The following is a 240,857-nucleotide window of genomic DNA, read 5'->3' on the forward strand; positions in this document are numbered from 1 at the left end:
ACTTACTGTTAGGTGTGAGGTCAGCCACTTCAGAAAGTTAGATAGGATTCTTTTCATTTACCGTAGGCTATCTAATGATAGCTTTTAAAGAAAATGCTTTCTATTTTGATTGTTGTTATGGTATAATAGATAAAGCAAATAAAAAATTACCAACCACTATTCTCAATCTGATTCTGTAATGTTTAATAATTTTTACCATATGAAAATTAGTGTTTGACAAATTAACTGGGCAGCAATCAAAATAGTTGAATCATTATACTATAGATTGTGCGGCATCGCAAAAGAGAAGTGAAACCCACTCACCAGTCATGATTTGAAACACTGATATGAGAGGGAGAGCATGTATGCTTTCTCAGTCACAACCTCTCCCGCTCTAGAATCAGGATGAGTCATTGTAGTAAAACATCAGAAGGCGGGAAAATGATCATGAATGAACTTTACCCCCTCCAAGCACCACGTTGCGTCTAGTGACTCACCTTTTGGACCAGGACAGAGTGGTGAGATCGACCTAAAACAGGTTTGTGTCCTTCAACTGGACATAGGAAACTCCTAAATCCTCGTTATGCTACAAGTGTCAAAATGAAACTCTACTGGTCAAAATGGCCAGTTTGTATCATAATATTCAAGAATGGTGAACGGTAAACTGATGTAGGGTAAATAATTAAGACTTCCTTGTAAACTAAGCTTGAGTTTTTTACATAGACGGGAAAAATTATTGTTGTTAGCTTTCGGGTTCAATGTTAACTTTTCAATAATTCACAAATGCAAACTTTCAACAGCCACTATGAAGTTCAATAATAAGACTTTTGTAATTCATTATTTTTAAGTCTGAATTCGAATGGTCTAATTTTATAATCAATCATCCAGTACCAAAAATATGTTTAAAAAACTACTGATATATACTAAACGATCAAATGATATGTTGTACAGTAAAATTATTGACAGAATATTACAGATTGATGATCAAAGTCACGATAATTCAAAAGTATTATGTTACCGTATACTGTACTCCTTTAGGTGAAAGATAAAAATTGTTGACTTCATGGTGATACAGAGAAATATTTTGTATCTTATATTCTGTACAGATATCTCGAGTTTCATGAGTTTCCTTGAAGCAATTCTTTGCTCACCTGGTACCTACAGATGCTGAGATGCAGAGCCAAATTCAAATCAAGTTGAAGTTACCTTGCCGTTTGCACGAATTGAGTCAATCCATGCCGAAATTTGTTCTACTCATTGCAATCCGCCTTTTCCTCCATTCACAACCCATGCGGAACCTACTAGCACAGCATTAAAACAAAATCAAATTCACGAATCCTTTTATGAATGAAAGGATCTGGTATTAGTCACAAAAATTCTAAGAATTGTTTCAAGGTAATGTGCTAGCGTACTACTCCACGATACACTTTCATTCATTGATTCATCCCGACAGTCATCTTGACTGAATGAACCTCCCCCTCCTCTCCTCTGAATCAGAATGATTCTATTTGTGATTCATCTCAAGACAGTTTTAATGAGCTGTTGACCAAATTGGTCTCTCGGCTGCCTTAGCAACCACTCAAACATTTTTTGCGACTTGAGATTTAGAATATTAATTCTTTTGTGGAGGTGTTTGTGTGTGACATTAATGGTCTCTATTGTCAAGGTTGTATTACTCAGATTCAGTTGAATAATTTTTTGAGTCACATGATCTGTGAGTCTATTATTTTAACAACTTTATGTAAGACTGATGGCTAATGAAAAGGTATTGTGATATCCGGATAGGTTTATATCAGCAACTTTTGAATTGTACGCGTATGAAAACGTACATCTCAAGCACTTCACCCACATAAAATTATCGCCATCTTTATTGGCTTCAATGTTTGAATTTAAAGTTCCACTGAATAGGTGTTAGTTACTTACTTTTTGAATCTTAGAGGAACCGTTAGATGAATCTTGAAATTATCATGTCATATCCATCAAGAGAAGATTTTTCTGTCAGAAAAGAGTATAAATGAAGTACTAAACTTGTAGAGATTAGAGAATGACACACACAGAATGAATAAAATGAACGGCAAATCATCAATTTCAATGTATGGTGCCACTCGTCACAACTTTACAGTATAGACCTACTCGAATATAAATCATTTATTCCGAAATACAGTAATAGCTTCTTATGTTGATTCAATAAAAAAATTCAATCAATTCAACCTTAGTGGTACCGGTATACGTTGACCAATATACCGTAATTATTGAGGGAGAATATTGTAGGAAGAACTTCACAACATTCCAATAAGAGAAAGATTACATTTCATGTAGGGAGTAAGTAGAAATTACAAAGAGGAAGAGTCTATCCTTCCAGGAGGTCTTGAATAGGAAGTCAGGCGCGGTGGTCTATCGAGGCGAGCATCTTGCTGAAGGATTTCTGTTGTTGGCCACCCGTGGACTGGACATAGGAACACACACAAAAAACTATAATAATAGCTGCAAATTTTATGCCAGATAATCTGCAATCGCAATTTCGTCGGCATAGGATTGATCTTTGTCGGTGAATAATGATATTGTCTAAGATTAGGTGAATCTGCTTTGAAGTTCGGTTTCTTTGGCGGTCTATAAATTCACCTCTTTTCACTTGAAGCCGAAGCTTCTATATGAGTGTGACTGTGCATATTTTATGACAGTATTCGGAGAAGTGCCTAAACGTTTTAGTATGTTTCAAAATAAGAGGTGATTTTATTATCATCTATTTAAAATGCCATCAGTTACTAATCTCTATTGATTAAATCTTATGAATTATTGTAGTAGGCTGAATTACGGTAGATCTGAAAAGCAACTTTGCAATTATTATATTGTTTCAAAAGCTCAGTGCTCACTGCCAAAAGCATATGAAGAGTACCATACTACTATAGGCTTCCATTTGAGTATATTACTCCATTCATTATATTGAGCCAATGACTCTATTTCTATGATGCTTTATCGTGTATATTGGAAGTAAATAGTATTTTTTTATTCATTGATAATGTTTATTCATTAATAATCAACAGGTTCTAGACAAGTTATTCCAGTTGAGGCAACGAATGCTCAAAAAAAGTTAAAGAGGGAAAAGCTGCTATAAAAATAAAATTGATGAAAAGCATAAAATGGTGAAATAATACATCAAATTGAAGAGAATATTGATTGGACTACAACCCAATGTTCAGTACTTATTTTATCGATGCATTATTATTGAGTAATAAGTAATGAACGTGCAAAAAGTTGGAAGAAAAACTGTCTTTTCAAATATTTTACACTTTTAAAAGTGGATATCTCGAATACTAAAGAAGATAGCACAAAACTCTACTTAACAAAACTTTTAGGAAATTTTTCTAGCTTCATTTTTGTGTCGTTAGTCATGTCGCTGAAATGCATTGTTCCCAAGGTAGGCCTACATGCGTGTAAGCCAGAAATGAAAAAATGCAACGCTTAAACCACCGTCATCCCTTAAGCACAAGGGGTAGGGATGAGGACGTTTGATATGTTCACCTCCTAACTAGTCCAAACAAAGCTGCGAAGTCAAATATTGTGTTTCCAAATGTCCCTGTCAATTGATCTATTGTTGTTAAACTGAAGATTTTACACTCAACACTATAACGGCTGCAACAATTGTAGGGAGATGCGTAATTTGGATGAAATAATACATGAAATTGAAGGATATGAATATGATGCCCTATCTATAAGCTCATGGTTATCACGGATTTTTTCAATCAATTGTTGAAAAGTTATAAGACCAAATAGATGAAGAAACCGGAGTCGGAAGGGTTTTTGCCCAAAATGTGATACCTTAGAGTGCTCATATCTAGGAAACTATGAGAGATATGGAAAAATGTTACAAATTGATGAAACTTTTAGGTTGTTTTGTAAGCTTTAATTTTGTATTCCACAAACATTTTCGAAAGACGAATATTATTTGAGATATGTGCAAAAAAACAAGATATGGTACTTTCAAACCACCCCCCCTCGACACAGGGGAGTTTTGATAAGTTTACCCCCTTACTATCCTTAAAAGAGCTGCGGGGTCAAAAATTGTGTTTCAAACTTTTCCCTCTATAATCTTTCGTTGACTGGACTTAGTTAACAAGAGATAGCTTATGAAGTACTTCTATCCAAGGTCTGTAAAATTCTTAAATTAGATTTCTATAGACCTTGCTTCTATCTGATATGAATCTGACATTATCTGTACAAATTTTCTTCAAATCGACAATAATTTATTAATAAGGAATTTTTCCCAAATCGTTCCTTTTATTAAGATGCAGGCCTAAGATAAATTTTATTAGAGTGTATATAGGTTTTATTAAGGTATCGTAATTATTCTAGATTTTTTGACTAATAGAATATTTTAGAAATTTAGCCAGACTTAATCTGAAATTTTGGTTCTGGTTTCCATCTGGGCTACCCCTGCTTGTTAGACGTGATTAGATGGGCAGCCCTCTTATAATGTGGAGTCCCCCGGCTACGAATTCAATTAGTTTCGCTACAAAGCGAGCAAACATCTATTCTGGGATAGTTAGCTAAAACTATTGTATTTAAGGTATAGATAACTTGATCTTTCTATATTTCGATATGTATATTTAATCCTCACAACAATAACACATGGAAGAAATCCTAAATAGGCGTATGTAAGAGGAAGTTATTCACATTACAAGTGGTATTGTTGGCCTATAATGCTATTTCCAAGATAGGTTTCTCAAAAAAATAATATTTGAGAACCCAGCTTGCTCCTATTGGATAGGATACTAATAATATTGTCCTTGTTTTTTGTAGAATAAACCTATAGGGTAGTATATCAGTATAGACGTAGAGAAACAATAGCACGAGTAGATATCCCATGGTATGGGGAGTTTATGTCGCAACTTTTACTGTTAACTCAAGCCGATTACTGACGATTTCAGGGGTGCCTACAGGGGGGGACATGACGCCAACGGCATCATAGCAATTTTGGGGGGGGGGGAATAATTTTAACCTAGAGGACCGATTCTCTCTAATAATTTTTATTTTATTCATTATTTTATTATTATTTTTATTTATTAATTACTGCTTTGTATTTCACAACGATGTAAATGATGAGCTCCCACTGAAATAAACTACTTATGATCAGTAAGCGCCAGCTTACTGGTTTTTGGAAATCGTATCGAGAATTTTAATTTGAGGATTTTCCCGCACTTGGATTAGCTGGCAGGCTTCCAACCTGTCAATCAATCGGCAATATTGTCATATGGATCAACTAATTGATCGACATCAAACAGTCAGATCGAATATTCGTATCAGTGTATCGTTTCAGTACATGCGCATAAACGCGAGAACATTCTAGTGTTATCCTCGCCAGGAAAAAGCTGAACTACAGCATCCTTGCAAGCAGCAAGCAGTCTCCTCACCTTCCTGCACCGGGTCCAAGAGGGATTCTAACCAGAAGCTCGGCTACAGTAAGAATAACAGTTCCAGTTGGGAAAATAAGTTACCAGTAAACCGGGGTGGCTTCCAATTTTGGAGAGCTGAAACTTTAAACAGCTTGCAATCAATCTTAAGTTGCAACAAATCTCTTGTAATATGTTTTAATTGTACTCTGCAATGTTTAAAGAATATTTTCCATTTTAAAAAGTTAGTATTTTTCTCAACTTAACAAAGATATATTTTTTCGAAAATAAGAGACAATGTCAATCAGGGGTTTATTGTTTATTTTTTTTAAGGACGAATTCAAGGATCCACAGGTTCAAAGAGCCCCACTCGTCAACCGAAGCTTATTGTGTTCTCAAGTTTGTTCTTTTTGCCCCTCCGAAACTTCGCAGGGTCAAAAGCCTCACCTCTCCCAAGAAGATTTGCCTAAATGGCCGCCCTTCTTTGAGCAGTGGTGAGGTTTGGGTCTCTCCACCCAAACCTCATAACCTACGTGAGTTCCACTCCTGGTCTTATTGTAGGTCCTTCCGCTGAGAGAGGGGACGCCAAACTGCCTCTAGGGCGCCCGGCGCCCGGCCACCCTGGACTCAGCCTCTTGACTCACATTTGTACCTGGAGTTTCACCCATCTTAAAAAAAACACAAATTATTTATTGAAAAATATTTCAGTTTCTGAAAACGTATTAATTGAAAGCAAGGTTATATTTTGTTTTATTAGGTAGAATACATGATATTTATCATATTTTGAATTGTATTTGCATCATATCCTGCATGATATCACAATTTTCATAATGGGACAAAGTCACCCCAAGTTTAACCTAAAAATGACCTCGTATTCAACTAGTAACAGAACCCTAACCAGTCCAACTGTAGATATTATGAATAAATCAATTGAAATATAATAAAAAGGTGAACATAAAATGTGCTCGCCGATATCATGAGTCTTTTAGAAATAAGTTTTCTAATACGAAGCTTTCCGACAACAAAATCACAAGATGTAGCAAGCAGTTAGGTTTTAAGTCAATAATTCAACTAATATATCGAGATTCGACAAGATATCGACTGTAGAACGTCGATAATGATCAGGGCTACGGGTATCAATGTTGAACATCGATTTCAGATAACAGAGATCGAAGATAAACAGATTTGAATATTTTTCCGCGAGGTGGGACAAAGTCACCTCGGTCGATGGTACGTACTTGAAGCTACAATATTTCGTATTTGGGACTCCTAGAGTTGTAGTTTGTGAGGCGTACAGCCCCAACATTCAGCTTACTTGTTATCCAATAGTCCCACATCCCACTCTCACTTGTTTAGCAGGAAGACCCAAAAATAGGAGGGGATCTTTAGTTCATTCGGGGGGGAATGGCGTCATAGACGTTGTAGTGGATAGGCACCCGTGGTCGATTTCTACTGTTTTGACCGGGTGAGAGTCTATAAATTGCACAATATGAGAGATAAAGACTACCAGTGTCACACAGCTCCACGAGAAAGAACTACGTGGACTATTGGCTTGAGATAACAGTAAAAGCTGCGACATAAACGCCCTACACCATGGGATATCTAATTACACTATTTTTTCTCTATGGAAAAGATAGGTAAATAGTGTTGATTAATATAATATAATGTTTGAACAAACATCGATCTCTTGAACTTTGAGATACGGTACTTAGAACTCTCATAAACCCCAATCAACTGGGAATTCTCCTCACTTGATAAAAAACACATTGATAAAAATTGTCATTTCAATATTGCTTCAAGGATAATTTTATGCCTAGTTTCGCGCCTAGCCTCCAAACCGAATGCAGACTAGTGTTTTGGTTTGAGCCTTGAGCCGGATGCGGTTAGGTATAGAGGCCTATGATTCGCCAGCAGAGGGAAGTCGCCATTTATGCCATTTAATCTACTTGTGACATTAATGGCTGAGCAAAACAACGGAGCTTGCTGAAATGGAACCTGGACTGTTTATTTCAAATTGAGGTTGAAATAAGTTTTGAGCGAAAGCCTGTTGTTTTCACCTGAATTGTATGATTGGCTATGAATGAATAAATAAATAAACCTAAACGCTTATTCAATCACTATAGGTGAAAAACTACCTGCTGGAGAAAAGCATGAAAATCTGCTTGCATCATACCGGTGGTGAAGTAGTGAGTGGAATCTCAATTTCATACATTTCGTTTTGGTGAAATGCAATCATTTGATATTGATATATAGATTCTTTACATCACTATATTCATACAATTTTATTGAGAAGCAGGCGGGCAGGCCTTTGTCGTGGGCATCATCATAATATGAAGTCCCATTAAATTCTTGAAACAATTGTCAGATGGATAAAGAAAACGCAACGCCCAACAATATTTCTTTCTCTGCTACTAGTGACATTAATAGCTCGCAAAACAACAGAGTTTGCTGAAACTGAACCTATTATAGAAATAGGTAATTATGGAAATTACACGGTTCAATCGCTAAACGTGGATCACTATAGAGGAGATGGTTAGAGAATATTTCTTGGTGAAATTCACGCATTTAATACATAAAAGCTATTAATAGAAATGTATTTCAAAGCAGAGCTCAACACTTGACCTATGTGGTCATATTAAATTCTTGAAACAATTGTCAGATGTCAGATAAAAATGCGTAAACCTCGCAAAAACATTTTTCTCTACAGAAAATATTCTTGATTTTTGCATGTAAAATGCAAATCTCATTGGTGGCGGAGTATGTTAAGACGAAGTTATAAGAAAGAGATGACAGTTGTAGAGTGGAAGAGAGGGAGGAATCCGAAACTTTTCTCAAGTTTTATGTGTTGTATGTTTGATGCTCGCACACGCTCACGCACACACCTCCACCGTTCAGCGCGCACTGGACTTGATTGAAGCAGCTGCATTCCTGAGATTGTAGTCACTGGAAATATATCAGCTCATACCTCCACCACCACCACCACCACCGCTAAGGAATCCCTCCTGAAGAATGTGACCGAATTCCCAGGCTCCTCATCCTGCACAATTATTATTGTTTCTACTGCTTAGCAAGTGGGTAATGGGTGGGCGTGAACGTAACCCAACTTAATTTTCGATCTTATCAAATATAGATTTTATTTTGTGGTATGCTTGGAATCCGATACAAAAAAGCTGCAGTACGGTAACGTGGTGGAAATTGGTGGCTCTGCTTGGAGTACGTAATTATGGGGATGAATGTTTTGTGTGATCTGAATTATAAAATGTTCAGTTCTATCAGAAATGGATTGTTTACAAATCGTTCTCAACACAATAAATTATGCATACCTTTTGAAAGGTAACGTACACTACGGTATAATTTTCACCAAGTTCCAAAACAATTTGCAACAGATTTCAAGCATTACATGGCGTATGATTGAATAAATTCTTTGCTACTAATTATTCTGCTAGAAAATAGATTGTTTCTGCTTGATCATCTCATTTATCCTTATTTGATAATGTTCTCCAATGCAATTGACTATTCTTTAATAGAAAACTGTAATAGTATTCTGTTCTATAATGCCTGTACTGCTGGCATTAGTCCATGTGAGGAGCAACCTTCTTCTTACAGACTGTAAATTTTTGTTGTATATTGTTGTGAACGAATAAGAATAAAACCCAATTTCAAAATGTTAAAATGTCGTTTCCCAATTAATTTCTGTTCTCCAAACAGAAAAACAATACAATTGGATCGCATGGGAGACATCGGCAGTCTGCAATAATGTATGAATTCTATCAATATTAGCCTTCTCTGCCAGAGAACTTCATTAAAAAGCTAGGCTTGAATTTTAAAAAAACTTTTGAAGTGAAAATACACTTACTTTTGTAGTGACGATCGTTTCGACCTGTTGTTGGTCATCCATGGTCATCCATGTAGGATGACCAACAACAGGTCGAAACGATCGTCACTACAAAAGTAAGTGTATTTTCACTTCAAAAGTTTTTTTAAAATTCAAGTTTAATTTTAACAGTGAAAAAGTATGGATATACAACGGAGTAAAAAGCTAGGCTTAACCTTCACTTCAATCCTCAAAAATATCAATAACATTCGTTATGATAGCTCTCCAATTACAATTGACTATTCGTTTTTGTTTTGTAATTCATTTCTCGGTTACAAACAACTATTCTTGGAAACAAAACAATGTATTATACTTCATTCATCTAACTACTGTTTATCAAATACATTTTGAAAAGTTGTAGCAAAGACTAAATAAGAATGTCTTAAAAATGGCTTGGATATGTGGTTGTAGATTCTATGTTGATAATCTTATTATAAAATAACTTGTAGATTAACAAAATTAAGTTCCCACAGAACAAAAGAGCTTCAGAAGAATGTGATAAAGCACGATATAAATTGCTTTCCGGAAAAATAAAAAGTATGCAAAGCATTAGTTGGTTATCGAGTACGGTAAGGATTGCTCGACATAATATATATGTTAGTAAACCTTAACATAAGTTCTAATGTATGTAGGAGGTTCATTATGAAATATAGTGATAATCACTCGGAGATTCTGTGAGGAGCTGAATATGAATATAGTTATAACTACGGTACCAGGTTGTAGGCGATTGAAAATAGACGTAAAACATCAACAGTGTAGGCTATAGCGCAAGGCAGTTGAGTTGCTCGGGGGCATTCCCACAGTAGTAGGGAACCCACTGGCTGTAAGCATCTAGACAGGAGTGAAGCTCCAAACAACACATCCACTACCCTCAGGGCTCGACGCGTCTTCTAGGAATCCCCGCGAGTTGCTCCATAGGTCCCGTCTACAATTAACTTCTTATTAATAGCGATCCATTGCTGCTTTACACTCATATAGCCTTTATACTGCTGTATATAAGATCCATATTATACTCTCCAATATGCAGAGGGGGCGTGATAGTTGGTCACATTTGAACGTTTCAAGAATTTCCAATAAGTCTCCCGTCCACTATTCTTGTGACGGGGGTGTTATAGTCCAGTATATTCCCCTGCATTACTGTGTAATGACTTGTGAGCTGTTTAATGATAGTGTAGGAAATCGAAAATTGAGTTGCTGCTTTAATTTTATTCTTAAAATGAGAGTAGGTTGTGGTTTATTTTTTGCTTCCTCTCAAATAGAGAGCAAGTGCTTTGTCTTCTGTTTCTTGTTGTAGAATGTTGGAGAGTGAGTTGTATAACATTTTTATCTGAATCAATAAATTTAATATACTATAAATATGTCAAGAATGAGACTCCCAATGCTGTCAGCTATCCAAATTGTTTCTAGGTTCTGTAATTAATTTCCAGACCAACCAAAAATTTGAAATTTCTTAGATAGCTCAACTAATTTAACTTAATCCTTTCCATTATAAACTCGAATTATTTTATCAGTCGGGATTACTGTGAATAAATTCAAGAAATTTCATTATTGAAAATAAATCCAATCATTCGAGTGATATTATTAAAATTGTTGGTTAGCCTATTGAATTTTTCCAATTGAACTGCAGATATGATTAACGACAGAAAAATGTTCAATATCTAAAGTCCAGCCACCAGGTACTTTTCGCTGAGAAAAACTCCTAACACGCAAATTTTTCTGTGCAACAAATTTGGAATATTGGACTTCGTAAATACAAAAAGTTGACCTTCCAGCCCTGGAGCTTTTTACAGTGTCCCAAAAATCACGAATTTTCATCTCCTTTTCCAGTTCTTTGGGATTGAAGCCAAATCGAGTCATCGGACTGAAAAAATCATTTCTACCTTTTTTTTGGATAATAACATTTTTAATGAAATAAAATAATACAGAGCACTCTATCTCTATTGAGTGCTGAGTTACAATATTTTTCATGAGTAAGTAATTTTTTGAAAAGATAGAAATTTGAAGGAAATCCCGTTTTTCATCAACTATATCTTAAAATTTCAAATATCAAAATTTATTATTCTAAATCCCTCCGGGTGTAATTTTGTGCTCTACAACCTGAAACTAGGTAGATCGTTCTATCTCACATAGATTTCCAGGTACACCAGATAACAATGTTCCTTGTATTTCGAAAAACATCAGATTTCTAGCTTCAACCCTCATCATTAACTTAACATTATCCTCTTACTAGCCGGCAGGCTCGCTTCGCTCGCCTTATCGATCCACCCCCGGCTGCATCAGCCATCAACTCGCTTCGCTCGCCTGAATTTTTCATTTCAGCTTTCTTCCTTCCGTTAAAAAGTCAAAAGAGTCTTTCAGGCTCTATTCAATCACCAGTTGTCTTTGAATTATGTAGTGCAGGGTTGCTATTTCTCAATTAGAGACCTGGTTGGCAAGGTATTTTCCCTCCTTTCTCCCAGCAATTCTGAATTCCTCTCAAGACAATATCTCTAGCCAAATCTGAACATGATCTGTCAATTACTTAGTTATTGAGAAGGCGTTGAAAACGCTCAAAAGACCCGGAGCTTGGGTGTTATTTCCAAGAACCACCCAATACATCATTTTTATACCTCAGCTGAGCCTGTGTGCCAAATTTGAACATATTCTATAAATTAGTTCATGCAAAATGTGAAGAAACGCAGGAAAAACGCTAGGACCGCGGGAAAACCGCAGTAAAACCACCTATCTTTGGCGTAATTCTGAGTCCTCTTGAGAATAAATATCTAGTCCCTTGCTGAACTTTTGTACGAAATTTGAACATGATCTGTCAACTAGTTCTTGATAAGGCCTGGAAAATGCAGCAAAACGCTCAAAAACTGCGGAACTTTGGCCTCTGAACTTTAGGCGAAATTTAACTTCCAATACATCATTTTCACACCTTAACTTCGGATGGACACGTTAAGCCGTCGGTCCCGGCTGCCTAAAAAGCAGTCGTTAGGTCATGTCAGAGGCCCTGAAATTGATCAGTTGCGACCTGAAAACTCTGACACCAGACCTGAGCCAGCCAGGTCACTCGATATTATTATTAATATTATTATTATTATTATACCTTAACTGAGCCTGTGTACCAAGTTTGAACATTTTTGCCAATTAAGAAAAACGCAGAAAAAACGCAGATTTTGAGCGTATTTTAGGATTTGTTTTTTTCAAATCCGTTTTTAGTGCGCCTCTAGATGGTCAACTAAACATACATGCCAAATTTGAACGTATTTGGTCCAGTAGATTTTTAGTTCTATTGATTATGAATGCATGAGTGAGTCATTGGATCAGTGTCATTTCGCTTTTATAAATATAGATTGAGAACTCGCAAAGATTAGTTTTATGAGATCATGTTCTATCACACTCACCCGTTTGATAAACTATTGCAGGAGCATGCCTGAGTAAGTATAAAAATTTTAAACACTGATAACTTTTGACTCAATGATTGGATCGCCTCATACTTAAAAGCCTATTCTTCTTGGCTCCTCCAGGCGGTTCGAAATCATGTTTCATAAGTCAAATTCGATCAAAAAATTGGAAATGTATCCTCGACTGTACTTAAACCTATATTTTTAAACACAAAAATAAGGCTAGTAAATTTCTATATTCAAAGCTGCTTATTACGGAAACCCATTATGACAAAAGGTTTCACTTGATCTTATTGTAGACCAGAATCTTCTATCTCATGACGTGGATAATTCATGGAAAAATATATTTGGAAAGTTCGATTTGCTCGTTTCAAAAAAATCAAGAAGATGAAGAAATTTTTATCATTTTCACGTTCTCCGTAGTTTTTGGATGAAGAAAAATGATCGAAGATGAATTTTGGTAACTGAGCATTTAGAGCATGGAATCGTCTACAATGTGAGACCAATCACAAGTTCCTATCATGTGTGATTCTCAATTTAGAGGCTGTTGATTATTAGAAGAATCATAAAAAAATGGAAAAATCTGGTGTGGTACACTCACACAACTTTCCTTGCTCATTGAACTGTGAGCCTCATTCTTAAAGGAGAATAATTTAGATGGATAACATAATGACGATTGGCGGCAACATATTTGAAACTAGGATCAGACTACTGTATATATGTGTATATATAATTGTTTTCAGAGTACATTTTCTTTGTGTAAATTCTGAAATTCGATTATTTTTTTAAAAGTCGTCACAACAGCTGTTCTAAAGATGAAATATCTTGACTATGACTGTGTTCTTTTTATAAACTGCTCTACCTACCTACCTCATGCACGAGAAGGAGTTTACAAAGTCCATTTCTCTAGGATGGGGTGGACCCCATTAGTTTCCAAGAAAAAAGACTCATGCCAGTTGATAGAGCTGATGAATAACTATACAGGGTATGAATTTGAAATAAATCAGTCATGTCATTTTTGAGAAAATCGTGAAAAACATGGTTTTTTAGTAATTATCCGCCATTTTTCTCAAGAATATTATGGAGCTCCTGCAATTTTCCCAGAAATGAGACTCATGTCAGTTGATAGGGCTTATAAATAGCTATCCATGGTATGAATTTGAAGAAATCGTTAGAGCCGTTTTCGAGAAAACCGTGAAAAACATGGTTTTTTAGTAATTATATGCCATTTTCTCCGCCATCTTTAATTGAATTTTATTGAATTTCTCACTGTCGGGTCCCCATGGTATAAGGACCTTAAGTTTAAAATTTCAAGTCAATCGGTTAATTAGGAATGGAGTTATCGTGTTCACAGACATACACACATACAGACCAACACCCAAAAATCATGTTTTTGGACTCAGGGGACCTTGAAACGTATAGAAAACTTAAAATCTGGTGTGGTCCACTCACACAACTTTCCTTGCTCATTGAACTATAAGCCTCATTATCAAACGAGAATAATTTAGGGGAATAACATAATGACGTTGACGGCAACATATTTGCAACTACGATCAGACTACTGTATATGTGTATGTACAAATTGTTTTCAGAGTACTTTTTCCTTTATGTAAATAATTATTGTGAAATTCGATGATTTTTTTGAAATTCGTCAAAACAGCTGTTCTACAGATGAAATATCTTGACTATGACTGTGCTCTTTTTATAAACTGCTCTACCTACCTACCTCATGCACGAGAAGGAGGTACAAAGTCATTTCTCAAGGATTGGGTGGACCCCCATTAGTACCCCAGGAAAAAGACTCATGTCAGTTGATAGAGCTAATAAATAACTATACAGGGTATGGATTTGAAAAAAATCGTTTGAGCCGTTTTTGAGAAAATCGTGAAAAACATGGTTTTTTAGTAACTGACATTTTTCTCAAGAATATTACGGAGCTCCTGCAATTTTCTGAGGATTGAGACTCATGTCGGTTGAAAGGGCTTATAAATAGCTATCCATGGTATAAATTTGAAGAAAATCGTTAGAGCCGTTTTTGAGAAAACCGTGAAAAACATGGCTTTTTAGTCATTATCCGCCATTTTTTCTGTCATTTTTTCCGCCATCTTGAATTGAATTTTATTGAATCTCTTATTGTCGGATCCTCATGGTATAAGGACCTAACAATATTACGGAGCTCCTGAAATTTCCACAGAAATGAGATTCATGCCAGTTGATAGGACTTATGAATAGCTAGCTATCCATGGTATAAATTTGAAGAAAATCGTTGAAGCCGTTTTCGAGAAAACCGTGAATAACATGGTTTTTTAGTCATTATCCGCCATTTTTCTCAAGAATATTACGGAGCTCCTGAAATTTTCGATGAAATGAGACTTATGCCAGTTGATAGGGCTTATAAATAGCTATTCATGGTATAAATTTGAAGAAAATCGTTAGAGCCATTTTCGAGAAAACTTGAAATCGGGGTACCTTAATTTTTTTTGGAAAGCAATACTTCCTTACCTATGGGAGTAGGGCAAGGAAAGTAAAAATGAAGTTCGCCATTTTTTCACTCAGCTGTAACTTTTCACTTGTGATATTGTAAAAATAGAATCGTTTACTGGATTGAGATGAGGAGAGTATTCTCTGAATAGGGTACTCGACCACATTTCGAATTTCTCATATCGGGTATTTCACAAAAAAGATTGATTCTGATAACATGATACCCATGCGCAATCGGAAGGTCGTAATTGTCCAATATTTCCCTAATATTTGAGCCCAGTCAACAAAGACAAAAAACTGGATTTCGCGCACTAATTAAGGGAAAGCTGAATTTCCACAGGATTTAAGTATACATAGTACAGATCCAGGAATCACAAAATACTCACCTTCCCCCACTTACTTACCCCCCTGGATCCCTCCGAAATTTGAAACAGCAATGATTTCGTAAAACAAGTATATCTCGGTACCAAATCAAAGTATCGAGCTGACTTTTATCTCATCGTTTCAAGGAAGTATACAACAACTATTGATTTTATATAACATGTTATCGTATATCTTATTTTCAGGAAGTTCATACAAAACCATAGAATAAGAAACTTTTCACTTCATAATTTTGTATTTTGTGGAATAAAAGTTTACCAATCCGTTTTTTGAAAAAATGATCGATATAAAAGTTATAATAGCTCTCTTCAATACCTTAAAAATGGTGTATCATAAGTCATACTTTTTTGATGTCCTGTAATCTTAATTGTCCACTTAATCTGCACAATACAAGTTTTCCGCTCTCAATGTCCATTTAAGGCTGTGCAAAAGGCTGAAAAAATATTGTTACTGCTGATATTCATTTTTCGAAGTTTTTCGATTTGTATACTATCAAGCTATCAAAATAAAAAAAAATTCTGAGGAAACAAATTTTTTCCGTTCATTTCTTTTTGAGATATGGGCGCCTAAAGTTTACATTTTTGAGAGAGATCATTTCAAATTGGGTAAGAGATAAATCTATGACATTTTAAGGATAAATTCTATTGTTGATTGAATAAAACAAAAATTTTCTGAAAATATCAATTGTTGGGTACTTAATATACCAAATATGACCAGAAATAGCTTAACTAAAAGTTATTTTTGGTCACTTCTGGTAAATTGAATAACTTTTTCAAAAATTGTTATTTTTAGGAAATGTTTTTTTTCAATCAACAATACCATTCTCATGGATTAATAAAGTCATCTCTCACCGGATTTGAATAATGATCTGTTTCAAAAATTTAAGCTTCATGCGCTCCTATCTCAAAAAAGTAATGATCGGAGAAAGATTTTTTTCCTGAGAAAACTTCTGCATTTTGATAGCTTAATAGTATTCAAATCCAAAAAAAAAAAACTTTGAAAAATATCACCAGTAGAAAGATTTTTAAGCCTTCGTACAGCCTTGTTGATACATAAAAACCAACTGAGTCAAATGCAAGGCAATTTGTTATCGGGTGTACATGGAAATTCATTTGAGATAGAACGGTCTACCTGGTCTCAGCTTGTAGAGAGAAAAATTACGCCCAGTGGGATTTTGAATCATGGATTTAAATGTTGGAAATCGGAAGATAGGCCTATAGTTGATTGAAAACTGAATTTCCTCCAAATTTCTGTCTTTCAAAAAAATTACACATTTTGAAAAATTTTAACTCAGCACTCAATTAAGATAGAGTGCTCCGAATTCGTTCATTTTATTCTAAATTTTATTATCTATATAAAAAGGAGGAAGTAAATTTTTCTGTCCAATCACTTGATTTGGTATTAATTTCAAAGAACTAGAAAAGGAGCCGAAAATTTATGACTTTTGGGGCACTCTGTAAAAAGGTCCAGGGCTAGGAGGTCAACTTTTTGTATTTAAGCTACCCAATACTCCAGAATCATTGCACGAAAAATTCAGCGTGTTTGGAATTAATTCTCCAAATTAGCCTTTTACCCTTTTTGACTACCTCGTGACTGGACTATAAGTCAAAATAATGAGATCGATAATACTTGCTGTACTATTTTATAAGAAGTACACTTTGCTTGATGGTTGCGCTGATAAATTATAGCTGGGATATGATTTATGTCCCTGCAACTCCCTTTTAACGGGTAACCACTTGAAAAGCCGACTTTGTTGAATATGTCTTTGAAAATCGCTTCCCGCTGGTTCGGAAGCCACTAGAAGTTGTTGGTATACTCCTCTCTCATTATCATTCATCCCATTACCTACACACAAGCCTGGAGTTTGAATATGGGAATCATACAAAATAAAAAATACGTTACAGTAGTCAGTTTCATATAAGAATCCAGTATTCATTAAATACCTATTGTTTAAATTCGAAGACCTGCTCTCTTCCAATTAGCAACAACACATTAGTCTATTGTCAAAAATTTAAAGGATTTTAATGGCAGGCTTTTTATGGCTTAAATTTCAGGCATAATGTTTCTCCAAAGTAATTAAGGTTCTCAAACTGTAAATTAATCCAAGTATTTTGTAGCAACACATTATTTGAATGCTGACCATAATTACATGGGCATTTGATAGCACTTTTTATTTGGATTTCTTCATTCTAGAAGTTTAAATTTTGCAGTTTACTTATTGGCGATTGTGTAAAACTGAATAATCACTCAATATTATCTTTAATGTGATAGGTTTTGTATGCTGAGTATTTTCATGGCAATGCTTATCTTCAATTACATTAAAAATTAAACAAGAATGGTTATTTTTAGGAAGAAAATGGATTAGTGAAAAATAATTATCTAGTGCAAGGTTGTTGGCTTTATAGAGTGTGAGTCACACCTTGACAAATGGACGAGATCTTTACAAATTGTCTGGAAATTAAGTGGTTTTCACTACTATTTGATGTTTACTACCTTAAAACAAGTTTCAGTCATGTCTTAACCACGAATTAACTTATCTAGTATTCTACTTCATACACTTTAGATTACAATTTTTTATTTTCAAGATAACGTAATTACTCCAAGCATTAAAAAAAATAACTCATAATACCGAATCATCTTTTTTCGGTTACATCATAATCATATTTAAAAATCAAAAGATTTGAATCGAAGATGGAAATACGAGTAATTGGGATAATCTTATTCATTGTTTCCCTGACTCTTAATTACTCTTACTACAGAACTTTGAGTGAGTTCAAACGCGATTCATGCACATGCTTCTCTCGTTGTAAGGGCGACCACTTAGAGAGCAAACTCCTCAAAATATAATTCATCAATTTGAAAATGGCTTCTACGTAGTTCGGATCCCACCTAAATCTGTAGGTTCACTCTTCTCTCATCATCATCATCCGTTTCATTACCCACGTATAAGTCTGGAGCACATGTGAGAATCATCCTCAGAAAGGAGAACAAATAAAAACAATGAGGAACGTTTCTAATCAAAAAGTCTATTGGGAAAGTTTTGTAGTAGAGAGTTGTGCCAAAACACCAAATAGTAGAGAACTATACGAGAGAAGGTATATTAGGTGTGTCAGAATCGAACAAGAATATGAGAGAGAAAGAGAAATATTGAGTGGGTTGAAAAAGAGATAGTGAATAAAGGAGAGAGAGAGTGAAGATTCAAGAGTGGTGAGAAAGAATAAAATTGGGTTATGGAAGCAAGCAAAATTGAAGAGAATAAAGTGGAGAGAAAGGAGCAGATAATGAGATGTTGTGCTGTAAAATAGAAGATAAAGCTGCAAACCGAAGATGGAGAGAATAATAATATGACATGATCATCTGACTTGTTATCCAGTTTCCTATTGGTGGAGAAGTGTTCTTTCTGTTTAACCTACTCTTCTCTGATTGGCTCCCCATTCTCAGTTCCTTGTCTACATTGTAAAAACAAGTTTTCCTCTTCTTATCGAACAGAGACAGAATGATGGAGTGAAACTACTTTGGCAATGTTTGTGGAGGTTTGAGATGTTTAGAATTGTGATTGTGCCTAGCCTTTTATCCATGGTTATCTTGTTTAAAGCGGAAACAGCGAGAAACAAAATGGCCGCCTGAAATATCGAAAGTTTGCCTTGTGGAATCAAGATGATATTTTAAGAGAAGACAAGAAAATTCGTAGTTCTGTCATGCATTTATTTTTCCTGTACGTTTCAACACTATTTTGTTTGAAATGATCACGATTGAAATTTTCCGAGAATTATTGTTAGTTTCGGCTTCTTATCATGATTCAAGAATACATCTGAATAAAAGTCTATTTGAACATATGGGATTCAGATTGAGTCATTATCCTATTATTAAATTACGAGTATCTTCAAATAAGTTATCATTTTCGAAATGGAACGTCACTTACAGTATTTGATTTTAGGATAATTGCTGTTATATTTGAACTAAACTTTCTATGCATTCTACCAAATATTAAATATAATAATTTTTTATATTATATTTACTAAATATAGATGTATTAATAAATATAATATATTTATTATTAAATATAATAAATAAATATTCTCCAATACTCCCTGTAATCTCTACTTCCTATTTACTAAGAAATGGAGAACTGGACTCCATTCAAAATGAAAGATCGAAACTGAGTAGACGAAGCACCCTTTGAAATTGCTATGAGGCTTGTTACCACTCATAAACACTTCATAAACTTTTCTCAGCAAAACAATTATTGATTAATGATTTAAAATCGTCTACCTTTCTATTTTCAATTAAATAAGGGCTCAAACCTAAAAAGAATAGGAATCTAAATTCATTACTAAAAATAGAATAATATCTGTTGTGAATCAGTTTCACAAATCTAAATTTGTAAACTAGATTTGTAGATTTGCTATAATACTAGTGAGCGTCTAGTATCATAATCATAATGTCTTCAACATTTTTAATTGTTGGGAAAATTCATTCCAAGAGCATCTTACTCTGGAACGTATTGAATAGATTTTATATCATTACCAGAAATCATCAATATTCACGGATAAATTGGATTATTCATTCTATTAATACTATACAAAATTATACACAAGGGTATTATTCAATTATACTTTTGTCTCACTGGAAAGCTCACTCCGTGAATTGCTTCGCTCACTTGTGTTTCATCTTGGCAGTTGTCGAGAATTCCAAAATCTGGAAATAACTGAACGTCTTCAAGTGTCAATGAAATTTTAATTTTTCTGGCTTATTCGTTCGTGAAAACGCTTCAGGAATTCAAACACCGCAGAATCAGTATCTTCGTTTTTGGACGTTTATTTTTCGGGAAATTGAGAGCCCAAACATTTACAATTTCCGATGTGAATGTGTGTACGAAGTTTGAAAGTTTTATATCAAGTCTATCTCAGACTCTCAGAATAATGGAACCTGTCTTTATATTCGTATTTTTGAGTCACAATAATCCAACTGATGCTTTCTAATGTTCATTGCTTCCAGAAAAAACTACTGGTTTTGTGAGATCTAATGATAAATATTAATCGTCTCAAGGGGATGAGTCACTCTGGGAAATTTCACCGAAGTCTAGATACACATACATCGATTCTTGGACGATTTTTCTGCCCTTATAGATCCTATTAGATTAAAAATTCTATTACATGATGTGTTCATGTGTTTGCCAAGTTTCGTTTAATCTAATTAATTTCATAAGGACCACAAAAAATCGAACGACCCAAAATCTGTGTGTGTGCCTGGCTTAACAGTTTACTTCAGACTGATATCAGAATATCGAGATGGTTTTGTTAGCAGTAAGACAAATGTGATTCTTACAGGACACACCATAAATCAATCGCATGCGTGTCAACGAATGTTTTGCGTGAACATTCGCCCAAGAAACCATCTGCATTGGCATTAGCAGACTCGATCATGTAACTTTCTACACTCTCTGTGCTCGATCTCGTTCCCAAGATTTACTGTAACGCCTTACTGTGAGGTTATCTCGAACCACTGGTCTACAAGGATTCTTCTAAAATCCTTGAGGAAATAAAGAAATACCTTTTTCTTACGCTGTTGCCTTTATATGCTACAAAGTTCAAAACAACGTTCAAATCAAATCTAAACGGACTGAAACAGTATATTTGAAATAGAACGCTTAATACCTGACAATTTTTTCGAAATTACATAAACCTGAATTCTCAATCATATTATTTAATTTTGTCATTCTGGAAAACCAAATTAGATTCAATCTTATATTGTTTTATTGAGATAGGGTGGAAACATATTGGAGCGGTGAAGGTAGCTTCAAGCTTGAGCGTGTCAAATTATGTGCTTTGAATGCAACACTCTTAATCTTGAAGCTACCTTCGCTGCTTCCCTTCTCCGTGTTTCCACTCTAACCAAATGAGCACGTTTTCTGTACTTGTCAAAGGTGAACGAGTTTAGAGGAGAAAAACCTCAAATTTTATTCAACTTCACGATATTAGCGTATTTGTTATTTCCATGGCATATGTCTGGACTATGATTGCTCACATTTGTGATGTTGACGCAGTTAATATGAATGTAAATCCTTCCAGTATTGGTCCCTGAGAGCGATCAGGTTTCTTTCGAAAATGAAACTACAAGAATGACAATTGAATTCGAAAGATGTATATTAAACATTCAGCCAATTTAGTAACTACATTCAATTATGCCTTGCAGTGTTCACTTGAATTGAGAAACTTTTTAAATACATTTCTTCCCCTAATGAAAAGATGAGTGGTCGTTTGACCCAGATGCAATACGCGAAAATGAGAGAATTAAGCATCTTCAATCACTACTAAGCCTATTTTAGTGATTAAAGTGGACTGAATTATACTCTTTGACAATAAACATACTTCCTATTGAAATAGGCCTTACATGATTTCATTCTTCATGAATCTATTAAATTAGAATAAAATTATGGAATAGTCGACTGGGGGAATTGAGAATGTCAAATTAATCAAACTTGTAGTTCAGAACTGAAACTCTCCTCGTTACACTAACCAATATTCTTTCCGCAACAAATAAATGTATTTTTTACATACTCACTCTCATCTGTAGAGTTAATCCACTTATTAAAACGTTCTAGCTCTATGAAGACGCTCCTGTATGCCGTTTTTATAAGATTGTTTTGTTTTATTTCACCATTTTTACCATTTATAGTAGACGTATTGTTTTATTATATTTATTTACTTAGTTGAAAAAAATATTATATAACCTCGTACTATTTTCTCATACTTCACCACTTACATCACGTAAAAAACCTAAAAAAAGGACCTCCTTAAATCCCCACCACTTTCCGGAATACAACCTCCATTTTGGTGGTTAGACTTTCAACACTCCCACCAGCAAGATTTCGAACCTAACGTGTTTCATAAAACAAAACTTGTTTCATAAACTACGCTAATAATAATAAATACTCCAACAATCCCCACCACCAAAACGAAAATAATTGAGCACCAACCATCACATCCAGTTGAACTAATACGACTGAGGAGACCTTCTGTGTGTGTATGATATTTTCAGCGATAGTTGTGCTCTTTGTCGTATTTGTAGGCGAAGGGGGAAGGAGAGAATGAAGAAAAGGAGCAGCATCACGCCGAAATCCAGGAATTGGAGACTAGTCATCACCTGTAGTGCAGGTTACCTGGCTCTGGCTGGTTGCGGACTCTCCCGACTTCTTGCTCTCAGTCTTATCCTGCAGCTCCGCGATTCCGAACCGAACATTGCTTTCTTCGAGACATTTTACCCTTTTGAGGTTAGGTTTTCGTCTTCGATTCCCCTACCGGATATAACACGTGATTAGTTCTAATTGTTATTTTATGGAGACAATTTTGTTGTTGTGACCTTGCCAGCTGTTGACCAATATGGGGAAGTTTCCCATTTGATGTTAGGCGGAAATGTTGAGTGCGAATGAGTCAACGTGTAAACAAGGTGTGAAAGTGTGTTTTTGTATTCTTTCTTGTAGCTTTTATTCGATTATTGAGAATCTGGTTCTTGTTGCATATTATTAACTATTACAAAATAGGGTGAGTTTGATTCAGAGTGAGGATCGGAGACTTTCAATAAAATATGAACATGTGTTCATAAACATGGAGTAATTTGATAGGGATGATACATTGGTCCTGATTCAGATCCAAACTCATTGATGACGAAAGTTACGATGATATGATGACAGGATACATTCAATAAAACCATGTTATTATGAATAAAATTGAAACTTTAAGAACCAGAATAATACGTATTTTTTCAATGATATTGTCATTGAAATGATTACATGAATTGAAATCAAGATAAGAATAGGAGCATGAAAATATAAAGTTTCAATAAATTATAAATTTAAACTTCAAACTAAAATAATCATTGGTTTGTAGCCTCATTTTTGTCACCCTTTATATAGAATTCATTTCTATTCCATTGGGTCAACAGACTGTGCCCACTTCTTTATTTTCAATTTTTAACTGCCATAGTATGATCAACAATAATTGCATACTTTGTCTCTTATTGGGTATCTTCTTCCCCCACTACCCAATAAATACCCCATTTAAAAGCTTATTGACTGAATGATAGGAATACGCTTCATCATAATTGTACCAAAATATTATACATTCTGATATACGGTACTATATTCTCGATCTGAAACTTATTCTAACACAATAAATTATATTCGGACACTGAATCAAACTCCACTATAGAACCCCAACACCTAATTATTTAAAATTGCAGCAAATTTTCTTCAATTGACTCTCACATCAATTTCGAATAATTGTGGACAAAGTATAAATTCATAGTGATAGAATGGGAAATCACCCCTTTTGGGACAAAATGTTTTGTGGTGGTTTTTGGTCGGAAAATGACATGTATCACAATGGTTTTACGTTGGAAAATGGAATGTATGACAGTGGTTTTATGCCAAATGAAACAATTGGTGAAAATAGCTCCCGTGAAAACACTAATGACAGACTGTCATCACCTAGCACTAGTTCCGAGTGTGCGAGTTTCCTGTGCAATAACAACAATCTCGGAGATAGTAATTTTGTGAAAAACTTCAACACAGATCAAGGTAAAGCTTCAGCGCACAAGAATTTCGTAAAAGACTATAGCACAGTTGCAGATAACTTGTCAACTCAAGGTAGTCCTCGTAGTGTAAGAGGAGAAACAATGGTTACGGCTAGGAGGAAAACATTGGATTGTGGAGGAACTATGACTATAGTGAGAGGTGTTTCCGAAGAGAGTGGATATACTAGTGAGATGGGCGTTTCCGAACATAGTGGAACTAGTGTGAATTTACTTGATGAAATTAATACGGAATCTAATTTATGGGACCAATTTAGATCTCATGCATTGGTTAGTGTTCCTCCTCATGATGTAGAAATGGACAACCTCGCCAATCTTTCATCGGAACTGACCATTCTAACAGATAGTTCTGGTTCGGCCGCCCACAGTATCCTCACATCTCCCGATCTCACGCCCGAACCATCCAGGTGCCAACCTCAATTCCAAGTTCCTTCAGCTGTTCCTAGCACCTCGCAACAAGTTCCTCAAGAAAATGTCACTGAGACTGAGGATGAGGGAGATGATGAGGAGGAGAGAAAGGAAGTCCGTTTGCCTTCTGGTGAGTAGTTTTTCCTTTAAAAAAAAATACAAAAGAATACCACTAGATCAGTAATATATTTCTGGAGCCATAATATATCAGTGATAGTTATTTAGGCCTAGTAATATTACTAGATTTAGATATATTTGACAATTTCTTATTCTTTTTCATTTAATATGAGTAGTTTTTCAATTAAATCTGAAAGAGATTAGCTGATAATGAATTATACATATTTTGGTAAATTTATTTTTTTATTTCATAATCTTGAGAGAAACGAAAAAAATTGAAAGTACATGACGACTTGAGAAATTAGGGGGACTTGAACATAGGATATACATAATAGAAATACGGGCTTTCGAAATGATTTGTCAAGAATATGAATACATTTTAGTCTAATAAGTCTAGTCTCCACTGGTTGCGGCTCTAAATGGAAGGTGTAAAACATAGAAAGAAGAATACTACTAGGATTACTAATAGTAATATTTCTGGAGCTAGTATATATTAGTAATAGTTATTTAGGCCTAGTAATATATTACCAGAGTTGGATATATTTCTACTAGGATATTCTTCTGTTTCTGGAGTAAAAGAACCTATACGGAAATTGCAATGTGGCATGTCCTCTCCAGTAACCTATGTTAAAGGCTTACGTTGGACAGAAAACGTCGAAGCAAACAAAACACAAAAGATAATGCGAATTAATGAAATTTACTATTTCTATATTAGCTCTATCGATTTGATTTTTGGGAAATGAGAGCTAAACATAGCTATTCTTCATAGCTTATCGCGATGATTTATAGGGATAATTTTCAATAAAAAAAGAAACATGGTTTTACATAGGAAGAAAGCAAGAATAGATAGAGCTAGAGCACGTAGGCCTCTACAGCTTGATGGTGCACTATAGTTTAATGGCATCCTGTCCCTTAATAAGTCGCTTCCCTTCGGCTGTTGGGTAGGCGCACATTCTGCCAGTCAACAGTCAAGTGTATTGTACACACCAACTGATCGGTGATCAGTGTGGCCATAATCAGTGATTACGTGACCCGTGATTAGTGTATAAAAGTGTAAATTCGCTGGACTGGATTTATTACTCATTTACTGCGTACCATGATAAACTACCGCTGATAGTGGAATCTAAAATGAAGTGTTAGTGAATTATTCTCATATTCCTCTATGGTTGTATAAATTTGTTTGCCCAATATGTTTTCACGTGTATAATTCAATAGTAGACTATTGTAGTAGCAACCTTAATATTAATGAATTTTGAGTGCTTCCGATAAAAAGAGTGTCTGCGTGAGTTGATTGTTGATTAAATTGTAATGTTGTTAAGTCTACTAATCAGTTGGCTAATTTTCATGTATTTATTTTTTTATCACAATATTATATAAAGTAACAATTTTCATCTTGTGTATAACGTTTGGATTGCTTAAGCTGTTAGCTCCGTCGCACCCACTCCGAATTTGGTCGACCGATTATTTTATTGATATTCATATTGTATCTCTCCATGCGTCTATGCTACTAGTATTAATCTTCCCCACAACAATTATACTAAAGTTTATGAATAAAAACATGTTTTCTATCTACGACTTGTTGAAAGAGATGCTTGATAAGCTAATACATTCCAATGAAATAGATAGACTCATATAAAACAACATTTGTTAAGAATGGATATGAACAGTTCGGTTACATTTCGACATCCATTCAGCACATTCAAAAGTTTGTATCAATAAGAGCTGATTTGTGGTATCGATCAAAGACGAAATCTACATCGCGACTTACTCGGTCTGTTCTTACCTTTGGGGCAAAGTTAGTAGACTTCTGTCCACTAACGTTGCCTTTGAGGTGTATCGAAATTTTATGGGGAGAGATTCAATTTCTCATTGATGTTACTGTCAGACAGACCATTGCTCTCATCAACTCATACCTGGTAGGAAGAAAAAGGCTCCTCACAAAATAATAATAATAATAATAATAATAATAGTAATGTCTACTATGTGGAACTGTTTTCATTTCACTTCAATATGGAGAAATTCAGCAACATCTCTGTTCATACTGTAAACTTATCATTCATGTTAGCCTGGTACATATTTTTTCCCAGTTTAAAACTTTTACATATAACAATTTACACTAACAGTCACAGCCTATTTCAAAAACCTCCTCAAGTATTTTCAAATCATCATTCAAATAGGATTTCTCATTAAGCTCACAAAGTAATCATCTTTTAAAATAAACACCCTTTATTGCTCCAAAGTAAACTACTCTTTTGAAGGTGTGATTTCCCATGTCAACTGCGATCCACATCGCATGAAGCAATTATATTCAGCTACTTGCAATTAGTGCTTGTGACATTACCCATAACACTCATTAATAAAATTCAATAACTTATGTATTCTCCAGGGTTACTCAATTGGTAATACACGAAACATGTAGTGTCTACGTCTACGAAAAGAAAACTGTAAGGGTTGAAGTTTGATTCTTTAAGAAAATATTATACACTAATAAGAATATATCAATAGAAAATAATACTAGGATGATGTGAATAATGAAAATTTCATTATAAATTTGTCCAAGAAATTGGAAATCCAACCTAGTAGAAAAGAAATAGCACATTCACCCTCAAGATTTATAACAATGATTCCTGGGATTTGCTTGAAGTAGATGTATAGATTTAGTGGAATGAATCTCGAAGATTGGGATATCCCATAGAAATGACGTAACAATTTAATACGAAAGAAGAAGCAAAGATGTTCATCAAATTCAGTACTACTTGAAAGAAAATGTTGTCTGTAAACAGGAGTGAACCACATCGTGAACTGAACACAACTACAATATTTCTTGCTCTTTTTCTGGTACCAATCATTGATGTTGGCAATCATTCTAGCAATGATGATCTTGCTGACAGCTGCTCTGAAGAGTTCGGGGACGGACATTCCAAACCACGTTCTCAAATTCTTTAGTCAAGATATACGCCTCCGACTAAAGCCTTTCCTGCCAAGAACTTTCCCTTACAGTACACAATTTCAGCAACTTGGATTTAGTTTCATTCCTTATGATGAGTCCTAGATACTAAAATTTTCTTCTTCTAACTGTGTACATTATCTCAGTCTTCTTATCGGGCTTTTAAAGAACTCTGTTGTTTAATATCCATTCACAATATTTTCAGGATTCTTCTATAGGTCCACATTTCAAATTCTTTCAATTTCTTTGCTGTTGCTTTAGTTAGGGTCCGCGACTACTCTATCATAATAAGGTGGAAATTATGTAACATCGGAGGAGTCTAATTTTCAAATCAAGGTCCACATTACGCATCTTACAAATCTTTGACATGTTCTAGTAAGCAGCTCTTGCCTTTTTAAATCAGGCAGACTCCCGTATTATCTTCTATATCTCCCGAGAATATAAAAAACTAAATACCACTAATATAAAATGCTAAAATACAACAGCCTCTGATTTTTGAATTCGGAAAATTGAAATCACATTCTTTCCCTCTTGTCAAAAATATCAAGATAATTATTAATCCAATATATTCTTTCAAAAATCATTTCAAAGTTACAGCATGTACAAATAGATTGAGACAACTCCGCTGAAAGAATTCATCCGCAACTTGAATCTGAGTTTAAAAATCACATCCCATTGGTTCGGAACCAACCTAAAGCTGAAGTGCCACTAGTCTCTCACGCACAAGCCTAGAGAGCTTATTGAGGCATTACCCTCAGGAAAAAATACCAAAAAACAAATTTGTTTGAAAGTATATCCTGTTTTATCACTGACTATAGCGATGCTCTTACCTCTGCTCATGATTTTACATTGTATTTACGAATTAATTTTAGTGTGTCGTTACGTGTTAGCATGTTTCACTCGTTTATTGAATTAAGTTGTAATGAGGGGAAGTGAGTTGGAGCTTTTGAGTGGCCGTTTACATCCCTGAACAGCCAGAGCTACAGGCCTTTAGGCCCACGCGGGGTCTCTTTGAGGAGTAATTACATCAACTGGAATTGCATTCCAACAGGATATCCTTTTTGCTTGCTAAGGGCAGGCGTGAGCGTTTAATAACAATAACTACGCCAATTGATTCATGAATCAACCATATTGCTCTCTCGCTCGCTCTCTTCCTTATAAATAGACCTCTTTCTTTTCTAGTCAAACCGTATTTTGTTCGGGAACTACCGAAAAAATTGACCAAGTCTTCAAAAAAATATTTCCTTGTAGAATTTGTTTGAGTTGTATCCAGTTCACATTACACTACTTATTTCATGATTCTGTTTTAATATTACACTAATTGTAGCACAGTACTGTGATTATTGGTTACTTTAGGTAGTATACTTTTCAAAGTTTATATTTATTTATTTCTTCAATGTTGTTATTAAATCACTTTTTGCTATTAGAAAAAACTACTAGCTGTCAGATATTATTTATCTATCACATTTTGTACAAATACTTGACATGAGCAAAGGCACAACAGGCTCATGCCCAAAACTGTTCCAGTTTCAATTTATACTATACTGTCCAAATCAAAATGTTGGTTATGTCACTTTCACTTTTCAAAACCAATTCACACTCTTCAAAGCTCAGAAAAACAAGAAAATTTCAAATTGAATAGATATTATTGTAGTCTAAAACCAACAAAATCTAGAACAGTAGTTATTCAAAAGCGAGTTTTGGAGAAAACTCTAAGCCAAAACTTCACGCTCTTTATAGAAAACTATTTCACGATAAAAAACTATATAATTAATGTTACGGTATTCTTTATGTATTCAGTCATTTAAACAGAATAATTTATGAACAATAAATTAAAGTGGAAATGATAAGGATAAGGACTGTATTTATGAACAATTTCAAGAACTTTGATATCGGCTCATGAATACGGCCCTAAGATTTTGATAAATTAACTCAAAGCTCAACTTTGATTCCAATTCAATATAATGTATGTCTATTTCTGTACCAATCAAGCTAATGAATTCAATTCGTATTTGGAAATACATTCACATAGAGCTTCTACTATTTGAACACGCAATAAACTACAGTAGTAAACTATAACATAATTCCAACTTCAAATTGTTGAGTGATGCATGTTGATGAAATCACGAACTTAGCCAATAGGCTTACTGTAATCAAAATGGCAACTAAAATGATAGCGGCCCAAAAAGTGATTCTCTCATGGTGGTCGCTTATTGCCACCTAAAAGGCGGTCATACAGTGTTTATCACCGTTTAGCCAGTTGCCCTTTTTATGACAACAGGCCAGGACACCCAATTTGTCCTTACCAACCACTTCATAAATTTTGTAGGTGAGAAGAAGATGAACCAATTATTATAGCCAGTAGTGGAAGAAAAGGAAAACAAAAAAGAGGGAGAAAGAAGAAAAATAGGGATAGGCTCAAGTAAGGGCGTAGAGGTAAGAGGTAGAAGACGAAGAAGAAGAAGAAGAAGAAGAAGAGAAGAAGAAGAAGAAGAAGAAGAAGAAGAAGAAGAAGAAGAAGAGAAGAAGAAGAAGAAGGAAAATAATATTGAAAAAGGAAAAGAAAGGGAGAAGTGGAAGAGGGAGAATAATATTGAAATAATGAAGAATAAGGAAAATAAAAAAGGAAAAGAAAGGGTGAAGTGGAAGAGGAAAACCAAGAAATAATGAAGAAAGAGGAGAATAAAAAAGGAAAAGAAAGGGAGAAATGGAAGAGGAAAACCAAGAAGAAGGAGAAGACAAAACAAGAAGAAAGAAATGAGGAGGATAGAATAATAAGTATGAGAAGAAGGAGGAGGATATAATGAAACCAAAGAGATGCAGAAGAGAAGAAATAGAACACAGAAGAGGAGATGAAAATTATAAGGAAAAATAAAAATGTGAAATAAGCAGAAGAAGCCGACAAAAAAGGAAAAGAAGAAGAGAGAAAGTGACAGTAGAAAAAAATTATCAAGGAACCAGTTGGAGTAGAAGTATGATGAGGAAGGTGAGATGGAGGTGAGGAGATAGAAGAAGAGAGAGAGAAAATAGCAGAAGAATGATAAAAAAGAGTAGAATAAGAAGATAGATGGAGAAAGATAGAAAGATGTTGAAGAAGTCGAATGAATGAATAGAATAAGGAAAGGATGAAGGAGCAGAAGAGCAGTGATTAAGTGAGTGGATGATAAAGAGGAGGGAGAGTAATAAAATAGAAAAGAGAGAGGGAGGATGCAGCAGCCGAGGGTGGTCGGTCATCTCTTTAGTTTATGTTCTTGCTTCTGGGATGTTATGAGCGAGAGAGAGTGAGAACGTTAGATAGCAAACTGGTTGAGTGAGAAAGAAGGATAGAGAACACACAACACCCTCCTGTTTGGGAGCTGATAAGTGCGATAAAAACTTTACCGCGGCGATTTCTCGCTCTACAGTCAACAGTCGGCAACAGACCCGCCCACCCACTCATGTGAACTATTGTTTCTCATCGTTGACTATTAACATGTTCGAGCATTCCTAACCAGCTTCTCACCTTATTCAAACAGCTCCTACTTCTTGAGTGGCTTCAAAATGGGTCTTTTATTGACCACCCATCGATTTTACATAAATGAGTCACAAATGTGCATGTGAGAATTCGCGGCTGTTTCCAATCCCATGCAAATCAAGTTCATCCTGGAAACATTTCATACAAAACACTCCAGAGCTCATCAACCGGATCTTACAACTGTCAGAGTTCAGTTGAGCTCATCAACTGTCCACTAAAACTGTGTAACTACTAAACTCACAAAAGGTCTGTTCATTCAGTAGATTTCCATTGGTTTTTCAGTCTTCCTCCATTTTTTTCCTATCACCCACCCTCAAAACTGTAGCTTCGATATGGGATTCATTCTCGGAAACAGCATAAAAATCAGGCAGTTGAATACTAGCAAGAAATATATTATCAATAGATTGGATCCAATAATATGAGTGTTGCAAGCTATAATTAATTTCATACTCGTATAATCTGAAGCATACTACAGTAATATTATCTTGATGTAGACCTCTTTTTGCCTGTATACAATAAGTTCTGTATACACAGTATACTGTGTATTTATTTATTTATTAGTTCATATACAAATACAATCTAGGTAAAAACAACAGGCATTCGGCCAAAACTGCCCTAAACCTTAATTTGGAAAACACAGTCTAGAGGTTATGTAAAAATGATAACTTAATTCGTACAAAAAATTCAAGTCCAAAAAAATGTATCTATCAGAATTTTGAATTTATCAGATTAATTGATTTTAAAATACAAATCCAAACAAAAATCCTCTTCACAATCGCAAAAAATATTAAAAATTTCACTTAAATCCACTATTGTACTCATGTAAACACCAAAAAAGTGTAGATTATCAATAAAATATCTCGGAGGGAGCAGAGGATGAAGTGAAAAACACGAGTATTCGCCTTCAAATACTGACAAGGATGGAGTTCTTTTTAGTATTTCAAACCTAGAATAATGTATGTAGTTGTTTCAGTTTTAATATTTTGACAAAGGATTAATTTTTATCTTAAAAAGTAAGCTATACTTAGATTAGATGACATACGCTGAATTAGTAAATCAATAAAATCTACCGATACTTAAAACATTTCTATTCTTCAATCGGATCGGTCAGTTTGTTTGTAGTTTATAATGATTAATGTCGAATGATGATAGCTTCTTACCTTCGGTATAACAACACAGCCGGCTGTGATAAACAAAGGAGGTTTGATTAGGCACTTCCGTTGGGAAACCCCATCGCTGGTTATCCTTCGACAAATTCGTTACTTGTGCCAAATCACGCATTTACCTTTTTAGATTTGTCCATTTCGACTTTGTAGTCCTTCTAGTCGCATCTAGCCTATATTTAGTCGGCCGGGTACCGATAGCCCTGTCGTCTGTGAATTGTTTCGATCATGTTGAGCTCTGTGTCGGCATTTCAATCATGAGAATAATTGAAGAAGAAAGGATTGATCAGAGAGGAGAGAAAATAAGTCAGAGCAATACTAGCAGGCCAAGAAGAAGCAAAATATGAAGAAAATTGAAAAAAGGAGAAGAGAATAAAAATCAGGAGAAAGATGGGGGAAGGAAAACGGAAGAAGGGGAAGTCAGAGCAATACTATCAGACGAATAAGAACAAGGAAGATATGAAGAAAAGTGAAGGAAGGAGAAGATAATAAAAATCATGGAAAAAAGGGGAAGGAAAACAGAAGATCAGATCTAGGAAGGGAAGACATGGTGACAAAGAACACAGTAAGAATCAAGATGGCGAGAGCAAATATGTAAAATAGATAGAAAACATGGTGGAGAGGGACAAGAAGGAAAGGAAAGATATGGAGAGGTGAATTCAGAGGTTGGAATACGAAAAAGGAGAAGAAGAAAAACTCGAGTAAAGGATAAGGATTAAAGTACAGGGGAGAGAGGAAGATCATCATAACGACTTGGAATATGGAAAAAATAGTTATCTCTTAAGAAGATTGCGAAATAGAAAAAAATTATGAAAAGTAAAACATAGGAAGATGGAAAAAAGGGAAATTCGGAAAGAGCTTGAACAGAGAGGAAAACATAAGAATTAAGTAGTTATAGGGAAAAAGGAACAAGAAGAATGAGAAAAAGATGAAAGGAAACGAAGGATGAGAAGAAAAGAAGATAAAAACATGCATGTAAGATGAATTGAAAATTATGAAAAACATGAATATAAGATGAAAACATGAGTAGGGAGAATTATAAGAAAAAGTTATACTCAGAAGATATAATAGGATGAGTAAGAAGAAGATAAAGAGGATGAAAAGGAGGAGATAAGTATGTATGAAATAAAGATGGGATTTGAAGACAACCTTTTTTGGTGGGGATGATCCCACATGAGCTTTAAGGGGTGCGTGGGTAATGAGATGATATGATGATGAGAGATGTGGATGAAGTATATGAAATAGGTTGTAGAAAAGTGAGAGAAGAAAAAGACAATGTAAACTGTGATCCATATGATGGAGAAGATCAAGGAGATGGGAAAATAAAAAGAGAAAAGGAGAAGAGTGTTATGTTGGTCTGTTGGTCATTCATTGAGACGGTAAGCATGGATTGCTGCAGGCTGCAAGGTGGTCTGCCTCCCAATCTGACTTTTGGCGGCATCTCGGCAATAGGCGATAGGCAAACGCCTGAACTGTATCTCGGTGTCTGATCAATGAATCGGTTCCATATTATTTGTGTAGGTATGGCAGTTTGGCGCCTTCACGCGACACCATGTTAATTTAGGAGGGTGCGAGAGAGGAAGATGAAGAAGGGGGTGAGCGAGGTGACGGTTGGATTGGAGAGAGGAAGATGAGAAGAATAAGCTTGAAGAGATGTAGACGGAGTAAGAGTCATTCGTGATGATGAAGGAAGAGGAGGGCCAGAAGGAAGAGGATTAGTCGGAGAATGAGAAGTTGTAGGAGAACAATAAGAAAAGATGAGAAGAAGGACGAGTACAAAGGGTGAGAAGAAGGAAGGAAGGTAGAAAGTAGAATTTGGTAGGGGAATAGGACAAAAATAAATTAAAATATAGAAAAGTTATAAAATTGTAAAATACAACAGGCAAATGAAATCAGAAAAAGGCCGAGTTGAAATTTAGGAGAAAGGAAGAAAAAATTAGTTGTATTGAGACATGTAAAGATGGAAAGGGAGTATTTATAAGTGGGGGGACCATAAGAGAGGAAATGCAGCCAAAAATAGGAGGCCGTGGAATAAAAATTCCTGGTTTGAGACTGTTCGATTTTCTTTTTATAATTTGATTTTGTGTATTGAAACATTATTTAATCATTATTGTGAAAAGTTGTGAAGAGTCTTTTTTGTCTTCCTAGTCTTCCTAGTCTTCTCTTAAGAAAGACAATGAATTCAAATCAAATTGGAGTATTGAGCAAATGAAAATAAGAAGAATGGCTTATAGGTTGATGATTAGTAAGTGGGCTGTAAAGAATTGGTCATAACTGAAGTCAAGAAGAATAACTACCAAAAAATCACCAGATCCATTGTCATTGGCCATTGCAAATGAATGACATCACCAAACTATCAGCCTTCATTTGCCATTATAGCCTCATATTACATTTCCAATTCACCGCCAAACAAAGATTAGTCTCGTACATTGTTGTCTGAAGATCTTCAATGAAGATTATAAAATGGAAAGAGAGGGTATGTGTGAAGGAATAGAAACAAACAAGAAAAAAGGATGTGGTGAATCAAGAAGGAAGGTGGACAAGATGAAAAATAGTTTGGCTAGTTTGGTTAGAAGGAGAGAGATGCAAAGCAACGTTGTGCTTGAACAAATCATGCTAGGAACATTGTAGAATGATCGTTGATCTCGTATTTGGCCATCGAGGCCGTTCTATGGAGATGTGAAAGTGATTCCTGGAAATTCAGGGAGACCGCGACTATTTTTTTTATAAAGCGTTACACGCGGCGCCTTTCAAACTGCTCACTCAATTCACTACTCACTCATCATCTCTCTTTTATATCTCTTTCACTCACCTCTTCCGTTGTAATCGTTTCTCCCTCACACTCACTTTGTGGCTTGTTTTTCTCTTTCTTTTACACAGGCGCCTGGCCGCACCTTTAGTGAAATTCAGTTAGAACTGTCATAATTCCCCATATACAACATCAATGCTCCCCATTAAATAAATGCTGGCAGTTCAAAGTGAATCTCACTCAGTGTTTTCATCGTCTGACATTTAACAACAGCCCCCCCCTTCCCCTTCACTAATCCGACCACTGGTGTCTTCGCTGAATGGCAGCTAATGGCTGTCAATTGCTTGGTTGATTTGATGATGGGTAATTAAGGATTTGATCTGCTGTATGATGATGTCCTCATTCTGTGATATCATAATATGGATCAAGTTGTAGGGTAAACAATTAAGAAGTCGACTATTTGCAACTTGCTCCATAGTATCTGACACTAAAAAATATCTTTCAACCTACTGGAAATACCGAGTTTGAACCTCTAAGAACTTACAAGTCAGTGTGTTTATTTCAATTTTAACTTTACTTATCTCCATTTTACGCCAATAACTGGTTGTTCAAAATCGTATGAAATACAATAGTAACAACAATTAAGCAACGGGGGAACTTCAGTGAAAGTTTGAAATCAATTATTAAGTATAGAGGAATTGGGTAGTTTTCAACTGCTCATGCCTCATATCGTTACTGTGAATAATTGTAAGTAGCCTCCGCTTCTTCTGTTCAATTAGTAACTGATAATTTGACAAATTAACAACAACAATGAAAGCGCACAACAATGTTAGAAGCAAACAAGCAGTTCAACACGAAAATAGGGAAAAATAATTATTTTAAATAGTGTCAATATCGCACAGAAGTGCGAAACAAAAAAAGGAACATTCTGCGTTCTACAAGAAAACGTTCAACAGCCCCAGGGTGTATGATTCTCCCGTAACTGTTTAAACTGGAAGAATTCAGGAATTGGAATCACACTCGCTCTCTAGCAGCCATCAATCAATTGATTCATTCAATGAAAGTTTCCTCTAGAGTGACCTCGATCATGCGGTGTGCCCGCTGTTGAGTCTTCAATGCCAACTTCTGTCCAGTCCAGACGGTATTGCGTGATGTAAATCAACGGGTCGCCGCAATTAGGATTTCCCAGTTTTGTTGCTCTGTGCAAATATTGTGTTTATTTTGGTGCCAAGAATAGCTTTTTGTTTTCTGCGAAAATTCTTTAAATTTTTCAATGAGTATAGTACTGCCTGATCATCCTCTCAAAGAAATTGAAATAACAGTAGCTTAATTTATATGCAGTTTTCAACCAACTACTAGTATATGGATACTCAAACATTTTTTCAAAGAATAAAACAAAAGTAAATTCGTATGGTTTTTGTTGGTGGGGAGTCCCTTGCGGGAAGGTCCCACCGCCTGAATATATAATTTAAGCCATCAATGGGCCTTACGACTGTCATACTTCAGCCGGGACCGACAGTAACGTGCCCATCCGATAACACGGGAGTGATCTGGTTAAAAAACTTTTGTATTGAGAGGGTTTGAACCCGGTATCTCTATGCTGCTACGCAGGCACTCTATTCAAAGAATAATTTTTGTTTATTGCAAAAATAGTTATCAATTACCGTTACTCTTCTTCAAATGGTACTTCATCGTGAGTAGACTGAAGCAAATTTCTCTATATGCTTAATACAGCATAACATTATCTTCATTTTGACTATGCTTTAATGTAGCCTTCATCAGCTCGGCCCATCTAGAATAATTAATATTACTCCAATGACATATTCCTCTCATCAAGAGGAAGATGACAGTGGTCATCAGTCAGTCAATTAATTATCGTTCATTTGAAATCTATTCTTACTTATTTACTAATTCAAAATAAGTTTTACTATTAAAATAATTACCAATTACTATTGAAAACAATTACTAATTACTAATAAGTATATTATTTTAAATAAAAACTGTTGTGATAAAATGTATATTGTTCGATGCGTTGATCATTCTTGAATGAGAAATATAATTTCCTATCGATTCATTCCGGATTAATGAAATTAATAGCAGTTCCCTCTTATTCTCATTTCTCATATATTCAAATTCCTCAATGTGGAAGGAATCGCAGAATAAAGCAAGCAAGCTATCATTTTCTATCATTCACGATCAATATCAAGAGCATTTACATTCGGCATGAGAAATAGCGAAATGATTCTTCCGAACTCTACCCTTTATTTCTGATAACACGTTCTCAACAGATAATGAAACGTGCAGAGTGTATAATCAAGGAAAATTATTGGCCGAGGAATGTTGTCATAATACTCAAGCAACAGCTATGAATGAATGAGTCAACTAATTGTCTCATATCAAACCATATTTTCCACGAGTCCGTATTATTTTTTTGCAGTATAGTATCCAATTTGGAATTTTGTACTTTTTATATTCGGATTCGGTCAGTTGTTACTAATTTTTCATTATTGTGAGTATGAATCATAAAGCTAGGTCTATCTCTATTTAACTGTTACTTCAATTTTATCAGCAATACACTATAGATTTATGTCGGTAATGTACATAGTGTATTGTACAAATATGTAAGACAATCGTCATTTTGTGTTTCAACTAATAGAGTGCATCTTCGACTACTGAAAGTGAATCGATTGGCTCTGAAGTTGGTTAGGTTAATAATCATCACTTCTGGACCGAAAATCAAGTGACGCAGCAGTGTTTGATTACATAACCTTAACTTTTGAACAACATTAACATTTTATCAAAATATTTGCAGAGAAATAGTACAGACTCAGCCTAGTTTTTCCTCCAATGTCATAATTGTATCATGATTATAGTGTTTTATACAATAAATGAATGAATGAACTACAACATTAATACTCTTTTGGAAAATTAGCATATCCTCTTTAGATATACCGAATTCTTCCTTATTGGTAGATTCTATGAGAGAACCCCAATTCCATTCTGTCTAAATGCAACAAATATACTTATGTGCTCATCTGATATCTTGGTGTTGAAAACTCCGCTTCCTTACTCTTGCCAAACATGACGACAATAAGCGGCGCATGAGTATGGATGGCTCCTATGCCACTACCTTAATTCAACATATCTGTTCATTCTATTATTATATTAAGTTCACTCCTCATATTATTATATTAGCTCACTCATAGAAATTCGACGAAACTGCATTCGTCGAATTGATGTTCTAAACAAACTTTCCCATGTAAGTTTGGGGAATTTCTGAAATTTTCAAAGTAATAAGCATCAGTTGAAAATTTCCTGTTCTATTAGAGAAGAAACAACGAGTTTTTCTATTATTGTTGCATACTAATGCAGTATGAGTAATATTGCCTATCGTGCCTAATAAGGCATGATTTCGGAATGCAGTGTACTCTGATGTTCAGTCATCGATATCCTCTCAGTGGGAAGAAAAAATGTGCTAAAAAAAGACTTTTTTTATTCGGAATAATTCATCGATTGTCTCCATTTACTTTTCGAATGTCACATTAGGTAACCAACACCTGGTGCTATACAGGAGAACTAGTCATTTTTTGTCTTCTTTTATTGTACAAAGTATGCTCTGAATCATGGGCATAAGAAATGAGAAGTGCTAATTTTATTACGTTTTGTTGAGCCGGATATGAAGCGAGGAGATCAAATGGAACAAGGAAAATGAATGAGGACTAGTTTTCGTCATCACCTTCATTATTCATCAAAATATAACGATTGAATAGATCGATTTATGGATGGATTCATCTCTGCTCTGCGATGTGACAACTCTTCTTTCTCTGTATACGTTGAGCTCGATTATATCGACTTTTCAGACGTAATATTTATCAAAATTTATCAATTTAATACTGGGATATGATTGAATGCTGTATTGTTTTGTATAATTATGATTGTATTGAAGAACTTCTCTTAGCTTTTGCGAATTCCAAGTTATGTAGTGGAAAAGGCAAAGTTTCGTAAGAACTCGGCTATAGACTTGATTTGTGCCAATGGTAATCATATAGAACGTTTATATAATTCTTGTGAAACTGTTTCAGTAGCTTTTCCATTTGTCATTATAACTGTTAGTTTAATGTAGGCCTAATAAATATTGTAACATATTAAATCTGGGTAGATAAAAAGCCCTAACAGAAATAGTAATAGGTCTAAAAATAAAGTAATTGGCTAATATCGCCAAGCAGATAATAACCAAGATTAGATAGCATCAGCTTGTTCTGGCTAAATGGTACAAGAACCTAAAAAGGATTTGAAGGAAGTTTATTGCTCATAAATAGATTATTATATAAAATATTGAAGATTGAGGTTATGTAGATGTATTCACGGATCGGTGACCTAGAGATCGATCAAACCGAAGAACGTAGAATCTGACCAAAACCCCTTGGCAGAGCTTTATTGCAATCGGATGGTGTGCAATGTGAAAAAACACCTGTCCACGTGGCTAATTATTAGGTAGCATGGAATTAATATTAATGTATAGAATATTAACTAGCATGCAAAGAGCATAAATAAAAAACCAAATAAAAATAATTTAATGTATTCAGGAAATAAGAGTTACCAGGCGCATGAATACCGAATAAAATTTGCATGCACCAATAGTAAAACGGCAGTTAATAGGCGGCAACTGTAGGCCGATTCAAAGTGTATTTGTATATATTTATATAAATGTACTAGATTTGTGTTAAAAATTTGTGTAATCTATGTTATCGATATGGCTCGAATGCAAAGAAATTATTAATCATATAATCTAAGCAATATTTTGGTATTTTTTGTAAGATCTATTTGAACTTAATGGCGGAGGACTAAGATATTAAATTTTATGCTAATTTGAAAGTCGGAAAGAGGATCTGTAAAACTTGAAAAGGAAGAACCAGCACTCGCCAGCCAAATGCCACCATAAGAGGACCCCAAATATTTTAGAGCGAAGTACCTTACTAATGATTTTGTAAAAGTTAAAGTTAATGTAAATTATTAAATTTCTTAAAAGACTTCGTGATGCTATTGTGAAGCAGAAGTCATTTTCATTTTTAATTAAATTTATAACCCCTTGGAGGAGACGATTCCGGCTACCATATTCCCGGACCACATGGAGTTGGATCGACATCGGCGGCTTACAAGAAGATTTTCGACACGTGAGTGATTAAATTTGAATTAGTGATGGGCGCCCTAGTGCTTCGAATTAATCTGATGATCAAAGCTAGCTCGCCGAAAGGGTTATTATAAATTGAGAAATTAATAAGAGTAATACTTGCGCAAGTAAAAATTAGTATTAAAGGTATTTAATTGAAAGAAAAATATATAGATCAATATTTTTAGAAATTTCTATTAATCAAAGAAGTACGAAATCTAGGCTATTAAAACATATGCATATAATATTAATTTTTGCAATACAATTTGCGATAATTTATCATAGTTCTAATTCACTAGATGAATGGCTCTACCTATTCCGTCAGGTGCCGAATCTTGCACCCTGAGATGAAAATATATATTCGATACAAATAAATCTACTAAATACTAGAGATTTTAATATATATATATATTTGGATTATTAGTGGCTAATTTATCAAGCTGATCTTAGAGCACATATTTTTGATTGAATTATCCAAGTCGACAAGTATTAGCAAGTGCATGTCGCAGCTACATGCAAAAGAATGCATATGATTTTAAGATAAAGGCACATGGTAATGATTCGTGCCATAAATCTAGAATATAAAGTTTAGCCTGTGATATTTTGCTGATATAAAATTATTGTTCTATTTTTATATTATATTTTTCATCGCTCTATATATATTTTTTGCCTCGATTGATCTTTGCATTATTTATGTAATATATGTATGAAACTTTCATGGTGTGCAATTTATTTTTTATTCCTCAACACTATAGTATAAGTATCATTTATATATATATTTATTATTTATTGAATTACAAGAGTTATTGGAGAAGCCCATATCTAGGCCTAACAAGATTTTTTAAGACTGAATACTATTAGAAAACCACGACCTAATTATATCAAATCTCATGCTTTACCGACTGATGCCAAGCAGGAGGCTAATCGTTATTTAAATATAAAGAATAACGTGACACAAAGACATGGCGCCCAACGTGGGGCTGACGATGAGAGCCAAGCTCATTGTATAATTATTTGAAATTAAGTCAATAACCATACTGAAAATTATAGATAACTTATACGAGTTGTGAGGAAAACTGGCGAAGAGAAATTTGTATTACTTTTTGGGGAATCAATAGCTTTAAATAAAGAGAAATTATATGTTTAAAGAAATTTATATTGTTAGTACTGTAAAAAAAAAAAAAATACATGTTATAGAGAGAGATTATATTTTACAAGCCTAAACTGCTATTACTTTCTAGTCAAAAATATATTAGGTGTTTAAGCCGGTTGGAAAATAAGTCGCAGCCTGTAAACTAGCCAAGAATAAATCAACAAAACATTGGGGGCGCTAGAGCATTATAAAAAACTTAAGTATAAATACCTTGTTGTAAGAGTATCCAAACACTTTACACATCACTGTTCACTGTAAGTCCCGGTTTGTGTCTCTTTTTTAAGCATTTTCGCTTATCATTCTTATCACTGTTTAATTAGCATTTATCATATTTGACATAATGAATCACACTCCCGCAAACTCTGAAGTTTCATATATGTACGGCGGTTGCACAGATCCCACTTTGTCGACTCCGAGCACATCAAACCCCACCACGGTAGATGCCAATACGCCACGAGAAAGGGAACCAGGAAGCGTCGGGTCGATAGTCTTCGATCCACCAGGTCTGCAACCTCTATCCTCCACTCGAATCGACGCCGCTGACACACCATTGAATCAACGGATAGTAGAGATCAACTTTGAAGGGGGCGAGGAGCAGCCTGCAGAACCCGCATCGCCGGAGGCCGAGTCACACCTGGGCAAACAAAGTATATTTTCAATCACAGAATTAGATCCGCTTCAAAAGGTAATAATGGAACAAACTAGTAGCACTTTCAACATTATGTTACAAAAAACAATGGATAGTATGATGCAGGAGATTAAAAAAGAGATTGCTACAGTAAAAGAGGAAAATAAACAAACAGTGGAACAGGGTATGAAAGAGACCACAGGCGCTATAAAATCAGTAGAACAACGGTTGGATAATATTGAAACTAAAGTAGAGAGTCATAGGGAAGAGTTAAAAGCAATGATAACCTACAAAAAGAAAGTCAGGATAAAGTTACGGCAGGATTATCGGAAAGGTTGGATACGGTTACATGTGAACTCAATGAAAGGATAGATAACCTAACTACACAAATCACTACACCTATTCAGGATATAACAAATAACATTAAGGCCGATTGCCACCAAGAAATCCACAAACAAATTACCGTTGCAAATCAAAACTTAACAACTACAGTTGACAAAAATATTAACAATATTAAAGAAATACAAAACAAACAGATTAATATGTCCACAAAAATGAACCAACTGCAAGGTAGCATCAATCAAAACACTGAAACCTGTAAAGCTTTAAATGGAACTCTACTAATTCAAAAATCCACTCTGACTCAATTAAATCAAGAAATAAACGCAAATAAAATTACACATAATAGTCAATGGCAGATAACACAGGAAAAAATAATAGCATTGGAAAATCATATTCAACAACAACCTCAAGGAATTCAAACAGACAACCTCAACGTACATAGTATATTACAAGGACTAGGAAAATTTGATAACACTGATCGCCATTTGCAACCTCAACCATTCATTGATCAGATAAAATTAGTACAAACTCTTGCACCTACCTCTTGGAATTTTTGGCGTCTCCGTTTGACTAATTTATTGATTGGCGAACCCCTGATGTTCTTTCGGAGTAGAGCCCATGAATTTACATCATTGGATGAGTTTGTCGCTGTCTTCCTGGAACAGTATTGGAGCAGAAGTAAACAGTTGGACGTGCTAGCGGACATTATATCATGCGATTTCAACCCTAACTTAGACGGTGCATGTACCACTTTCGTCACTGCCCTACAGTTTAAAAATTCTCAATTGAGCGAGCCCATTAATGAATCGGCATTAGCAAGTATTATTTTAAAGAAGCTACCGTATCAAGTTAGAATGGCACTCGCCACACAACCCATTACTGATTGTAAGCAGCTGATAAATCATTTATATGGCATACAGTCTGCAATGGCAATATCAAACCACCGCTCAGACCAGAGATACACACCAAATCAACATAATTCAAAATTTAATCAGTATACCAGCCAAAACTATGAATCAGTACCATATGATTGCTCACGATCTACCCCTCAATTTAAATGCCGCTATAATCATAATCAAAATAACAGCTGGAATAATAGAAGTTTTCAGAATCGTCAAACAAACCATTATCCACAGCAAACCTATGAAAGAAATTATTATTATGGCCATGATCGATTTAACACAAATAATGATTACACTCAGAATAATTACAACAGAAATTATAAACCGCCACCTCAACAAGTAAGCACAAATTATACATTAGCGCATGCAATAGGATTGAATCAACAAAAAACCCGGAACCCAGCACCCAACGACCCGCCACCAGATATACAGAAAACTACAGCTAATAAACCAGGACTATATGATACCCCCGATATAACAAGCACAAGCTCAAATGAAACAAACCAAGAAAAGCAGGATATTTCAACGTCATACACCACATTCAGAAATGATTTACCGAAAATATTATTAGAAGAACAAAAGCCAATTCCAGATAAACCACCACCAAAACCCAGCCGCAAACATCAACCCATATTAAATATCCTGTTCCCCAACGAAGAGCAACCCGCCACCGAAGAGTCACTGCTAAATATAAACAGCCACCAGGATCATGCTATAATTAAGGAGTTGATGAATATAGAACAAACTGAAAATGTAACAGATCCGCGCACCGAACCTACAACCGCTTATCAAGGGACACCACCGAAGCAAACCAAGGACCCCATGGAAGAACGAGAGGATGGCATCCAGGACAAGAGGAGCGACCACCGTAAGGCCCGGAGACGGAGGCGCCCGAGGACACCCGACCGGCATCAGGATGAGGGGTACAGACTACAGGACAGAAAGAGGAGCATGCACCGCAAGGCCCGGAGGCGAAAGAAACGGAGGAACCGCGCGCGCCGATGGAGGCCGCATGCACGGTTCAAACGCCCGAAGAGGACACCGGACCGACACCGTGGAGGACAGGAGCAGACCGACGGCGTGCATCCGCGGCACATACGCTTTAAGAGGGCCAATCAGCGATGTGACCGGAATAATAGGCCAAAGAAATATGACAGAAACGGAGCTACTGATAGAACAAATATGGATTCGTGCATGGGCAATAACAAAATGGATTACTTGTGGGAACTAATAAAGGATAAACGGTGTTTGAGAAGAATGGAAGCAATAAAAAGTTATATTAATAAAATGGAAGTAAATAGTTATTATATGATGAGAGATTATGCTATTAAAAAGATAATAAATGTTTGTATATGGTGTTTAATGTTTGTTATAATGGCGGTGATATGGATAAAAGACTTTGTTATAGATATGATGGAAAATATTATATTGTGGTTATTAAAAGAATCTAGTATTGATGAATGGAAAGTTAATATTATAAAAATAGTTATTGTTGTGAGCCTACTAATTTATAATGAACCGAGATCAAGAATATTAAATGATAATGAAAGGAAGGATGAGTTAAGAGTACAGATTGATTGGAAAAAGAATGGATTAAAAGGAATTATCATAAATGAAGCTTGGAATTATTTAAAGGAATACACCAGATACAAGGGCTTTAAATTTATGATGAAAAAATTATCAATAGGACAGCCTCACAAATCAACAGCAGATAACCTAGCCAGCCTACAACATCTACAAACAGAATGCAAGAAGATGCAAGTAAACCACGGGATTTTTACATGCAATATCGTCAAATTTGAAATAATATGATAAGAAATCAAGGAAAACATTATTATCAAACCGATTACTAACCTTCCTTAATAATTTTAATCTTGGCATAGGACCGCGTGGCAACAATCCAATGTTTTAATTCCTTCCAGCCGTTAGAAGCCTGCAATAAGAAAAGGAATAATTTTTAAATGTGTAATTAAATTAGCTACATCCACTAAAAAAGGACACAAGCGGGGATAGTATATTTAAAATTTGTTAATTACCTTTTTAAGAGAAAAAATTGAGCAGTTAGGTTAGTTATGAAAGTCGATAGCAAATTCTGATGTAACATGTAGCACTATGAAATGTAGAACAGCGACCAGCTGAGCAAAGCCACCTAAATCAAATAGGTGACGTCTGTTGAACATATGTTTATAAAAAGAAATACTGTACCCAAAAAGTTATTTATTATTGTTATTTATTATATTTATTAATGTCGATATATTTATTTATATGTTTTTATATTTATTACTTTTAATTATGCCACGTTTGTTACCTGAAAAAGACTTAAAGTGAATACCAGCTACCAAAACCAAAGAGCCATTAGCAAAAGAAAGTATTGTACCTGATGTATAGAAAATTATTTATATTAAGACCTAAGAAATACTATAAGATATAAGCCCAGAAGTTTATGAATCGAAATTATTGTCTAAAAGGAATCATTTATGAGAATTATGAAATGTGTGTAGTTAAGTTGGCGGCCCTGCAAGCGGCGAATTTAAAAATTACTATGTTTTAAGTGTTGTCAGGAGGAGTACGTTTAGAAGTTTATATTTATGATATTTTATGTGTGTTGAGGAGGAGAATTTGTTATTGTATTTGATAAAGGTATAAAGGAGATGCAGCAAATATGTCTGCGAACGGTGATAGAAGTATGAGAGTATAATTTATAAATAAAGTATAGTGTATATCGATGTATTGAAGGGTGGGTTTTCATTAAAAACATTGTGATTCTCAAATATTTTGAATTCAAACCCAGGGGCGCGTGTAACATATTAAATCTGGGTAGATAAAAGCCCTAACAGAAATAGTAATAGGTCTAAAAATAAAGTAATTGGCTAATATCGCCAAGCAGATAATAACCAAGATTAGATAGCATCAGCTTGTTCTGGCTAAATGGTACAAGAACCTAAAAAGGATTTGAAGGAAGTTTATTGCTCATAAATAGATTATTATATAAAATATTTGAAGATTGAGGTTATGTAGATGTATTCACGGATCGGTGACCTAGAGATCGATCAAACCGAAGAACGTAGAATCTGACCAAAACCCCTTGGCAGAGCTTTATTGCAATCGGATGGTGTGCAATGTGAAAAAACACCTGTCCACGTGGCTAATTATTAGGTAGCATGGAATTAATATTAATGTATAGAATATTAACTAGCATGCAAAGAGCATAAATAAAAAACCAAATAAAAGTAATTTAGTGTGTTCAGGAAGTGGGAGTTACCAGGCGCATGAATACCGAATAAAATTTGCATGCACCAATAGTAAAACGGCAGTTAATGGGCGGCAACTGTAGGCCGATTCAAAGTGTATTTGTATATATTTATATAAATGTACTAGATTTGTGTTAAAAATTTGTGTAATCTATGTTATCGATATGGCTCGAATGCAAAGAAATTATTAATCATATAATCTAAGCAATATTTTGGTATTTTTTGTAAGATCTATTTGAACTTAATGGCGGAGGACTAAGATATTTAAATTTTATGCTAATTTGAAAGTCGGAAAGAGGATCTGTGAAACTTGAAAAGGAAGAACCAGCACTCGCCAGCCAAATGCCACCATAAGAGGACCCCAATATTTTAGAGCGAAGTACCTTACTAATGATTTTGTAAAAGTTAAAGTTAATGTAAATTATTAAATTTCTTAAAAGACTTCGTGATGCTATTGTGAAGCAGAAGTCATTTTTCATTTTTAATTAAATTTATAACCCCTTGGAGGAGACGATTCCGGCTACCATATTCCCGGACCACATGGAGTTGGATCGACATCGGCGGCTTACAAGAAGATTTTCGACACGTGAGTGATTAAATTTGAATTTAGTGATGGGCGCCCTAGTGCTTCGAATTAATCTGATGATCAAAGCTAGCTCGCCGAAAGGGTTATTATAAATTGAGAAATTAATAAGAGTAATACTTGCGCAAGTAAAAATTAGTATTAAAGGTATTTAATTGAAAGAAAAATATATAGATCAATATTTTAGAAATTTCTATTTAATCAAAGAAGTACGAAATCTAGGCTATTAAAACATATGCATATAATATTTAATTTTTTGCAATACAATTTGCGATAATTTATCATAGTTCTAATTCACTAGATGAATGGCTCTACCTATTCCGTCAGGTGCCGAATCTTGCACCCTGAGATGAAAATATATATTCGATACAAATAAATCTACTAAATACTAGAGATTTTAATATATATATATATTTGGATTATTAGTGGCTAATTTATCAAGCTGATCTTAGAGCACATATTTTTGATTGAATTATCCAAGTCGACAAGTATTAGCAAGTGCATGTCGCAGCTACATGCAAAAGAATGCATATGATTTAAGATAAAGGCACATGGTAATGATTCGTGCCATAAATCTAGAATATAAAGTTTAGCCTGTGATATTTTGCTGATATAAAATTATTGTTCTATTTTTATATTATATTTTTCATCGCTCTATATATATTTTTTGCCTCGATTGATCTTTGCATTATTTATGTAATATATGTATGAAACTTTCATGGTGTGCAATTTATTTTTTATTCCTCAACACTATAGTATAAGTATCATTTATATATATATTTATTATTTATTGAATTACAAGAGTTATTGGAGAAGCCCATATCTAGGCCTAACAAGATTTTTTAAGACTGATACTATTAGAAAACCACGACCTAATTATATCAAATCTCATGCTTTACCGACTGATGCCAAGCAGGAGGCTAATCGTTATTTAAATATAAAGAATAACGTGACAATATGATAGAGTTAAATTTCAATACCTATTTAATTATTTATTCATTTATATTTTTCACAAAGAATATAGAGATTCCTTTATTATTGAGATTCCTGTATAAATCTAAAATTAGCTTCTCTAACATTGCAATCGAAGGGTGCGACCACATTGAGAGCGATCTGCGATGTACGATCCCATAGGCATTCATATCTAAAGGTGCGTACAGACTCATGCACCACGAACACGCGCATTTCACTTTTCATCAGCTGATTATATATGTACTGGTACAGAAAAAGTGAGATAGAGATGATATAATAAGCATGGCATCAGCTGTGCAGAAACAGTAAGATACAGATATAATAAGCTGGTGAAAAGTGAAATGCGCGTGTTCGTTACGCATGAGTCTATACGCACCTTAAGATAAGCGATCCAGATATAGAAGCCCATGGCATCGGAGATCGCAGAACGCTCTGCTGTCCATGTGGAAGCACCCAAAACATCTGACTTGTCTTATATCTTCTGTGTTGAAGCTAATGTGTGTTGCGGGTTGCAGATCCGGCGAAATGGGAAGGCGACCACATAGCGGACTGGGTGAGCTGGTGCGGAAGCCAGTTCAAGCTGCGACCGCTGCCCGACCCGAGTCGCTTTCCGACGTCGGGTGTCGACCTGGTCGCAATGTCCCGCACCGACCTGGGTCGTGTGGCCGGTAGTGCCCGCGGCGGCCGACTGCTGGCCAAGCACCTGGCGCACCTACGCAGCGTCACCACCGGACGGTGTCCTAGTCCTACGCCTGCCGTCCAGGATGAGGGATTGGGTCAGTTCATCATCATCTTATCAAGACAATAAATTATCACTAGGCAGTTCATAATAATTTCCATAGGGCCTAATCAGAATACAAAGGACTCAATGCCGATCTCTCACATATGAACCAATCCATTGCACCAGCACAGGAACAGCCCAAATTTCATAATATCTCAGCCTTTAGGTCATTCATGAGATTGAAGATCTTCTGAAGGCCAAAAATATTTAATATAATATCATTGGCTATTCTTGTGTTGGTTTCATAATTCAGTTCACAGGTGAGAGATCGGTCTTGTCCGGCTGACGGATCAGACTGCAGGCCGACCGTCACGTACCCATTGAGGAGCCTCAACTCTCTACTTTACAGAACTCTAATACGGCATTGCATTCTCCTGTCTCCACAAAACAATTCCTTATTGTTTGAGTGAACTGTTTTAAAGACCGTTTTTTTCAGCTGTTTAATTCTCATTATTATTCTTATTAGTTTGAGTCATTATTGTTATTATTATTCAATTATTCCATCACTTACAAAGTGAGCATTTTTTATTGCAACCTAAGTCGGCCATTGGCAAGACTGTTGGCCATTCTGTCAAATTTGAAAAGGATCGAATCATTGATACCGTGCTGAGTACAACCGCCTTTTGAATTCCATGTTTTGTACTCCCTGAGACACCAAGGCGAATGAGGTTCGCTGAAACCTTCTGCCTGATCACTCCAACAGTAGAGATAATTATAGGGACAGTTGTAACTTTTTCCTGTTTCCAGACATCCCTGATCTCAGCAGCCAGGGGGAGATACTTGGATATTTTCTCATTGTAATATTGTTCCAAGTTGTGGCAACATGGTATGCCAACATCAATCAAAATAGTCTCCCTGGCTGTCTTGTTCATGAGGATAATGTATGGCCGGCTGTGCACAACTGTCCTGTCAGTCAGCACAGAGCGATCCCAATACATCTTGTGTGTATCATTCAGTAAATAAGTACAGAAAGTGGCTTGTATAGATAGTATGGTAGTTTTTGATCCAATAGACCAAACTTCAGGGCAAGATCCTGGTGTAGGATCCCAGCAACAGAGTTGTGGCGCCTCAAGTAGTCTGAAGCTGCCATCAACTGACAAGCTGACATGATGTGTTGCAATGTTTCGGGAGCCATACCACATCTTCTACACAAGTCACCATTTATAGGCAGCTTCAATATATGCTTCTTGCAGTTCTTAGTAGCTATTACTTGGTCTTGAATAGCTATCATGAAGCCTTCTGTCTCTATAAACAGATCTCCGTGTCTGAGCCACGCATTTGAGGCATCTTCATCCATCCCAGGCTGTCCCAAAATGTAAGCATGCCTCCCATGCAGCTGTTTTGCCCGCCATTGCTGAAGGATCTCATTCTCATGCTGCCCATCTGTTTTTGGATCGTCGTTGAGCTGTACAGAGAGATTGAGTGGGGTATATCCTAGATCAGCTCTCCTCACCGCATTGTACAAATCTCCATCCTTAGCCTAGAAGTATTGTTTCATGATTCTGATCTGCTTCATACACGCCCATCTGATGTCAATGAGCCCACGACTTCCCTTACTCCTTGGTAGTACGAGTCTCTCCATGCAGGCTTTAGGGTGGTGTGCTCTTAATTTAGTGAGCAGATTTCTTGTAGATCTCATGAGGTCCTCAAGATCAGTCTCAGTCCATTTGATAACACCAAATGTGTATGTTAGCACAGACACTGCATATGTGTTGATGGCTTTGAACATGTTGTTTCCATTCAATTGAGATTTCAAAAGCTTTCTAACTCTGTACAAGTATACATCTTTCATCTTCTGCTTTTGCCCTTTCAGCTCTATATGTTTAGCCTGGCTGAAGCCCAAATACTTATACACATCAGCTGGCCACATTGCTTCAAAGGCATTCTCAGGGTCCTCAACCACAACTTGGTCACAGACCAAGTTATTATTAATAATAATAATGATGATGATAATAATAATAATAATAATAAAAATCTGGTGTGGCGCACTCACACAACTTTCCTTGCCGTTATGAAAATTGATCACCTGACGCTAGTGTTCCCGCGCATCTCAAGTCTACTATTCAAAGATTTGAGCCAGCTGGTGACAGGGCAATAACGCTGGAGACACACGTGAGGTCTGCTATCTCTTCATAGTGAATGATTTAATAGAACCAACAGTAATTTGCAATTGAATAATCACATTTTCTCGAATTTAAAGCTTATTTTCAATTTTAGGTGAAAATGTTTCTGAACATTAATTGTAGAGATTTTCATGCTCAATCTACTCCACTTGATTTATTTTGTTTCAATTGTATATGAAGCCTGATAATTGGGAATCTATTTGCATTGATGGGGCGGAGCTCCTGAAATTTTTACAGATATGGGACTTGTGGCAGTTGATAGAGCTTATCGATGACTATTTTAGGTATGAATTTGATCAAAGTCGTTGGAGCCGTTTCCGAGAAAATCACGAAAAACCCTGTTTTTGACAACATTTTCGCCATTTTAGCCGCCATCTTGAATTGCATTTGATCAAAATTGTTCGTGTCGGATCCTTATAGTGAAAGGACCTTAAGTTCCAAATTTCAAGTCATTCCGTTCATTGGGAGATGAGATATCGTGTACACAGACGCACATACACTCATACACACACACACACACACACACACCACACACACACACACACACCACACACACACACACACCACACACACACACACACACACACACACACACACACCACACACACACACACACACCACACACACACACACACACACACACACACATGGTACCCCCTATGGTAATAGGGCAAGGAAAGTAATAATAATAATTTTTTATTATTATCATTTGTTTTTACACTTGATTTTTTCCTTTGTCCATTCCCATATCATTAGCATTTCAAGAAATATATTTTGTTGATGGAATAGCGAAAATGTTGTAATACGAATATCATCGGGACTATCTTGATTATTACTCTAAAGCCTAGTAGGCCTACACACTACGAGACATTGTACGCGATTTTGGTCTCAGAGACGTGTCTCAGGTTGTCTACTACAACAATATGACAATCCTTGTCTACGGGCCGGCCTAGAGACCGAAAATCACAGGTGTTTGGTCACCTCTCAGAAATGGCAGGCTCATTTTCATAGTGTACAGATCGAGATTATTTCCAGACATCGGAAAAAATAAATAGAAGAATAATGAATAATAAGTAGGCCTATAACGTTTTTAAATGACACCTGCTCGCTGAATGACAATGAGAAGAATGTCATCTTCTAAGTTTACGTTCAGAGTACAAACTAGTGACCCCCTGGGTTGGAGAACTCGCTCAAGAAGTGATATGTTGTAATCTTTGAAACCCGCAACTTTTAATTATTCAAAGTTGATAAAAATTAAGAAAACTGCTAAATATTTTTCATACAAGAATAATTTGACAGTAGGTTGCATTGAGGATCCTATTTGAAATGAAAAATCTCTTTTCAAATATTTTACTCTGTTGCTTCAACACCCTTGACCCTCATATGGATCCAAATTTATTTTTCCAAATGAGAAGGTAGTCATGAATTCGATACAGAGTGTCAAGAGAAAATGAATGTCAGAAACCGTACATTGATATCTCGACCCGTATCAGTTTGATGATGTAAAAGTCGTAAAGTATGTTGTATTTTAACCAGCTCAAATCATGTGTCAGCACATGTAATAGCTCCAAAATAGCCGTAGTTAAATGTTATGAATGAATGAATGGAAAAAACAATGTACCTAGAATACATTTTTTTCTAGGTATCTTGGGAAAAACTAAGTAATTGCATGCAATGAACTCTTCAGCTGACTAGATGATAAATCATAACACTTTTTTCTTATGCACTTTTTATGAATGTTATTTCTATATCCTGAAAAAGGAAGAAGGAGTGAGTTAATTTTGTTGTGCAACGTACTTGACCTGACTCAATTTTCGAAGAATACGTGTTCAAAATTTGAAGTTGATTGATCAATTCTTTCGAAAGTTATTGTAGAACATACAAACAGACGGACAATGACTTTCGCCTTCAGTAAGTCAAGACTAAGAACTCGCTGAAGCTCGTTCAATAATATTGGTCTTTATCTCGTGTTCTGTGTATGCCGAATAAAGTGGTGGTCAAGTGTCATGGGGAATCTCTCTCCTCACTCGCTCCCCTAACTCAATGATCGTAATAAAAGTCAGTACCGGAAGTGTTTACAAGCCCTGCACATGACCTGAGGGTCGCAACCGCCCTTACTGGATTATCTCACTTACCGACCCTTCATTTCTTATATCATCATTCCTCTTAGCTGGGAATAAAACCTTCTCTCTCAATCATATCATTATCATTTCCCATTGCTGGGAGTTTTATTACAATATCTCGTATAAAAGGGTATGTACAGCTCATCAATTCACAGAATTTCAAAGAAATGCTTCAATGGCTGACAGGATTTTGGGTATGATAGACGTTTAGGGTATATTCTCTGAACAAGACATCAGACAGTTTTGCTGTCTTGATAAGATTTGAATGGTCATCTTTATTTACTGTATAATCAATCATAAATTATTCGGCGGTTCGATATCAAATTGAAATGGAATTGATTGCCTACGGCTGGCCACTAACGACAGGACAAGTGTGGATGAAAATGTGTGTACACACATGCTCGTTATACATGTTGTGTCATCAGCAAAAGGCTTTGAACAAAATTTATCGAGGTTGAGTTTTTGTATCTTCAGTTTCAAATTTTTCAGTGGTTAATTTAATTTTATTCGTTGTTTCTTCTTCTCTAAGTACCGTCTCCATTGCGGAGGTTGGCAATCATCATGGCAATATTTTTACCTTCTTCACCGCCGCTCTAAATAGGTCATTGGTTGTGTAATTAAATGCTTCCCTCAGGTTTCTCAACCATGACATTCTTCTACGTCCCACCGAGCGCTTACACGACTATTTTACCTTGGATTATGATGAGATGCAGAATCATGTACTTGGGTCCTCTCATGATGTGTCCAAGGTATGTCAACTTTCGTATTTTAATGTCACGCACAATAATATATCTAGTTGCTTACCCATTCTTCTGAGAACTTCTGCGTTTGTGACTCTATCTGTCCACGATATACGGAGTATCCACCGGTAGCTCCACATTTCAAATGCTTGAAGTCTGTTCTCACATTCCTTATGGAATTGGTTGTTTATTTTATGTTGAAGGCTGTACTTTGCGTATTAATTGATGACTGGGTGGCTGACTATCAAGTTATAAGACTGAGTAGGAGGTTGAGGCAAGCATAGAAAACTGAGATAATCGATACAGAGAAATAAATTACAAGTAGAAAACGAAAACGCGTCATTCCAATCGAATTATAAAAATTTACCGTGAAATTTCAAAGTAAAATATAAAGATTTCATTGTCTCCCCTTTTTCCCGCTTCATGCGTTTCCCCCTTCCATCTGTCCTATTTATCATTCTGGCCCTTCTTGTTTTCTTACACTATCTCTGCAATTGTGTGAGTTGGTGATAAGTGGTAATGGACAATAAATTCATGAGCAGTAAGAACTAAGCGTGAACAGAGAGAACGCTATTCTAGAAGAGTCGTGAATCTAGTTGGTGTTTGATGATAAATGGTTGGAGACTGCTGAATTGATTTGCTGAAAGGAAGGAAGGAAGGTAATAGAAGTAGGACTGTAAAGAGAAGGAAATAAATACGTTTTCGGAAACTGGAATGGTCCACTCGAATGGCCGGTCTTTAACTGATAAAAGATCCAGACGTAATGAAGAAAGGGTGAGAATTGTTCTCTTTCACACATCTGAACCCTAGTCACGGATAGATGAGTGGAAGAAAAGATATGAGAGAAAAGGAAGGGAGTGAGAGAGAAAATAGTCGAAATACGGAAAAGGAAGGTAATGCTATATAGATTACTTGCTTTTCTTGGGGTGAGAACTGAGAATTCTCTGGGGAAACTATTAACACTATCAACAGCGCTGGTCAGCTGCCTTTCATTTCACCAAATGTGCTTGCAATAGTCTCCATCAAGTTTATCTATTTGGAGGCATTAAAATAAATGGGGTGTAGTGAAGTTTGATATAAATGTGTGAACGAATGGAATGCAATTATTCAGTTTAGTTCGGTTTACAATAGTATGAGAAGTCTTAGTATAGGATGATTCTCAGATCATAGTTGTGAGGGGAATTTAAAATATTGCAGTATTGGCATGGTTGATAAATCTTTATTTTTCAATCATACTCTCAATGGTTGGATCAAAAAAAAATAATTTTCAACTTTTGGAATGGGAAACGAGATGGTGAAACTACTTCTCATGGTGAAATATTATTTGTTATTTGATTTTTGGTTATATACATTCATTTGTGATGAGTTACAGCATTACAGTAACACTATTTTATCAGAAATCTGTTGATATCTCACTCTCTTATACCTCAGTCTCCATAGTCTCCATCGGATCAGTTTTCATTCTTTGTGTTGCATAAAAAACCTGGCAGTATATTTTGGTTGAGGAATCATTGCAAGACTCTTGTCAAGTTTCAATCGGTAAATTCGTCAGATGTCATTTAGGGAAATAATTTTCCAAACATCGTGAATGACACATCATGGTAATAATTTAGTTATGACTTTCGTTAGGTAGCACGTTACATTTCATTCCAATCAGAGTACTCTTAACTGAACTTGTAACCTCTCGTTGAATTAACGCAAGTCATTGTTTAGTTTATTCAAAGAGTGTTTCATAAAGAGAAAATGGAATGTTACATTCTATACTCTATGGTTCTATAGGCGTTTCTTCTAATTCATTGAAAGTGTTATTGATAGAAAGTCTTATTGCAAAGAAATTAAAAAAATTGTCCAAGTTTCGAGTTTTAATTTCTTTTCTTGAATCACATTACCTCATACCAATAATTATAGCCAAGATGAGATTACATTCTAGCCCAAATTACAATCAACGATACCAAGCAAAACAATACAAGAAATGAGAGGGACGTTGATCAAAGCATTGGAAGGAGTAGACGTAGAACTTCGATGAAAAATTGCACGATCACAACATTCCCTGACTCATCAGTGTTGAAATAACCTCATTTCAAAGAAAAACTATAATTATTACTAAATCTTCCAATCTCCTTACATTGAATACATAAATACATATGACGTTGTACAAATATATGTACACAACTACACAGCGCTTAATTTGTGCCGGAACGCACCGGAACGGCGTTCCGGTACCTCCAAGGGCGACCAGAACGTACCGGAACGTAGCATAGTTGCAGCTAAAAATATCAAAACTTGCGTCCACACGCATGTGAATGAGTAAATATGACCGTCCGGGGAGAACCCGTCCATTCTTGAGGAACCTCCCATGTTCAGAAAGCTAGTTTTTGTAATAAACAGTATTTCAGTGTCTAGTGCTGAGTGTGAACGAGGCTTCTCAGCAATGAATTTAATTATGACACCCCTTCGATCTTCCCTTTACATAGACACGGTCTGTGATCTTCTGCGCATCCGCCTCCTGTGGCAAGATACAAATCTGAACGTCACGTCAGGTCTTGGCTGGCAAGAGGACACCACTCTGCTCTCGACACAAATTCAAAAAGTCGAAGTGAGCAAACTTATAATGAAGACAGTATTGTGCTGTGGGAAATATTTTCTTGAAACTGTTACTTCCAAAAAAAACTAGGCTTACTTTTACTGCTTCCATTTTCTGTCTTGAATTATGACAGTTTTGTCAACAAGTTTTGTAATAATATCGTAGAGATAAATAAAAATATTACAGTTCATCTTTTAAGCTAGTTTTCATTCTCATTTCTCTCCCTGGGCTTCTTAAGGTTCTGGCAATTTAAAGTATTATCCTTTACCATTTAATTTGATAAAATCTGTATTTGTTTCACGTTTGAAACTGGGTTTTAAGACTAAATTTAGAGAATTTTTCCGGGGGTGGTCCCCCGGACCCCCTTCCACTGGAGGGTATTCCAAACCCCCTGTCGTCGGGCCAGCCAGAGTTCCGGCACCTCAAAATTTACAAATTAAGCACTGCTACTACACTACTAGAACTTTACACTACGTACATTATAACACAACTTCAACTAGCTAAAAATTACGTCATCTCGCTACGACGGCTCGATTCGAACTTACTGATTACTGAATTTTCAATAACGAAGCAAGTTTTCCGAAAAATCTAAATTTTTATGAATACCTGTTTTCAACCGACTATATATTTCGATTCTCATCATTTGAGTGTATGATTAAAAATCTTTCTGGTCGTAATTCTGTGCTCTACAACCTGAGATCAGGTAGACCTTTCTATTTCAGATCAAGTACCGTTGAAGTATGTGCAGTTAAATGGAAGGTAATCCTAATTTCATAGCCACACAAACTAATTTCCAGTTACTAACTCCCTGTCAATTAATTTTCCTTTCTTTCTTTAAGAAACTTGATATTAAGAAACTACTAGCGAAGAATATTTGCTCTTATCTGTGTTTTTAGAAATATGAGAAAATCATGAACCTTCATGCAAATCTTGATTTCAGAAGTTCATTTCCATAACGGCGACATTTTGAATTTACAAATTCTATTGAATGAAAAAGACTAAGAAAATGGTAGGAAAAAATGGAAAAAAAACCACAGATTTATTGATACTATAGTGCCTTTTGAGAACCTAAATTCTCAGACAACTATAATTAAGTTTGGAAATCATGCTAGACCCCGATGGTGGAGGGGTTAGTGAAATTTCTAGTACTATTCTAGTGGTGAGGAATTCGAAATAAAAATCATTTGACGATTGATTGCCTCTATATTAAATATTTAAACTCAAACAACACTTTACAATAAATACTTTCTTCAATTAAAGATTATCTTTGTCTTTAAGAGACCAAATTTAATTATTTTTACGTCTTTAAGAGACCAAAATCTAAGGGACACATTGAATTCTGGTGGGGAAAGATCAAGTACTCATCTTGTAGTTGTCGTCGCGATGTCCGGAGTCCCTGGCGGAGATGGATGAAGGGTGAAGATGATCAGTCGTCCTCCAGGAATGTTCAGGCGTCGCGGCGACAGATCCAAAAGGGAGTTAGTCTTGTTCTCTCCTCATCAGCGTTCAATGACGTACGATTCCATCCATGGTTGGAAGAAGTCGCCGGCCCTTTTACAATGGAAATTCTCAGCCCGATACAGAAACCTGATGACAAATTTACAACAGAATTAGAAACATAAAAATTACCAATATCTAATAGGATTGTATTCAATTGATGATCTAGGTAGATCATCAAATAAATACAATTCACCGCTTCCTATGAGGAAATAAATAATATTATTAACATACATAAATCGAACACTTATAAATCATATTCAATGACAATAATGAAAATACTCACCCAAAATGGGTATTGAAGATGCGTAGTATAGAGGGAATCAATCGTCATCCTAATTCATCCCATTATTATATTCTATAAGGGGGACTTTACTTCTAAATATTATTCTTACATTAAATGTCCGATTTACTTGGACAATCAATATTAAATTCTCCTGGAGAGAATGAGAATGTACCCCCAAACGAAAACATATTACTGTAAATTGTAAGAAATCTCAAGAAACAGTTAACACTCTGACAGCTGGGATTAGAATGATTGCTCTCCTAGTTTTCAGAGGCTTCCAGACTGATCAGTTTTCCCATAATTGCCATGAAATATTTACCCGATCGCCGGTGAATTTCTCTTTGCCCACTCTCTTTCTCCTCAGTAAGTAAGGAAGGTGATACGTTCAAGCAAGAAGGAAACTAGGAGAGAAAAGTTATTTCCCTTTTGCAAGTTTAGAACTATGGGATTGATTCAGCATACTTCTGGCGTCTAGAGCTGTCGTGAGAATTGATAATTCCAAGTGGGATCGTGGGAACCAAGGACTTTAATAAGATTTTGATCATAATTATAACGATTTTAGAAATGCTGGCTAAGTTGCCAATGAACAAGAATAAATTTACTATCTTCATGGGAACTGAAAACTACTTACTTAAGATAGAATAAATTCCATTTAATAACTCAAAATTTTGGTACAGATTCTCCCCCCGTTAAAGGAAAGTTGGACGGCAATGAAAAAAAACTACCAAAATTTTGAATAGGTGAGAGCGCCAAGTGAAAGGGTGTGGGGAGAATCCACAGCATTCGGAGTCAGTCGAAACGAAGAAAAGCGCGGGCCCAGCGCAATCTAGCGTCGTTGACTGGTTTTCCGAGCAAACACATACTACTACCGTACTACAAGTCATGAAGGTTGTGAGAGAGAGTGTGCGAGAGTAACTTACGTCGAACGCAGTCAGAGAAAATAGGATTGACTCTGTCTGGATCCTATTCTCTCTGAACGGAGCTAGCCGCTCGATGTCAACATTACACAAATTACGGTATCATAATATCAACAAAATCATAATGAAACCTTACTAGAACAATGAACTAGCCTACTCTGAGAATTATCGATATATCAAGCTTTTCATTCAATACTTAATCTAATTACACATTAACACTACTAACCTATTTCTATATTGCCAATGAATACTATAGTACGTGAATAAAATACTACAACCTAACTGAATAATCATACTTGAGTACACAATAATAAACTGATTATGCCTTATTCACAACGATATAGTTTAATTGATTATATATAAAAATTTGATATTATATAAGATTATACTCCAATTACGATTATTATAATAATTCTACTTATTTATCCTATTTTACTCATATCTTCCTAATATTCTTATTACTATAATCATGGCCATGAACTTATATTACTACCTAGGAAATTTCTCTCTTGTTTATAGTCGACTTTCAATTATTACAACTTCAAAGACATGATACAACAGTCACGGAATTTAGTCACAGTTACAGTTACAGTCACGAAATTCAGATGCGTCCACCTGACTTCTTATGTGTCTCCTGTATTAATGCTCTTATCTAATTTCAACTGTGATACATGTGCACGTCGTATGAATGTATTTCCATCCATGGAAAATAACTTTACAGATACAGGTGAAATCCATTCTTTTATTATGAATGGGCCAGACCATCTTTGTGCTAACTTTGCCGAAATTTTATCAGCAGCTCTACTTATTGGATTAGCTTTTAGGAAAACTCTATCATTAGTTTTGAAAGGGATTCTACTTCTTTGTAAGTCAAATCTTTCCTTCACTTTACTCTGCGATTTCAAGAGGTTTTCATGAGCTTGTTTCCACAATTTTCTCGTATTTTCACTGAATTTCTGGGGCAGTATTTCATCTATTACCCATATATTCGTGAGTGGGTGAGTTGGTTTATGCCTGAATATCAACTCATAAGGAGTATACTTACTACTTTCATGGAAGCTGCAATTAAATGCTAGAGGTAACCAACTGAGTGGTACATCCCATTTTGTGTGATCATGAGAAGAGAATGCAATAAGTGCAGATTTCAAATTCCTATGTACTCTTTCAACAGCGTTGGATTGAGGGTGGTATGGAGTACACGTGACATGTAAAATGCCTCTTTGAAAACAGAACTTATTGAATATATTAGATTTGAATTGTGGTCCATTGTCTGACACTATTATTTTAGGTACACCGAAATTAGTGAAAATCCTTTGTAGTTCATTGCAAACGGTATTAGCATTGGCTTCTCTGACTGCAATCAGCCAGCAATACTTACTAAACGCGTCGAGACAGCTAAAAATCATGCAATTACCTTTAGAAGATCTTGGGAGTTTTCCTACAAAATCTATAAATAATTTCTCCATGGGGTAAGAAGCAACACTGGAAGCCATATAGCCATAATTAGCCTTCTGTGCTGGTTTAGATAATGCACATATTTTACAGTTCTTAATAAATACTCCTACATCTTTAGATATTCCTTTCCAAGTGAAAACCTGTTTAATTTTATTCAAAGTTTTTGTATATCCTAGATGAGCGCCAAACAAAGATTCGTGGTAATACTTGCAAACCATGGGTTTTAGAACTTGGGGAAGTACTATTTTTGGTTCAGTTGAATTTCGAACATTGCATACTAGAATTCCCTTTTTATTTGATACGGAAAAATATCATTACCAGCACTCGCTGATTGCATTATCTCCTTCACAAATTCGTCCTGCTTCTGATAGGTTGAAATATCAGTGAAACTGAGTGGGAAATCTACTAAATTTATACTACATAAATTCTGTTCTATTACTTCGGGAGGAGAGTCTTCAAACATACGGCTTAAACAATCGGCGACCTTATTGTCAACGCCTTTCACATGCTCTGTAGTAAACTGAAAGGCAGATAACCTTAGAACCCATCTCCCTATCCTACCAAGTTGCTTTGGGTGGTTCAAGACAAATTGCAGTGCATTACAATCAGTTCTCAGAATGAATTTTGTATGTTCAAGGAAATATTTGAATTTCTCAACTCCATAAAGTGCAGCTAAAGTTTCCTTTTCATAGGTGGAATATTTTCGTTCTAATGGTGATAGGGTGCGTGATGCATAAGCGATTGGGGCAAAAGCTCCATCTTGCATCTGACCCAACACACATCCTATTGCAATTGAAGAAGCATCAGTGCTCAAAATAAACTTCTCATTGAAATCAGCCATTTTTAGAAGCGGAGGCTGTGACAGAATCTGTTTTAGTTTATCAAACGATTTTTGACATTCATCATTCCATATGAATTTCGCATTTTTCTTCCTCAAGGCATTCAATGGGGCTGAAATCTGTGCTAAGTTGGGGATAAACTTGGAGAAAAACTGCACCATTCCCAAGAATCGTTCAATTCCTTTTACTTTAGTTGGAACAGGAAAATTAACAATTGGTTTTGTTCTTTCTGGGTCGATTGAAATACTATTATGAGAAACCAAATGACCTAGGAAATTGATTTTGTTAGCAGCAAAGTTACATTTCTGAGGGTTCACTGTCAGGTTTGATCGTTTTAATCTACAGAAAACTTCATCTAATAATTTCCAATGATTTTCGAGAGTGTCAGTATATATAATCAAATCATCCAAATAAAAAAATAGTCCCTTGAAACGCAAGTCACCAAACAATTTCTGCATTAAGTTGGTCAAAACAGCTGATCCACAACTGATTCCATATGGCAAACGCTTGAATTGATACAAGTTAAATGGTGTTATGAACGCTGTTAGATGCTTCGATTTTTCAGTCAAATGGATTTGGTTATAAGCGCTAGTCAAATCAATGCACGAAAACCACTTAGCATTTGAAAAATAATGAAAACATTCGTGAAGATTTCCTAATGGAGCTGACTGTAACTCTATTACCTTATTGAGGCGACGATAATCAATGCACAATCGATAAGAATTTGGAGTTGGTTTGGGCACCAATAAACAGGGTGACGAGTACTGCGATGTTGAGGGCTCAATTATATCTTCATCTAGTAGCTGTTGAATCTTTTTTCTTAGATATTCTAACTTGATTGGATTCATAGAATACGGTTGAGATCTGACAACCTTGTTGGATGTTAATTTAATATCATATTTTATTAGATCGGTTGATCCAATTTTCTCAGTCAGAACATCTGCGTGTTTACTGATCAATTTCTCTAGACTACTCCTATCAAAATAACTCAAATGCGATAAGTCCATTGGGGCCAGTCTCTCCATGATATTATGAACTTGAATTTCGGAATTGTTAGAAAAATCTTTATTAATTAAAGGAAATTTCAAGTGAGGACTGAAGTCAAAGAAAAAGTTTCTTCTTATTAAATTCACAAGGATCTGAGAGTGCTCTATGAAGTCACATCCCAAAATTATTTCAACTGGCAAGTTATCAGCAATTAAAAATCGGAATTTCCATGAGAATATTTCTATTTTAATTTTCAAAATGCACGACGTATTCATAACTAATTTAGAAGAATTTGCAGTCGAACAAATAACTTGATCTTCAATGATCTCAATTTCTTTAAGTTTATTACTGCTAATTATTTCCTGAAGTGTGGAGGCTTTTATTATTGAAAACGCTGAACCAGAGTCAACTAGACATTGGAATGTAGTTTCACCATTATTGAAATTCGCTGGTACAAAGGGAAGAGCTTTGTTAGAATAAATCATCCCACACACTTTATTTTCAGATTTTCTTTGCAAATTTTGAATGAAACGTTTCTTAGAATTAGAAATTTTATTTTTCAATGATTTCAATTTTGATTGTTTTTCTATTTTATTTACTTTTGACACTAAGTTTTTTTTGTTGATGAGGCTAGTTTGGAGTTTAAATTCTTAGTGCAATTCCTTGCAATGTGATTGGGTCCATTGCATTTATAGCATACAAATCCCTGCCTGTATCCTCTGTTGGGATAGTTATTTATGGGTCTCTTTTCAAATTGAGGTGTATTGTTATTATCCTTATTAGTCCTATAGAAAGCATCTCTCTCGATGTCTGCAAAATGTAAATTTTGTGCCTGGATACAGATTTCATCTAATTGGGCTAGAGTTGTAGGTTTGTTCATGAAAATTAACCTTGACCTTTCGTGAGGACTCAGACCACTTAATATTGTAGATACGACTTCAGCTTCTGATTTTTCCAATCTCAATAGCAAAGCACTCTCTTTTATCGACACCACGTAAGCTGATATAGGCTCAACCGGCGCTTGCAGTCGATAAAATCGATCTTTGACTATTGTTGACATAAGTCTCTGTGGTACAAAATAGTTCAGAACCTCCTGGTGGAATTTATCAAAAGAGTGACTTGAATTGATCGCCATAGTGATTTTATCGCATAGAGGCCCAACTGTGAATGGCACTAATAGTTTTAGCATCTGGCCGTCATCTATTTGAGAAAATGACTGAATTTTTAGTGCAATTGTTAGAAACGATAACAAATCATGAATGTTCAGACCATCAGTAGGTTTCAAATTTTTAGTCAAAGATTCAATGGGGTTATGTATTTTTGAATACATTGAATGTTGTACCTGATTTTGATTTTGACTCAAAATTATATTATTGTCAGGGCCTGCAGCTGCATTCACCTCTCCAGTTGGCGAATTTATTATGTTCACAGAAGGTATATTCAATAGTTTACTTGTACCTGGTTGATTTGAAACTACAACATTTGATGTACTGGGAAATGAGAATGCACTAGGCGATTTCATATTAGCTGGAGAAGGAGGCCTACTCTTAACTTGTTTACTTTGCAAATCTACAGTACGAGCAATGATAGAAGGCAACATATTTATCATTTCATACAACAAGGTCAATGATTTTCCTTGTTTATCTGGTGTTATTGTTGGAAAGGCTTTCAAAGATTGTTCAATCACTGAAATGAAATGAAGAGTCTTCGATTCTAATTTCACAATTTCTTTCCTAGTCAGTTCCGACATGGATTCAAGTTCTTCCAATAAATATAGAATTCGAGAGCTAATTTCTTTTATTGTGCTATGAGATCTTAACGTTTCATAGGACACTTGTCTACGTTCAGTGAGGTCAGCGATCTTTTGTCTAAACAAAGTTCTCAGACAATCAACTGTCTGACTTTGCATTTCCGATCTATCTAAACCTAGGATTTCCAATTCGAACAGAAGTTCATCTTTTACTAATACATCTGGGTTAATTTTATGAGACAAAAATGAATTAATTACACGGTTACTTGTAAATGCCGTTTTCACTATCTCCAGTGTAACCGCCATGTTATCCTATTATAATCAAATCTACTAATTATTAATACTTATTACTTCTACACAATTGAAAAGCTTGATAATTCAATATCACTAAAATTTTTCCTACTTTAGATAAATAAATGGAACCTGATAGTCTGGAAACCGCTACTCATTAAATCACTTAAAAATTTCATTAATTTAATAATATTCCATCAGAATTCAATTTTCCCATTTCAAATTTAAATTTCCAATTCCAACACAAAAATAGGACCAGAAAATTCACTAATTAACCGTACGTTCTGCTACCAATTTTATAGTGCCTTTTGAGAACCTAAATTCTCAGACAACTATAATTAAGTTTGGAAATCATGCTAGACCCCGATGGTGGAGGGGTTAGTGAAATTTCTAGTACTATTCTAGTGGTGAGGAATTCGAAATAAAAATCATTTGACGATTGATTGCCTCTATATTAAATATTTAAACTCAAACAACACTTTACAATAAATACTTTCTTCAATTAAAGATTATCTTTGTCTTTAAGAGACCAAATTTAATTATTTTTACGTCTTTAAGAGACCAAAATCTAAGGGACACATTGAATTCTGGTGGGGAAAGATCAAGTACTCATCTTGTAGTTGTCGTCGCGATGTCCGGAGTCCCTGGCGGAGATGGATGAAGGGTGAAGATGATCAGTCGTCCTCCAGGAATGTTCAGGCGTCGCGGCGACAGATCCAAAAGGGAGTTAGTCTTGTTCTCTCCTCATCAGCGTTCAATGACGTACGATTCCATCCATGGTTGGAAGAAGTCGCCGGCCCTTTTACAATGGAAATTCTCAGCCCGATACAGAAACCTGATGACAAATTTACAACAGAATTAGAAACATAATAATTACCAATATCTAATAGGATTGTATTCAATTGATGATCTAGGTAGATCATCAAATAAATACAATTCACCGCTTCCTATGAGGAAATAAATAATATTATTAACATACATAAATCGAACACTTATAAATCATATTCAATGACAATAATGAAAATACTCACCCAAAATGGGTATTGAAGATGCGTAGTATAGAGGGAATCAATCGTCATCCTAATTCATCCCATTATTATATTCTATAAGGGGGACTTTACTTCTAAATATTATTCTTACATTAAATGTCCGATTTACTTGGACAATCAAATATTAAATTCTCCTGGAGAGAATGAGAATGTACCCCCAAACGAAAACATATTACTGTAAATTGTAAGAAATCTCAAGAAACAGTTAACACTCTGACAGCTGGGATTAGAATGATTGCTCTCCTAGTTTTCAGAGGCTTCCAGACTGATCAGTTTTCCCATAATTGCCATGAAATATTTACCCGATCGCCGGTGAATTTCTCTTTGCCCACTCTCTTTCTCCTCAGTAAGTAAGGAAGGTGATACGTTCAAGCAAGAAGGAAACTAGGAGAGAAAAGTTATTTCCCTTTTGCAAGTTTAGAACTATGGGATTGATTCAGCATACTTCTGGCGTCTAGAGCTGTCGTGAGAATTGATAATTCCAAGTGGGATCGTGGGAACCAAGGACTTTAATAAGATTTTGATCATAATTATAACGATTTTAGAAATGCTGGCTAAGTTGCCAATGAACAAGAATAAATTTACTATCTTCATGGGAACTGAAAACTACTTACTTAAGATAGAATAAATTCCATTTAATAACTCAAAATTTTGGAAATCAGAAATCACGACACTTAATGACTGAATTTTCTGTCTTCTAACTCCTATGAAATCTTGTTGTATTGCATGAAGTGACATATGAAATATTATGAACTAGTATAGAAATATGAAGTGTGCTCAGTATGCACCGTTCCATAGAATGCCATCATCTGGGAGTCAGGTCAAACGTCAGGGGGGGATCACCTCTAAGGCAAGTAGAGGTCGATCCTGCGGAATGTATGGTGAGGGGTGGGGTGGCAAGGGACGCTTGTAAGGCGGCAACATAAAGTGTGCAAATCCCTGGGGCTTACCACATCCTTCCCTTTAGAATCTCCAGCAGGCGTTTCCTTAGTTCCTTCCTTCCTTCCTTCCTGCTTTCCTATTGGTTGTCCCTGTCCCCCACTCCCTAAGCCTGGAAAGACGTTGGCTGCATCTCAAGATGGCGGGGAAACTGCGGGTAGGGTGGGGGGCGGTACAAGGGGCACATCACATCAAGAAAACAATTTCGAATGAACTCAAGCTGAGCGCTTGAATCGTACGCTCCCCTTCCTCCTCTCTGACCTCGAGTTTTAATGTTGTTTTAAAGAGAGAAGAGACATTTATCACGAACGCAGCGACCCCCACTTATTCACACCACCCAGCGGGGGGCTTTCCCGACCGGAAAATCCCTGGATTTCCCAAGTTCCCTCCCCGCGCTCACTCCTTCACTCCTCGACTTTTCATCACCCTACTTGAACAGATGGCACAGACTTCAACAATTCCTTTCTTTATTAACACGTCAGCGGAACTTAATTTGCCATCTCCTTCACTCCAGCTCTCTCTTTGGCATCTCTCTTACACCACATTGTCCTCTTTACCTCTCTTTGTCATCCCATTGTTGTCATCTCGGAAGAGAAAATTAACGCAACTTCAAAACCGCTAAAGAGTAATATCATCAAGCCCTGGGAAAAGTTTGTTTGAAGAGAGCCCATTCACCATTATTTAATAAAATTGAGGTTTCTATTATCTTCAATTTTATACACTTGACGTTATAACAGTTGGTCCTCTTAGCAAAATACTGTAAATTGGAAATACTCAACTTATCTCAAATCCGAATTGATTTTGAAATGGAATATCTCGAATATAAAATGATAAATGAAGTTCAAAATATTTCAATTCATTCAATATTGTATTTTCATGTTATGTAATAAAGTCCTTCAAATCCACCGATAACGAATTGCTTCTGTCCAGATATATAACAGTAGGAATTCTTCATTTTATCTCTTTTTTTGCAGAATACAGTTTTGGAAACCAAGTTGGAATTCTCCATTCTTTTTTTTTTTTTTTTTTTTTGTAGAATGTGGTTTCGAAAGCCACGAGATAAAAAAACTGTGCACTAAAAATAAATAAGCGGATAAGCTATTTTAAACTGTCGTTACAAATAATTGTCTACAAATTAATTCCAAAAATATTCACAAATAATATTAAAAATGATCACCTCATAGCTGTAGTTATAATATTCAAATCATCACTGAATAATTTCCGTGAGAAAACACATGCATGAACTAGCCTAAGTATAGTAGAATCTAGCAAGAAAATATTGCAACCAACAATCCTGTATGGTGATTTGGAATGATAATTGTGAAATGTTGTGAACCTGTGCATTGCACATCAATCTTCCAAAAATGATTATAATAATCAAGATTGTTGTCAGTTGTATCTCTTAATGTAGTTGTCTTCCTTAGCATGAATCTTCTCAATCATTCCCCCAATCCCAATGTGATCATCGCAATTCAATCCACGAAAAATCGCAGCGATTATCTGGTAGTTAAGTTGTAATCTACTGAGATTTTATTTATTGAAGATGAAGATCCTCACTGAACCCTTTTCTAAGCCCTTGGGTCTTATTGCTGCACCCCCTCCCATCATCACTGACACTGGAATTGGCTCTGCTCTTTCTCCCGCGGTGCGGTAAGCCAGTCTCAGGCGTGTGTGTGTGTGTGTGACCATGGGGTCAACAGGATCAAGGGGTCACCCTCACTCCCTCTCTCTCCCTCCAAGGGTGAAAGGGGCTTCTCGCATCTGAAAGTCAAATCGCAGCCCCTCAGAGCCAAGCAGCGTGCGGCTTAAGCCCCGGGTCGCTTTATTACTTCAGGATATATCATTCCTGACATCCACCACAACTATCCAAGCCACTTGCAAGTGAGCCCCCCCCCCTCACCTCCCATCACAACTCCCTGCAACCTGCTGTTCGTAATCTTTTATACGATTATTTATCATTGTAACTGTTTTTTTATCATCTTCGACCTTAATTTGTATGATTTTGAAGAAATGCATGGTTTGGTGGTTATAATTTGTATTATTCTGAAGAAATACATGATTTGCTGGTTATTTTGTATGATTCACTGGTTGATTGTAGCACCTATTATAACTTGAAGATTGCAAATTTTCAACTTTTCTCTATCCACCAGTTTTCCAGTCTTCTCTATCCAGTTTTCAACTATATCATGATCCACCTAGATCATTATGATATTGAAGAACCAGTATGTTTCTGCGGGTATTCAACTCCTAGCTGAGACGGGTTTTGATTAGTATTCTATCAATGAGAGCTTGGGTTGTAATGTATCGATTCTAGGTGAACGTAACTATCGTTTCTCCTTGCCGTGAAGGTGAAGGCATCGTCTGATGATCTGGCAGAAACTGTACTAAAATCGATCAAACTTGTGTGCTGTGACAACTTGATAAGGTTTAGTTTATTATGCTTTTCCAATATAAAGGTCTCATTCAATCGAGTTTGAATGTTATAATTCATTACCACTTTTCCTAGGCTCGAGTACTGAAAGAATAATAATTACAGTTCTATACTTATTTTCTCAGGATAATGCACAGGCTTTTGCAGAGTTGAAGATTGAGGTATTATCATGCAGTATAAAGTGGGTTTCGAACCAACAGGAAGTGATTTCAAATCTCATAACTTCACCGTATATTAAGGCTGTTCGGTACACTTTTTTATTATTTGAATTGGACAATCTTTTTCCATATAATTGTTAAGATCATTTTAAGAGTGAGAAAAAGTGGCAACTGAAATTTTCAAGTGGTCCAATATAAGGTCCACTATTCATTATTATAAGGTTTAAGTCTAAAGTCTAAGTCTAAAGTTAAGGTATAAAGTCTATAAAAATATAAGGTTTCATTGATTTTGATACTAAAACGTGAGCCATTTAAATCAATTAAAACGTGCTGAATTAGACTTTTTTGTTAAATCGCTAATTTTGATTTGAGAATTAATAGATTACAAATTTTTATTTCGTTTGAATAGTAGATTTTCGGTTGTATCTTTACATTGAAATGTGAGGCCATATTTTCTCTGTCAGGATCCAGCTGGGAATTTCAGTTTTCTTTAAATTTATATTCCATAATCTATCAAACTACTAGAGTTAAATTAGCCTATAAAATGTTTAAAGGTCCATGAATGTTTTGCAAAAGATATTTTCATCTTAAAGTTGTGAAGAATCGAAACTTCAAAAGGACCCTAACCCTTTTTCTAAATTTGTTTTGAAGATACATATTTTTGAATAGTTTTCCAAGGTAGAATTCTGTGATGTGATTTTTTATGAATATTTTGTCTCTGCTGCTTTCATAATAATCATAAAGATTCAGAATAGATATTATTAACATTTGATAGTATTTTGATAGTGTTTTAAAAGTTTCCAAGTGTGTTCTGAATGTTCTGAGTTTGTTGCTGAATGTTCTGAATGTTCTGAGAGTTTGCTGAATTTTATGCTGATCTTTCTTTTAAAATATTTTTTGTTATTTATGATCAACTTCTGGGAAATATCTATGATAACTTCCAGTTCTTCTTTCTGAAATTAGAGTCCTTTAAGCTTCTTATGACTCAATCTAAAACGTTTTTAATGTAAAGCAGACAGAGTAGGTTACTATCGAATTAGTTATATTGGAGATAACTTTCTAAGTTTGGTAATTCTATTTTCGGTTTTAATAATGCAACTCAATTTTTCTTTTATTAACTGTTGAATTTAACTGTAAGAGGTGACAATATATTTGATATCTTCTCTCTACTTCGTTGTCTCTCTTGTCATTTCTGGATTCCCGTTCTCTAGCACTAAGTATGTTTATCAAGCTTCCCTTTTATTAAGTTATATTGTGTGTGCTTCTAAATTCTAAATTCCAAATTAACTTTCTAAATTCATAGCACGGCACAATACAGATTGATCTAAAAATTGATTGATTGATCTTGATTGATTCACTGATTGAAACTTGACACAGAAGTGATCGGTAGACCATCGATTGAATGGCAATAATTTGTGTGCAATTAGCATGTTGGAAGAGTATATAACTCTTCTGAACTTCCCAATTTACTTGAAAACATCGGAACTCAACTTCCAATCTGCTCCTTGTTAAGTAAATTTCTATGTTCATGTGAATTTCAAATGTAACTGATCAAAACATTAGCAGCAGAGCGAACTCTAGAGAACAGGATGGCGGCAGCAGAAATGAGTTTTCTTCTCAGAATAAAGAGTTGTAACGGCCGGGACCACATAAGAAATGAGGATGTAAGACAAGAGCTGGGTGCATTCAAAGTCAACTATAAGGTTGAATCTTATCGAAACCAGTGGAGAGAGTATGTCAGCAGACAGGATTTCCTTAGAAATTCTATACTACCATCTTACAGGAAAAAGAAAAACAGATCTCGGAAAAGATGGCAATGAAATACAAAATATGTAATAGCTGCAGAAGAATTTTTTTTTTTATTTTAAAGTTTCTGTATAATGTAATAGTTATAATCTATACGGTTGTGGGTCGGAACAGGCAAGAGCCTAAAAATTGAATGAAAGAAGAAGAAGAAGAGAAGAAGAAGAAGAAGAAGAAGAAGAAGAAGAAGAGAAGAAGAAGAAGAAGAAGAAGAAGAAGAAGAAGAAGAAGATCAATGATTCCTCAAGCCCTTCATGCCTAGCCAATTTTTTGAATAATTACCCTGTCGATGAATATTACAGTTGAAGTTACCGTGAATATTACAACTGAGAATTGGTTCTGTAATATTTTTGAATCGCATAATAATTTTGTGTTGTATGTATATATCTATTTAGTGTAATTGCACAGGAAATTGATAATTATTTGAGATGGTTAATATATTTCGAAATTTCGTTTAGTAATAATAAACACAAAACTGTAATCCCCATTTCTATGGCCTAACGAACTTGTTCAGTTCACATAGTGTAGCTCTGTAAATTACAGTGCAGCCATGTGTTATTTGCAGCACGAATCACTCACTAGAACTACCGACCAAAGTTACTATATACCAGCAAAATATAAAGGAGGATTAGAAGTAGAGACAGATTGAGGAAATTATCTGCAACATTGGTGTGGCAAATTTCAGTGACAAATATAATAGAAAAAATAGCCGGGAGCATATTGGCAAAATGAGAAGACTTGCTTGCCTACTTGGTCTCGTGCAAACCTTGCATGAGTAGTCATCAGCATCTCATTAACAAAATTAACATCACGTGACTTCTGCAACGCGAAATCTATTCTGGGAAGGTTTCAAAGCTGTAGGCTGATCGGTGTAACGACTACTCTACAATGGGTTTTGCCAACATCTCATCTTATGGGAACAACTTCTGGAAATGAATAAGTATTGGTCATGAGACACTGTTTTGGTCCAGATCAATGAGAGACAAGTGAGAAGAGAGATAAGAGAGAGGACAAGGCGGACGAAGAAAGAAGGGAGAGAAGAAAGGAGAAGAGGAGAAAAGAAGGACAAGAAAAACAGGGAAAGGAAAAATAAGATGAGTAAGAAATGAAGGACGAGTAGGAGGAGGAGGAGGAGGAGGAGGAGGAGGAGGAGGAGGAGGAGGGGGGGGAGGAGGAGGAGGAGGAGGAGGAGGAGGGGGAGGAGAAGGAAGAGGAGGATGAGGAGGAGGACGAGGAGGAGGACGAGGAGGAGGAGAAGGAGAGGGAGAAGAAGGAGAATGAGAAAGACAAGGGAAGGGAGAGCACCAATAAAGAAAAAGGAAAATGAGAACGAATGGGAGAAATAATTGAAGAGGAAACAGAAGGAGCAGAAAAAGAGAATGATATGAGATAAAATAATAGAAGAATAGTAAATAGAAGACGAAGAGGAGAGATGGAGAGAGAAATAAATAACAAGGAGAAGAGGTAGGAGTTGATTGGAAAGTTGATTTAAGACTTGGAGGAAACGATAGTATAAGAAGAAAAAGAAGAATAGAAAGAACATTTGGAGGAAGAAAGAAAAGAGACAGGAGAAAGTAAGTAGCAATGAGAAGATGACAAAATATGATAAGAAGATAACAATAAAACTTGAAACTAGATGATTTTACTGAAGAATGATAAATCATGATGGTTCATTATCAAAACTAATTATGATTATCATAAGAAGATATTTATGATGGTAGTAAGAATAGATTATAGAAGAGGAGAAAAAAGGAAATAAGTTGGAGAAGTCAATTAAGTAAGAGGTGAAGAAAAAAGAAGCATAAGAGGAAAAGATGTAGTTGTTTTAGAATACGAATGATTCCTAGTATGATTGTAATAATAATTATTGGCTTACCGTTATTTTTGAGAACTCTTCTCTCATGAATGAATGAATGGGATCTCCCAAAAGTCCTCACGGCAAAACTTAGTAGCGGAGATTTGCAAGCTAACTCGTTCCTGGAAAGAAAACTACAGTACACGTTTTCTTCCACACCTATTACCTATTCAGTTGATAATCAATGTATGCACTTGCTTTTGATAGGGGAAATATTATAAATACTTCGAAATGTTCGAGAAACTCTGCAGTTTATGAAAATATACTACATTTTTATCAAGGGTGAACATTTTCATAGTGTGCGTAACGGTGTGTTTATAAAAATATTAATATTATGCACCCTATTATTCCTGCTTGAATATTATTTTAAACGGGATTATTTTTATTTTGAAATTTAATAATATTATCGTATAACGAAAGAGAACTTATGAACCGTATTCAATTCAATAGACGAATTATCTTGTGATTCAACTCCATGCGGAGGATTATCCTATCAAACTTAATCATATTCAATTCAAGCCAACTATCAACAATTATCAAGCTGATTGGTTAGTCTATTATTGCATGGATTAATATAATTTTTGTGTAAGGTTCAAATTTGTTTTTTTCCAAATGTTTTTGGATTCAAATTTTTTGGTTCAAATTTGGTTTTTTCCAATTTTTTTCCTAAAAATTGAATATATTCCTCTTCAACTTGGGTTATTATACTCCTAGATCCCTTCTCAGACTACTTTGTATTACAATATTCAAATAACAAATTTCAGGAACATCCAATTCTATTGTACAGAAAAAATTTGTTGTTAAAAATTCGCGCTCCCAAGACTACAAGTGTTTTGTTTGGATTGCGATACTCTTCCTACTCTTTTATAGACTACTTGTACAGGAGTCCATTCTTGGGCCTCTACTTTTTCTGGTTATGATGAACGATATTGGGTTTAGCATTCGATCCAAGGTGGTATGCTATGCTGATGATTCGTCATTAGTTACTGCTGATGTGGATCTCAGTGCTCTTGAACAAAAGATGTCCAGATGTCAGGGTGAGGCAGAAGCCTGATTTAGGGTAAACCGTCTAGTTTTGAATACAACCAAGACCCAGAAGCTAGTGCTTGGTTTGAGACAGATCAGTCAGAGTGCAAAAAGTGCTAAGCTTCTTGGCATTACACTAGATTATAAACTCACATGGATACCTCATAATTATAGAAAGTGTCTGCTCCAAACTTATTAAGGTTATATACCTTCTTCGAAGGCTCAGGGATTGTGTACCCGCACACTATTTATGAATGTGCTATTTCGCTTTTTTTCAGAGTATCTTTATGTACGGATTGGTCTTGTGTGGTTGTGCCCCAATGTCCAAAGAGTGTTCTTACTACAGAAAAAGGCTATAAGAATTATATCAGGTGCTGCGTATTTGGAGCATTGCAAGCCATTATTGAAAAAAGAAAACGTTATGACAGTTTACAGTATGGTAGCTTTCAAACTCCTACTTCAAGTAAAGAAGGATATAGGATCATAAAGATGCAGAGTTGACATCCACAGCCATAATACACGAAATAAGACAAAAATAGATGTACCTTACACAAGACTGGAAAAAATATTAACTAGTGCCAATCATGTATCCTTGAAACTTTTTAATATTCTGCCAGACTCAGCCAGAAACTTGCCTTTAATAGTATTCCAACAAAAACTAGTAAACCTCTCACAGTACCCACTATACTCACTTTCTGATTTCCTCCAGCTGCCAGTTGAGAATCATTTTTTGAAAAACATACGTAATAGTACTCTGTAGTCTCTAACTTTATATTTTTATGTGTTTATATTTAAATGATATATTATGTACGTTGGATTATTTTACTCTTATTATATTATTGTTTTATTGACATATATTGAGGAAACCTTAAATAGAGGTTTCCAATAGCAGTGTTTGTGTCCTGAATGGAATGAAACATTTATTGTATTATTCTGTTATTCTAAAATAATGTATTTAAAATGTTGAATTTGACGTTTCCGATAGCATTGTTTGTTTGCACTGAAGGAATAAAAATCATTCTTATTCTTATTCTTATTCTTGTATTCTACTACATAATTTTTTGTTGTGGTGCTTCTTTCGAATGCGTTTCAATATTAAGAAGGAGCATCCTTAATTCTTGAAGTAAAATGCAATACAGAGGAAGCATGAGGTAAAATGATTAATTTTTTTGCGATTGCTGAATGCATTCCACTTCTTGTTAGATCAATATGGGATGATGGTTCAATTAATCTGAAAAACACACCATAAATGTGAATCACCAAATTATTTTTACTTCAAGAATAATACAATTTTTTATGTTTAAGATTGAAAAATCGTCATCAAATTCCCAATTATCACCGATAAAACTTTACACGCATGTCCCCTTTTTCACACACTTTATCAAGACTGGGGTCCACTAATACTGCGGCTATCGAGTGAGAGACGTCGCGATGCTTATAGTGACGTCACACGACGTTGGGGTGGATAGCATGAGGAGGAGGGATGGTGGAGGGATTCTGTTAAGAGATTGCTCACCCTCAGAAACCTTACAGTGGTCTCTTCGGTCTCTGATTGACACGGTCCCCCTGAAACAAGCGGGAATTGCCGTCTCAGAACTGTCAAAGTGTATAAAATAATAAGTCGTGTTTGAAATCTTGAGGAAAATTATCGACAATGTTCGGGAGTGAATTTTTTGGAATTTTCCAATCGAAATCAGTATTAGAGTTGATGATGTGAACAGAGGAGTTGAAGAGTCTCTTGTCTCACGGTGGAGAATCTCTCATTCTGTCATTACATTCTATACATTTGATAAACATCGTATGAGGGTATTTCGGTTCATTAGAATGAAAATGGAGGTTTTATTGGCTTATTTTGAGTGAACATTTGTAGGGTACTGAAATAATTTTGACTATTCATTCTGGTGTTTTCAAGGACATAGGCCTAAATCGTATTAATTGTGAAGTGAGATAATTGCTTGGATGTAATCAGGTGAAATAAGAAACATATTCAATACGTAAAGTAGATAAGGTTTTAGAGTTGGAATGTCTCATAGCCTCCATCACTGTTAATCAATACCCAAATTATTTAAACATCAAAAACAAGTTAAAAGTCTATCATACTTCATATTACAGAAGAGACCTGAATTTTTGACAATCTCTTCCTTAATATAGAACTATCAAGAAAAATTTATTTCTATCAGACCAATGAAGATGGGTTGAATGAACAATGTGCAGAGACTGACTTCTGATGTGAAGCCGTTATGTTGTGTAAATAGTAAGTGATAATTAATGTGGATTTGAAAACTAGTAACAGCGCTACCAAGAGTTTCAATTGAAAGTGATGTGGCGCGTTTCGGCAGTTGAGAGACATCATCAGCTGCTGAATTCGGCTCGGAGACACTTCAATGTTGCCGCGGCTGCTGCCAAACAGTTCCACACCGCTATGATTTACAATGGTACGAGGTAACTCTTGCAATAGTAAACAAGTCCTTTATACATTTGTCGCCTCTTTAACTATAAATTCTCACCTTTATGGCAAGAAACGTACCTTTTGGAGAAAGTACTTTTTACCTTCATCCCTTAGTAGTGCCTGCATTGTTATTTACTGCCACTATATTCGATTAATCTGTGGAGTTTTGGTGAGCATTAGCCTTATATATTATTTATTAAAAAATAAAAAATACTTAGGGGACTAAAACAGGCAAAACAGTACAAACAGTACTCATAACATATTAATGGAACAATAATATGAAAAGTACAAGTAATATAAATAATGAAAAGTAATATAAATTAACCAATAAGAAACTAGCCAAAAGACTGCGTTAAATTTTCATCATTTGAACAACTACTATAGAAATTTCTTTACTTTTGTAGATTAAAATGTATGCTGGCGTGAATTTTAGTGAATGATAATATATTTCTCAATTTTTACAAAATCATTTATCAGTAAAATTATATTGGGAGCGGAAAAGCAGGTGAACCATTGAAAATAATTATCGCTCTCAGATTTAGATTAAAATATATCAGGGGACCGAGCTCCGCTCGGGAGTTAATAGTTATAGGAATGGAAAATTTAAAAGGAAAAATCATAACATTATCCTTTAAAATTTACTATTTGCTTGAGAATTGCCGGTATGTACTGTCATATACAGATTTTTTACATTCATTTTCTCAATTGCGAATTGATTGAGGATGGAGGACTAGATAATGAAGATGAATGTAATGAGGGAATACAACTTCTAATGTTTTGTTTTGTCCTATTCCCTGATTACATTCAATTTCGCCTTTACGAATGGATAGAGAATTACGAAATATACAATAAAGTATATTGAAATAGAATGTATTGTATAAAAATATACAATAAAGTATAATGAGGGAATAGGAGTTAGTATGTTCAGTTTTGTCCTATTCCCTCATTATACTCATTTTCGCAATAATTGCGAATGGACACAGAATGAGGAATAGATAAAGAAGATCAATACAATTTCTTCTTCTCCTTCTCCCACTTCTTCTTCCTCCTCTTCTTCTCCCTCTCCGTCTTCTCCTTTTTCTACTTCTTCTACTTCTTCTCCTTCTTCTTCTCCTTCTCCTTCTCCTTCTCCTTCTCCTTCTCCTTCTCCTTCTCCTTCTCCTTCTCCTTCTCCTTCTCCTTCTCCTTCTCCTTCTCCTTCTCCTTCTCCTTCTCCTTCTCCTTCTCCTTCTCCTTCTCCTTCTCCTTCTAGGACTAAGCTGAGGATATTGTCACGGTTTACACGTGATCAGCTGATTTAAATAAATTTATTTGCCGGGCCATACAGCTGGAATAATCACATTTCACTTTTATTAGTGGTACAACAGATGATGAAAATTGCAGTCTTGTATAAGCTGTTCCTGGTAGAATAGATTTCTCCATTTCAAGTCCTCCAGCGAGTTTTCCCAGGAATGAGACCCTGTGCAATCGAATTTTAAATCAAGAACCTGCTACATTGCAAATTTCATCAAAATCGTTAGAGCCGTTTTCGAGATCCGTTGGACACACAGCATAAATAAATACATACCACACAGAAAACGCTCGCTAAATAATAGGATATCAGTTCGAAATAATGAACAATGGAGCTGAAAATTCGATGAATTTTGAAGAGTAACCAGACAACATCTCTTCATAAGGAATGTACACGCACTTCAGTATCATCACAGAATTTCACAAGTCTAAATATCAATCACGAATCAATTTTAGAAAAAATGTACGTTTCTTCCAAATTATTCCGAAACGAGTTTTTAAGTGAGTTATTCCAAGTTATTTCTGTTAACTAAAAGATGTTATTGTCTCTTCAAAATGGATTAAAATCTCTTCTCGAAATTGCCAGACTTCATGAAATAGATCTTGCTGAATTGTTTTTAATGAAAGATTTGATTGATTGAGTACTTTATTTATGTAGATTACAATATATACTGGCTTATACACTTATATGCAATAGCTTACAATACAGCAAAATTATAGATAAATTTACAAAATATAAACTAAGAAAATAATTATTGAGCTGTATATGATATGAAAAAAAGCAATTTGTAATAACTAAAGATAAAATAGATAATATTGTTATGCATCTACATAAATTGGCGGAGCTTTGGACACAGGCCTATCAATGTCCATTCTTCGGAAAGAATATTCGAAGTATCCTTCCCACTAACTCACAGAATATCCCACAGAATGAGATATTCGTTATAAATATTATGTGGTAATCAAGATATTGTTTAGCAAAGTTAATGTTTGTAAAAGATGTTGCTTTTCAAATTTTAACTCAAGTTGAAAATATTAATTACTGTCTTCAAATAATAATCGAAAAGGAACCAAATTTCAACAATTTACTCCTCAATATTTTTTTTCGGAACACATTGACTTTAAACAAAATGCGATACTATCAATGTACTTTAATCACTTCCAATACTATTATTTTCAGTTTCTGCATTCTTGTCAATTGAGTGGATATTTTATCTTCAGAATTCAACAATAATATTATTCACCGTATTTTGTCAGATGTCTGATATCAGCCAGAATAGCCACGGCAGTATTATCTCTATTGAATTTATAGGCTGATTTCGCAAATACCAGATAATATCTTGAAGAGAGTATGATAATTATTGTGACTAGCCGAAATTGCTGGACCTCTATACTTTTATATTGATTCAATTAAGCTAATCGATTTCTACCACTAATTGTGATCACGATTGAACCTCAACGTGTTTAGAGATCGAAATTTCTGAGCACAACCACTTTATTATACCTTTATGCATACCTTAGTTTGTTGATTATCTTTCATCATGCATCTTTCCTTAAAAGCGTTCTATTCTCGGTACTTGAATTTTAGTTTTGTTTTTGTTGTGCTGATGTATTCTAAAACTGAAAACTGTTGTATCGTCATTTGGTTTAGGCTATTATCAGATGCAGCGTAACTTATCTTCAACTTTTATTAATTTAATTGAATAGTATAGTGTTTATTCAAGCTGAGACAAGAGTTTATTCAATAGTATATACTGGACGATATTTGGGAATTTGTTATTCTGGCGAATTTACTTGGTACATTTGTATTGTTACATGGAATCATGCGGTCGATCTCACATTTGATTGTCCAAGTCGCCTTATATTCTTTATTCTGACTTGCGATCGGATAATCTTGGAATCATATTATTGGAACTCATATAGCAAGCTATTGCCAAAAATATTGTCTTGTTTACTCAGTTTCTCTCTAGATTGATTAGTTATTGGAGGATTAGAGCTATACAGGAATTTAAATAAATTACAGTATACTTTAAAAATAAATGAAAATTTTGATAGGAACATCTGAAAAAATTGTTCTTATTTTGTTCCAATACAACTAGCTGGAACCAAATAATTCTTGAATTTAGTGTTTAAATAATTATTCTAAACATCAAATGGTGATCTTGCTTGATTGTGCAAGCTTATATTCTATACCCGGAATCGAATGACTGGAAAAGAAATGTGGTTTTTCCTTCTTTCCTGGAAAAACTATTAAACTTAATATCAAATCAATAGAAAATTCTCAACAGGAAAATACTCGTTGATCGAATCCTGTCAAATTTTTCAAGATCATTTGCGATAGAATATGTGAATTGTTACTCATTTCGTAAACTGAGAAAAAATCCAAAGGACAAGAAAGAATTCAAATTTGGTGCTTGGCCAGCTTGCATCTATTTGAGCAAAACCAATCACAAAATCATGGAATCCGATCTACAGAGCTTGAATATTACACCTTTTTCATTAAACCAGTCGATAGTGATACTATGAGAACAAAGAAAGAATATTAAGATAATGAACTATTTTTATTAGAGTATCATGCATATAAATTATACCTAATAATCATCGTTTCACTGACAATACCAGAGAGTAGCCTGTTATAATACGAGTACATTCTATACTCTCTGGACAATGCTGTAAACTGGCTTTGTATGTTCAAAGTTGATGATAATGATTATCGTCAGAAATAATTTTCAAATCCTTTGACCGATCATCTTCAATTTTGTTAAAGTATTCTTGAAAATATCTCATCGATCAAGCTTGCCAGATTCATTAATTTCAAAGCGAAACAATATGATAGCTTTTCAAATCAAACCATCATCAATTCAAACCATAAATAGACAAAATCATATGATATTATCGTTATCAGAACAGGACCGGATTTCTCACTAGACATACAAGGACAGTTAGTTAAAATTAAAAAAAAACCTCCCTGGAGATCGAGGTTGGATTTTATTATATCATCAATAATTTTCTTTAAGACAAGAGCAAGTTTTCAACCCAAAAAGAGAAAATATTGATTTTTATGGAGGCAGGGGCGGAAAACTGTGTAATTTGAAGAGAAATATGAAAATCATAAAGTCTCTCCCGCTTTTTTTAATGTGGTTTTATAGTTGACCGAGCGAAGTGAGGTCTAAGATTCAAGTCGACGGTTTGACTTTAATATTTGAATGTTTAAATGTTTAATTGTTTGAATGTTTAAATGTTTATATGTTGCGCATTTACGGCGAAACGCGGTAATAGATTTTCATGAAATTTGACAGGTAGGCCTGCAGTAGGCCTATGTTCCTTTTTTAATTGCGCGTCGACGTATACACAAGGTTTTTGGAAATTTTGCATTTCAAGGATAATATAAAAGGAAAAAGGAGCCTCCTTCATACGCCAGAGTAAAAATCAGACTATAGAATTATCCATTATAAATCAGCTGACAAGTGATTACACAGATGTGTGGAGCAGCCAGTCTATTGTTGTATTTCAATAAGGTCTAGTATAGTTTCAATCAGGTACTTGTGGATGAGAATACTGCGTGAGGTCTACTGTTCACAGAACTACTAGTATTATTGGAATATATATGTTGGAAAAAGGAAAATTTAGGAACTAGAAGCCAGTGATAATGGAATCATCCTTACAGACCGTGATCAGTGGCGGCTATACTACGATGTACGAGTATATCTTACTTTTGTAGCTTGTATCTATCTTTTAGCTGTCAACAGAAGTTGAATAATTTAACAATTCATATGATGCTAACCAATAAGAGAGCAGCAATTCAATTGACATGGTGACGACAGAAGGAGAAATTTATCCTGAGATTAGTGATTGCGTTGTCATGAAAACAGCCAATGAGAGTTGATGTAATAGAGAACTCAACCAGTTACAAACTAACCAATAACGTAGTAGCATTTCATGTTATCAGTTGTTGTTACCGAGTTAATAAGAGTATCCTTATAGCTTTGGCTGTAGCTATTCTAGGGAAAGCGCAGTAGATTGATTAATATTATAAGGGTTTATTTATCAGTTGAAGATAGCAGTGTACTGCTGCAGTTAGATTAGATAAGACAGTTCTATTCAGTCGTAGGTCTTGGAAACTATGTAATTATGCTCAGTCTAGTCAGTGTTTTCAACTGCTTGGATAAGAGTGTATCTGTATTGTTCAACCCTTCTTTCACCGAACATCAAAGAACGCATTAGTTTTACTGGATAAGACACAATTAAAAAGATAAGAAATAATCTTTCCATCTATGAAGATTTGTACATTTCAATTTCAATTATGAGTCTGCAGGATGGATTGACAATAGGATTTTTGATTCTTCCAAGTAATGTATACGAGCGAAATTTCTAGAACAGATTAGACTACAATTACCATGGGAAAACTCTCATATTTACGAAGTTACATTTAAATTTGTATTTAAGAATGATTTGTACATAGTATATAAACTATACAAATTCGTTGTAAACAATAAGTTTCATAATAAATCTAAGATCCAGTAATAATAGCTTATTCATTGCAAATTCCACTATAATATCACTATAAGACAAAATCCTTAACACTTAACACAATCTCATGGTATAGGTCGTTTTTGTTTCAAATTTCTATTTTTTTAACTCAAGCCTATTACTGGCCACTACTGCTGCCTATTATTACTGCTGTGTTGTTGGTGTGTGATAGTTTAGAAGTGTATATGTGTGCAGTTAATAAGAACTGCACAGTTTGAGGGACTACCAGCGTCAAATAGCTTCACGAAAAGAATTATACTTCGTACAAAATTACTTTCGACTTGGAGGAATATGCGGTGCAGAGAAATGGGAGGAGATCAGCCAATTACAAGGATGGATAGAGTCCATCACTCAATTTAAATTTTTTTTAAATAAATTGAGTCACCACTCGATTTATTGGAAATTTTGTAGAGAGTGATTTTTCTCCAAAAACTTGAAGTTTTCGAGATTAAATGAAAAAATTAGAAAAAGTCCGAAATTTTAGGGGTTTTGGGGTGTTTTGGGGGTGAAGCCGCCCACTGGCGTGCCAGCGTATTTCAGATTCGAATTCAGCGCCCCAAAATACATATAGAACCGTCGAGAAAAATTCTTTAGTGGCTGCTTCCTGAAAAATGACAATTTGATTGGACTAATAAGAACTGCACAGTTTGAAGGACTACCAGCGTCAAATAGCTTCACAAAAAGAACTATACTCCGTACTAAATTACTTTTGACTTGGAGGAATATGCGGTGCAGAGAAATGGAGGGAGATCAGCCAATTACAGTGAAGGATAGAGTCATAGGTAAAAAACACAGTCGCCAATTTGTCGATTAGACTCACTCGACTCAATGCTTTCAGAGAGGTATCTTCTAAGTTTGATGCTTGAATACATGAGCGCTTGAATAGTCTCTAGAAATAATTAGAGAACGCCGGCCGGTTCAGAACGGCATCATCGCCGCCGTTCTATCCATACCGCTGTATGTCCTCTCTGCTGCACATGTCCCTCACAAGTCAAAAGTAATTTTGCACGGAGTATGAGTGGACTATCGGCTTGAGTTAACAATGAAATTTGGAACATGAACAAGCCCAAATACCCAGAGAGTATAGGTAATATACACTTTACATTCTATACTCTCTGCTTATACCATGGGATATCTTCTTATGTTATACTTTCTCTATTTTATGACGAAATTGCATACGGTACATAGAATTTTTATGGCTGCCATTCAATATTCTAAAACTGATGAAATCATAAGAAACCAAACCATCTACTTCTGTGAAAACAAAACTTTTTGATATTCTTCTCTTTCAATAGAGCTTTCGAAAGCACGATTTTTTATTATCATTCCTTTTTTAGACTACCTATCTTTGGTATTAACAAATATTTTCATGGATGTTGTGTATACTTTGCAGACCCGTTCGAGGTGCTAAGCTCGCGCGTAGCGGCGGGGGCCAGTGCCAGTGGCCAGGGGGGTAGCGGGCAGATCCAACTGTGGCAATTTCTGTTGGAGCTGCTGCAGTCGAAAGCGGCCTGCATCCAATGGGAGGACGGCGATGGCGAGTTCAAGCTGACAGACCCGGACGAAGTGGCGCGGCGCTGGGGTGAGCGCAAGTCCAAGCCCAACATGAACTACGACAAACTCAGTCGGGCACTCAGGTACGCCTCTTACCTCTTACCGCTTCCTCTTTATCTATTTATTCATTCATGAATTAATGTAACTCATAGAACAAGATACAATTTACATAGATATCTTACTTATGATTCTAATTCAACAGTCATTCGTAAGCAGCTGGTATACATCGCTCCAAAGATTGTAAACTGCATCCGGAACGAGCTCATCGGTGAACCTATTAAGTTTGTTCCAATAAATATTAAAAACTGAATACTTCACAACTATTACTTTCATCTTGATATTTTATGAGTACTACATTTTTTCAGCTTTTAAAACTATTCATTATTGTCAGGATTAATTCACAATTGACAGCATTTATTTACATATACTTTCCATTGTTTGCATGAAAAGATTCCATTTTAAATTATTAGCTTAAGATTTAGAAACAGTTAAGTCTCTACTCCTACTGGTTAACAAGTGTTTCACTTATGCCAGTAGTTCTTCACCACCAGCCGTATTTTACAGATAGTTGATTAGATATTTAGAATATTAATTATTGTTTTTTCCGATTGTCACATCTTTGTACTGTTTGTGTGTTTTGTTGAAATTAATTGAATTGAAATTGAAAATTCATTTTTGCTGAGGATGATACTAGCATGAGCTGCGTGGGTGGGTAGAAATGTATAGATATACTATTTTTATTTTAAACTGAAGGTTTAAATAAAAGGTTTTTATTTTAAAATAAGGTTTTTAACCTGGATGAGACGGATGATAATGAGAGATGAGTGGACCTACAGCCTTAGGTGGGTTCCGAACCAAAGGAAAGTGATTTTCAAACTCATAAATGGTATTTGGACGAGGAGTTTGGCTTTCTCCAAATTATGTGTGAATTAAGTTATCATTTCTACATAACCTCTAGATTGTTTCTTCCAATTCAAGGTTTGAAGCAGTTTTGGTGAAATGTTTTTTTCACCTGAATTGTACAAATCGTATATGAATAAAAATAGTCCTACTCCTATAATTATATGGGGCAGTGTAGTTAGTTTACGAAAGTACGGTAGTCAAAGTTAAAAAAAACACGAAAAGATGAGACTGCCAAATGCATTTCTTATCTCAAACAGAATTGAGCATTCCCTTCCTCAAAAAGTCCTTTTACTACCCCATTGAAGAAAAATGTTCTACCCTTATAACACATACCACATGCTTGAGTGAAAGCACTTCTCTGATAAATTTAAATTTCAATGAGTATAGCTAGTCCCGGTTGTTACTCCATTGTGAATTTTCAGTGAACCACAGTTAACTGGAGATTGACAATGGTGTTCCACTATAGAGATCACTCCAACTTTACTATAGTTCGATATTGGTATAACGACCGAGACTAGTCCTTAGTTATTCTGATAATCTATAGCTCTTGTGATGTTCCTATACAAGATGAATGTATGCAATAATATCAATTTCACTACAATATAGAATTCTTAATAAAAAAACATTCTCTGTAATCTGATAGATGAAAATAGAGATGCAAAAAAAGACAACCTCATGAGAAACTATGACAAAGTACAAATCTATGCACTAATCATCACTGTGGTGGTAAATTATGGGCGAAAATTGTTCTGGTTCTAAACATCGGAATTTTTACTCCTCCCAAACAAAGGTTATGCATAGTTTGCAGGAATCTCCTTGAAATGACATTATACATGGAGGACCTAAATGGAAGTAAAATATTCTATTTAAATTAAAATATCATTCCCTTCCCTCTTTTCAATTCCTGAATTGTATTGAAGTACATGCATTCATGTGAAACTTTGTTATGTACAGGTACTACTACGACAAGAACATAATGACCAAAGTGCACGGCAAGAGATACGCCTACAAGTTCGACTTCCATAGTCTAGTAGCCCAGAACCAAGCGGCCCAAACTCCAGCTGACAGCTGCTTAAATCTGCATCAATCGTCAGCTGAACTGAACGCTGCGCTGTACACGTCATCATCGCGGCTACAACACACGCTTCTACCCCCACCATCCGCCTCCACTGCTGTAGCGCAGACGTCGCCCGGAAGTGTGGCAACGTCGCTGTTCCAGCCGGCACCCCCCGCCTATTGGGCCTCGGCCAGTCTATCATCGCTCTACTCCAGGCAGCACCCTGTAGCACCCCACCATCCCCCTCCTCCTCTACACCCCCCTCCAAGGTACCCCAGTTACCCCACCAACTAATGTTTGTATTATTTACATTGCATTATTAATCAAAACATTGATTTAAATGTACATAATAATATGATTTGTATTTAGTATTCCTCCACCACCTGAAATTTCTTCTTGCTGGAATACCTAGGCTACTGCAATTATGGCAATTATCACTATGGAAATGGAATCATCATTATAGTAATTATTATAGTTGAACCTGTGTAAAAATATTACAGACACATTACAAGATTGCACTAAGCTCTCATTTAATTTTAATCTAAACATTTAATTTTTCTGTCTCAGTTTTATAATAAGCATTGAATATTCCTCCTCCACTCACTGAGGTACCGTACCTACTATAATTATTATTATCTTACTATCACAGTTGAGAAGAAATGCAAGTAGTATAGATTGCACTGATTCCTAGTTATGTATTTCTTTTTGTAAATTGAATTTATTATTTCACTTATAATTTTTTTCATGAACATTGAATATTCTCCCCCACCCTTATCCTTACAGGGATATCTTCAATCATTATTATTCTACACAATTCGAAATGTGTAGAAATTCATTGACTGTAACAGAATCCACTATATTTTGGGACTCTGTGATTATTGTTCCTTATTCATGGAAAGATTTTTGAGAAAGTAATGCCAGCCAGAAGCCAGTGTGGCCGTAATATTCAATTTAGTTTACGATTTTTCCCTTAACAAAAGTTTATGTTTCTCATAGAATGTGCACGATATATTATTTTATTATGTAAAATCCGTGTGGAAATTCAGTTATAAAGGTTGCAAACTAGGTACTCTACCGTAATTAATTAATACACTTGACATTGATTGAAATATTTTTGAAAGAGGAATCCAGATTTTGTTTCTCAACAATACACTGCATATATTAATTCTCCATTCAGGATATCATAAATACTGATTAATTCCTTTCCAGAGGAGAAAGAATCAAGAGGAGAGATGAGCTAAATGAGGGGATCTGTAGTATTTCGAATAGTTTCTCAGATCTTTTAACAGAATTCTATGTTTTTGATGGACTTCAAGAAAAGAAGTATCTAATAGTAAGTAAGTAAGTACATAATTTATCCAAGTTGAATCAAAATATGAATATTGAGAAAAAACACTAACAAGAGAAGTTATATTAATTGTGGTTATGGTGGAACACTGATGATTGTGATGGACGTTTATGAATTGAACAGGTACAAATGTATCTGTCTTACAGAGAAGCAACCAAACAAAGAAAAACTCTCAAGAGCATTAATCATGAAAATATGCCTCATATTTTTCTTAATGAGATTATTCATCAAAAGTCACTTGAAAAATTTATTATTTTTCATATCTCACGGAATAACATATTATACATAATAGTTTGTATGATTTTGTAACAAACTTACAATACTGGAGATTGACTTATTTAATTTATTTCGCCCTTTAGTGAAGAAATAAAAAACCCTGGTTTTATTGTTGGATTATGAAAATACATATTTTATGAATATATTCTATACCTAGTATGATATGAATATATTCTATAGTATGATAATTATTGATTTATAACGTTTTCAGTAAACCATTTCAAGTGACTGTGCTATAAAATTGTATTTTAATGATTTTTTTATTTGTAAAAGTATTTCTTGTATTTGCAAATATAATGTGCTTTAATGTGTTCAGTGCAGCATGAGTTAATTGTAATATTTTTTAGTTTTGAAAAATGAGCATCAAAATGTATTAATAATTTATTGAATATATTATTCATCTTATTATTATCTAGATTCCAGTTGAAATTATTATTCATTTATTCACGTCAAGTTCCATTGAATGTGGTAAAAGTCAACTTGTAAAGCTACCAAATTCAATAATTTATTATAAAAATTGCCTCAATATCTTGTCCAAGTTCAATATTAGTAGTAAATATTATTATTTAAGCTTTATTACAGATAGAAAATTTTATGCTTTTCAATTTCGAAATTTGCAAGTGCAATAATATGTAAGTATTGTTAAATTTATTTAGGTATCAAAGAAAATAAATGATTTCAGTTCAAATGCATAAATTAATGCTGTAAGTTTTATGTTTATTTATTATACCAAACAAATTCCTTTCTGTCCATCTATTTTGAACCAATTTTATAAGAACACTAGCCGTCAGGCTCGCTTCGCTCGCCTGCATGTAGACCTCAGCGGAACCTCTGTACCGAATTTGAACGTATTATGTTAATTTGATCTCGAAAAACACCTGTTACTATATCGGCGTATCTTTGGCGAACAAAATTCTCCCACCTCAGCTAAACCTGTGTACTGATTTTTTTAATATATTTCTATCAATTATTGAAAAAGGTGAGGTAACGCAGAAAAGCTGAGAAAACGCTAATTTTGGGCGTATCTTTGGCGAACAAAATTCTCCCACCTCAGCTAAACCTGTGTACTGATTTTTTTAATATATTTCTATCAATTATTGAAAAAGGTGAGGTAACGCAGAAAAGCTGAGAAAACGCTAATTTTGGGCGTATCTTTGGCGAACAAAATTCTCCCACCTCAGCTAAACCTGTGTACTGATTTTTTTAATATATTTCTATCAATTATTGAAAAAGGTGAGGTAACGCAGAAAAGCTGAGAAAACGCTAATTTTGGGCGTATCTTTGGCGAACAAAATTCTCCCACCTCAGCTAAACCTGTGTACTGATTTTTTTAATATATTTCTATCAATTATTGAAAAAGGTGAGGTAACGCAGAAAAGCTGAGAAAACGCTAATTTTGGGCGTATCTTTGGCGAACAAAATTCTCCCACCTCAGCTAAACCTGTGTACTGATTTTTTTAATATATTTCTATCAATTATTGAAAAAGGTGAGGTAACGCAGAAAAGCTGAGAAAACGCTAATTTTGGGCGTATCTTTGGCGAACAAAATTCTCCCACCTCAGCTAAACCTGTGTACTGATTTTTTTAATATATTTCTATCAATTATTGAAAAAGGTGAGGTAACGCAGAAAAGCTGAGAAAACGCTAATTTTGGGCGTATCTTTGGCGAACAAAATTCTCCCACCTCAGCTAAACCTGTGTACTGATTTTTTTAATATATTTCTATCAATTATTGAAAAAGGTGAGGTAACGCAGAAAAGCTGAGAAAACGCTAATTTTGGGCGTATCTTTGGCGAACAAAATTCTCCCACCTCAGCTAAACCTGTGTACTGATTTTTTTAATATATTTAGGTATCAAAGAAAATAAATGATTTCAGTTCAAATGCATAAATTAATGCTGTAAGTTTTATGTTTATTTATTATACCAAACAAATTCCTTTCTGTCCATCTATTTTGAACCAATTTTATAAGAACACTAGCCGTCAGGCTCGCTTCACTCGCCATATCCGTCTAGCCAGGGGGCTCCGCCCCCTGGACCTCCGACTGGATCGTCCAAAAATGAGATCAGCGGGCTCGCTTCGCTCGCCTGCATGTAGACCTCAGCGGAACCTCTGTACCGAATTCTGGACCCCCGACTGGATTGTCCAAAAATGAGATCAGCGGGCTCGATTCGCTCGCCTGCATGTAGACCTCAGCGGAACCTCTGTACCGAATTTGAACGTATTATGTTAATTTGATCTCGAAAAACACCTGTTACTATATCGGCGTATCTTTGGCGAACAAAATTCTCCCACCTCAGCTAAACCTGTGTACTGATTTTTTTAATATATTTCTATCAATTATTGAAAAAGGTGAGGAAACGCAGAAAAGCTGAGAAAACGCTAATTTTGGGCGTATCTTTGGCGTTATTTCAGATTCCTCCTAACACAACATTATTGCATCCCAGCTGAGTTTCTTTAGTAAATTTGAACATTTTCTGTTTTTACTTTCCTTGCCCTATTACCATAGATAGGTAAGGAAAGTATTGCTTTCCGAAAAAAATTAAGGTACCCCAATTTCTAAATTTCTATACGTTTCAAGGTCCCCGGAGTCCAAAAAAGTGGTTTTTGGGTATTGGTCTGTATGTGTGTGTGTGTGTGTGTGTGTGTGTGTGTGTATGAGTGTATGTGCGTCTGTGTACAAGATATCTCATCTCCCAAAATAACGGAATGACTTGAAATTTGGAACTTAAGGTCCTTACACTATAAGGATCCGACACGAACATTTTCGATCGAATGCAATTCAAGATGGCGGCTAAAATGGCGTCAAAAACAGGGTTTTTCGCGATTTTCTCGAAAACGGCTCCAACGATTTTGATCAAATTCATACCTAAAAAATTCATTGATAAGCTCTATCAACTGCCACAAGTCTAATATCTGTAAAAATTTCAGGAGCACTGCATCATCTATGCAAAGTTTGATTTTAGATTCCCAATTATCAGGCTTCATGTACAATTTAAACAAAAATTTTGAAGTGGAAAATATTAAGCATAGAAATTTCTACAATTATTAATGTTCAGTAACATTTTCACCTAAAATTGAAAATAAGCTCGAAATTCGAGAAAATAAGATTATTCAATTGCAAACTGTTGGCAACTGTTGATTCTATTAAATCATTCACTATGAAGAGATAGCAGACTTTGTGTGTCTGCAGCGCTATTGTCCTGTCACCAGCTGGCTCAGATCTTAGAAAAGTAGACTTGAGATGCGCGGGAACACTAGCGTCAGTTGATCAATTTTCATAACGGTAAGGAAAGTTGTGTGAGTGCACCACACCAGATTATTTTTTTGTTCTCGATAAAGCTGAGAAAACGCTAAAAAACACAGATTTTGGGCGTATGTTTGGAAATTTTTCCAAATCCGCTCTTATTGCGCCTCTAAAGGGCCAACTGAACACACCTACCAAATTTGAAATGTTATGTCATATTTTTATCATATGTTAGGACGATCCAGTCGGGGTCCAGACTAAACGTCTGGCTTAACGGATATGGCGAGCGAAGCGAGCCTGACGGCTAGTAATATAATATTCCCAGGAATATTCCCCAATCAGGAGAGTACCAGCTATTTTGACTACTCGAGTTCCAGACATTAAAATTTAGTGTATTTAATTTACCTACCTAAAATAATGCACATACAAGCTATTCTACAATCGAGAATGCAAGGCAATAATTACTATTCGTGAAAAACAGAAAAAATTTATATATACAATAACGGGGAGAATCCTTTCTATCGTCATAATATAGGACATGCCAGAAAATGTGTTGTTTCAAAAGATTCATGGGTGGTGGAAGCGAGAAAGGTGCTCAGAACTAAGTGGAACCAGAGACAAGCAATAAATGCTTATGCTTATCCTTTATCTATGGTGGAACCATTAATCCAATTATTTCAAAAGTAGTCGGAAGAAAGTATTTTGAACCGTCTCTTATATTATAATTATCTATCTTTTCTAAAATACAGTATCATACAGTCATTGTGCTGCTGCTACAGTATAATATAGCTGCTCTTTCAACAGGATTTTACAAGTTGACGTGTAAATTAAATTTGCCGCGCTAGCTTTTCAAAGAATGTTTGCCAACATGGAAACTGTTAGTTTTTGAAAGTTTCTTGTGGCAACCCTGCATTATCTAAAAACGCTTTATAACCTCACTTTTCTTTCCACTGCTTATCACTCATCATTTTTGTTCAGTATTATTTACATTTACATTGTATTCTAATTTTTTGACAATGACTTCCAGTTTTTTAGACCAATTTTTCAAAGACTGTACTTTCTTGATTATATTTTCATAGCTCTAAACAGTTGTTACTTTTTCTATTATCAATAAATACGTAAGTGAAATAACGTAATGTAAGCTATTAGAATAAAACTGCAAATTAATCTTGTTCTACTTAATTTTAAAGATAACTTTGACTATTTTATTGACTTGGTAATGTAGCTTTGGTGCTGAGCTCCTGACTGAATTATCTTGGTAAGTAGATTTAATACATTATTTTTAAATTTATACATTATTATTCAAGTTTTATTTTTGACATTTGGTTAGGTACCACACCTTATCAGGACAATAATAAAGGCTACTTTTACTTCAATATACTATTTATTACTCCATGATAGAAAACATACAGAACACTCACGTACTATTTTTATACTTTCAATACGTACGTGATTTATCTTTAAATTCAAAATATCAATTAGATTGATATCTATCTGTTTGCAAGATATCCTAGTAGTGAAATAGGTAGCTTATCATTGCAGATAGTATTTTAGAATCTTAACACTAGAATTCAAACACTTGAGTACCAGCAGAATTCCTGTTAGATCATCAATTTAGTAGACTACATACATTATTGAGTGATTGTTATTGATAAGCAAAACGCTGATTTGAAAAGTTGAAACATCAGTGGACCTAAGCGTGAGAGTGTCTAATTCTATTTTGAGAGCTTAGATTTCAGAAAGTGTTTTGTATCAGTAAGTTTTTCAAGTCATCAAACTTTTTTTGAATAATTTAAAAATCATATATCGGTATAAAAGTTTATCCGTCAAGTTTTCTGAGATTTATCATTCTATCAAGTTTCGGCAATCATTTATACAGTCTCTAACTTCAACCTTGTGTGGTTTCAAATAGCCTAATTCAACATCATTGCATCATCTAAGTTTTTAGAATAAACTAAACGTTTATGGTAGGTAATAAGTAGTTGTCAATTATTGTTTTTTGTTTGTCAAATTCCAATTAATTTTATTTATTGTACGAATTCATACATACAATCACATAAGCCTAATAAGCTATTTACGAGAATAAAATTATTAATTGTACCAAAAAACTTGGAGCACACAAGACTAATGTCTGATCTTGAGCTTGTAATAGACTAGATCATTGGCTTAATCAATTTAATAGAAACTGCTTTGATATCGTCTTCATCTTGAGTTGCAATCAAAATAAATGCATTGTTTAAAGAAGCTTTCCTAGTTATGTATAGAAACCGAAGTCACGTCTTTATTCATAAAAAATATAATACTGTAATTTATTTCTTTACAGTTCATAACTCGATTAGACTACTCCGCAAAAACAATATGGAAGCTTTGAGGATCAGCATCACGAATAAAATACATAAGATAGTTTTGGACTCTCCTAGATCAAAGAATGCCATATCACTAAAAGTAAGTACTGTAGGCTAACTTGAGTTTTCAGTTAGGGACTACACAATATTATTTTTTTCAATAAAGAAAACTTATGTACCATATTGGAACGGCATAATAAACTATGCTTTTATCGGCGGACACACCACAATATTATTTTTCTCAATAAAGAAAACTTGTGTACCATATTGGAACGGCATGACAAACTATGCTTTTATCGGCGGACACACGTTTAATTTCATTCGAGCCTATAAGTATAGGCTTAAATGAGCCTAATATAGTATGGATTACGTTATCGTAAGGTAAGATAGCATAGGCCTATTACATCATAGAATAGCCTATTACTTATAGTATAGTATAATATTACCTTACCTTAAAGAGGTGAAGAATAACAATTTAATTTTCTCTAATTAGTAATTATTATCCAATGATAATTAGCATGTAATTACTCTGTTTCTTCAATATTTCTAAAAAAAACGTATATTCTACTAGCCAGCAGGCTCGCTTTGCTCGCCTTATCCGTCTGGCCATGGAGCTCCGCCCCCTGGACCCCCGGATATATAGGATCAGCATTTTTCATTTGAGCTTACTTCCTTCCGTAAAAGTCAAAAGACTTTCAGGCACGATTCAATCACCAGTTTTCTTTGAATTATGTAGTGCAGGGTTGCAAAAATCTTTATTTCAGAATTAATAAATATTCAGTTATTTCTCGATAAGAGACTTTTTGGAATATAATAAGAATTATTGTATTTCAGTCTAATAGTTTTTGAAATTATTGAAACAGGAAAGATATGGAGAACTGAACAATAATCCATATCTAACCCTCTCAAGTATGAATTTGCTAGCGAAATGCATTGAAACTCAATATAAACTTGAGAAACAAAACCCTCTACAAAACTGCTGGAAACCTTATTGGGCGTAATTTTGAAGTCCTCTCAAGACAAATTTCTAGCCCCTATCTGAACCTCTGTACCAAGTTTGAACATTTTTTATCAATTGATTCTTGATAAATGTCAGAAAACGCACAAAACGCTGAATTTCTGTACTAAATCTGAACATGATTTGTCAGTTCCTGAGAACGCATAGAAAACGCTCAAAAACCGCGAGCTTGGGTGTTATTCCAGACCCTCCCAATACAACTCTTTTATACATCAGCTGAACCTGTGTACTAAATTTGAACGTAGGTATTATGTTAATTTGATCTCGAAAAACACCTGTTACTATATCGGCGTATCTTTGGCGAACAAAATTCTCCCACCTCAGCTAAACCTGTGTACTGAATTTTTTTAATATATTTCTATCAATTATTGAAAAAGGTGAGGTAACGCAGAAAAGCTGAGAAAACGCTAATTTTGGGCGTATCTTTGGCGTTATTTCAAATTCCTCCTAACACAACATTATTGCATCCCAGCTGAGAAAAACATTTTCTGTTTTTACTTTCCTTGCCCTATTACCATAGATAGGTAAGGAAAGTATTGCTTTCCGAAAAAAATTAAGGTACCCCAATTTCTAAACTTCTATACGTTTCAAGGTCCCCTGAGTCCAAAAAAGTGGTTTTTGGGTATTGGTCTGTATGTGTGTGTGTGTGTGTGTGTGTGTGTGTGTGTGTGTGTGTGTGTGTGTATGAGTGTATGTGCGTCTCTGTACACGATATCTCATCTCCCAATTAACGGAATGACTTGAAATTTGGAACTTAAGTCCTTACACTATAAGGATCCGACACGAACATTTTCGATCGAATGCAATTCAAGATGGCGGCTAAAATGGCGAAAATGTTGTCAAAATCAGGGTTTTTCGCGATTTTCTCGAAAACGGCTCCAACGATTTTGATCAAATTCATACCTAAAAAAGTCATTGATAAGCTCTATCAACTGCCACAAGTCTCATATCTGTAAAAATTTCAGGAGCACTGCACCATCTATGCAAAGTTTGATTTTAGATTCCCAATTATCAGGCTTCATATACAATTTAAACAAAAATTTTCAAGTGGAAAATATTAAGCATAGAAATTTCTACAATTATTAATGTTCAGTAACATTTTCACCTAAAATTGAAAATAAGCTCGAAATTCGAGAAAATAAGATTATTCAATTGCAAACTGTTGATTCTATTAAATCATTCACTATGAACAGATAGCAGACTTTGTGTGTCTGCAGCGCTATTGTCCTGTCACCAGCTGACTCAGATCTAAGAAAAGTAGACTTGAGATGCGCGGGAACACTAGCGTCACTTGATCATAACGGCAAGGAAAGTTGTGTGAGTGCATCACACCAGATTTTTTTGTTCTCGATAAAGCTGAGAAAACGCAGATTTTGGGCGTATGTTTGGAAATTTTTCCAAATCCGCTCTTATTGCGCCTCTAAAGGGCCAACTGAACACACCTACCAAATTTGAAATGTTATGTCATATTTTTATCATATGTTAGGACGATCCAGTCGGGGTCCAGACTAAACGTCTGGCTTAACGGATATGGCGAGCGAAGCGAGCCTGACGGCTAGTAATATAATATTCCCAGGAATATTCCCCAATCAGGAGAGTACCAGCTATTTTGACTACTCGAGTTCCAGACATTAAAATTTAGTGTATTTAATTTACCTACCTAAAATAAATGCACATACAAGCTATTCTACAATCGAGAATGCAAGGCAATAATTACTATTCGTGAAAAAACAGAAAAATTTATATATACAATAACGGGGAGAATCCTTTCTATCGTCATATATAGGATATGCCAGAAAATGTGTTGTTTCAAAAGATTCATGGGTGGTGGAAGCGAGAAAGTTGCTCAGAACTAAGTGGAACCAGAGACAAGCAATAAATGCTTATGCTTATCCTTTATCTATGGTGGAACCATTAATCCAATTATTTCAAAAGTAGTCGGAAGAAAGTATTTTGAACCGTCTCTTATATTATAATTATCTATCTTTTCTAAAATACAGTATCATACAGTCATTGTGCTGCTGCTACAGTATAATATAGCTGCTCTTTCAACAGGATTTTACAAGTTGACGTGTAAATTAAATTTGCCGCGCTAGCTTTTCAAAGAATGTTTGCCAACATGGAAACTGTTAGTTTTTGAAAGTTTCTTGTGGCAACCCTGCATTATCTAAAAACGCTTTATAACCTCACTTTTCTTTCCACTGCTTATCACTCATCATTTTTGTTCAGTATTATTTACATTTACATTGTATTCTAATTTTTTGACAATGACTTCCAGTTTTTTAGACCAATTTTTCAAAGACTGTACTTTCTTGATTATATTTTCATAGCTCTAAACAGTTGTTACTTTTTCTATTATCAATAAATACGTAAGTGAAATAACGTAATGTAAGCTATTAGAATAAAACTGCAAATTAATCTTGTTCTACTTAATTTTAAAGATAACTTTGACTATTTTATTGACTTGGTAATGCATCTTTGGTGCTGATCTCCTGACTGAATTATCTTGGTAAGTAGATTTAATAAATTATTTTTAAATTTATACATTATTATTCAAGTTTTATTTTTGACATTTGGTTAGGTACCACACCTTATCAGGACAATAATAAAGGCTACTTTTACTTCAATATACTATTTTTTACTCAATGATAGAAAACATAAAGAACACTCACGTACTATTTTTATACTTTCAATACGTACGTGATTTATCTTTAAATTCAAAATATCAATTAGATTGATATCTATCTGTTTGCAAGATATCCTAGTAGTGAAATAGGTAGCTTATCATTGCAGATAGTATTTTAGAATCTTAACACTAGAATTCAAACACTTGAGTACCAGCAGAATTCCTGTTAGATCATCAATTTAGTAGACTACATACATTATTGAGTGATTGTTATTGATAAGCAAAACGCTGATTTGAAAAGTTGAAACATCAGTGGACCTAAGCGTGAGAGTGTCTAATTCTATTTTGAGAGCTTAGATTTTCAGAAAGTGTTTTGTATCAGTAAGTTTTTCAAGTCATCAAACTTTTTTTGAATAATTTAAAAATCATTTATCGGTATAAAAGTTTATCCGTCAAGTTTTCTGAGCTATTTATCATTCTATCAAGTTTCGGCAATCATTTATACAGTCTCTAACTTCAACCTTGTGTGGTTTCAAATAGCCTAATTCAACATCATTGCATCATCTAAGTTTTTAGAATAAACTAAACGTTTATGGTAGGTAATAAGTAGTTGTCAATTATTGTTTTTTGTTTGTCAAATTCCAATTAAATTTTATTTATTGTACAAATTCATACATACAATCACATAAGCCTAATAAGCTATTTACGAGAATAAAATTATTAATTGTACCAAAAAACTTGGAGCACACAAGACTAATGTCTGATCTTGAGCTTGTAATAGACTAGATCATTGGCTTAATCAATTTAATAGAAACTGCTTTGATATCGTCTTCATCTTGAGTTGCAATCAAAATAAATGCATTGTTTAAAGAAGCTTTCCTAGTTATGTATAGAAACCGAAGTCACGTCTTTATTCATAAAAAATATAATACTGTAATTTATTTCTTTACAGTTCATAACTCGATTAGACTACTCCGCAAAAACAATATGGAAGCTTTGAGGATCAGCATCACGAATAAAATACATAAGATAGTTTTGGACTCTCCTAGATCAAAGAATGCCATATCACTAAAAGTAAGTACTGTAGGCTAACTTGAGTTTTCAGTTAGGGACTACACAATATTATTTTTTTCAATAAAGAAAACTTATGTACCATATTGGAACGGCATAATAAACTATGCTTTTATCGGCGGACACACCACAATATTATTTTTCTCAATAAAGAAAACTTGTGTACCATATTGGAACGGCATGACAAACTATGCTTTTATCGGCGGACACACGTTTAATTTCATTCGAGCCTATAAGTATAGGCTTAAATGAGCCTAATATAGTATGGATTACGTTATCGTAAGGTAAGATAGCATAGGCCTATTACATCATAGAATAGCCTATTACTTATAGTATAGTATAATATTACCTTACCTTAAAGAGGTGAAGAATAACAATTTAATTTTCTCTAATTAGTAATTATTATCCCATGATAATTAGCATGTAATTACTCTGTTTCTTCAATATTTCTAAAAAAAAACGTATATTCTACAAGCCGGCAGGCTCGCTTTGCTCGCCTTATCCGTCTGGCCATGGAGCTCCGCCCCCTGGACCCCCGGATATATAGGATCAGCATTTTTCATTTGAGCTTACTTCCTTCCGTAAAAAGTCAAAAGAGACTTTCAGGCTCGATTAAATCACCAGTTTTCTTTGAATTATGTAGTGCAGGGTTGCAAAAATCTTTATTTTTCCAGAATTAATAAATATTCAGTTATTTCTCGATAAGAGACTTTTTGGAATATAATAAGAATTATTGTATTTCAGTCTAATAGTTCTTTGAAATTTGAAACAGGAAAGATATGGAGAACTGAACAATAATCCATATCTAACCCTCTCAAGTATGAATTTGCTAGCGAAATGCATTGAAAACTCAATATAAACTTGAGAAACAAAACCCTCTACAAAACTGCTGGGAAACCTTATTGGGCGTAATTTTGAAGTCCTCTCAAGACAAAATTTCTAGCCCCTATCTGAACCTCTGTACCAAGTTTGAACATTTTTTATCAATTGATTCTTGATAAATGTCAGAAAACGCACAAAACGCTGAATTTCTGTACTAAATCTGAACATGATTTGTCAGTTCCTGAGAACGCATAGAAAACGCTCAAAAACCGCGAGCTTGGGTGTTATTCCAGACCCTCCCAATACAACTCTTTTATACATCAGCTGAACCTGTGTACTAAATTTGAACATTTTCTATCAATTAGTTATTGCAGAATGTGAAAAAACACTGGGAAAACTCAGTAAAACCGCCTATCTTGGGCTTATATTTGGCGTAATTCTGAGTACTCTCAAGAATGAATTTCTAGACCCTTGCTGAACTTCTGTACAAAATTTTAACATGATCTGTCAATTAGTTCTTGAGAAGAAAAAGCAGGAAAATGCTCAAAAACCGCCGATCTTGGGCGGAACTTAACTTCCATTACAACATTTTTATATCTCACCTGGCCTATGTACCAAGTTTTATCATTTTTTTGCCAATTACTTACTTACTTACTCCGTGGCTCTACAACCCATTGAGGGTCTTGGCCTTCCGCAATATGCCTCTCCATTCGTCTCGGTCTTGCACCTTTCTCCTCCAACCTCTGATACCCATTTCTTTCAGGTCATTCTCTACGTCATCAATCCAGCGCATTCTCGGTCTTCCCTTTAATCTTCTTCCACCTGGATTCATTCTGTGGACTTTTTTCGCACTCCTGGAGTCACTCATTCGTTCAAGGTGTCCCAGCCAGCTAAGACGCCTAACTTTTATCTCACTCACAATGTCTGGGTTTCCGAAAAGCTCTCGTAACTCCTGATTAGTACGTATCCTCCATTCTCCATTACTGAAGATAGGTCCATATATTTTCCGGAGGATTTTTCTTTCCCAGACATTAAGTAGCGCTTCGTCTTTTGAGTTAGGACCCAAGTTTCTGCACCATAAAGCACTACTGGTCTAATAACGGTGATATATACTTGTATTTTCACTTTCCTAGTGATGAGCCGGGAATTCAAAAAATGTTTCATGGCATAATAGCATCGATTACCTGCTGACAGCTTTGCTTTGATATCTACCTGCACTTCATTTCTATGTGTTATCATAGCACCTAAGTACTTGAATTCGTCAACTCTTTCAAAGATACTATTGCCCATCACTAGTTGCCTTTCGTTTTCTTGACCATCTATCCTGCTGTTGAACATGTATTTTGTCTTGTTTGCATTTATGGTGAGTCCTGTATTCTGAGAGCCAATTTCCAGTTGGTTGAAACCTTCTTCCAGAGCTCTTTTGTTCCTAGCAATCAAAACCACATCATCCGCATATGCCATATATTGCAATGTTCTATCCATGATTGTTCCATTTGGATTGACAGTCAAGTTTCGCATTACTTTCTCCAAACTTATGTTGAACAGCATTGCTGATAAAACATCTCCTTGTCTCAGACCTTTGCTTGCCATGAAACTGCTAGATAGTCTCCCTTGCACCTTTATTTTATATTTAGTCTCTTTGAGTGTCATTCTGACCAATCTCACCAGCTTACAAGGTATACCAAATTCTATCATAGCTTTAATGAGACTATCTATTTTTATGCTATCAAATGCTTGTTTATAGTCTATGTAAAGTTGATGTAGACTTATATTGTACTCATAGCATTTCTCTAAAATTGTGCGTATTGTGAATATATGATCTGTACATGATCTGTTCGGCCTAAATCCACATTGATAGTCTCCTATTATCTCATCCATATATGGTATCAATCTCTTGGCAATTATTTTGGTCAATATCTTATAAGCAACACTTAACAAGGCTATTCCTCTGTAGTTTGTGCAGTCGATTTTGCTTCCTTTTTTGTGGATAGGACATATTAACGCCGTGTGCCAGTCTTCAGGCATTTCTTCTTCTCTCCAGATTTGCACTATCAAACTATGTAATGCGCTGAGGAGCGCAGGGCCACCAGTTTTGATCATTTCTGCCGTGATTGCATCTTCTCCAGGCGCTTTGTTGTTCTTCATCGAACCAATGGCTTCTTCCATTTCATGTAGTTGGGGGTCGTGGCTGAATGGTTCTGGACCTATACGGGTGATTCCTTCCATTCCACCATCCTCTTCTGCAATCTCTCCAAGTAAATCACTGAAATATTCTTTCCATCGTTCAATGACTTCTTCTTCGCCACCAATGAGGTTGCCTTCCTTATCTGTGCAGAAATTTGTTCGTGGTTGGAAACCAGCTTTTCCTTCACGTATCCTCAGGTACATCTTTCTTGCATCCTTTGTTTCAGCATATGCCATGATTTCTTCCAGCTTCCTCTTTTCAAAATCTCTTTTCTTTCTACGGCAGACTTGTCTGGCAGACGATCTCTTCTCTTGGAACAGGTTCATTGTTGCCCTTGTTCTCCTATTCAACATACTTATTCTTGCCTTATTTCTCTCTTCAAGGGCTTGTATGCATTCTTCATCTATCCATGTATTTCTGACTTCCTTTCTCTTGTATCCGATTGTCTCCTGAGCACTCATCACAATACTATGTCTCAGATTTTTCCATTTCTGTTCTGCTGTTGTGTCCCCCGCATGCTGGTATTCTTCTAGCTTATCTTGTAATCTTTGTTGGTAGGCTTCTTTCAGACTTTGGTTTTTGAGTAGCTTTTCACAGTCGAACTTTAGTTGTTTCTTGCCTTTGGAGAACCCAGTGTTATTTATTCTTTGCCTGTATTTCAATCTTATCATGAAGTGATCTGTGTCACAATCAGCTCCACGAAGACTTCTCACATCAAGGATATCTGAGCCGTGACGTCTGTCAATCATAACATGATCAATTTGATTTTTTGTCCGTCCATCTGGGGATAACCACGTCATTTTGTGAACGTCCTTGTGTTTAAAAAAGGTACTACTAATGGTCATGTTGTTTCCTCCTGCAAAATCAATCATTCTCAGGCCATTCTCATTGCTTTCATTGTGTAGGCTGTAGGGTCCAATAGTTGGCCTGTAACACTGTTCTCGTCCAAGTTTAGCATTGAAGTCACCAAGGATTATTTTAACATCATACTCAGGGGTATCTTTATAGACATTTTCCAGTTTCTCATAGAATTGATCTTTATTATTTCCATCTGCTTCATTGGTGGGTGCATGAACACATATCAAACTTATATTAAAGAATTTTTCTTTTATTCTCAGCAAACAAATCCTTTCATTTATTGCTTTGAATCCTATAACTTTGTCCTTAAAATTCTTGTGTACAAGAAATCCTGTTCCAAATGTGTTATGGTCGTGTCCACTGTAGAATATTGTATGATTACCTAGGTCCATTATTCCATTCCCTTTCCATCTTATTTCCTGTAGAGCTACAATTCCGATTCTATACTTTTCTAGTTCTTGTCTCAGTCTCATTGTGCTACCGGCTCTATTTAAACTTGTGACATTCCAAGAAGCAATCAACATATCTCTTCTTCTCCTCTTTCGTTTTTCCATCCGTTTCCTAATCAAGTCATTGTCTGTTTCCAAATCAATCCTGTAATTCCTGTCCTGTTCCGAGGCACATTTAGTGGTTTTCGTAACGTAGTTCTTTTTACGGGGTAGGATTGTTAGCCCTACCCCAACCCCCAACCTGGAGGACCAGTCCAGTTTTTCTTTCACGGTGGCTATTTTATTTCACCACTACCCCCCGACGCTGCTGGCTGCAGGGCCGGTGAGCATTCCCCGATTCCAACGGGGACGCGCCCGATGGAGGTAACTGGCAAGTCCCCACACGGGAGGGGACTAATTTGCCAATTAGTTTTTAAAAAAAACGCTGGAAAAATGCAGATTTTGGGCGTATTTTTGGAATTTTTTCCAAATCCGTTCTTAGTGTGCTTCTAGATGACCAACTGAACAAACCTGCTAAATTTGAACGTATATTGGTCCTGTATATTTTTAGCTCTGATGATTATGAATGAATCAGTGCCATTTCGCTTTTATATAAATAGATTTCATCTTGAGCTCAAGATATTTTTTTTTTTACATTTAATACATTACTAATCTGCTTCATTGTGTTTTAAATTTATATTGAATTATGTTCATATTTTTAGTGAGTTATGCATCCCAATTATGCCATTTCAACGGATAGATTGATATCAATTTATCAATAAATTACTTTTTCAATATTTTCAGATGTATGAGGGCATAACTAAAGCCTTGAATTCTACGTCAGACAATGAATCAGTTGTAGCAACCGTTATAACGGGGTCTGGAGATTTCTACAGCAGTGGCAACGATATTAAAGGATATATGGTCGATGGATTTGATTTCGAGAAACAGAGTCAGGAGGCTGCTTCAATCCTTGAGTAACTATAAACTTTTTGGTATTTTCAAAATAATATTAATAAGAACATTAAATGGAAAATAATAATACTGACAAATAATGGGTAATTCAGGAAAGTATTACATATCCCTTATATTGAAAATTAATTGTAAATAACCAAACAGAACAGAAAAAGACATGATAGGAATCAAAAGTTTAGATATGAAAGTTTATTTTGATAATATTTTCAATTTTTACTATTTGTATGTGAGTTGAAGTTCCCCATTGTCAATACTTTTCTGTGCTTGAATAAACTAGATTTTTATTTTCTTTAAAAATGGAAACAATTTATTCAATTCAGTTGTGTACTTGTGTATCACTAGTATGGAATCAGAATATCATAATTATAATCAAATCAAATGACCAACCTCAAGAAAAGTTGCATCTTTTCTGGGATCCCGCGTCCTGGGTTGAAGTCTGAATTTGAGGTAGCAGAATAAAAAGTTATTAAACTGAATCTAAAACAAATGCTGTGCTAACTTATGTAGAATTCCTTTCCTCGAACTATTCATTTGCTGTGGGAAAATTGTAATTGTATTCAACAAGTAGCAGGCTACAATCATTCATTAGTTCCAATTAACTTTTAAATAAATACTTCTATTTTAGACTTTTTTAATCGATTTAAAATAGAAAGCAATCAGTTTGAAACTAATAAATACGGTACCTCCTTATTTTTATTACAGTAATTTATTATTGTAATGTATTTCATCCATAATATTATTTCTAAGAATTTATTCAAATAAAACTGTAATGTTTTTAGGAAATTTGTCGCATCGTTTGTAAACCATTCAAAGATTCTAATTGCTGTTGTAAATGGCCCCGCCATTGGCATAGCAGCTACCACTCTGGCGCTTTGTGATTATGTCGTTGCGTCAGACAAGGTAAAACTCATCTAAGCATCTATAACTGAAATCATAAACTTGAAAAATCATAATTAATAAAATCCTGAACGTTACAGTCGCTGAATTTCAATATCAAATTGATTATGCATGTACATTTATGAAATCTGACCAATCTTGAAATAGACTGTAATTATATAATTGATCTAATTAAGATAAGATGAGATATATATTTATTGATAATTGTTACAAGGCTGCCTATGGTAACATTTACAAAAATTTACAATAAAATTAAATAAAACTTGAGAGATAAATAATTATTTAACAGTTCTGCCTCAGTATTGATCAATTACAAATATCAAAGAAAATAATATAGTATATATTAAGCCATCAACATTATACTAGATCACATTAGCAATACTGGAGGAAAGAAAAGTTGTTATTTGCATCCATGTGGAATGAAACTTATCATGAAAGTACAACATGAAATATTAAACTTCATTAAACAATACAATAGAGGGTAGATGGAATAGGTAAGAAATAATCTATGAAGGTGGTCCTATTACAAAACATTGTGATCAGACTCTTAATAAAAAAGAATAGAAGTTATTATGAAACTGTGCATGACTTTTAATAAAAAGAAGAGAAGTTATTATGAAACTGTGCATGGAGTAGGAGCAATGAAATGAGAGCATGAATGCACCCAATCATAATGACCTTATGCTAAGGTATCATTTATTAATGATGACAGAAGCCTCGATTTAAACAAATAGAATTGTTAAATTGTTGGTGATAGATAGTTCCACAGTCGGGACGCTACTACAGTAAAAGATGAGTTGTACATAACAGTGCGGTGGAGTGGAATTTGTAGGAAATACTGGTGCTGCCGTTTGTTTCTGTGGTGGATGTGCGCAAGAGGGGTGAATCTCTCTTTCAGATAATGCGGACCCTTACTCTCGACAACTAGGTGATATGCAAGACATAATATGAATACTGTCTCCAGTCCTTCAGTTTGAGCCATTGCAGTCTCCTATAAAAGGTGTGATATGGTCATCCCTTCTTGCATCATAATATATGAACCTAACTGCATATTTCAATGCACGCTGCAATTTCATATTAAGCTCCCCAGTCATGTCATTGTACACCATACCGCCATAGTCCACAATGGGCAGGACAAGACTTTGAACGAGCGTAACACGAAGGTTGGTTGGGAGAAACTTCCTCAATCTCTTGAATTGATGCATTGTTGCGAAAATGCTCCTTGATAAGGTGTTGATATGATAGGTCCAATTAAGATTCTTATCTATGGAAACTCCCAGAACCTTGATACATTCCTCATACTGAAGTGCATGGCCATCTAGCATTACTTTCGACCCTGCATTGAAGTTCAATTGATTGTACAGTCTGCCATAAGCAACGATTATACTTTTTCAATTTCCTGGAATTGAGACTCAAGCAAAGCGCCTTTGCCCATGCAATCAAAGATGCTATATTAACATTCATGGCAGCTACAGCATCATCAGCATGAGAAGAGTGACCAGAAGGAAAGCGACTGTTGCAAACAAGATCATCAGCATAAATATGATAAGAAAAATCAGAGGAAGGTTATTTACATAGATAGAGAAGAGGAGAGGGCCAAGGATAGTGCCCTGTGGGACCCCTGCAACAACTGGCAGCCACCTGGACATTTTCTCCTCAGCCACTCTGACACACTGGTACCTATCAGTAAGGTAGGACTTGAACCAGGAAACACAAGAAGATGACAGACCACACTGAAAAAAGAGTTTATGCAGTAAGATTGAATGACAGACATTATCGAAAGCTTTTGTGAAATCAAATGACACAAGAAGAGTGAAAGAACGATGATCCATTGAATTTCGAATTTCATCAGTGATTTTCAATAGTGCTGTAGTTGTGCTGTGAAAAGGGCGGTAACCAGACTGATTTTCATCAAAGAAGTTGAATGATTCCAGATACAGTGACAACTAGTCGTGCACTATTCTCTCCAGTGCCTTGGAAATACTACAAACTATGTTTATAGGTCGGAAGTCTTGTTGAGTAGTAGGATTATTATTTTTTGGAACTGGACATATTAATTATTGCTTCCAAAGAGAGGGGAAAACTCCCATTTGGAGAGAGAAATTGAATATATGAGTGATAGCAGGAATTATAATTGGTAAAATAATCTTATAAAATGAAATAGGTATATTATCAATACCTTTCATTGAGAGAATAGCGGAGGAAACTGTCTCAGGAAAGACATATGAGAAGAAAATTTTTTTCTGCGGAAGTGTGTGACTAAATTGATTAATCATGATTGAGTTCAGTGAATGGTGAGCAAATGAAGAAGGTGGAGATGGAGTAGAAGAATTCATTAAGCTGTTCCAGAGGAACATTAACAGCAATGGACTTGGACTTGGGTGGTATCACCTCGACTTTTCGAATGTTCCTCCACAGCTCTGAAGTGGACTGCCTTCCCTCAAAAAGTTAACCATAGTAATCTTAGCTCTACGACAGACAGATCTCAACCTGTTTCTCAAAGCTTTGTAACGCACAAAGTCTGCATTGTAACCAGTCCTGAGATGGTTACGCCTAGCTTTATCTCTCTCTCGTCTCAGAAGGGATATTTCTCTGTTAAACCAGGGACATGGCCTGCGGTGAACCTTCACATCCTGTACTGGTGCATGTTCGTCGAAGATTGAAAAAATCATTGAATCAAAGGCCTCTACCTTGTCATCAATATTATTCATATTCACAATATCATGCCAAGGCTTCTCCACAGCATCAGCCAGACAGCGATCTTAATCGATGTTTTTTAGGTTCCTGTCCCTAATCTTCGGCGTGTATCTTACTCCATGCTCAAGACTATATATAACATAAATCAGATCATGACCCGACATACAGAATGGTATTTGTCCATCAGCCATAGCAAAATCTGGATCACTCACAATAGTAAAGCTGCGTACACATATACGCGCTTCCAACCCGCACCGAGCACGCTCCGCCTTCGTACCGCCCTCGTTCCTCCATTGAACCACAGTCGCTCCGCCCACGCACCCATCATGAACGTTACGGAAGATGTTAGATCTTCTCGCGTTCCCCGGTCGAACCACTGTTGCTCCCCGGTCGATCATCAATCGCTCTGCTGGAGTGACGTTCGGTTGCGGAGCAGAGCGAAAGTCTGTATGCACCTTAAGATCGAGTAGGGAATGACAAGTGTCAGTGTGAAATATTGATCTATATTTTTCTTTCAATTAAATACCTTTAATACTAATTTTTACTTGCGCAAGTATTACTCTTATTAATTTCTTAATTTATAATAACCCTTTCGGCGAGCTAGCTTTGATCATCAGATTATTTCGAAGCACTAGGGCGCCCATCACTAAATTCAAATTTAAATCACTCACGTGTCGAAAATCTTCTTGTAAGCCGCCGATGTCGATCCAACTCCATGTGGTCCGGGAATATGGTAGCCGGAATCGTCTCCTCCAAGGGGTTATAAATTTAATAAAATGAAAAATGACTTCTGCTTCACAATAGCATCACGAAGTCTTTTAAGAAATTTAATAATTTACTTTAACTTTAACTTTTACAAAATTATTAATAAGGTACTTCGCTCTAAAATATTTGGGGTCCTCTTATGGTGGCATCTGGCTGGCGAGTGCTGGTTCTTCCTTCTCAAGTTTTACAGATCCTCTTTCCGACTTTCAAATTAGCATAAAATTTAAATATCTCAATCCTCCGCCATTAAATTCAAATAGATCTTACAAAAAATGCCAAAATATTGCTTAGATTATATGATTAATAATTTCTTTGCATTCGAGCCATATTGATAACATAGATTACACAAATTTTTACACGAAATCTACTACAATTATATAAATATATATAAATATTTTTGAATCGGCCTACAGTTGCCGCCTATTAACTGCCGTTTTACTATTGGTGCATGCAAATTTTATTAGGTATTCATGCGCCTGGTAACTCTTATTTCCTGAATACATTAAATTATTTTTATTTGGTTTTATTTATGCTCTTTGCATGCTAGTTAATATTATATATATTAATATTAATTCCATGCTACTAATAATTAGCCACGTGGACGGGTGTTTTTTCACATTGCACACCATCCGAATGCAATAAAGCTCTGCCAAGGGGTTTTGGTCAGATTCTACGTTCTTCGGTTTGATCGATCTCTAGGTCACCGATCTGTGAATACATCTACCTAACCTCAATCTTCAAATATTTTATAAATAATCTATTTATGAGTAATAAACTTCCTTCAAATCCTTTTAAGTTCTTGTACCATTTAGCCAGAACAAGCTGATGCTATCTTATCTTGATTATTATCTGCTTGGCGATATTAGCCAATTACTTTATTTTTAGACCTATTACTATTTCTGTTAGGGCTTTTCATCTACCCAGATTTAATATGTTACACGCGCCCCTGGGTTTGAATTCAAAATATTTGAGAATCACAATGTTTTTAATGAAAACCCACCCTTCAATACATTGATATACACTATACTTTATTTATAAATTATACTCTCCTACTTCTATCACATTTCGCAGTCATATTTGCTGCATCTCCTTATACCTTTATCAAAAACAATAACAAATTCTCCTCCTCAACACACATAAAAATATCATAAATATAAACTTCTAAACGTACTCCTCCTGACACCATTTACAACACAGTAATTTTTGAATTCGCCGCTTGCAGGGCTGCCAACTTAACTACACACATTTCATAATTCTCATAAATGATTCCTTTTAGACAATAATTTCGATTCATAAACTTCTGGGCTTATATCTTATAGTATTTCTTAGGTCTTAATATAAATAATTTTCTATACATCAGGTACAATACTTTCTTTTGCTAATGGCTCTTTGGTTTTGGTAACTGGTATTCACTTTAATCTTTTCAGGTAACAAACGTGGCATAATTAAAAGTAATAAATATAAAAACATATAAATAAATATATCGACATTAATAAATATAATAAATAACAATAATAAATAACTCTTTGGGTACAGTACTTCTTTTTATAAACATATGTTCAACAGATATTACATTCATTTGATTTGGGTGGCTTTGGTCAGCTGTTCGCTGTTCTACATTCATAGTGTTACATGTTACATCAGAATTTGCTATCGACTTTCATAACTAACCTAACTGCTCAATTTTTTCTCTTAAAAAGGTAATTAACAAATTTTAATTTTATTATCCCCGCTTGTGTCCTTTTTTATCTGATGTATATAATTTAATTACATATTTAAAAATTGTTCTTTTCCTTATTGCAGGCTTCTAACGGCTGGAAGGAATTAAAACATTGGATTGTTGCCACGAGGTCCTATACCAATATTAAATTTATTAAGGAAGGTTAGTAATTGGCTTGATAGTGTTGTTTTCCTTTGACTTCTTATCATATTATTTGAAATTTGATGATATTTCATGTAGAATTGTTGTGGTTTTCCCGTATCTTTTGGTTTTCTGCTTGTAGCTGTTGTAGGCTGGCTAGGTTATCTGCTGTTGATTTGTGAGGCTGTCCTATTGATAATTTTTTCTTCATGAATTTAAAGCCCTTGTATCTGGTGTATCTTTTAAAACAATTCCTTGATCTGGTTCTGTTTTCTTCCTTATGATTTCTATTTATTCCGTTGAGTCCAATATTTTCATTTTAGTGGCATTTTTTATAATTCTAGTTACACCAATAAACGACTTTATAATATAAAGCTTCCAATCAACTTCATCCGATACTTTCCACTTAAATTCATTATTAGGCTTCATCATCATAATAAACAATTCAATAATATAACACTTCCAATCAACACTAATAAATTCTTTCAACAATAACATGGTCTTAATTATAGCATCACTTTTCATATTATCACAGCCATGGTAATCCACACAATACATAAATCAAACACTAATTATTCTTTAATAATATAATCTCTCCACATATAATACCCGGTACTTCCATTTTATTAATATAATTCCTTATTTCTTCCACTCTTATTAACCACTTTCCATTCTTCTTAATCCATCTTCCATTTCCTTGTTGCCCATGCATGATTCCGTAATATTCCTTTTAGTAGCTCTGTTTTTATCCCATTTCGTTGGCCCATTATTCCGGTCACATCGTTGATTGCTCTCTTAAAACGTATGTGCCGCGGATGCATGACGTCGGCAATCTCTTCCTGTCCTCCTTGGTGCCGGTTATCCCCTCCTGGCCTCTTGAAGCGTGCATGCGGCCGGTATGCGCGCGCGCGGTTCCTCCTTCGTCGCTTCTTCCGCCTCCGGGCCTTGCGATGCATGTTCCTTCGGTCATGTAGTCCGTCCTCCTCGTCCTGATGCCGGTCGGGTGTCCTCGGCGCCTCCGTCTCCGGGCCTTACGGTGGTGCTCTTCTTGGTCTGTATGTTGTCCTCCTCGTCCTGATACCGGTCGGGTGTCCTCGGGCGCTTCCGTCTCCGAGCCTTGCGATGGTCGCCCCTCTTGTCTGGTAGTCCGTCCTCCGGTGTCATCCTCTTGGTCCTGGTCCTTGGTCTGCTGTGGGGTCAATGATGCGCGGGTGTGGTGTGCAGATACATGGTGGCGGTCTCTTGATGTGCGGGCTGCTCTTCCTGCGGTGATGGGTCTTCGGCGGGAAACAATATACTTAAAATGGGTTGTTGCTTGCGGCTGGCTTTAATTGCATGTTTGGCGGCGGTTTTTTGTGGTAGGCTGTCTTGTATTGGCTTTGGTTCTTCTAATAATATTTTCGGTAAATCATTTCTATGGTGGTGTATGATGTTGAAATATCTTGATTTTCTTGGTTTGTTTCATTTGAGCTTGTGCTTGTTATATCGGGGTATCATATAGTCCTGGTTTATTAGCTGTAGTTTTCTGTATATCTGGTGGCGGGTCGTTGGGTGCTGGGTTCCGGGTTTTTTGTTGATTTGATCCTGTGGCATGCGCTAATGTATAATTTGTACTAATTTGATGAGGTGGCGGTTTATAATTTCTATTATAATTATTCTGAGTGTAATCATTATTTGTGTTAAATCGATCACGGCCATAATAATAATTTCTTTGATAGGTTTGCTGTGGATAATGGTTTGTTTGACGATTTTGAAAACTTCTATTATTCCAATTATTTTGATTATGATCATAGCAGCGTTTAAATTGAGGAGTAGATCGAGAGTGATCATATGATACCGGTTCATAATTTTGGCTGGTATACTGATTACTTTTTGAGTTGTGTTGATTCCGTGTGTATCTTTGGTCTGAACGGTGGTTTGATATTGCCATCACAGACTGTATGCCATATAAATGATTTATCAGCTGCTTGCAATCAGTAATGGGTTGTGTGGCGAGTGCCATTCTAACTTGATACGGTAGCTTCTTTAAATAATACTTGCTAATGCCGATTCATTAATGGGCTCGCTCAATTGAGAATTTTTAAACTGTAGGGCAGTGACGAAAGTGGTACATGCACCGTCTAAGTTAGGGTTGAAATCGCATGATATAATGTCCGCTAGCACGTCCAACTGTTTACTTCTGCTCCAATACTGTTCCAGGAAGACAGCTACAAACTCATCCAATGATGTAAATTCATGGACTCTACTCCGAAAGAACATCAGGGGTTCGCCAATCAATAAACTAGTCAAACGAAGACGCCAAAAATTCCAAGAGGTGGGTGTTAATGATTGAACTAGTTTTATCTGATCTATAAATTCTTTAGGTTGGAGATAGCGGTCTGTATTGTCAAAACGGCCTAATTCATTGAAACTGTGTAGTGAATCAAACGTTGCTATGGGAATAGGCTCTATATTCTCGTGCGGAAATTGATGTATTTGACTTTCAAGTTGTACTATGTTTGATTTATATCAGAATTTGGGTGAGCTATTTCATGAATTTGCAAAGTATTTGTGCTGGTAGGTTATCTATTCTTTCGTTTAACTCACAAGTGACAGTATCTATTTTTGCTGTTAAATCGGTTGTAATTAGTTCTTGATTTTCAGCGGTAGATGCTGATATTGTGTCCGCAGTTTCCTTACCCGTTCTTACCGATGTATCCTTCAATGATTCCCGCATTTCCTTCATTTCCGCCTTCAAGTCCTTCATTACCATGGTCATTGTTTTTTCTAAACTATTAGAAAATGACTTGATCATCCCCTCTACTATAACCCTTCTTATTGCTTCTTGGGAGACATTTAACGGTTTATTACTGTTCACAGGATTCTTGGCGGTGATTGAAGAGATCTGGGCGTTGGACTCCATCGCGCCCCCCTCAGCGTCGATCTCCGCTACTATCGCCGTCTGCAGTGTGTCTGCTACCTTACTTTGCGTGGACGAAAAGAGACTCATATTTTAAAAATGGATTAAGTGTCAAGTGTTTGTTAAAAAAGTGAAAGTTTTGGCCAACAAGGCATTAATAAGGACACAAATGAGGATAGGCCTATGGACATTACAAGCCAGGTAACCTATTTATTACTTAAGCTCTTATAATATAATAATACTATTCATTGATTTCTGACTAGCAGTTTAGGCCCATAAAATATAATAGCTCTCTCTATAAAATATATTTTCTACAGTACTAATAATATAAAATTTTCTTTAAAACATATAATTTCTCTTTATTTAAAGCTATTGATTCCCCAAAAAGTAATACAAATTTTCCTTCGCCAGTTTTCCTCACAACTCGTATAAGTTATCTATAATTTTCAATATGGTTATTGACTTAATTTCAAATAATTATTCAATGAGCTTGGCTCTCATCATCAGTCCCACGTTGGTACGACATGTCTTTGTGTCACGTTATTCTTTATATAAAATAACGATTAGCCTCCTGCTTGGCATCAGTCGGTAAAGCATGAGATTTAATATAATTAGGGCGTGGTTTTCTAATAGTATTCAGTCTTAAAAAATCTTGATAGGCCTAGATATGGGCTTCTCCAATAACTCTTGTAATTCAATAAATAATAAATATATATATATATATATGATACTTATACTATAGAGATGAGGAATATAAAATAAATTGCACACCATGAAAATTTCACACATATATTACACAAATAATGCAAAGATCAATCGAGGCAAAAAATATATATAGAGCGATAAAAAATATAATATAAAAAATAGAACAATATTTGAAATCAATAAAAATATCACAGGCTAACTTTATATTCTAGATTTGTGGCACGAATCATTACCATGTGCCTTTATCTTGAAATCATATGCATTCTTTGGCATGTAGCTGTGACATGTACTTGCTAATACTTGTCGGCTTGGATAATTCAATCAAAAATATGTGCTCTAAGATCAGCTTGATAAATTAGCCACTAATAATCCAAATATATCTATATATTAAAATCTCTAGTATTTAGTAGATTTATTTGTATCGAATATATATTTTTATCTCAGGGTGCAAGATTCGGCACCTGACGGAATAGGTAGAGCCATTCATCTAGTGAATTAGAACTATGATAAATTATCGCAAATTGTATTGCAAAAATTAAATATTGTATGCATACGTTTGATAGCCTAGATTCGTACTTCTTTGATTAAATAGAAATTTCTAAAATATTGATCTATATTTTTCTTTCAATTAAATACCTTTAATACTAATTTTTACTTGCGCAAGTATTACTCTTATTAATTTCTTAATTTATAATAACCCTTTCGGCGAGCTAGCTTTGATCATCAGATTATTTCGAAGCACTAGGGCGCCCATCACTAAATTCAAATTTAAATCACTCACGTGTCGAAAATCTTCTTGTAAGCCGCCGATGTCGATCCAACTCCATGTGGTCCGGGAATATGGTAGCCGGAATCGTCTCCTCCAAGGGGTTATAAATTTAATAAAAATGAAAAATGACTTCTGCTTCACAATAGCATCACGAAGTCTTTTAAGAAATTTAATAATTTACTTTAACTTTAACTTTTACAAAATTATTAATAAGGTACTTCGCTCTAAAATATTTGGGGTCCTCTTATGGTGGCATCTGGCTGGCGAGTGCTGGTTCTTCCTTTTCAAGTTTTACAGATCCTCTTTCCGACTTTCCAATTAGCATAAAATTTAAATATCTCAATCCTCCGCCATTAAATTCAAATAGATCTTACAAAAAATGCCAAAATATTGCTTAGATTATATGATTAATAATTTCTTTGCATTCGAGCCATATTGATAACATAGATTACACAAATTTTTACACGAAATCTACTACAATTATATAAATATATATAAATATTTTTGAATCGGCCTACAGTTGCCGCCCATTAACTGCCGTTTTACTATTGGTGCATGCAAATTTTATTAGGTATTCATGCGCCTGGTAACTCTTATTTCCTGAATACATTAAATTATTTTTATTTGGTTTTATGTTTATGCTCTTTGCATGCTAGTTAATATTATATATATTAATATTAATTCCATGCTACTAATAATTAGCCACGTGGACGGGTGTTTTTTCACATTGCACACCATCCGAATGCAATAAAGCTCTGCCAAGGGGTTTTGGTCAGATTCTACGTTCTTCGGTTTGATCGATCTCTAGGTCACCGATCTGTGAATACATCTACCTAACCTCAATCTTCAAATATTTTATGAATAATCTATTTATGAGTAATAAACTTCCTTCAAATCCTTTTTAAGTTCTTGTACCATTTAGCCAGAACAAGCTGATGCTATCTTATCTTGATTATTATCTGCTTGGCGATATTAGCCAATTACTTTATTTTTAGACCTATTACTATTTCTGTTAGGGCTTTTCATCTACCCAGATTTAAGATGTTACAGCAGTAAGATTGAATGACAGACATTATCGAAAGCTTTTGTGAAATCAAATGACACAAGAAGAGTGAAAGAACGATGATCCATTGAATTTCGAATGTCATCAGTGATTTTCAATAGTGCTGTAGTTGTGCTGTGAAAAGGGCGGTAACCAGACTGATTTTCATCAAAGAAGTTGAATGATTCCAGATACAGTGACAACTAGTCGTGCACTATTCTCTCCAGTGCCTTGGAAATACTACAAACTATGTTTATAGGTCGGAAGTCTTGTTGAGTAGTAGGATTATTATTTTTTGGAACTGGACATATTAATTATTGCTTCCAAAGAGAGGGGAAAACTCCCATTTTGAGAGAGAAATTGAATATATGAGTGATAGCAGGAATTATAATTGGTAAAATAATCTTATAAAATGAAATAGGTATATTATCAATACCTTTAATTGAGAGAATAGCGGAGGAAACTGTCTCAGGAAAGACATATGAGAAGAAAATTTTTTTCTGCGGAAGTGTGTGACTAAATTGATTAATCATGATTGAGTTCAGTGAATGGTGAGCAAATGAAGAAGGTGGAGATGGAGTAGAAGAATTCATTAAGCTGTTCCAGAGGAACATTAACAGCAATGGACTTGGACTTGGGTGGTATCACCTCGACTTTTCGAATGTTCCTCCACAGCTCTGAAGTGGACTGCCTTCCCTCAAAAAGTTAACCATAGTAATCTTAGCTCTACGACAGACAGATCTCAACCTGTTTCTCAAAGCTTTGTAACGCACAAAGTCTGCATTGTAACCAGTCCTGAGATGGTTACGCCTAGCTTTATCTCTCTCTCGTCTCAGAAGGGATATTTCTCTGTTAAACCAGGGACATGGCCTGCGGTGAACCTTCACATCCTGTACTGGTGCATGTTCGTCGAAGATTGAAAAAATCATTGAATCAAAGGCCTCTACCTTGTCATCAATATTATTCATATTCACAATATCATGCCAAGGCTTCTCCACAGCATCAGCCAGACAGCGATCTTAATCGATGTTTTTTAGGTTCCTGTCCCTAATCTTCGGCGTGTATCTTACTCCATGCTCAAGACTATATATAACATAATCAGATCATGACCCGACATACAGAATGGTATTTGTCCATCAGCCATAGCAAAATCTGGATCACTCACAATAGTAAAGCTGCGTACACATATACGCGCTTCCAACCCGCACCGAGCACGCTCCGCCTTCGTACCGCCCTCGTTCCTCCATTGAACCACAGTCGCTCCGCCCACGCACCCATCATGAACGTTACGGAAGATGTTAGATCTTCTCGCGTTCCCCGGTCGAACCACTGTTGCTCCCCGGTCGATCATCAATCGCTCTGCTGGAGTGACGTTCGGTTGCGGAGCAGAACGAAAGTCTGTATGCACCTTAAGATCGAGTAGGGAATGACAAGTGTCAGTGTGAAAAGTGGGTGAAGTTTTATTGAGTATTTCCATATTCAACGACTCAAAGAGTGTTCCTACTTGTCTGCTCTCAAAGGTATTTTTCATCTGATCAGCATTGAAATCACCAATAGTGCTGATACTGGTGCATTACATCTAGTATCGCATTCTCTAGAATAGACAATCTACCAGCCTTCAGCGGACGATATACAGCAACAATCAGCAAAGTATCTTGTCCAACATTGACCTCAATCATGAGAAATTCGGGTGAACATGAATACATTGAGGAGATGATGCAATTACCTTGACAGCAAATTGAGACCGAATATATACAGCAACACCTCCTACACCCTTGCCGATCCTGTCATTTCTAAATAAGGTATAGCCAGGAACATTGAAGTATTGCAGTGGCGGATCCAAAGAGGGGCTATGGGGGGCTATAGCCCCCCCCTTAGGTGTCCAATTTACACTAGAAATAATAAGGTAATAGCTTTCAACATTCAAATTCTTATGGTGAAAGGGTCAGATATGATATTTTAAAGCAAAAACATTCACATGGCTTCAAAATCCTTTTATTTTTAGTCAATATTCTTGATGGTTTCACACCATGGTCTTTTGCCTCTAAACTCTGGTCAATAAAGAGTTAAAAACGGCCTAAAAGTGTGTCATTTTACACTTGAATTTTGACAATTCTCCGTACCCCCCGCCATGCTGGGGGGTATTCCATACCCCCCGGTGCTTTCAACTCCCCCCCCCCCCCCCAACGCCTAGCCCCCCTTTGGCCTATCCTGGATCCGCCAATGAAGTATTCTGTAGAGAGGCTGGGTTTCAAGAATGTCTCACTAATAGCAATAACATCCACCGAGACCGTAGAGAATATTAACCTGAACTCGTCAAAATGAGCTGGCAGGGATTGGGCGTTGATATGACATAATTTAAGTAGGTTTGAGTGATCATCAAAAGCTGATGTCAGCTCATTAATGAAGTCTGACATATTTGTTGGAATTTATATCTTCAAGAAAATATATTGAATGGAAATAGAAACTGGGATAGTATGTATTTTAATTAAGAGATAGTTGAGTTAAATTTGGATACTGGTGATCAGTCTACTAAGATTAAGATGGAAAGGATTGAAAAGTCCCACAGCAAGTTATAAATTGGCTACCCTCTATGTACTTCAACAAAAATATTCTAATGTAATATAAGCAGCAACCACTGAATGCAAAAGTTTATTTTTAAATAAATAATTATATATTATTGAGAACCCAATATAATTGATCCAACTATTTATTGGTTAATCAATAGTAATGAAAAAAATAGAATTGGATAGGCTGGTTAAAGTGACTATTTTAAAGTCATTGATAAAAAAGTTAAATAAAGGAAAAAACAAAACAATAATAGAGATAAGGAGATGCTAAGTTAGAATATCTTTACATTGGAAAAATACTGTATTATATTTAATATAAACTGAATCTATAGTTAATGCATATAATATCTAGTTAATACCTCTTAATAACATTTAACAAAAAGCAGAGCCCCCATAAAAAGTATATCGTGAGAAAACAAGGGAACAGCCTCTGTTCTTATCAAGCTCTAATCTCTTCTTCTTCTTCTCTATACTTATAAAAGGCTAAGCCCCGACAGACTGAAATCACACCACAGCCCAAACTACTGAGCCTAAAAACTTGAAATTTTGCACGATTGTTTATGGTAGCCTGAAAACATCCACTAAGAAAGGATTTTCAGAAATTTGCCCCCCTGAGGGAGCTGGGGCCCCCCCAAAATTTTGTACTTTTTAACCGCTCATTGCACAGCAAAGTCATGAGGAACTTTTTTGTTCAGCTACGAAGAAAAATTAGATCTATGCAGAAAAATTTCGATCAGGAGCACAGGGGGGTCCAGGAGAGGGAATTTTTCGAAAATGTTTATGTAAAATCACACTACAGCTCAAACTAATTGTCCTACAGACTTGAAACTTTGCACAAATATTCTTCAAACATGCTAGACGCGCACTAAGAACGGATTTTGAGATATTTTGCCTCTAAGGGTTTCAAAGGATGAAAAAGGATCCTATTAAGTAAGGTTATGAACATGGTAAGGTGAATGCCATATGGAACTGATATAATTGACAAATGATATTCTAACATATGTTGTAATCATTGGGAATCTTAAAATAATTTTATCAATCAGCTGATCGAATTTAATTTTCTGTGGATCGAAAGCGCGAGCTTATTGCCACGTGTTTGTTCCATTATTGTATGCTTATGCTTGGCCTTCTATCAGCTGTATATGGAGTCTCACATTCCGATTAGAACTGAGCACAGAGATTTTCTTTGGTTAGGAGTTTGTTGATAATTTAAATTTTATTGCAAACAAAAAAAACATTGAAAAATTTCTTAATAGACAACAAGATTACAAAAAAAAAAAATGTCAAACATAAACCTACATATTTATTTGTAGCACGGCCAGAAAAAGACAAACTTGAGTACTATTAGCCGTGAGTTCATTCAATATAACTTATATTTTTGTGTTAATATTTTGTGAACAAAAAGTACGAGTTGATGAGAGATGTGAGTAATTTCTTATATTTGATCTAAATGGTTATTCATATTGTAGTAGTCGGGGTCACTTCAATAGAAGTTTTTCATTTTGTAGCTAATAAATTTCATATGTATTGATTATCCATAATGTATCCAGTGTCCATAATGGAAGTGATTGAACTACTCAAAATTATTGGCTTACTGGTCCTTCATAGAATTTATAGTATTTCTGGTGATTGAGCCTGTCTTTTTTCAGCGTCGACTATTAATAATAAAGCTTTATTTACAACTAGCTTACCTGGCAAACTTCGTACCGCCAAAAAGTCAATGTATCTCATGTCACACTAATTACTTTATTTGGTGAATCATGAAATTTATTTGACAATCAATATTTTCATTTACATCTGAATACGGACTTCCTATGTGCTTAGTCATGCAGCATTCATTATTCCCAAAACATATTCTTCTCAATCAATTAATTGGTAGTAATATCTAACAGTAAAGTGTTGAATTAAAAAAAAGATAGGGTAAATCAGTGTTTCAAAGACGAATTTAATGTTTTTATAGTTGTTGATTGTGAATAGATGGTCCAGGAAATATGCGATGTACGATGAATTACATATTCTTTCCATCTTCCATTTTAGGATGAATATAAGCTAAGCTAAATTTAAAAAAATGGAAATTATTTTGGCATTAATGAATGCAATATGAACATCTCTCCTCCATCAGGTGAATAATTTTTCTCCAACATTTCCCGGTTACTCAATGATAGGGGAGTTATTATTTGTATAGGTCTTCTAAGGAATCATTATCTACAGCTGGTACCAATCAACTACACTTCAACTCCAAACTACCGTTGTAATACCAGTAGCCTACACAATTTATCATAGGGTGACGTGTTTATTACAGCTGGTAACTTTAGATGATAAATCATATTATCTTAATATGATCTTGAATCATGATCATCTTTCCGTTCTTCGGTAGCCGCTAGGCCGACAATTTCGAAAACATAGATCTGTGAAAAATGGATTAATAAATAATCATTATTAGCCACCCTATTAAAATTTCTGGTCAGAAACCATCCCCAATATTCACACAACATATTCCCAAAGTTTCATGCCGTTATGTCAAACATTTTTCAAGTCATAGGGAACAAACACACAAACAGACATTCATTTTTATAAATATATAATATATAGAAGATAGAAGATTTCATTCGGCTTAAACAAAAGCCTCTCTAAATGGAGGTAGAATGATAAGGTTGACAGCTTTCAGTTCTGTTGTTTTAACATTTTTTTTCAAATCACTTTCGAAAAGTACATGTAGTACCTACTATTGTGTTTGAGACACTTCTGGCGCTATCATAGTTTCACAACTATTCTGTTCCACACTCCTATCTCTTGCAGTCGTTAACCATATCCATAATAAAATAAAGAGTTGGCTTATACACGTACGGGATAGGAAAATTATGTTTGACGCATCATCACGTCTGAACTACTGGACTAATTAACTTGAAATTTTGCATGTAGACTAGATTCATAATTAACCAAGGATGGTTATAGGCCTATTTTCAATTCTTCAAAATTTCATTATGTCAAGTTTTCAGATTATCAAATTTGAAAATAGATCCTTGCGAAGCACGGGTTCCTGCTAGTATTTTATAATCGATAACTGAGAAAAAACAAGATGATATAGGCACGAGATGCATGAATAGATTCTACATTAATTTCATATGAAAGTACAAAAATCAAGAGTTAACATTTAAGATACAAATGAATGAAATGAAAAATAATTAATTATTGCAACGAGAGAAAACAACATAAATCAACCCTAATTGGGAGTAAATAATAATTTCAATTACCGAATGTTAATAATGATAAAAACTTCATGCTGCAAGCATACTCAAAAGGATATTATCAAAGAAGAAGAAAAATATATAAATAGCTTAAAAATTAAACAACGCTGAAGCGAAAAAATGAATAAATAAAATATAGAAATTAAAAGTTCAACTGATAGCGCCAGTAGAAATGATAATATTTACTTTATAAAAGCAAGCAACTGAAAGATGTAACTACTCACCAAGCAGTTTACATGCATCCACATACTTTTACTAAGAGTCTTCTGGTTGCATCACATCACTTTGATTGAAAGAATGCGTGAAAATTCTGCCGTCCCTCTTCCATATAACTTTACCGTCGCGAGACCACACATTCCTGTAACAAACTTCGTCAGTAATCTGCCTTAAAAATAGATGTCGTGGTTTAGTGAGGTCTTCGTGGATTGAAAGGTCGGTATTCTTCAATTTGTAGCTGGCTGAGATGACATCGCTGCGTCGCTGATAGCTGATAAATTTGATCAGCACTTGTCGAGGCGGCGCCCCCGCCCTCGCTCTCGTCCGACACGATGGCTCCGGTCAATATGGTTTGGCCGGATCTCCAAGCCGAGCTTAGCATTGAGCAGGTCCGACATGGCCGCCAGACCATGTCCGTCCAGACCACCTCCGTCGTCGCCGTCCAACTCCGGCACGCCAGACAGCCGCACGTTGTTGCGCCGCTGGTACTGGGCCAGGCCATCCAAACGACTGTCAAATTGTTGTAGCTGCTTCACTTGTTTCTTCAGTGCTGCATTCTCCTGCGACAGATCGTTGATTGTCTTGACAGTATCCTAAAGCCTGGTCTCCAACGCAGCGCCGACCGTCTCACATAGGTTGTCGCGGAGCCGATCCTCGATTCTTGCAGCGAAACGATCGTAAAAATCGTCGCTGCGTAGAAGTGCTTCGAGAGCTTTGGTAGCTTGGTTTTGCGTCGCCATGGCAACAGAGCCGGCGTCAGCAGTCGACGAGCAAGACGAAGAGGAGGGAGGCCGGCTGGTCTGCCCTCTCTGTTGTTTGGTATGATTACGCTGCTGGGCAGGTGATGATACAGCCTTATCTTTTTCGAACGAAGTGCTGGTGGCGACATAACCATAACTATTTCACCTTTTAAACTTTGAAGAACCATGCGAGCTTGAAATTTAAAATTTGAAATTTCACGAACTGATGTAATGATGTGTAGAGCACACGTTTTTTTTTGTTTTTTTTTTCTATTGGTCAATACTATAGCCATCTAGTCTAAAGACTAATGAGCTAATTTTTTCTATCCTAAATTACTACTTGAAAAATTGAACAGTGAATTTCTCATTAGGAACTCTTACTGCTATTGTTTAATTAATATGTACACTTATTGACTGCACTATAGAAGCTAGATTCACTCAATCACTGCTCTGCTCTTTCACTGGACACTACTTGAACAAGCACTGCACTAGTTCAAACTGTTTCCTCCTTTTGAGCCTCCGCACCAACCCTCCATTGTCTAGCAGCTGGATCGCCTCGACGTTGTCATGTTGGTGCAGTCGCCACTCGTGCCTCTCCGCATGCCTCTGGATCTCGGTGGATATCAGGTCGACGTGCAGGTCTCTATGAAGATCGCTGTTCCTGACATACCAAAGAGCATCCACGATGTTCCTTAGCACTTTGTTTTGAAAACGTTGTATGACATTGATGTTGCTGTCTTTGGTACACCCCCAAAGTTGTATACCATACGTCCATAATGGCTTTAATATCTGTTTGTACAGAAGTACTTTGTTTCGGATTGAAAGGATGGAGTTTCTTCCAATCAGCCAATACAGCTTCTTATATTTGATTCCAAGCTCTTCTCTCTTCTTCTTGACATGGGCCTTCCAGCGAAGCTTTGCGTCCAAGGTCATACCTAGATACTTGGCATCATTAGCATATGGTACAACTTGGTTGTTGATAGTTATTGGTATGGGCAGGTCCTTCTTATTGGTAAAATTGATGTGAATCGACTTTGTTTCATTCAATTTCATTCTCCACTTTCTAGTCCAATCTTGAATTTTGTTGATGGTTCTCCGTAGTTTCTCTGTTGCAATATGAATATTACTGTCTACTGATAATATGGCTGTGTCGTCTGCAAATGTTGCTGTAGTATTCTCATCAAGGCTGGGAATATCGCTGGTATAGAGTAGGTAAAGAACTGGTCCCAGAACACTGCCTTGAGGAACTCCTGCTTTAATTTCCTTCAAATCAGAATATGAACTTTCATGCCTGACCCTAAAGTATCTGTCAGTCAGATACGATTGTAATATATCTGTATATTGCTTTGGTAGCACTTTTTTGAGCTTGAAAATGAGACCTTCATGCCATACTTTATCAAAAGCTTGCCCTATTTCAAGGAAAGCTGCTGAACAGACTTTTTTCTCTTCTAAGCACTTCTCTATTACATTTATAATCCGATGCACTTGATCTATTGTTGAGTGTTTCTCTCTGAAGCCAAATTGGTGATTTGGAATTATGTGCTGTCTCTCAATTATTGGTTTTAGCCTACTAAGTAAAATCCTTTCAAACAACTTGGATAGGACCGGTAACAATGATATTGGCCTATATGATGATACTTCATGTGGCTCTTTACCTGGCTTCAGTAGCATTATAACCTCTGCTACTTTCCATATTCCTGGTACGAATTTTAGTCTGAAAGAAGCATTCAAAATGTTTGTTAAGTTCACTATTGCTTTCCTTGGTAGGTGTTTGAGGACTGAGCCGGTTATCATGTCAAATCCAGGGGTTTTTTTGTTGTTCAGATTTCTTATTTCTCTTTTCACTTCTTCTACTGTGACACGCATTATTTCTTGATTCGGCTGTAAGATATTTTCATCCGCTTCTAAAGTTTCCTCTTTACCTGAGTTGATTGGCTGGAAAACGTTTACAAGATGATCCGCAAATGTCTGTGCCTTTTCATCACTACTCCTTGCCCATTGTCTGTCCTGCTTTCTGAGAGGAGGAGATTGTTGAATGGTTCGTAAATGATGTGTAGAGCACACATGATGAGAATTTGGGAACGAACAGACGACTAAATCCCACTATAGTAAAAAATAGGGAGCTCTAACTTTTCACGTCAACCTGCGAACAATTCCTTATCTCCATTTCCTAATTACGTATGTCAATTAAGTATGTTTTAATATGTTATTAGTTAGTACTGTACTGTAGTTGTGCCCATCTGTAGGCGTCTCTAATTTTCAACAAAAATTGCGTTAACGTATTTAAAAAAGTCTACTAATCTTAATAAATGCAAAGCATTCAAGATCAGATCTATTTGTAAGCATTTCTCATTTCTAGCAGAACTAACGCTTTTAAATCCACTTGATCTTATGTAGTTTTTTCTTAAGTAAATATAATGGATATATTCTTAGAAAATTGGCCTTTTGAAAATTCATATTTTATGTTAATTTGGAACATTCAATTGATTTATTTGCTTCTTATAGCAACTTCCAAAGGGATCTAAGGCAGCTTTTCATCTCATGAGTATTTAACCTGTGTTTGCTGTTTTTTTTTTCATTTTCCTTGATTTTCTTTTGTGGGTTCTATGACCTTTGTCTTAGTATAATCTGATTCTTTCCTTTATTTTTTCTATTCATTTGCTTATTCAAATTTAAAATGTTATTTAGAAACCAATCTGGTATAATTCATTCTTAACATCTTAAGTTCAGTTTTCACTCAACTTCTTATAGGTTATTTATTTACTCGTACTGATGTATCTATGATCCACCCATAATCTTAATTATTTGCATTAGGTTTATTTGCCTAATGCCTTTATTAATATCGATTTATTATTTTTGTCATTTGAGCTTCATTTTATTTCACATTGTATAAGTTAATTTGTGTGTTATAAGAGCAATAATGGGGTCTCCCTGGTGCTCTCAAATATTGTACGTTTTCAATAAATAAATAACATCTTCAAAATCAATTTCTATTTTCAAATAATGCAAAAATTCCTTTATTTTTTTAACAATGCCAAAAATATGTATTTTGTGCAACCATGATGGAAATATTAGAACCAAGTGAACTTGATATCTATAATTTTGTAGTAGAGTTGTTTTCACTCATTTAAAATGTAATTTTTTCAGGCATATTTCTACACGCCATTCACATCACTTGGTCTCTCACCTGAGGGTTGCTCAACATTTACTTTTCCACGTCTTCTAGGCACAAGAAAGGTAATATGATGAGAATACTTTTCAATGCATGATTATTCAGAAACTATCTAATTTTGAAAAATGTTACAACATTTGGTTAATTTTAAAACTGGGTAACTAGCAGTTGAGATATTTGATGTTGAGCAGCAGGCTCTTGCATGACTTGATAAATGAATCTAATCAGATCTGTGTTCTAGATATCTAGATAAACTGATAAAATTAATAAATAATCGTCTAAGAACTCATTAACAAAACTCGAGCGAAACTTGTATTATTTTACTAAAAATTCTGAAAACTGGTATTTTAAAATATCATTCAGCTCCAATTCATTTACATACTTATTGTTTTTTTATACTTATTATTTAATAATATTATATTTGTTTTATATACCTATGAATTTAAACTCTTGATTGTTTTTTGATCAAACTCTTGATCGAAAAAGGGATACTGTACTTCTAAAATTCAGTCAAATATGCTATTTGTAGAATAATACCATCTCAGGTATTTCTATAGTCTTTATGATGCGTGACAAAATATTTACTATTTTGTTTGTTGTGTTTCTTATGTTGAAATGCGCTACTGGAATTTGTAATCTCATGCTCGTTACTTGAACAAAATAAGTTCAATAAATTCAATAACTTTGATAAAAAAGCATGTTATTATTGTTTATTTTATTTATCTAACAAAATAATGTATGTATATTAAACGTTATTTTTTCAATTGCTTATAAATATCATTTTCACTAGCTATTAGTTCAATTGCCTTTTCAAGTCATACTGTTGCCAGAGCTCATAGAGCGCACATCGTCTGTAACTCATGTTCAGGTTTATTAGTAGGCTATGTTGAAATAAATAATTATTTTTAAGAAGCCGTTTTGTTATTCCAGTTCCTTAACTTCAGAACTTTAATTAGTAATGTCAAACCAAAATGGGCCCTAGGGTTGTCTCGGATAATGGCAGGGAATAATGATTGTTATAATGAGAGATTAACGTTCGTTACGAACTACTGGTATCTGAATTTGAAACTCATAAATGTCTAAAATATAAAAATGTCAATTATTCCATTTTAAACATAAAACATATATGCAACTGTCAATTTCATAGAATGGTAATAATTTTCAATAGTTAAGAATAATATTATTCAATACTATTGATAAACGACATAAATATAAATCCGAAAAGTTCTAATTTCGTTCTAGTTTTGAAATAATGAGTAGAAATGAGATAGTCGTCATTCCTCTCTTCCTATGAATCATTCATTGTGGTTGTGCACCAGTCAATATCCTCAACTAGTTATCAAAGTGAAATATACATTATTAATTCATCTAATAAAATAAATGAATGCCATGAAAGTAATTTCCAGAACCTGTTCATTGCTCTGTTTCAATCAAACCGGCAATTATTATCAATTTTTCAGTCAATCATTTCATATTGATAATCAAACCAATTCATGTCTCAGAACATTAATTTATAAGTATTTTATTTATTTATTCTTACAAAAATCTAGGAGTGCAACAGGCATAACAGCCCAAAACGCACTCATGAATACAGGAAATACATTATTAAAAATTATTACAAATATATATTATATATATATATATATATATATATATATATATATATATATATATATATATATATATATATATAAATAGATATGTGAAACCCAAATTGGGCCTACGGCTGTCACGGACAATGGAAGTGAATAATGATTATCATGTAGAAAGATGTTTCAAGATGTTGAGAGAGCGTTTCGAACCACTGGTCTGAATTTGAATCTCATGCCTATCACCGTATTATAGCTGGACTTCCCCAGTATAGAATCGAGGGTAAGGCGTTTATCCAATCTGAGTGATATAATGAGCTCTGACTGCTGCACCAACCTCTATATATCAATAACTAGAAGCATGAAGTGAAGTTAAAAAAAAGTTACATGATTTCTATGAACTTTGGAAGAAATGAAACTCGTCATTACGTAACCTAACTAGAAAATATAGGTCTTCAAAGAGGAATGACTATGTATTTGAAGTACGGTATCATTTTCAGGGTTTCTCTCTATCCTTGTCAGGTTTTCAGATTGTCCATCTATAATGATGGTGAGAATTGGCTTATACATGTACTGGATAGGAAATTCACGAATGGCGCATCATCACGTCTGAACTACGGTTCTGATTAACTTGAAATTTGCATATAGATTCTTTATTTACCGAGGATGATTATAGACCTATTCTAGATTCTTCAAAATTTCAGTAGGTCAAGTTTCCAATTGGACCCTTGCAGAGCACGGGTTACCTGCTACTGCTAGCTCGCAATAATTGAATGATTTGAACCTTGATTGAATTCAGTCACTTATTATATTTAATAAATCAATAAACGTGTCATAAACCATAAATGTTATAGCAACATCCATGCAGGCTGTCAATAGCCTGGGAACCGTTCCCTTGTAGAACGCAGCCGGCCCTTCTTTGGTCCAAATTTTCCTGAAACAGTCGACAGTGCTGGAGTACTTGTCGGCTTGGAAGCCTTGCATCCTGGTTTTGACCACGTCAACAGGTGTGTTGGCCAATACACTGGTGGCTCCCCCCACCGCCCCGAACACTCCAACCAGCACCTTGGGCACGTGTTTCGTTCTGTCGTCACCGCAGTATGTGTCTTTCATGGTTTCCATGACTGCAAAGCGAATCGCCTGGTTGCTGCCCTGTCTCAGTGTGGTGGCTGTAACGCCTTGGTAAATGCCTGCAATGAGAATCGATAAGTGACTGGTTGAATAATTCTGTTCTAAGACATTCTAAAACTTTTTTCAGGATTCAGCACGTTATGTATATTAAAGTGAAATATTAGCGATATTGTCAGTTCCACATAATTGATTTGAGCCAAACTCAATTTTCAATGCACTTGAGGCAACAGTGGTATTTTTTGGTTAGACTAACAAAACAGGTTACAATGCCCCAGTGCATTGAAACTTAAGTTTGGCTCAAATAAATTATGTGGAACTGACAATAACGCATTAATTACACCAGGTACTTTGAGTCTTTGATTATTTCGTGCAATGATTCTGGAGTATTGGACAAGTGAGATAAAAAATGTTGACTTCTTGCTCAGGAACTTTTTACAGGGTGCCCCAAAACCTGGAATTTTCCGTTACAGTTTTCTCCCACTTTTGCGGGACTATACTTATGATGCCACAAATGGATACAGTTTCGTCTTCTTTTATTAGGCTTTAATATGATGTCAAGAAAAGTAATTGAGTAGTGTAACTACACAAAGTAGTTATGTACAAAATTCTTAAATAATAGGTAGCCTACTTGCAATGAATTGGCTATAATTCGGCGCTCGGGATAGAGTTTTCAGTAGATTTAATTATTTTATATTTTTTGAGATTTGTTTATATATTCGGGTGATGTCATGTAAGCTTTTTGCTTGTGTCTGAGAATGAGTACGTGGGTGATTGATCAGATGATCAAACGTCCATGTCCATCAGCGGGATTTAAGCCCACGACCAGGTAGTGCTAGCAGACAAAAGGGTGCAACGCCTTACTCCACTCGATAAACCTGGCCGCCATAAAATATTGTTAACATTTTAAATTTGTATGTTGCAAAAAAATATAATGTTTAACACGTCTAGTAGTTAAATACCTAACCAATTGATTTTATAAAATTAATTGACGAATAAAATGTTGATACATTATCATACCTCTTAATCCGTCTTCTTTAATAATGCTGACGACCGCATGATATAGTCCGTTGTATCTCGGCTTCATACACCAGGTATCATGAATGTACTTTACTTTGATTGTTTCTATAGGTGTTACCACGAATACAGCCTCACAGACCCCTGCTCCAAAGCCGCAAACAATCCTAGATCTGAGACAGAGTTCGCCTCTGTCATTGACCACTTGGTTCTTGAACGATTCGAACGCTCCAAACCTGAGCGCGTTTTTGGGAATCGATCCACACAAAATTATATTAATCCCTCGGTACAAACCCAGTATACCTTCTCTGGAGATAGTCTTTCTGACGCAATCCAACATCCCTGTGTATTGTTTTCGACGCACACCACGCAACGTTTCATCGAGTTGCAGTTGGGTTTTGATGAATTCCGTGGGATATGTGATGATTATTTCGGTGGCACCTGTGAGTCCACCAGCTATCACTCCTTTCAATCCTGTATTTCCGGCATTAACAACAGCCACTCCATCTTGGCACATCCATGGTCGTGAAAAGGGACTGTTGTTGGTTGGAATTGTGCATTGCATCACAAATAGCATATACGTAAACAGAATGAGTGTCCTCCTGTTGAAATAATGTTCTTCTATTAATGATTTGAACTAGGTGTATTTTCTGATTGAATTGTCTGATTTTCTAAATCTATCTGCTTTTTTACTGTCATTAGAAAACTTTCAATCGCTCCCGGTGCCGCGTCAACGATTTGAAAAATGTGATCTTTTTTGAGATTTAGTTTTAGTTTTTCCAGCACTTTTCGGTTCAGGTTAGTTTATAGGTTGATTAGGTTGGTTTGATAGATTGTACAATTGTGCACTACGTTTACTGACTTGTACCGTAGCCTCAGAGCAACTAGACATAATAAGAGAGTTTAGTTATTAATTCATGCTTAGGTGTATACTAAGGAGTTTCGGTACTCACTAAAAGCATTCTGTAAGTTGCGAACAGAACGAGTAAGTTGCGGTGAAGAGCGATGCCACTAAACAGTTGTGCTATGATAAAAACATTTGGAGTCATTGATATAAATATCATAGATACAACGCTAACAAGCTAAAATCTACATATCGACCTGACCTCAAGACAAGTATAAAAATTTTATTTATTTTTTCTTTAATAACGTTCAAAACATTACTTTTAGTTTGCCCTGCCCGCGCTACGTTAAAAGTCCAATGAATGTCAATCAAATATGTTCTGTCAACTATTGATAATTTAGATTTATCTGTTAACCTATATCTAATTCAAACTTTCATTTCTTTTTTTTTAATTAAATGTCAAGAAACTAAAGCTGTGGATGTTCCATCCTTTCTAAAGTCTGGTGAATTTCACTATCAATGTATAATTTTCTACATTCATTTCACTAGATTCATCAAATATCATGAAGTCGTAATATCTATTTCATATTAGTAGATGATTGTGTAAATATACCGCTCTTATTCAAAAGAGCTAGGAAATAACTTAACTGTAGAATTGTGTAATAATTGCACTTTTGTATTTCAATGAATAAAAAATCTTGATTTCAGGCTACTCAGATGCTTCTATTCAATCACAAGTTATCTGCGCAAGAAGCACTTCAACATGGCTTTGTGGACAAGGTGATGCCTCACTCAGACATCAATGACGCGTGGGCCCATATCGATCAACTTCTCGATGTTTCTTATGAGGTAAGACATTTAAACTTGGTTTAGATTCTGTTCAGACCTCTTTGTCGATGTGAAAATATTCTTTTACGTCTTTCATGATTTGTCAAAATTATTTGACAGATGGATAGACATTTCTGTGGAGTTGTAGTGACAATTAGCAGTAGATAGAAGATAATAAGAGTTGATCTAATATTCTATTTATTGAAATTATTTAAAATCATAACAGTTTTTTCTACTGGAGATGATATCTACCATACATAAGAACTAGGTTCAAGCGTGGACCAATAAGGCTAATGTGCACCATCTACGTTAAACGCCAATCTACGGTTACAAGTACGAATGATCGCATTTAATATAATGTGTTTTATTCTAGGTTTAAACCAACAGCTGATCTATCTCCGTTCCAACCGATATGGTGCATAAATATGCCTAAGAGTGTTATATGGAAGTAATAATAACCCAATAGTCTTAGATGGGTTTAAAGCTCATAGCTTCTATGTAGCTTAAAATTGTGGAATTATTCTATCTCTACTAGAAATTGGCTTGAAACAGACATTCTTTCAAGAGGAAAATCAAGAGCAATCTTCTCTTTTTATCTAATTTCAGCTGTGCTATTAGAAACGATTAGGGCATCTGAATTATAAAAGGAAATTCTGAACTAAATGGAAAAAATAAAATAGTAACTTTATTACTATTTAATCTGCCAATAAAATTTGGTAAATTAATTAAATCTCTAATTCAAGGAGATTAGTCATTAGTTGTTGAATGAAGATTTCTATCCTCCCAATAAAACATTATTTAGCATCAAAATATAGGCTTATTTCATCATAAATTATTTGTCATGAATTTCCTATTATAAATTTGTTAAGATATTCGATTAGGAAGTTGATTTGCGAAAGATTTGTAACTTTTTTCAATTTAATGTTTATGTTTCAGTCTCTGTTGAGTGCAAAAAAATTGTTGAGAGATAGAGATCGTGATGTACTTCTCAAAGCAAACGCAGCGGAATGTGAAGCCTTGGTTGAAAGATGGAAATCAGAGGACTTCATCCAGCAACTGATGAATTTCCTCAATAAGAAAGCAAAGTTATGATTTTGACTTATTGCCTCTATTACTTGATGCATCACTATTTTATGGTTTACGTTTTATAGATCAGGAGAAATCATGCAATATCATAATTTTTGTGGTTTATGGTCCAAATCATTTTATGCTATTTTTTTAATATTTCATTAGGTGTAGGCAAGGTTATTAGAATCATGTATTCTATGTTTATCTAGGATACAAGAATAATTTATTAATACTATACATCACATTTTCTTGAAGATTTTTGTAAAATTAGTTTGAACATTGTATCTAGACCTAATTTGATCATATTGTTGAAAATGAGGCAATGTGAACTATTAATAAGAATAGTTATTATTTATCACCTTACTTGTTTAAAAAATAAGCTTACCAAACATAAAGGCATACATTTATAAACATCACACTTTGTCAAAGATGACAATTTCTATATGAAACATCACATAAGATAAATTAGAAATAAGTTACATTTTATAAAATAAAACATAAGACTGAGTGACATCGAAACTTGAAAAAACGAATAGTCTTTGTATATTGTTATATATTATCTGTTAGAAATCTCTGTTTGGATTGTGTCAAGTTTTAACTATTAAATTATCAATAAAGTTTAGAAAATTTAGATTCACAATCCACTATTTTAGAAATTTTACTTGATGTTTTTATGAGGCTGTTTATTTTTTATACATATTGTTTTACATAATTATTTCTAAGAATTGTTGAATAAAAAATGGTTTTTGAATTCAGTAGTCTTAATATAATTTTTTTATTTTTAACTAAGGGGTTTTTAATATCCTATCACTTAATAATACTAGTTTACGTATATTGATGTACTATGTAACAGATTTATTTGGTGCTTAACTATAATCTATAACGCAATCGTGAGATGTTTAAGACACGCGATTGTCTTTTTAATTTATTCTAGTTAGTGCTTCAAAGAAGCATTAAAAACCCGGTAAAACCATAGTAGAGTAGTACCTCTATCATTTGTATTTTACGGGAACAAGCGTTTACTACGAATTATTGAGGCTATGGTTGTGAAGAAGGAAGAGAAGGAGGCTGATAAATGCTAAAATTATATGGATATGAAAAAACATTCAAATTAAAAAATGCTTGATATTTTATGAGCAATAATAGATATTATGTATAAAAATCAAAATAGTTTAATCATAATCTATTAATTAAAAATAATATAACAATTGACGCTTTTTTTAAATTTTCATCAAGTTGGTTAGAAAAAGACTAAGGCATAAAAACTGCTGTGAAATACTAGCAACTAATATGCACTTGCTTTTAAGGATATCTTTTAAAGTCGACTAAACAACAAATTATCATTTAATTTGTATTAACTCTTAAAACATATACAGTGTTTCAGAAGTAGTTAGGGTACATTTTTCATGTATTTTTCCATTTAGGGTATTTTTCCTGGATGATAGGAGACTTCGAATGTTGTATTTGAAGTGTCCAAAACTCAGCGGCAACCCTTATAATTATAAGTTAAGCTGCCATTTTGTTTTTTTCACTTAGGGATTTTTATCTCAAGAACGAAATGTTGTATTAATCTAAAATTTGACATTAATATTTTTGCTATAAAGACTTAACATTAAAAAATAAAATAAAAAAAATGCTATGTACATAATCAAAATGGCGGCCATTTTAAATTTTTGATGGCAAATTCTACGAAAACCATTCACTTCACAGAAAATTTACAAGAGACAAAAAAGTTGAAAAATTTTATCAAGATTTTAAGGATACCTTATTTATCAAGATTGGTCAAAGGATAACAGAGAAATTAGATCTTTTCGTACTGCATGCATGACCACTTTTCACCATTCAAACATCAATATTAAATTTTCAATTCCAATTGCATTTAAGATGAAGCTTTGAAACTCGGTATGGCCATACAGCTGATTTTACAATGTTTTTCAGATAATCTTGTGCATTCATGCAGTTCGAAAAGAATCAATTTCTCTGTTATTCTTCAACCAATCTTAATAAATGATGTATCCTTGAAATCTTGATAAAATTTTCTCATTCTTTCGTCTCCTGTAAATTTTCTGTAAAGTGAACGGTTTTCGTGAAATTTGCCATCAAAAATTTAAAATGGTAGTATTGTTCAGTATTGCGCTAGAACTCGTAGAGAACGGACGTATAGTGGAGTAGTAATAGTGTAGTGTAGAAGTAGTGAGTCAGCAGTTTGTTCGCGATTAAAAGTGGAACAAAAATATTGCATCGAGTATCGGTCGTCAACCGCGGTATTTTATGCAAGCAAAGCGACCTGCTTTTCGCGGCGGTAATATAGCTCCGTTCGCGTTTCCGTGTGCGTGAGTGTTGATTACGAGTGCTGTTTGAAATGTATGGTAGCGAAATCGCACTATGTCCGACTTAGTGAAGCCACCAAGTTTTCCTGCATCAGAGCAAGAAGAAAGGGAAGCCACTAACGAGAGCATGGACACCAACAACATGGCAAATACACCAGAAATCCAGTGTTCACCGGATCAATACATAAAAGCAAATAAACTCAAATCTTCAGCCGAGCAGGTACTTTTCATCGCCTGGAAGGAATCTGATGAGAAGAGGAAGGAGCTAGAGAGAAGCAACGCCGAACTCTTGCAAAAAATGCAGGATTTGGAAAAAAGATTACTCAATATTGAGAAAAAGATCCATAGCCCACAGCCTACTAGCTCAGCAGCCGAGAACTACTCGACAAATGAAGAAGAATTGGCTAAAGAAACTGAATGGATCAGAACTCGTACTAAGCGGGCTACCAAGAAGAGGAAGCTTAGCACCCCATCGCCAGAAATCAAAAATGAGTCTGCAAAAAAGAAGCAACAAAATTTGAATAATAAAATCACTCCTGTGGAAAAACCAATCAGTGAGGAGGAGAAGAGGAAGAAGAAAGAAATTCCACCACCGCCAATCATTGTGGATGGTATTAAGAATCTGAATGTACTTCTTACGAGTTTGAAAAAAGTGTCACCAGCTGACAAATTTAGGATTAAACTGTTAAGTAAAGAAACATTTAAAGTAAATGCAGTTGATTCGGAAACTTATCGGAATATTACCAGAGAATTGATTAAAGATGGGCTCAACTGGCACTCCTATGAAGATAAACAGTCGAGACCAATAAGAGTGATGATTAAAAAGCTTCATCACTCTTGTAGTACAGAAATGATTCTGGAAGATTTGAAAGTAAGAGGATTGAAAGTTCTAGAAGTTGTAAACAAGCTGAGGTGGAAGACAAGAGAACCATTAGATATGTTCATGGTATCATTCAGCGCGGAAGAAGATATAAAAACAGTATTTGAATTGAAAAATATACTTGGCTGTAGAGTGGAAGTTGAAGCATTGAAGAAGGCCAATCTGATACCGCAATGCAAACGTTGCCAAGCATACGACTACACTCAAAAATATTGTAACAAGGAGCCTAGGTGTGTTAAGTGTGCAGGTAAACACCAAACAAAGGAATGTTCGAAACCCAACGATGCTCTACCAAAATGTATTCATTGCGGTGAAGCACATCCAGCCAGCTATCGAGGTTGCACTGTTGCAATCGAATTGCAAAAAATCAGGAATTCTACTAAAACAAAAACTATTGCAGATTCACGAAAGAAAATCATTCAAAATATCCCACCAAGAATCACGGAAAATACAGAAGCTCACAATCTAAACAATGGTAGTGCAGTTAAGAAATTGACTTTTGCCCAGATTGTCTCAAAAGAAAATAGATTGAAATTGGAAGAGCCAAAAAGTGAAGTGGAAGAAGGCACCAATAATATTTTGCAGCTAATCTTGGCAAAACTGGATAGACAAGAGCAAATAATCACCTCACTAAAATCTGAAACTCACTTTACAAATCAATCGTTTATCAAATTCAAAGGCTTTAAGATCTATCATGCTTTACATCCCAGCAATGTCGCGAGGGGTGGGAGTGCCATCATTATCAGAGACAATCTACAACATCATGAAGAAGTGAAACATGAAAGTGATAGAATTCAATTGATAGGTGTAGCAGTTCAAGCAGTAAATTATAACTTTGTTGTTGCAGCTATTTACTGTCCTCCCAGATATTCCATCAGAAGAGAGGAGTATTCGACATTGCTTGATATGTTAGGAGAAAAATTCATTCTTGGTGGTGATTTCAATGCAAAGCACGTGCATTGGGGATCGCGCTTAACAACTCACAAGGGAAGACAGCTCTTCGAAGCAATGAAAGAGATGAGGTGCGAAGCTCTTTCAACTGGTAAACCAACCTACTGGCCCACCGATACGAGGAAAATCCCAGATCTCATAGATTTCTTCCTGACAAAAAATATATCAGTTAATTATTTGCATTTAGAGGATAGTTTCGACCTTAATTCCGACCACTCACCCATCATTATGACTCTGAGTGATTCAATTCTACGGAAGGAAAATACTTGTCCAGCGTTAGCAAATAGCCGCACTGATTGGGATGGCTTCCAACAGATGCTGGAGGAAAGAATAGAATTGAACTCACCATTAAGGAACGAAGAACATATTGATCGGGAGTTGGAGAAGTTTGTGACTGATATCCAACAGGCAGCATGGTGTAATACCCCACAAATCAGAAGAAGAACCACTGGAAATAATTACCCTGCGGAAATCAGAGAATTGATTGTTGAAAAACGAAGAGCTAGAAGGAGATGGCAGCAATCACGTTCCCCCCAAGACAAAAGAGTTTTGAACAATTTAACTCAAGAACTAAGGAGAGAGATCCAATGTATCAAGGAAGAATCAATTAATAGTTACTTGAGAAACTTGACAGCAGAATTCAGCACGGACTACTCACTCTGGAAGGCAGCTAAAAAAATAAAACGAACCATTCAACAATCTCCTCCTCTCAGAAAGCAGGACAGACAATGTGCGAGGAGTAGTGATGAAAAGGCACAGACATTTGCGGATCATCTTGTAAACGTTTTCCAGCCAATCAACTCAGGTGATGACGAAACTTTAGAAGCGGATGAGAATATCTTACAGCCGAATCAAGAAATAATGCGTGTCACAGTAGAAGAAGTGAAAAGGGAAATAAGAAATCTGAATAACAAAAAAACCCCTGGATTTGACATGATAACCGGCTCAGTCCTCAAACACCTACCAAGGAAAGCAATAGTGAACTTAACAAACATTTTGAATGCTTCTTTCAGACTAAAATTCGTACCAGGAATATGGAAAGTAGCAGAAGTTATAATGCTACTGAAGCCAGGTAAAGAGCCACATGAAGTATCATCATATAGGCCAATATCATTGTTACCGGTCCTATCCAAGTTGTTTGAAAGGATTTTACTTAGTAGGCTAAAACCAATAATTGAGAGACAGCACATAATTCCAAATCACCAATTTGGCTTCAGAGTGAAACACTCAACAATAGATCAAGTGCATCGGATTATAAATGTAATAGAGAAGTGCTTAGAAGAGAAAAAAAATTTGCTCAGCAGCTTTCCTTGATATAGGGCAAGCTTTTGATAAAGTATGGCATGAAGGTCTCATTTTCAAACTCAAAAAAGTGCTACCAAAGCAATACACAGATATATTACAATCCTATCTCACTGACAGATACTTTAGGGTCAGGCATGAAAGTTCATATTCTGATTTAAAGGAAATTAAAGCAGGAGTTCCTCAAGGCAGTGTTCTGGGACCAGTTCTTTACCTACTCTATGCCAGCGATATTCCCAGCCTTGATGAGAATACTACAGCAACATTTGCAGACGACACAGCCATATTATCAGTAGACAGTAATATTCATATTGCAACAGAGAAACTACAGAGATCCATCAACAAAATTCAAGATTGGACTAGAAAGTGGAGAATGAAATTGAATGAAACAAAGTCGATTCACATCAATTTTACCAATAAGAAGGACCTGCCCATACCAATAACTATCAACAACCAAGTTGTACCATATGCTAATGATGCCAAGTATCTAGGTATGACCTTGGACGCAAAGCTTCGCTGGAAGGCCCATGTCAAGAAGAAGAGAGAAGAGCTTGGAATCAAATATAAGAAGCTGTATTGGCTGATCGGAAGAAACTCTGTCCTTTCAATCCGAAACAAAGTACTTCTGTACAAACAGATATTAAAGCCAGTATGGACGTATGGTATACAACTTTGGGGGTGTACCAAAGAAATCAACATCAATGTCATTCAACGTTTTCAAAACAAAGTGCTAAGGAACATTGTGGATGCTCCTTGGTATGTCAGGAACAGCGATCTTCATAGAGACCTTCACGTCGATCTGGTGTCCACCGAGATCCAGAGGCATGCGGAGAGGCACGAGGGGCGACTGCACCAACATGACAACGTCGAGGCGATCCAGCTGCTAGACAATGGAGGGTTGGTGCGGAGGCTCAAAAGGAGGAAACCGTTTGAACTAGTGTAGTGCTTGTTCAAGTAGTGTCCAGTGAAAGAGCAGAGCAGTGATTGAGTGAATCTAGCTTCTATAGTGCAGTCAATAAGTGTACATATTAATTAAACAATAGCAGTAAGAGTTTCTAATGAGAAATTCACTGTTCAATTTTTCAAGTAGTAATTTAGGATAGAAAAAATTAGCTCATTAGTCTTTAGACTAGATGGCTATAGTATTGACCAATAGAAAAAAAAATTAAAATGGCCGCTATTTTGATTATGTACATCGAAAAAATGTTATTCCATTTTTTAAAGTTGAGTCTTTATAGCACAAATATTTATGCCAAATTACAGATCAATACAACATTTCGTTCTTGAGATAAAAATTCCTAAGTGAAAAGCACAAAATGGCAGCTCTAAGGGTAACCGCTGAGTTTTGGACACTTCAAATACGACATTTGTAGTCTCCTATCATCCAGCAACAATACTCTGAAATGTTCAACTCTACTTCTGAAACACTCTGTATATTATTTTAAAACTTACCGTATTTATTGTCTAATACGTATTTTAAAATGTACCTTATTACAGTACATAAAGTTTCTTTACTCGAGTTGAATTTTATTGTGAGGTGAGTCCTGAAAGAAGTCATTCCTTAGCCAGTAATGTTAAAACAGCATTTTGCTTACCTTGAAACGATACTGATGGATCATGAATTTGAATCATAATAATATATTAGTGGGAAACATAAATTAAAACTGAGAATTTGTTTAAATAGCATCAGTCATACATGTTTTCACGTAAAAATAAATAACAAAGAAAGTACTCCTTATCCATTCAAAAGTTAATAACTATGTTTTTGTGGTTAATACACGTAAAACTGTACCTCAAAGTAAAAATAGTAAATAAAACTAACCTATCAAAAAAATGCTAGTGAAACAGTATTTTGTGTTCCACTCTCTTTGTGTTTTTTATCATGTGTAATTCAATAAAGCATGACCAACACTAAACAGTATTCAAAGTAAATTTAAGCTAAATTATTATTATTATTAATTTTTTAATAATTTAATTAAAAATACACTTGTTTGAAAATTTCTGATTTTATTATAGTTTTGTTAAGATACGGTTGAAAATAATGCAATAATTGCTTATGCAGTGCTATTAGTCTAATATTTTTAATTATCCATTAAAAAACTGGATCATTATTTTGAAATATAAATTATTTAAACCAATATTTTAAACAAGAATAACAACGACTATGAATGGTTTAGCCAGTTCAGCTACAAAACCTTATTTTAAAACTGCGTTAAATTTGAATTTGCAGTAGTTCGCTCGCCTTACGCCAGGTAGCGTGAATGTCGGGCTTTTGACAGAGCAAGAAAAGCAGACTTGAAACTTGAACACGAACGAGAACAACACAGGTTGACTTGTTTCCCAAAATATAGTCCGTGATCGTGGAGTGAAGAACGAAACGAATTGGGTTGGAAGTGTAATGACGAAAACAATGTGAATTCGGGTTGAAAATAATTGTATTTTTGTTTGTGAAGTGTAAATTACATTAATCAATGATCAATTCGTTACGATATTCATTGTGGTGTCAACTCCAGATCTCAAGGTGTATGATTTTACAGTTGACAACAGTTTCAAATTATTGGATCAGAGTATTTTATAATTTTTAAATTTATCAATCTATTTCTTCAATTGCTACAAAGTGGTGCTGTGTATAGTTTTTATCAGTTTTGAGAATAATTTCTATTCAAGATAAGTCGGTACGAACGCAGCTATTCGTCTCCTACACCTAGGAGATTTCACAGGTTAGAGGTCGCATAACATAACTTACTATTGTTGCAGTAACTTATTTATTCACTAATATAGCAGTGTTAATAGCGTGATATTATTTTTCGTTATCATAAAAATAATTTAATTAATATTTGTGTAGAAATGATTTACCGCTGACATCATGCATTCAATCCTCCTTCATGTTGACCATTTTATAACCTAATTTTGACACTTGTGTTTGTGGAAAACATTATTTCAGTTACCCAATTCAGGAATTAAATTTATTTACTCAAATTTTACTTAATTAAAACTTTTTTATGTTGCAAGTATCTGGATCGAAAGTTACCAAATTTGGTTGAAAAGATCATAGAGTAGCCCAACTTTGGTCATTGGGTTACAGAAGCTAACTTATATTTATTTATTGTAGTTCAACGCTTTATTCTAATTGCTTATGCATTCAAACTTATCAAGTTATATTTTGAATGGTTTGATTACTTTTTGTATTATTCATATTTCTTCTCTAGGCCTACTGTGAATTGACTTTTTTCTCATAACTTTAATAGGTCACATACCCATACTAACTTATATACTCAGAGAATACTCTATATATTCAGATAGATAGATAGACAGAGAAATGACTTTTATCTACACTCCACTATAAAAGTGATGTGGGCAAAATTGTGGCAATAAAAGCACCCTCTTCCATTTAACCCACAATACAGAGAATACTCAATGAAGCAAGGAAATCTTTCAAAAACATTATAGATTGTTACATCAAGAATTTAGACATAAATATAAATACTAACACAGACTCTATTAATAACAACTGTTGTATAAAAGTAACTAAGCTAAGGTAGGTTACTAGTTTTTAGAGACCTAGGCCTACCACTCATTTTCTTATAGCCTTAATACTTTTATAGTGTATTATTTATTCAAAATAGTGAATAAACTCCTCAATAATAAATTAATCTGCAACAATTGTTTTCTTATAATTTGACTGCAAATTATATTAATGAACAGTTCAATTCTAGCTTAAATTAACAGGTTAAAGTTTGACACTAAAAGGCTATATGACTCCTTGACAGTCTAATTGAGCAATGCCCTTGCACTGTTACATTCAGTATCACTCACTAACACTATGCTGAATTCACACGAGATCTGTAGATCTTCTTCCTTTTCAGTCTCCTTTACAACTCCTTAAGATAATAAAGTTGTCGATGAGGTGTAGAGCTTGGATGTTCTGATGATTATGTTGTCTCTTCATGGTTTCTGGCAGCCTTTGTGATCATGACATTGACTGCTTCCAACTGGAGGTTCGAGTTTCTGACAAAGTATGGAGCATTGACAGAATTCTCAATACCTTGTTCTGGAATTTCTGGATGGGGTTTATGTTACTTTTCCTTGCACAGCCTCACAGCTGGATGCCATTCAACCATACGGGACGAAGAATCGGTCTATACAATAGTAATTTATTTTAGGTTGAAAGGTTTGAATTTCTTCCTGACAATCTGGAACATGGAACTGGAGATATGAAAATTTTTAACCCCGTATTAAATTAATACACACCAGACTAGGTGGCCAATGGGACTCCAGAGAGCCAACAGAGGTGTTTATAGCAAGCTGGGACACGAGTGAGAAATCAGAAATGGTGGCCGGGCTGGTGATTCATCAGCAAGTGTCCCTAGTCCCTAGAGTGTAGGTAAATATAAAAGGAGTTCGGTGACTCTTTTGGACACGTGGTGTCCCACTGTTAATCCAGTCTTGTGCCCTAATGGGCCTCAGTTCCTGAATTGATCATTATTAAGATTTCAAATTGATCAGTATTACAGATTGCATGAGAATGGTAGAATGAATTCGAGAAGTTATCAAATCCTAATTTTAAATTCAAAACCTTAGATTTTAATCTCATCAGTAGCCTACCTACCGTAGCCTATTACAGTTTGCATGAGTATGGTAAAATGAATTTTAGAGTCATCACTAATAATATTAAAGAAAAGAGTTTCTGGCTCTTTAAGGCTCATTAAGCCGACATTTTAATGGAGTTCAGTCTCCAGGCAACGGATATTGAAATACATACACCACAACACACAACACACCACAACACACAACATTCATCCTCTTATTATAATATACTCCTTCCTCTCATCATCCTCTCTCTTTACATCATACTCCTCTCCTTTATCATCATCAAGAACATTCACCTATACATTTTACTTCCTCCGCCTTCGTCTCCCCACTTCTTCATCGCCTTCATCCTTCTGCTGTTCCTATTCTCTTTTCTTTTTAAAATAATATTATCTAAATTTGGGAGAGAAATAGTACAAGGAGTATCCTTAGTTTTTCTCTCCCATTCAGTGCTTTCTTGTAAAAATTAGATAGATAAATAATAAAATGAATGAATAATAAATGAATATTAATTGAAAATAATAGATCTCATTATCTTCGGAAAACCTTCAATAGTAAAGTATCGAATAATAAATTTTCCATTCTCATAAAAACATTTCTCTTTCACAAGTAACTAAATGCAAGGAAATGACAAATGACTCAAATTTGCAATTTAATATACAAAATCTTTGTACAGTAGGTATTATAAGATTCTGTCACATTCAATGACAGCAATTAAATCCTTGGTAATGGGTCAATTTTGATTAAGCATGCGCAAAACAAGGGATCTATAATGTAGTGAAGATCCAAAATTTCTACTTTGAGTGAATTGGAAAAAGTTATGATATTCATGGTTGAGTCATATCTTCGTTATTTGCTTGAAAAATATACTTAATAGATCGGCGACTAATCTGAGCAAAGTAGGTGTATTCAATTGAGACATTCCATGTGAGGCATAAGTAATTTGTGCTTGAGCTTTATGGGTATAGAGGAGAGGAAGTTGGATTGAAATTATGAAGGTCATAGTGGATTATAGCTTCACTAATTAACATATAAATGCTCTGTTTCTCTCAATAACAATTGATGATTGATTGTAAATCTACAGTAGACCATTTATACTAATTGAAAAGGGGATTTTCTAAAAAGGCTGTATAAAAGGCTAGAACATTGAAATTTAGGCTACACCAACTATCAGTTTCTTTTATAAAATTTATCAATATGATATTGAATGGCTTTTCTCATTTCACATAGGCCTATAGGCCAAGAATATTATTGACCACGTTATGATTTAACTAAGATTGATCTGTATAATGAAATTTTACCAAGAAAAAATGTCAAAATCTCATTTTTTATATTTTTGCTCAAGTTAATTTTTTAATTGAGGATGATACTGACATGAGCTAGGCTTGAGCGTGGGTAAATGTGGTAACTGGTAACCTCCGATAGTTGATTTTTAAACTCATAAATGGAATTTAGAGAAGTTTGGCTTTAAGTAAGTGGTCACTCTTACTTACATTATTGTAAGTTATAGAGTCATTCCAAGCATCACCTTGCAATTATAGAGACAATTCAAACAGATCCAACGTTTCATACGATGATATAATATATATTATAATGAACAGTGACACATGGCCGGAAAATAAACCTGAGCTTAGCAGATTTTTAGCCTTCACATCATCTAGAAATTTTCAACAGAATATACCCTTGTGTCATAATTATATTCATTTTCAATGCTGGTTGAAAATTATACCTGCTTTCAGGCAAGTTTTTCAACTTCTCTTGTGTGTAATAAACTTTTTGTATTCAACAACCGTCATTCTTTTCAAGTATGATATGAAGGTCTAGGCTAGTGTTTGAATTATTATTCTTGTCTATAATAAGGAGAACTGTATTTTATATTCCTACATCCTTTCCGACATATTATACTAACCACTTTTATATTTATCCATTATTCTTCGATCTATTTTTGTACTGGTCCAAGTAGGGTGGATTTCTATAAATATAAAACCGAAATTATACTGATTCATTCACTCTCTCACTCACTCATTTATTCATAATCACCAGAACTAAAAATCTGCTGGACCAAATAGACTGCGTTCAAATTTGGCATTTATGTTCAGTCGGCCACTAATCTAGAGGCACACTAAGAAATTATTTGAAAAATTTCCAATGATACGCCCAAAATCTGTGTTTTTCTGTGATTTTTAAGAATTTTCACGAACTAATTGGCAAAAAATGTCCAAACATGGTGCACAGGCTCAACTGAAGTATAAAAATGTTGTATTGGAAGTTAAGTTCCGCCCAATATCGGCGGCTTTTGAGTGTTCTCATGAACTAATTATTGACGTATGTCATGTTCAGAGTTGGTACAGAAGTTCAGCAAGGGTATATGAATTTTGAATTTTGTGCGAGGACTTCAGAATTACGCCCAAGATGGACGGTTTTAAACTGCGTTTTCCTGGCATTCCCTAGCCTTTTTTCTGCGTTCTCACATTTTTCAAGAATTAATTGAGAGAAAACAATCAAATTTGGTACAGAAGTTCATCAAAGATACGTCCAATGTAGGCGTTTTACAGCGTTTTCTAAGCGAAACCCCCTTTTTAGGGGTTTAGAGAAGTTTTCAAAGCATTATTATACATTTCTCAAGCAAATTCATAATTTGTAAAATTTAAAATTTATAAATTCATAATCAAGAGGGTTGGATCATTCTTGTTTCAAATTTCAAAGAACTATTAGACTGAAATACAATAATTTTCATAATATCCTAACAAAGTCTCTAATTGAGAAATAACTGAATATTCATTAATTCCGATATTTGCAACCCTACACTACACAGTTGAAGAATACTGGTGATTGAATCAAGCCTGACAGTCTCTTTTGACTTTTTAATGTAAGGAACAAAGCTCAAATGAAATATGCAGGTGAGCGAAGCGAGCCTGCTGATCCTATTTCTGTATGATCTAGCCGGCGGTCCAGACGGCTAGACGGATATGGCAAGCGAAGCGAGCCTGCCGACTAGTATAATATTATAAAGGTTCCTGGTTCGATTCCAGTGCTGACTGAAATATAATTTTCCCCCGCACTAGAACGTAATAATAAGCTGTTTTCAGACCTCATTTGGAGGACGAGATCAGCTGGTGGCCCGAAAATGTTTTCTTTACCGCCCCAGGGCACTACCTCCGTAAACAAAGCCATAGTGCATTCGTGTGACGTCAGCACAGGTAGGGCTCCTACACCAATAAAAACTCTTTGAATTCAGCTGATCTTTATCAGCAAGGGTTTTGTTTCGTTTCACACGAATGCACTAACTACGGCTTTGTTTACGGAGGTAATGCCTAGGGCTAAAAATGTAAACAGTTGAAAGTGCCCAATCAAGCAAATTTCAATTCGTCACGTTTTCAAGTTCAATTTTGTCGAGTTTTCAGTTCTTCAAGTTATCAGTTTGTCAAATTTTCAGTAAGTCAAGTCAACATTTTGTCAAGTTTCCAATTCGACGAGATTCCAGTTCGTCAAGTTTTCAATACCTCAAGTCTCCAGTTTGTCAAATTTTTAATTTGTCAAGCTAGGAGTTATCAGCTCTTCAAGTTTTCAGTTTTTTGTTTTTGTAGTGCTTCGCAACTCGGGGAAAATTTTTGCCGGCTCTCGAATGCTTCAAGTTCTTGACTTCGTCTGGAACTCGAAAACTGCGATTTCGAGCCGGCAAACACATTTCCCGCTCTAGGTACGATTACTACCCCCCACTCCTATATTTTGGGTCTACTTCGTCAGGCATGCTCGAAAACAATAACTCCATCAGAGACCCTGAAATCATTCAGGTCGCCAGACCTGAGTCAGCTATGTTACACGAAGATACGAATTTATTGCTATTTTTACTACCTACATTTCAATTACATTTTATCAGTTATATATTAATCCACTTTATGTAGGTATTGATTCTTGCATTTTTTTATGTATGACGAGCATGTAAGTCTTAATAATTCATCATTCCATCATATACTGTGCGTTATCAAAGACTACTAATTCAGTCATCAATATTTATTCCAACAACATTTGATTAACGTATACATTGTAACAACATGAGTTCATGACTGTCACTATTGTCTGGATGATTAAATGCATAATCTTATCAGTCATAAGGAAAACTCAAGACAATAACATTTTCATCGTCATTGATCTATTTGCATATTTATTGAAGTATCTATATTTAGTCCATGATCATGATTAACTCTACTAACAGCTTAGTTTTTGGAGTTTACGGTCATGGAATAACTAATTCAATATTCACTTACTTACATTGGAAATAAGAATAATGATAAGTTGAACAAATACAGTGGAATTTATGTTATATTTATATGATTATTTTTGTTTTAAATTAACTAAATATATAACCAACTGTTCATTGCTAGTATAATCAATATGATTACTATTGAAAGAATATTGGAAACTAATAATCAGGTTGACCGTATTCGAATTAAATAATCGAAAATTAAATGTGTCTTCCACTTTGAACATTACATAACAAAAAACCCTTTGAAGAAAGTTACTAAAACAAAAAGGGAAGCGGTTGACTGTGGTTACGCAGGTATCAGATTAGATTTGAGACCTGCACCTGCCACTTCCGTTGGATGGGTGACCACTTGAGCCGTCTTCGCTAAACTCTATGTACAAACTATTTTTAGTAGGGAACCCACCTAAAGCTTTAGATCTACATCCTCCAATCACTCACGCACAAGCTTGGAATTATGTGAGCATCACCCTCAGCAAAAAAGTATCCATTAATTTCATCGAATCTGTTTGTCTATTGATTATTTGAAAATATAGGGGTTCTGTAACCCTTAAACTTCCATTCAGTTGCAACTTCCAAAATGCAACACAATATTACATCTTGTTTTCACTATTATTATTACTATAGTATTTTAATATAACTTTAAAGTGAAAAAACACTCACATTCTTTTGAGTGGCGACGACCGTTTCGTGCTGGTATTGCACATTTCCAAGCCAGACAGAAACTAAAGTATGGTTTGAGGGTGAGTATTTGGTCAGATTGGGGGTGGAGGGGACTTTTGGCGGTTGATGGAGGAGGATTTAAATGAGTTTGTCAAACAGGGTGTGGGAATAAAAGTTGATTTGATCATTGAGAATATGGTTTGGCTGTTGTTTGGTGAACTTGTATATTTCAAACTGTTCCAGTAAAATTACTTTACTTTATTGTACTTTATACAAAGGGATGATCATGTGATAAAAAACAAAAACGAATAGAGATTGCATAATTGAGATTCAAAAGGACTAATGAATAGAAATTTGTTTATAGTGACTTGAGGATAGTACTGAATAGAACTAGAATGATCATGATTGAAAAGGACAGTAATTGTGAACAGAATTTGAATGATTGTGCTGGAAGAAAAATTCTGAATACAACTAATAATGAATAAAAATATAGTTATCATAATTTAAATGACAATAATGAATTATGGAACTTGAATTATCATGAGTTGAGTTGAACAACAGTTATAAATAGAACTTGAATGATTGCGATTGAAGGACAGTAATGAATAGAAGTTGAACAGGTAAACTCACACATCATTCAATGTGTACTCTCTGCAATGAGGTTGGTAATTTTAATTATTGCAGAGTCATTGAGATTTATTTCACGTCCACACACCAGAACGGAACCGATTGTTTACTTGCGGCGCTCATCTGTTGATGGGAAAATGAGCGTACATAAATTATCGACTATGTGCCGAACAGATCGCGTAGCAGGTATATAGCAGTAGATTACCTTCCCACTTTTTATTATCACTTTTTTCAACTGAAAAACTTGTTTACCCAAACGTGTGTGCTCATAACGCTTTACTTCCATTAGAATTTTTACCCGGCCATGCAAAATGAATTCAGATGAAGAATCATTTCTAAAACTTGTATGCGCCGTGTCTGTAACCTGTTTAGGAAATTGAGTTTGGCTGAGTTTTTTGTGGTTAAATTTTGTGGCAAAATGTTGGGATGGCTGCTCCTTCCTGATATGACTGTGTCGATAAGAGCCGCGTAATTATTCTTCCTAGTTATTATGTGCCATACGGAACCTGCAAGTTCATTGCCACCTCTAATTGCTGCTTGCACCTAACTGTCTTATTTCCCAAACTACAACTAAGTCTTACTGTAATATATACGAGTACATTCTCTCCCACTTTATGTTATCTTCACTTTACACTTTTATTTTGCTATGCAAGACTCATAGGTCATGTCCTGATTAAGATTACTTTATACCTTAACCCGCCCTTAGCTTGCTATAGTATATTTCGCACCTAGGGTCGAAAATGTACGTTTTCCGGCTCGAGATCGCGGTTTTCAAGTTCGAGACGAAGTCGAGAACTTGAAGCGTTCGAGAGCCGGAAAAACATTTTTGCCCGTGTTGCGAACGCTATTTTTCGCCACACCAAAAAAAAAACTTCACAATATATAAGAAATTGAAAAATAAATAAAATTCAAACAGCCTATTTTGATAGTTTGAATCTTGGTTATGACAACTTTTACTGTCAATTAATTTCAATATTACTTATTAATAATTTACAATAGTGACCATATTTTTATACTATTAATATTTCGAATAATTGTTCGAATTTTTATAGCTCGCGCTTTGCGCCCGATGCAATATCTCATGGATAGGTGGATGAATAGAATTTTCATTACAATTTTGAAATAAAGTGATGAAAAAATTAATATAGCCTAATTGCATATTTCACAGTATTGTCTCAAAATAAATCTAAAAAATTGATTGAAATTTACATTACGGTAACTAATATAAAAAATAGCTAATAAAAGTCGAAATTCATCGACAAAAAAAAATGTCATTGACCGAGATTCGAACCTAGATCAATGTTTGTTATTCACTGAGCTTCGAGGTATTACGCCTTTACGCTCTCGGCTACTGATAACACTTAAGGGCTGGTCACACCGAGCTCGTTTCACCAGTAGGCTTACCTTAAACTTCAGGGGCCTATTTCACAAAGTTACAAGTATTGTTACCAACCATGGTTACGAACAAGTACTTGTAGTTACAAGTTTACAAGTACTCACGTTTCACAAAAATTTATGATCTACAAGTTTACAAGTTTACAATTTTACAAGTCTACAAGTACTTCAATAGTAAACATAACCTATTTTCATGATGATTTCCTTTTTTCATCCTTTATAAAGGTTACTTGTACTTTTCAATAATTACTTTGAAAATATTTGAAAGCAATATAATGTTTTTTGTACAGTCTACTTCATTTATTGCTGAATTTGTAACCTACACACTATATGTACTCTGTATATATATAGTAGATGTACTATATATAATGTATACTATATATACTGTGTATATATACTATAGTACACATAACCTATGAGGTAACACATTAATAACTATTTTGGAAATTATTAAATTTGATTTCCAGATGCATATATTTCCAAAATAATCAATTTTAGAGGGATATAGGGCATTTTTGATTATTAGAAATATTTATTGAATATTTAAAATCATTTTAATGATCACTTGTAAATCCTTTACATAGCTTTCCACCTCGGTAGAAATTTCATAGTTACAAACAAGTAATTTTGACAAAAATTGTTGGCTACAATGAAAATCTTTGTGAAACACTTGTTCGTAACAAGCAAATCACTTGTAAACTTGTAGAAATTCATTGTAACTACAAGTTTACAATTCTGCTTTTGTGAAACGCTAGTAATCAGCTGTTCTCCAAAACCATGGTTGGCAACAAGACTTGTAACCTACTTGTACCTTTGTGAAACGGGCCCCAGATCTCTGCTGTATTTTCTTATTATTATTGTTGATTGTATTGCATTAAGAAGTGGAATTCGATAATAAAAAAGAAACAATTATTCTCTACCTCACTTTTAAATATTGATACAATTATTGTACTTTGATTTCATATTCGATTCTTCACTTTTAAATACCTGCGATACGTACCTTTCTGACAATGGACAATGCAGCCTACATTATATTGTTGAGGCTATGGAGATATCATCGTATTCTATTGTTTCATATCAAAAACACAATAATAAATATTAAATTATGAAACAGTAATTTATAAAATATATTATAGACATAATACCGCGATTCACGATACATAATTATATAGATTATTACAGTCGTTATGAGATTATCTCTCTATGATTTTTGTGAGATCGGACACAATCAGCTGTTATTCAAGGTCATTTTACAGCCCTAGGGCCGTAAAGTTTTACCGGCCTGGTCGGAAAACAATCACTTTCGGCCTCCATATGACGCACGTAAACCAGCTCATTACATCCAAGTGTGGCGAAAAAGATTTTTTATGGAGGCCGAAAGTGATTGTTTTCTGGCCAGGCCGGTAAAATTTTTACGGCCCTAGGGCTGTAAAATAACCTTGAAGTCAGCTGATTCTGATTTGATGTGAACGTGTTTACAAAATAGTTTATGAAACGGAATAAGTTTATGCTTCTAGAATTGAATTAAGTATTTTGCAATAAGATACTATCATTTTATTTGGATGAATTAAATACAAATGAGATATTACAAACTATTCAAGTTCAATTTTCAGAGTATAATAGAATCTAACCTCAAACCTCCTAGTACTGCGTTTATCACGGAACATAGTGGATAAACGGAATCATTTTATGCTTCTAGAATTCAATAAAGTATTCTGCAATAATATACTATCATTCTATTTGGATAAATAAAATACAGATAAGATATATATTATTATAAACTATTCAAATAATTCGATTTTCAGAGTAGGATAGAACTTCTAACCTAAACTTCCATTGACATTCAGATTGGCCAAATTTCAAGTGTGCTAAAACAGCTGATCAAAAACTTTTCATTATTTGTGTTTATCATTCAATAATTAAAGCATTTATAATAATATCATCTTATTGTCATTTGGAAGAATAAAAAGTTTAAACTCAACCTCTTACATAATTGAACATAATCTTTTAGGTTATTTAGACAAATCAGAATAAAAAATAAAAATACTTGGACAATTTCCTGATATTCAGATTACCTCAGATTTGCTAGAGCAAATCCACATAGACCTTCCACTTTTACTTTCGGAAGTGCTTATAATAGACAATAAATTATTTTCATATATATATATTGTTTATTTTCCTGTGTGGCGAAAAATAACGTTCTCACCATGGGCAAAAATGTTTTTCCGGCTCTCAATCTTTTCTAGTCCTCGGCCTACGGCCTCGGACTTGAAAACCGATTTAGAGCCAGAAAAGTCTCATTTTCGGCCCTAGGTGCGAAATATACTATTTCGTAGTACCTGACTATGTAAATATTTAGTGTGGATGTTCAATCGTATTGACGCGTAACTGAAATAATTATCAAAACAATTTCTCTATCTCAATTTCTTAACATTTGAGAGTGTTGATAGTAGTTCCTTCCAATAGAGAATAGCTCATAAACGTTCTTTGACTACTATTTAACTTATACAAAATACTCCTATTTGACAGCAAATATTCCACCCTTCTACTTCTAATCCAATTTAGTCTTTCAATAGTACATGGTAATACGATAGTAGCTGCATGTATGATTGTATTGGTCACCATACTGTGCATAGTTGAATTCAATTGAGTTTTGAGAATTCAATTTTCAGGTTGTATTGAATTTTGTTTCCTGTACTCTATTAATGCTTATTGGAATTACTGAAACTCCAAATAGTGCCGAAGTAATATTGTTGAAAACCGTAGCATAATCAAAATTTAATTTACAAATTGTCTCAAATAACAACTTCCTCTATCCAGTCTTGGTACACAATTACTGTATTTATATTACAGAAATCATGAGTATGTGATTCCATATTATATATTAGTTCCTCTAGAATGCCTTTCACTGTCGTTATTAGAGTAGGCTTCACCCAAGTGCTAGTGATAGGTTACATTTCAATGCCAATCTTAAGTAATATTTGATACATGATCAATTAACCAGTTTTAACCGGTCCTAGACTTGACTGAAATCTGCCAATCCAGTCCAGGTTATGATGACAATGTAATGCAATGGTAGGTGCTACTCAATTACTGGTTCAATTCAACTTGAGATTGCTGGGCATCATTTACGTTTTACGAAATGTCAACTTGAAATTTCTGGCAGGTTTTTGGATATCCATGACTGTTTATTTGCATAACTGTCGTCCTGTACTTAGTTGGCTAACCTTATTAGGCGCTGAACAGCTGAAATCAACCGGTAATCAATTGAACTTGATTAAATGTAGTAAAATAAAAATCAGGGCTTTACAATAATTTGTAAACTATATGGGGGCCTAGACGGAAATACAGAGTTCAGGTTTTATCATTTTTTGTGCTGGTCTTCTTTCCTGTCTAAAGCTGCTCCTATTATTTCTGTTTAGCTCGTCTAAACTTTCAAGCCAAATACAGCTAAATTGTACTAAGTAGATCCTGTATGAGACACTTGAAGAGAAGGGACCTGGCTGCCGTTTTAAAACCTTTGTCATTGTCAACCATGTAAATCAGAGCTTTTCTCCTGGTAAACTAATTATAGTAAGCGTGTGGCTTAAATTAGGGATAATGAAATTGAATTATTAGAGATGAGTTTTACTAAAGACAATACCATAATAATTAACGATACGATAATGGAACATTTACAGTACAATGATAGATGTTGTTTGTCAATGGCTCTACTCACTACTGATCTGGGGTGCCCACAGCATGTTTTTATGTCGCAAGTTGCGACATGAGGCTGAATTTTGGGGGGGATTTTTGGAAAAAACTAGGGAAAATGGGGGGGATTTTTCAATATACAGTTTTTAAGTACCTAAATGGATACCAAATTTTAAGAATTTTGGGGGGAATTTTGCAACATGGACCATTGGGGGATGGGCACCCCTGCTACTGATGTAATTTGATGGTTGTATGTATCAATGTAGAGCAGTCTACTACTAGTTCATTGTCTTAGTATCATACATCATTTTCTTAGTAACATACTACTTCAATATAATTCTAAATAGAAAATGGGCTTCAATGGCTCTGGTCACCTTCAAAACTCCATATTTCTTCTCCCATCATCACCACTATCATCATGCTTTCCTTTTTCAAAGCTCAGTATCCTTTAGGCATCATTCTCCGCAAAAACAAATAAGTTGCCGGTTGCAGGATATTTTCTTTGAAAATTCAATGAAATTCTTTCGCACGAGAAAGTCGTAACTGAGGCGAGTGATGGCATTATCTCTTTGCAAAATCACAACATTGGTCAGTGGAATTCAATTTAGATTGTAATAAATTTTTGCTGATAGAGATTGTTCAGAATTTCAACAGTATAATCAAAATCTGAGCACATCTTGAAACTACATTCTTGTTTTTGTGTTATTTTTTATTAAGACCTCAAAGCTGACACTTGAAAGTGCAAAAATACATTTTTGTATGACGGCCGAAAGATTGAATTGAATTTGGCAGATGAACAAAAAAGCATTTGGAAAGAAGAAGGAGCAAGCAGCAATCCGGATTTTGCTGGTTCACCGATTCTTCCAATCTTGATTAGCTTCCGCTGTTTTTGCGCTCTTCTATGGCAGGAGGCTGAATCGATCGTCTCTGCATCAGATTAGATTTAATGAGACTTCTCAAACTACTATGGACTCGGTAATAACCTCAATCTTGTTTCGTTCTCATTCACACTCTGCGGACGAGATTTTTCAAATCTATGATTTTCACGCGTATAATGCGTAATGCAGATTGCGTTTTCAAGTAGAGCTTTTTTAATTACTTATACTATAATTAATGAAACCTTTTTATTCGACCAGCATAAGAAACAAGCCTTCTTCGGGTTTTCATGCTAAAATCGCATTAATTCGAGTATAGTGTGGTCGTAGAGGCCTAGAGTACAGATTCACTAATAATTTATTACTTATTTACAAATGCCCATGTCCTTTAGAAAAGTAGTAATAGTATTAATAGTAATATTGTCCCATATTGACAGTGAATATCACCTTATGATTCGGATTTTACCCTATAATAATAAGAATGCGCATTCAACTAGAAAAAAATAATAGTAAGCTAATAAAATAGAAAATAAATATCCAAAATTGAAAATATTCTTGATTTTCTCTGCTTATGCTCCTCTACTTTGACTTTTCTCCGCCACCACCATTAGCTATATTCTATAGCCTATTCGTAGTCAACTATTCAATAACTTTTAAGATAGAACTCTATGTATTCTATACAACTTTATACGCTATTTTAAAATTTTCCCCAATGATTCACTTTCCTCTACTGTCTCATCTTTCTCATATTTTTTTCCGATTTCAAATATTATCAACTTCATTGAATATTTTCTCTCTTCAGGAAAATATTTTATTGGACCACTTTTCAACTTATCAATGTTGGAAACATTTCTAATATCTAAGAAATTAAAAATTAATTTATCAGTTTGACAACATCCTCTCTTCCTCTCTCTTATGTTTTCCTCGTGTCTTCTTTGTTATTCCTGATAACAACTCCTTTTATAACTGTGATAGTTTGATTCCAATTATACTCATATAGAGTAATACTACTCAAAGATAGCATAATCTAACGACTGTAGTTGGGTTTCATAAGTTGAGCATTTATTTATCTATAGCCTACATTCATTTATGAAATTACCCATTTCTATTCATAGCATTACTGATGTAAATTTTAACACTGTATCTGTAGTATTTATTCCAATGCATAATTTACAACTTTTTTTCACCTACTTCTCCCGGAATCGAAGTAGCCTATCTGCCCAAGTATTTCAAAACTAAATTTGAAGTGATCCAATTTCATATCTTCCACTTTCTAAATACAAGTTCAAGTACGATAATATTAGAGGTGTACACATTTTCAATTCCTTATTAGGCTAGCGTATGATTTGTATGTACGTACTCAGTATATTTTTCTCATTTCCAATTCCAAATACAGTTCTTAAAATTCGGTAGATACTTGAATTGCAAGTACATAATTGTATTTATTGAATAGCTGAATTAGTAACGCACGGGAACTTGAGTTGTTTTTCTTATTCTACCCAATCACTTCATAAGATTATTATGTACTTGAAGGCTATTGTCTGATATCTATGAAATTGAACAGCATTCTTGTAAAAGTTTTTTTCGCTCTTTTTTCATTCGACCTCCGTTGTGTAGTGGTGAATGTCCTGACTACTGATGATCCATTTCCGGGTTCGATTCCTGGTTGGATTTGGTAATTTTCCTTCAATCCACTTCATTTATAGATCTTCAACCATGTTGCATTGATTCGTGATGATATTGTTAATTTTTATTCTATTTGTTCTTATTCAGGTTAATGTTTCTATTATTCATTAGAATCAACCTTGATTGCACTCAAGTATCTCAAGTTTTGCAATGAAGTGATCAACCATTCTTTGTACTGTTTGTTATACTTATACTTGAAATAACTCAATATTGAGAAATATTACGTGATTTCCTCCTAACACACAGAATACTTTCTATATGAGGATATTCTACTATTGTATATATGTTTTTTTTTTGAGAATAAGTTATTTCATTTCAATTCAATTCATGAGCATAAATCAAGAACCTATCAACTATGAAACTTTCTATTCTATCCATCATATTTTATGTATTGTGTGCATTTTATTGAATATATTTACAATTTTCAATCAAATTTCAAGGATCTATCCTTGGTGGAAATAAATCTCTGTTCTGAAAATGAACTGAATAATTATTGAAGTTAACTTTTTCATTAGTTATATCTGACAAGGCAAACTTCTGACAACTGAAAACTTATGAAGGGAGTGATGTAGACTGATGTTTGTATAATGTGTGTGATGTTCATGATGAGTGATGTAAGTTCAAACTGTTCGTGAACATCCAAGCTACCCTCTTGTGCTATTTGTATGTCCTGAATATTGAGATGGTTGTTCAGTAGGTTTTAGAGTAATATTCCATCAGTCAATTACTGTACTGTATTTAATTTTGAAAATAAATTATCTTGGCATAACGTTTTTTGATATAGTGCTCAATGCTCATTGCTTACAATTTCTCTTTGTGACGTTTGTTTTTCAGGGGTTATCGTTTCATTTGCCAGTCAGTAGATCCCAGTTCAGTGAAATGTAAATTTCAATCAATAATCAATAAAAAACTGTTGCAAAGAGGAATTGTCACCTCCAATACGTCATTTATGGTTCATAGGTAATTCTATTCAATATCTTGTTCAGTTTTCTATTAAAAACTGTTTTAACAATGTTTCTTTTATGTTTTTCCAGGTTAAGGCAGTTCAGTGATAAGATCAGTAGGCCCTAAGTTAGATGGTTTGTCAGGAACAAGATGGTTGAATCCATAGACCTGTCAAGACCCAGACCAAGAGAGAGGAATATGTGACTGGTGAGTGTAATCAATGTTTTACAAAATATTGAAATGTTTATATAATTTAATTCAATATCATCGTTCTTCACTTCATTTTTAGACAACTTCAGAGCATCATAATTCATATCATCACCAATGGGAAATGTGATTGAATGTGTATGCTTGGTTTAATAAATAGGTATTTTTTTATTACTCTTAATTTCCATTATTTAACCAACTAAGCATGGTCCATGTCTATGGGAAATCTCATTTACATTTGATTTGCTTTGTATCACAATGATTAACAATGTAAATTCTTATATATAATACTCTAATTTTGTTAGCCACAAAGATTTTTGTTTTCGCAATTATTATTGCATGGCAAACCAAAATTTATTCAATTGATGACGTTTGGAAATTGAATCCATGTTCCATTAGTACAAAGTCAACTGAATATTGGAATAACTGTCACGTGACTACAAATACAAGGGGACTTTACTACGTGACTACAAGGGGGTTCTACTCCCGTGAGTACAAGCTGCTTCATGACGTTAGGATGTCAGATTCATGATTCATGGTCAAAACAATCTCAATATAACTTTATATTGCTCAGCATTTGACGTGGATTTTAACCAATAACAATTCTGCAACAATCTCTCTATAGAATAAATGCAGGTATCCTGCAGCTATCTTCTCTTTCAAAAAACCATCAATCATCGTATCTTATTCCCTTTACTGTAGAATAAATGGAACGTTTTATTATCATATAGATAGATTTAAAAATATTGTAGAATCAAACCCAGATGGAAATGTTTCATGAAGAAAATCATGTATTTTATACTTGACAGATAATTGGAGTGACCTTTTTTACATTGTTCATCACACTGGTCTACTGTCCTTAAACCTGTGATCGCTAGATAGTCCTGAAAAGTGTTTATTTTTATAAAATACTCGATAATTTATAATTGAATAATTATTTCATTTGTTCCAAAGCCTTATCTATCTCTTACAAATGAGTTATTGCTCATAACTTGGTAACTTTAACTATTTGCTTGAATATTGTCTATATTTCTTCATTATTGAACTAGACATGACTTTTTAAATTTTGGTGGAATATATTTTCGTTATTCTATCATTTATATACAAAGTAATCTGCATATTTCACAAATATATTGAATTGAATAGACCTTATCTATCTTAAATTCTAAACACATTATTTTTCATTCAGGTCAATCCAATTTTATTCACCTTTTCCCAAATTAGGCTCATATTATGTGCATAATGATTATAAATTGAACGATTTTTGATGGATGTAATTTACTAAATTTTCTGTTCGAATTTCTATTCGCACCATATATAAATGAATTGATAACAGTTTGAATCCTTTTAGAACTGATATTTCCATAAATCAGATCTGAACATGTCACGATGTTGGTCTTCTATAACGTAACTATAGGTCACTCACTAGCAATCATTCTTAAAACATTGATTTCTTCACATAAATCTTCTGTATTATTAAAGTTGTAGGCGTTAAAGTTTTCGTAAATAGAACGCAGCATGTGGATGGAATCATCAAATCAGGTCTCGATACTATTATTGCTGGCAATTTTCCTTGATTTCACAGCTGATCATGTTTCCTGAAGGATCGAATTTGGGCAGTGAAAGTTAGTGACAGCAGCAGAAAGTATCATTTTTATTTGTGTCTCTTTGTCTTGTTCCCTTTCTTTCTCTATCTGTCATTTCTCTCTTTGTCTTTTTCTTTATGAATGTTGTAGAGAAGTCGCCCACGCTGGCAACAAATCTTTTCAAGTTTGAATTTCATGCCAGAAACCTCCTGGTGGACTGAAATTGGTGGCTGTCTTGTCTCACTTTCTAGTCTGATTGATTTTATGGTCGTTGATGCTGAACTTGTTTGTTTTTTTTCATACTGCCGATAGTTTTCGGTACGTTATTTACACTCTTATTAGTCTGAATAGACTGACAATGATGTAATTTTATTCTGTAATAGTTTTTAGTTTTGACTATTCCTTCCATATACTTCTGGAGTTTCAGTTGCTACTAACAAGATGATAGAGTATCTTTCAATTCTTATTGATAGCTATTTTCTTCTTTTGTTAATTACTGAATTATTACATTTCCGAAGAGCTGATTCTTGAAATTGTAAAAATTGGAACTCGATTATTTTTCAAGGCCCAAAATAAGTTTCTCCCTTTTTATTGGTTACCACCTGCTAAAGTATTGTGATCATCTTTCTGTTATGTTTTATCACGGATAGGCAGTTAACTATACTATAATAAAGGAAAGAACGTACGGGATAGGAAAATTATTTTTGACGCATCATCAAGTCTGAACTAGTGGACTGATTAACTTGAAATTTTGCATATAGATTCTTAATTAACCGAGGATGGCTATAGGACCTATTACCAATTCTTCAAGATGTCATTACCTCACGTTTTCAGTTTGTCAATTTTTTTAATAGACCCTTGCGGAGCACGGGCTACCTGCTAGTTTACAATAATTCTGTCCCATACTCTTAACTTTGTTGGAGCTTGTAAAAGATTTTTAATGAAACTTTTGAAGTTCTGATAGTTTTTTGCCTGCTATTAACAGTTCTCATCAATTTTTCGAATGCATCTTTCATCTTTCATCAATTATAGCAGTTACTGTATTAGAAACATGTACACTCATTACATTTAGAATGCAATTTGTTTTCGATTGAACTTTAATCATAAAGGCACAGTATCATCGCATCATTAAAATCATCATCCTGCATGAAGGTCTTCGATGAGTTTTAGGTGGCTATTCCGGTGTTACCTATTTTTTCATCCAAAAAACTAAAGCCAATTAAAACTAATACGCTCAATTCTCACTAATAACCAGTAGTATATCTAGTTATTTACCTAATAATTTCCTACGCAATTTTTATCATTGATATTCTACTTCCTTGTATGTTTTTTATTTTCTATGTTTTCAGTTTTTTAATTCGTAATTTCGACTCTTCATATTGAGTTCATTCCTGGTGTTCATGAAGCTATTTTTATAATATTACATATTTCAAACATCTCTTGAAATTAATTGCTACACGTATCATGTTCCACTATGCAGAAAAAATAACGTCAAATAAAGGAAATTATCAACGGATTATGATTTCTCTTGACACTTTAAATAGACACATGAACTCAGTCGAAATGAGTGTCAAATCATAATGAATAGTCCCGTACCCAAATTGATGTAAAAATTATAGAAATCACTAGTTTACTAGTACCCTCTCTACTTTTTTATTTGAAAATGGCATGAGTGCTGAAGCTAGTAATCTATAATATAATAAAGGAAAGCATTGGCTTATACACGTACGGGATAGGAAATTCACGAATAACGCAACATCACGTCTGAACTACTTGACTGATTAACTTGTAATTTTGCATCTGATTCTTAATTTACCGAGGATGGTTAGGAGTCAAAAAAATCGAAAAAAATAAAATTAATATAATATAAATAGGCTTATTTTATATTCTTCAAGATTTCAGTAGGTCAAGTTTTTAGTTTGTCAAGATCTTAATTAGACCCTAGCGGGGCACGGGTTACCTGCCAGTGTTTGAATAATCAGTGACAAGAAATAATTGTCAAAATTTTGACACTTGAAAATGGCCTGAGTGCTGAAACTAATAGTGCTTGAATAAAAATGTATGAAGAGGGTACTAGCAATTTCTATAATTATTTAACATTTCAAGTAACCCTATTTATTCCAATTCACAAATTTACCGTATTTCTAATAAAACATACCAGTATTTATTTTATTAATCTTCCATTATTCATTTTTCATCTTACTGAGCTGAGTGTTTTGTTTTTCTTATTGATTCTGAATGTGAATATTGTGAGTTTGAATAAAAAAAATTTGAATTTGAAAATACTTTATCAGATGATATAAAAATATTCAATAAATCCATAAAAATTATGCAATCCAATCCTACTCAATAATTGTTATGAAGAGCATTGACTACCACTCAGATTACTTCATACCTCTCAGATGAGCTGACAGATCGGAATCAATCATTTAGTTAGTTTTCTGATTTTGTCTAAGAATTTTTTATATTTCAATCCATTAATATCGATAGCAATGATCAATATGTCTTACCGGTATGTATTTCTCAATGTCAAGTTGAATGAAATTTGTCTTTAACAAAAAAACTTGGAATAACATGTTCCTTTCAAACATCGATTTGAAATCACCGTTATTTGGCAATAAAAGTTTGTAAACTGCGGCCAGGCCAACATTTTAATGAACTTGGATTTACTCTCAGATTTTGATCAATCTACCGTCTAGAACAGCATACTATAAATGGCATCAACCAGTTTTTTCTTAGATTCCAATTTTACAATAAATGTGACGTCATATCCTTTGTGTAATAATTGTTAGAACTGTAGCGCAGTGATGATTGGTCGAAATATTTGGTGTGAATTTGGAAAAATCAATAGGATGTGGCAATTCATTTGATGATGGAACTAACAGTGTTGTGATTAGTGTAATGTCCAAGAATAAGGAAAACACGGGCAGGCCTGCTCTATTATGCTAATTCTGCTATGCTATGCTCTGCGTTGCTGTGTAGTTTTTCTCAACACGTTCTGTCCTAAGTTGGTGCTTACCTTGATAAGAGAAAGAGAGGGTGTGACTGATAGAAGAGAGAGAGGACGATATGGCAACACCACACTTTTGATGAAATTATAGAGCAAGCCTGGAGATTTGCAAATCTGTTTGGAAATAGAGTTTGATGATGGTTTGCTGAATCATTCATCTCAAATTAGTTTAGGCCTTGTTGTTTCTATTAATTTTTTATTCTTTATATTTTTACTTTTAATTCTAGTTTATGTTAGCCGTAGTACATTGATTAATAGTATGTAAATAATCTTTTTTAGTGCAATATTTTTTCCTTGATCAATGATCTTCTTCATAATAAAATTTTTACTTGTACAAGTAATCGGTTGAGTCTGTGGATTCAGATTAGTCTTATGTATTCTTTTAGCTTATAATCGATCTTATCTTGACTTCTACTACTCAATGTTTGGATAAAAATTGTAAATTTATTAAGAATATGGAGATGACGATAAATAACTAATGTAATGTTTTAATAATGTAAACGAATTATTAGTTATGAGCAGAAAGTATAGAATGTTACATTGTATACTCTCTGTTTGTAAGCTACAAACATTTATAACTTGGAATTAGCTAAAGACAATTGTTATTGATGTGAAATCATAATATTAAAAAATATATAAAATTGCCCTAATTCTTCCTGTTCTGATACAAAAGTATCCAGAAACTTCTGAGATATGCAGCTCTAATAATTTTTCATTTCAAACTTTGATCTTATTTTTGTCGATTGAACTTCATACTCGCTACATTTAATTTTACACTCCATATAATATAATTTAATTTCCGTTTTCATATGAATAATCTCAGAAATTACGGTTTTTCAAAAAAAATGTTGATGGATTAAAAATTAATATCGGGGCACCGAGCTTCGCTCGTTATTTTTATTTATTGATAAACAGAACATAATTCTCTAAAATGATCGTTTTTATATTTCACAGCTGGCTATACGTCATCTTATGAATTTCGGGGATGCGATATTTTGATTTTTCACATACTCACGTTTTTACTATCCACAGCTGTTTCAGCAGCCAAGGATGAATTATCCTTTCAATGTCGTTCAGCGAGTTTCCCAAGGATGAGACCTAGTGCAATCGAATCTTTATATCATAAACCTACTATGTTCCAAAATTTCGTGAAAATCGTTAGAGCTGTTTTCGAGATCCGTTAAACTTAAATAACCAGATATAAAAATAGCCAGATATAGAAATAACCAGATATATAAATAAAGAAATTGCTCGCTTAATATAATAGGATTATACTATATCATAATTACAGTATTATATATTAGTATAACACCTCAAACCAATTGAAATTATGAAGACAGTTGAAGTATTGAAAGGTTTTCACTAAAAATTGGATAACTAGCACAAATTGGAGAAACTTTGGTCTACTGATGTGCTTCTGTGCTTGGTGGTTAATGAGTTCCTGAAGTTGAATTGTAGTCCATGAAAGGCTTCAATGTTTATAGATGGATTCCCACTTATCAGAGTCCGCGTCCGGTTCAGTGAAATTATTCTCCCCATGAGTTGTAATGCGATTTATCACACTTGCTTGACCGGACTGAGTGGGAATAGTCCCATTGGATCTCTTGGGAAGAATATCTTCACTGTACCGGAAACGTTCACAGATATGAGGGAATTGGGGCCTAAGGCTCCACTAGGAAAATTTGATGAATCCCATTAGTTTCCATTCTAATGAACTCTTCAGAATGTCATTGTCGTAGGTTACTTTGTTCGCAGTTCATGTTTACAAAGTTTGTACAGATTGTAAATTCCCAGAGACGTCCATAAAATAGCTCATTACAAAGTGGTGCCAGCACATAACAAACTGTGGCGCACCACACAATGAGACGTCGTATGTAGTTTAATTTCAGGTTTAATAAAGGTTAATTAGTGAACGAAGTTGAGAGATTCCGCGTGCTAAGTTTGGCCAAGTTGTTTGTGTGGAAACAACGCAGAGCAGAGCAGAGCTGCAAAGTGAAACTTGAACTTAGTGCTCCGCAATAGAAATGTTTGCTAGTTTTTGGGGCCCCGGGGAGATTAAGTGGGAAAGGGGGCAATGGGGAACATGAACAAGCATTTGGTGCGCCATGGGGAGCATCCTTTTTCTTATTGTTGGGTACACCATGGGGAGCATCCTTTCTCTTATTGTTGAACTTGGAAGAGAAAAATATAGGCTACTGGTTAGTGTAGATAAATGGTAAGGTATGGTTGATGGAAAAAGAATCAAAGTAAAGATGAGATAGTACTGAATTACTGATAGTAATTCTACGAGAAGTTGTACGCTGAATCCTCATACTTGTATTAATTATTTGCCATTTCCTTATCTCTTCTGTTTGAAGTTTCTTTGCATACCCTTCAATAAATTTGCAATAACCTCACTAAACTATTTTTCCATAAAATATAAAAATGTTAAATAAAATAAAAATGATATCCTTCTATACCCAAGTACCCTTTTATAACATATTAATCATGCACAAGGTATTTCGACTTATTATGAAAGGGTGAAAAAATTAATATTGAAAAGTTTTCTGGTGAGAGAAATGAATAAGATAGTCTTTATAAAAATGATTGATTGCTAGTTGTAAAATCCAATACAATGAATTATCTAGAGAATTTAAGTTGGATAGAGTCTTTAGAGATTTTTAAGGCGGATTCCCACATGCTAGTATCAGTGCCTGCGACCGGTTCAGTGAAAATATTCATCCCATTAGTTCTAATGGGGGAGATACTCCCTCTTAGCCTGGCCGAGTATGAATAGTCCCATGTGAAGAATATTTTTACTGAACACTAATACTGATATGTGGTTTGTGGTAATCCGTCTTTATTGACGGAGTAATAAGAGACGAAATAACACTCGCTATATTGGCGAGTGTGATTCTGTTGTAGAAATCCGATATGAAGGAGATGAGATGACTTGATAATGCAGTCACATTTATGGAGAATTACTATCAGGTTGCCACATCTCAACTAAAATTTATCTCAGTTTGGGTGATTTTAATGTAGTCGACGTATTGACAGCATAAAGTCTTCTTAGTTATACAGAGTGAATACAAAGGATGGAAATGTCGACCCCATATAATTGGCTTAGCCAAAGAAGAAGAAGAATAATAAAAGAGTGAATACGAGTAACTGCAGAAAGGAGAATTGTATGAACGATAGGGTACAACGCCGTAAACATAGTAGAAACGGACGAACTGATAGAAAATCTTAGTAATAGAAGATTTATATTGGTATGTTTTGTATCAGTATACTAATCTATTTTATTACTATGTAGAAAATGAAAAAGAGAAAAGGATAGAAAGATATGAGAAACCTAGTAAACGACGGGGTTGATCATGAAAGGATAAGATAATACGACTTGAGAAAGCATATTATGGAAAAATTATACAGGATAGGAGAAAAGCACCAAAATAATGAACCGATTGAAGAGACAAGGAACAGATGGAAGAAAACTATGAACGGATAGAAGAAATGGACGAAAGTGAGAAGGGTGAATGTGAAAAGTGAGAAGAATAGTGATTTGTGTTGTAGCTGTTCAAGTGGGCCAAATATAGGGCAAGATCACACCCAAGCTCCTGCTCTGCACTCTGCACACTGCAGTGCGAACGGGTTATAGCTGATAGCTTATAGCTGACCGAATATATGAAGTAAAGTGTGGGAGAGGAGAGGGGGTTAACTCGGTATATAGTGTATATGAAATGCTCTGTTTATGACAAGCGAGTTGAGTCTGGTGGTGAATACAAATTATACAATTCTGTTTCATATTGTGGAACTCGAATGGGAATTCGTTATCTACCATGCAGGCTGGTTTAATTGGAGAATATAGGATTGAAACGAATAATCTTTTTATTCGGATGAGTACCGTGAATAGAAATTGGATATTCTCGTGGATTGGATTTTCTCATAAGTTCCATTATTGTTTTCATTTCATTCAAATCTATATTCTCTTCAGAATAAATTTGAATAAAGATATCTTTCTGTACCTAATTTTTCATCGAATGTATTACTTATTTTTAAATGCTGACTCAATCTCTGTATCAACTTGGATTTTATTTTAATAGTTATTTTCAGTCGTTTTTAGGCGACTGTTGAAGTACTCCACAATCATTATAAATGATTTTATAAACATTATAAATGTTCCTGGCGTATAACAGAACTCTAGTTGATTACGTGTCAGTCTTCTTATTTTTTTTCTTTGAATGAATGAAGATATGTAGTCTACCATTTTCAAATTGAAAATGTGTGTTATTATTTCAAGCTCTACCTCATTGTTATGGACAATGAAAGTTATGCAAAGATTTAATACCTTGATAATTGAAATTCAAATTCATTTTCACACACATACAAAATTAATTATGTATGAATTTTATATTCATTTTTATTCCATTCATAGAAACTGAAAATAAAGCACAAGACCTACAATACAATTTAACTGGAAAGTATATACCATAAGTGAAAACCACTGGCATAAGATAACTCTTGCTCGCCAGAAGTCTTGTTCATGACAAGTAAATAAATATGAATATGTAAAGATAGGAAGAGGAAGTAATGAAGAGGAAAGTTAGAAGAATTCAATTTTTTTCTTGGCACTGATTTGAGGATGATTTGACACTGATTTTTGATTTTCTAGAGGATTATTTGAAAGCAGATGAAGAGTGTGAGAGAGAGGGAGAGAAGAGGAAGAAGAAATGAGTGTTTGGTAAGGTGATTGAATTGTCTGTCACCGCTAGATTTGGCCTTAGAATGTTGGCCGGAATAGAGCGTCGTTAATACATTGAACAAACAACTGTTGTCACTTGGAAAACCATTATTACAGTCATTAACACACTGAAAAATTTCCATTTTGAAGACTTGTTAACATTATCAACAATTGAGCTATGACTTATTAATTTCTGGTTAGTAACGAATGCTGTCTGTTTGACATAGTGTATCACAATTCACAACTTATCAGTGACCTTTAATTTTTCTCAAACTTATAATTTTGTTGATACTGTTCATATCGCTAAATACTAGTCTATCATATTCAAATTGAAAATGTGTGTTATTATTTCAAGCTCTACCTCATTGTTATGGACAATGAAAGTTATGCAAAGATTTAATAGCTTGATAATTGAAATTCAAATTCATTTTCACACACATACAAATTAATTATGTATGAATTTTATATTCATTTTTATTCCATTCATAGAAACTGAAAATAAAGCACAAGACCTACAATACAATTTAACTGGAAAGTATATACCATAAGTGAAAACCACTGGCATAAGATAACTCTTGCTCGCCAGAAGTCTTGTTCATGACAAGTAAATAAATATGAATATGCAAAGATAGGAAGAGGAAGTAATGAAGAGGAAAGTTAGAAGAATTCGATTTTTTTCTTGGCACTGATTTGAGGATGATTTGACACTGATTTTTGATTTTCTAGAGGATTATTTGAAAGCAGATGAAGAGTGTGAGAGAGAGGGAGAGAAGAGGAAGAAGAAATGAGTGTTTGGTAAGGTGATTGAATTGTCTGTCACCGCTAGATTTGGCCTTAGAATGTTGGCCGGAATAGAGCGTCGTTAATACATTGAACAAACAACTGTTGTCACTTGGAAAACCAATTATTACAGTCATTAACACACTGAAAAATTTCCATTTTGAAGACTTGTTAACATTATCAACAAATTGAGCTATGACTTATTAATTTCTGGTTAGTAACGAATGCTGTCTGTTTGACATAGTGTATCACAATTCACAACTTATCAGTGACCTTTAATTTTTCTCAAACTTATAATTTTGTTGATACTGTTCATATCGCTAAATACTAGTCTATCAATTTGAAATTGAAAATGTGTATTATTATTTCAAGCTCTACCTCATTGTTATGGACATCATGCTCCTGAAAGTTATGCAAAGATTTAATAGCTTGATAATTGAAATTCAAATTCATTTTCACACACATACAAATTAATTATGTGTGAATTTTATATTCATTTTTATTCCATTCATAGAAACTGAAAATAAAGCACAAGACCTACAATACAATTTAACTGGAAAGTATATACCATAAGTGAAAACCACTGGCATAAGATAACTCTTGCTCGCCAGAAGTCTTGTTCATGACAAGTAAATAAATATGAATATGCAAGATAGGAAGAGGAAGTAATGAAGAGGAAAGTTAGAAGAATTCGATTTTTTCTTGGCACTGATTTGAGGATGATTTGACACTGATTTTTGATTTTCTAGAGGATTATTTGAAAGCAGATGAAGAGTGTGAGAGAGAGGGAGAGAAGAGGAAGAAGAAATGAGTGTTTGGTAAGGTGATTGAATTGTCTGTCACCGCTAGATTTGGCCTTAGAATGTTGGCCGGAATAGAGCGTCGTTAATACATTGAACAAACAACTTTTGTCACTTGGAAAACCAATTATTACAGTCATTAACACACTGAAAAATTTCCATTTTGAAGACTTGTTAACATTATCAACAAATTGAGCTATGACTTATTAATTTCTGGTTAGTAACGAATGCTGTCTGTTTGACATAGTGTATCACAATTCACAACTTATCAGTGACCTTTAATTTTTCTCAAACTTATAATTTTGTTGATACTGTTCATATCGCTAAATACTAGTCTATCAATTTGAAATTAGAACACCATTACTGTAGGATTTTTAATATTTTAGAGGTTAACAAAAAACGGTAGTAAATAGTATGGATCAATTAATCGACGTATACATTGTCGTCCATTGTAAAAAATTAAAAACATTTCTGATTGCATCTATGTAATTAACTAGATTCTAGATAGCATAATATTTAATGAACGGAAGATACTGTTCCATCTTTCATAGTAGATTAATCATAAAAAGTGAGTATCACTTCTATCTTATACATTGGTGATTCTGAAGAGTATCATTTGAATAGATGACATATTGGAGAAGTGAATTAGACACAGAAACAATCATTGTTTTTATGAGATTGATTTTGAATATAAGGTACAGTTACTCATTACGAAATTCAGTTGATGACAACTTCTGTGTGAATGAACGTCAGAATTTGTTTGCTCTTATTCATCGAAGGTCATGTAACTTTTTTTGTAATGGCGCACTATCATATACAATCAAAATAGGCTCAATATTTTGAAATCCTATTAAAGTACGAGTTCTTGCATGAGAGGTCTGATGTAGTGTGTTGTCTTCCTGTTTATTCCCAACAACGGGGTAAATTCTCCATTTTCTTATTCATGTGTTTTGGGTTTTCATCGCATACTAAGCTTCAAATAGATCTTCATGTGAATAATCAAAGTGTCTTGAATTTATTGATTCATCACAAACTGCTATTAGTTTCATTAAGATCTAACTCTGAAAAGACGACTTGCATACTGAAATTATTGTAAATAATGTGGAATATTTACTGAAGCATGCCAGGAGTCAACACTGTTGACATTACTCTGGCTGTATTTTTGTGCTCTACAATCTGAGATCAGGTAGAGCGCTCTATATCATATAGATTTCCAGGTACACCTGACAACAATGCTCCTTGTATTGTGAAAAACACCTAATGTTTAGCTTCAACCATCATCACCAACTTGAACTCTTTCCCACTTCGGTCTTTGTTTAGAGTGGGTTTCGAACTCCCTCACTCTATACGGTATTTTGCCCGGCGCCAATCAATTACCATGAATTGATGAAATTAATTACTTTACTGTAACTTCACTCACTGTGTGGATACTTATATTTCACTCACTGAACTAATAATAGTATTGAAGAAAAAGATAAAGATAGATAGATCAGGGTCGTGTTTAAGGGAATGTACGAAGTGAAAGGCAAAACAAAGGTTAATTATGCATTTATTATTGAACTTTAAATTTATATGAATTTATAAAAAATTGATCAAAATATAGTAATGATTAGATATAAATACAAGATGATTCAGTTTTTGAAAGTTCAACAGTTCAAGTTTAATTTTAAACAACAAAATTCAACAAACAGTTCCTATTTTAACAGGTTACTTGAAAAATAAGATATAAAATCAAAGTATTGAACAACTCTAGTTAGAAATATGATTATAGTCAAAAATAAGAGAATTGATAAATTTTAATGAATGAATATGATTAGGGGAGCCTTGCTTTAAAAAACTATTATTTGTGCTTAGAAGAAAATTTCAACTGTAAGCTTCAAGAAATTAATTAAGATTGTGTCTTTAGATATGAATTTAAAGAGAAGTAATAATTAAGTTTGCTCTTTACTATAATGCTATGAAATTTGATATACTTATTTGGGCTTTTTAGGGTGGGGTGGTGTGGATTTTAAATGAGAAAAATTGAAAATTCTAAATAAAATCCTTACCTGGCTCAGTCAATTCCCTATAGGATAATTGAAGTCTGAGACCAAAAACTCACTCCTACAACTAACAGCAACTCACAGCAACTCCCAGCAACTAACTGCAACTAACTGCAACTCAAATGCCACTAACTTGCAAGGCATGGTCTGCCTGCTTATATAGAACCACGATTTTCCACCCCTCATCACCCTTCGCCCTCTAGCTCCGCCTACACTCAAACTCATCAGCTAATATTCTGCTAACAAACTGGATTCAAATATCAATTTGAATTCACTATAATGTTTATTATGTTAAATCATTTTAAACTATGGCTCCCCTTCATTATTAAAACAAATGATAATTATACATTTTACCAAGATTTAAACTCTGAAGTTTGGATACTGACAATTGAATGCATTGATTTGAGTAATACAGTAATCAATCTTATAAATCTAATATGGTGAATACTTCAATAATAAATACATGAAATGAACAAAATACAATGTCATACAGTACATCATTACAATTGAGTTGAATAAATCAAATTAATGAGATACCAATTAATTACTACTTAATTAATTAAGCAGGTTTCTTATACTCATTGTCAACCTGTTTCAATCAAATATACCTAATTAATTCTATTTACAAATTTGTCCTTAGCCTATGAATTCGGATTCAACTAACTTAATTAGCTTATAATAATTATTGAATTATAATTTATTGTACAACCTTATATTTGTTGAATACTTTATACATATAGCCTAATCTACTTCATGACCTAATTTATAAATACATTTACTCATATATCATGTTTATCGTTTTATGTGATCACCATTCAAATAATTGATCATCAAATAATTGCTTCAATAATATTCATATGCTAACCACGTGGTAAATTGTAGCATATGCTAACCACGTGGTTACATTGTGAACTAACTCACATATCTATATTTACTTCTCTCCTAACTATATATCTATATGCTATTCACAATTTCATTCACCTGCCATCAACTTATGCTATAGATATACAAGGGTTGACACAAAGCACAGGGCCATGTGGTTTCTATTGTAAACGTGTCTGTGACTGACGTAGGAATGCTGTTAGCAATTTCTAGGAAAGAATAATTTGTCTCAAACTATTTTCAAAAGAATAATGCCCCAGCGTCTGTCTAGGTAAGCTATTCAAATGCATTCTCAATAGTTTCGAGAAACGGTTCTTTTTATTATTCTAGCTCTTCGAGCATTCATATCTTAAATACAATATGTTCAGAGCACGTGTTGCAACAAATAACATATATCTACAATTTTTAAATTTTAGGAGAGCACGTGGTTGCCATTTGTGGCTCAAAACCCCCCTCTCAAGAGCAAATACTAAATGAAACATGAGTTTAGTCTTTGCGATATTAACACTAAAAGGATGGTTATTAAGAGTAAACTATGTGATGAAATTAATGTTCTCACACTTCAGACACCACAACATGAGTTCATATGGACGGTCTAGAAGTTTGAAGATCACTGTAGTTCTCAATCGCTGTACAACCGGATCATTGGATGCTGCATGTTACGTGGAATTCTGACTGGCCGTTACCCTAGTGACTCTCGTAAGCTGATGATGTCAACTTAGTCAGCTGCTCCATTCATCTTCCGTCTCCTTTGTTTCTATCTTTCCTTATCATCTTGTACTGTACAATTAATACTATAGGCTATAAATATTTACAATTGAGTTTTTCAGCGTGGTGCATCCTTCATACAATAAGGCTACTCAATCCACCCCTTGTGTGAATTCCGCACCATGCTTACTGGCTTGTTTACTCCGTGAACAATACATTCTCCATCTCACTCCTTCTCATGTCTCTCGCTCATCACGCAGGTGTTACCACTTTCTCTTTCTACGCTAGCCCTTACACTTTCATTCTGTCCTTCTTGTGAGTCATTTGTTGTCCTCCCTTCATTGTTTATTAATTGTTCACAGGCTACTGTCCATTTCCTCATTATTATGATTTCTTTAATACTATCTATGATACCTCTAATGCTATTTATTTACATTATTCAGTCTATTACAGTTCCACAGTCCAAAATCATTCCAGGTAGTAATTAGTTAATGAGTGATAATTATCTTCCACATTTTCTCACCTCTCTCCAGTATCATCTGGAAACGACCCTCTTTCTCGGTAGTCATTCTGTCCTCCTTTTTTCCAGTTAGTTCTCTGTTGACAGGTGTTTTCATTGTCATCAGCTTACTTCTCTGCGAGTAGTTCTCATGATTGATGCTCCCCTTGATCCGAAATTATCGTTCCATATCCTCTCCTCTTGAATTGTGTATTCCTTTCTTCAAACTGTTGACTCTGGTTTTCTTCATGAAGCTCCTCTATAGCATTTTCGTGATTATGATACGTTTTCTGCTTTCTCACCTGCTGGACTCGGCTGACTGCGTGGCTGTGGCTGATTCACGTCTTCCTCCTCCAATTCACATTGGTGACGAATTGGTGTTCTGCCAATTAGCATTCTGGTCGCTATTCCATTTTCCATCTGAATGAAACCTCCTCTTCCTTATCGCCGTTGAAAGTCAGATTGTGTCCCGACGCTGCTGTCCGTTACCAATCTCCTGCTCTCTTCTTTTCATTTGCGGACTTTTTCTCTCTTCTCGTAGTACCCATACATTCTTCTCTTTTTGTTCTTGCTTCTCCCTTAATTCATTTTTCTCAACATCGATATTCTGCAAGCTCCATTCTTCCAATAGTTTTTCCATCTCGGGCACTGTCTTAACATTCCTATTGAATCTAGCTGTTTCCAGTCCAGTTCCATAATGTTTTACTAGTTTTATTATGATTTCTTCATCCGAGAGTGCCGGTGTCAAATTCCTTGCTATGAGCATCTGCTTTATGAAGTACTCACTTGCGTTTAACTTCCTCCCTCTAATAAATTTTCCGGTTTTCAATCTCTCTCGCACTGAATCTTGAATGTGTTGGCTCCAGAATTTATTAGTGAAACGCTCCTCAAATTGTTCTAGAGAGTCAATGCTAGCCTGAATAATCATCCACCATGCTGAGTGTTGACTATCAAATGACTTTTCAATGATGCTTGATTGCTCACTCCAGTTAATTTTCCCACTACGCCGCAAATACTCTTTCAACTTAATCAAAAATTGCATAGGATTCTCCAGATATTTCTCAAATTTTGGCACTTCATCCAATCCCCTACAGCTGGTGTTGACGATAATCGGTTGTGTCCTGGCCTTCTCGAATTCCGTTTTCATCCTCTCTTCTCTCTGTGAAATTCCGCGAGCTGCTCCTCAAATCTTTAAAGGCTGCATTATCCATTCCACCTGATTTCTCTGATAGCTCCTTTCTCACCGATGCGATCTCTGTTGAAAGTCTCTTATCTATTCTTTCGACGTTTTTCTCAACTGCTGTTATTTGCATTGCTATCTCACCACAAATCTCCTTAGTTTTTTCCTCCATTTTCTTCTCAAATCTTCTCTCCAGCTGTTCAACATTGCTACTAACTTTTCTAACTTTTCGTTCATTTCTTCTTATTCTCTTCCAATTTCTTACTGTTTTCTTCCAATTTCTTACTAATTCTGTCCTGTTTTCTTCGAATTGCTTACTTATCCCTGTCCGGCTTTCTTCGAAACTGGCACCCATATCTTCCCTCATACTTGCTAATAAGTTGAAGATCTTGTCCATTTCGTTCCCTGATAGTCCTACTTTACTCCTTTTTCCACTCGGAATTTGTTCTTGGTCGTCGTGAGAGTCACCAGGTTGATTTACCATGTCAGAATCCGGTAACATCTCCGGTGAATATTGCTCCTGACTGCTCTCCTGAATATTGCTCTCACTGGTCTCGATGGTGTTGTCTGTGCTGCCCTCACTGCTTTCGAAATTTGTTGTGATGCTCTCATTTGTTGCCATTGTGTCTGATTGAAGTGTATTCACAACCCTATTTCTAAGAAAATATCCTGACATAGGTAACCTATACTTCGATCCTATTACTGATCTTACCTATCACAAAGCGCATACATGACCCAAATAATGTTTATACAGAAAATTAAAATACTGTTTAATAAACTACACTCACAAATAAATAATTCAAAATTAGATTTCTATGATGCTTGACTGGATAAAATAATATACAAAAGATATAAATGACACTATACTCAGGACTTCCTATTCTCTATTTTTATACCCAATTCTACTAATATAACCCAAAACTATATTCACCAAAATAACATTGAACAATGGTTGATTAAACCCAAATAACACTCTTTTGAAATAAAGCTACCCCCAAAGTAATATTGAATGAGAATAAATGATATCAACTTTCCTATAACCAATATAAAAATCTACATATAGTTGAGCGCACCAAATACAAATTCAAAAATTGATATACAAAATAATCAAGTGAATAGGTTAAACACAGAATTTGAAGAATTTAAATGGATAACTTTCCTACCTGGCAATACTAATAATAATAATTATCACACTTCTGTAGCACACTCAATAAGAATTTCACACAAATGGAGGTGATTATATATACCAATTCACTATTATGCACTTTCACTTGATACACTTCAGCAGATTAACTTAGAATCTGGCCCCTAGTTGCGGCGACATTTTGAACTCTTTCCCACTTCGGTCTTTGTTTAGAGTGGGTTTCGAACTCCCTCACTCTATACGGTATTTTGCCCGGCGCCAATCAATTACCATGAATTGATGAAATTAATTACTTTACTGTAACTTCACTCACTGTGTGGATACTTATATTTCACTCACTGAACTAATAATAGTATTGAAGAAAAGATAAAGATAGATAGATCAGGGTCGTGTTTAAGGGAATGTACGAAGTGAAAGGCAAAACAAAGGTTAATTATGCATTTATTATTGAACTTTAAATTTATATGAATTTATAAAAATTGATCAAAATATAGTAATGATTAGATATAAATACAAGATGATTAAGTTTTTGAAAGTACAACAGTTCAAGTTTAATTTTAAACAACAAAATTTAACAAACAGTTCCTATTTTAACAGGTTACTTGAAAATAAGATATAAAATCAAAGTATTGAACAACTCTAGTTAAAAATATGATTATAGTCAAAAATAAGAGAATTGATAAATTTTAATGAATGAATATGATTAGGGGAGCCTTGCTTTAAAAAACTATTATTTGTGCTTAGAAGAAAATTTCAACTGTAAGCTTCAAGAATTAATTAAGATTGTGTCTTTAGATATGAATTTAAAGAGAAGTAATAATTAAGTTTGCTCTTTACTATAATGCTATGAAATTTGATATACTTATTTGGGCTTTTTAGGGTGGGGTGGTGTGGATTTTAAATGAGAAAAATTGAAAATTCTAAATACAATCTTTACCTGGCTCAGTCAATCCCTATAGGATAATTGAAGTCTGAGACCAAAAACTCACTCCTACAACTAACGCAAAACTCAAGCAACTCCCAGCAACTAACTGCAACTAACTGCAACTCAAATGCCACTAACTTGCAAGGCATGGTCTGCCTGCTTATATAGAACCACGATTTTCCACCCCTCATCACCCTTCGCCCTCTAGCTCCGCCTACACTCAAACTCATCAGCTAATATTCTGCTTACAAATGGATTCAAATATCAATTTGAATTCACTATAATGTTTATTATGTTAAATCATTTTAAACTATGGCTCCCCTTCATTATTAAAACAAATGATATCATATATTTTATCAATATTTAAACTCTGAAGTTTGGATACTGACAATTGAATGCATTGATTTGATTAATACAGTAATCAATCTTATAAATCTAATATGGTGAATACTTCAATAATAAATACATGAAATGAACAAAATACAATGTCATACAGTACATCATTACAATTGAGTTGAATAAATCAAATTAATGAGATACCAATTAATTACTACTTAATTAATTAAGCAGGTTTCTTATACTCATTGTCAACCTGTTTCAATCAAATATACCTAATTTATTCTATTTACAAATTTGTCCTTAGCCTATGAATTCGGATTCAACTAACTTAATTAGCTTATAATAATTATTGAATTATAATTTATTGTACAACCTTATATTTGTTTCATTAAGCTCTAACTCTGAAAAGACGACTTGCATACTGGAATTATTGTAAAAAATGTGAAATATTTACTGGAGCATGCCAGGAGTCAACACTGTTGATATTACTCTGGCTGTATTTTTGTGCTCTACAATCTGACATCAGGTAGAGCGTTCTATCTCATATAGATTTCCAGGTACACCTGACAACAATGCTCCTTGTATTATGAAAAACACCTAGGGCCGGTTTCCGAGCTCGGGATTTAGCTAAGTCCTAGTCTTAGACAGCTGGAGTCAGAAAATTTGCTTTCCAAAACGGGGCGTAGTCGCAGTCATTGTCATAGTGACGTTTGAATTAAATTTCGAAAAACTAGAAAATTGAACACAACATAAAATAAAGAGAAAATAGTGTAAAGTTTCAGCTATTTTGAATTATTTAGGAATGTCTAATTTTGTCAAGGAAAAACGTTTCCAATTATAGAAATGAGAAAATAAAAACTACGACTAATGTTATAAAAGCTGCGACTACGCCCCGTTTTGGAAAGCCAATTTTCTGACTCCAGCTGTTTAAAGTCTAGGACTTGGCTAAATCCCGAGCTCGGAAACCGGCCCCTAATGTTTAGCTTCAACCATCATCACCAACTAAATTGATATTTCGCACAATGATATAAGTTCATGAGATTATGTTCTATGAGAATCACACGTTAGATGCACTTAATTTCAGTATTTCCTAGAGGAGAGACGCGCATAAGAACACCTCAAGGATCAAAATTTCATACACACAATGCTCATTCATTATTATATTATGATCTCTATCTTCTCTGAGAAAAACTTAGTAGACTTTTCTCCTCTAATTCTTTGATATTGTAGATTTAACTAACCCATTACCTATTACATAGAAAAATAATCATTTTCTCAAATTTTCATAGAATACTTTATTCTAGATCTATAGAAGAGAACTGCATGTTCTTGAACTGTTTTATCCTAGATATAGAAAGCCAAAATATTTAAAGCTGCGTACAGACTTGAGCGCCTTGAACACGCGATCATATCTGTATTTGTACAGAAACAGTAAAGTACAGATATAATAAGCATAGCATCAGCTGATGAAAAGTGAAATGCCTGTGTACGTGGCGCACAAGTCTGTACGCAGCTTTACAATAATGAGCAATATTTATTTCGTGCTGTTTTATTGCGCGAAATTAACAATTTGATTTGAATGTTATTCTTTCATATTTTATATAACTATTTTCAGCATAATTAAATACCAGTTATAACATAAATGCTTGAAATGCATGAAAATTGAATTGAGGATGGATTTTAATGTGATATGACCTATACGGTAATATATATAGTCTACAATATGAATTGTAATTTATTTGTCTGACAAAAATATATAGTCCATAATACGAATTGTAAATTATTTGTCTGACAGAAATATTAGGACTATTGAAATGATGTGAACAACTGAAGGTGAAAAATGGGTTCTTGTGAATAATGAAGATTGATAAGAATATTGAACATGTTGCGTTGGATATTTTTTATTTCGTTTGTGCTTCGTTAACTTGAACAGCAGGTGATCTTTTGTAATGCACTCAAAGTGTGCCAACCTGCCAAGTCTTGGCTGCTCAATAGAACGAATGAAAGAAACAGAGGCCTGAAAGCATGAGACATCCATTAAAACGCTTTTAAATTATTGAAGAAGTGCAAACTGCAATCGAGCCTATCTCTCTCCTCCCCTCCACTCCTTCTGTAATACTCCCACTGCATGCATTGCTTCCAAGTGATTACTCTTATCACTAGTGAGACTATATGGCTTTCACAATATAACAATGTCGATTATTTTGCACAATCTTTTTTATAATAAAACTAGCTCTTATAAAATGACATTGAAAAATAATGAAGTAAAATTAAATCTCAGCAGAATATCGTCTTGTAAAAGTAAAACATTTCCAGTAGAAGAGACAACATAAGAACATTTATTCTCTGAATAGTGTTCAATTCATGAATAGCTTCTTGTTTTGGCTGAAAGCTTTTCTGTCTAATCTATGGGGTTTAGACTGTATTTCAAATAGAAATCTAATGGAGGGTGTTGGTAGAAGTTTAAAATACAGTCGCCTGCTATTTTATTGTTATCTGTATTTATAATGCTCATAAGAGTGTCTGACATGAAACCGTTTGCACAGTGAAAGCCTAAACCAATAAATTGAATCAGCTGGTGGCTTCAACTCGAAATGAACCACATATTAACAAACTATACTATAATAAGGATTTTATTCATATTAAAGGTAGAGGCACACAGATCGTCATCGGACGGACGGCACGCATCGGATTATTAGATTCAATGCACTGTTTTCAATTGGAGTGCGCATACCTTAACAGAGATTCTGTTTAAACTGGCAATGCACAAACGGCACTTACTTTCTTAAAAACAAAAATTGAGTATTGATCACAAATGGGCAATTGCACATCAGAATTCTCTTCTTGCTTCGACTGTACTGCTTAATTACTGCGTTTCAGGATGTTGCAGAACGTTCAAATGTTATTTTTATATAGTTTCTGATTTCACCTATGATCAAATACCGATAATAATTGTTTGATTTTCATTTTGTTAATTTTTGAAGTGTCATAATTCAATGCCAATTACTATAATTGAAAATAGAGATCAATATGGCTATTCATTTGTTTTACTTATTCATATGTTTTATTTGCTTTTCAGGTGAGACTGATGGCCGTTGTGGAAATAATATCCGGATTCAAATTCGCTGACATTATTGGGTAAGTTCAGCTCCTTGAGTGCAGTGTGCAGGTCACTTGTTGAACGCTACTCAACTTCAATATTATCATAAGGTTACAATGGAATCATCTGCAAAAATATAATTATTTATTAATAGTTATATGGGCTGCTTAAATAGCCACTTAGTAGGGAATTTATAAAAATGTTATTTACCCTAGATTATGAATAGGCTACCTAAGGTATTTTACAAGGTATTTTACTATGACGTAGTTTTACTTACGTCCAAATTTCTATGAAATTTAATTCAACCCCTGTAAAATGTCGTTGTTTGGTTGTAGTGCTATTGCTCCATCTAAACGTTGTTGTATTATAATCATATTGATTGTTTGTACAAATTATGAGTAGATTCTACAGAAGAGGATAACAGTTTAAATTTAATAATTAAATGCTTAATTTCTATGAAAAAGCCAAAGATCCACATCATTCTAATCCTGATATCTTGAGTTGTTCTTTCTATACATAATGTATGAGTGTTTCAAGTACTGTGAACAAATTATAAGTCGATTTAAGAAAACAGGATGACAGCTCAAATTCAATTAAGTTAGATGCTTCATTTTGATGAATATTACTTATTTCATCTTGGTTTCAATCTTTCCTATTCTACTTTTATCACTGTGATTCAGTAAAGTTCAATTCAAAAACTCACATTGCCTCCTACAAAATGACATTTTCCTACCTCTGAAGAAAACCTTTGCTGATGGAACCCTTCTCCCTCAAATTTATGCAGATGAAATAGTAATATACTGAAGGTTGCATACCTTCAATAACTGTCTGTAGCCACGGAATAAGGAAACCAGTGTTCTCTACTCCGTGTTGTAGCCTACTTTGTAGAGTATTAAATATCAGTAGATTGTGAAGTTTAGAAATCTGTAATAGGTAATGGTGAAGCCAACCTGATGAAATTTTCATTGTATGAATAAATGCTTGGTTGTCAAAATTTCAAGATTTTTATTAAAAACAAAATTGAGTAATGACATGGTATTTGTAATGAGAATCCAAATCCAATCCGTTTGTGAAACAGTATTTTGGAATTTGAAGGTAGGTGTTTGTATAAGCGTGCAGTATATGGATTCACAGTTTCAACAAATTGTTGCAATGCTTCCTTTGAGCAGAGCTATCGTTTACTTTGAGCTGCCGTTTCGTCAGTGGAGCGGTTTCGTTTTCGTTTGATGTCGGGCGGGACATGGTGTGTCCAGGGAGAAGTTATTCAAAGTTATTCAAGAATCGATTTTGAAAGCCGAACCATCTGACCGAATCGTATCGTCAAACGCCGGAAATCTGACTTTGATCGCATGAACTCTCGAGAGATCTCGTGGCGCAAAACGTGATCCACTGTCTTTGTCTGACTCGTGACTCCTAACATCTACTGTCCTTGTCTAGCATCTATCTCTGGGTTGTTTGTACTCTTCTCTCTCTGTTCAAGTAGTAGCTCCAGGATTTTCCTGTCCTTATCGGATTTTGTTTGTGTGCCACTCACTATCTTTATCCAACTAGAGGCTTTAAGATCGTTCCAACATTTTCTACTTCAGTATTACTATCCATTGTATATTACTATCTACACTATTGTTTGTATGTTACTGTCTTCCTCCAACTAGTGGCCCAAGATTTTTCTATCCTTGTCTGATATCTATCTCTGTCTGTTGGTATACTTTTATCTCTTTCCAACACTCAGCTCTGATAGTGTTCTGTCCTTGTCTGCTGTCTCAGTGGGCCAAATTCGGCTAAGCTCGCGTGCCACACCGCCATAGACTCGAATTATTATTATGAGCATTATCTGGGCATCGCAACTTGTAAAATATACATGTAGCGGACTGCAGCGCTCTGGAATAATAAATAGAATCCGCTGTCATTTGTAGGCAGTCACTGGAAGTAGTTGACTTGAAAGTTGCTGAGTTGGGTGGGTTTCGGAGGGCCAATTCACTTTTAAGGTCATTAATTTAGGCTGGAGGTTCATGGGTAGATATAATGCCTGGAAGTAGTTTATTCTGCTAAATTTTCTGCTTAGACTGCACAAAATTATTCAATAGATTTTGAATAGACATGAACATATAATTTAATGCTTTTCAAATTTAAAATTATCAATAATTTAAAAAGTTATTTGTTAGTTGAAACTATATAGTGAGCAAGAATAGCTCTGTACTTGTGATGTACTTAGAGTATTATTTTGTATGCATTATGTTTTGGCAATACAGTTTATTATTATTATTTTTTGTTAAATTGGAATAGTTAATTTAGTCTCTTCAAAAATGGGTGAATTTAAATAGAAATTATTCATTATATTTGTGTGATAGTTTTGCAGATGTAGTCTTGAAAAAAGATAATATTGTCATTTTGAACCAATGCTCTGGTATTACTGTGATGATCATTATTCATAACTATTCTTGCATTGAATATAATCAAGCTCATAAATAAGCTAGTAGGTCAGGGATATTTCTCGATTGGTTGGCATATTTCTATATGAAACCTATTCATATCTTTGGATTTAATCTAATTGATTCCTTTTGAAAACACTAATAAGGTACTTGAAGAATGCGTATTTGTCAGAAACAAATTTCTACTGGTCACTTACTCATTCACCGAAAAATTCTTATTCTCGCAATAAGCCTACATTTCGGATCCGAGACAACAGAACAACATTTTTTCTCGGATTGGTTCTCACATGAGCTCTGAAAGGAGGGAATATGATGATAGATGAATGGCCGTTTCACTCTTACCGATTATCGGCTGACACTGAGAATCGTCCTCTGATAGGCTGAGAACCAGCTGTTGGTAAGAATTAGTCAATGAGAGGACAATGACTGTTTTCACACTTACCGATTGTCGGCCATCATTTATCGTCACGACACTCAGAATGTCCTCCGATTGATCTATAGCAGATTCTCAGCCAATCAGAAGACATTCTGGGTGTCGTGACGATAAATATCGGCCGATATATGAGAAAACGACCAACGATCCTACCGTTTCATGTGATCTCCGAACCACTGAGTAGTGATTTTTTTTTCATATGAGTCAGTTGAACTGGTATCAAAATTAGTCAACAACGGGATTACTGATAGCACTTTGTTTATCTAATATGAGCTATTAATGCTGAGAAAATCACTTTCTTCAACTTGAAATATTCACTATCTATCAATCACTTTATTTACTACCAATATTATTACCATTTGTATTTGTTACCAACTCCATTCTTTTATCATTGGTTTTTAGAAGATCGTCATGTTCCAATCCGTAAATCAAATATAGTCATTAATAATATCATTATTTTTGTGAGTAGGAAGATGATATATTTTCAACGACAACGAATAATTTTCCTATCTTATGATAAAACCTTCAAATGACAATCTTGACCTACATTGGGTTCGCGTTTGCTCGGTGCAACCGATTCAGGTCAAAATGATAATACTTTTTAAATGTTTATTTTAATTCGAACAATAGAATGGAGTCGTAGCCTATAGGATGAAGCATGACAGTTTATGTAGAATCACTATAGTTGTAGTAAAATGTTGATACATCTTTAATTATTTTTGCTATAATAAACTAATTATAATTGCTACAATAACTATGGCTATATTATTGTAGGAACTGACAAGACTATAATATTGTAACTCTAAAATCTGACTTTTCTACTTGCTATCGAATGAAGATACAATTAAACTAGTTCAACAATCTTAGTTCAAGTATATTCAAATGTCTTTGAATCTTCACTTTCAGGTTGTATTTTTTCCTGTAGTTTGGCGTACCGAATAATAACTTTCAATTGAAATGGACATAACCTATGTTGTATAATATTTGGACAATTTGAAACTAAATTAGGAAATTGAAGAAGTTTTGGGCGATAGCCTGTTTTTTCTATTCCGATCATTGTATTGTTTGTGCTAACCTAATAAATAAATATCTTGTGTTAGGCCTTGTCTTGTAAAAAATCTTCAAAATAATTTTATTTGTAAAAACAGGATTTTTATGGGAACTTTTTCATGGAGCTGTATTCAATTTGTTATTTTGAAAAAATCAATCTGTTAAGAACAAAAATTATCCTTCAAAAAATTGAATCTTTTATGAACTACGAATCGATATGAATTTAAATCTAAACCTGTCATTTTTCAACCTGTTCATGTAGAGAAATCTCATTTTTTATATAATAACAATAATTTATTATGTTCTTTTTACGTGAGTGAATCCCGCAAGGTCAAAGAATAAACTTGAAAACTTTTTTGTTAATAGTGCTTTTGGCACTGATGTTGGGAAAAAAGAAATTTGAGAAACATATTACCAAAAGTCGTGTATATAGTCATTTAAATGGTACAATCGAATTTTACGGTGATACTGTCGTCACAAATATGACGAAATAAGAAGTAACAGAGTGTGTACAGTCATAGAGGATTGTAAAAAATTAGCATAAAGTAGTAATAACAATACGTTTCAATAGCAGTAAAAATGAAACATGATTGCTGGGGAGTTGTGTTCTAGGAGAAGGTTATTCAGATAACTTATCTTGCGAATTCAATAATTCTCTTTTGTTGCGTAGTGTTGATCTGTTTTTCTTGAGTAGTTTATTTGTTTATTGCGGTTTCTGTTTAATTTTTGGAGTTGCATAATGTTCCTGCAGGTTTTTACTGCAATTTACTGGTTTTTCGTTATGCAATTTCGCGTAAAGGTTATTTTTGGTATGTCTGAGTTGGCTTATGGACTCGATTTGGCCTTGATCGTGAATAGCAAAGGTAGCCAGTTGTAATTAGACAATATGCTAGTGGTTATGAACAAAGCGATGCGTGCGGCTGCATGCTTCGTTGGTTGATCTATTTTTGTTTATTGTTGACTGATTTGGAGGTGAACTAGTTTTCCTATTCCTTTCTATCGCCAAAATGACAAAGAATTGTATTGTATTAGAAGATAGATGGATTGAGAACACAAATTCTGAATGACCTAAACCTTGTCTCAATTATGTAAGAAAATGGATGGATTAAGAACACAAATACTGAATGACTTGAACCTTCACCTCCCTAAAACTAATTTTCTATATAGTCCTACGATTAGTGATGTAGTGAATCCGAAGGCAAATTGAACCAAAACCTATATGAATAGCTAGAATTCTATTGTTAAGCTCATTTACCCAAGTTCGGCTCTTTTCATATTACTAGCATTTCATTGACTAGAATGAAAAAATTCTTTATCGAGCGGACTTGGGACTTTTAAGTCCTCTCTACCACTCAACCTCGTTAATATTATTTCAATTCGATTCAAATTATAATAACATCTGACAAGAAGAAGAGAATTATTTTCTTTATTTTTTGTTAGAGGGTCCAATACTTTGAGGGTACCACCGTGACTTCCTATATAACGGACCTGCGCCTACAAAAAAATGGCCGCCGTACATGGTGGCCGGCATTGATATTTGAAACTGGAACTAGACGAACTGAGTTCTCGACAAACTGAGACGCTCTCTAACAGCTGATTAGTGATTTTTTCTTAGTAAGAATTTCTGTAAGACCACCACATACGGCGGTCTCTTTTTTTCTAGGCTCAGGTCTGGTAGTATATTGGAGGTCCTGGTACCACCCGAGCAATTGTACGAGAGGATTTGAAAACAACTTCTCAATTGGTGAAGATATGATTTGAGAAAATATGGAATGACTTGATTGTTCACAATAATTGAGTTGTTTTTCATGAGTTTACGATGTATCAAAGACGTTGAATACATTTTCTCCGAACTACAATTTCCACATGTGTTGTTTACAAGGTGGATTAATCTGTATAATCACCTTTCTTTTTAGGTTTTCCTGCTCTAAAAGATAATGCTTACAAGTAAACAATATACTCATGTAAACATCTACTTATCTTTATTTATTATGTGTAGATAAAAATACCCTTGTAATTTAGATATTATTCTACGTTTGATTCTTTTACGATTTTAGAACGTTTTTGTGAGATGTGACGTGATCACATCTCAAAATATTTGATTGATTTGTCAATCTCCAACTGATTTCAAATACATATATTGAAACTAATCTTACAAAGGTCACATTTAAATTACTGTAGTAGATGTTTAATCATTGATCATAATGACTCTTTGGAAGGGCTTGTTTTCACTGTATACAAAATAGCACAGCAATAAAATTTTCTACCCACTAACTGAATTTGCAACATAAAGGAAGAAAGGTCATGAAAGTTTGGATTACTTGTTTACGGTTTACAGAACAAAATCTCAGAATAAATTATTTTTTCAATAATCTGAATTCACATAAACAAATAAAGTTCAATATCTTATAATATTTTAATCTCTATGATCTAAAATACTGTACAGGGGAAAAAGTTGATGCAAATATTTTGCTCCATTATATTGAAATCTAAAATGAATTGAGATACCGAACTCGATAGTAATTTTCAAACTAAATTGGAAAATGTGTATGGCAGTGTACAATTTATTTATAATTCTTTATCTAGAGTTAATACTCACAATTTCTAATATTTTCGCCACAATAAACTTCACCATTATTAAGAGTGAATCTCCACTGTCATTTTATCTTATTACTATCACATCTTTGATATTTCAGTAAATGAAACCCTATCCTTCAAAAACGATCTAGTCGTTCATGAAGAAGGAATAACGGCGTTTTATTCATTCATCTCGAATGTCGAAGTTCATCAGAACTTTTTGAACGTTGTTTGAAGAGCATCAGAGTGTGATGGGCTTTGTCTGTTGAATCATGTAACGTGAATACCAAACATGTACACATTGTACAGTATCAAGTATTGAGCCACTGCCAACAGAACGACCGGTCTGTGGAGAATTCATCAATATTGAACTACATGCTCTGCATTGCATGTGAAATCATCACTACTTCATCTATGAGGTCATCTCTTGAATTTCTTTCACGTTTTGAAAACAGTGCCTGGATTTAGAAGTCTCGATGATGAAATTCAAACTTATATTTTATACCGGTATGATTTTTGTTATCTTAAATTACTGTTACGAAAAGTTACTATCACAATAAAAATTACAGTAATTCGTTGAACAAGTTTTTAATATCAGTAATTCAGTTATATATCAGTAATTCAGTAACATATCAGTAAATCAAAATTAAAAAAGTTTTCAACTTGTTTACTTGAAATAATGATTTAAGATATCAAAAAGAATCTTTATCACAAAACTTTTTGTGTAGTTGAGAAGTTGATATTGTGGTAATTATTCATATTAAATGAAAAAGACTAAGAAATTGTCTTCTTAGAGCCGTTTGCACAGTGTAAGTTTTAAGGTGCGTACAGACTTTCGCTCTGCTCCGCAACCGAACGTCACTCCAGCAGAGCGATTGATGATCGACCGGGGAGCAACAGTGGTTCGACCGGGGAACGCGAGAAGATCTAACATCTTCCGTAACGTTCATGATGGGTGCGCGGGCGGAGCGACTGTGGTACGATGGAGGAACGAGGGCGGTACGAAGGCGGAGCGTGCTCGGTGCGGGTTGGAAGTGCGTTTATGTGTACGCAGCTTAAGCTAAAGCTTAAACCAAATCTGGATTTTTTCTGGTTTAAACTAAAATTCCGTTTGCACAGTATCAGTTTAAACTCTGTATTGAGTTTAAACTCTGGGAAAGTTTAAACCTCCAAAGCAGGAGGTTTAAACCAAATGATTTGGATTAACTTGAAATATGTAAAGATTTGATGGGGAAACAGCTGATAGTAAATTATTTTTCGACAGTTGTTTTTAATGCTTCTGTAGACGATAATTATTATTTATTTAGGTTATAGTAAATCATTATTTGAACGTAAAAATAATTGTAATGGAGGAATTGATAGAAGTTTTCAATGCGATTGATAAAGATGACTGCGAAGAAATTTTGAAACTGAGAAAAATTGGGCAAAAAACAAATAATTTAAATTTTTTGGGATAGAGAATTTTTTAACAGTTTTGCTTGAGTAAAGCAACTGCCAATTTAGTATTTTCATTGAATAAACCACTTGATAGAAATTGAGACAATTTTTAACAGTGGTCTTCGATTAGAAAACATGTTTTTAATAACACATAACTGAGATATATTGCATTCGAGAGATTCCTAATAATCGAGAAAGACCGTAGTAGATTCAAGCGTAACAAAATAACTTTTTTATCTTACATTCTAAAATATATTTTCTGGTGCCAACTAAACATAAGTTTTTAAAGAATTTCTTGATCGCTTTTCAAACTTTTTTAACCGTACAGCTTAATAACAGCTCTGTGGATTTTGTAAAAATACAAGAAAATACTAAAATACATAATACAATTACTACATAACCTCAATTTACTAATTGTTTGTAAACAAATAACAAATTTCCTGTAAAAATCAGCCTTCCTGATATTATAAACAATGACATTCTATTACCAACTTAACGCTAAACTAGTTTAACTTAATCTGGATTAGTAAATGCACTGAGAAAACCGATTCAAGTTTAAACTTTCAGATTAACTTAAACTCGATTAACTTAATCGAGTTTAGCAATCTATACTGTGCAAACGGCCCTTAGTCTTTTTCATTTAATATTTATCAGAAAAGAAGAAAACTTGCAAATGTGAAAAATGTATGTTGCTTCAAACTGGGTAATACTTTCATCTTTATAAGTTAGACTGTTTACACTTTAAACCGTCGATCCCGGCTGTCTAAAAAGCAGTCGTTAGGTCAATGCAGTGGTACTGAAATTGATCAGTTGCGACTTGAAAACTGTGACACGTGACACCAGACCTGAACCAGCCAGGTCACTCGATAATATTATTATTTATCAATAGAGATCAATAATAACTCAAATCTAGTATAAAAATAACTGTATCGAATTTTGTGTTATGAATTAATTACACATTTCACAAAAAAATATTATTTAAAATACATTACTTAAATAACAGGTAACATATCAACAAGCATACTCTATTCAAGACATACTTGCCTTATGCTTGTTGACATATTGATGGTTGTCATAAATAATCTAAATTTGATTAGAAAGTTGATTGTTCGCCGCGAACAGACTGTCGTAGTAGATGATCTTAAATATTCAAACATTGTTGCATTGAAAGTTGGCGCTGATGCCGGCTGAAATTTAAGTAGAACCTACTTAGCTTTCGATCGGTACTGTCCTTCATGTCTGAAAGTTTTTTGGCCTCAACTTTGAATTTCATCCGTGATTGCATGATCAATGATGGATTTATTCACGCGATTTACATGTTTACAAAACTAAATTTATTTTTTCATTATCTGTGCATCGTGTAAATTTCTCATTTGAAATAAAAAATGAAAAGATAAACATACTTCAGCCTCCAATATAAAATACTCATTTACTCGCATCGATTAGTTCCCAGTAAATCACATTTACTCGCATCCACTTTTATTTTCCTTACAGTGTGGTGATTTGGATGGTATTTTTATTTGAAAAACTTCTTATTTGACTCATTAAATACAGTTAGTTCTTGTGTTAGGTCTGTTCCTGATATAATATTTCAGCCCATACTGGCTAGGCTACAGCTTTCAGAATATTAAACTTGGAATTATACTCGAACATGTTCACATTTTTTAAATGATCACAGATTGTTTTGCAATGCATCAAGTTTTCTAAGTTATTCCCTAATCCACATTAACTTAGTTGACTGTGGCTTGGATGGTATTATATTTACACTGAATTTTCATCAACTGGAACTGAAGACAAGCTCTATGAACTAGATGGAGCTTTGTCTGCATGAAAAAGGGTAGTTTTTTGTCGTGTGTCAGCCATGATGGAGAACTGAAATAGAATATAGCAACTCAAGACTTGTTAGTTTTCTTTGATGGACTGTCATATAACAAATTAAAGCTTACATAATTTCCAACGATATTCATTCTACAACTTGTTTATATATCCTCTAGTTTTCGAGATATCCGCCCTTCAAGAAATGCCATTTTTGAAAAAACAAGTTTTCCACCAATTTTTTTTTATATTTTTGCTCTTTTAACTTTTAAAATATCGATGGGAAAAATCCATGCTGATTATGATCTTATAGAACATTGAATTCTCTTCAATTTGATGTATAATTTTACACTTTTACGAATTTCCCTAAACCATTTGCAGCAGCTTTAGTGTTAAGTGAGAAATCTCCATTTTTGCAACAATAGATCAAGTGACAACTCACTACAACTGAAAGATAAACTGACTACAGTATCCACTCTCACCCTTTCAGTTAATGAATTATATAGTTTAATATCCAATAGATTATATTAGAATAATGTATGTCTATTTTATCTGTAATATTCTTGTGAATGATTTTCTAAACCTAGTTAGTAAAATTAAACTCTACCAGTCCTTTACTTGATGAGAAAACTACGTGTAGTTGTTTGCTATCAGTTTGAAAGTGGTTATAGCTTGCTGTAATTAGTTGAGTTGGAGGTGGACAATAGACAGCGAAGAGCGGAAATCTGGAATGGAATTCTTTCTTTTTCATCCATCAATCATTTTCCTCTATCATTTGTTCTATTTTCTCAGGATCTATATCTATTTCCTATTAAGTTCTGCTGCCATTTCGTTCTTTTCGATATCTTTCTTCAGAAAGTCCTCATTCCTCATTACTCAAGAGAAATATCGTAGAGGTAAGCTGTTCAGTACTGTCTTAATATGCTTTTTGATGGTATGCCAGGTCCTAAAGATGCTCGTGATACACGAGCGAGGCTCGTGCTTCGAAGCGTCTCTTTTGAATAATAAATTACTCATAACTATTATTTCAACTGTAATTTAGGGCCGTCTTTTGAAGGGCGCAAAGGAGATGAACATTTTCTAAGGGCGCAACATTGATAGTAAAATTTATGTTTCCAACTTCAAGTTTTGTTTGGTCTACTTTTCATTGGAATCTGCTGATCTAGTATGACATGTTTTTGTGCGATTTTCACAAGTTGAGTGGGTAATAAAATTGTTATCTATATGTGAAGTTGAGTGTTGCAAGCAATAATTAAAAATATTGCAAATTATTTTTTGTTCTATCCATTGATTCATTTGTTCTTAATCTACCGTTTTAATGATACAGTAGGAACATTATTGTTATATTTATATTGTTACCTTAGTTTTCACGCATGAGACAGGTAGACTTTCACAATTTTATCTATTGTAATTAATTATGGTATTTTCCACTATTATCTGGTAGCTTATTGTTTGATGATGTGTTTAGGTTATCATTCTTGTTTTGCTTATAAAAGGGTATAGTTTCCATGTATTATAATGAATTTATCATCCTTCCAGTGGTCCAGTCTCATTTTCACTCCATTTTTATATTTTCTGGCGTTTCCTCTATCCTCAAGTGTTGAATATGTGTCATTTTTTTGATTTTTCTCTTACTTCAAATCTGTGATTTAAAAACTAAGTTCAACTTATTTCTCATTAAAAAAAAATTGAATGAAATTGATTTCATTTTACTCTTCATCTATTAACTAAGATGTTGTACAATGTTTCTATTTGATGTTTCTCTTTACAATAAGTTTACTAGATCAAATTAACGGACAACGAAATTCACTATTATTTGTCACACCAAATTCCAATATTTTTTATTTTTGTATAGTCTATAGAGTTTATACTGTGATCTAATTTCCGAATTTATATGCATTGTATTTCCTATCTTGTACGAGTTATACTAATTCGGAAGTTACATCAAACAGTTGAAATAGAGGAAATAATTATTTTAATATCAGTAACCTCCATCATACCAGATGTTTTATGTCGAAGAATCTGATTAATACATGTTCACTACTTCAGCTTTTATCTGGATACTGGATTAGTTTTACATGCTCAACTATTGATTACTTGATTAAACAACTATTAATTAGTTCAACTATCGTCTCCAATTCTACAAATTAATTCTGTAGTGGATTACGAAAACCTGTTAAGTTATTTTGTGACACTACACTAGTGTACACAGATAGCACATAATGGTAGCCTACTACTAAATATACTGCACACTGCAGTAGAAGCTAATCTTCTCGTTGACTACCTTCGGAATACTGTGTTGCAAACTCATTATTGTATCCCTAAACTACTGCAGTTCAGCCCTAAACTATTCGCAACTAGTCTAGCCATACCAGATGTTTTATGTCCAAGAATCTGATTAGTACATGTTTGATAACATGTTCACTACTTCAGCTTTTATCTGGATACTGGATTAGTTTTACATGCTCAACTATTGATTACTTGATTAAACAACTATTAATTAGTTCAACTATCGTCTCCAATTCTACAAATTAATTCTGTAGTGGACTACGAAAACCTGTTAAGTTATTTTGTGTCACTACACTAGTGTACACTGATAGCACATAATGGTAGCCTACTACTAAATATACTGCACACTGCAGTAGAAGCTAATCTTCTCGTTGACTACCTTCGGAATACTGTGTTGCAAACTCATTATTGTATCCCTAAACTACTGCAGTTCAGCCCTAAACTATTATTCGCTACTAGTCTAGCATGTAAAGTGATTGGCACCATCCCAACATTCGAGCTCTCTCATCTCAACACTTTTCTGCTCAGCGATCGATTCATTCAACTCCACTCAGCTGCAAACAAAGTTATCAACTTTTGACATTGATTACCCTTCATAAATTTGCTCAATGAATTCATTCATTTCTGCTGGAGTAGTATTTTAATTCATTAGAAGTTTTTTTACAGACTGAATGTTCATTAAAGACCTTCATTGGTCAAAATGCTCTCAAAATAGTCTTTTTCAGTTCAAGACCACGAAAACACTAGATATTTTTCTCACTCTTAATTTTACCATTATTTCTCAGAAGATACCAGATATCGCTCTTACGTTCGTCTTCTGTCAATGTATCATTTTTTTGTGATAGTATGAATGAAAAAATATAAATTCTTAATGTATCTCGTATATTTTACCAGTTTTTCTGATATCAATTTATCATGTATCATGTCAATGTTCTTTTGCATCATCTCATTTTATCTTATTGCTTCACTCTTTCACCTTTTTCCGAATCTATCTTCCTCTCATTGTCTATGTCTTTTTCTTATTTCACGATAATTCAATTTTCAAAACATTTTCGGCCTTCTCTCTTCACCATACCCGGAAATCCCTTCTCTTCCTTGATCCTGTGTTCTCTCGCGGTTCTTGTTATTTGTTGTTGTTGAGGGTCTCATCAAACTGTGCTTTCTTTAATAGTTTATTTGCTCAAAATATATATCATGACTTCAATTTCGGCGTCTTCAAATTATTTATTTAGTTATGCTTGTAGCTTTTATTAGCAGAGGGGTGACTTCAAATGATTATGATAACAACATACTCAACGACATTTGAAAAGAGTGCGTACACAGTATCAAATGTTTCTTGTTGTATAGTCTATAGAGTTTACACTGTGATCTAATTTCCGAATTTATATGCATTGTATTTCCTATCTTGTACGAGTTATACTAATTCGGAAGTTACATCAAACAGTTGAAATAGAGGAAATAATTATTTTAATATCAGTAACCTCCATCATACCAGATGTTTTATGTCGAAGAATCTGATTAATACATGTTCACTACTTCAGCTTTTATCTGGATACTGGATTAGTTTTACATGCTCAACTATTGATTACTTGATTAAACAACTATTAATTAGTTCAACTATCGTCTCCAATTCTACAAATTAATTCTATAGTGGATTACGAAAACCTGTTAAGTTATTTTGTGACACTACACTAGTGTACACAGATAGCACATAATGGTAGCCTACTACTAAATATACTGCACACTGCAGTAGAAGCTAATCTTGACTGAAGGTTGACTACCTTCGGAATACTGTGTTGCAAACTCATTATTGTATCCCTAAACTACTGCAGTTCAGCCCTAAACTATTCGCAACTAGTCTAGCATGTAAAGTGATTGGCACCATCCCAACATTCGAGCTCATCTCATCTCAACACTTTTCCGCTCAGCGATCGATTCATTCAACTCCACTCAGCTGCAAACAAAGTTATCAACTTTTGACATTGATTACCCTTCATAAATTTGCTCAATGAATTCATTCATTTCTGCTGGAGTAGTATTTTAATTCATTAGAAGTTTTTTTACAGACTAAATGTTCATTAAAGACCTTCATTGGTCAAAATGCTCTCAAAATAGTCTTTTTCAGTTCAAGACCACGAAAACACTAGATATTTTTCTCACTCTTAATTTTACCATTATTTCTCAGAAGATACCAGATATCGCTCTTACGTTCGTCTTCTGTCAATGTATCATTTTTTTGTGATAGTATGAATGAAAAAATATAATTTCTTAATGTATATTTTACCAGTTTTTCTGATATCAATTTATCATGTATCATGTCAATGTACCTTTGCATCATCTTATTTTATCTTATTGCTTCACTCTTTCACCTTTTTCCTGTTCTATCTTCCTCTCTTGTCTTTGTCTTCTTATTATTTCACGATAATTCAATTTTCAAAACATTTTCGGCCTTCTCTCTTCACCATACCCGGAAATCCCTTCTCTTCCTTGATCCTGTGTTCTCTCGCGGTTCTTGTTATTTGTTGTTGTTGAGGGTCTCATCAAACTGTGCTTTCTTTAATAGTTTATCTGCTCAAAATATATATCATGACTTCAATTTCGGCGTCTTCAAATTATTTATTTATTTATGCTTGTAGCTTTTATTAGCAGAGGGGTGACTTCAAATGATTATGATAACAACATACTCAACGACATTTGAGAAAGAGTGCGTACACAGTATCAAATGTTTCTTGTTGAAATTACGCACTAATCTGAAAGCCTTCTCTAAATTTAAACCAAATTATGTCCTATTTCATTACATTTCACAAATAGCTCTTAGCAACTAAGGCGAACGTGAATCCATGCACGAACACTTGAAGATAGAAGACACTTTTGTGCCTTCAAGTGATGATGATGATGATTTAGTTATTGATTCCTTATTGGCTAATAAGTATGACAATCATAATAAACTTTCAATTGACTAGTCTCTCCTAGCTGTATGCTGTAGTGCCAAAACAGTCAATTCCAAAAGTCAACTATAAACACACAGTTAATTCGATCCAATGAGAACTGCTTTGTGTGTCATTAACCAAATGTTATTCTTGGGTTATTGACCCGACTTTCAAACTATTCTTACACTCTCATTTTGTCCAATTGTATTCCTTTTTACTTGATTGCTGTTCCCCGTGCAACGTGTTATCAATTATTATTATGAGAGAAAATATGAGCTGGGTTTTCCGGCTAAGAAATAATGTAGTGTTTAATGGATTGACCTTTGCCATGTTACCTATTTGTACCAGAAATTTTCCTTATGGAACTAATCATTCATACCATAAATTATGCAAATGTTTTTTTTCACGTTGTCTAATGAATGTTCTGCACCTAAGCGTGTCTTCAATTACTGTTGTTTTTCTTATTAGTCAGGCTATGTCATGAATTAAGAAATTGTAAATCACGTTTCCATTAATGGCTGATAGAATACCCATTATTTATTATTTAGGTTTCCCATCTCTACTTGTTTGTCAAGTTTCGTTTTTATTGTTCGTGTAGGTTTATTAAATGACTTCAAACCTGTCAAATACTTACTTCAAAAGTGTTAGTTATATTGATTGAATCATTTTTTAAGTGTGTGAAATGAGTTTTCAATTGTTTAACCTCCATCCTGTTATCTTTTCTCTGTTATTCTCCCAATTCCTAACGTATCAAAATTCTTCTGTTTCAACATTTTTTAATCACTTGATAATGAAACAGCGCCTGATTTTATGTGAATAATTACAATAAAGTCATCAAGATTAACGAAATCTGCTCATTTATCAAAGTGGAATCTTGTCCGGTTTCCGGAAATACGTAGCAGCTTTCCATGAATAATTTATAATTTGAATTCACATTTTAATTCCGATTAAACAGTTCCATTTGGCCTCTCTAATGTTTCAGACCGTAACTTTAACACGCCGATATTTAAATTGAAGCATGACCTTGACTAATTGCGGGCATTTTTTGCCAATAATATTGTTCTCACCTGATCAGGGAAATAAAATCCTCTGTGATTCCGTTTCAGTTGTTTTCATTGTTCCCAAATCATGCATGAAATTCGCCAGTTTTTATTGTTTGATGCAACAAATATTGAGTTACACAACAATTCATTCTATCATTGATAGCTTTGGTTACATTGTAATCAATCACAGGCTTGCGATAATAATTCGATTGTTTGTCAAATGAGTGTTCTGGTTGTTGACGTCTGCTTCCTATCTATCAGAGAACTTGTACTTTCAGATATTCTGTTGATTTTTGTAAGAGGCACCAGCAAAAATATGGTTGGAAAATAATTTAGTTTACTAAAGAGATGAAAGAAAAATTTGATAAGTTTCCCTGTATTGTATGCTCATGTGAAGAGGTGTTTAATAAGTTGCAATGATGATCCTATTACCTAAATAACATGATACTGTCAACCCTTCGACAAGCATATCAATTTCAGACACGGTCTGTCAGGGGACAGAACATCAGCTTTGTATCTCTAAGCACCAACTCCAAGAGTAACTCTTTCAAGGGACCTCACTGAACGGAAAAGTCTCGTTTCCGTGAGTGGCGCGGTGAATATTTATGCAGCATGCTTATGCACTGACGTGGCTTCCAATTAAAACTCAACTACGTCAAGCCGGCCATTGACAGAGGGTCATGCGATTTCAAATTAATTCGAAGAGTGCTGCAAGGGCAAAGAAAATAGAAAGAATCCACAATACGAAAATGGAACTGTGGTCTTTTTAAGGCATGATATTTGTGGAGAGAGTTGTATATTTCTATATTGGTTACTTTCCAGTGCAGGGAAAATGTTGAGAGAGGGTTGGGTAGGAATTGAGAAATTTCCACTGTCTTGTTCCCTTTCGTGTAGAGTAAGGGAAAGTGTAGGGAGGAAAGTAATCCAGAAGGGAAGGGCATTCGGTGTCTGTCTTCTATTCTAGCGTTATTTTTTCCAATATCTATTTTACGTGTTTTTCTCTGTTGTTTCTCATTCCAGTCTCTCCAAACAACTATCTTCATAGTCAAAATTCGTTTGCTCTTTGTTCTTGGTGTTTGTGAATAATTTATTTGCAAATACAGAGGTGTCCGAAAATATGTATACACTAAATTATTGACAGTGAACGTTAACATAACAAAATAACGTAGCCATAATTACTTGTAATTATAGTTCGATGTTTCTTCAAAACTTTATAGTAATTTTATTTATTAGGTTAGCACAAACAATACAATGATCGGAAAAGAAAAAACTGGCTATTGCCCAAAACTTTTTCAATTACCTAATTTAGTTTCAAATTGTCCAAATATTATACATTGGCTATGTCCATTTAAATTTTCTACATCTAAAATATTGAACGAAAATGAGCCAGGCTTTTAAAATAAAATATATTCAATGAATGTACTTTTTGTTGGGAACCTCAGTATACTAGTTTTTTATTCAAATATATGATGCACAATACACACTTTTCCTTGTAGGGTACTACAATATTGTTAGAATTGAAAATGGCTACAAATAGTTGAAACATTATGTGTTGAATTAATCAAAAGTTTCAAAAGGGTACTAGAGATTTTTTTTCATTCTAATGATACACGATAATCTTTTGGACTGATTTATCTAGAAATGAAGATGTTTTGAATGCAGAAAATTAATAGTGTTCTGTTTGTATTCTCGACGAATATTTCTGGCTGGTCTGCATAATTTCATCTGTAATAACAGTGGTAGTTTGTTTTTCAGGTCTCAACTGGGCAAAGGAGTGGAGGAGGAGTGGAGGGGCGGCGGAGAGGCAGGTGGCAGGAGGCAACCGAAGGAGGAGGAGGAGGATGTCGAGCAAGGAAGGAGGCGGAGGAGAAGTGATGAGGAGGAGGATGAGGAAGAGTCGGAGGAGAGGAAGCACGAGGAGCAGGGGGAGCAGCTTGAGGGGGGACGCCATCACGATGATGAGGATGACGATGAAGAGGAATGTGACGATCCGGCTGGCGAGGAGAGCCGACCTCTGCGCCCCGGCCGACCTGTGCCTGTGCAGCTGGTCAGTCACTAATCCAATAAATAAATAAATAATCATTTAATCTATTAGAGAGCAATCATGCACATATAAATACAAAATAGGAGTTGCTATCTATTTGAGTTGATAAAAAATAATATTATATAAACTACTTTATAGATATAAGCTGCAACAGTATAAGTTTTAAATGCCAACAATAATATAAAAATATAGAAGGTTCAATACCACAGCACAACACAATATAAACAACAAAACAGTTCCACATGCAATGCTTAAATGTCGTATTTCAATGTAAACAATTGTAAATATTATTTATTTATCCATTTGTAAACAATGATATTGACCTACATAAATTGTAGAACTATCAAATGAATATCAAATATCATCCTTTAGTCTCTTAGATATAATTTCACACGTTCATCGCATCAACCATAATATATATTTGTAAAAACGTTGCATTCTGAATTCCCCTTAATATTTGAAAGGAGCTCCAGATAAGGTTAGTGCTAAATTAAGGAAACTTGGAAAAAATCTAATCCTACGATTCTGAAAGCAAAAAATTCTATATTTTTTTCAATTTTTCAACTATACTCTGTACAAATTAACTTCTGACTTGAGAGGGACATGCGCAGCAGAGAAGGCATACTGAGGTGGGGATACAACGGCGGCGAAGTTACCGATCTGATCCGGCCTGCATTCCTCTAATTTCTCGTGAGTATTCAAGCGCTCATGTTAAAACTCATTTCAACTTACAGTGTTTCCTGTCTGGAATAGGCCTACTTCAGTCGACTGACTCTAATCGACGAATTGGCAACTGCGCTCCTACAAATCACTCAATTCATCACTGTAATTTGCTGATCTCCCTTCATTTCTCTGCGCCGCATATTCCTCCAACTACGAAGTTAATTTGTACAGAGTGTTGTTTATTTTAGTTTTATTTTTGTAGAAACGACATGTTGCATTTAATATTTAAAAAATATTGATCAGCCCTGGGAAATATGATGTTTAAAAAAAATTGTGTCACCCCATGATGTAGAAAGGGATTCAAAATTCAAAATATTGCTGAGTCCAAAGAAAGAAACCTGTATAAAATTAATTTTTAATACTAAAAGTATGCAATTGGATCACAATAATATTATTTCAAATTATTAATACAATTTCTACTATCCCTGAAATAAATTGTTATTATTTTATTCATACAAGTTTTATTCATACATGTTTTATTTTATTCATACCTGTATAAAATTAATTTTTAATACTAAAAGTATGCAATTGAATCACAATAATATTATTTCAAATTATTAATACAATTTCTACTATCCCTGAAATAAATTGTTATTATTTTATTTATACAAGCACAAATGATATAATATTATGATAGTGAAAGAATAGCACGCTCTACCCGGAAAAGTATTCCTCCCTATAGCCTATAGTGTATTCCTGTAATAGGAACAGGAATAGGGCCATACTTGTAAAAATTCAATTTTCGGATTAAAGATAATCGTACGAACTAGAAATTCAAAATTCAGATTGTTTGAATACTGAATAAAATAGAATTTTGTATAAAATAAAGTGAAATAATACAGTGAAATTGATTAATTTTTCTTATTAATGATAAGTATTAATTAATCAAGTAATATAAAATCAGAGTAAAATACAAATTTGAAATTTGTATTCAATAATATATTGGAAATTAAAAAATTATTGATTTATCCCCATTGATTTTATTACATGAATCTACGGGAAAGACGTTAAAAGTATTTTAATGGCATAAATACAACAACACTATTTCATAAGAGAAAAACACAGACAAAGAAATAGCTATCCAATGGATAGAAGTACAGTAGATTGAATTGTGACGATGGCGGTTCGTTGATTGCTTGGGAAACTGTCGAAATAGGATTGTTGATTTTGATTGCGATTGATAGCATTCAGCAGCTGCTAAAATAACAAATCTGCGTAATGTCTATCTTCACTTCCTTCCTTGTTTATACTTTTTTCTTCTCCGTTGCATTGTCTGTGGGACACGGTTGCGTTGAGCTGCCGTCTGTCGAGTGTTTCCCGTCTCATTCTTGGCCAACTCACTTTACGTTTCTGAATTTACAGTAGAAGACTTTAGCTAAGGCTGTAACAATCACTGACCCCGAACGGAACTGTACTCAAGTCTCGACGCGAATCTTTGGATTTTAGCTTGCCGCTTATGCGAATTCGTGTCGCTTCTTCTGAGCCGACAGTAGTGTAGTTTTGTTCTATTCATATCTGCCTGTGGATGAGTTGGCATACTTTCAGGACTCGGTCTATGTCCTCTATTCTATAGACTATAGAGCATGTCGCACTTCCTTCCTAGTGAACCCTCACATTTTTTAAACATCCATTTTGAATGAATCAGTTATTATTGTTGTTATGAGGAATCATTTGTAAATTTCGTGACAATTATTATTAATAATTATTCTAATATATTTTATTGGTTGAGAGATCCTTTCGGATGTTCTGCCTCGCCGTAATACCCATTATACATTTATATATACACACAACCAAGTACCCTTGGTTACTTGATAGGTTTTTATTTTGTGTTTCAATAGTCAGTAACCCTAAAAAGAAGAGTCAATATTTATTTATACATTGAAATATTATTGATCATTATCATCAAGGATATTATATAATGTATCACAAGGCTGACATGATTCACAGCTATTTAGTATAGAAGGTAGTGGAAAAAGAAACTAGGCAACTAAGTGTTAAAAAATACACTATTAAACCTCCCGAAGACTTTTGCGTGAAAAATAGGAATAACACTACATTCAAAGTAAAAATAAAAATTAAAAAATCTTAATCTTAAAAAACATAAAAACAAAAATAAAAATATCACTAATATAATAAATTTAAAAAATATATATATATAAGTTTTTTAAATTTAATATACTGTATATTGTACACATAGTACTGTCAGCAGAACTACAATCCAATGTATAGGCCTAGATCACATTACATTATTGAATTACAGTAATGTAAAAAGTAAGATTACTTTCAAAAGTATATATTTTTGATACGGTAATGGAGAATCCAAATGTTAACCCAAATCTAATAAAACAAACAATTCTGCCTTCAGATACTGTTTTTGGTGAGATATGGTGATATTTATTCATAATGAGACTAAAAATATCACTAATTTATTGAAATATTACATAAATGTTTCAATACCTATGGTGGTCATCTTCAGTTTTGAATTCTTACACTGAAGATGACAACATAGTTGTTGAGCCATTTATGTAACTTTTCAATAAATTATTGATATTTTTAGACAACATTCTAGTGTTTCATTAAATAAATTTTGTATTGCACATTATGATGTTGTATGACTGTGTTAATAAATGATTTTTTTATATTGGTCAATACTATAGCCATCCAGTCTAAAGACTAATGAGCTAATTTTTTCTATCCTAAAATACTAATTGAAAAATTGAACAGTGAATTTCTCATTAGAAACTCTTGCTGCTATTGTTTAATTGTTAATATGTACACTAATAAATGAAATAAATAAATAAAATTTAATACTTATGTAACCTTTAATATCAGAACAAAAAAAATAGCTACTTAGAACAAAACTCTATTGTCAGAGATTTCCTCGTAACCAATGTCAGTCATATTTCCTCTTTCCAATAATCCATTATCAGTCGTTGAAGTGGAAAATATTATCAGACAATAGCGAGCTTGAAATGTGGTAGGATGGAGTGTTTCTAATCTGAGTCAACCTTCGTTTTTGATTCTTGATGTTTGTATCAGTTTTTAATCGCCTTAATAATGCTTTGTTGCTGGCGCAGAGGAACGTTATAAAGGCACAATAGTTGATAGTTCCTGGCTGAACTCATGCGACCGTTACTCTAATAAACCTGGGAAGGTCACAGCGGACACGAATTACCTGGAGTGTGTACATACAACCGTTGTCGATTTATATCTGTGACGTAATTGTTCACTTGTACTAGGCCTACTATCGAGTATAGTCTGTTGTCGCAGAAGGACCGCTTCCTAAAAATATTAGTGATATCCAAAATTATTAGTAGCTTACACTTTTTGTATGTATAAAGTTGTGCTTGACTTTGAATGCTGTTATAAAATTGTTGCTAGAGAGAGTTGGAAATCGAAAATAATATTACCTATAAAGTAGACCCACTAATATTGCAAAATAATAGTTTCAGTGTGTGATGGATTGAGAAGCGGTGGCTCCGTGGTTGTGCTGATAAGTTATCGCTCAGATGAGTTAAGATACATGCACTCCACTCCTGTTGGCCAGGCGACCACTTGATTCCGCTAAATGTTATTTGTGAGTTTGAAAATCGCGTCATGTAGAATGGAGCGTTGAATAGAAGAAAACAAAATTATAACTACATGGATCATCATCATAAAGATAGAAAGGAAACGTCAAATAGAAGGAAAGAACTAAGAAAATAATAATCTATTATTTATTTTTTATAAAGCATAGCATGTCATACAATAATGAAATTAGTTGAAAAATCGTAAGACTTCTTAAAAAACTTTAATTTAAATAAAAATTGCATAAAGAGAAAAGTTGCTACTGTATACGTGTTATATACATAGTGTTTCCAAACTCCCTACCAAAAATTTTCACCCAAATCTGATGACGACAAACAATTTTGTAATGCACATTATGATGTATGATTTATGTGTTAATAAATGAAATGAATAAATAAAATTCAATACTAATGCAATTACTTACAGTTTAGGGTTAAGTGGAAGAGGGGGCTCTTATTGCCTCAACTTCGCCCAAATCACTTTTTGTTATGCTATAAAGTGCATATAATAGACATTTATGTATCTATCTATCCACCAATATTATTCTAGGTCATTGTTCCTGAGTACGAAACATATCTGAATATTATTTTTAAACTGTCCGAAAGTCCTTAGGTACTCACACAGCCGCCATTTTGGTCTTTTCACTTACTATTTAGCACTGTATAATAGCACTTTAATAATATATGTACTTCCAACTTAGTACGATGCTATAATAGAACTTTCGTGTATTTCTCATTCCAATCAATGACTATTATACCTATATTATTTAGTGATAGGATACAACTTGAATAAAATTACTACATTTGAATATATGAGTGCAGTTTTTAACATACTCAATAAACATTAACCAATTATTTTTGTAGCTCACTTATTCTCCAAGAATGAATAAACGTACAGCGCATATTTATAGGTAGCTGTCACAAGTTCGAATAGGCCTGTAGATGTGCGATCCGCTGCTCCATCTTTCAATTGTTCAGTTCTGTTTCAATTTTGGTTCGTGATTGTGGGGTTGCGTGCGTGAAAGTAGTTCAATCCACACGTATTTGTCGCGTCACGTCATGTGCGATTCACTCCAATTTGTCAGCATTAGATGAATGGGAAGCGATGGTGCTCTATTGTAAGGAATGCTGACAGTGTGAAGGTAGCCTCTAGCAGCTCACTGCTGCCTGCTTATCTGGTCTGTTTTTTATCTTCTGCAAGAAAGATGAGTTTTTTCGAGGAAAGGTTAAGGGGGAAAGAAGGATAACTCTGGCACTCTGGCAGCGCTCTTTGCATGCTAGCGATCGATTCTTGTGTAACCGGAAATTTGGGGGTTTGCTAGGTAGAGGCAGTGAGTGATATATGTGCTTGTTGATACCTCAAGAATCCTGATAGAAGATCTATTCTTACTCAATAAAGTAGTGATAGACTTCAAAACTTGAAACTAGTTTCTCGTTATCATAACAAACGAGTGGTTTTTGTATAAATTATGTCAAGTATAGTATGACAATACGTTATCATAACTTATGAGTGGTTTTGTATAAATTATGTCAAGTACAGTATGACAATAAGTTATCATAACTTATGAGTGGTTTTGTATAAATTATGTCAATTAGCCTACAGTATGACAATACTAGTATTCAATACTGGTGAGAAACCTCAGCACAAAGCGCCGCTTGTCCTGTTTATTTATTCAATCATTCAGAATTATGTTATAACTTACAGAAAAAGTACCACAGGCTAACTTACGCCCAAAACGGTTCCAATTCTAATTTTTACAACAGTCCAAATGTAAAGATGTTAGGCCTATGTGTCACTTCAAAATTCTTCAATTACACACTCAATTTACAATCCTGTTCAGAGTTGCCTCTCCCTATCAACACATATAATGCAAATTAGTTAATCAACTCTTGTGGATGTTTATGAATATTTTGAATAATCCAATTTATCCCTCAGTAGTCAAGTATTCGATTTGGGATGAGTAAAAATTTGAATAATTCCATTATTATAATGTAGTGTTCTTACAGTGAAAAAATTAAACATTGAAAACATTATCTGTAGACCATTCTGAAGGATGGTTCCTTAAGCTATTCACAAATAACCTATTATTCAATATGAACCTGTTCCAATAAATATATTATTATCATTGTTCTATTATAATTTATCTCATATTCATTGTTTCTCATAATATCTTATTTCATATGGAATAATAAAATATTATAATTATTGAATTTATAGGCTTTGTTGAAATGTGAATTTCAAATTCATTGTGACATTTGGTTGATTTTTTTATCAGCATCAATGCAAAGCTCCTCCCTCAGTCCTTCAACAAAATTTTAATCTTTTAATAATTAGTTGGAAAATTTAATTTAGTACAGTTCTCTATTGATTAGATTGTTTTCAAAATTACAATTAAAAATAAAAATAGTAGGTATTGATTTCTCACGATAAAAAAACAATAATTGTTGATTCCCATGTATTGTTTTCCTTGTGTTTTTTGGTCAAGTCTCAAGTTCAGGAAAATTATGCTTGATTCGTTGCTCTTCTGAGAAATTAGCGAACTGCCATAACAGGTTTCACTGTCTATAGTCTGATAACATATCAAAATATTGATTCTAGGAGAAAATAAAAGAATCCAAAAGAATAATGTAATAAATACATGTGGTAAAATGCAACGTCCTCCAAAGTAGTTTTCAGGAATCCAACCGACCTTGAATTGATTTTCATTACATAATATCTTCTGGATAACACAAAAACATGTTATTTAATCAATAGAACATTTCTTTGTAAACACTAAAATAAACCAGAAAGTTTTCCTGGATGAAGGTCATCTCTCAAGAAGTGGATTTTTTTTTTTAATTTCTATGTAGGCTATAAATTTGAAATTTTTGAGAAAATCAATTTGAAAACATAAACTAGTTTTAATTGTCGCCTATATTTTCTTAATAGGGTAGAATTGAAGTGCACTCCATCAAAGTATGAGAAACAAATTGAAGCTTTTCTAAGTTCTCACGTATTTCTCTCCTACAGTACTTACTTTTTCAATTGTGGACCAATTTAGCATGATTTATTATTGTGTTTTCCAACAAAATGTTTCATCATACAAACGTAGATCTTGTTTGGTTTCATAATGAGATAATCATTCGCAAAAAATTGATTGGCAATATCAATTTCATTAAGCAACAGTAAATGGATTAATTTTTCTTACTTCAAAATACTGTGTTTCCCAAGTTATGACATACATAGTTAGCAAATTTCAGGACTTATAATTTTTTTCACTCTTCAAATATTCATGATTATGTTTAGTTGAGAAAAATAAGAATCTATTCCCGTTAAAATTCATTTTATTTATTTATTTAATTTATTAATACAAATAAAATCATATAGCAATGACTGGGTGAGAAACCGGCTCAGCCAAAACAACCCTTCTCCCAAATTTTATAAACACTACTGGTAGCATTCCCAAAATGTAAAAGCAAAAGTCAATATTCATGTGATGTAATAAGCAAAAATCCACAGCTAAAACACAAATTTGAATTTTGTTACAGGATTATGTTGTATTTTTTCACTGAAACTCTATTTCTCTATCAGGAAAATCTTATTGCTTTTGTTTGGATTGACATTATTTCCAAAGAATAAAAGAAATATTCATTAAATTGAATTATGGAAGATAATTAAATCATAATAGAGTATTTGTTATCAAACTACATCGACTTTGAAGCAATTAACACCTGTTTATGTTCAATGTCTGTGAAAGTTTAATTGCCGTGATTCTATTATTTACGAGCTGTTCATTGTTAATTTCCTGTAAAACACGTATTTCACAACAATAAAATTTCGCCCTAGGAAGTGGCATGTGAATCTATTTTCGTTGAACGTAACCTTCTTTCAAAATCTTAGTTACTAGAATAAGATTTCTGTCATTGGTTCATCCTTTTACGAGCGCGTTAGTATTTCATTCTCTGTTTAAAAATAATCAGTATTTTGCGTAGAGTCCTGTTCTTAAAATTTAGCGATTTTTCTTTTGATGTGAACTCTAAGTCGACAGATGTGCATTCAGATGCAATGTTCGTTCTCATGCTGTGGATGGCATTTTTCGAGCTTGGTTTTAGGTTATTGATGGTTATTGATTTCATCATTTTATATTAAAAATGATAGATATTATGCCAACGCACAAACCTAGGCTTTGCTGGCTTTGTCGGATTGAAAACGAGTTATTTTTAGTTTAAGAGTCTATGTGTTATTGGAATCTTATAATATATTCCTTGCTTGTCTATTATTTTTATGATTCATACATCGTATTGTTTTTAATTTGATTTGATTCGATTATTGCATCAAATAGTATATCAAGTGACTTTTAAAAATATCTGCCAAACTATATTATTCTCTCATATTTCATCATGTCGATTGTTTACCATGTTTTTTGAATTGCATATCTCAATAATTTCCTAAGAATTATAGCTCATGTTATAGTTAATAACTCAATGTTTGAAGTAGGCTATCATTGTGAAAAAATAATTACTTTTTTCTTGATTGGTATTCTAACATAAACTTATTTATCAGTATTTTCTCAAAACTGATGAGACTCAAATTTTCTCAAAAACCTATGCTGAAAGCACTCACTCAGAAAACTTATGTAATCTCTCAGTAACTTTTATTATTGAAATAAATGTTATAAAACCTAAAATTGGGCTGTTCAAATAAATTGAAAAAATAAGGTTTGTACATAAACCTGATGTGGCTATCCTTCATTATAATAATGGTATGTGATTGAATAAATAAATTACCAGATACATTATTTATTTATACCAGATATTGATAAATAGATACTGAAAGCATAGAGGATAAATTAATGGCTTTCCCTATTCTTGAATCGAATAATAAAACAAGTAATTAATAGTTGTCTTAATTGAAATTAATAACATCTCTATTAGTTTGGTGTCAGGTGTAGCTTCTAATGTTTCTGATAGAATTCTCGGTTTTTAAACATAGTATTTTTCTATTTTCTATAAACTTGCTTCTATTTATCAATTTTGTTTAGAGAGTATGTTCTCTACATCATAGTCTCACAGTAATGCTGTACAGTACCAGCCATTCAAATAATATCCCCACAAGACGATATAAATGAGCAATATATCCCCACAACAAAAATCATTAATCAATAATAAAAACTAATCTATATGTCTTAACAATTATTTAGTAATTAGAATTAACTAAATTACTAACAACGACCACGCAACTTGTCAAAGTTGTCATTTAATTCCCAAAACTTTATAATGAATGTAAAACGAAATTTATAATGAAATTATTCATTTATTAATTTATTCTATATAATTCAACTCAAACCATAAAACTACAATATCAAACTCATTCATTCTAAGTCATCAGCGTACAATTATTTTCAACTCCATTTTTTATCATCTTATTACTTATTTTGTAGTAATCGGTGTAGGCAGATGTGGAATAATGATTGCACAAGTCAGAAACTTGCCGTCTATTCGTTCCTGTCTATGAGACACTTAAGATTCTCATTGTTCACCTGTAAAAATTTATTACTTTGTCATTGCATTCGTCTCCTCATCAGCCATGCCCTATCTTTCTAGTTCTAGCTCATTTTTTTCTTTCAATTATTATTTTTCATTGATCAATAATTTATGTTATTGGTTGCAGGTGAGCGCGGAAAAGAAGCGCTGTACAGCCGCGGTGGCGGATCGCGGAACTAGCGATGAGGTTGGCAGCAGTGGTGGTGTGGGTGTGAGTGGAGGTCGCCCCTCCTCCTGGTACGAGGAGACAGTGACGTCACGCACACGTGTCCGACCCGACACCGACACGGCACGACGACACACGGCAACGACACGCTCGTGGTACGGCCTGCCGGCTGCTGCCACTACCACACACCATTATGGCGCGCTTTCTGAAGAGGTCAATTCATTCACTACAATTTTATTTCTTGTTTAAGGGTCAAACACCTTGGGCTGGCCACTAACGCTGGGGCATGTTCACACTCATGTTCATCATACATATTTTGTCATAAGCGAGAGGCTTCTAAAATAAAATAAACAACCAATAACAATAAATAAACCATTGGGAAATTACCAATTATAATGATAGAAAAATAATAATATTTAACCTCAAATAGAGCAGTGAAGAAAAAATAAACAACAAAAAATCAGAGACACAAAAACATAACCTCAACAACGTTTGCTAGAAGTTTTTCGCTGTGATGAAACAACAATGTATGATGAAATGTGTATCGTGCATGTTCATTATGCATGTCCTACCGATAGTGGCCAGCCTTAGGCTAACTAACAGACATGTAGGCATGTCAGACGAACATTTTCTAGTATACCTGACTTGAAAGAGCACACTAACGCTCAGTCGAAACTACTTGAACAGTCTATAACAACAAATAAACCACTGGAAACTTACAAATGATGATGATGAAAAATTAGTTGAGCTAAAATAGAGTAGCAGGTAAATAAACAACAAAGAATCGTAGACACAAAACCTAACATCAAATTCAAACAACTGTTTTTGCAAGACAGCATTATGCAAAACACAAAAAAATGTACATACCTTCCGTATCGTTAGTGGCCAGCCTCAATGTTGATGTTATAAAGGACTCGTCGTAATTGAAAGTAAGAGAAGGCAGTACAAGCCTGATGAGTGATGACAGAGATAAATGGAGGAAAGTGGTAGAGAATGCCAAAGCCCACCCTGAGCTGTATAGCAAACAAGAGAGGAGGTTCAAAACATAGTGGAATGTAGTGGACGAAGGTTGAGGTATCTTAGCTGAGGGTGTTAAAAAGTAATGAATGTATTGAAATGTGTCGGAACATAGTGGATCGGCGAAGATAGAAGGAAGCGGACACATTTCATCATGCATTATTGAAACACTCTTAGCTACCTTCTCTGCTTCGCTCCATCTTCGCCGCTCCACTATTATTATTATTTGACCTATAATGAAAATAAATTAAATCGGTCAAGTTTTTGAGTTTGCATATGGACCTTAAGATAAAGCCCATTAGGATGCAATGGGCTCTTGGGCTTTTGGCCTTCTGTAATACAACTTTTGAGTTAAGATTCGTCATTTAAAATATTCAGTTTTGGAAATTGTAATTGAATTTCTCTTTCTTATCAAATTTCTTGTTACAAATGCATATTTAATAGCTTTAGAATCTCTTTACCAAGGGAGAAAATGGTAAAACTTATAGTAAAGCACTTGTTCTGGCTATTATCTTCCTCTTTAACAAACTTCAGACTTGGAAAAAATCAATCTTGTGAGTTGATATGTAAAAATGGTGGTGCACAAATCGTCATGAAGGGATGAAATTGATGTTGATTTCTTGTGTGAGCACAACTTTTCTGTAACTTTTCAAGTGCTAATTGCTCATGATGACAATTATACAGTATCAAATTTTCTTCTACCACTCAGGGATTCCTAGTCAACTTCTATGCAAGATTGCACATGTTGAAGCTGTTGTGAGTCGGGTTCAAGACCATTCAAAATCAGACTTATAAATAAATCATCTTTGACTAGCTTCAATTTCATTATTTTTGTTGTGCACTGCCTGCTCCAGATTTATTCAGGGTTGGTGAGATTATGGAAACAGCTTAATATTTTTTACAAGGATAACTTGACAGTAGGGTTCACTGGGGATCCTATTGGAATCAATAAAACTAATTTACTATTGCTTCAAAATTTTGTTCCGCGATTTTGGGAAAGTGATACTTGATTTCGATACAATATTTCAAGAGAAAATGAATGGCAAAACCGCACATTAATAGTATATCAAACTGTTTCGAAGTTACTAATAATTCATACAAAAATGCAATGCTGAGTACATTAAAAATCTGACAGATCTACTTTTCTGTTCAAAGTGTGAAATATGTTAGTAGATGAAATTTAGAAGACATAACCTTATTTTGGACTGAACCTCAAGAGCCTGTTCACATGACAGCGATTTACGCTCGATTGTCGCGCGGTCGACCAACCGAGCGGTTGCCAGGTATAGGGAAACACATTGTGCCGTACACATGCAACGCTCGGTTTTAGTAGTCGCCGGCAAATCGCGGCGGTTGTAGTTTCCAGTCCAACCGCTCGGTTGTCGCTCGATTCTCGGGCGGGTCGATATACTAGAGCAGGCATGAGAGCGTACACATGTCTTCAGTCAACCGAGCGGTTTCGAGCAGAGCAGTTCACATAGTGCACATTCTATTACAATTTCAGTTCAATTAAAATTGTATTTATAACAATTTTCAGTTCAGTTAGTTGATAAGTTCAGTTTAATTTAGTTTGTAGAGGATCATAGTTCATAGTAGTATCTAGTTCAGTTTAGTTTCAAGTAGTTCATAGTAGAAATATGGAAGTAGGCCGAGAATCCTTTGACACTGAATTGTTTATCGATGAAGTGGCGAAAAGAAAGTGCATTTGAGACATGGAGTGCTCGGATAACAGGAATAGAGTTCTGAAAAGGTCTGATTGGCAGGAGATAAGACATTTTTTCAGAGAGCAGCCGTTCACGGGAGCAAAAAACAGCCTTAGGTATATCAGGGCCAGTATATAGTATAGGGGTAGCTAGTACCTATATAGCTGGGGCTAGTACATAATTTCATTATGTATTTGAATTTTTTTAAAATAACACCAGCATGATAATATTCTACACACAGTAATATGAATAATGTAAGAAGCAGTAATATTAGAGTATATATAGTGATAAAGATTGAGTACATAGATTTTGTAGTAATTATTTATCATAACCGAGCGCAAACCGCTCATGAATCGCTGTCATGTGTACGAGGCTGGCAAACCGAGCGATTTGCCAATCGAGCGACAACCGAGCGTAAATCGCTGTCATGTGAACAAGCTCTTAATGTTACCTAAATTTAGGTAAAATGGAGACATAAGTGTCTTGTTTATATTCCTATTTAGGTGAGAACTCTTGTGTATTTATTTCCTGTTTGATTTGTTGGTTTGTGCAGGACCTTCACTCGTCGCCGCACCACAGAGCAGCGAGCAGCGGTCGCCCCTCAGAGCTGCTGCGGTCGCTGGTCTCCATGGCAACGCTGAGCCGGCGCAAGAGCTGCTCGACAACTGCGCTGCACCATTCGTCGCCTGCGCGCGCGCACTCCACAATCACCGTGCAGCCGCGCAAGTGCGAAACAGTGGTCGCGCTCAGCAGTCTGCAAATGGAGCCGGTCAACCGACTGCGCATGCCCAGCCGCGTCTGTTCGCGCTGCTCCAGTCTCTTGTCGATGGCTTCGTCTTCCAGGTACCTAAAAAGTCTGAAACAATAATATTCAATAATAATCAATATCAATAATTTTATTCAACACAATATACATAGAATAAATCAAAATACAAACCATCACAATCAAAAAATAAATTTCTAATAAAATACAAAAACAGGCTTCATGGTGAGGTGTGCTGAAAAGAAAGAAAATAGGAAACAGTTCTTTAAATAGTAAATGTTATACTAAATAGTTTTGTAGAGTTTCTGTAAATAGATACGGTTACTCATACATAGTGTTTCACGAAAGGTATAACAGCCGAAGATCATAGATTCTACATGAAATTTGCAACAAAAAGAAAGGTTCGGTAAAATTTTCTTATATGGACCTTAGTTTTCGAGATATAACGATTTTTCAATGTTTTTGAAAAACGACAATAACTAAAAAACTATCAGTCAAAAACTAATTCAAAGAATATGGTTGGAGAGGATATGGTTCATATAATTTGTTCCTTTTTATTTATTTATTTTTGACGTTTTTGTACTTTTTATGAGCGCTCAAAGTTCAAAAAAGTACATTCGTCGAGTTCAAAGCCAAATTTTAAACAGTTTGAACGCCCATAAGAAGTTCAAAAACTTCAAACAAAGGAGCAAATCAAATGAATCCTATTGGAAATTCTTTCCTCTTTCAAATTATATCCTTAGAATTAGATTTTGACTGATAGTTTTCTGCTTATTGACGTTTTTTCAAAAATATCGTGAAATCAATATTTATCTCGAAAACTAAGGTCGATATAAGAAAATTTTACTGGACATTTTTTTTGCGAATTTCATGTAGAATCCATGGTCTCCGGCTGTTACACCTTTCGTGGGACATCTGTATAAGGCCGGGGATACTTGTGTCATGCAATGACACAGTATTGACACATGCAATGACATTATTTAACATTCCGATCCTATACCGATTCAATCGCGGATGACTACGGCCTAGAATGGTGCATGTCACACATGCCCGTCACTATTGCCCTTCCATCTTACAAGAATATTGGACATGAGTAGAATGATCATCTTCACCACAATGGTTTGTGAAAGATGACAGCTGATGTGATTCTATATAGAGGAAGTTTGGATTTACATTACATGATGTTGCAAGACTGAAAGTCTGACTTCCTCAAGAATCTCCTTTCCTTTCCTATGTGTAGAAGAGAGGACCTACAGTCCTAACTCCGCTCCAATAAAAGCAATTATTCAATTAAATTTCTCCCCTTTGAAAACTTCAAACTATTCATCTATTCTTTAAATTGAACTCTGTGTCAGTATGATAACCAAAACTATAGGTTAGCTGGTTGGCAGCTATATATTACTGGTTGGCAGTTTCCTAGTGTGCCTTTCCGATAGAGGCCGTGTGGTCTGCTTATAATGTACTAGGGGCTGCTCTAGCGGGTTGGCATGTCTGACACAATGTTGGGGCAATCACTACACAGTTTGGAAGTAATTTCTATTGGAAGTGAACTTGATCTCTCTGTATCATACCGATTTTTATGCTTATTGATTTGTCTCTCAGGAAGGAAAACCTTTACAATCATTGCTCAATGGACTTATTAATTTCAAAAGAAGATAAACAGTTTCACAACCTAAAATATTTGAAATATTCTACAAAACAAATATAGTAGGTAACTATGTGTCGAAAATTTCTATCCAAATTTTACGTTTTAGTAACTGTGATTAGTTTTGCCAATCTGTCAAGTTAAAACCATGTAAGGATTACATTATTATTGTATTATAGTTAGTTCCACGTTGTTAAAGACAGTGGAGAGAGATAGAATAGCATTGCCGATTCTCTGCCTTGCCATTGCCTTCTATACAGGATAGCTGATACCGGTATTCTTGTTTAAAATAATAAATTATTTATTTATTTATTCGTGGACAGAATCACAAATCATATAAATAAGATTAGGAAGGAACAACAGGCTTGGCCCAAATCTATTCCATTCCCAAATTTTGATAAATTAATAAAATGAATTAAAATAAATTATTATATTTTATTTGTCAATGAAATACTTTTTCAATTATTATTTTTTTAATATTGTGTTAATTAATTATATCTTTACATTACATTGTCAAAAAATGATCTGGCAACGTTGCAACCGCTAGAAAAGGATAGCGCTATCTGCTATGTAAAGTGACAGACAAGGATAGCAACACCAATGTTAGTCGAAGACTGCCGTTATAACGTGGACCTAGTGATGTAAAATTCCCGGGAATTTAAGATCGAGGAAATATTCCCAGGGAATTTAAGGGAAATATTCCCAAAAATCATAAATTCCTGGGAATTTATGGGAACTTAAGGAAATTTATGATTTCTTTCATAAAAAATGACCGAAAAAGACGTTTTTTGTTTCACAAGGTTTCAATCACCTGTTATACAACAGATTTTTGTAAGAAATATAAGGATGAATAACTTATAAATTGCAGTAAGTTCAAATAAAACAGTAATTTAAAGTTCATAGACTGATCATACACTGAAAGGAGAAATGAGCACTCAATAAATCATTCAATTGCACCACTATTATCATGCTTCTTTCATGTCTAACAAGTTGAATAATAATTTTTTACTTACCAATAAATGCCTGTAAATCAGGTAAACAAAGTCAACAAAGTCTTGAGTGTAATTTAACTTTTATTGCATGATTTTATTCAATTTCTCCGCACAAAAATAATTGACCCCTTAAATAAAGATATGAGTAGAATATAAATCCAAAAATTAGAAATTATAAAATACAACAAAATAGGCTAAGCTAAAACAAGGAGTATACTCGAGCTTAATTCAATATTAAAAAGAAAATAATTCCACAGCTCACAACCTTTCAAGAGTCATTGAGGCTCACTTAACTTGTAATAAGATACTAGTCCAGGCAACGAATGTTCAAAAAGATATAGATGGAAAAGTTTGGAACCCAATTATTGACCTCGCAGTCCTTTTAAGGATAGTTAGGGGGTAAGCATATAAAAAGTCCTCACTCCTACCACACTCAACACTAAAACTGCTATAAAAATTTATGGAAAGCATTGAATTATGAAATAATACATTACATATATAATTTGAATTAAATTAATTAAGTTTGTGTTTTGTTTCAATGTGGAACTTAATGAAGAATTGGAAAGTCGCACATAACCTTTATTTGGACAATTTATTTCATGAAATTGGGATAAAATGAAGTTTTGGACTGTAGTCTGTTTCTTTGTCCTTAAGTTGATTTTAAATGATAAATAAATAAATTGAAGAGAATTGAATGCTCTACAACTCTACACTGTCTTTTAAATACTCCTATAGTCCAGTCAATGAAATAGAGGGAAAATTTTGGAACACAATTTTTGACCCCGTAGCTCTTCTTTCAAGGATAGTAAGGGAGTAATCATATTAAAAGTCCTCACTCCCACCCCATGTGTAAAAAAATTACATTTTTTCGATGCATTGTTGTTGAGTAATAAGCCCTGAACGTGCAAAAAGTTGGAAGAATAACTGTCTTTTCAAAGATTTTACACTTTTAAAAGTGAATATCTCAAAAACAAAAGAAGATATCACAAAACTCTACTGTACAAAACTTGTAGGAAATTTATCTACCTTCATTTTTACTCCGTTGGCCATGTCGCTGAAATGCATTTTCCCCAGTTACATGCATGTCAGCCAGAAATGAAAAAAAATCAACTTTTAAACTACCCTCATCCCTTAAGCTAAAGAAGTAGGGATGAGGACTTTTGATATGTTCACCTTCTAACTAGTTCAAACAAAACTGCGAAGTCAAATATTGTGTTCCAAACATTCCCTCCCAATTTCCCTGAAAATTGATCTATTGTTGTTAAACTGAAGATTTCACACTCAACACTATAACGGCTGCAACAATCGTTGGGAGATGCGTAAAATAATGAGACCATAGATGAAATTGAAGAGAATATGATGCTTTATGAGCCCATGATTAGCACGGATTTTATCAATGAATTGTTAAAAAGTTATAAGGCCAAAAAGATGAAAAAATCGGAGCCGGAAGGGTTTTCTTCAAAATGTGATACCTTAGAGAGCTCATACCTAGAAAACTATGAGAGATATGGAAAAATGTTTGAAATGAAACTTGTAGGATAATTTGTGAGCTTTAATATTATGATTGTGTTCGACAAACATTTCCGAAAGACGCATATTTTTCGAGATATATGCAAAAAACAAAATATGGCACTTTCAAACCACCCCCACCAACTTAGCACAGGGGGTAGGAGTGAAGATTTTTTATATGTTTACCCCCTTACTACCCTTAAAAGAGCTACGGGGTCAAAAATTTTTCCCTCTATAATCTTTCATTGACTGGACTATACGAGTATTTAAAAGACAGTGAGTGAGTGAGCAAAAACAGGCTCAAAGAATGATGATTTTATTGATTATATCAATGTAAAATGTGGCTGAGCTTGATCAATATCAAATAGAATGATGATTTATTGATTATATTGATGTAAAATATGAGTGGGATTGATCAATTTCAACCATTTTTAGAACAATTTTATAAATTTCTTCAAGTTCCCATAAATTCCCAAAATTTCTTGGCCTCGGAAATATTACCAAATCATAAGTTCCTTCCCACTGGGAATATTCCCGATCCACATCACTACGTGGACCTCACTGTAGTCATCCTAGGCCATTACAACAACAACCTATCAATGAATTGAATAACTTAACAATCTTATCAGCCTCGATAATAAGTGAGTTTGCGCTTTGTGTGTTGCAGGTACTCGATAGACACAGTGACTGGAGGGTTTGTGCAGGTGAAGCCAGCGTCGCCCGCCCTCTGCAAGCTGTGCCTCGTTGAGCTTCCTCCCTCCAGCATGTGGACTCTGCAGCAGTGCTCCTGTGTATTCTGCATCGAGGTCAGCTCCACTAAAGAGAATAATTATATATATTACATACTTGTTTCTGTCAAAGATCGTAAAATTCACCAAGATTGGAGTGAACTGTATTATATTTAATTAATTTAATTATTATAGAAATCACTAGAACCCTTTTTATACTTTTCTATATAAACCATTATCAGTTGATATACCTTTACTTCGAAAACTAAATGATTCTTTGGAAATGAATTATTTATTTATGTGATTTCTATAATAATTAATCAGTTCAAGTAGCCCTATTAAAATACTTTATCAGAATATATTTAATTTAGTGGAAGAAAGCTACCTTGATACGTGGTTCAGCGCACTCAACAGTGTTCTTGTTCAATTCATAATACTATTATGATTGAAACAACATAAGTAGAACAAAACTGTCTTCTCCCAAATCGTTATAAGATGTTACATTGTTCAAGGAATAGATGTATGTTAACTTGAATTTTAAAAACACTTAGGCCGGTTTCCGAGCTCGTGATTTAGCTAAGTCCTAGACTTTGAACAGCTGGAGTCAGAAAATTGGCTTTCCGTAGTATCAGCTTTTATAACACTAGTCGTAGTTTTTATTTTCTCATTTCTATAAATTGGAAACGTTTTTCCTTGACGAAATTAGACATTCCCAAATAATTCAAAATAGCTGAAACTACACTATTTTCTTTTTATTTTATTTTGTGTTCAACTTTCTAGTTTTTCGAAATTTAATTGAAACGTGACTATGACAATGACTGCGACTACGCCCCGTTTTGTAAAACCAATTTTCTGACTCCAGCTGTTTAAAGTCTAGGACTTAGCTAAATCACGAGCTCGGAAACCGGCCCTTATGATGTGTAAATGCACTTACTATTGGTAGTGACGATCGTTTCGACCTTCAGACAGTTAGAATGTTTTTATACATTCATGTTTTCCCAACTACGAACCCACTTGCCCAATTCTGCTTCGTTTATTTCATAGTGCATTCTTTTAGGTACTTAATGGTTCTGGTGATGTTATGAGACATAAATGAAAATATTTTTTTTCATTAATACTCTCCCATCTGCGAGTCACCTCACCCATGATTAAAGCTTGCCCTTTTGGGATATAGCTCCTCTTTCTCTTTTTTACAAACTTATTTGAATTATTTCTACAGTGTATGGTTCACGTTATAATGGCAGTGGTGAAAGATAGGAGAACAGCGTCTTCCTTCCTTGACACTGCCTTCTATAGAAGATAGCTGATAGCGGTATATCTGATGAAATATAAACTGTTCATTCTTGATAAATATGATCAATTATAATTATATTCGTCAAGAAAATGTATTTTTTATGATCAAATAATAAGTTTTAATAATTGAGTTTAGATATTTTTTAATCATCTTTCTATATTGTTGAATGAGATAAATCGTTTCAGACTCTTCTTCGCACACAGGCACCATAGCCCATGTAAATAATATTCATTTTCTGTATTTTTGTTACTATGTTTCAAACATGTTTGTATCATTGAAAAGGAAATAAATTAATTTGAATTTGAAAAACGATCTGGCAACGTTTCAGAAGTAGAAAATGATAGGGCTGTCTGCTTTGTCGAATAATAGACAAGGATAGGAACACCAATATAATAAAACTGTCATTATAACTTGGACCTCACTATTGTATGAGATAAATCGATTCAGACTCTTCTCCGCACACAGGCACTATAGCCCATGTGAAGAATATTAATTTATTCTCTGTGTTTTTGTTGCCATTATTCAAACATGTTTGTATCAAGTAATGTTACGAGGAGTGGTGGCTCGATCCTCGGTTACCCGGCACATAGACTAATCATTCTGCAGAAATGCCCACACTATTGCGCAATAAAAAAATAGACTCTCATATAATTTTAAAGATTTTTCCAACTTTCCAAAGATGACCGGAAGGATAAGGGAAGTTCTGTTAAAAGGAGCGACATATACAGTGGATGTATGTGTGGATGTCTTGAGGGTACAAAATTAAGAAAGTTTATTATTGATTGTTACGATTCAATGTTGCGAAGCTTGTCTTTTGTATGCAACTCCTTGAATAAATGAAATTTAATTGATTGATGTTATGAGACATGAATAGAAAACGATTTGTTTGTGACTTCAGTGCATGCGCGCCTACGTGGAGTTCGAGATCAACGAGGGAGCGTATGAGATCTCATGTCCGGACGCACTGTGCGAGCAGCAGGGAGTGATTACGATGGCCGAGATGGAGCGTCTAGTCAGCGCAGACACCCTCGACAAGCACAAGCGCTTTCGCCTCAACCGCGAGGTCGAGCTCGACAAGAGTCGCACCTGGTGTCCGCGCGCCGGCTGCGAGACCGTCTGCACTGTCTGCTCTGTTGGCGGTAACTTGCAATTTTTAAAAATTTAAAAATAAATCCTTAATTCATAAGTGCTAGAGGAGAGTGAGGGAACAAGAGATATTTTTTTCAAAATTTATGTATGTGTTTAAAATTGTGTATAAATTCACATAGTTACCTTGAACCTCCCTACATATCGTATAAAAATTTCAAAGGATTCAAAAACTTTTTTGATATGAAAATCTATACTTCAAGTGGATCCTTGAAAAAACTTTACTACCCAAAGTCATGTTTTGCGGAAATTTTTACTTTTCCTAACTTTACTACTTAGTTTTCTCCCATTCTCTTCATCAAACCATTTCCAATTTTTTGTTTTTCTTTCAGCTATTTTTATTATTGTGAAAAAGGATACCAATCGAACAAAACTTCGGGGGTAATAAGAAACATAACTGTTAAATTCGTACTTAATCAGTTTTTGTCTTTGTTTTGTTACTATTTTGTTGTGTATAACCTGTTTATCATGTTATATGTTGTGTTTCTTATTTCCCATATACGGTATTTGAAAAAATTCAAATATATTTATATTTTTACTTCATTTTGATTATCAAGAATAATTTCCAAGTGTGCAATTATTAAGCACATTTTTCAAGTATAATTTCCAACTATAATCAAGTATTCAACATTTAAATCATGATTTTCTAGTGTTTTACTTACAAATTAAAAGGTTGTAAAAAACTTTCGGCCTTCAACTTTTTGAACCTAATTTTTGAATACTCATTACTTTGAAATGAATTGAGAGAAAACCCTGAAATTTGGTGGGGCATTGAGATACACCAAGGAGATGTCCCTAACAGTCTCCTTTGATTTTTAATGCTATTACTTAGTGAAATGACTACACAGTTCCTTGTTAACCCAAGTGGGGCAATGCTGACAAATCCCACCCACATTCTGGCGCTCATCGTCATTTCTATGCATTGGTATTAGTGTGGATGTGGTATACAACTGAACATAATGTTGAACATAATCAATACCTGTGCGTAAGAAAATTCAGTTAACGTCGACGCTTAGCTCTAGGGACAAACTAATTCCGCTAGATCGCTCCAGCTGTACTATTCACTTGCTGCCCGAGCATAGCAGGCGTAAACCCGTGCTTTAAAGGTACACATACCAGCGGCTATTATTGTGTCTATAAAAGAAATTTGAGCATCAACTTTATTCATCAAGAACAGTGCTACAAGTTTCTATGAATTTTAAGTCTATAGAACGAACATTGAATGTGAAAAAGGAGTTTAAAATGCATAAAAATTTAATTTTTTCAGATTTTCAAAAACAAAGTTGACGTAATTTCTGCTATATTGAAGAGGAGACTTGCATATTTTTCTCAAATTTTTCCGACCAGTAGTTTTTGTAGGGTATGTGTACCATCTGCCTCAAAAAGTGACTTTTGAAGCCCTATTGTTTGCTAACAGAAGCTGATAAAAATGTCCTAAAAACCTGTTCAAGAGATTATAAAAAGAAAAACTTTTTTTTAATTATTGAATGCACAACCTTAACCCAAGTGGGGCAATGCTGACAAACCACCCACCCACACTCTGGCGCTCATCGTCATTTCTATGCATTGGTATTAGTGTGGATGTGGTATAAAACTGAACATAATGTTGAGCATAATCGATACCTGTGAGTAAGAAAATTCAGTTAGAATAAACATCCTCTACCATATTTTAAATGAGAATTTATTTTCACTTGGATGGGGAATATAATTGCGTTGCATGATAAATGCCCCTCTAAGCAAATGGTTTGATAAATAACTGATTATTTTTCAATTCAATTCATCTTCAATGATAAAAACATATTTGAATAATAGTAATAATAATACAGAGAATGAGTATTCTTTACATGGACTATGGTATGATGATGACTGTGTTTCGTGTGCTCTTGTACATTTATCTATGAATGACTTATTAGATGTTGTGTAGGCTCATTTTTACAATTTTGTATGAACGTGTTTTGTAGGCACATCAGTGGGCGGTTGCCAGCCGCAGTCGGTACACTGTCCGACGTGTGCGGCCGACTTCTGCTCGTCGTGTCGTGCGCCGTGGCACGGCCTTGACATTGCATGTCGGCCCGACCAGCTGGCTCAACAGCAGCTCACCTTCGACTCGGAACTCATCAAGTGCTGTCCCATGTGCGCAGTGCCCATCGAAAAGGACGAGGGCTGTGCGCAGATGATGTGCAAACGCTGCAAGCATGTCTTCTGCTGGTACTGTCTCGCCTCGCTCGATGTGAGTGCCTCAACCTCATTCATTAATCATTCTTCATATGACGTCAATTTCGATAAAATGAAACTAATTCAAATTTCAAATTCAAATTCAAATTTTATTCAATCCAATTCACAATACTTACAAATTATGAGAAAAAAATAATACAGCTTAACAATATTAGAGTAATAAGTTAATATTTTATAAAGTACATAAAAGTCTAATTTATTAAACAAATAACAATAACATCAGACAAGAATTCGAACATGCTAAACCAGGACTAATTTGTGAATTTGGATAGAAAAATACTGCTTGCTGAGAGTACAAAACTCTACGTCTGCGAGCAGGAATGAATATCTGATAATTTATGAATTTATAGAGAAGTAGAAAAATATAAAAAGAAGAAAGAAAGAAAAATTAGCAACCAATCATTCACACATTCACACTAACCATGCTCACTCTCCAATTCCAGCTCATTTAGCCAATGCATAGCCACCATTATCAGAGTATTTTAACTAAGAAACCACATTGAATAAGGTCTCTAGATAGTCAGGCATAAGACCTCTAAGCCATCCAAGAACTTTTGTTTTAAAAACAAGTCGATTTTGTGTTCTCTTAATTTCAAGAGGAATATTGTTGAAAAACTTAGGGCCGAGAAATGCAAACGATTTCTGGAAACAAGTGGTATACGATTTAGGAAGTCTTAGTAAATCAGATGTCACTCTCCTAGTTTGATAGCTAGGAACATCCCTGAACAACGCATGACCACAGTTTCCAGACATAACATAAAACTAATATAGATTTCAGAATGATTTCTAAAATTTGCAGGTTTGACGCCTAGTGAGGTCAGACTCCCCATACATAGTACCCTCCGTATACCCCCATATTACCCTCTTTACATCAAAAACACTTTTTACTTTTTTTAAAAACACAATAACTTTTTAGAATTATTAAATATTCAATAGTTTTAATAATAATAAGTAACCCTGGATATTAATTTATACTCAAATATAAATTTAATTTCTATACCTATAGTGAGATTCCGGTAGTTTCAAAGTAAGCATGTGATTAACACTGTTCTCCTATCATTGTATGTTATCAGATAAAGCACATAGCTCTATTGCTCTATTCTTTCCTAACGTTAACAAATTGTGTGTTATCAGAGAAAGCAGATACCTCTATCCATTTTCATCGCCGCACTGTTGCCAAATCGTTTGTAGCCTATTCAGAAATATGATGTATTAGGTTAAGATATATTTGTGCTTAAGATATAAGTGGTTAAGATTATATTAGAGCTATGTTTAATAATGATATTTTTTAAGGAGGGGGGAAACAATAGAGACCTGCAGCGTGGCGTGATTATTAAAACTAATATAACAGATCACTACAGTATTTCACTGCACTTGAGTGAAGCCATGAAAAATAACACGGTAACAGAGAAGTTATGGACTAAAACTGTAACTGATTTTGACGAATTAATAGCCGACTTACAGGTTGAAAACTGGTCTGATGTTTACAGCACCGAAAATATCGATCAAATGGTTAGTAATTTCATTGAAAAATTGACACAACTAACACACAAAAGAACAAAAACAATAAGACTAAGTAAAAAAAATAATTCACTAAAAAAATGGATAACATTTGACAAATGGAAAAATGGAAAAAATTGACAGCTGTTGTTTTTGGAGTAAGTTTGAGTTTTTTTCACGTTTTAAAATTTTCAATTAATAATACAGTATTTTTCAGTTATTAGTGATGATTTAGTGAAGTATTCTTATTTAAATTGGTTTTCAACTTTCCTAAATTCTAAATTTCTAGTTTATCAATATTTTGGACTCAAAATTGGACAAAAATCGTGAAGTGTAAACATAACCTATTTTTGGACAATTTCTATCTAAATTTGGGAAAGGAACAGTTTTGGGCTTTAAGCCTGTTGTTCCTTACCCAATCATTCATAGTTGCATGTGAGTGATATTGTAACCTATGTATCAATGTATAAATAAATAAACACCCAGTCTAGTCAATGCAATCCGAGAAAGAGACAAATTACACAGGAAACTCTCACGACAACTGAACAATATTGAATTACAAACCCGATATAAGAACTACAGAAATACTTTAAATAATTTAATAAGAAAATCAAAAATAGATTATTTCAATGAGAAGTTTGATGAACATAAGAATAATGCAAAGAAAACTTGGGAATACCTTAACGAACTGCTTGAAACGAAGAAAAACACCAAAGATATTAGCCTTGATGCAAATATACTTAACGATTATTTTGCTAATGTAGGTGTATCATTTGCCAAAAAAATAGCAGTAAATGTTGATAATATCCCAGTTCCACACTCGCTATCTAATTCATGTCGGCACAGTATCTTTCTCAACCCCACAAACTCAAATGAAATATTGACAATTATAAATCAGTTAAAAAACAAATCTACACCTGGACCCGATAACCTTACAGGACCTTTCATAAAAAAATTGCTCAATACATAACCGAACCCTTAAAACATATATTCAACAAATGTTTAAATAAAGGATATTTCCCCAAAAAATTCAGAGAAGCCAGAATCATACCAATACCTAAAACCGGAGATTTAAAAAAACCAGAAAATTATAGACCTATAAGCTTAGTAAGTAACCTTTCTAAAGTATTGGGAAAAATACTAAAAAACAGAATTATGAGTTTTTAGGAAAAAGAAAATATAATAGATAAAAAGCAATTTGGCTTCCAAAAAAATAAGTCTACCAAAGATGCAGTCATCCACTTGAATAAAATAATTTTTGACAACTTCAATAGCAATAGAAAAACTCTTGCAGTATTCATGGATCTATCAAAGGCTTTTGATACCATACCTCACAATATACTATTAAACAAATTAGATAGGACTGGAATTAGAGACGTAGCAAATGATTTATTTGCCTCATACTTAACTGAACGTAAACAATACCTACATCTACATGGTCAAACTGATATTAAATATTCATCAGGTTTCGGCTTGCCTCAAGGTTCGGTGTTATCACCAATTCTGTTTCTGTTGTATGTGAATGACCTACTCAAAATAAACCTACAAAATTGCACTACTCTGTCTTTTGCAGATGATACTGTTTTGATCTTCAGTTGCAAAAGCTGGGAAGAAACCTTCAATATAGCAAATAGAAACCTAATTACAGTTAAAAAATGGCTGCAAGACCATATATTGACTTTGCATGCTGATAAAACTAAGTACATCACTTTTTCACCCAATATAACTGGACAACCAGCAACTGATTTAAGTCTTACAATAGAAACAGCAAATAATAGCAATGAAAACACTACAGATAATACAGAAGTTCATAATAAAACATTAAAAAGGGTGCAAACAATTAAATATCTAGGTATACTATTAGATCAAAATATTAAATGGAACAAGCACATTGATTATTTATGCTCAAAGCTGAAATACCTTGTAATGGAATTGATTAATTGTTTGTTGAGCTAATTTGATTTATGATGTAATTTAAAATTTGTAACAAAATAATTAATATTGATTGTATCCAACAAGAATTACAGGTCCTAACTCTCTAGGAGTTGGATACAGAAATTAATAAAAGATAATGCTGTTATATTATAATTGATAAATAAGATGTACTGATCAAATAAATGAGGGGTTAAATATCGCTTGGCTAACGAGAGGTTAAATTTGGATCTTACTCTTTATCTCATGAGAAAGGTTTTAATTGTAAAATAATTAAATGTAGAATGAATAATATAATATTTATTGATAATTTAAAAAGAATTATTTTCAAAAGATAAAATATGATTTCAAATAATATTGACAAGATATACCCTCAGATAAAAATAATATAATTAATTTGGCACTCACTCTACCCAAATGGGAGACCCTCTCAGTAGGGAGAAGTCGGGCTGGTTGATCTGCTGTAGATGTTTCCAGGTCCCGTCCTTACCACCGACTGCTAGAGACTCTCATTTTTTCCATAATTTTACTTGTCATGAATTTTCACCGTCGTCAGCAATTTATCTATTCATTGTGAAAATTCATGGCAAATAATAAAAATTATGTAGTTCTATTACATCCCCGGGTCCCCCTAAACTTCGGCCCGAAGTTATCGAAAAAACGGCATCTCTCTAAGTTAATTTTTACACATTTCAATAATATTTCAAAAATTAAAGTCAAAATTACCGCAAGCTAAAATTATTATTATTATTATTCACAATATTATTCTAATTGGATATTTATATGTAACATAACTTTCAATGAATACCTTAAATCTATGTGAGTGCCAATTCATAAGCTAAATGCAAGTGATATAAATTACATTATAGTGAACTAATTCATAAAAATCAAACTTAGCCTAACACATCAATCAACTTCAAATCAACAATTCAATACATTCATATCTGAATAAGAATTGAATGGAAAAATTTCAATTATATTGATGAATAAAATTAAACCTACAAAATCTACGAAAGTAATAAAATTGAATCATAATGCAAAAATTAAACATCAAGTCCGAATAGTATTCGAGTAAGCAAAATAATATTGTGGAACCCTTGAAAATAAGAATAATAATAATAATTGAAATAGTTTATCTTCTAATCTGGGAAAATATTTGAATCGATAGCATAAAAGAGTAAATGGATACAATAATAGTGAATAAGTAATTATTATTTGCATAGTTTCCTATATCCTAACCCATTATTTTAATGATTTCATTACATACTACTTTACTAAAACACAATATATTCTTAAAGCTCCTGTGGGTAGTCCACAATTGGAGTACGTTTCGGGACTCTCAGTTGATTTGCTTTCTTCTTAATATAATTTTGAAGACATAAATACAAGAATATAACAGTTATCAGTGTTTGCCAGACAATAATAATATAAATGATCAGTTTATTGTTCACCCCTAACAAATCAAAGTTATTTGGCATTTCAACATGATGGAAAATGTCTTCTGAGAATGAGTTGTGCTCTTCAAATTTTGAAAAATTCAAGTGCCAATTTTCATTTAAGATTTCTGAAAGGTTTAAGTACTGAGGCAGAGTCTCATGTTTAAAAATTGGGATGCTCAATTTAGATAAATTTGTCCACATGTGAGGAATTAAGTTATTAATAGCTGGAGAAGGATGGGAACGGGAGTCGCAAGGATAAAGAGTGCTTATCAGTACGTCGCCGTTGTCGTCTTGAAGTTCGCAGTTGCAAGGGATGTGGAGTGATAGGGTTCCTGGACTGTTGCTTGGGACCTCAGTTGTTGAGTTTTTACAGCGAATTGTCGTCTTTTTGCCGGTGTTGTGGAATAGGAAGGTGTCTTCTCGTAGGCGAGTGATTAGGGTTTGATTGTCAGTTGCTTTACAATCAAATTTGCAGACTTCTCGTAGCTCCGATACGTCTGCTTCTGATGTTAGAAGGTGGAGACAAGTGGCTTGGGTGGCGGAGTTCGACATATTTTTCCTCGGAATCAAGCAGAGGCCTTTCTGCTTGAACTGGCAATCGTCTTCTTCGTCATCTGACAGGATTTGCAGTTTATTTTCTTCTCTAAGTATCAGGTGATGTTGGGAGGTCAAACGGCAGGTATGACCATTCCAATGAAGCGGGATAGATTGCAGGTGGAATAATGAAATAGTTGAATTTTTCTTCTTTATTGGTATTTTGAGGGTAACCAATAGTTCGTTGTCGGATTTTCTGCAGGATGTTAGTTTCAAGTTTCGAATTTTATCGTTGTCTTTTGTTGATATGGTGAAGTTTCTCTTGTTTATTTTCTTTTCGAGTTCTTGAAGTCGATTGTTTAGGTCTTCTTTTGAAATGACGTGATGAGAAAGTTGTTGATTGTAGCATCTCATGTCGATTTCATTGTAGTTGTTAGATAGAGTCATCATATACATGAAAATAGTAGTCCTCAGTTGTGTTTTCAGTACATCGGTTGTAGTATTCCCTTTCTGAAACTTATTCTGTTGGGTGAATGATTCTTGCCAAAGAATAAGGTCATGCTTCATGTTGTTCAATACTTTCTTCACGTTCTCTGCCATGCCGTTCATCTTGCGTGTGTTGTCTATCAATTCGACATGTTCAGCGTGAACGAAGTCTTGAAGATTACTGAGATGAGAAGTGATGTCGGTTTCGGTTTTCACGTATGCGCCCAATTCTTCGTCGGTAGCTACTCCGCAACACCAGTTTAGGACCGCCCCGATCGTATCGATAGAGCGTTCGCGGCGTGGTAGTCGATTTTCGCTCTCAGCTGGAGTGTTGTCGTCATCGCTGCCAATGTAAATGCCGTCTTGTAGTTGTAGAAGTTGCAGCTCCGTTCGATGAATCTGATCAAATACTGCACACTCCGATGAGGAAGGGAAAGGACATGAGTCAATTTTTAAAGGAGTACTCAGAAGGTTCCTCATAACAAATAAAGGATTTGACCTAGGAATACTGAATGTTATTGGAACTGTGGACTCGTAAAATACTACATTGTGAATTTCTTTAAATAGAGCTCCGTGAAAAAGAGAAATTTCTTGAGACAATACCGTACAACATATTTCTACAAATGCTAAGGAACAAAGTATTATGGTATTCATTTTAAAAATATTATATCAGTTAGTACTCTATATTAATCTATCAATGAACAGTTCGTATAAGATATCAATTTTATAAACAATAATTACTAGTAAAATCCCCAAAAACCCTACAAATAGATTATGTAAATGGTCAAATTAATAGCTATTTCTTATATTCCAATCGTAATCACCTACTGGAATTGATTATTTCATTAACATCAATACAGATAATATTGTTATTAAAATATACGTTTTCACATAAATAATCTTATAAATAAATAAATTATTATATCAAGAATCATCCGTTTCTGAAAAAGAGAAACATTTTATTACATACGAGTCAAGAAAATAATATTCAAGCATAAATCGTATTTGATGATTTTCAAATAGCATTCATTCATAAACAAAAACGTGAGAACAATTCACATCTTTTAATAATGAATCATCGTTAGAATGTCTAGTAAAATTGTCTATCAGAGCTCAATTATATTTCATTGTTTCATCGAAGTAGAAATCCAATTAATTAATTGATTGATTGAAAACTGCATACTATTGTGATTTGAGAATCATCTCGATATCTAGTCGTGAGAAAATGGATTTGATCGCTTCACAAGTCAATACTGATCTCGCAAACAAAATTCTCTAAAAATTCAGTTGTAAGCATGATATTGTTTTTCAATGATTTGGAAAATAAATAATTACATGAATGTTTCATCTCGATTTCTTCTCATCAATTGTCTTTTAAATTAATGAAAGGCAAAGATTTAGGATGAGCGAGGTATAATTGCTAGCATAAAGAAAAGTGCTGGAATAAAGAATACAGTTAGACAATAAAACAATAAACACTTAATTGATGGGATCTCGTATGAAATATTTTTTCAATTTATCTACATGAAAAGCTACATTTTTATAAGTACCTCGTAGCGGAAAAAATATCTCATAGACTTCATCTGTTACTTTCTTTACTACTTCATATGGGCCTGAATATTTTTTGACTAATTTCCTAGACTGTCCTTGTCTTACATCAGGATCGTGGACCATAACTAAATCTCCTGGTTCAAAAATGCAATCTGTTCTATTCCTATCGTAATAGTATTTCTGTTTTTCTTGTGCATCTGATAAGATTGATGGTATCTGTTCTCGCACTTCTTTAAGATTTGCTAATCTCGCGTCTAAATGATAAGTGACGTCGTCATTTTCGGGAAAGATTTTCAAATCTAAAGGAGTAGTGGCTTCAAAACCGTGCAATAAGAAAAAAGGTGTATATTTCAAAGAGCATTGTTTCGAAGTATTGTATGCGAATAAAACTTTCGGCAGCATTTGTACCCACAATTTCCTATTATCGGCTACGTAAGCTGTTAGCATCTCTTGAATTGTCCGGTTGGCTCTTTCGGCCAGACCTTGACTTTGGTGGTGACTTGATGATCCTAATATGTGTTTGATTCCAAGCTCAACCATAAGGTCATCGACTTTTTTATTTACAAAATGTGTACCTCTATCGGATCGAATTTCTTTTGGAACGCCAAATCGGTATATTAATTTCCATAAGCATTTAGTGGTATTATTTGCGTCGGCGTGTTTACAAGGTTCAGCTAAAATATATCGGGTCGTTAAGTCAACAATCGTTAGAATGTATGAATAGCCCATTGAGCTCTCTAACGGACCGATGTAGTCCATCATGATACTTGAGAAAGGCTTACTATCACACTTGATGGGTGATAAGAAACCTTGAGGCTTCGTAGTAGGGGTTTTTCTCTCTTGGCAATTTTTACATGATCTTACATAATTCGCAATGTTTTCATACATATTTTCCCAATAATATTTCGATGATATTTTCTCATGGGTTTTATAAATGCCGGTATGTCCACCTGTTAAGGAATCATCATGGAATGTTTCAAGGATTTTATTGATAAGAGATCGGGGTACGAGAAGTTTCAATTGATTGGTATGCCCATCAAATTTCTTCAGATAGACAATGTCTTTTTCGATCGTGTATTTTCTCGCCTTTCTAATCGTAGCTGTATCACTATGATTAGGGTTTCGTATTGCATCATATATTTTTCTTATACTCTCATCATTTTTCTGTAAAGTCTTTATGTCTATTTCTTCTATTTCGAGTATATTGTAGTTTTCGTCCTTTGTGAGATCAGTTATATCCTTCTCTAGTGGATATCTACTCAGGGCATCAGGTACGTGCATTTGGGCTCCTGGTTTATACTTCAAATCGAACGTGAACTCCGTTAATTTCATAAGTAACTTACTGACTCGAATACTGGGGTTTTTCCAAGTTTTATAGTATTGCAAACTAGCATGATCTGTGTAGATTGTAAACAATCGGCCAATTAAGTATTGTCTGAAATAATTTACACAATACACTATTGATAGAAGTTCAATCTCTCCTACTGCCCAATTTTCTTCATGTTTTGTCAGTTTTCTGGAAACAAAAGCTACTGGATGTAATTTTCCATTGTCATCTGGCTGCGAGATAATGCCCCCTATTCCAACTCGAGAAGCATCTGTGTGTACCACTACCTCCTTATCATTATTAAAATGATGAAGTACGGGTTGTGATAAAAGTTTGCTTTTTATTTCCGAGAATGCGTTCTGCTGATCTTCTTCCCAAGTGATTGGTTTATTCTCGTTATTTTTAGATATCAGATTTGTTAAGGGTCTTGCAATTATAGCGTAGTTTTGAATGAATTTTCGGTAAAATCCACTAAGACCAAGAAATGCTCTGACATCTTTGACAGTTTTGGGTATAGGGTATTTTTCGATAGCTTCCAAGGTTTCGGAAGCGGGTTGTATCCCTTCCTTTGAGACAGTGTGTCCAAGTACTTTAATTTTTCGGTAGAAGAAGTGACATTTAGATGTATTCAATTTTAGTCCTACGTCTTGCAATCTTTTCAAGGTTTTCTCGAGCTGTTGATATTGCTTATCAAATGATTCTCCATAGCTAATGATATCGTCCAAGTAAATCAAAACTCCTCTATACAAATAATCATTGAATACTTGGTTGATTGCTCGTTGGAAAGCATTTGGAGATGTTCTAAGACCAAAAGGTAGTCTTTTGAACGTGTACAGCCCTTTATGAGTTGCAAATGCTACATATTTTCGACAATCTTCGTGTAATGGCTGTTGGAAAAATGCTTGTCTGATATCTAGGGTGGAAAAGTAATCCGAATTGTCAAGAGAATCAAAAATTGTTTGAAGAAGGGGAAGGGGATATCTATCCGGTAATATTTTCTCGTTCAACATTTTATAGTCTACAACCAATCTGAATCCACCGTCTTTTTTAGTAACTAAAAATGCGGGAGAAGCATAATGACTCTGGGTTTCACAAACTATTCCTGCTTTATCAATAACTCTACTTGTCTGTCTATTTCTGTTCTTTGAGCGATAGGTAATCTGTACGGTGACTTAGCAATGGGTGTGTAATCTGTAAGTTTGAACTTGTATTCGGGTAATTTCGCTTCCTCGAAATCAATTTCGTTTGTTGAAAATAGGTGTTTGTATTTATTGATGAGTCTTTTCGCTTTGGAATTTTGCTCTGGTGTAAGATCTTTATTAATATCTATTTCACAACCTCCTCCATCGAATAGTACAGAGTCTACTAATGAAACAGATTCGTCGTAATTACAAACTTCTCCTTCAATTTCACCAATAATAGTTTCATGCAACAATCTTATATCTTGCCTTCCTAGATTCAAAATTCTAATTTCACTCATGTTTGTTTCAAAATCATCCTCATTCCAAAGCACATGCAATTTTTTATTATGTAATAACGATTCATTTGGAGTAAAATGGGATACTTTGAGCAATTTTTGTGTTAGATTGACTTTGACATTCACGTCTTTTTGAGCGGGGATTATTGTTTCAAGAGCACATTTGACGAAATTTACGGGATTGGGTATGCAGACTTCTTTTGTAATATTTGTTTCAGAATCGTTGTGTAATCTATTTAATGTACAAATCCACTCTTTATCCATGTCTAATTCGACTATTTTACCATTATCGTTCATTGAAATGATGTTATTCTCATAATCTAATTTCATTTTATATTTTGAGAAGAAGGAATTTCCAACAATAATATCGGCCTGTAAGTCTTCAGAAATTACTAAATTTACTTCGAATTTCCTGTCATGTATTTGAATTTCACTCGAGATCATTCCTGTGATCGGCATTAATGAACCATTAGCTACCGATAAAGCAATACTACTATTTTTCAAATGTTTTAGATCATCGCTACTTAAAAGATTTTTTTGAACTATGTTTACGTTCGTACCGGTGTCAATGGTAATTGATACATCTTTTCCTTTGAATTTTCCATTAATAGTAAGTACTGGGACTTGAATTCTTCTCTCTTTAGTCAATGATCCATTCATTCCAAGTTCGTGCTGAGCATGCATTTCGGAAGACAATAGCTGTTTGAAGTTGGTTTCACTTTCTATTTCGTTAGAGCAATTGTTTTCACTTTCATTTGAGTATAACTGATTATTATTGGCATTGAGAAAAAACTGCCTGACAAATTCTATCGCTTTGGATTGTTCATCTTTCATTGATACAGAAGATATTATATTACATGTGATTTCTTCTTTATCAATTGAATTTGGAGAATAATTATCAAATGGAAATTCAGCGCTTTGTTTTTCAAATCCGGATCCCAAGTTCATATCCGATTCGTCTAGGCTCGGGATCCTGTATTCGAGTTTTTTGATAAGAAAAAACAATCATCTTTCCAGTGATTATTCCTCTTACAGTATGTACAGAATCTAGTCCTATTAGGGTTGATTGGTGTCCTGTAATTGACTGATGTTGATTGTGTGTAATTATTGTTTGTATAAGGTTGTCTTTGGAAATTGTTCTGATTTGTTTCGTGTGGGAAGACGTTTCCGCTCCTATTTCCAAACTGTCTATTAGGATTAGGATTATGTGATTGACCTACATTTCTACTCAAATTTTTCACAACAATACTCAGATCGTTCAATTTCTTTTCTAAAGTATCTACTACATTTATTTTTTGGACAGGCTGTTCGATTGAAGCATTATGCATTCCTAACTTTTTGTCTAGAAGGAAGCGAGATCTTTCATATTTGGCGAGATTTTTCTCTAAATCTTCAACTGATGCATTGTCCATGAAAGCAACATGTTGCAATGCTCCTACGTCTAAGCCTCTCAAAACATATCCTACTATTCTTTTCTCTGACATTTGAGGCTCAAGAATATGACAAAGTTTTATTATATCTGCTGTGTATTCTGTGTATGTTTCTGTTGGTAATTTGTTTCTGTTTTCGAGTTTTTGTCTGGTTGTCTCTTCATGAACAGGGTCTACAAGTTTACTTTTTAAGTGGCCTACTGCATCAAGAAATGTCGCGTTTTCATTTTTATCCGAAAATATGTCGAAAATTGCCAATGCTGTTTTCTTGAGGTAGAGGGGTAAATACAAGATTTTATCATCCTCATCCCACTTATTTATTTTTGCTGCCCTATTGAAGGTTTTCAACCACTCGTTGAAGTCTTCACTCTTTGTACCCCCATAGCTTTCGGGTTTCGCAAAGGGTCTTTTATCATTCCCTGCCATATTATTTTCTGGAATTGGGATTTTTGCTAAGTTATCGGGAGCTACTGTGTCGTAGATGGGTTCTTGATTTCTGCCTAGCTTGCCTACTATTCGCTCGTAGTCGGCTAGCATAGGGAAGATAATACGATCGCGTTGAGACAGGGACCCTAACTTAAGTAATCGACTTAGAGCATCTCTAGCTCCTGAATCGTGGTCCACATAAATACAAACTTTTTTTGCCAAGTCAACAGCGAATCTCAAGTATTCAATACTAACAGATTGAGGGATGTGAATACCTAACTGTTTGCCTAGCTCTAATAATTCTGATTTATCCAGAGATTTTACTTTTAAATCAATAGGTAAACGTAATAATGAAACCTCGAATTCACTAGGTGATTGTTCAGAGTCACTAGAATTAGAGCTACTCATCTCAATATAACAATAATAACAATTATCATATTTACCCTGTACGTTGAGAGAATAGAGGACATAATTATACGAGATCAAACACAGAATATAATAATTATGATAATGACCTGAAATGAAAATGTCAATAGATAATTTGAAGGCTAATCTTGTCAATTAATAAACTCTTTCTCATGAGAACGACGCCCAACACCATGTAATGGAATTGATTAATTGTTTGTTGAGCTAATTTGATTTATGATGTAATTTAAAATTTGTAACAAAATAATTAATATTGATTGTATCCAACAAGAATTACAGGTCCTAACTCTCTAGGAGTTGGATACAGAAATTAATAAAAGATAATGCTGTTATATTATAATTGATAAATAAGATGTACTGATCAAATAAATGAGGGGTTAAATATCGCTTGGCTAACGAGAGGTTAAATTTGGATCTTACTCTTTATCTCATGAGAAAGGTTTTAATTGTAAAATAATTAAATGTAGAATGAATAATATAATATTTATTGATAATTTAAAAAGAATTATTTTCAAAAGATAAAATATGATTTCAAATAATATTGACAAGATATACCCTCAGATAAAAATAATATAATTAATTTGGCACTCACTCTACCCAAATGGGAGACCCTCTCAGTAGGGAGAAGTCGGGCTGGTTGATCTGCTGTAGATGTTTCCAGGTCCCGTCCTTACCACCGACTGCTAGAGACTCTCATTTTTTCCATAATTTTACTTGTCATGAATTTTCACCGTCGTCAGCAATTTATCTATTCATTGTGAAAATTCATGGCAAATAATAAAAATTATGTAGTTCTATTACAACCTAATTTACATTTTCTACAAAATAAAATAAAAAACATAGACATAAATTTTTTTTTTGTATAATAGGTATAGCTTCATTAGCATGATTAAATTTTTAGCATTGTAATTTCTTCGTTAGCATTATCAATTGTATATTAATTCATATACTGACCTGAATTGATACAGAATAAGTGAACTGCAACTCACATCCAACACACAAGGAATCTTATGTTGGCAGTGCCAACATAATTATTTATATTGTATTGTAAAAATATGTATTTGTAATTTTTGGCAATAAATTCAATTCAATTTGTGATTGTCAAGATGGGTTTAAAGTGAATCTATTATTCTCATGGAACTGGAATTGAAACTGCGATAATGCTTTAGTAGGATGCATGTAAAGTCAGCACCTGATTAACATTGGTTTGATATCCTTGTCTGTTATTAGATAAAGCACATAGCTTCGTCATTTTCTAGCTCCGCACCATTGCTAAATCGTTAATAAGCTACAAGGCTACAAAGAAGTGTAATGAATTTCCGGAATATTCAATCTCTATTATTCAAATAACATTCATTAAATCGTGAAAAATATATGTTCTTGGTGAATACAATACATTTATCATAAAGGAATGAAATCATAAAAAATCTTGGGAATGATGCTAGATATAAACCTGAATACTGATATTGTAGAAAATGTAGAAAAGTGGCGGAGACAATGTAAGTATTCGTGGTGATTGATTCAATGATACCCAATTCATTCAAATGATTGGTGGAGGATCAATAGGCATAGCCCAAAATTGTTCCTTCCCCGAATTTTTATTAATATTTAGTCTTAAAAGTAGATTATGCTTCTTCACTTCACTTTACTAATCACTGAATGATTGAATAAATAAATAAATTTACAACACTTACACTTCAAGTGTGCTTACTCTTGATGAATGTGATATTGTATTGGATTAAATTTGTGAGAAATAGTCTATAGATTTATATTGTTTTGTAGACAATAAGTAAAATCATTGTGGTAGAAAGATTATACTCAAGGATGGCTTTCTGCTTTGATTTTACATCAAGGTTGTTAGAACAATAGCAATGTTAGAACATTAAAAATCTTTTAAATACTTGAAGAATTTATTTTGATTGTATTTCGGCCGTAATCCAACTAAATGCATGATCTATTCATATTTCAGGACGACTTTTTGCTGCGGCACTACGACAAGGGTCCGTGCAAGAACAAGCTGGGCCACTCGCGCGCGTCTGTGATCTGGCACCGGACGCAGGTGATCGGCATCTTCGCTGGCTTCGGCATCCTGCTGCTGGTCGCCTCCCCCCTCCTCCTGCTCGCCGCGCCCTGCATCGTCTGCTGCAAGTGTCGCGTCTGCAGCAGCGGGCAGCGGCTCGACGGCGATGATGACCTCGATGACATGCCCACCTGATTCGCACTCAGTCACTGAAAGGTACGTCCAATCCAATAACAACTACTGTAGTAAGCACTATCGTAGCATAACAAGATATCCCATGGTATAGGTATAGGTCTCATGTTCATGTTCCAAATTTCACTGTTTACTCAAGCCGGTAGTTGATAGCTAATAATTGAAATAGTTAATACACTATTTATTATCACATTCCACAATCACAATATCAAATTAATGATTGGGAGAGAATCAACAAGATAAACCCAAAACTGGTTCTCTAAGGCTGGGCGTACTCCGGTTAGTCAAGACAAGACTAGTCACGTTTAGTCACGTTTACTCACAATACTTCACATAGTTGTTTATGAAGACATGCCTAATTGCAATGAGTAATCAGTGTGAGTTGCGTCACAAGCAGCTATGTGAAGTATTGTGACTAAACGTGTCTGATCATGTCTTGTCGTCTTGTCTTAACTAACTGGTGTGCACCTAACCTAAATAATCCAAGTAATCCAAAAGTAGTTTAGTAGTAAGGTGTTGGTTTACATAGTACATGTGGTCAAGAACCACAAAGTCCGCATACTGCCACTGCTTAAATCAGGAGGAGTAGATAGTGCTTACAGCTAGTGAGGTCCACTTTATAATGGCCTTATTTGATTAAAATTGGTCTTGCTATCCTTGTCTATCATTTGAAAAACGTATAGCGCTATCGTTGTCTAGCTCCGCAACATTCACAAACTGTGTTTTAACAATGTAGGAATGTAATTGTTTAACAAAATATTTTATCTCAATTTTGAAATTTTATTCAACTTCCAACGGTATAACACCAATAATTTAACAAGACAAAATACATTAGAAAAACAGATACAAGCAACAAAAGGAAAAACTATGTACAATATTTGAATACAAAACAAAATCATTGAAAAACACAGTTAAGTGAAAAAACATAAAATAGGAGCAATAGAAGCAAACAACAAGAAAAGGAACACTAAAATCCCACATGCTTACATAATTAAATAGCTATTTGATCATTGAAAAATATATTTTCTTGACGAATAAAACGTAATTGATTATATCAAACAAAAATTAACAGTTAATATTACATAGATATACCGGTATCAGCTATCCTCTATAGAAGACAGTGGTAAAGCAGAGAATCGCCAACGCTGGTCTCCTATCTTTCTCCACTGCCATTATAACGTGGACCTCACTCTAGGAAGCACTACCTAGTACTAGTGCTTCCAACAATATGCGGACTATCCAGGCTATCTACTCGGTATACTAACACTCCGATAAAATAATTTAAAAAATGTTTAAATTATTTTAAAAACAAATTCATTCAAGTGAGATTATTTGTATACTTGAAATCAGGCGCTCAGTCATGTGATCTACACACCACATCTTTCAACACGGAAGCGCTAGCGTTCAAACTTCTGATCCCCAGTTTCAAAAAATCTATTTGATTTTTTGCCGTCCTTATAAATTCTATTAGATTGAACATAATTTGAAATCGCATTATGCGTGTCTGCACACATAATTATTTGTTTGCCAAATTCCGTTCAATCTGGTTGAATTTATAAGGACATCATAAATCGATGTGTGTGTGTGTGTGTGTGTGTGTGTGTGTGTGTGTGTGTGTGTGTGTGTGTGTGTGTGTGACTGGCTCATGAATAGCCCCAATAGAACTTATGGGAATAGCAATAATTTTCTCACTGAACCGGTCACTTTCAAAGACACTGATATGTGGGAATCAACTTGAATATGTACACAGCTTGAGAATAATTACTCACAAGAATTAATTATTGAAGATTAGTATACGATTCTTAATTAAATCGTTTCGGTAATTTCTCAAGCATTACTTGTTAGTTCATAAGGTTATGCACCTTTTAAGTGCATAGTTCACAAAACTCACGCTTTAATATGCATACTACCATAGCCACCTCTAATTCCTCTGTATTAGAGGTGGCTATGTTAATACTCCTTATGTAGCCAAACTACATATTAAAGAATCAGAACTTCATTACATTTTGTAAGTAAAAATGTACCACAAGCTACTTCTATCGCTTAGGTTACAAAAGCAACGAGACAATATTTGTGAACAATCGTGAAGTCTGGTGAATGGGAGGCATAGTCGGGTATTTCTCTCTCTCTCTCTCTCTCTCTCTCTCTCTCTCTCTCTCTCTCTCTCTCTCTCTCTGTTCTAAGTTGAAGTGACGCTTTGCGTTGCAAGTGATAACCCACTTGAATTAAAATTTAATTTAATTAATGAATAATTGATTTTATTGTATATTTAGTTCATATAATATAATAGTGATATAATTAAATTAATATGTAATTGTGCAAGCTGCAGCAAAAAACAGTCCTCAGAAAATAGATGATTATTATATCAATTTCCTAATCGTTTTAATATGAACGTTTCAAACGTTTCGTTTGTTTGTTCATTTATGGAATACATTTTTGGAAGTACGTGTGCATTTCTCATTCTACAAAAACAAAAACTGGAAAACGTTTACATTTGATTATCCTCTACAGAATTCGAACAGTTTGGAAATACTTATCAAATTACGTGAAAATGAAATTATAATTTAGAAAGAGATGCTTGCGTTTTGTTCATTAGTGATTCTCTACAGAATTTTTACAGTATTTTTAACTCATAATTCTTCTTGTTTTCTAGAAAACTGTAGAAACGAGTACATGCATTCAAGAGGAAGGAAACCTGCCTTACCATGCTACTATAACTGTTTATGTAAGAATATTATATATCAATTATAGTTAGTCACCAATCATAATTATCGACTCTGCATATTATACAGATTATTTGAAAGTACTTCACTTTGTATGATCAGGGAAATTCTTAAACAATTTTCCCAACACCGTCCTGATGATTATCATGTCATTCTACATTCAAACCATGTAAATAAATCCATCATCTACGACTACGTACTAAATGCTGAATATATCTATTCAAACATTCACACTGATATTAGTTTTAAAATGTTTATGGACTAAATATCCGTAACTTGTAGATAATGTATAATGATAAAAAACAAGGAGAGAAATATAAACTACATTAGATTTAGACGTTATGAAGCACATACTTTGAAAGTAAATAACTGAAACAGTTATGCCTTATTTATTGTATAAATGTACGTTCAACAATGGATTTGATCGGATAGGTTTTCGTTTTAAACGCTTCTGGATATCGGTTCTAATCTATTGAAACTGTATAAGTCAAAGTAGAATTTTTATCAATTCTATTTTGAGTTACAGCTCATCTGCCACTATTGCAGAACATGTAAATTCTCTTTATAATTCAGATGAATTATTTTTATTTTCTACTGTATTTACATTATTTTTGTAATGTATCATTTTCAGTTTAGTATGAAACCAGCTTAGTTTTAGCTTTGACAATTAGATTTTTGTACCTTAATGCTGGAGATCAATTCAAAATGATATTTTTTATTTTTTGTTTCACAACAAATCACTTGAATTTTACTTTTTACATGAGTGTATAATATAATTAACTTATTCGCCGTATAAAATCATACTACTATTCGCAAAGTAATAAATTGCAACTTTTTGACAAGTTCCCCAATTCCAACTTCCGTTAGTATTTATAAACCTTTCTATTATTCCTCGCAACTTTGACGATTTTATTACTGTAAAAATATCTCTGTACTTAATTTTAAATAAAAATATTAATCACAATATTACTGTTACTGTCCTATGTGGATCATATAAAAATTCAGATTTCATGTTGTTTATTTGAATAAAATATTGGTGATATCCTATACATTAATATGTTCTTATATTTAAAACAAAAATGTTATTTTCATAAGGTCGCTCCATATTATGCACCCATTTTGTTGCCTATTGGACAAGAATTATATGCCTTCTAATTCCCCTTCTGTATACCAGATGAAGCGTATGTATTTACTTGCTCTCAAATTGTCTTTTTTCCGTTAGGGCTACTCTTGAATATAAAAGAATGGAAATCTAAGTACCCTTTTTAAAATATAATGCCATATCACATAATGGCATCAAATAGCCGAAACAAGTTGTGAGTAAACAATTAAAGGGTACTCACATTTCTATTTTTATTTAGACTACTTGCGCTCTCATATTCGAACTACTGCTTTTATAATAATTTAGTTTTTTTAGAATTTTATTGTGAAAATACTAAAGTTATTTTGGTGACTGCATTTTATTTACTGGTAATGATAATGATTGATTCTTCCTAATAACTTTTTTAGAATTATTAAAAATATCTTTTTATTTAAACTATTCTAAAACCAAAGTATTTTGCAAATGTTCTTTTTTGTGGGTATGAAAATTAAGTACCATAAAATTTATCTACTCCTGGTAATAGAGGGGTAAAATAACTCTTCCATTTAAAGAGAATATGATGATTGAGTTAATCCTGTTGAGTGCCTTATTGAGATGGAGAATGGTTCAATTAATAATGATTCTCATATTCTTTACCCTATCGTATTCGCTTGTCTTCTCGATGCAGAAAGACACTGAATCTATTGAACAATTTTCTATTTTTTACCATCCCAAATTGCTTTACAAATTCTATAAAATCGTATTTTCCTGTATATGACTTTTCCGATAAAATCACTAAAGATAAAATCGAATTAAAAATAACTTTTGTTAGTAGGTACTCTACTTACAATAATAATTATTATCTCTATTTCATTTTTATTTCAATGGAGTATATTTATTTCTCAATTTACTTTATCAAAAAATTATTTTTATCAATAATTTAGAATGAGTGTGCTTTATCTTCATGCGTTATTATTGTAAACGATGAAAACCTCACTAAAATTTATGAAACATTAGTATACTATCTTCAGTAGACTTCCAAACGTGAAAAAATATTGCTCCTAATGAAGAACCTAGTTTGAAAAAAAATAATTATAGGTGTTTTCAAGTCTACCGATATCAAATAAATTTAGGTTTTTATCAATAATGTGATGAGATTTGATCAATTTTCTTCGTATGCCTCATTTCAATAATACAAAACCGATCTACTGTCATAAAAATTATGAAATGAAAAACCGAACTAAACTTTAAATTCGTATAAAACGTAATCTTTATCAGTTCTTCCATGTATAATGTATATCACTCTATTTATTCACTATCTGTTTCGTTCACTGAGTGTATTTTGATTTTCCATGTATTTCAGTAGTAAGTTTCGAGAATGAACCTACATAAGCTTCTTCAATATTTATTGTAATTGTTATTATATGTGCGACTTAATATTAAGAAAGAATTACATAGATTTTTCCATTTGTCTTCTACTATTAAGACTATTACATTAATACGTTTTCAATATGCTTAACATAATATGTAGCTGAAGTTCCAAAATACATTCAACTCTGTTAATTTTGTTAAAACATTATATTTATATGGTTAAATTTTTTTCATTCCTGCCATGTTGTGTATAGCTATTTTTCTATAAATTGTTATCAAGAAACGTTATGCTTGTTATTATAATATTATTGTTTAAATATTAAGTTTTCAACATTTATAATAATTATTTTTCAAGCGATTGTGATAGATATTATTGACATTTGTTCTTATTATACGATGCAACTCACTGATTTCCAAGTTCTATATATTATTAAATGTTATAATAATCATGTTGTAAATTATCATTGTCTTATATCAGGCTGTGTACTGTTGAACTCATCGAGAAAATAATTTTAAATGTAAGTACATTAATATTGTCATTAGTTTTAATATGACAAAACAATGCAAACTAAACATACAAGTGCAATAAAAATGTTCATTTCAATACATTTTATTTCCATAGAATCACTCAGTAATGAGCTATATTTTTTTATTAGTTCAGTCGAAAGTACTTAACACCATTAGCAAACCATAATACTGAAAATAGTTATACTGTAGTATTACAACACTGAGAGATAATCACGATTAAAATTTATATAAATTGTATCATTCATAATATAGTGTAGCTTCAGATAGTTCATAACTTTATAAATATTTTAATTTTATTTCCATGAAACTCATTATGATTTGTGAAAGTATATTAGTCTCAAATTCAGAAACTTGTGTAGGTGATAATGTTGTATATTACGTATTTTAATGGTATGTGACTTGAGTACGAGAATTAAGTTATTTTTAAAGGTATTCAATTAAACATAGTTTTAATCCATTAAAATGGTTTGTGCTTTTATTCAAGATTCCTCCAATTCCAACTGAATTCATTCAAAATTAGTTTAGAATATAAATTGAATTTTATGTAAAACTGTGCCCCACTGGCGCAACCCAACCCAAAAAATTTTACTAATTATTAGATACAAAAAGTAGCATCTTAATAACTGTAAAATATTCTTTTCATCCTCAATTTATTGGGTTCATTTATAATATATTAATCAATGCTGAAAAAATATAAAGATTATAAAATGAAAACCCTGAGACTTGTAAGGTTTAAGGTAATGTGGTAAACCATTGATGACACATATTGAAATCACGCCGCCCATGTTTCATTACAGGTGATGGATCTACCTTTCATTAAAAGTTGAACATGATGTTGATTGCTTATGCTAATTACACTTTTAACGTTCAAATAAAAATACAATAACAATGATCCGTCTTCACATTAAAAGTTGAAGAAATACAAGAAAAAATTATTTGAGAAAGTTTTATAAGCACGATAAAAATCAAGTTTATTTTATTTAAAACTTAATTGTTACCGTACAGTACTCATCATCCAAACAAATTGTTTTGTCTTTTGAGTTTTCGTTCTCTGGTTTTCTAATACTGTGATAAGTGAAAAGGCTCGATTTCATCAAAATAAAAACTCGTTTTGAGCGACAGTTGATTCTAAACCAACGAAAAATCATATAACAAAACCATTAAAATTCATCTAACTAAATCTAACTGCCTCTCAAGCCTAGTTTTCGTTCATGTTGAAATCATGCCAAAAATGCTATGCATTTCAACATAAATGTTTTGGGCCCACTTTTCCTGCTGGGTATTTTATACCCCCAGATCCCCCGGAACAATTGAGCCCACCTAAAGTCTGCGTCCTGCTCATCTTGAAGTTATAGTTTGTTATAAGCTCAGACTCGACCTTCGTTCAAGGAAAAATGTTACCACTCAGTCAATGTTTTACCTCATTACCTTACAAGTTGAAAACATCCCGATAATATTTTTTTGCTTTTGAATAAAACTTCTCGAGGTTGGTAGCACTGGGCTACCTTATTGGTTTAAAGTATTTGGTGCTCTGCAATTTTTCTCGTTTACGTGCTAATTAGTGGAAAAGTTATCCTATAGACTACAATGATTGTAATTATTAGGTTGTGAAGTACCTGTTTCGTGAATCCAATATTTTCAAGCGTGGGCTGGGGTGAAAGCGTTTACTTCTGTAAGTGACCGGTACAACGAAGTTTTGACTCCATTTTGTGTGGTTGGTTTTTGCTTGTTGTTTGTTTACGTGGGATAAACCGTGAGATTGAGGCCTTTTAGGGTGGATTTCAATCGAGTATGATAACGCTGGTTGAAGGCAGTTTTTGAAAGCTACTTGCGGCTCCTATTCGTCTTAACGGCGGTGATGAAAATCTACGTTACACCTGTCTTAATTTGATTCTCTTTTCCTCTTCCTATATTCCTTTTCTTTTCAGGAGCTTCCTTATTTCCTGCTTTGACCGCTCTCTTAGCACTTTTTCTTCCCTTATACTTTCCTTTTACCCTAGTAATGGAAATACTGCACTAGACATCTTTCATTTTTAAAGCAGGTAACTCTTTATAATTTTCAGTCTGGGATTTAAATACTTGTTCTAAAGAAAATGGCAGATGACATTATTAAATTCAAAACTACAAAGGGCAAACCGGGAATTATTTACAAAAGCCAAAAGTACCGTTGTTCTTTCCGCTCAATTACTACCAATACTATCACATGGAGATGCCTTTATAAGGAGTGTTCGGCTTCTATTAAAACAAAAATTTCTTGTGATGGAACTGTGGAGGTATGTGGTGCGCACAAACATCATAATAAAGACCCAGATCATGCTTCGTCACCGCTGCCTTCTCCAAATAGTTCTCATGTTAGTGATGCTACTGAACAAGAAAGTGTATTAGATCAATCGTCTACCTCTGAAAGCCCTGCTCATGAATTTATGGATGAAAAGTTGCTGCTTCTGGAGGAAGAAAATAAACGGTTAAAAAGTCGACTTCGGGAGATGGAGGAGCAGCGGAATGCCGCCCTGAATCGGTCCATTGAGTTGGATCTCCAACGTTTGCAGCGTATGGATGCTGCAAGTGCCGCATCAGAGTAT

At 34.3% G+C, this 240,857-nt stretch overlaps 6 protein-coding genes across 12 annotated transcripts; 3 read left to right on the forward strand and 3 right to left on the reverse strand.

Moving 5' to 3' along the window:
• The first annotated feature begins 22,701 nt into the window (after window positions 1–22,701).
• LOC111052226 (transcriptional regulator ERG homolog) lies at window positions 22,702–87,719 on the forward strand. 3 transcript variants are annotated; one of them, XM_039428485.1, is made up of 4 exons: window positions 22,702–24,621; window positions 48,498–48,758; window positions 83,279–83,522; window positions 85,297–87,719. In XM_039428485.1, exons 1-4 carry the CDS (start codon window positions 23,805–23,807, stop codon window positions 85,691–85,693), a joined length of 1,719 nt encoding a protein of 572 aa, XP_039284419.1. In that variant the 5' UTR covers window positions 22,702–23,804; the 3' UTR covers window positions 85,694–87,719. The 3 variants fall into 3 exon arrangements, with proteins under 3 accessions (XP_039284419.1, XP_039284421.1, XP_039284420.1); XM_039428487.1 differs by lacking the exon at window positions 22,702–24,621 and adding an exon at window positions 25,559–25,743; XM_039428486.1 differs by lacking the exon at window positions 22,702–24,621 and adding an exon at window positions 36,548–36,674.
• An 8,900-nt stretch (window positions 87,720–96,619) lies between these two features.
• LOC111052224 (enoyl-CoA delta isomerase 2) lies at window positions 96,620–131,410 on the forward strand. Its single transcript, XM_039428499.1, has 7 exons — window positions 96,620–96,639; window positions 97,211–97,332; window positions 102,430–102,602; window positions 103,380–103,500; window positions 124,157–124,246; window positions 129,468–129,608; window positions 130,524–131,410. The coding sequence occupies exons 2-7, from the start codon at window positions 97,246–97,248 to the stop codon at window positions 130,677–130,679; spliced, it is 768 nt and encodes a 255-aa protein (XP_039284433.1). The 5' UTR covers window positions 96,620–96,639; window positions 97,211–97,245; the 3' UTR covers window positions 130,680–131,410.
• Window positions 120,712–122,007, reverse strand: LOC120351397. The gene is made up of 2 exons (XM_039428500.1): window positions 121,953–122,007; window positions 120,712–121,307 (listed from the first exon to the last, which is right to left on the reverse strand). The coding sequence occupies exon 2, from the start codon at window positions 121,300–121,302 to the stop codon at window positions 120,814–120,816; it is 489 nt and encodes a 162-aa protein (XP_039284434.1). The 5' UTR covers window positions 121,303–121,307; window positions 121,953–122,007; the 3' UTR covers window positions 120,712–120,813.
• LOC111059356 (putative tricarboxylate transport protein, mitochondrial) lies at window positions 126,513–138,001 on the reverse strand. 3 transcript variants are annotated; one of them, XM_022347007.2, is made up of 3 exons: window positions 137,714–138,001; window positions 127,919–128,517; window positions 126,513–126,960 (listed from the first exon to the last, which is right to left on the reverse strand). In XM_022347007.2, exons 2-3 carry the CDS (start codon window positions 128,490–128,492, stop codon window positions 126,566–126,568), a joined length of 969 nt encoding a protein of 322 aa, XP_022202699.2. In that variant the 5' UTR covers window positions 128,493–128,517; window positions 137,714–138,001; the 3' UTR covers window positions 126,513–126,565. The 3 variants fall into 3 exon arrangements, with proteins under 3 accessions (XP_022202699.2, XP_039284432.1, XP_039284431.1); XM_039428498.1 differs by lacking the exon at window positions 137,714–138,001 and adding an exon at window positions 129,408–129,496 and having other exon boundaries at window positions 126,555–126,960; XM_039428497.1 differs by lacking the exon at window positions 137,714–138,001 and having other exon boundaries at window positions 126,555–126,960; window positions 127,919–128,577.
• A 156-nt stretch (window positions 138,002–138,157) lies between these two features.
• LOC111059359 lies at window positions 138,158–238,738 on the forward strand. Of its 3 annotated transcripts, none has more exons than XM_039428489.1 (11): window positions 138,158–138,838; window positions 154,946–155,063; window positions 176,755–176,813; window positions 194,522–194,825; window positions 204,762–205,013; window positions 208,074–208,363; window positions 213,097–213,235; window positions 215,350–215,590; window positions 217,559–217,827; window positions 232,330–232,596; window positions 235,226–238,738. In XM_039428489.1, the coding sequence occupies exons 3-10, from the start codon at window positions 176,764–176,766 to the stop codon at window positions 232,573–232,575; spliced, it is 1,791 nt and encodes a 596-aa protein (XP_039284423.1). In that variant the 5' UTR covers window positions 138,158–138,838; window positions 154,946–155,063; window positions 176,755–176,763; the 3' UTR covers window positions 232,576–232,596; window positions 235,226–238,738. The 3 variants fall into 3 exon arrangements, with proteins under 3 accessions (XP_039284423.1, XP_039284425.1, XP_039284424.1); XM_039428491.1 differs by having other exon boundaries at window positions 194,534–194,825; XM_039428490.1 differs by lacking the exon at window positions 138,158–138,838 and adding an exon at window positions 153,796–153,900.
• On the reverse strand, window positions 221,358–230,020 carry LOC120351395. Its single transcript, XM_039428495.1, has 2 exons — window positions 229,392–230,020; window positions 221,358–223,327 (listed from the first exon to the last, which is right to left on the reverse strand). The coding sequence occupies exons 1-2, from the start codon at window positions 229,932–229,934 to the stop codon at window positions 222,557–222,559; spliced, it is 1,314 nt and encodes a 437-aa protein (XP_039284429.1). The 5' UTR covers window positions 229,935–230,020; the 3' UTR covers window positions 221,358–222,556.
• Window positions 238,739–240,857: the final 2,119 nt, after the last annotated feature.

Source organism: Nilaparvata lugens, chromosome 5 (assembly GCF_014356525.2).
Source record: "Nilaparvata lugens isolate BPH chromosome 5, ASM1435652v1, whole genome shotgun sequence".
NCBI classification, from domain to species: Eukaryota; Metazoa; Arthropoda; class Insecta; order Hemiptera; family Delphacidae; genus Nilaparvata; species Nilaparvata lugens.

Excerpts from the sequence above, each read along its gene's own strand:
- LOC111059356 (XM_022347007.2), bottom strand. The coding sequence starts at position 128,492 with ATGCTATTTGTGATGCAATGCACAATTCCAACCAACAACAGTCCCTTT. Across the intron at positions 126,961-127,918 it reads TAAAGAAGACGGATTAAGAG|GCATTTACCAAGGCGTTACA; the intron begins GTATGATAATGT and ends TTCTCATTGCAG.
- LOC111059359 (XM_039428489.1), top strand. The coding sequence starts at position 176,764 with ATGGCCGTTGTGGAAATAATATCCGGATTCAAATTCGCTGACATTATT. Across the intron at positions 208,364-213,096 it reads TCGATGGCTTCGTCTTCCAG|GTACTCGATAGACACAGTGA; the intron begins GTACCTAAAAAG and ends TGTGTGTTGCAG. Across the intron at positions 213,236-215,349 it reads CCTGTGTATTCTGCATCGAG|TGCATGCGCGCCTACGTGGA; the intron begins GTCAGCTCCACT and ends TTGTGACTTCAG.
- LOC111052224 (XM_039428499.1), top strand. The coding sequence starts at position 97,246 with ATGGAAGCTTTGAGGATCAGCATCACGAATAAAATACATAAGATAGTT. Across the intron at positions 103,501-124,156 it reads ATGTCGTTGCGTCAGACAAG|GCATATTTCTACACGCCATT; the intron begins GTAAAACTCATC and ends TAATTTTTTCAG. Across the intron at positions 129,609-130,523 it reads TTCTCGATGTTTCTTATGAG|TCTCTGTTGAGTGCAAAAAA; the intron begins GTAAGACATTTA and ends TTTATGTTTCAG.
- LOC120351395 (XM_039428495.1), bottom strand. The coding sequence starts at position 229,934 with ATGGCAGGGAATGATAAAAGACCCTTTGCGAAACCCGAAAGCTATGGG. Across the intron at positions 223,328-229,391 it reads TAGGAATGCATAATGCTTCA|ATCCTGTCAGATGACGAAGA; the intron begins ATCGAACAGCCT and ends AATAAACTGCAA.
- LOC111052226 (XM_039428485.1), top strand. The coding sequence starts at position 23,805 with ATGGGAAATCACCCCTTTTGGGACAAAATGTTTTGTGGTGGTTTTTGG. Across the intron at positions 24,622-48,497 it reads GGAAGTCCGTTTGCCTTCTG|ATCCGGCGAAATGGGAAGGC; the intron begins GTGAGTAGTTTT and ends TGCGGGTTGCAG. Across the intron at positions 48,759-83,278 it reads CGTCCAGGATGAGGGATTGG|ACCCGTTCGAGGTGCTAAGC; the intron begins GTCAGTTCATCA and ends TATACTTTGCAG.
- LOC120351397 (XM_039428500.1), bottom strand. The coding sequence starts at position 121,302 with ATGGCTATAGTATTGACCAATAGAAAAAAAAAACAAAAAAAAACGTGT.